The 255,808-nt window shown below is 39.4% G+C and overlaps 1 protein-coding gene, 1 long non-coding RNA gene, 1 other non-coding gene and 1 pseudogene across 26 annotated transcripts; 2 read left to right on the top strand and 2 right to left on the bottom strand.

The window, feature by feature from the left end:
* Window positions 1–43,581: 43,581 nt before the first annotated feature.
* Window positions 43,582–43,688, bottom strand: LOC140848121 (U6 spliceosomal RNA). The gene has a single exon (XR_012128667.1). It is a non-coding gene; the product is annotated as a U6 spliceosomal RNA (small nuclear RNA).
* Window positions 43,689–72,848: 29,160 nt separating this feature from the next.
* On the top strand, window positions 72,849–170,260 carry LOC140847855 (serine/threonine-protein kinase TAO1-like). The gene is made up of 18 exons (XM_073229310.1): window positions 72,849–73,522; window positions 75,852–76,026; window positions 119,182–119,253; window positions 121,872–121,973; window positions 123,228–123,273; window positions 123,835–123,931; window positions 125,424–125,537; window positions 127,969–128,060; window positions 132,878–132,971; window positions 134,511–134,592; window positions 136,997–137,164; window positions 139,024–139,227; window positions 142,717–142,941; window positions 150,949–151,077; window positions 153,562–153,765; window positions 155,698–155,937; window positions 160,234–160,416; window positions 165,684–170,260. Exons 1-18 carry the CDS (start codon window positions 73,149–73,151, stop codon window positions 166,008–166,010), a joined length of 2,928 nt encoding a protein of 975 aa, XP_073085411.1. The 5' UTR covers window positions 72,849–73,148; the 3' UTR covers window positions 166,011–170,260.
* Window positions 82,708–195,511, bottom strand: LOC140847856 (uncharacterized). 24 transcript variants are annotated; one of them, XR_012128088.1, is made up of 7 exons: window positions 195,295–195,511; window positions 173,517–173,646; window positions 172,010–172,103; window positions 157,661–157,720; window positions 157,030–157,152; window positions 129,773–129,889; window positions 128,054–129,240 (listed from the first exon to the last, which is right to left on the bottom strand). It is a non-coding gene; the product is annotated as an uncharacterized lncRNA (long non-coding RNA). The 24 variants fall into 24 exon arrangements; XR_012128084.1 differs by having other exon boundaries at window positions 172,010–173,646; XR_012128089.1 differs by lacking the exon at window positions 157,661–157,720.
* A 43,671-nt stretch (window positions 195,512–239,182) lies between these two features.
* On the top strand, window positions 239,183–239,275 carry LOC140848112 (U6 spliceosomal RNA; annotated as a pseudogene).
* Window positions 239,276–255,808: the final 16,533 nt, after the last annotated feature.

Below are 255,808 nucleotides of genomic sequence, written 5' to 3'. Positions count from 1 at the left end.
CAGTCCCAGGCGTCCTTAGAGGCCATGATCGCTGTTAGGGGGGGCCTTACATCTAGCTGTAATTAACCGAGTATGCCTGACATCCACCGACTTTGTCCTTAAAATACACGTTTAGGTGCGCAAAGCCTTCAGGATGCTTCTTGGGCTCTTGTTCCCAAGGATCAGGCTGACTTTTGATACCTGGATGCTTCAGGTGCCCTAGTCAGGTGGGATTACTGGATTGTCCTGGACTGTGTCTAGAAGGCCTAAATATTCATCTGCATTGTACAGAGGAGAGAAGATGCCTCCCAGTTACTTATAGTCTTTATTTAGACCACTTGGTGTGATTATTAACTTACTTTATTGAAGGCACATTAGTTTGTATGAGAGCTACTTCAGGCCCTCTTGGGCAGTTATATAAATTACATGCACTGTCTTACCTTTCCAAAATCCAAAAAATCCTGAATTCTGAAACAGCTTGTCCAAAGACTTTAAATAAGGGATCTAGATCTACAGCACCTACTTACTGCCTAAGGTCATTGTGAGGATTAGTGGTTAATACAGGACTCTCAGAACAATACCTGGTACGCTATTATTATTTCTGGTGTTAGAGCCAGTTCTGTCTTAGCCTGAATAGTCCAGGGTGGTGCTCCTCTCACACTTCTGCGAGTAGATGGAATCTAAGTGCAGCTAAGATGCGGTTTTGCGGTAGGTGAATGAATGCAAAGCAATATAGTAGGGTATTTCGTGAGATATTCGTTTCATGCTTTCTGCGTTCTCCCCTCTCCCCACCTCTTCCCCCCTGCTGCTCTGTTTGGAGAAGGCAGCTATAGCCCCTTTGTGTTTCCTACCTCAAGGGAATTTGCAGGTCTCTTGGAAGACCAACCTCTCATCTCGTCTTTTGTGAAAGCCCAATCTTAGGAAATACATTATCTACCCCAAGTGGAGGGAGAAGGGAGAGGGCCCAGGTTGGGTGCGGGTATTTTCACAGCAGCTGGAGGGAAGAATGATTGCACTAGAGGGGGAGTGAGGTGGCGGCTGGTGGTCTCAGGAGCCTCAGAGACTTGAGCCGCAGCCCCTGCAGCACCAGGACACAGGGAACACTCTTGGAGGGACGGAGCCATGTGAGGCATCTATTGGACCCTGGGAACCTGGTTCCACAGCCTCAGCAGATTCTGAAATCCAGGCTTGTCTCTGTAAATAACACAGCAAACTGCCCTCTCCTTGTAAGAATCCTATGGGAATATGATGGTATCAGCATCAGTGGGCTGGTCAAGGCAACAGGCTGAAGAATAAAAGACCCTAACTCCTGTGGGCACTAAAATCCCTCCTGGATTTTTCCATGACCCCAGGGAAAGAGGGCCTCCACTCAAAGCCTCAGTGATGCCTGAGGGTGGATTTCTCTCCTCCTACAGGCAGGGGGAGAGAGAAAGTAAAAATATCCAACATTTTATGCACATCTGAGTTAGAAGTCTGTCAACCTTAAAAGTAAGATAGTTATTTGGTTTACAAAATGAGTTTATTTGGGGATAGCAGAGGAATTGCAATTCAGGACAATCAAACTATGGCAAACCATAGACAAGTGCAATAAAACAAAGGGAAGATCAGCTTTTACTAGGTTTTAGGAGATAACTGGGAGGGTTGTTTTGAAAAAAAGTTCATTGGAGAAAACAAGTTAGAAGTTGCAGTAGTTTCTCCTTGGCTGCAGGCAGTGGTTAATGTGTGGCTCCTGGGGCAGGGAGGGATCTTCCTTCTTGCTCTTAAAAGCAGGAAATAAAATTTCTACGTGAAAAATGTCCTCCATCCTCAAGGTAAAAATTGTCTTCCTTCTTCCTGCTGGTTATGCCGGCAGCAGGGTGGCCTATGCATGCGAGTGTCCCCTGGTAGGGCTTCGCGACTCCATTTCAAATGCGGTTTCTTTACTATAGTTAACAAGACAAATATTCATACTTGGGACTCCAGATCCAAACAAGTAATTCCACTATACATCTATCTATACTATGGTTCCATATAGATGCCCATGTCTGGCACAGGAAAACATAGAAAGGTGACCTGTGTTTGCCTGGTGCTGGGAAGGGCTTGGCCAGCAAGCACAAGGGAATTTTGCAGGGGATGAAAATATTCTAAAACTGGATTCTTGTGATGACTGCAAAACTCTGCCAGCTTAATTAAAATGACGGAATCACAATGAATGAATTTTATGGTAAATTATACCTCACTAGAGCCACAGATATACCACCAGACATCAGAGCCTAATGTAAGTAACTGCGGTGTCTGGCCAAGGGTATGCCTGCCCCTTCTGTTAGGCCAGCGCAGTAGTGGCTGTGTCCTTAACGCTGTAGCTGCGCTGGGACTGGGCTAGTTTGAGCTTTAGATTCAGTTCATCATGGGCTCCAAATATTCTGAGGATGGGCTCCTCAAAAGGCTCGACAAAATTACCATGCGACCCAGCAATTCCACACCTAAGAATAGAACTGAAGCCCAGACAGAACCCAAACAAACATCTCTGTGCCTCTGATAATGTCGCTCTCCTCTAACTGATAGCTGGCAATGCAGTATCTGCCTGTTCCAGGACTGAGGTGTATAGTGGGTGCTTGCATCAGGGCAAGACTCTATATTAGACGATACAGAGGAAAATATAATAAAGGAGTGGTTGGGAATAAAGGAAATTTTAAGCTTTAACCTGCTACCAATTTGCAGCAGCCTTAGTCAAGTTTCATGAGTCCCAGGAACAACAGCCCTGCTTTATGAAAAGCTAGAACACAATGTGTGTGGTCTGCCCTTCCTTCCTCTCTTTTGTCCCATGTCTGCAAATCTTGATACAGTAAACTCATTGGGAAAGTGTCTGGTGTTTATCTTTTAGGTGATTGTCACTTCTCTGTGAATATTAAATATGAGTACTGAGACAGGGACCATGGGTTTAGGCAGAGTAGAGTGAGGGCCTCTGGAAAAGAAGCAAAGCAAGATAATTACAGTCAGAACAATGTAACAATGTGCAAAGAAGTCCCTGCTGAAACTAGTGTTAAGCATTACACCAAGTCAGTCATACTAATTCTCCAGGGGTAGATACCAAACTGAGAATATAGGCATTCTTCACTGAAATCAGTTAAACCTCAAAAGTCCAGGGGCAACTTGGAGTGTTTGAATAGTCCCTAGATAAAGAAAAGTATCTCAGCATAGCCCATGCCTTCTTGTGTCAATTAGATCATGACATTGTAAAATTTACATTAGCTTGCTGAAGGGCCCAGCTTATATTTTAACTTTACCTATATGCTGGTTTTCCTTCTCTAACCCTAATCAAGTAATCTGCAACTTGGGAAAATGATTAATTTGGTAAGCAAGCCCAGCTATAAACAGCTCAAGAAGTTAGGAAGTAAGATTCTTAATACACTCTTAAGCAAACAGACAACAACCCAGCCCAACTTGGGGGCAGGGCAGGCTGTCTTAATTGATATGCTCCCAGAGAGAACTACTATACTGAGAGAGAATCAGAGCAGCAAATTTCTTGTCACTCAACAAAAATGAGCATTCTAAGACCACTTAACAAGTCTGCAGCCCTAGCCATTAACCACATTCCTAAACATTCTCAACCACCTATAAATCCACTATAAGGCATCAGTACAGGCTCTCCTGGTATGAGCCAAGAGCTCTGTCCTCTCAGTTTATCTCTAAATAAAAGCCACTCCCCTTGCTCTCCTACCTTGAGTGTTTGCGAAGTTCATTCTTTGACTCTGAACAAAAACCCCAGTACCAGTACCATACTGTTAGGCAGGAGAATAAATATGAGAAGGGTAGAAAGAGATGAAGGCCAGGAAAGCCCTGAGTTAATCAGTTAAAGCTCAAAAAGCCAGGAGCAACTTGGCCTGGAATGTTTGAATATTCCCCAGATAAAGGAGGGTACCTCAGCATGCCCCATGCCTTTATTGTGTTAATCATGCAGGCCCAGCTTATTTTTTTAAGTTTACCTACATGCTTTTTTTTTTCTTGTTCGGCCCTAATCAAGTAGTTTGCAACCTAGGCAACTAATTTAGCATGCAGGCCCAGCCATAAACAACATAGTAAAAGGCAGGAAGGATTCCATCTGAAAGATAAGATTGTATTTTAACACCCAGGAAGTTAATAACTAAGATTCTTAATTTACTCTTTAGCAAACAGAGAGTACACAGTTATAGCAACAGCTTTCATAGGCTATGTACTACCATGAGGACAAATATCTTTCTGAGGGGCAACAGTAATTACAAATCTTCTATCTGCAATCCCTTATATTGTCTTGGACTTATTAGAGTGAATTTGAGGGGGGTTTTCAGTAGACAAAGCTACCAGTAACTCAGCCCACCTTGGGGGCTGGCCAGGCAGTCTTGTTTGATATGCTCCCAGACCAAGACACTGGCTAGCCCAGGGAGAAACCAGAGCAGTAAGTTGCTTGTGTTAAGTTAATTCTAAATATCCAGGGGCCACTTAACAAGTCTGCACCCCCAACCCTTAGTCACATTCTTGAAGAATCCTTAAAAGGGTGAACCCCCAACCTTTCGGGGTGCTCCTCTCTGTGCGGTCACCCACACTTTCTTACTGTATTAGCTTTTAAACTTTCTCCAAACTTTCAGGGCCCCTCTCCTTGCTGAGGTGGCCTGTACTTTTTCTCTCTTTAAGTAACTTTAAATAAAACTGTTACTCTGCTTCACTACTGTGTCTCTGCCCTTCAATTCTTTGTTGTGTTAGGGACAAGGACTGAGGAAAATACACAATGCTCCCCCAACAGTTATGGCTCTTGTACATATTTTGGCAAAAAAAAATTGCCTCTCTAAAACCCTTTGGATAAATTATACACTTTCTGGTATTTTTTATTAATCTCAGTTAGATACACTGAGACACTTTCTTATTAATTTAGTACCAAACACACTTCACTGGACTAGTCCTCTACTCTCTATCAGGACTGGACCATTGAACACCCACATTTAACAAGAATCTCAGTTAATCCCATTTCCCTATGCAGCTCTTTCTCTCTCCTTGGCACAAGCTATTAGTTTGTACTCTAAGTCAGAGAAAAGAAAACCCAGAGATGATCACAGTCTATTCTGTGCAAGATTACTTTTGAAAGTGTAGTTAACAGCCAATATTGTCCCCAGCTACATTTAAAAGATAAATGGAAGAATAAAAAACTTTACATATATCAGATAAAGGAAATATAATTTACTAAGCATCAAAGCAATACTTCAGTAGTAACTTTCAAATACAGGCTACAGTATGGCCTTAACCACCATATGTTATTCCTTCATTCACTTCAGCAGTATTTGTTGAGAGCTATCTGTGAGTCACAAAAAGACTTAAGTTCACAGCGTAAGGGGGCATACAGGCATACATAGAATTAATCGGTATTATTGGTCAGTCTTTGCATTAAAGCATTAAAAGTCCAGTAGGTAATATCAAGCCCTTAAACTGTAACAAACACAGAATGGCATTTGGGAAAGGTGAATTTTGTGGGCTGTGAGTAAGGAAGTTTGGAACATAAATTCTATCTTTGAAAGAATATAAATTCTATCTTTGAATTAAGTCTTTTAGAGCAGACAAATTATACAGGTGTGCTGGAGAAGTACTGGAGAACTCTTATTTCCATAGAGGAGATAAGAAAAAAATATGTGAGGGACACCTAGGAAAATACTGCCTACATAATTTTGCCAGTGTTTGTCCTAGAATGCAGATAAATGTACCAGTCACGTATCTTTTAGCTTCAGCATTTTCAAAGTTTAAAACTATTTTTTAAAATGCTCACTCAAAAATGGTATTTTCAGTAGCATAGTGATCATCTCTGAACACAGTATTCTTCTTTCCTAGGCTTGGGCCATGTAACAGTTTCCTGCAGTATGACATGGATGGAGGTAGAGGGTATTATGCTCAGTGAAATAAGCCAGGCAGAGAAAGACAATTACCAAATGATTTCACTCATTTGTGCAGTATTAACAACAAAGCAAAATCAAAGGAGCAAAACAGCAGCAAACTCACAGACTCCAAGAAGGGACTAGCAGTAACCAAAGGGGAGGGGGTGGGCAGGCCAGGCGAGGAGGGAGGGAGAATAGGATTAAGGGGCCTAGCACACATAATGTAGGGAGGTCATGGGGAAGGCAGTATAGCACAGAGAAGACAAGTAGTGACTCTATAGCATTTTACTATGCTGATGGACAGTGACTGCAATGGGTGTGTGGGGGGGGACTTGATAATATGGTGAACGTAGTAACCATAATGTTGCTTATGTGAAACCTTCATAAGATTGTACATCAATGATACCTTAATAAAAAAAACACCCAGTCAGTTCTGTGCAAATTAAACTGGAGCTCAGTTCCCATTGGACTGTCCCCTACTGCAATATAACTGATGAAAATCTGTGCTTACCACTTAAAAAAAAGTTTCCAGTAAGAAACTATCACCACACCCATCACCATAACAGTCCCATATTTTAACCTGCGAATTATTCCTCCTGCTGTCTAGACTGTGTAGTCTGGGTGGGCTCTACTGCTGCCCCAAGGGTGGACCACATGTCTCAGGCCCATGCCGAGCAATACAGCACATTCCTCTGACCATGGACCTTGGTTTGTGGGTGGGCTTGTGAGTGATTTCCAGTTCTGTGAGTAAAGTGGATTGTGCTCCCCACTAGGCTTGAAACGAACTAATGTGAGTAGAACTCCTGTGGTCATTGGCCACCAAGAGAGCCTAGTTCCAGAAGCCTTGATTTGAAGTTTGCAAGTGGGAGAGACAGGAGAAATGGAAAGGAGAAATATCAAGCCTTAATGATATTGTTTGAGCCCAGAATCCAACCATTCCATAAGGCAGGCAACTCGTGGACTTTCCAGTTGAATGAGAAAAAAAATTCTATCTTTGACTTAAGTCTTTTAGAGCAGATGCTCTAACACTTGTAAATGAATGCAGAAAAAATTATAACAGGCATGCATAGTCAGATGTCATTGCATCATTTCCAAGCCCTGTCACAAACTCACCAGGGGTTAGAATCTCAGAGCTACCAAACTGATACAGAATTTTCACAATTTCAAGTTGCTTTAAAAGAAACATCACAGAAAATATGATCATAGAATGTTCAGCCAAAATCTATTTTGCAGTCATTTTGAGAAGTCTAAGTTCTGTTTATCGGACAATCTAGAAAAACTAGGCAGAAAAAAATTAGATGCAATCTGCCTTGATTATTGGTCTTTGCTATTCAAACTCACTAATGCATTAGAAATCCAGTAAGAGACCAGACATATAGCCAGGTTCTGAAGCATTCAAATAAATTTCTAGAATTTATTACTTTTTCTGTCTTATAATTGTAGTCATGATATTCTTTCCTTTTCTCCAAAAAAGTGAAACAAATCTGATGAGTTTGTATGAGAAAAGACTCATACAACTGCCTGTATGTGAATCTGTGCTTGAAACTAACTCTGTAATTTGACACTTGTGAGCAAAATTACTGTAGTATTCCACCTTGTTCATTAGTCATTCTTTTCATATTAAGGTCATCGTATAAGCAATGCAAATAAATATTTTTCTACCTATAGATTCTTACTTAACTCACTGGCCCCAGTTTTATAGTCTATGAGTACACATTGGAGGGAGTTATAACCAAATCTCACCCAACTTTTAATTTTGAAAAATAAACATAAAAAATGAAAATAGCCATGTATCAAACTTTTAAAAATGAGAAATCTATGCCATCTTGTGGTTATGAAGTAAAAACAATTTTAGTCATAAACATGCTTCAATTTACCCTTTCTCTGTTATCAAATGATTTCCTAATTAACAATGTCCAAATGTCTTGCATGACTTTTTAAAATTAAGGTGTCATTGATATACACTCATGAAGGTTTCACATGAGAAACATGTGGTTACTACATTCACCCATATTATCAAGTCCTCCCCGTACCCCTTTGAAGTCACTGTCCATCAGTGTAGTAAGAGTCTTCCGTGATTTTATACATGCATTTATTTTGCAATCTTAAAATTTACCATCTAAAATTTGTATTTGTAAAAAATGATCTAAGCAGTTTTGGGATTCCTGTCTTCTAGATCTCTGTCTGAAGAAAAGGTGGCTACTCTACTTCACTATAGGTGGTCATTAATAAAAATGATGAAGACTATGGTCAGCATAATAATTACAAAATATGTATATGCAGATAGGTCAAGGGAATGGTAAAAAAAGTTATCAGTGTACTAAAAAGGGAAATTTAAGTATAATATATACATTATTTTATTTAAAGTCTGAAAATATCAATTACATCTTAAAATCAAAGGTAAACCTTTATTATCCACTTACATACTTATGAATTTATACCTGAGAGACATTTTTTAACCAGGTGATCAAAGTCAACATTGCCAAGAATGGACCAAGCACATGCCTTCAGATTTACTGTGGGGCCATGAACTTAGCGTCAGTTGTGTGACATTCCTGCCCAAGCTGGCATAACCTATATCTGCTTATGAGGAAATACCCAACAAACTTGGTCTGAGGAAAAGTCTACAAATTAACTGAAATACCTACAAAAAAGCTGACCTACACTCTTCAAAATGTACCTATCATGAACAGCAAAGACGAAGGCACTGCCCCAGATTGAAGGTGACTAAGAAACACAACACAGCATCTTAGCTTTTCTCTGCCTAAAAATGATATTATTGAGACAATTGGCAAAATCTGAAGAGGGTCGATGGATAGATCGTTCCTGATCGTGATGACATACTAGAGTTATGTAAGATACTTCCTTGTTCCTAGGAGTAAAGAGGCATCATGTCCACTACCTACAAATAGTTCAGGGGAAAATCTCTATTATATACATACATTTATATTTATCTAGAAGAGAGAACAAGAGAGAAAACAAAGCAAATAGAGTAAAATGTTAACATTTGGGGAATAGTACCCAGGAATTTTTGGCACTATTTGTGCAACTTTTCTGTGAGTCTGAAATTATTGATATAGAACATTTCTAAAAGAAAATAAACTTTAATAAATGGCATTAACAAATTATAACCCAGTGAATAAAATACATCATGAATCCATATTGATATAGGTAAAGGAATAAATCAGAAATTTGATGAGGAACAGAGGTATTTACATAGTCTCAAAGCATTGCCCTATAAAATAATAATCAACTGTATAGTGAAAAGGGAACATTCAGAGGAGAAACCTGGCAGATGCATCCTTCTCAGTGACCAATGTTAACATCACCAAGAAGGGGACACACCAAAATCAGTGGTCAAATGAGCGGATGCAATGAGAAGAGTATGGATCACTTCTGTGAGACTTTTGCCAAAAATGTATGATCTGAAGCTACTCAATAAAAACATCAGAAAAATCTGCACTGAGGTGCAGTCTACACTACTGGACATACTTCTCAGAAGATTCAAGGTAATGAAAATCAAGGACTGACTGAGGAACTGTCCCAGAATGCAGATGGCTAAACGGCATGACAACCAAGTGCAGTCTGTGGGTCTGAGTGGCATCTTTTTGTTCGAAGGGACACTACAGACAAGTGGCAACATGGTAGAAGAACATGAAGATTAAAGGATCAAATGTATTAGTGTAATTTTTGGCAGTTATATGGAATGTACTGACTTGTGGGAAATAAACACTAAAGGAATCAGGAAGAATGGCTTAATGTCAGCAAATATTCTTAAAATGGTGCCAGGCGATAAAACTCTTTGCACTAAAACTGGGAACTTTTCTCTAATTTTAAGACTGTTTCCAAAAAGCAAATCAAAAGTAAATAAATACAAAAGGTGAAAATCCTTAGGCAAATCATATTTCTTCAAGAGGAAAGATCTATGAATTGGTGTTGAAAATTAAAATTATATATGTTTTATGACACTAACAATTGTTATACATCAAAATATTAACAATATCCATAGCAGCAGTATATCTAAATGTCTGTCTAAATTTGGAGGCCCATGTATTGAGACAAAAACTGGAATATACAACAAAGCTATAAATTAACATCCACTGAAGTGTTAGTGATAAGCTGGCTGTCTGGATGCTGTTTAAACAGCTGGCATTTGGGCAGCTCCACAATGCTAGTTTTCATTCATGAAATCTCAAAAGGTAGTAAGATGCCAGGAAAAATACTTTAAAATACTGTACAAATATTCATGAGACACATATACAAAAATATTTTGCTCTAATAAAGATTTTCATATGTCCTATGATTAATGGGAAATAAAGTATGTAAGCACTATGCTGATGGACAATGATTGTAATGGGGTATGTGGTGGGGACTTGATAATGGGGGAAATTCATAACCACAATTTGCTCATGTGATTGTATATCAATGATACCTTAATAAAAAAAAGTGTAAGCAGATGAGTACGTTTTTTAAAGGTATCATTGATATACAGTTTTCTGAAGGTTTCACAGGAGCAACATTGGTGTTTCAACATTCACCCATATTATCAAGTACCCCCCAACACACCCCATTGAAGTCTCTATCAGCCTGGTAGGATGCTATAGAGTCACTACTTGTCTCCTCTGTGCTATACTGCCTTCCCCATGACCTTGCACATTTTGTGTGCTCATCAATATGACCTTAATCCCCTTCTTGCTGCCACCCCATACCCCCTCAACCCCCCTCCCCTTTGATAACCTCTAGTTCCTTCTTGGAGTCTGTGAGTCTGCTGCTGCTTTATTCCTTCAGTTTTGCTTTGTTGTTATACTGCATAAATGAGTGAAATCGTTTGCTACTTCGTCTTCCTCCTCCTGGCTTATTTCACTGAGCATAATACTCTCTACACACATCCAAGTTGTTGCAAATGGTAAGACTTGTCTTTTTCTTATGGCTGAATAATATTCCATTGCATATATGATACTTTATCCATTCATCTAATGATGGACACAGGGTGCTTCCATACCTTGGCTACTGTAAATAATACTATGATAAACATAGGGGTGCATATATCTTTTTGAATCAGGGATCTGTTTTCTTTGGGTAAATTCCTGGGAGTGGAATTATTGGGTCAAATGCTATTTCTATTTTGAGTTTTTTGAGGAACCTCCATATTGCTTTCCACAATAGTTGAGGTAATTTACATTCCCACCAGCAGTGTAGGAGGGTTCCCCTTTCTCTGCATCCTCGCCAACATTTATTTTTCCTTGTCTTTTGCACATTGGCCATCCTAACTGATGTGAGGTGATAACTCATGGTTTCAGTATGCATTTCCCTGATTAGCAGCAATGTGGAGCATCTTTTCATGTGCCTGTTGGCCATCTGGATTTCTTCTTTGGAGAAGTATCTGCTCAGATCCTCTGCCCATTTTTTAATGGGGTTTTTGCTTTTAGGGCATTGAGGTGAGTGAGCTCTAAATAGATTTTGGATGTTAACCCATTATTGGATAAGTCATATATGACTATATTCTCCCATACTGGTGGATGCTTTTTTTGTCCTGTTGGTGGTGTCCTGTGCTCTACAGAAGCTTTTCAGTTTGATATAGTCCCATTTGTTCCTTTTTGCTTGTTTCCCTTGCACAAGGAGCTTTGTTCAGGAAAAAAGTTGCTCATGTTTATATTCAAGAGATTTTCACCTATATTTTCTTCTATAAGTTTTATGGTTTCATGACTTACATTCAGGTCTTTGATCCATTTTGGATTTCCTTTTGTGTATGGAGTTAGACAATAATACAGTTTGGTTCTCTTACATGTAGCTGTCCAGTTTGTGAGCATATTTATGAATTTTATTTTGAAATCTTTATCAAGAAGATTGGTGGTTTGTTTCACTTAGCCCTCTTCAAGAAATCCTCATTTGTACAAAATTCTTCTGCCATTTCATAATTCTAGTGATTACCATGGAATAATAACCTTGTGTAAGCAGTACCCTCTAGTGCCCGGAAGCTTTACTCTCTGGAGCTGCCCAGGCCCTGGAGTGAAGGTGAGGGTCACAGGTGTGCATTGCTTTCCCTGCTGCAGAGTGGGACCCTGACTATGGAGTGCACTCTCAGAGGGCACCTGCTGGGAGGAAAAAGCTCTTTCCTGCTTCCTGGCTGCAGTGACTGCATCCACTTCCAGGTCCAGTGGGCTGAGCATGCAGAGATGAGCCTCTGCGTTATGACCCTGTAGCTGCTGTAGGCGGGGCTACCTTCTTTCTGTCCTGGTGCAATAGTGAGGGCAGCAGGTATGAGGACCAGTGTCTGCCAGGAAGAAGGAGTGACAGGCTGCATATCACAGTGTGGGGCCTTGGTGCTGCATTGCCAGCCAGGGGGATCGAGTGTCTGAAGCTCCTGAAGGTTCCCAGTCTGCTGGGCTGAGTGTGCTGGGATGGTTTTGTCCACCTGTCCTTTCTCCTGAGCAACAAGCTCTGTGTAGTCCCTGCCCCTTTAGCACCCCCTCACTGTTGGGAAGTCTTTCTTTTGTCCCAGAGCAGCCAGTTGTGGATTCCTGTTCTCCACAAGCAGCTGGAATCTCAGTGTCTTTGAGTATTCTGCCTGTCTTTGTTTCCAACCCCTCTAATCTCCAGAGCCCCATATAATGTGCATTCATGCTCCCACAGCACATCTCCAAGGGTGTGTGATTAGCAGTTCTGGGCTTCTACTTCCTCCCTGCCCCATTTCTCTTCCTCTCACCTGTGAGCTGGGGTTGAGGGAGAGCTTGGGTGCTGCTGGATCGTGGCTTTGCTACTTTACCCTTTTCTGTGAGGTCTTCTCTATTCCCCATATGTAGAGTCTTTTACTGTCTTCTTCCAGGTTGCTCTTTCAGGATTATTTGTTATTTACTATATTTTCGTGTTATATGTCGTTTTCAGAGGAGGTTTCTGCCTCACTTCTCACGATGTCATCCTTTCTACCTCCATCAGACAAATACATTTGTACATATTCTTGTCATGTTTTCAAAAGTAGATCTTGTGTTGCTGTTGACCCATTAGTACATCCTAGAGGAGCAGCTATACAGGATTCAGATTCATAGTCATCAGCAGGTGCAAAGGAAAGGGAAGAATTATACTCTTTATATAAAATACTTCAGAATCAACCAGCATGAGTTTTAAAAAAAGTTGGGACCTTTATGAGTGTTAAGAATGAAAAATATCTATATATATCAACAAAACAAAATACAAGATTACTAGGAAATGTAAATTGCCCATCGTTGCACACTTTATTTGTTATTGTGGCTAAGCATTAGAGCTTCTTATTTTCTCATTACAAGATAAAACTACACACACTTTACTGTGACAATCATATGCTATAAACCAGAACAACAGACCAACAGGCAGTTCCCATACAGTCAAGTATACCATGACAGGTATCAAACAGGGTGCTATTAGAACACACAGAGGGGACATCCCAGTTTTGTGTCAGTATTGTCAGCCATTTGGTGAAGGTGACATGTAAATCGATACCTGCAGAACAAGGGAAAGATGTGCCAGAGAGAGGGAAGAAGCATCTGCAAAGAGTTAGAGGTGAGGAAGAACAGTTGCGGAATTGTAAGTAGTTCAGTTTGGTGACACGCTACAGCAAAAGGGCAGGGTAGGGTAAGTAGCAAGAGATGAGGCTGAAAGATTTGTGAAGACCAAATTTGATTTGGGTGTTTTTATTCCTTCCTAAGTAACTTGGAACTTTTTCTGAGGATAAAAGGTAAAACCAATGACCAAGTCAATGGCTGGAGATTTAAATATTACCCTTCAAGTGACACTTATTTGAACTGTAATTGCCTAACTATTACTAGATGAGTCTTGGTTTTTTTGGCCTTAAATCACTACCAGAAATATGAGAAGCTGGCAACGTCCAATTGTTCTGAGAAGTGCAGGATGATAGTTCTATAGGAATAGCAGAAGTAAAGGAAAGGTATAGACAAAAATAAGAATATATCCATGGATGTGTTTAGATTTTTAAAAAGCTATAGAACATGGTGAATAAATGAGGAGTAAGTATATTCTTCATTATGAAAGGATATGCTTTTACATTTTTCATTAGATATGTATAAGAAAAAAGTATTTAATGTAATACTTATTACCCAAACAATGGAAAGGGTTGCTATTCACTACTGACAATTCATTTCAGAAGGCAAGAACATCTAAATTTAATTCATAAATTTTGGCAACATACCATCAGTTTGTTCTCTAGTTATATTGTTTTCCAATTCTTGCTGCATCTACAATAAATAAAATATGTATAATTTTTAAGTTAAACAAAATATTATCATATAAATAATACACAGCTGATGAAATATGGCCTTTCAATAATACTTCTGGAGATAGGACTTGGGGATTGCTTAAATTAAATAGAAAAACAATCACATAAATAAAATTAATTTGTTCAATTTAGGTAACAGTAATACTATTTTGATTAATCTGACAAAAAGTACAATACTGGTGTATTTATGCATAATTGCAGAAAGGTGATATTTGATCTTACTGGTAAGATGAGATTTAAACAATTCAAGTCATGTTACACTGAATGCATCATATAATATTGAATGCATTCCTTGGCAATTCTAAGAAAAAACACCCTTTATAAAACTTTAATCAGTGTTTTTACTCTAATAAATTTTTCCTCAAAATGGGCTTTCCATTCTTGTACTTTTAGGAGATTAAAATGTTAAGGTATAATCTGTGCTATTAATTTTTCAGCACATGACCTTAAATACATAAAATGAAAGTGGGACTGTCATAAAAATGTCATGCAAAACTTCTAGCAGAAAATTAGGTGAAAACATTTTTCTATTTGTACTATGACCACAACATCTCTTCATTCATAGGGACACAAAGATTTCAGAAAATCTGCTTTAAGAAAGGAAAAATAGAGCCTGCAGCCAGTTTTCACACTTCATTTCTGATTCATAACTTTCTACAATTAGAAACAAGGAAAATAGTACACAATTCTTTAAAGGTAACTTTGTTCATTTCTGGAAATTTGAGCCTACTTTGGAAATACTTGACTAGTTATAGTTATCTACTTAATTATAAAATGTGTGGGAATATTTAAAACTATTATAAGTGTCGATATTACAATAGCAGTGTTATTGTGTCTTACTACAATAAAAATGTCATTTAAATCTTATAAAATGTACCCTCTAACTGCCCATCAAATTAGGATCTAAATTAGCATACTGAACATAATAAACACTGTGATGAGAATGAAGACGTGGTATGTAACGCCTTTATAAATTTTAGGTGTGAAGACAAGGTTTTTGGCTAGCATGTTTCCCAATATTTTCAGACACCATTTTCCATAACAGTTTTGTGACAATAGCATTATAGACAGGCCTTATAAAAGGAATAAGGTGACAACATTAGTAAACAGGGCCTGTAAAATTAACAACTCAATCCCAGTTCAGGGAGAAGTACTTATTGATTGAACCAATTTTATATTACCATTTCTAAACACTATGTACAATTAAAGTCACATTTTTACACAACTTGAATTAGGGAACTACTGATGTAATGTTAATTGCTTTTTCCCCAAAATATTTACTTCCCTGACCTTTATGTTGATTTCTGGGTAAGGACTGTGTTCTGATGGTAGAAGCAGCTGAAAGTCTATTAATCAGGAGACTACATCTGCAATTTTATTTATACTTTCCCATTTATTATAAGTAGAGAAAAGGGAGCAAATTATACACAAGAAAGCAAGGTATCAGCAAGTTTTAATTCAAAAGTGTTTTTCATTAGGATTGGTCCTCAAACTATGTCTTTAGAAATCTAAGCTTTCACTGGGAGACTGCCACACTTCATCTCTCTAGCTGGACAGCTCTCCTTGTCTCTGCTTTATATAATAGTTTGATGTAATTTTTTCTTTTTTTAAAGAAAGGCTCTATTGTTTGAAAGAAAATATATTTAAGGTAGGAAAGTCAGTGACCTATTCAAAGTCCCTAATTTTACGTAAGAGGCAACAAAGGCTCAGCGAGGCGATACCTTGCCTAAGGTCTCAAAACCAATAAGCTGCAGGCCAGGAATAGGCTTTAGGTCTTCATACTGAGCCTCAAGTTCTATACCAGCCACTTACTCAAAATCAGGAAAATTACATAGATTTTTAACCATAACTCAGAGAAAATGAATATGTAAAACCTTGTCACATACCCCAGTAACGTTTAGGCCTGAGGCACAACATAGCTTTCTAGATAAATTATAAGTTTTAAAGTTATAAATAAAAATAAGGCAGTAGAAATTAATACCCTAACTCCTATTAGCAGCCAATATACTCAATTTATAAAGCACACACTTTTTTACACACAGGACAGGGATCTTGAAGATGTAAATCTTTAGTTGGATCAAGCAAGCTGAAATCAAGGAAATTCTTCCTTAAAACAACTATTCATTTCCTCCAAATTAAACTTGGTTTACCAAAATCAGCCAAGAAGTCAATCATCCATGTTGCAGATTGCTTATAGCAAAATTCTAGCAATAAATACAATATATGTTTATTCATTCAACAATAATTTATTGACAGGGTACCATTTTAATTGAGATTACAGGTTGGAAAGTAATGTTGCATTCTACTTTTGAGACTTGATAAATATCAAACACACACACACACACAAAGTTAATATTTTCAGTATCTACTGATGTTTTAAGTTAAAATTTGGTATTTTAATTTTAAATGTTATAAAAATATAAAAATGTTAGGAAATCAAGTAAGTTTGCCCATTTAAACTACTGCAATTCATCATCCAATGGTAAATAGGTTAATGTATGAAGGAAATTCTGACACTCTCCATGTACTTTGCTAACACTACTCACCCCGCACCAGTGTCCACCTGCAGACTGCCCACTCAACATTCGCAACCTGGCAGGTGCCCCTCCATACGGCTTCCACCCTGCCACAATAAATATTTATGTACCCAACACAGGAGCACCCAAATATCAACACCCAAAGGGAGAAATCAACAGTAATACAATAATTGTAGTGAGCTGTAACAACACTAGACCTACATCAATAGATTGATAATCCCAGGAGATCAATAAGGAAACGACTTGGAATGATACAGTAGATGCAGTTTAACAGATCTATATAAAACATTTCATCTAAAAACAGCAGAATGTATTCTTTTGAAATGCAAATGGAACATTCTGCAGGACATATCACTTGCTAGGCAATAAAAGAAGTCTCAATAAATTTAAGAAGACTGAAATCTTATCATGCATCTTTTGCATTTACAATGGCATTAAATTAAAAATCAAGTACAAGGAAAAACCCTGTAAATAACAAAACGTGTTTAGCTAAACATGTTACTGAACAACCAAAAGGTCAGCAAGGAAAGAGGAAATCAGAATAACCTTGAAACAAATGAAAATGGAAATCTAACATTCCAAAATCTTTGGGACACAGCAAAACAGTTCTAAGAAAAAAGTTAATAGCAATACAGGCCTACCTCAAGAAAGAATAAAAGCTTTAAGTAAACAATCTTACCTTATTCCTGAAGAACTAGAAAACAACAGAGCAAACAAAGCCCAAAATTGGTAGAAGGAAGGAAATCATAGCGATTACAGTGGAAATAAATGAAACACAGACTTCAAGAAAACAGTAGAAAGGCTCAATGAAACTAAGATCTGATTCTTCAAAAAGATAAACAAAACTGGCAAACCTTTAAGCCATACTTATCAAGAAGAAGAAGAGAGGAACCCAATAAATAAAATCAGAAATAAAAGAGAAGTTACAACTGACATCACAAAAACATAAAGGACTCTAAGAGATTACTACAAAAGACTGCAAGCCAATAAATGGGACAACCTAAAAGAAATGGATAAATCCTTAGAAACACAATCTTCCAAGACTGAATTAGGAGCAAATAGAATATTTGATTACACTGCTTATCAGTAATGAAATTGAATAGTAATAATAAAAAAAACCATCCAGCAAAATAAAAGTCCAAGACTAGAAGTCTTCACAGGTGAATCCTACCAAACATTTAAATAAGAGTGTAAATAAAGTGAAGGTTCCTATGGCCAGGATTCCCACCTGTTACTGGGCCACTCGCTCACTACACAGGTGTGGGCAATACGTCGTTACTGAGTTTATATAAAGAGCTCCACCCAGTGCTCTGGGTGACATAGTGGCATGGCTGCAAGGCTGCAGGAAAGCAGAGAGCAGAGGCTGGAGTGGAGGCAGGGCCAAGGACAGAGGCTGAGATGGCTGTGGGGGCCCAGAGGCCCAGAGAAAGAGGCCAGCTTGCTGCATGCAGACTCGCTCTGAGTGAACAGGATTCTAGCGACTGACCTGCCAGTGTGGGAATAAAGTTGGGTATAAACCCTTTTACCCCACCAAAGTTCCACTGTCATTTCTTTGTTCTCATTGAATCCATAGTGAATTTGTCCAGGGCTGAAACCCATTGGCAAGACAAAGAGTTAATACATATCATCAAAATTTCCAAAGAATTGAAGAGAAAGGACTGCTTCCAAATTCATTCTATCAGGCCAGAATAACCCTTATAGGAAAACTGGACAAAGACACTACCAAAATAAAAGAAAATTACAGACCAATATCCCTGATAAACATAGATGCAAAATTCCTCAACAAAATGTTAGTAAATAGAATTCAACAAAACATTAAAAGGATCATTCACCACAACTGAAATCAAGTAGAAAGTAAGCCAAAGCATCTCAAAGTATACCCCTGGCTATTAGGCAATAATAAGTTTCTAATTTAAGCAGTTTTGATGCATTTTTTTCAAGATGCAGCTTTTCACAAAATTTAAAAATGTGTCAGTTTAGTTAAATTTATTGAATGGAGTTAACATTAGGTATCTCTTGAAAATGAGAAATCCAAGGACTTAAAGATTTTTAATTCCTGTCTCCTTTCTTAGGAGCACAAATAATCATGACTTTTAAATAGTGAGCATTAATCAATTAAACTCAGAATTTCAACAAACTAAAAACAGGAATTACATCAGAAATTTGAAACCCGGGGGTAAAAAAGATAGAGACATTCTTTCCCAAGGTTAGTTATACTAGTTTGTTATCTTAAGTCCAGCAGCTTGAGGTGCGAATCACTACATTTTCTCTTGGATTATGATCTCTACTGAGACCTGGACCCATAAGATTTCCAACACAAGTTGGCTCCAGCACTGGCCTCGTAGTAGAGTACTGGGTGAAGATCTCTTCTGTTTCTCTCCACATTTGGTGTTGATCTCTGCTACCCTCTCATTAGGCTTGTGGAGACAACTGTAAACAAATGCTTATTATTTAATTTTTCCCTAAGTAATACCTAAATGACTTGCATTAAAAAAAGTTACTACAATAGTAAACTGAATTTCTTACAAAACAGTGCTTCAGCACTGAAAATGTGCTGAAGAACTACTGTATACAATTAATTACAGGTTTCAACTTGTTCTATAGAAGTACGTACTTTTCCAGTGTGATTCCTAACTAACAAGTAATTCAAAGTAGGGAAGGGAGAGAAATGGCTATCCATGATGTAAATGGCTTTCAAGTAAAACTTCCTGCATTCTGGAATGGCTGTATTTACAACATTTATGAGGAGGCCACTTAAACCTATTTAGTAAACCAGTTTAGAGAAAAAAGATAAAGCTTTTTTCAAAGACACTTTCAAGCATTTGCTTTCACCACCCTTTATGTCTCACTCATTATCTCAGAGAAATTAAGCATTAGGCACTGAGGCATAATTTAAACCAACAATCTCCGGGGGAGGAAAAAGCGGGTGGGTGACCAAAGAGGCCTTAAGGAGCTCTGGAGGCAGTTAGTGTGTAATTGTCACCAAGGGATCCATCCTTTGTTTTCCACGCACCTCCTCAGACAGACCACAGTGTTATTTTTAAGCACTTTGTGAATTATACTTCTTTTCATCTCTATATCAGTCTTTATTTCACATGCATGACTTTATGTAGAGCAGAAAAAGTATAAAGGATGATTTGTTCCAAGGAGCCCTCTAGTGATAACACCAAAGATTACAATCAGGAAAACAAAACTTCCAAGCACCGAATGTGCTAATGTGAGGAAAATGGAAGTTCCTATTGCCAGGATTCTCACTAGAACCTAAAGTGCTCTGATTTCATTGGCCTGCTGCTAGGCTACAGCTTCCACACTCATAGGCAATAAGCTATTACTGACTGAGTCATTATATAAAGAACCCTGCCCAGAGGCAGAGATGAAGATTATGGACCTGTACACTGTTGGATGCATGTGATTCTAGTGTCCAACTATTGCTGGGAGAATAAAGCCAGATAGAAACCCTTAAGCCCCAGGAATGTTCCATTGTCATTTCTCTGTCTCACTGAATCCATAGTGAACTTGCCTGGGGCTGAAACCCTTAGGCAAGACAGCTGAGTAGTAGTACTTGACCCTTGGAGTTTGAGATGTAATCTTCCAAAAAACAGTTAAACTCGTGGAATTCTTCAGGAAACAATTTTATAATAATATCACTGTCTAAGTTACAAAGTTTCAAAAACATTGAGCGCTTCAAGATCAGTAGACCAGGTTAACCATGAAATTAAAAGGAAAAAAATTAAGTCATTTAAAACCAAGGGAGAGAGATATAAACTGTGTTAGACATTTTAAAAGTAAGTTCATTCACAAACATTTTCTAGAATACACTATCCAGTTAGCTTTCACTTCCTACTAATCTTATAAACCTGGCTCAATAGAAATACTGGTTTAGAGGAAATCTAATGAGCTTAATTTATTTTCTCTGATTCTGTTTTGACTTACTTTAGTTGATTTGTCAATGACTCAATAATCTTTACTTCTTCTAGGTAGAATTGTCTATATTTCTCCAGTTCAGTTTTAATATAGTTGTCTTGCCAATGGGTTTCAGCCCTGGGCAAGTTCACTATGGATTCAGTGTGATCAAAGAAATTGATAGCAAAACGTTCTTTGGGGTGAAAGGGTTTATTACCCCGCTTGTTCTTCAGTGGTAGGTCGAGCACTAGCGTCTCTGCCTCCGCCCAGAGCACTGGGCCAAGCTCTCTAAATAGCACAATAATAGCTTATTGCCTAAAGGTGTGGAAGTGGCAGCCCAGCAACAGGCCAGTTACATCATCAGGTGGTTTAAGTTCAGTGAGGATCTTGGCCACAGGAACCCCAACTTCCCCACACTCCACCCCTCCAGGATTCTCACCTTATAATCTACATGCTTTCAATCTTCCACAATGGTCCCTGTGTGAGAAAGCTGATGCACTGTAACCAGATTCCACAATAGCAACAGAGGATAACAACAACTTAGAGATAATAAGAATTAAGATACAGCAAGATCTGCCACATAATGGTATGTTCCTAGTTCATGGCTGAGGGTATCCATCAAGCCTGCAATAGAGGGGACAGCAGCATGCATAGGGGGTATGACTTTATTCAGCTCTCCGTAATCCACAGTCATACGCCAGGAGCCATCTGGCTTTTTTACTGGCCACACTGGGGAATTGAAAGGACTATGGGTAGGCTTTATAATACCCACCTTTTCCAGCTCCTGGAGAGTTTCTCCAATCTCTTTATGCCCTCCAGGCAGTTTGTATTGTTTGGTATTAGTCACCTGCTGAGGCACAGGCAAAGCTATGGGTGGGTGACTAGCATGTCCCCTCAGAACTGCCTTCACCACATGTACTCTCAGTCTGAACTCACCTGCAGTGGTCTGCAACCAGGATATCAATCCCCAAAATATACTCAGGGATAGGAAATATACACACAGTATACTCTTGTGGGGATAGATGCCCTATTCCCAAAGGGATTTGGGTTGTTTCACTCTGATAACCTCCCCCGCCATATACATCTATGAGAGTGGGGGTCCCAGGGAACCAGTCAGGGTTACCATGAATCAGTGAACATTCAGCCCCTGTGTCCACCAGAGCCAGGATACGTTGTATGTTCACTGGGGACCAATGGATAGCTATTTCAACATGTGGCCTCCGGTCCCCCCAGTCCCTCAGGGCAGATACCTTGACCTTTCCCTCAGTCAAACCGTGTTCCCCAATCATCTTCCTGGGTGGGCTCGAGTGAGGTTGGCTTGCTCTCCAGCAGGTAGTCTTGCAAACACACAGGCTGAACTCGTGGCTCTGTCTCTGACCTCTGCCTCTTTGGTCTTAATGGCTGGAACTGCTGCTCTGGTTTCAGATGTTGCCATAGCTCTGATAAGATCCTATTTGACTTCCCATATAATTTCCTTCCATCTGCTCCTGCCCATACTAAATCAACCCACATCTGGGTCCTCGTAACCTTCATAAGGCCCTGTAAATTCTTCTTGTGAGTAACAGGTCTTATTTCTCTCCATGTTCTCATTGCTTCAGCCTCTCCTATGTCTGCTACTGTACGTGTCACCTCGCTTACAGGATGCTCTAAGTGAGGGGAAAGAATGGCCACTAGAGACCCAAAGAGGGATGTAGGAGTCGTTTGAAGCACAATATTTCTCATTCCAGTAGTGAAAATTTCTTCATCTGGGCCACAATTCCCTAGACTATAGATGGCATTTCTTATGCGTAGCTCTCATAACACCTGTTGGAGCTCAGCATATGTCTGCTATCTAACAGGAGAGGATGGTAGATCACCCTGATGGGGCCACACAGCATGAAGTGCAGGCATAAGCCAATCGAGGAGGGAGTGATTCCCTGGGGTCTGATGTGCATTTTGTAATTGCTGCCTCAAGGTGGGCTGCACTGTCAGGGAAGCCAGCTTTCCCATCCCTGATCCCAACAGAACAATTCCATCCACCCCTAAGTCCCACAGACACAGGAGCCAAGCTGATATTGACTCGCAGGGCTTCTGCCTAAACCGGGAGCCCAAATCCACCAGCTCAGCCTGAGTACAGGGGCAGAGCATAGAGTGCCCTACGACCTGGGGAGGGGCCTGCTCCTCTCCTTGGGGAACTTTCAGCTGCTGGGTCTTTATTTTCTTTACAACACTAGGTGTGCTTTCAATACAGGAGGAGCCAGTGACTCTGGCACCAACCCTTCACGCTTCCCCAGCTCCTCCGTTTCCGGGGCTGATGGCACCTTTCTCTCCCCTCCCCCGAGTGCCTCCTCTGCTACAACCTTTACCTTTTCTACTGTGCCTCACAGCAATGCCAGCTCAGTCTTCAGCAGCTCTCTTTCCTTCACCTCAGTGCTGCGCAGCTGGCGTTCGTGTGCCACCTCTGCCTGTGCTTCCCTCAGGAGTTCATGTTTTTCCCCTCTTCAGACACTTGGCAGCACTGCCATCTTGTTCCATAAGGAATCTTTTACCTCCTCAATGGCACCTTGTTGCCGGCGTTCTTGTGCTGCCTCTCTTCACATCAATGCCATTTCCTTCTTCAGGGAATCCACAGAAGTTTGCAGTTCTCATGCCACCATTTCTTGGGTCTTTTTCAGGAGCATGTCCTTCTCTTCTGTAGACTTTTTTAATACTGTGAGAAGCAGCCAACGCACAGTCCCCGCTGCCTCACAGGCACTCTGTCTCTCAAAAAACTTATTTACTATACCAAAGGCTACCCCTACTGCCTCCTGTATCACCTCCACTTGCCTCCAGTCCTGGGGTGGGGCCCAGTCCTCTGGGAGGCAAGCCACCTCAGACCACATATCCATTAGGGGGCAATCCACATTCTCCCCATTCACAGGTGCAGCCCGCTGAAGCACCCCTCCCATAAGGGCAGCCTGTCTTTTTCCTTGGCCAACAAGGAACTCTGCTGACTTCACCAATTGTCTTGCCAATGGAATTCAGCCCCGGGCTAGTTCGCTATGGATTCAATGTGACCAAAGAAATAGACAGCAAACGTTCCTTGGGGTGAAAGGGTTTATTACCTGGCTTGTTCTCCGTAGGTCAAGCACTAGCATCTCTGCCTCCACCCAGAGCACTGGGCCGAGCTCTCTATGTAGTGCCATAATAGCTTATTGCCTAAAGGTGTGGAAGTGGTAGTCTAGCAACAGGCCAGTTACATCATCAGGTGGTTTAAGTTTGGTGAGGCTTCCGGCCTAGGAACCCCAACTTCCCCACACCTGTCCATTGAACTTCTCTTATTAACAGATCCAATACTTCAGAGGTGGGGAGAGGTATCCTAGTTAGGAACTTTTTAATCATTACTCTCCCACCACACAGGGAAATCTAGGAAAGTCTCTCCCACAAATAAGGACATCTGAGTGTTGTTTTCCTCCACCTAAGATATTGTATACTATTTAATTAAAAAAAAAAACACTAAAACCAAAAGCAAAACAAACCAGTTCTGTCATTCCTACCCCATGCCAGCTGCCATGCTGGGTTCTGGGCATACAGGGACAAAAGATGCATGGCTACCGAAGGGCCCCTTAATTCTCATACCTTGCTAGACTAAATCAAACAAAGGTGCTTCATGAAACTGCAGAGGAAACGGGAAGGATTAGTAGGTGTGGATAAAATGAGAAGTCCTGTGGCCAGGATTCTCACCTGGCCTGTGGCTGACTAGCTCACTGCACACCTGTGGGCAATATATGGCTGTTAACTCTATATAAAGAGCTCTGCCCAGTGCTCTGGGTGTGACACGGTGGCCGGGCTACAAGGCTGCAGGAGAGCAGAGCAGAGGCTAGAGTGGTGGCAGTGCCAAGGACAGAGGCCAGAGCACAGCTATGTGGGACAGCTGTGCAGGCAGAGGGGCCCAGAGGCAGAGTCCCACTTGTTGCATGCATGCAAACTCGCTGTGAGTGAATCGGATTTTAGTGACTGACCTGACACCTGGAAATAAAGTTGAGTATAATCCTTTCACCCCAAGAACGTTTTGCTGTCAATTTGTTTGGTCACATTGAATCCATAGCAAACTCGCCCGGGGCTGAAACCCTTTGGCCAGACAGTAAGGAAGACCTATTAGCTTCTGAGATATTTGTTAGAAGTTAGAGAGACTTGTCATAAAGGGACGGAAAGCATTATTCCAGCAGGAAACACGGTATTCAAAACAGTTCAGGTAGGCAGTGAGCACCAGATACTCATTGTCATGATTTTCCCAACTTTTAACTGTCTGTGTCCAGCAGATGGCACCAAATGATTGGTTGTAGCTAGAAGGCACAGGCTCCTCTTTGGAAAACATGAAATGCATTTATATAAGGCCAGCATCTTAAACAAAGCACTCAATATCGTTTGTCTGAGACCTTTTTTTGGCTCCCCTTTAGTGTGACATGTGTATCAAAATAAGAAGTGGACAAGAAAATAGTTGCCTCTCCTGGAATGTGGTGATGGCATGAAGTAATGGAAAGGTAGGACAGTGCAGTAAAATAGCACCCAGACACAGAGCTGGCATGTGGGGATGGTGTGTGTGTGTGTGTGTGTGTGTGTGTGTGTGTGTGTGTGTGTGTGTGTGTGTGTGTGTGTGTGTGTGTGTGTGTGTGTGACTGTGTGTACTTGTGTTTCTGAGAAAGTGTATATAGTAAAGAATGGAAGTAATGAAAAATACTTCAAAAAATGATAATAAAGTATTGTAGAAAACCCTATAGAGAGAATTAAGAAGTTGGAGGTGAGAGAGTTCAAGTGAGCATGAGATTAGGGAACTTGGTTTAAGAGTATTAACATAGGGCTTCCAAATGAAAGGATCCTGCTCCTCTATTTCTTGAAGTCCTAATAGTAGGTGACTTGAATTTCAATAACTTTCATATCAGTGGAGGGTTAAGAGAAAAGATATCAAGTAATCTAGAACCAATTCAATAGAATCCTTCATTTCAAGGGACTCTAATTTAGCGCACACAAAGGCTAGGAGCGATCTGTACTGCACACAGTGCTGTTAGGGGAGGTGAAGTCAAGATTTAGGTCCTGAAAGAGGAAGCTCTGTACTGTGGAGAAGGAGAAGAGAAGCAAGCAGAGTTGAGTTGGCACTGTAGACCTACTGGGTTCGTAATCTCCCTGTTAAGCTTGTAAAATCTCCCATGGAAAGAGAAAGTCTGCATGTGGTCAGTGGAGAACGTGAAGAGGGGTTTTGTTTGTGCTGCAGTTGAGGGCTGTACTGCTCCGTTTAGAAGCTGCTTCCAGAGGAGGATCATTGACCTACTTTGGAAAATGGTTCCCTGTCTGTGTCCTATATCACTTATCTGGAGACATTTTAAAAGGAAGACAAAAGCTTTGAGAGCATTCCAAGGAGTGACAGGTGAGCTCTGAAGACAAGACAAAGCCTCTACCAGTTTGCCTGGGGAGAATGCTGTTCCCAGGAATTCCTGTAAGTTGTCAAACTCCTAAGTGAAATACTACAGGCAGAAGTGAATTTAAAGCATAGTAGTATACAAATATTAGGGGCTTTGCGGTTTACTGTAATTCCAATTAACTTACAACATTGGTTGCAAGGAAAGTGGATCTCTTTCATAAGGACTGTTGGTTTCTTCCAAAAAGGGTATGACAACCAGGTTATTACAAATTTGAACTTGATTATAAGATCCTTGGAAGAGAGTGGTGTTTAAGCCAGATCATTCCAATTAATCCTTGAAATAATATCTTTCAACAGTACTCTGATAAGCCAGTGACTCTCAGATCTGTGTGCCAAAGTTGCTCTCAACTGGGGTACTTATTAAATCCAGACATTCTGATTAAAGAGATGGGGTGGTGCCTAGGAATTCCCATTTTGAACAATCATTTAAGGTGATTCAGATGCAGAAGATCATTGCCCTAGCAAAGGTAGGATTGGGCGATCAGAGAGACCTTCAAACTCACTTCCCATTCATTCACTCACTCCCTCTATCCTGAACAGATTATTCAACAAATATTTCTGTGACTTATTTGTTGGACGTGGCAATGTGGGACATAGTAAATATAACGAGATTCAGTTCCTGCCTGAAAGCAGCTTTTTTTTTAAAATTCTTCGGCAATTTATTTTTTTTAACATGCCATCATCATTTCTTGAGGTTAATACTATAGTGCTGACATAGCTTTTTTATTACTAATTATTTATTCATTTATATTTTGGTATTATTATTGTTATTATTGTGCAATTACATGAGCAACATTATAGTTACTAGACACCCCCTATTATCAAGTCCCCACCACATACCCCATTACAGTCACTGTCCATCAGCATAGTAAGATGCTATAGAATCATTACTTGTCTTCTCCATGTTATACTGTCTTCCCCATACCGCCCCCCCGCTATATTATGTGTGCTACTCGTAATACCCCCTTTCCCCCTTATCCCTCCTTGCCCACCCATCTTCCCCAGTCCCCTTCCCTTTGGTAACTGTTAGTCCATTCTTGGGTTCTGTGAGTCTGCTGCTGTTTTGTTCCATCAGTTTTTTCTTTGTTATACTCCACAGATGAGTGAAATCATTTGATACTTGTCTTACTCTGCCTGGCATATTTCACCGAGCATAATACCCTCTAGCTCCATCCGTGTTGTCACAAATGGTAGGATTTGTTTTCTTCTTATGGCTAAATAATATTCCATTGTGTATATGTACCACATCTTCTTTATCCATTCATCTACTGATGGACACTTAGGTTGCTTCCATTTTTGGCTATTGCAAATAGTGCGGCGATAAACATAGGGGTGCATATGTCTTTTTCAAACTGGGCTGCTGCATTCTTAGGGTAAATTCCTTGGAGTGGAATTCCTGGGTCAAATGGTATTTCTATTTTGACTTTTCTGAGAAACCTCCATACTGCTTTCCACAAAGGTTGAACTAGTTTACATTCCCTCCAGCAGTGTAGGAGGGTTCCCCTTTCTCCACATCCATGCCAGCATTTGGGTTGTTTGGTTTTTGGATGTTGGCCATCCTAACTGCTGTGAGGTGATATCTCATGGTGGTTTTAAGTTGCATTTCTCTGATGATTAGCGATGTGGAGCATCTTTTCATGTGCATGTTGGTCATCTGAATTTCTTCTTCGGAGAAGTGTCTGTTCAGCTCCTCTGCCCATTTTTTAATTGGCTTATTTGCTTTTTGTTTGTTGAGGTGCATGAGCTCTTTATATATTTTGGATGTCAACCCTTTATCAGATATGTCATTTATGAATATATTCTTCCATACTGTAGATGTCCTTTTGTTCTACTGATGATGTCTTTGCTGTACAGAACAGAAGCTTTTTGGTTTGATGTAGTCCCACTTGTTCATTTTTGCTTTTGTTTCCCTTGCCCGGGGAGTTATGTTCCTGAAGAAATTGCTCATGTTTATGTCTAAGAAATTTTTGCCTATGCTTTATTCTAAGAGTTTTATGGTTTCATGACTTACATTCAGGTCTTTGATCCATTTCGAGTTTACTTTTGTGTACGGGGTTAGACAATAATGCAGTTTCATTCTCTTACATGTAGCTGTCCTGTTTTGCCAACACCAGCTGTTGAAGAGGCTGTCACTGTCCCATTGTATATCCATGGCTCCTTTTTTGTATATTCATTGACCATATATAGTTGGGTTTATATCCGGGCTCTCTAGTCTGTTCCACTGGTCTATGTGTCTGTTCTTGTGCCAGTACCAAATTGTCTTGATTACTGTAGCTTTGTAGTGGAGCTTGAAGATGGGCAGCATAATTCCCCCACTTTATTCTTCCTTCTCAGGATTGCTTTGGCTATTCGGGGTCTTCTGTCATTCCATACGAATTTTAGAACTATTTGCTCCAGTTCATTGAAGAATGCTGTTGGTATTTTGATAGGGATTGCATTGAATCTGTAGACTGCTTTAGGCAGGATGCCATTTTGACAATGTTAATTCTTCCTATCCATGAGCATAGGATGTGTTTCCATTTATTGGTATCTTTTTTAATTTCTCTCATGAGTGCTGGTAGTTTTCAGAGTATAAGTCTTTTACTTCCTTGGTTAGGTTTATTCCTAGGTATTTTATTCTTTTTGATGCAGTTATGAATGGAATTGCTTTCCTGATTTCTCTTTCTGCCAGTTCATCATTAGTGTATAGGAATGCGACAGATTTCTCTGTATTAATTTTGTATCCTGCAGCTCTACTGAATTCAGATATTAGATCTCATAGTTTTGGAGCAGATTCCTTAGGCTTTTTATGGACAATATCATGTCGTCTGCAAACAGGGACAGTTAGACTTTTTCCTTACCAATCTGGATGCCTTTTATTTCTTTGTGTTGTCTGATTGCAATGGCTAGGACCTCCAGCACTATGTTCAATAAAAGTGAGAGAGTGGGCATCCTGGTCTTGTTCACCATCGTAAAGGAAAAGTTTTCAGCTTCTCGCTGTTAAGTATAATGTTGCCTGTGGGATTGTTATATATGGCCTTTATTATGTTGAGGTACTTGCCCTCTATACCCATTTTGTTGAGAGTTTTTATCATGAATGGATGTTGAATTTTGTGAAATGCTTTTTCAGCATCTATGGAGATGATCATGTGGTTTTGCCCTTCTTTTTGTCAATGTGGTGGATGATGTTGATGGATTTTCGAATGTTGTACCGTCCTTCAATCCCTAGAATAAATCCTACTTGATTATGATGGATGATCTTTTTGATGTATTTTTTAATTCGGTTTGCTAATATTTTGTTGAGTATTTTTGCATCTATGTTCATCGGGGATATAGGTCTGTAACTTCCTTTTTTTGTGGGGTCTTTCCCTTGTGTTGATATTAGAGTGATGTTGGCCTCATAGAATGAATTTGGGAGTATTCCCTCCTCTTCTAATTTTTGGAAAACTTTAAGGAGGATGGGTATTAGGTCTTCACTAAATGTTTCATAAAATTCAGCAGTTTATCCATCTGATCCAGGCATTTGGTTCTTAGGTATTTTTTTGATTACCAATTCAATTTTGCTGCTGGTAATTGGTCTGCTCAGATTTTCTGTTTCTTCCTGGGTTAGCCTTGGAAGGTTGTATTTTTCTAGAAAGTTGTCCATTTCATCTAGGTTATCCAATTTGTTTGCATATAATTTTTCATACTATTCTTTAATAATTCTTTCTATATCTGTGGTGTCTGTAGTGATTTTTCCTTTCTCATTTCTGATTCTGTTTATGTGAGTAGACTCTTTTTTTCTTGATAAGTCTGGCTTGGAGTTCATCTATCTTGTTTATTTCCCAAAGAACCAGCTCCTCCTTTCATTGATTCTCTCTATTGTTTTATTCTTCTCAATTTTATTAATTTCTGTGTTAATCTGTATTGTGTCCCTCCTTCTACTGCTTTTGGACCTCATTTGTTCTTCCTTTTCTAGTTTCATTAATTGTGAGTTTAGTCTGTTCATTTGGGATTGCTCTTCCTTTCTTAGGTAGGCCCTTATTGCAATATATTTCCCTCTTAGCACAGCCTTTGCTACATCCCACAGATTTTGCGTTGTTGAATTATTGTTGTCACTTGTCTCCCTATATTGCTTGATCTCTGTTTTTTTTTTGTTGTTGTTCATTGATCCATTGATTATTTAAGAGCATGTTATTAAGCCTCCATGTGTTTGTGGACTTTTTCATTTTCTTTGGGTAATTTATTTCTAGTTTCACACCTTTGTGATCAGAGAAGCTGGTGGGTACAATTTCAATCTTTTTTAATTTACTGAGCTTCTTTTTGTGGTTTAGTATATGATCTATTCTTGAAAATGTTCCATGTGCACTTGAGAAGAATGTGTATCCTGTTGATTTTGGATGGAGTGTTCTGTAGATGTCCTTTAGATCCATCTGTTCTAATATATTGTTCAGTGCCTCTGTCTCTTTATTTATTTTCTATCTGGTTGATCTGTCCATTGGAGTGAGTGGTGTGTTGAAGTCTCCTAGAATGAATGCATTGTATTCTGTTTACCTGCTTAATTCTGTTAGTATTTGTTTCACATATGTAGGTGATCCTGTATTGGGTGCGTATATATATTTATAATGGTTATATCCTCTTGTTGGACTGAGCCCTTTATCATTATGTAATGTCCTTCTTTGTCTCCTGTTACTTTCTTTGTTTTGAAGTCTATTTTGTCTCATACAAGTACTACAACTCCTGCTTTTTTCTCCTTATTAGTTGCATGAATGTTTCCATCCCTTTACTTTCACTCTGTGTATGTCTTTGAGTTTGAAGTGAGTCTCTTGTTGGCAGCATATAGATGGATCTTGTGTTTTTGTCCATTCAGTGACTCCACATCTTTTGATTAGTTCATTCAGGGCATTTGCATTTAGGGTGATTATCGATAGGTATGTACTTATTGCCAGTGCAGGCTTTAGATTCATGGTTACCCAATGTTCAAGGGTAATTTCCTTACTTTCTAACAGTCTGATTTAACTCATTTCATATGCTGTTACAAACACAACCTAAAGATTCTTTTTTTTCCCTTCTTTTTCTTCCTCCTCCATTCTTTGTATGTTATGAATCATATTCTGTCCTCTTTCTCTATCTCTTAGGTGACATCTATTTAGCCTTAGGAATACTTCCATCTATAGGAGTCCCTCAAAATTGCACTGTAGAGGTGGTTTGTGGGAGGTAAATTCTCTCAGCTTTTCCTTATCTGAAAATTGTTTAATCCTTCCTTCAAATTTAAATGATACCCTTTCTGAGTAGAGTATTCTTGGTTCAAGGCCCTTCTGCTTCATTGCATTAAATATATCATGCCACTCCCTTCTGGCCTATAAGGTTTCTGTTGAGAAATCTGTTGATGATGGGCTTTCCTTTATATGTGATCTTTTTTCTCTTTCTAGCTGTCTTTATCCTTGATCTTTGCCATTTTAATTATTATATGTCTTGATGTTGTCTTCCTTTGGTCCCTTGTGTTGGGAGATCTGTGCACCTCCATGTCTTGAGAGACCATCGCCTTCCCCAGATTGGGGAATTTTTCAGCAATTACCTTCTCAATGACACTTTCTATCCCTTTTTCTCTCTTCTTATTCTTCTGGTACCCCTCTAATGTGAATATTGTTCTGTTTGGAATGGTCACACAGTTCTCTCAATGTTCTTTCATTCTTAGAGTTTCTTTGTATTCCTCTTCTCTAATTTCTACTTCACTTATCATCTCTTCTACTACATCTGATCTGCTTTTAAACCCCTCCATTGTATGTTTTATTTTAGATATGGAATTTCTTAATGATTGAATCTCCATCTTAAATTTGTTCCTGAGTTCTTGAATATTTTTCTGTACCTCCATGAGCATGTTTATGATTTTTATTTTGAACTCTCTTTCAGGAAGATTGGTGAGTTCAGTTTCATTTGGCCCTTTTTCTGGTGTTTGTGAGATTTTGGTTGGAACCATGTTCTTTTGATGTTTCATATTTCTGTGTGGTGCCCTCTAATGCCCAGTAGCTCTAGTCTCTGGAGCTGCTCAGCCCCTAGAGTGAGGTTGGGGATAGTACTGAGCGGCACTGGTGCCTAGGGGGAGGAAAGAGCTCTTTCCTGATTCCCAGCTACAGTGCCTGCCTCTAGTGTCAGAGCCAGTGGGCCGAGCACACAGGTGTAAGCCTCTGTGCTTTGCATCTCTTGCTGTTGTAGTCGGGGCCTCCCTCTGACTGGCCTGATGCCAGCACAGTGACTGCCGGTTTGTGAGCCGGTGCCATCAGGCAAATAGGAAGGCTTGGCAGGCTGTGTGTCACAGTGGGAGGCCTCGGAGCTGAGTAGGCAGCCAGGGGGATGGAGCACCTGAAGCTCTTCAAAGTTCCCAATCTGCTGGGAACCTATCCCTTCTCCCGTGCAGGAAGCTCTGTGCAAACCTGGCCCCTTCAGCAGCCCTCTCGCTGCTAGGAAGCCTGTCAGACTGCCTGCCTTTCCCTTGTCCCAGAGTGGCTGGGTGTAGATCCCATCCTCCACAAATGGCCAGAATCTGTCTCTCAAGGACTCTATCTGTCCCAGCTGCCCATCCTCCAGAGTACCACACAATGTAGGTTTCTGCTTGCAAAGCAGATCTCCAGGGCCAGGTGTTCAGCAGTCCCCGGCCTCCACTCCCTCCCTGCTCCATTTCTCTTCCTCCTGCCAGTGAGCTGGGGTGGGGGAAGGGCTCAGGTCCTGCCAGATCAAGGCTTTGGTATGTTACCCTGTTTCATGTGGTCTGCTCTGTTTGTGACGTCTGTATGCAGTCTGGTGCAACCTTCTTTCCTGTTGCTGTTTTAGGGTTGGTTGTATTAACCATATTTTTGCACTGTCTATGGTTTTGGGAGGAGTTCTCTGTTTCACCTCTCATGCTGCCATCTTGAATCTCTGTGAAAGGAGCTTTTATATTATGCCTGATACATATCATATATGTGAATGACAATGGCAGGTAAGTACTGACTTTATAGAAGTGATGGCAAAGAAACAGTGTTGCTGGAATCGAGAAGGAAGTCATGTCAATGTGAGCTAGTGTTGTCAGGATGGGAGGAGCTAGTGTTGTCAGGATGGGAGGAGCCGCTCCGTGTCGTGGATGGGTCATTGCCTGGAATGGTAAGTGAGCAGGATATTTGAGATGCAGGAACAACATTAGATTCACATCATACTCACCAAAGAAGAATATTATTAATATCCATAAGCCTATATACTAAAGATAGCAGAGAGGCAAACATAGCCAAGAATTAAAACTCTAATCTTGTTAACCACCTTCAGAGGAGAAATAAAGGATGAGAAGTGAGAAGTTCCTGAATCAGCAACATCTCCTTGTGTTTTCAATATTCTGATGCCAATTCGACCATTTCTTTCTTAGTAAGTTGACAAATGCTTGGCATGACATGTGTATTATACATATCCTGTTTCTCCTCATAGATTCTTATTTATTTCATCTGGTTGCTTTTAAACAGTTAAAATTATGATCATAAGACACATGAAGGGTGTAGATAATGAGCACCCTAAGAAGAGGATTGGGATTGTTTGAAACCAAGGGAAGAACATCAGTTTAATGAACAAGCACTTCTTTTTAATGGGACCTGTGTTCCTTCATACTGAAATTCAGACACATCATTCTTCTCAGCTATATTGTACCTATCTCATTACATGGAGGAAATTCTAATCCAGGTGCCTTGCTCTCCTTCTCCTGTTCTTCTTGCCAATTTCCTGCAAAGCATCAGAAACAACATATTCCAGCAGTTTTGTCCAAGAGTGTTCACTGAGCATGCACCGAAGTGGTATTATTGCACTGCCAGAATAGGTGGGGAAGGCAAAGACACTGGGCCAGATAATTGGCTGGATTTGATCTGCCTATGTGGCTTTGTATACCTTAATCTTTGTGTGTCTCAATTTCCTTTTTTGTAAAGCAGACATGAATACAGTAGTTTAATGATTACATGAATGCATACATGTGAAGGCACTTGAAGAGCCCTGGTAAAGGCTCTGTCAATAGGAGCTCTGGGGTTGGGGAAGAGTCACAAGAGCAAGTTTCATGGGATATATATTTAGACTGGAGATACATATGAAAATTAATTAATATGAGGCCACAAATTATCCCCCCAAAATTATTTACCTTTTCTTGTAACAGAAAACATTTAAGAGTATTTGTAAGAATGCATAATATAAAATCATATGGTTCAGATTAAAAATATGAAAATAACCAAGTATAGATATAAAAGAAGAATATAGTGCAAACATGCATATGTGGCACCTTTTGTATGTGCACTGGGTGGGCCATGCATTTGTCTGAATTTTCTAGTCACCACTGAAAAAAGGGAAACCTGATCAGTTATTCACAAGATAAAAACAGGCCAATTGTTCAGGAGAAACACAACTATGTATACTATTAAAACCAGAGAGGATACTCACAAAGGTCATCTTTAGGACAAGGCTGTGTAATGTAATAAACAGCATCTTAGCATTTTTCAGCAGAAGAACCAAAGGGTTTCACAGGGCTCCCCTGGAACACCGCCCAAATGAGCCTGGCAGGTTCATTTCAGGAGAAGCAGTTCTGAGTGGAGATGGGATTGTGTGGCCCAGGTGCTTGGCTCTCCGTCAATACTGCCTTGTTGAGAGGAGGATTTTAGAATGCCTGGGACACCCATAACATACTTCAGGCTGTTCGGTTTCTGAAAACACGCACAATTGTCCTCTCATTTCATCCTGAGAAACCTCTCTGAGACGGGATTATTTAACCCATTTTGCAGATAAACTGAATCTAGGAGTAATTGGACAGCTAGAACATTGTGGGGCTGGATTTGATCTGCCGAATCCCAGGCTCATTCCATCTTTGGCTGAGCCTTCATTACCAGACTCCAAGCTCAGAAACAAAACAGACCACTTCCTTTCACATTCTGGTGGCCATAGTCAGTCACCTGGGCAAATCTAACTACAAAAGAAACCAGGAAATGGAGTCTTCTTGTGTGCCCCATTTCACTCTCCATCTCCTGACCCAGAACAGCCAGCTTGAACCATTAAATGGATGAGAAATAAGTCTTCATTGGTCAAGCCACTAAAATTTGATGATAATGTATATATAAAAGAAATATATATGGAAGGTACTGATCAAATCAGGTTAGCAATCAAACAAGTTTAGAAAATATATTGCCCTAGTAGTCTTCACCTTCCAGGCTCTTCCTGAAGTCCCCAGAGAGGTGCTCCTTCCTCGCCCTCAGGTGAGCAGCCACACCATCCACAGGAGGGACTCGGGGAAATGAGCCTCTCCAGCCCCTTTCCGGGCAGCCATTGCCTGCAGGCCATTTCTGCTTTGTCTTGTATGGCAAAGCTGCCTAGCCCTACAGTTGCTGCTGCCTCCTGTCTGGGGACTTCATCATTATCCTTTGTGGATAAAATGACAGTTCCTGTGGCCAGGATTCTCACCTGGCAGGTGGTTGACTGGCTCACTGCACACCTGTGGGGAATACATGGCTGTTGACTCTATATAAAGAGCTGCGCCCAGTGCTCTGGGCATGCCACGGTGGCAGGGCTGCAAGGATGCAGGAGAGCAGAGCAGAGGCTGGATGGTGGCAGGGCCGAGGGCAGAGGCCCATAGGACGGCTGTGCGGGATGGCTGTGCAGAAACACCTGCAGGATGGCTGTGTGGACAGAGGGGCCCAGAGGACAGCTATGAGGACAGAAGGGCTCAGAGGCAGAGACCGGCTTGCTACATGCAGACTTGCTCTGAGTGAATGGGATTTTAGTGACTGACCTGCCACCTGGAAATAAAGTTGGGTATAATCCTTTCACCCCAAGAATGTTTTGCTGTTATTTTCTTTGGTCACATTGAATCCACAGTGAACTCGCACAGGGCTGAAACCCATTGGCAAGACACCTTCCTCTATCTTCCCCAAGTCTTCCTTCCCCCCTGGGGTCTGTAACTCCCAGGCATACCTGCTCTCTCCCACAGTCTGCCTCCCCTTTGACCTCAATATTGCCTTGGTGATATCTAGTTTGTCCTTAATAGACTAGTGACCCACCTAGTGGCAGTGTTTCCCTGAATTTGAAGAAATAGTAGTAATACAATTCTAACAGTAGTGACAGCTACTGTTAGATGCCTGCTAGATGCCCTGTGTATTGCACCATAACCACCCTGCTTGCAGGACTTTGCAAGGTGAGTGCCATCAACCCCACTTTAGCAACAGGACAACTGAAACTGAAAGCGGAACGCCTAAATATCTGAGCTGGAATTTCCACCCACATGTCCTACCTGCCACCACCCTGGCTTTTCCTGGCACTGCCCCAGGACCTGGGATCTGTGTATATGAAGGCCAGATCAGTCCTGGAATGGCCTTGCTGGATGAGAAGTATCCCACACAACCTAATTTGTAGGCTGTGACCAAAAATAGATACATAGATAAAATAAGTTGGCTAGAAAATACTTGAGGTTCATTTGGGGCAGATTCAGAAGAAATCCCAAGATCTAGAGATTCGTCTAATCCACGTAGTACTGTGATCACTTTCTTAAAGCCGAGAGCACAGAAATGACTCATGGATTCCGCCCTCCTACAGATATTGCTTATTAAGCATTTAAATACGCATACCCCACCTCCACACAGCTGCATATCCTGCGTTTTGACAGTTTCACAACAAATCAGGGAGCCACTGTGGATGCAGCAGCCCTCTTCTGTTACATATAAATAGGACTGCCAAGGCACAGCCACCCTCACAGGCTGAAAGGAATATCCCCCTTGGAACACCCCAGTGCACATCTGTGGCCAGGACAAAGAACGTTTCTCTCCACCCCACCTCATATCCAGAATAACACCTGAGCCAATTTCACTTTTCCACCTTTCAGGTTAGAGGTTTCCTCCCCCATGGAATCAAAAAGACAGATTTATGCAACACTGCGGGTTTGGATCAGAAAATGCCCTTGAGCAACACGTTTATTCCGTGCTTCTCCCACCCTTAGCTACTAACTGGAAGAGGAAAACATCATCCCTTGGCAGATAGGCAGAAGTATGTTGACAACCGCTACAGGTGTTCTCCGCACCTGGGGTGCACTTCATCAGAACATCATGCCTCAGCTCTCCAAACACAGGGGCGGTCCCTTCGTGAGGAAAAGGTGACAGCCTCTGACTGCCTGCACATCCCCCCCCCCCCATTGGCTGGGGAGAGATTGTTGACTGAGGGTTCAGAAACCCGTTTCTTCCCTTCAAGGGAACATCTTGCTGCTGTCTGCTGTGCACTGCTTATTGCCAGGCACCTCAGGGGCAGCCTTCTCTGAACCGAATCTCCTAGAACCTGAGACCTGGTGTGCTGAGAGCCCTTATTTCCGTCACATCTCATCTCTCTTCATCTGTAGGCAAACCAGTTGATTTCTGCTGCCTTTGTCTTCCCTAAAAGGGGTTTTTGGAGCATAATTCAAATAAAAAAGGTAGTTTTGATTCTTTATCTCATTTCTTCTAGCTATTTTGAGTTTTGTTCCCCTTGGTTTGCAGAAGCTTATAAAAACTCCTTTTCCAGCTTCGTAGGTGAGAGCAGGGGTTTCCAAAGAGCATAGTGGATCCCGGCTGTGTTCTGAGTAGGTGCAGAGTGAATGTGAGCAGAAATACTTCATGGTTCCTGTGTTTTAGGTAAAAAGGTGCTCTACAGGCTCATGCACCAATCTTCATTTCGAGCAGGTTCTGACTGATTCGTTTGAATTTTGAGCTCTGGTCAAGAATGGGGAGTCTAATTGGATCTCCATGCTAACCAAAATGTTCAGGACTTGTGCTTAGAACATTGGCTAACTTCTGACTTGCAGTGGTGTGGTCTCCCTGGCGAATAAAGGGGAAGAGTAGCTGGGCTTATTTTTGTATATCAATTAGGGAAGGCCTAATTGAACTGTCAGAGTATTAGATCATTAAAATAATTTTAATGATAGAAGACTCTGGGTAATCAACATACTTTTCATAAAATTATTTTCATTCTCATCTATTTATTTCTAGGAAAAAGGTTTCAATGTTTACAATAACTGCAACAACAATAATTATAAATTGGGTTTCATACTGATGAGGAACCCCATCTATATTAGCAAGAAGTCTGATAAAGAGTCATTTTCCCTATAAAACTTTACTTTTTATGTTTAATAATTATTTATAAAAATTACATTTATATTGTTTTGATAAGTTGTGTACTAATAATACCTATAATGATAATTCAGTCCAGAAACATTTCTTTGATACCTAGAGCTATATGGTCATAGGAAATTTTAAACACTAATTTCAAATTAATTAAACTGTAAGAGATTAATTTCAAATTATATACATATTTTTCCTGTGGGTAATTATTATAGATAATCAATAAAGGATTTCAGGCATAAAACATATCACACTAACATAAATTTATGTTGGAAAAGTGGAATGGAAATGCAACTTTAAGGAAAAAATTGAATACTTTTTTGCCTATTAGAGATGAGCTTATTGGTATATATTTAAAATCAATTATGATGGATATCAAATTACCATGGTATTAGATTGCACTGGAAACTCTTTTAAAGTCATATGAGTTTTATTTTTCAAAGTTCAATATTCCTAATTCATTCGAAGTTATATTTTTTACAACTATTTAAACTTGTGAAGAAATAGTTTAGATATTAACTTAAAGGAATGTGGATAAGACATGTAAGTTTTAAAAATTATTTTAAGAGGTAATCAAGCAAGAAGTTGAAGGTAGCTGCTTTCAACAGCACATAAGGAGAATGAAAATGTAAGGGCATAGAAATGGCAGCATCTGGCCTAAATAAGCTTTGGGTTGTGCCTCAGGTCTCCTGCTCACTTCATGCTTGTGCCTCTGCTGTCCCTCTAGGTGGCATCCAGGTCTGTCTGGCACTAGGTCCCTCAACTAATGTAACACGTTACTGCTAATCTCCTCCTCCTGTCCTTGGACCTCATTTCTCTCATCATACTTGACAATAACCATACTGACTTGGCCCTGGGACACTTCATGGGACCTGTCCGAGGTAGCGTGGGCCACTGCCCACACTCCCTGCCTCATTTTTGCCCCAAATCCCAGAAGCCCTCTGACAGTGGAAACCCCAAAGTTTGTTGTGAACTCCCACCCTACTCCATCCATCGCCATCTCAACAGTTAGCGTTATTTTGTATGTTTGCAATTGGCAAAGTGCTTCCCTCTTTGTTTCCTCATTTACTCTTCACTATGACCTCCTGTGTTAGATGAAGAAATTGGGGCTCACAGTATTTAAGTGATTTGCTTGTGGTTACCAAGCAAAAAATGGCAGAGTTAGTGTTCGGATCCAGGACATCTGTTTTCAGACTCTATGCTTTATCCAGAATGTCTCACTGCCCTTGGGAAGCCTAAGGTCAAAGCAAAGCAACTGGGATCTCCTAAGTCTGGGGTGGCCCACTTTTCAGTGTCCTTAGTGAGCCCAGCTGGAGATGGTGGTGGGTAGTAGCACAGTCTCCTTGCCTGATGGCCACTCTCTGGGGTGCCCATCAGGATTCTCTGTCAGACACCTGAGACAGGTCAAGAGGGAGTTCAGCTCATATGCATACTTAGCACAGCAAGATATTATGGTGCGGAGCCTAGACAGATGAGTATAAACATTCACACAAAAATTTGCCAAGACTTGCCGTGATTGTTGCTTTAGTCTATATAGTTGTACCAGAAATACGACTTCGTTGGTGTTAAAATACCAGCCATCTAGCTTTAGTTTTTATTTTAAAGACAGAGACCTCAAGAAACCAAGAGAAGTACTAAATCTGTTTCAATTTACCGCAAAGAACCCAAATTAATAGGTATTTCTGGCTCCAGAAGTCAAGTCTCACGATGCTTTATGTGTTATATTTGAAAATTTATGAGGGAAACTTTTTTTTTTAGTGCATTCAGGTTGCTAGACATACATATTAGGAAAATAATTACTCTGTTTTGGGGGCTTGATTTTTGGAATCCTCAGTGTGAGGTATTTCACTGAGGCTGAGCCCTCAAGAATATTGTAAAGTTAACTGGGATTTCAAAAGTGATTGATTCTCTAGGTCTTGAAGGAATAAATCTGTAGGTAAGATGCACAATAAATAATCTTAGGCCACTTAGCACACATAGGAAGTCATTTCCTAAAGAAAGGACTGCAGCTTTGTAATCAACCCAAGACCAGCCTCAGAGACCACTTGGAAGCTCAAATGTGCAGACGGCCAGGAGTTCAGCGACTTGGATCTCATCCCTTGTCTCCCTGGGTGGTTCCAGCTGTTTACTTCTGAGGACAAGGTAACTTGCTGGTTACTCAGGCTCCATTGAGAGCTGGTACCTGCTTGCTTTTGTCAGAGTAGATTTGGGGTTGGTGAACAAGTTAACACAAATTGATAGGGTTACAAATATGAAATTCTTGTGTGGAACTGAAAAGCAAATCTGGGGAAAACAGTGGGGCCTTTCCTAAGCAAAATCTGGGAACCCTGAAAAACTCACAAATGGTAGCCCCCATGCCAATTCTCTGCCAGCTTCTAGTCCTGAAATGTCCTCACCATGCCCCCTGAGCATGGGGCAGACTGTCTGAACATAGAACTTAACCTCCTTGAGCCTGAAATTTTCAAGATGGATATGCATAGCCTGTCATACTGGGAAGGATGTTAGAGGTCACTTACCCTTGTAAATAACCACCCAATGTGACATTAGCATTTGGGATAGGAAAATCTTTTTCTGTGAAACCCCTGCACAGAAGAAACAGCATCCTGGTCCCTACATATCAATAATGCATCTTCCACCATTATTGTGACAACTGAAAATCCTTCTTCCATATTTCCAAGGACTGAGGAGAGGGCCATGATACTTTCATCTGATATCGCTGTGCACTGGGAGGACATAGCAGTCCAGGGACGGGAAGTGGCATGCCTGAAGTCATAATGCAAATTAGTGTTGAAGTCAGAATTTTACTCTGACCTCTTTGGAATTTAATCCCCCTACTCCTACTATTCATTTGTAATGTAGGAATTAACATACTAGTTAATTTACTGTTCAAGTCCAGTATTTGTGAAATGCTTTACCGTTCAAGCCAGAAAACTAAATAACTACCCAAAGTTATTTTACTATCTATTCATAGTGCAAGGTACTATCCTATTCAACAGGAATATAAATTACAGAATAATAATTTAAATTGTAATCCACTCTGGAAGTACTTTTTAAAAAAAACATCAGAGATGGATAGAAGAACACAGCTGTGCCCAGGCTGGCAGCTCCCAGAGGGCAAGTCTGGAATAATTCTCTTTACACCCCTGTGCTGAGCACCAAGCCTGGCATGAAGCTGACAGTTGGCCATCATTTGTCCATGTGAACTGTATCACATGCATGTTTGGATTTGAGCTGCCCTCCTGGAAAGTTTGTCAAAGGTATATCTCAGAGTTTCATTTCTAATTGCTCCAGGGGCTCTGGTTCAGGCTCCCATGGACTGTGGTAAGGAAGCTGGACCCTCAAAGTAGCCCAGACCAACTCGGAACTAAAGGAGCCACCTTAAAGTGGGTGTGCAAGATGTGGCCAAAGGAGCCTTCCGTGCTGTTGGGTGGAGCACATAGAACAGGCCCCCTGGCCAGCTCCTCTTCCCCACCTCCCAGGACCCCTAGCATCCTGAGCAAGATGCTGCCTGCCAAGCATACTGAGCTGCCCAAGCAGGGTCCTGTACAAACATCATCCATATTACTGTTTCTAATCTGCAGATTCTGAGCTCTGGGACTGTAAATACATGGAAAGGAACAGGGCTGGGTAGACAAAAGCCAATGCATCCAAGCACCCCAGGCTGCTTCTTGCTACATGCCTTTCCAGTAAGACATTAAGCCTCTACTTGGCCTCAGCAAGTCCTACTTATGTGTCTGTGATAGAAGCTTCTTCTTCTGAAACATAAATACTGTTTGTTTTTCTTAAACAAGCAACTTTTGTTCTTTTCCCCTGAGTTCCGACACACCCCCAGGTTGGTCCTCCTAATAAGTGAACTGTGGGAGCCCAACTCTGGGGCCAGCTGTGCTTTGGAATCTATTAGAGACCTCCCCTGGAGAAAACTCTCTTTTAGTGTTCTAAGATCATTACCTCACACAGTGTTTTAGATAAACTAATGGTAAAAAAAGATTGTTTTAGATATTTGAGAAATTTTATGAAGTTGGGTATCACATGATTAATTTTGGTGATACCCAAATTGTTTAATGGCATCATGGTTATATGATAGAATATTCTCATTTTTCCAGATTCTTAATGGAGTCTTTAGTGACAAAATGACTTAAAAACTTGAATTTGCTTCAAAAAAGTGACCATCAGTGAAGTAAGTGTGGCAAAATGTTGATGGTTACTGAAGCTGGATAACTGGTACCTGGGGGTTTGTTATACTTTATTTTGGGGTATATTTGGAAATTTTTATCAGAAAAAATTAACAAGGACAAAAATTAAATATTTCACATAAAAATATGGGAGTTACTTATGTGACAAAGATACTCAACCTATGTAAGGCCTTTGCTTTCTGTCTAGTTTAGATAATGCATACTTTTCTAGAACTTCTCCAGTTTAAGCTCTTTGGACCTGCAGTTTCCATTTGCAATGTTTAGGATGGTTTACCTAAAATTTTATATCTATATATTTTATGACTTTTTTTATGTTTTGGAAATACTGCTAAATATCAGTGATATCCATAGTTTTAGAAGAGATAAAGCAGGATTTATGATAACACCTTTCTTCCCCAAGGGAATATGTTTCCACATTCCCCTTTCTCTTATTCATACTGGGGGACCGCTGCTTCCTGGTAGTATAAGACATGCATGCTCCTTTTTGCTTTTCTCCCCAGGAGAAAAAGGTTTTGTTTGTTGATATGTTTCTGTTTAAGTCCATTTTCTGAAATGTCTTCCCAAGGGGTACCAATTCCTGGGCACCTTAAGTCAGGGAACCATGAATTCTATATGAATTTTGACAGTAAGACCTTGATATTCTTTTTTAAAAAGAAATGCATGTATTTTATTGATATATATATGTATATGTGTATTTTAGATAAAGAAAATGTGATATTGGTGTATACACACACATACACACACACACACACACACACACACACACACACATACAGGCACACACAAGCAATGGACAAGTACTAAGCCATAAATAGAAGGAAATTCTGCCATTTGTGACAACATGGTTGGACCTCGAGAGCATTATGCTAAGTGAAATAAATTAGAGAGATGAAGACAAAAACTGTATGATCTCGCTTACATGTAGAATCTAAAAAACAAAAAACAGATTCACAGAAACAGAGAACAGATTGGTGGCTGTCAATGGCACTGGGTTAGAAGGGTGGCCAAAATGGGTGAAGGTGATCAAAAGGTACAAATTTCCGGCTATAAATCAGTAAGTCCTGGGATGTAATGCACATGTGATAACTATAGTCAATGATACTGCAGTGTATTTTTTTTCCAACATGTCTTTATCTCAGTGTTGTATTTGTAAATGAAAAGGGAAATAGCTGTAATTGGTATGAAAGAAAACAGGCAAATGATATGAACAGAAAATGTAGAGAAGATGTACACATGCTAAATAAACACACCAAAATGCTCAAAATCATGAATCATAGGGAAATGCAATTCAAACCAAAAATATGGAACACTTCACAAATTTGGATGTTATCCTTGCACAGGGGCCGTGCTAATCTTCTCTGTATCGTTCCAATTTTAGTATATGTGCTGCTGAAGCAAGCACTGTAGTGTATATTTTAAAGTTGCTGAGAAAGTAGATCTTAAAAGTTATCGCAAGAAAAAATAATTTTTAACAATGGGTGGTGATGGATGTTAACTAAATGTATCATGGTACTCATTTTGCAATATATACATAGATCAAATCACTATGTTGTACACTTAAGACTAATACAATATTATTTGTTAATTATATGTATGTGTGTGTCTGTGTGTGTGTGTGTATGTGTGTGTATACACCAATATCACATTTTCTTTATCTATGCATTCACTGACGGACCCTTGGGTAGTTTCCATGTCTTGGCCTTAGTAAATAATGCTACAATAAACATAGGGTGCAGATACTCCTCTGAGATAGTGATTTCATTTCTTTTGGATATATATCCAGATGTAGAATTGCTGGATCATATAATACTTCAATTTCTATTATTTTGTGGGACTTCTATATTGTTTTCCACAGTGGCTGTACCAGTTTACATTCCTGCCAACAGTGCACAAGGGTTGCACTGCCATTCTGTAGGACGCTGTGGTGTGACAGGGACTGAGATGCTGTGCTTCTGGTCCTTGTGCCATTATAGTTGAGCAATGTCTAGAACAATACCTTATTTATAAAGAGGCAGAATCTTGGTTTTGGTGGATTTGACTACTAGAAACAGAGACAGTGCCCTTTGTATTTTATTGTCCTATTTCCTATATGTGTGTATGTGTATGCCATCAATTCATTCCCCTAGGATTCCAGCCCAAACCAGTTTAGTGGATGGAGCCAGGGACTAGCAGTAGTCTACAAATATACTCCAATACCCATTTGTGTGTGTGTGAAATAGAACAATCCATTTAGATCCCTAGACTTTTGGTTCTGTTCTATCATCTGTGGGTGCTCTATAAACTGAAAATTGAGTACTCAGATTAGAAAAAAATAAACTTGAAATCCCAATAAGGTCATTCAAATTTCTGGGTGGTCTGGGCTGCATGTGTTCTCAATCCTGTTCTGAGGTATTCCACTGACTTAGTGATGTAGTGACACTGTATATTGCATCAACCCAACTGTTGTAAACCAAGGGGTCCTGAAAAACATGTGTTAAACATTCTACTACAGAAAAATGAAATGTCCCTAAGAGGAATGTTGACCCTGACTTCGATCACTAGTTGAGAAGATAGAATATGAAGTTTAAATGCTGACTGTAGCATTTATAAGCTGTATGACCATGAGAACTTGGGCAAGTTAATATAATTCTCTGAACTATTGCTTTAACTTATTATCAATAAAATGGGGCTAGTGACATTTACTTTGTAAGACTGTAGTGATTAAATTATAAAGTACCCAGTAGAGTATTAATATATACTATGGGTATGTGGTGGCTGCTCAATGAATAGCAGCTGGGAATAAATTAATGATTAGTGTCTGTGCAGTAGGAAGTCAGAGAGAAAGAGGACAAAGGGGAAGACTTCATATTATTATGGGATATGAAGAAATTCCTGAGAAATCTGAGAAATTGGAAGCACTTCTGAAGGAAACCATAGAATCTCTTTCTCACTGGATTATTTATAAGAAGGCTGTGCACGGTTGTTGAAAGAGTTCCCTGTAGAGTGGACTACCTCCTGAGGTATGCTTTGGGTTCTGGGAAATGACAGTTAGCTGAGGAATTGCTATTGAGATTCACCCACAAACACAGACAGTGACCCTTCTAACAAGCTCATCTTCAATGACCTGTCTTCCTGCCTGTTGCTAGACAAGCTCACTGGCAGTTTTGTTTTCAAGTTTGACAAAAGCAGAGCTAATATTGAAGCAGCATTTATAGGTCTTTTACAAATGACTGTGATTGCTATGGAAACTAAAGGCAAAATGACAAACTCCAAGGGGTGCCTGCTTAGTTAATTGCTTAGGAAGGTAGGTGAAAGGAACAGAAAGTTCAGGCTTCAGAATATGAATGATGTGTTCAAGAGGAGGAAATGAAAAAATAGGCAACAACACCTTCAGGGAGGCCCTACACAGCACTGTTGAAATCATGGGCTCTGTGGAAACATTTTGATTAGAGAGTTTCAGTTATGCTACCTCTCAGATTCATACTGGGGTTAAAAATAAAAGAAAGCTTATGTTACCTTAACTATTATACGATTAAACTGAGAATCTCTGGAAAGAAAGACAAAATGGTCAACATCTATGCTTCTTGGCTGGGTTTTAAATCCCTTTTTTAAAAACAACCTATACAAACATATATGGTCAATTAATATATGATAAAGGAGCCATGGACATACAATGGGGAAAGGACAGCCTCTTCAACAGCTGGTGTTGGCAAAACTGGACAGCTACATGTAAAAGAATGAAACTGGATCATTGTCTAACCCCATACAGAAAAGTAAATTCGAAATGGATCAAAGACCTGAATGTAAGCCATGAAACCATAAAACTCTTAGAAAAAAACATATTCAAAAGTCTCTTGGACATAAACATGAGTGACTTCTTCATGAACATATGTCCCCAGGCAAGGGAAACAAAAGCAAAAATGAACAAGTGGGACTATATCAAGCTGAAAAGCTTCTGTGCAGCAAAGGACACCATCAATAAAACAAAAAGGTATCCTACAGTATGGGAGAATATATTCATAAATGACAGATCCGATAAAGGTTTGACATCCAAAATATATAAAGAGCTCACACACCTCCACAAACAAAAAGTGAACAATCCAATTAAAAAATGGGCAGAGTAGCTGTACAGACATTTCTCCAAAGAAGAAATTCAGATGGCCAACAGACACATGAAAAGATGCTCCACATCGCTAGTCATCAGAGAAATGCAAATTAAAACCACAATGAGATATCACCTCACACCAGTAAGGATGGCTGCCATCCAAAAGACAAACAACAACAAATGTTGGCGAGGTTGTGGAGAAAGGGGAACCCTCCTACACTGCTGGTGGGAATGTAGATTAGTTCAACCATTGTGGAAAGCAGTATGGAGGTTCCTCAAAAAGCTCAAAATAGAAATACCATTTGACCCAGGAATCCCACTTCTAGGAATTTACCCTAAGAATGCAGCAGCCTAGTTTGAAAAAGACAGATGCACCCCTATGTTTATTGCATCACTGTTTACAATAGCCAAGATATGGAAGAAACCTAAGTGTCCATCAGTAGAAGAATGGATAAAGAAGATCTGGTACATATACACAATGGAATATTATTCAACCATAGGAAGAAAAGAAATCCCACCATTTGCAACAACATGGATGGAGCTAGAGGGTATTATGCTCAGTGAAATAAGCCAGATACCAAATGATTTCACTCATATGTGAAATATAAGAACAAAGGAAAAGCTGAAGGAACAAAACAGCAGCAGACTCACAGAACCCAAGAAAGGACTAACAGTTACCAAAGGGAAGGGGACTGGGGAGAGTGGGTGGGAAGGGCGGGAGAAGGGGGGGAGAAGAAAGGGGGCCTTGCGATTAACATGTATAATGTGTGTGTGGGGGGGCACGGGGAGAGCTGTGCAACACAGAGAAGACAAGTAGTGATTTTACAGCATCTTACTACGCTGATGGACAGTGACTAATGGGGTTTGTGGGGGGAACTTGGTGAAGGGGGGAGTCTAGTAAACATAATGTTCCTTATGTAATTGTAGATTAATGATACCAAAAAAAAACTACCTATAGTTTCATCAAGGATTAAGTAAGAATATAGAGTGTTTCCTAAGCTTCAGTGAATTCAGACACTTCAGGTTTTTTCTATTACATAAAAAAGATACATTCCTAGTATTTGATGCTAAGTGTAGTACTTTAAAATTTCATTTAAAACTTAAACATGTAGCATAGAAAAAAATTAAACCTCTTTTTAAAAAGTACACCTTAGTTAAAAGTGTTCTTTGTAAAGACTATAGGCTTTTCAGAAGTAATTTTCAAAGAACTCATATAGAAGCAGTTTGTAAAAACTGTAGGTTATTAAGACTTGATGAGGAAAGAACTATTGTATGTAATTTCAAGCCACACCTAGTTATCAGTGCCTCATCAGAAGCTCATGAGAGAGTGACCATTGTTCTTTATGAGTAAGGTAAGAGAAGATATGTTAAGATGAGGGGTGAGGTTTGGTGCTGTTAAGATGGTGTTATTTCTAGGACCAGCAATGCCCAAATTCTGTTTTGTTACTCACTCCCCCTCTGCAAAGAATTCTTAGCCTGAGAGTGAGACTCAAGCCTCAGAAACTAAATGTGAAACAAATACAGGACCTCTTTATATCTGAGGATAATTCTAGGAAAAAAGCTACTCACATAGAATCCACTTAAAGTGGGGACCAAAAAGTCAAAGCAGACAATGTAAAACAGATTTGATAAGTATGGCTTTTGAAAAATAAAATAAAAATTCATAAGAATGAATTTGTCTTATAATTAGCAAAATGATTTGATAATGACAATTATGCACTAAATTATTAGCTAAACCAAAGCTAAGTCATGTTGATTTGAAGGACGTAGCAGACTGTTATTTTGGTGTCCCTCAATGACCACGATTCTTTTGATTTGTACCCCTATGGGCCCCTAACACATGGATTCTTAGCTTTGCTATGTAGGCAGCTTTGGCCAATGCAACATTAGCAAGAGTGACAAAGTGAAGGACTGGTAAGTCTTTTTACACTGAGCCTTGTCTTCTTGGAATACTTTTGCTTAGAACCCATCCACCATGCTTTGATAAAACATTGACAACCATGTGGAGAAGCCCACATAGAGGAGAACTGAGGCCCTCTAGCCAACTCCAACTGAGCTCGTGGCAAGTAATCAGTAGCAATTTCCAGTCATGTATATGAGACCATTCCAGATCTTCTAGACATCCCAACTCCAAGCCAACATAGTAACTCCTAGTCAACACATAGAACTGTGTAAAGCCATTAAATTTTGAGATGATTTGTTATGCAGCAACAAATAACTAAAACAGAAATGATTACCTAAAAGAGGGGTTGTGTCATAACATGTGGCATTGACTCTGAGCCTGGTAGAAGGAATGGAGAAATTTGGAGTAATGACAGGGACTGTTAGTGGAGGCTGGAAGGGCAGTGAGGACATTCCTATTAGAAACTGAAGAAAAGAGAACCTGAGTTGGCTGATCAACTAGCAAAACCCTTTGCCTGTGGAAATGCAGGAAATAAAACGGAAATAATGAAACTGTGGATCTGACTAAGGAGATTTCTGGGCAAAAGTTGAAAGTGCCATCTAGCTTCTTTTAGCTGTCTATGGTAAAGTACAGAAGGAACAATTTGAGCTCAAGAAGAAGGTGTTCGTATTTCAAGAAGAATTTAGAAGAATTAAAGAGGAACTAGAACTTATGGATTTCATAGTAAAATTGTTTTCATCCCTAGTTTCTTTAAGAAAAAATTTCTCAAAGTAACAAATAACCTCAGTTTGAAGACAAAATCCAGTATGCTGATAATAAAATATGGCCTCAGGGTGAAGGTCTCTGTTAAGGCATCAGAAAGATTTAAGGAGTATCTCAAAGATCCTTTCAGCTAGACAAGAAGACTTCTGAGAATCTTAAGGATATTTTTCCATAGAACTCTGATTTGTAGCCTCAGAGACAATTGTCTTGAAGAGATTTAGAATGTGATTTTTGTCTAATAGAGTGGATCATAAATTGATACATAGAAAAATACAAAGTTTATAATGAAATTATACTATCCGGGATTAAAAAGGACAGACAGAGTTCATATGAAAAGATGCCTCAAGACCCCCAAACTCCTACAGGGAGGAGGCAAGCTCAGAAAGAAACTCAGTTACAAACCTGGGTTATTTCTCTCAGAAAAAGGAGGCTATCTATCCCCTAACAGAGTCTGGAGCACAGAGAATCACTCCCAGGGAGCAGGACTGGGCCATATTCAAGAAACTGGTTATATGTGCTTGGCTGGATTTCAAAATCACTATGGGCCAGTAACTGCCCTGTGCCTCCCATTTTCAATCATTTTTTTTTTGCATCCATCACCATAGTCCATTTTTATTTATTTATTTATTTATTTATTTATTTATTTATTTATTTATTTATTTATTGAGAGGGCATCTCTCATATTTATTGATCAAATGGTTGTTAACAACAATAAAATTCTGTATAGGGGACTCAATGCACAATCATTAATCAACCCCAAGCCTAGTTCTCAACAGTCTCCAATCTTCTGAAGCATAACAAACAAGTTCTTACATGGTGAACAAATTCTAACATAGTGAATAAGTTCTTACATGGTGAACAGTGCATGGGCAGTCATATCACAGAAACTTTCGGTTTTCATCACCATCATGAACTATAAACAATCAAGTCAGATATGATTATTTGTTTGATTTTTATACTTGATTTATATGTGAATCCCACATTTCTCCCTTATTATTATTATTACTATTATTATTTTTTAATAAAATGCTGAAGTGGTAGGTAGATGCAAGATAAAGGTAGAAAACATAATTTAGTGCTGTAAGAGGGCAAATGTAGATGATCAGGTGTGTGCCTATAGACTAAGTATTAATCCAAGCTAACAAGGCAACAAAACATCCACGGATGCAGAAGATTTCTCTCAAAACAGGGGGTTGGGGTTCTAAGCCTCACCTCTGTTGATCCCCAATTTCTCACCTGATGGCCCCCATGCAACTGTGCCTGTCTTGGGTTCTTCCTCCCTTGAGGAATCTTACCTGTCTCTGGCTAACCAGTCATCTTCTGGGGCCATACAGGGAAATGTAAAGTTGGTAAGTCAGAGAGAAGCAATATTGTTTGAAAAGGTTAGCTTTTTACTTCTTTGCAGATTTATGCCCTGTGACTTTTATGGCCAGCATTTGTCTTGAGGTATCTTTACCACTTGGAAGAATTATGATACTCGGTAATTTCGTTATCAGGCACAAATTCTACTTAAGGGTTGTAATTAGGAAGGACGAAGAAAAGCTATAGAAGTAGCAGACGGAAGAAAACATGGAAATATTGATTATTTCTTTGACATATCTTCTTGTAGAGTAACATAAGTATGGATAGGTTTTAAACTACTAATTAAATTGTGTACACACATTAACATTATAGGAATACAGCTACATAACCAAAGCAGACCTACAATTACCAGCCATCTCCAGTGAAACCAAAAAAACCAGTTAAGCACCCTAGGCATTTGTGAAAACTTATCAATGATATGATGGATATTGTCTAACTGAATTTGAATAGTTTGAGAAAAATCAGACAAATTAAAACAGCACATTCCTGGGAACTGTTCACATCCCATATGTTCTTTTAACAGTAGATAGTCTGTAGTCGCAAGATTTTGGAGCGCTGCAACTTGCACTTCTCCTAATTCTTGGTTGAGTTCCGACAGTATAGATCTAGTCAAATTTGTTGTTTTACTGTATGCACAGGCAGCTTAGATATCTCCTTCTTCATTCCAATGGCAAGTCCAGGAACCGGTGGGATGAAAGAAGCTACAACTGCAATAGCGCCAGGATATTTGTTGAAGTTTTTTGATGTTCATCTTCTGGAATGGCTCTTCCAGAGAATGTTGATGTTGGAAGTTCTTCTTCATATCGTATTTTAGTTCATTTTCTGGGTAGCCAAATTAGGCTTTGATCCTCTGTATAAACACAAACAAACCTCTTGCCCACACTTTGACATGCCCTTTATATCATTGTGAAGAACTTATTGGACATCACCACACAGGAACTGCTTTTTTATTTTAAGAGAAAGAAATATTATCAGAAAAATGTACTTCCATAGCTGATCATCTGACACCCTTTAAATGATCAAAATTAAGGATATTTAAAGCATGCTTTAATCATTGATTTACAGTTAGTTTTATCCTATCAGGGAGTAATCCCCCTTTTCTTTCCTTTTTTTTTGTTATCATTAATCTACAATTACATGAAGAATATTATGTTTACTAGGCTCTCCCCTATACCAGGTCCCCCCGACAAACCCCTTTACAGTCACTGTCCATCAGCATAGCAAAATGTTGTAGAATCACTACTAGTCTTCTCTGTGTTGTACAGCCCTCCCCTTTCTCCCACCCCCCCATCATGAATGCTAATCATAATACCCCCTCTCTTATTCCCCCCTTCCCCCTCCCTACCCACCCATCCTCCCCAGTCCCTTTCCCTTTGGTACCTGTTAGTCCATTCTTGGGTTCTGTGATTCTGCTGCTGTTTTGTTCCTTCAGTTTTTCCTTTGTTCCTATACTCCATAGATGAGTGAAATCATTTGGTATTTCTCTTCCTCTGCTTGGCTTATTTCACTGAGCATAATACCCTCTAGCTCCATCCATGTTGTTGCAAATGGTAGGATTTGTTTTCTTCTTATGGCTGAGTAATATTTCATTGTGTATATGTACCACATCTTCTTTATCCATTCAATTACTGATGGACACATAGGTTGCTTCCAATTCTTGGCTATTGTAAATAGTGTTGTGATAAACATAGGGGTGCATCTGTCTTTTTCAAACTTGAGTGCTGCATTCTTATGATAAATTCCTAGGAGTGGGTTTCCTGGGTCAAATGGTATTTCTATTTTGAGCTTTTTGAGGAACCTCCATACTGCTTTCCACAATGGTTGAACTAATTTACATTCCCACCAGCAGTGTAGGAGGGTTCCCCTTTCTCCACAACCTCGCCAACATTTGTTGTTGTTTGTCTTTTGGATGGCAGCCATCCTTACTGGTGTGAGGTGATACCTCATTGTAGTTTTAATTTGCATTTCTCTGATAATTAGCGATGTGGAGCATCTTTTCATGTGTCTGTTGGCCATCTGTATTTCTTTTTTGGAGTACTGTCTGTTCAGTTCCTCTGCCCATTTTTTAATTGGATTATCTGTTTTTTGTTTGTGGAGGTGTGTGAGCTCTTTATATATTTTGGACGTCAAGCCTTTATCGGATGTGTCATTTACAAATATATTCTCCCATACTGTAGGGTACCTTTTTGTTCTATTGATGGTGTCTTTTGCTGTACAGAAGCTTTTCAGCTTAATATAGTCTCACGTGTTCATTTTTGCTGTTGTTTTCCTTGCCTGGGGAGATATGTTCAAGAAGAGGTCACTCATGTTTATGTCTAAGAGATTTTTGCCTATGTTTTTTTCTAAGAGTTTTATGGTTTCATGACCTACATTCAGGTCTTTGATCCATTTTGAATTTACTTTTGTGTATGGGGTTAGACAATGGTCCAGTTTCATTCTCCTACATGTAGCTGTCCAGTTTTGCCAGCACCATCTGTTGAAGAGACTGTCATTTCCCCATTGTATGTCCATGGCTCCTCTATCATATATTAATTGACCATATATGTTTGGGTTAATGTCTGGAGTCTCTAATCTGTTCCACTGGTCTGTGGCTCTGTTCTTGTGCCAGTACCAAACTGTCTTGATTACTATGGCTTTGTAGTAGAGCTTGAGGTTGGGGAGTGAGACCCCCCTACTTTATTCTTCTTTCTCAGGATTGCTTTGGCTATTCAGGGTCTTTGGTGTTTCCATATGAATTTTTGAATTATTTGTTCCAGTTCATTGAAGAATGTTACTTGTAATTTGATAGGGATTGCATCAAATCTGTATATTGCTTTGGGCAGGATGGCCATTTTGATGATATTAATTCTTCCTAGCCTCGAGCATGGGATGAGTTTCCATTTATTAGTGTCCCCTTTAATTTCTTTCAAGAGTGACTTGTAGTTTTCAGGGTATAGGTCTTTCACTTCTTTGGCTAGGTTTATTCCTAGGTATTTTATTCTTTTTGATGCAACTGAGAATGGAATTGTTTTCCTGATTTCTCTTTCTATTGGTTCATTGTTGGTATATAGGAAAGCCACAGATTTCTGTGTGTTAATTTTGTATCCTGCAACTTTGCTGTATTCCAATATCAGTTCTAGTAGTTTTGGAGTGGAGTCTTTAGGGTTTTTTATGTACAATATCATGTCATCTGCAAATAGTGACAGTTTGACTTCTTCTTTACCAATCTGGATTCCTTGTATTTCTTTGTTTTGTCTGATTGCACTGGCTAGGACCTCCAGTACTATGTTAAATAACAGTGGGGAGAGTGGGCATCCCTGTCTAGTTCCCGATCTCAGAGGAAAAGCTTTCAGCTTCTCGCTGTTCAATATAATGTTGGCTGTGGGTTTATCATATATGGCCTTTATTATGTTGAGGTACTTGTCCTCTATACCCATTTTGCTGAGAGTTTTTATCATGAATAGATGTTGAATTTTGTCAAATGCCTTTTCAGCATCTATGGAGATGATCATGTGGTTTTTGTCCTTTTTTTTGTTGATGTGGTGGATGATGTTTATATATTTTCGAATATTGTACCATCCTTGCATCCCTGGGATGAACCCCACTTGGTCATGGTGTATGATCCTTTTGATATATTTTTGAATTCTGTTTGCTAATATTTTATTGAGTATTTTTGCATCTATGTTCATCAGGGATATTGGTCTGTAATTTTCTTTTTTGGTGGGGCCTTTGCCTGGTTTTGGTATTAGGGTGATGTTGGCTTCATAGAATAAGTTTGGGAGTATTCCCTCCTCTTCTATTTTTTGGAAAACTTTAAGGAGAATGGGTATTATGTCTTCTCTGTGTGTCTGATAAAATTCCAAGGTAAATCCGTCTTGCCCGGGGGTTTTGTTCTTGGGTAGTTTTTTGATTACTGTTTCAATTTCTTTGCTCGTAATTGGTTTGTTTAACTTTTGTGTTTCTTCCTTGGTCAATCTTGGAAGGTTGTATTTTTCTAGGAAGTTGTCCATTTCTTCTAGGTTTTCCAGCTTGTTGGCATATAGGTTTTCATAGTAGTCTTTAATAATTCTTTGTATTTCTGTTGAGCCTGTCGTGATTTTTCCGTTCTCATTTCTGATTCTGTTGATTTGTGTTGATTCTCTTTTTCTCTTAGTAAATTTGGCTAGAGGCTTATGTATTTTGTTTGTTTTCTCGAAGAACCAGCTGTTGGTTTCATTGATTTTTGCTATTATTTTATTCTTCTCAATTTTGTTTATTTCTTCTCTGATCTTTATTATGTCCCTCCTTCTGCTGACTTTAGGCCTCATTTGTTCTTCTTTTTCCAGTTTCCATAATTGTGATGTTAGACTATTCATTTGGGATTGTTCTTCCTTTTTCAAGTGTTCCTGGATCGCTATATACTTTTCTCTTAAGACTGCTTTTGCTGCGTCCCACAGAAGTTGGGGCTTTGTGTTGTTGTTGTCATTTGTTTCTATATATTCCTTTATCTCTATTTTAATTTGTTCATTGATTCATTGATTATTTAGGAGCATGTTGTTAAGCCTCCATGTGTTTGTGAGCCTTTTTGTTTTCTTTGTAGAATTTATTTCTATTTTTATACCTTTATGGTCTGAAAAGTTGGTTGGTAGAATTTCAAAATTTTTGGGAATTTACTGAGGCTCTTTTTGTGAGCTAGTATGTGGTCTATTCTGGAGAATGTTCCATGCGCACTTGAGAAGAATGTATATCCTCTTGCTTTTGGATGTAGAGTTCTATAGATGTCTATTAGGTCCATCTGTTCTAGTGTGTTGTTCAGTGCCTGTGTGTCCTTACTTGTTTTCTACCTGGTGGATCTATCCTTTGGGGGTGAGTGGTATGTTGAAGTCTCCTAAAATGAATGCATTGCAGTCTATTTCCCCCTTTAATTCTGTTAGTATTTGTTTCACATATGCTGGTGCTCCTGTGTTGGGTGCATATATATTTGGAATGGTTATATCCTCTTGTTGGACTGAGCCCTTTATCATTATGTTGTGTCTTTCTTTATCTCTTGATACTTTCTTTGTTTTAAGGTCTATTTTGTCTGATATTAGTAGTGTAACCCCTGCTTTCTTCTCGCTGTTGTTTGCCTGAAATATGTTTTTCCATCCCTTGACTTTTAGTCTGTGCATGTCTTTGGGCTTGAGGTGAGTTTCTTGTAAGCAGCATATAGATGGGTCTTGCTTTTTTATTCATTCTATTACTCTGTGTCTTTTGATTGGTGCATTAAGTCCATTTACATTTAGGGTGACTATTGAGAGATATGTACTTATTGCCACTGCTGGCTTTAAATTCGTGGTTACCAAAGGTTCAAGGTTAGCCTCTTTAGTATCTTACTGCCTAACTTAGCTCACTTATTGAGCTGTTATATACACTGTCTGGAGATTCTTTTCTTCTCTCTTCTTATTCCTCCTCCTCCATTGTTCATATGCTGGGTGTTTTGTTCTGTGCTCTTTTTAGGAGGGCTCCCATCTAGAGCAGTCCCTGTAAGATGCCCTGTAGAGGTGGTTTGTGGGAGGCAAATTCCCTCAGCTTTTGCTTATCTGGGAATTGTTTAATCCCTCCATCATATATTTAAATGATTATCGTGCTGGATACAGTATCCTTGGTTCAAGGCCCTTCTGTTTCATTGCATTAAATATATCATGCCATTCTCTTCTGGCCTGTAAGGTTTCTGTCGAGAAGTCTGATGATAGCCTGATGGGTTTTCCTTTATAGGTGACCTTTTTCTCTCTAGCTGTCTTTAAAACTCTTTCCTTGTCCTTGATCTTTGTCATTTTAATTATTATGTATCTTGGTGTTGTCCTCCTTGGGTCCTTTCTGTTGGGAGTTCTGTGTATTTCCGTGGTCTGTTCAATTATTTCCTCCCCCAGTTTGGGGAAGTTTTCAGCAATTATTTCTTCAAAGACACTTTCTATGCCTTTTTTTCTCTCTCTTCTTCTTCTGGTACCCCTATAATACAGATATTGTTCCTTTTGGATTGGTCACACAGTTCTCTTAATATTGTTTCATTCCTGGAGATCCTTTTATCTCTCTCTATGTCAGCTTCTATGCCTTCCTGTTCTCTGGTTTCTATTTCATCAATGGCCTCTTGCATCTTATCCATTCTGCTTATAAATCCTTCCAGAGTTTGTTTCACTTCTGTAATCTCCTTCCTGGCATCTGTGATCTCCCTCTGGACTTCATCCCATTGCTCTTGCATATTTTGTTGCATCTCCGTCAGCATGTTTATGATTTTTATTTTGAATTCTTTTTCAGGAAGACTGGTTAGGTCTGTCTCCTTCTCTGGTGTTGCCTGTAATTTTGCCTTTTCATGGTGATAGAAATAGTTTGCAGAACTGGGACGAGTAATGGCTGGAAGAACTTCCCTTCTTGTTGGTTTGTGGCCTTCCTCTCCTGGGAGAACAGTGACCTCTAGTGGCTTGTGCTGTACAGCTGCACGCAGACAGGGCTTCTGATTCCTGCCCGGCTGCTATGGAGTTTATCTCCGCTGTTGCTGTGGGGATGGCCTGGCTCAGGCTGCTGCTCCAAAATGGTGGAGCTGCATTGGTGGGGGAGCAGCCAGGAGGCTATTTATCTCCCTGTGAGGGGCCTCTGTGCTCCGGGCTGCCCAGGGGGTTAGAGTGCCCAGAGATCCCCAGATTCCCTGCCTCTGGACTAAGTGTCCTGCCCTTTCCCTTTAAGACTTCCAAAAAGCACTCACCAAAACAAAACAAGACAAATAAAAAAGAAAAATAAAAAAACCAAAAAATAGTTAAATAAATAATTTTTTTAAAAAACGCTGCTCACTTTTCTTTGTCCTCAGGCACTGGCCCCAGGGACCCGCTCACCCATCTTGCTGCCCTGTTTCCCTAGCATTCGGGTCCCTGTCCCTTTAAGACTTCGAAAAAGCACACGCCAAAAAAAAAAAAAAAAAAAAAAGCCTCTCACTTTTCTTTGTTCTCCGGCACCGGCCTCAGGAACCTGCTGACCGGTCTTGCTGCCCTGTTTCCCTAGTATCCAGGACCCCAGGCATGCACTGTGCCTGCGCTTTGGTCCGGATGGCTGGGGCTGGGTGTTCAGCAGTCCTGGGCTCCCTCTCCCTACCTGTTCTGACTACTCTCCTCCTGCTGGGAGCTGGAAATTTTTCCTAAGTGCTTCATTAATCCTTTGATAGTTGAACATGTGTATTTACTTATTTGGCCTGACATCTGCTTTTTTTTTTATACTGGTAATGTACATTTACTTGAACCACATTATGGTTACTAGACTCCACCTATTATCACGTCCCCACCACATACGCCATTATAGTCACTTTCCAGCAGCGTAGTAAGACGCTATAGAATCATTACTTGTCTTCTCTGTATATACTGCCTTCCCCATGTCCTCAACCCCCTACATTGTGTGCTAATCATAATGCTCCATTTTCCCCCTTATTCCTCCCTTTCCACCCATCCTCCCCAGTCCCTTTCCCCTTTGGTAACTGTTAGTCCTCTCTTGGGTTCTGTGAGTCTGCTGCCTTTTTGGTCCTTCAGTTTTTGCTTTGTTCTTATACTCCACAGATGAGTGAAATCATTTGATAATTGTCTTTCTCTGCCTGGCTTATTTCACTGAGCATAATACCCTCTAGCTCCATCCATGTTGTTGCAAATGGCAGGATTTGTTTTCTTCCTATGGCTGAATAATATTCCATTGTGTATATGTACCAGATCTTCTTTATCCATTCGTCTACTGATGGACACTTAGGTTGCTTCCATTTCTTGGCTATTATAAATAGTGCTGCAATAAACATAGGGGTGCATGTGTCTTTTTCAAACTGGGCTGCTGCATTCTTAGGGTAAATTCCTAAGAGTGGAATTCCTGGGTCAAATGGTATTTCTATTTTGAGTTTTTTGAGGGAACCTCCATACTGCTTTCCACAATGGTTGAACTAGTTTACATTCCCCTTTCTCCACATCCTCACCAACATTTGTTGTTGTTTGTCTTTTGGATAGTGGCCATCCTAACTGGTGTGAGGTGATATCTCGTTGTGGTTTTAATTTGCATTTCCCTGATGATTAGCAATGTAGAGCATCTTTTCATGTGTCTGGTGACCATCTGAATTTTTTCTTTGGAGAAGTGTTTGTTCAGATCCTGTGCTCATTTTTTAATTGGATTATTTGCTTTTTGTTTGTTGAGGTGCGTGAGCTCTTTATATATTTTGGATGTCAGCCCTTTATTGGATCTGTCATTTATGATTATATTCTCCCATACTGTAGGATGCCTTTTTGTTCTATTGATGGTATCCTTTGCTGTACAGAATCTTTTTAGTTTGATATAGTCCCACTTGTTCATTTTTGCTTTTGTTTCACTTTCCCAGGGAGATATGTTCATGAAGAAGTTGCCCATGTTTATGTCTAAGAGATTTTTACCTATATTTATTTCTAAGAGTTTTATGGTTTCATGACTTACATTCAGATCTTTGATCCATTTTGAGTTTACTTTTGTGTACGGGGTTAGACAATAATCCAGTTTCATTCTCTTACATGTAGCTGTCCAGTTTTGCCAACACCAGCTGTTGAAGAGGCTATCATTTCCCCATTGTATATCCATGGCTTGAACATGTTTATTTTTAAAGAATCTTTTATGTCATTATTCTTGTTTATTTTCTCTTCTTCAGTTTTTAACTGCTTGAATTATGTCATATCCTAATTTATTATCAGTTTGGCATATATTTCAAGCAGTTCTGCAATATTGCTTTCATCAATTTAATGAAATCCTGTATCTTTTACAGTATTTATAATTTCTTTTCATAGTAGACTTCTACTGTATTTGAATTTATTATCTGCCATAATGTTGGTGGGCTATATACCAATGCCTTGAAAGGATGGGTCTTTCATTAGATAATAATTTTATAAGTAGTCAGCTTACTAATAAATAGTTTTGCTTTATAATGACTTTGCTTCTCTTAAATAACTCAGGTAATGGTTGCACACATAATGAGAGGCCTTCTGTCCTACTCTGTTTATAGCTGAGCAGGCCCTAGTACCAGACAGAGAATGTTGGACTTTCTGGTAAAAGCTGGGTTGAAGCATGTGACTTAGGTTCATGTCTAAGAGGAGTTTTCTACTTTTCACCCTGAATCTAAATCTAGGCACAACCCACTCAGGTATAACTCAGGTATAACTCAGGGAGGGAGAGAGCTAGAGACAAGTCTGGGTCCTCTGCCCTGTTTTATTTAGCATGCCATTATTTGTGTGGAAGAGGTGGGAAAAAAGGAAATGAAAGCCCTGAGAATTCAGAATCTACAGAAGAGACTGAAGAGCGAGCTCTGCCCTCCTGTGTTGTCTAAAGGCACCATGAGCCTGCTCACTGGTTGACGTGACGTAGTGAATGTCCTACATGTTCATCAATGAAATTAGTAAATCTTCTTTTGTGATAGAATGTAGGAAGGAGAGGGTCAAGGAATATGAGTTGTGGGAAAAGAGGACTGAAAAATCCTGTTCCTCTATAATATCCATCTTACTGGGGAGAATCCACCCACTGGGTGATGGAAGTTGAGAAGTGATGACGTAGAGGGAGGAGTCAATGCTGTACCCTGAGGGAAGATCACTCTATGTTCCTCTTCATCCCTCCTGTGGAAAGGAGTACTGAGAACCTAGCACAGGAACCACACCACTGGGAAAAATCACTTTGGCAGCAGAGTAAGAGAAGGCGGTCAGAGGAATTAGCTCTTGTCTGATTCAGAAGGTTTCAGAACTTATTGCTGAAAAAAGTTGCAAGATTTTGAAGAGGCAGTTTTTCCCACAGTCTGGTCCTGGAAGCAGGAGGGAGTTGACTCCAAAGTGGAGTTGACACCAAGGTAAGAAGCACTTGTGTGAAGGTTGGAGATCTGTGCAAGGCGAAGCTGTGATGGAGAGGAGTAAAAGGTGGCAAAGAAGCCAGTGTAATTTGAATTGCATTATTTAAAGAAGTTACTCCTGAAGAATTAGGTCTACTCTTATGGTAAATTTTAATCTTACTTATTTCCACAAAGACCTCACTTTTGTAAATGATGAGTAGAATTTTTACAACTATATTATATTATAGCTATAATCTACCCTACAACGTCTGCATTTTTTAGTTTGAACAGGAATTGAATACATAAGAGAACCTTTAAATTGAAGGAACAGTTTTAGTGCTGAATAAACTGTCAGAAAGCTGAAATTGTACATTTATAAGTACAGGACGTATATATTCATTCATCCATCCAGCAAATATTGAGTGCCTGCCCAGTGCCTATCATTACATCTAGTGTTCATAGTGTTAATGCAGATTTGGAAAACATACATTTCAGAGTTATAATGTATATAATGGGGTCACTGGCACTAAGTCATAATATTTTTAAACAGAACAAAATCAGTAATGGAAAATTTGGAAAAGCAGATATTCTTCTACAAAGTACTTTACCTCAGGGGTAGAAGTTGCTGAAATACTGAATTGTTATGCTTTGCAATGAGAGCACAGACAGAAAGTTAATAAATGCCGAATGCAGTGGAAAGTCACTTAGGGGAAATCTCTAATTGTGATGCCTTTGGGGTTTTGTTCTAAATGAACCAGTTGGACTTTTTCTTGATGCCAAAAAATGGAATGCAGTCAGCACTATCTGGTTTTATTTACATTGCAGAAAATATTTGTTAACCCTTTTAATGCAGTGCTTTCATAGTCAATGTGAGAATACCCAAGCTGCTTCCACAGTTTCCAGTCATTTCTCAAAAGACATCACAATGTCCTACCAAGAAAATTCTGTGAGAGCCTTTGTTCAGAATAAGAGACCAATTCTCCAGCAAGCTTTTCAACAGGATTTTTAACTCTTCTGTGTGGCTGGCAGAAACATCAGACCAGCAAATTGGGAACACCCAGTGCTATGTATGTTTGGAGTCTTAATAAACTTTTCCATGTGTGCTGTTCTATCAGCTTTACACATCCCTGAGTGGATGCTGATGTACTGAGATCTCAAGCAAGTGCTCAGCGGTGAAAACTGGTTTAGTATGCGCAGTCTGTGAATTTACAATCTGCTGAGGGGGCCCAGCTGTGGGTCTTCCTTTCACAGGAGAGCTCTTCTTTTTAAAGAACCTTGTTCCCCTCTAGCCACCGTGGCTTCTCCCACTGCCCCAGGAGACTTCACTTCCTATGGGAAAGAGCCACTCGTTGACAACATCTCAGGGAAACTCAGAGTAGCTTTATGATAATCACCCATATATCATCTCTCTACTCCTCCTCAACTTTGGCTTATTTTTGCATTTCATCCCAGGGACAATGATGTGAAAGGAGGGTCAATGGAACCCATCTTGCTCTCAGTCTGTTGTGACATATAAAGGGAAGCTCGGCTTATTAGAGACCCACCTGACACCCGGCATACCAAATCTTAAGCTTGTTAGTCACATGGGCATTTAAATGAAGATGTTTCAGAAGATGTGGACCAAGACAAAGGTTTTTGTTTTCAAAGGCAAATTTTTCTCTCCCCAATTTATCAGTTGTGCCAGTTTGACTTTTGGTGGTTGCACACCCAAGAGGGCAGGGTCTCTGTCTGACTCATCGCTGTATCCTCAGGGCCTAAGATGATGTCTGACACGTAGTAGGTGAAGGTTATTTGTTGAAACACGAATGTCAAATGATGACTATACAGTGTCAAATGATCAACCCATGCTTAGTATTTCCATTAAGTATTGAAAAATTTACTCAAGAAAATGTTGGGAATTTGATGGACTTACAGTTACAACAGGATTTGTTAGAGCCTCATCTCAGTGACTTGAAAAATCAACTAGTCTGTTTCTGTTTTGCCAACTTTGAAAGGGCTGCTAGCAGTTCCCTCATCATGACAAGGGAGTGAGGAAGTGAACACAGTGTTTAACCAAAGCACTCTTAACACCTGCCAGGGAGCAACGCATTTCTATGGGCTGTTTAACCCATTCTTTTTCTAAAATGCTTATGCTTAAAATGACGTAGATTAAGATGACTATCAAGAGTTCAGGCCCCTTGTTTCTGTCCTCTCTTGACAGGACAGAAGTGTCACGGGCCCATTGTCAATGGAAAGGTCATTTAGGCTAAAGATTAATCCCCAAACTGCGTGAACTTGGAGCTGTTTTAGACAATGGCCACATGTCCTAAACCTGGCTCCTGAAAATACGCCATGTATTAATGTTCAGGGGAAGAAAAATGCATGTTTTTTCTCAGCAGTCCCATAACATTCCTTTTATAGAACAAGATTCCAACTGAGTTTTAACATATGAAATTATCTCATAAGAAGGAGACCCCATTTGGGAGCCAGGGGACCCCAGGCAGGGATTCCTAACCTTAGCCCCATTCCCAGCACCCCCAAATGCCTGTAGTTATGTGACCCTGGGCAAAGCATTTCACCTCTTGGGACTCCAGCTTCTTTATCTATGAAATAACATTGGCTTTCTGCCTCCCAAGGATACCAGAAGGAAAAATGAGTCAACGTTTACACAGCACATTGTGAGCCTCTGAGAAAACCACTGCATGAGTAAGAAATATGATATAATAGGGAGAATGTCTTTTATTTTTAAGTTGTTGGTCTCTGGCCAGCCTTTCTGGGTCTATTCCCTCTGTACTAAATAACAGTATTAAAAACAGGCAAATGTAAAAGAAAGTTCTAAGCCTAATTCAGGTTGGATGACTTGTATGACTCATAGCTGGTGGGGGTTCTTGCCTGTTCATTTGTTAACTTTGGGGTGAGGAAATATACAGGAGCCGTAACATGATGGCTATTGAAAGAAGTATTTGACTTTGGACTATATTTAGACAACAGATAGGCTCTCCTGTTGGAGAACAGCTATAGGCATAGGTGGAGAGGCCTAAATGTGGAACTCATCGGGATGTCAGCTCTTGGAGGGTAGGAATTGAGTCCTGTGTCTTTCCATCTCCACTGTCTTTCCAGTGCCTGACATATAGCTGCTACTTAGTTCGTGTGTATCCAATGAATGGACTAAGATCTGAATTGTGGCTTCATCACTTTCCAGCTTTGTGTCCTTTTCCTTAATTGTCAATTGGAAATAATAACACCATCTTGGCAGGTTGTTGTGAGGATTAGATAAACGATATGTGTCAAGTGCCCAGCATATGGGCTGACACCCTTGGGGCCCACAATCACAGTAACTGGCATTCATCCTGGCCTTGATGCAATCAAGGAGAGCAATGGTTTAATCTTTTGGGAACTTGGTTCCTCATCTATATAAGAGGGTGATAAAATTTGATCTACTTAGAAATTCAACATCTAGAACATAGTCCAGTATGATAAGGAGCCCTAATGTCCCTTAAAGATCCTTTATTCTAACATACAGCAGGAAAATACATAAATTAGATTAATGAAACAAAGTGAAAGACCATTTGACTACCACCAAGGTCAAGACATGGAAGGTTGCCAGGACCCTAGGAGCTGGTCATGTACCCTCAGATCATTTCTACTCTTCTTTCACTTAAGATATATCATGTGCATGTCATCTGGAGTGTTAAAAAATATATTTAATTGTAATAAACTATTTGAATATGTGAATGTTCAACAATATAAACCACTCCCTGATTGATGGCAATTTGGGTTATTCCCACAGAGAATATTAAGTTCTTATAAACACAGACCTGTTTTGTTCTGATATGTCTGTTGCTTCTTACATGATTACCACCATTTCAATCACTGTAGCTGTACAATATATATTAATATGTGGAAGGGCAAATTATGCTTGCCAGTCCTCTTTCAGAAACATATTAGCCATTCTACTTATTAATTTTTGTTCTCTTTCTTTTTAAAAAATTTTAAATAGTCTCAAACTTACAGAAAAGTTGAGGTTCAGTACCAACAAATTTTCTTCCCAAACTTTTAAGAGTAAGTTGTTCCATGAGGCCCCATCACCTGCAAATGTTAGTGTATCCCATGATCAAGGATGTAGAAATTGAAAAATAGCATTGATATATTACCATTATTGAAATTTCAGACTCCATTCAAATTTTACCATGTGTCCTATAATATCCTTTTAGCAAAAGGATCTAGTTCAGAATCATGTATTGCCTTTAGTCTTTTGCATGTCCTTTTCATTTCCTTCAATCTGGAACAGTTACTGGGTGAATTTGACACTTTCAAAGATTATAGGCCAATTATTTCATGGAATATTCCTCCATTTGTGTTTGTCTGATATTTTTCCAGGGTTTTATCTATGTTATACATCTTTGGCAAGAATATCATAGAAGTGATGCTGTGTTCTTTCTATTGCATTTTATGAGGTGGCACATGATTTCAATTTGTCCCATTATGCAGAATATTTATATTGATTAGAGTAATATCTGCCAGTCTTCTCCCACTATTTATTCTCTTTCTCTTTGTAATAAATATTTTGTTGGGAGCTATTCAGAACTATATAAATATTCCTAAAATGTTCTGTTTATTAATTCATTCATTGACTAGCATGGATTCATTGTTTATTTTAATCTATAGGTTATAATCCATTATTATCATTGTTAATTTAATTGATTACTTCCCAGGCTTGGCCTTGTGTGTATGTGTGCATGTGCATGTGTGTGTGTTGACATGTCTCTATTGTTCTTTGAACACTATGTTACTTTTTGGCCCAGCAATACTCCTGGCTCATCTGAGAATTTTCATGTCTGTGCTCCCAGCCATTCTCTGGAATCAGTCATTTCTCCAAACAGCTGTGGTTTCTTTTAGTGAAGAATGATATTTAGAAACCAAGATCTGGACCCAGCTCTCATTGCTACTGGAGTATTACTGCTCCTAGGCTTCCTGAGTGGACAGAGCTAGGGAGTGTGTGTGTGTGTGTGTGTGTGTGTGTGTGTGTGTGTGTGTGTTTCAGGGAGCCCCAAAAGTGTCAGTAAAGTTTTAAGCTTTAACGATTCAGTAGTTCCGATGCTGTAAATTAATTTAAAAAATAATCAGGAAATTTAGTTCTTTATACTTCCTTACACTGAGTTTTGTGAATTTGGGATAATATATTTTTATTTAAGTTCTTGGTCGTGACAGTTTTTGGATGAGAATTTCTGAGACCAGTGAATTGCTTGGGTGCCTCTGTCACCTGCTCTACTTCCATTAAATTTTTTTCTTGTGGGATCACATCAAAACTATTATGCATGCATTAAAACATAATTCTTCCAACAAATTAGGCAACCCAGACAAAGTGGACAAATTCCTACAAAGGCACAAATTACCAAAATTGACTCAAAAACAAATAGAGAATCTGAATGGATCTATAACAAGTAAAGAGATTGACTTAGTAATAAAACAATGTCCCACAAAGTAAAGCTCAGGCACATAGCTTCACTGATATATTCTACCACATGTTTAAAGGAGAATCAACACCAGTATCTTCCAAAAAGTACTCATTCTATGGGGCCAGTCTTACCTTAATAACCAGAACCAAAAAATATATTATATCACAAGAAATGAAAAATACAGACCAATATCTCTTATGAATATAGGCTCAAAAATCTACAATAAAACAATAGCAAACTGAATCTAGCAATGTATAAAAAGGATTGTACATCATGAACAAGTATAATTTATCCCAGGAACACAAGGTTGGTTTAATGCATGAGAATCAATACACAATATTAATAGAAGTAAAAGACAAAACCACATGATCTTATCAATAGACAAAGAAAAAGCATTTGATAAAATTCAACACCCTTTATGAAAAAACACTCAACAAATTAGAAATTACATACAGAGGGGACATCCTCCATGTGGTAAAGGGCACAACTAACATCATATGTAATAGTGCAAGATTGAAAACTTCCCCTATCACCAGGGAAAAGACCGGATTTGCTCTTGCTATTTCTATTCAACATTGTATTGGAAGTTCTAGCCAAGGCAATTAGACAAGAAAAAGAAATAAAATGCATTAAGAATAGAGAAGAAAAAGTTAAACTATATTTTCTGATGAGATGATATTTTATAAAGAAATCCTAAAAAGCTGACAAACCATTGGTGCAAATAAATGATATAGTCAAGACTGCAGGATGAAAAAGACAATACACAAAACCCAGTTGTATTTCTATATACTGTCAATGAACAATCCAAAAATGAAATGAGATTAGGAAAACATTTCCATTTATAAGTAATATCATAAAAAATAAAATGGGTGCAATAAATTTGATAAAACATGTATGACTAGTACTCTGAAAACTATACACGCTTGAAAGAAATTAAAGAAGACCTAAGTAAATGGAAAGACACCCCAGATTCATTGATTAAAAGATTTAATATGGCAGTAGTCCCTAAACAGGTCTACAGTTTCATCCCAGGAGTACAAGCTTGGTTTAACATATGATGGCTAGAATAAAAAGTATAGACAAGCATTAGTAAGGATGTGGAGAAATATGAACCATCATATATTGATGGTGGGATTGTAAAATGGTGTCATTGCTTTGGAAAACAGTTTGACAATTCCACGAAATGTTAAACATATATTTACCAGATGATCCAGCAATTCCAGGCCTAGGTATTTACATTTACCCAAGAGAACTGAAAACATGTTTATACCAAAACTTGTAAATGAATGTTCATAGGAGTGTTATTCATAATAGGTAAAAAGTGGAAACGATCCAAATGTTCAGTGACTAATGAATGGATAAACAAAATGTATCTATACAATAGAATACTGTTCAGCCATAAAGAGTGATGTAGTACTGATTTGTATTACAACACAGATGAACCTTGAAAGCCTTATGAAAAGTGAAAGTGGCCTAACACAAAAGGCCATGTATTCTTTGATTTCATTTATAAAAAGCATCCAGAATAGGAATATTTATGAAAATAGAAAGTAGATTTAGTAGTTGCCAGGGGTTGAGGGGAGGAGAAATTGGGAGTGACTCATTATGGGTCCAGGTTTTCAGTTCAGGGTGATGAAAATGGTTTGTGATTACACAGTGGTAATGGTCACACAACCTTGTGAATGAACTTATGTTCATACAAAACCACTAAATTGTGTACCTTAAAAGGATGAATTTTATGGAATGTCAATAAAAGATCAAAATAAATGAGAGTCTAAAAGAAAACCCTAATTTTTTGATGATCTGAAGGTCGGAATTATAAATGAAATTTTTTATGTCACTGAGGAGCAGCTGATGAAACACAAAATTTGAAAGTTGACTGAAATGGTGGGTGGCACAATATAGTATTATGTTGACTCTGAAGGCACATTTCCCCTTCCCCCTCCTTGGTCTGTGTCCTCTTGGGTGTGTTTCTGGTGACCAGTTGACTGAGGAAGAAATAACTTAAAACTGGTTTGCAGATTATTCTGTATTATGTGAGAATCAATTAGTGGCACTTAGGGTTGATGCTGAAGGACACTAGTGAAGGAGAATACTCCCGAGTGGTTAGAACTTTGAGCAGCACATTTACTTGTACAGAATTTCTAGACTGGCAGACAGCCAGTAGTACAATGGACATTAACTCCTGGGTACTTGATAGTGGTTTGACTGGATGGTGTAGTAGTCAGGATTCTCCAGAGAAACAGACCAGAAGGTTATATATATTAGAATATATGTTTATAGATATTTAGGACACACATACACACACACACACACACACACACACACACACACACACACACACACAGTGATAAATTGTCTCACATGATTATGGAGCTTAAGTCCATGATTTGATCTCTGTAAGGTGGAGACCCAGGAAAGTCAGTGGTGTAATTAAATCTGAGAACCAGGGGCGCTGCTGGTATTCATATCCAGATAAATCCCAGTTTGAGGGAAGAAGATGGGATAAGGTGTTCCAGCTAAAGCAATGAAACATAAAAAAAAAGTTGGGGGTGGGTGGTGGTGGCAAATTTATCTTCCTCCACCTTTTGTTCTATTCAGGTCCTCTATAGATTAGGTGGTGCCCACCCACCCTGGTAAGGGCAATCTACTGAGCCTGACGATTCAACTGCTAATTTCATCTGGAAACAGCTTCACAGACATACCCAGAAATAATGGTTATTCTGGCCCACTCAAGTTGACACATACAATTAACCAGCACAGATACCTAGGGACTTGAAAGAAATAGGATGAGAAAATTGGTGACAAGGACGTCTGGGGAAGATGGAACTTCTGGAATGGTCAGATTGTGAAGAGCTTTGTGTCCCATGTGAATGATGACCAAAGGCATTTACTGAAGAGAAGCGCGTAGTAATTAGGTGGACAAATCATGTACTCTGTGGATGTCAGCAGAAAGCATGGCCATGGTGGTAGAGATGGAGGCTATGCATTGATTCAACAACATGAATTCCCTTCCCAAGGCTGACCTGCTAACACCACTGCTGAGGGCCTACTGCATCAGGAACAAGGATCAACACTGATACCCTAATCTGGTCCCATTCACTGGGGGAAGCAGCCAGCCACCTGGCTGAAGGTTGATTACATTGGGCCTTTTTCATCTTAGTTGGGGCAGAGATTTGTCCTCCCTGGGATACGCACGTTCTGAATATGAATACTCCTGCCCTGTCCCACATAGTTTCTGCCAGTAACACAATCTGTGGTCTCACAGAACCCCTTAGCCACCATCATGGCATTTTCCAAAACATCGCTTCTGATCAATGTTTTCTGCAGCTTTTCATAACAAGGGGAATAAATACAGCAAAGGGTTCTTGGCATGGAGTTAATTGGTCTTAGCACACAGTCCATCACCTAGAAGAAACTGGGCAAACGTTGAGAGCTTACTAATGTAAAGTAATAGCTTACTGAAGACTCAGTTATTGTGTCAGTGCAGAGTCAGCACCCTGAAAGGATGGGGTTCCATCTTAAAAGATGCTGCAGATGCTTTGAAAAAGAGCACAATATATAATGCTCTCTCTCCTACAGTCAGAATATAATGGTCTTGGAATCAAGGGGTGGAAGGAACTCACTATTAAGCCCAATAATTCACTCAGAATTTTTGCTTCCTAGCCTGCCTACGTCAAGCTCTGCTTGTTTGGAGTTCTTAGTCCCTGGAGAGGAGCAGCTCACCAGGGGACACACTCATGCCCCCGTCAGTGAGGCCCTCTGCGAGAAGAGTTTTGATTCTGTCAAGTTTATGTAAGAAGAGAGAAATCAGCCATGCATATTGATTTTTATTTATTTGCTTGTCTAAATGAAAAGTGAGAGTCTTAAGATCTGTAGAAGTGGATAAATCTTTTCCAGGCCTCTGAGGTACTTGAAGATGCAATTAAAAAGAAAAACCTTCTTGCTACCTTGTCTTCATAAGTTACAGCATAGGACTAAAATAGAGCAGGGCTGCTGGTTAATACAAAATTAATGTAGTCCAAGTACACATTCATTTAGCCCTCACTGGTGATTATGCTAAGGTTATTACTATTCATATACTCACATCTAGAAAATGGCCTACTTGTGCCTTTAAAGCCTTGCCTACTTTGTTCATATTCTAGTGCTGTAGTTAAGCACATGTACTCTGGAGCCTGATGCTGGGTTTGAATCCTGACTCACTTGCTTTCTAGCTCTGTGATCTCAAGTATGCCAATTAATGTCTCTGTTCCTAAATTTTCTTACCTAGAAAATAAGGACGATAGCAATATGTACTTCAGAGTACTGTTTGGAGAATTAATTTTGGTAACACATGCAAAATCCTTACAACAGTGCTTGGCTCATAGTAAGCAATAAATGTTAGCAATTATAAAATTACACTTTGGTAATGATTGCTGCAAATCTGCTTGCCAGGAAAACAAATCATTTCATATCTTCTCTGTCTCCTTCTCTAGGAAATCTGCAGAACACCTGTTAAATGACTGTCGGGGACTGAATTGTGTCCCCCTCTCCCCCCATTCATATATTGAAGCCCTACCCCACAGTGAGACTGATTTTGGAGACAGGACCTTTAGGGAAGTAATTAAGTGTAAATAAGTCACAAGGGTGGGGCGCTAGTAGGACTGGTTTCCTCCTCATAAGAGGAGGAAAATACATCAGAGATCTCTCTCTACAAGCCCACAGAGGAAAGGCCACGTGTCTTGCCTGAGGGTTTCAGCCCTGGGCAAGTTCACTCCTGATTTGGTGAGACCAAAAAATGACAATGGAATGTTCTTGGGGTGAGAGGGTTTTTTAAAACTAGCTTTATTCCCACAGTGGCAGGTCATGTGCTAGAATCCAGTCTGCCTCAGGGCAAATCTGCATGCTGTAAGCCCATCTCTGCCTCTTGGCCTCTCTGAACCACAGTAGTCTCAGTCTCTGTCCTTGGCGCTACCACCACTCCAGCCTCTGCTCTACTGCAGCCTGGCAGCCCAGAGCACTGGGAGGAGCTCTTTATATAGAGTCAGTAATACCATACTGCCCACACGTGTGCAGTGTGCCAGCCAACCAGGTCAGGTGAGAATCCTGTCCACAGGCACCTTCCCTTTCTCTGCATCAAGTGAGGACTCATAGGGAAGTGGCTGTCCACAAGCCTGGAAGAGAGGCCACACCAGAAACCAACCTGACATCATCTAGAACTTGGGCTTCCAGCCTCTCGACCCCTATGAAAATAGCTGGCTGTTGTTTAAACTCCTCAGTGTGTTGTATTTTGTTGTGGCAGCCCTGGCAGACTAAAACTATGATATTCTGAAATTCCCTGATTTCCACATGCAGTGTGAGAGACAGAAGTGTTGTGCTGACGTAGTGTTTGATGTCGCCCTTGAATACCACTGTGGGGACGCTGGGGTTCCTAGGCCAGGGTCTTCGCTGAACTTCAACCGCCTGGTGATGTGACTAGCCTGTTGCTAGGCTACCTCTTCCACACCTTCAGGCAATGAGCTATTATGGCGCTATATAGAGAGATCGGCCCAGTGCTCTGGGCAGAGGCAGAGATGCTAGTGCTGGACCTGCGACTGGAATAACAGGCCAGGTAATAAACCCTTTCACCCCAAAGAAAGTTTTACTGTCATTTTCTTTGGTTACATTGAATCCATAGCAAACTTGCCGGGGCTGAAACCCATTGGCAAGGCAAGCGCTCACTCCCTGTGTGGAAGGCTGGTATCTACGGGGATGAGGGAGGGGGTGTCACAGTGGGGAGTCGGGAACACCATAAGGACTGAGTCCCTCTGACGATACCTATTTTCTACAACATTCGTTGAGGCTCTAGGCTGACTACTAGATGTGCAGGGAGTGGTTATTACTGGTGAGGAGCTCTTACTTTTCTTTTATTCTGCTTTCGGGCCCATGATGAGGATTTTGTGAGAATAAGCATTTGGGTCACTGAGTCACTGACCAGATTCTGGACTACTGTAATCCCATGCTGGCTCTAGCCCTCCATTTCCTCCAGAACTGGCAGTGAGGGCTGGAGTCCCGATCTTGGCGCTTCTAGAGATGCCCAAAGCTCTCGTATGCTTCTAGAGATGCCCAAAGCTCTTGTATGACGTCCTCTGATTCCCGGAGGCTGCCCTTCTCATGGCCTCCTCCTCTGGGTCCCTGTCCTGCACTGGTGGGATTTGTGCCCCAGAGCTGCCTTTCAAAACTTGTGCTCACAACAAGCATTCGTGAATTTACTTTTACTAACTGAAGACTATGGGTTGCAAGAAGACTTGGGGATCATGGGGAGGTACGACCCAGCATTAGAATTTTCTTTTCAGCTTCTCTATCTTTTCTCTTTACCTTTTTTCCCCCAGAATTCCCTAAGAACTCTCCCTTTCAGTACAAACAAGAATTCAGCTGGGATGCAAGGCTCAATTTTGCAGAAACCCTAATTAACAAGGTGCTTGCACAACAAAGAGCCTTCCATTATAAGGCAGTTTTGCTCATATATTTATTATAAATAGATGTTACATATAGTATGTACGATAGATGAGTGATGCTATGTACACTATATGCATGGTAGTATATGGTGGCATGATAAATGTATATAAGCCATCAGAAATAAACTTATGAATAACAAACATCCTCTTTTTTCTTCTTACTACATTAGGGACATTTAAGGCAATTTAGAAATAAAAGGAACATTTTGTTTAGAGATAAAGATAAAACTGTTGAGCTTGGTCTCAGATGTCCTCACTGACCTGTGAAAAGGTGTTTGGGATTTACTTCAGATTTTATTTCTCAGGTGTAGGGTGTTCAGAATCCGAATGTAGGAATTTGTAGATCCCCTAGCTTTAGGAAAATCAGGGCAAATGGCTTTTGAAATCTTTTATAAGGCCTTCCTAAGATCATCAAGAAATTAAATGAGAGGGGATGCAAAACTTTACTACCCCACACTTCGTAGTTAGCCTCTTGAAGGTACAGTTAGATGTGATTTCTATGTATTTTGACTGCAAATAAAAGACAGAGGAGTTGTAAAACGTATACAGAGTGAAACATGCAAGTCAACGCGTCTGGAACATGCTGTATGGCGGGAAGCTTTGGCGCAGCCCATCAGCCGGGCGCTGCAACAGGGCTGGGCCGCGGCCCCCAGCAACGCAGTGGTCGCGCTCCCACCCCCTCCCCCAAACGGCGCGCCGGCCGCCGCGCCTCCCGCCGCGCCCGCGCCCCACGCTCCGCGTCCCGTTCCGCACCGCCCCGGCCGCCTTCCCGCCCTCTTCCGCCGCCGCTCACGGCCCGCGCGGGGGGCAGGGCAGGGGGCGGCGGCCCGCCCGCCCTCGCCATCCCTTTAAAGCGTGGCGGGCGAGGGCCGGGCACGGTGAGCCTGGCGGGCTGCAAGAGCGCCGCGCCGCCGGGAGCCGCGCGAGCTGCCGGGCGCGCGGGGCTGCCTCTCCCGGCCCGGCGTGACTGGCTCCCCGGCCGCCGCCCGCGCCCGGCTCCCCGCCATGCGCCCAGGCTAGTGCCCCGGGCACCTAGCCGCCGGCATGCTACGCCCGCTGCTGCTCGCCGCGCTCTGCCTGGCCGGCCGGCTCGCGCCCGCCCGCGCCTGCCAGCTGCCCTCTGAGTGGCGCCCCCTGAGCGAGGGCTGCCGCGCCGAGCTGGCCGAGACCATCGTATACGCCAAGGTGCTGGCGCTGCACCGGGAGGTGCGCGGCCTCTACAACTATCTGCCGTGGCACTACGAGGCCAGCGAGGCGGGGCTCCTCTACTCCGCCGAGGTCGAGATGCTGTGCGACCAGGCGTGGGGCAGCATGCTCGAGGTGCCCGCGGGCTCCAGGCTCAACCTCACGGGCCTGGGCTACTTCTCGTGTCACTCCCACGCCGTGGTCCAGGATTACTCGTATTTCTTCTTCCTCAGGTGAGCCCGCACCTCCCCTCCACACGCCTCCCTGGCCCATTTGCGTCGCCTCCAGAGTCACCGTTTTCTGGGTTCAGGTCAGGAGCTCCGGCGGAACCCTGTTCCCGTTAAGAGTATTCCTGGGCGTCTTCCCTCAGCCTCATAATCTTCTGCTCCAGAGATCCTGGGTACCTCTGGCTAAAGTTTTGAAAAAACGAGGATGATTTCTGTGCTTGGTGCACAGAGGAGTGATTCAGGCAGAAGTGCAAGGTGGTTTCCGAAATCCATTTGACTTATCTTTTTGTTTGTTTTTTGAAATTGGATCCAGTGGGAGTAGTTTGGGATGATGAGGGGAAAAATCAACTTTGAAATCAGACTTGTTGGAACTGTGGCTCTGCTCATCCTAACCGATTTTGAACCAGTTGCCTTCTCAAGAACCTTGTTATCTTCACCTTCCTAATGTGAGAAACAAGGTTGGTTGAGACTGAGACACAGTAACTCATGCACAACACCTGGTGCAGGTTAGCAGCAGAAGGAATGGTCTGCCTCTCTTCCCCCCACCTGCTCAAAAGCCTCCATGTGAGTGGTGTGGAATGTAGCCCAGCTGTCTTCTTGTATCACTCCTATCAGCTGCCACCAGCCCTCCATGCCAGGCTGTTCAAAATAGCAAAGGTTTATGAGGGGCCTGCCAGGGGTAAGAGCCTGGGTTACAAAGTTTGGAGAGGCTAGAGGTGAATTAGGAAGGAGGCCTTCTCAGATCCAAGACTCCTGGAATCTCATCAAGTTCTATGAAAGTTGGCTTGCTGTCAAGATGGAATGCAGGTATGTAAGCATTCAGTTGATGGGTGCGACTGAGGTTTGCAACAGAACAGCAGGTGGAACCCTAAATGCATGGGCTGTCTCCAGTTGAATATGGAGAGAAACCTCACAACAGAATAGAACATGTAAATCAATATTGTTAGTGCAAGAATCCACAACTGTGACTGGTAAATGGTTCCAGCCTTCCCCGGCTGTGAAGTAGCATTAAGGACACCTGGAATGACTGTGACCTCGGGCTGCAGATTCACTTTTCACTCTTGAGATTTCATGTCTCTCTGAGAAAGAAAATAGTGAGTTCCACAGAGGGGTGTTCATAAGCTCATGGTAACACATGTTTTCCATACTGAAGCCAGAATCTCTAAGTTTAGGATACATGGTGTGCTTTGTGTTGGCTTGAGCGGTTTAGCTAGATGAAGCTGAATTTTTTTTAATTGCTGGGGGAAGTAGTTTCTAAATAAAGTCAGCAAGGAGTGAGACAGTACCCTTCTTGATAGAGAGAGACTTAACTGAGAGTTTCATGTTTTTGTTTAGAAAGAACACTGAGAACCCAGCTCTGAAACCATTCAACAATGAAACTTTATTTTCCAAAGGGAAAAGATGGAGTACTTGAGCAGACATTCTTTTTTTCTGATTTTTATCATGAGGTATAATTTTGTCCACCGGCTCAGTGGTGGTCAGCCAACTCCTTCATCTTTTACTCTGACATATTTACAAAAAGTTAGGGCAGAAATACTGAGTCAAACGGTAGTCTGACAGATTTCCATTTCACAGGGCTGGGTTGCTCTGTGTTGTATGAACTGCATACAAATCATTCCTCTCCTGTTACTCAGGGCCCCGCTGAGATGAGAACAGATTCTGGTCAGTGTCACCGGAGGAAGTGGCAGTGGAAAGTCACTGGTGAGCCCTACGTGCCTCTTTAGGCCTAGGGTGTAACTTCCATCTCTCCTTTTCCTCTTTATTACCTCGTCTTTCCCGCGAGCAATTTATGCTTGGCTCTATAAAATGATAATCAACATTTACACAGCATTCACTCTGTGACAGATACTTTATTTTTTTTTCTAATGCAGTCTTTATACCACCACCACCACCAAGTAAGTTATTATCATCCTCTTTTTACAGATTGGAATACAGAAACTTAGAGAATTTTAGAAATTCATTTCATGTCCGAAGATAAGTAGCAATGGTAGGATTTGAACCTGGGTCATTGCAACTGGCTTTCCTTTCACCAAGAAACAACACTGTCTATGAGAAGGAGGGCCCCTTGGGAGATACACAAATAGATGAACACACGTGCATGCACATACTCCCCCCTCTGCTCTCCCAGCCTCATCTTTTTGAAAACCTTAAGGATAGACTCCATAGTTTGAGGCAGAGAAACTTAGAAATCGAAACTCCTCTAATGAAAGCCACATGGGACAGCGTCGTGTAATTGGTGAGACGGTCACAGTCTTCTGTGACTCTTGATGGAAGCTGGTACACCTCACGTGTGTCCAGCCTACATATCTTCCTTTTTTTCCCTCTTCTACATTAGGATGGATGAAAATTATAACCTCTTGCCTCATGGAGTAAATTTCCAAGATGCCATCTTTCCAGACACTCAAGAGAACAGAAGGATGTTTTCCAGCCTTTTCCAGTTTTCCAACTGTTCTCAAGGGCAGCAACTGGTGACATTCCCCAGTGACTGGGAGATCCAGGAAGACAATAGGGTAAGAATTGGCTGTACCCTGTGCACAGCAAAATAGCAGCTACATCTTGTATGAATTTTATGACCAAAGGAGACAAAAATACTCTTCCAAAAGCCCAGACCAAAGGGTATTATCCTGCTGTCTCTCCTTCCCTTCAGGGAGTTAAAAATACCCTGCTCATAAACTTTGGATTCCTGAGGTTACACTCTTTGGCATGGGCTTCCTCACACAGTGAGGGAACAAGACGGGATGAAGGCTGGCACACTGTGCCTCAGTTTCCTCTTCTGTAGAGTGGAAACAACAGTGGCATCTATACTATAGGACTGATGCTATATAATTTATCTGTGTAAAAAATTAAATATTGTAAAGCCCTTGGCATAGTGCTTGACAAAGTAAGTGCTCAGTACATGTGAGCCATTATGAGAATTATCATAGTTGTCATTGACTGCACAGGGCTCTAAGGGATTTTCTAAGAGGAAGGAAATGTTAAGGTCATGAAATGATTGTCATGGCTAACACGTCTTTGATTCTCGAGTATAGTTGTCAAGATGTGGAGGTACAGAGTGGCCGAAGTGGCTGGGGAATGGAAGGGTTGGGATAATTTGGTATATGAAAATAGAAAAGGGATCTTCCAGTCTGGGTCGGATGCCCAATTGTGGGGAAATTTTAAGGATGGTCTCTTTCCCACAGCTGTGGCATTGACGATTGGCATGGACCTGTCATGGCTGTGATTGTGGGGCCAAGTCAGTCGAGATGGCCTGTCACTGCCAGTGCCCCATCTGGTGTGTTTAGAGGAGTGTGGCAGACTGCTGGAGAGAGTTCTGCTGTGGGTACGCCGCGGGACAAGGGCTTTTTTTGTGGGTTGGTGAGTCAGTTTGCATCTGTTGGGTGACTCCTCTGGGCTTCCCTGTGGAAGTATGAAATGGTGGTCATCGAGTTTCTCTCCTGTCTGACACCCACCCAATCTTCCAAACAAGCGGTACCCACTATTAGTTTCTGGTAAATATTCAGTGAGTATTTTCATCCAACAAATAATCCAGACGTGTTACTGACCACCATCTGTGACAGAGTGGCAGCACTCTATGTACACTTTGCTAAACTGGCTTTGTTCACAAGCAGGTCTTGAAGATGTTTTCGTATCAATATCAATGCATATGAAGTTGTCTTAAAAGGCTGCATGGTATTTGGTTGTATGGATGTGTCACAGTGTAATCTAGCCCCCTATTGATAGGTAGTTTATTTTGTTTCCACTATGTTGCTAGTACAGGGAGTGTGGGGATGTATGATATTGTACATACCTCATTTGGTGGGATTGTAGAGTTCAATTTGCAGCAAATATTTTCCAGAATGTCATATGGGTGGAATCACATGGCAGGTTGCATTTTTTAGTTTGCTTCTTTTACTTAGCCTAATGCATGTGATAGTCTTCTATGTTGTGTGTATCAATAGTTTCTGCCCTTTTTTTTAATTGCTGAGAAGTATTTCATTATAGGGATGTGCCATGGTTTTTATCATCCATTCACTTATTGAGAGGTATTTAGGTTGTTTCTAGTTTTAGGCTCCTGGAGCTTCTATACACATACATGTCAGGTTTTTGTGTGAATATAAAGGTTGTTCTCTTTTGGGTAAGTATTTAGGATGGGTTTAGTGAGTCATAAGGTAAGTGTGTGTTTAGCTTTGTAAGAACTGCAGACTTGTTTTTGAGAGTGGTTGTACCATTTTGCATTTATTTTAGAAATGTATGAGCACTCCAGTTTTCTGCATTTTTATTTGTACTTGGTATTGTCAGTTAGAAAAAGTAGACATTGTAATAGATTTGTGACATTTTCTAGTTGTGTGTGGGTTTTTTTGTTACATTTCTACATATATGTGAGATCATATGATGCTTTTCTTTGACTTATTTCACTTAGCGTAATACTTACAAGGTCTGTCCATGTTGTTGCAAATGGCAGTATATCCTTTTTAAAGGCTTGATCTATTGTGTATATATATATACTACAATTTCTTTACCCATTAATCCATCAGTGGACACTTAGGTTGTTTCTGTATCTTGGCTGTTGTAACTAATGCTGCAATATACAGAGGAGTGCATGTATTTTTTTCCAATTAATGTGTTAGTTTGCTTTGGATAAATACCCAGAAGTGGTATAGTTGGATCATACAGTATTTTTCTATTTTTAATTTTTTGAGGAACCTCCATACTGTTTTTCATAGTGGCTGTACCAATTTTCATTCCCACTAGTGCATGAGGGCTCCCTTTTCTCCACATTTTCTCCAACACTTACTATTTCTTGGCTTTTTGATAATAGCCATTCTAACAGGTGTGAAGTGACATCTCATTGTTGTTTTGATTTGCACTTCTCAGATGATTAGTAAAATTGAACATTTTTTATGTCATTTTTGTGTCATCTTTGGGGAAATGTTGATTCAGATCTTCTGCCCATTTTTTAATCACATTTTTGTTGAGTTATATGCATTCTTTATGTATTTTGGATATTAACTCTTTATCAGATATATCCTTTGCAAATATTGTCTCTGATTCACTAAGTTGCCATTTCATTTTGTTGGTTTCCTTTGCTGTGCACAAGCTTGCTAGTTTGATGTGCTTTTGGCTGTTTTTGTTGACCTTGTTTGAGGTGACAGATACAGAAAAAAAAAAAAATTCTGCTAAGACCAGTGATGAAGAGTTTCCTGCCTGAATTTTCTTCTAAGAATTTTATGGCTTCAGGTCTTAGACTTAGGTCTTTTAATCCATTTTGAGTTCATTTTTGTGTATGCTGTGAGGAAGTGGTCTGTTTACATTCTTTTGTGTGTTGCTGTCTGGTCTTCCCAATACCATTTATTGACTAGTCTTTTCCGCATTGTATATTCTGCCTCCTTTGCTGCAGATTAATTGGCCATATAACCATGGGTTTATTTCTGTGTTCTATTCTGTTCCATTTAAGTGTACCTCTGTTCTTGTGGTAGTACTGTACTGTTTTGATTACTATAGCTTTGTATTATAGTTTGAAATCTGGGTGCGTGATTAACTTCAGCTTTGTTCCTAAGATTGCTTTGGCTATTTGGAGTCTTTGTTTCCATATAAATTTTATTATTCTAGTTCCGTGAAAAATGCTATTAAGATTTTGATAGGTATTATATTAAATCAGTAGATGGGCATTTTTACAATATTCTTCCAATCCATGAGCACTGAATCTTTACATTTATTTGGGTCATCTTCAATTTTGTTCATTAATGTCTTTCAGAGTACAGAGTACAGAGAAATACTCTTTTGGAGTACAGGTCTTTTAACCTCCTTGGCTAAATTTGTTCCTAGATATTCTTTTATGCAAGTGTAAATGGGATTGTTTCCTCAATTTCTCTTTCTGATCGTTCATTACTAGTGGATATAGAGTGGGCCCTCATCAGACCTCAAAGGATGGGCCTTGGGGCAAGGAGGAAATGGCAGCACATTGGGTCAGGTGCACATGGGGCTTCTCTGGGCTGCAGGAGAGTTTTCATAGAACACTCTGCCAGTTCCATTTTGGGGTTCGGGGGGTGATCATGTCAGTAGGACAACTAGGTGGCTTCTTGATCTTCTCACTCACTGTCCTTCCTCCTAGAAAGCTGGGGGTATTCTGTTGGCTTGGGGGCACCTCCCAGTTTTGGTCTTCCTGACAATGAGCTCAGCCCTCGGCTCCACTGTGACTCACATCCAGAGCTCATCCTCTGAGCCATGGCCTGTGGCCTCCCAGCTCCCCAGGTTCCCACCAGGTCTTGGTGCCCTTTCAACTCTCCCCTTCCCTCCCCCCCTGCATTCTGAAGGCCATTATGAGACCAAGCTTAGTGGGATAGCTGGCCACATGAATGAATTTTTATATTCCATTTAAGTGCTATCACTAGAATATGCATCAGTGATAATTAGTCAGCTGTATCCCCTCTGTCCAGAGAGATAACAACTGGAAAAACACACTTTGAGAGAAAAACAGGAGCAGAGGAACGTGGGCAGTCCCTGCCAGCAGCATAGTCATTTTGGTGCAGTGGAAACCTTTGGCCTGCGCTGAACTGCCCTGTTCTTGTGTTTGGTTGATGATGCATTACATGGAACACGGCGACTGGCTTGGCTAGGTTCAGAAAGCATAAATGGAAATACCAGACAGGAAGTTTCAAAACCTGGCCTTGATGTCTACATGGGATGAGGTGTTTTTTTTTTCCACTGTACCCAGCAGGCCTGACCTATCCCCAAACTTTTATTATGGTGGCCTAGGTTATTTCAGATTTGGGGTGCTTTGTCCGTGACTCCTTATCTCCCACTATTAGAGGGGCAGTTGTCCACGCTCTTTGACCATCTTGGACCTTTCTGGAATGTTACCTAGCTCTTGGGTGCTTTTGTTTCTCACAGATGTCATCATAGATGAGAACAGGGAGGAAAGTGACTCACTGAAGGCCACAGAATTTGTTAGGTAGGAAAAGAAAATCAGGTCCTCTAATATCTGGTTTGGTGCTTTTTTACTACATCATGCTGCCTGGGGAAAAGGTGGGGTCACATGCAAGAGGCCTTGGGGATATGAGAGCTGGGTCAGGTTTGCCTGGAAGCCCAAAATCCAGTAGAAGTTGGTAATGTGCTGGGAGTCAGAGGGGAGCTCACACTTTCCCACTGACGGGGAGACAGCAGCGGCCCTCTGCCAATCATTCCTGCCCTGATGTCATGGAGGAGACTTCCATTTTGGAAGAGTGTGGTTGGCCCCCCCGCCTTTCACTGAATGGAGGGTGTTGGGGCAAGAGGGTGGCAAGAGCTGAGATTTGAGGTGTGGAAAGGACACTGGTCATGTAGGTCCTCGGGAAGCCCTTTCCCACCTTCCCATATATCTGCCTGCAGTGGGAAGGGCTCTGAGTGAGCCTGTGGAGGTCTGGGAGGAGTGAGGCGTATTCACTGTGCAGGTCCTGTTAATGCAAGAGAATGTCCTGGTTCCTCCTAGAAAGGATAGCAGCCGTGCCTTTTCTGCCCAGGTGTTGGCTCAGCTGACCCTTTCCAGGTCGCTTCAGGGAGTTAGTTTTACTCTGTGGTGCACATGTGGTCCACCGGCCACCAGGAACAGGGAGGGAGGCTGGCATCTCAGGACAGGGGCTGGCCTGGGGGTCTGATTCCATATAGTGACAGAAAAGCTTTTTTTTTCCCTTCAAACTATGGTAACTTTGTAAATTTATGTGTTCGAGTAATTAGCCTTGACACTACCCCTGTGAGTAGACAGATTCCCAATCTAAACTGTGGACACAGAAATTGAAGTAGAAGGGTTTAATGACATGCCTGACTTTGCAAAACGCTTTGTAATTGCTCAGCTATTATTCCGTTTTTGGAGAACTTTTCAAGAGTCTCTAATCTGGGTAGAGACATGCTGTTTAAAAATGAAAAACAGGTCACTTAAAAAACAAAAGAATTAATTATCTGCTTTGCCTGGTAGAAACCTCTGAAGCTTGGAAAATTAGAGTTGGGGCTTCCAGGAAATGAGGCTGTTTATTAAATGGCACCAAAGTCAAATAATTGTGTATTGAAGCAGAGCAGCTTTTAAAAGGCAGAAGCAGCTATGTTGGGGGGAGGTTGAGAAAGGCCTGGGTCCACTTCCTGCCCCATCCTGGTTAAGTCACGCAGCTCATTGGATGCTTATGGTGCTGGAGGAAACCAGGAGGGCAAGGTATTCCAGAAAGAACAGAAGCATGAGAGCTAGAGATCTGGAACATGGTACGGGGCTCAGTACTCTGGGAGATCACTTACATTTCTAGGTCTCAGTTTCCACATTGGAGTCCAGCTGGTATGATAAACCTTGCTTTCCCATCAAGTTTGGCAAGATGGGCCAAAGGCAGATGATGCAGGAGAGTGCTTCGAATGCCATCAAGCTCTATGAAAAAGTAAGACCTGGTGAAGCCTCTCCTTTTCAGAAAATGTCAGCATTTGAGGAAGCTCCATAAGTAGCTACCATAGACTTCCTGGCCTGTGTTCTGATTTGAGTTGAAGATTGCCCCCCTCTCTCCCCTTTTCTTAATTGATCCAGGTGGTACTGGAGAATGTGGTTCCTGTCTGCAGGTGAAAGGGCTGATTCGCAGACTCAGGATTCCATGGACTGGCCTGTCCAGGCAGGCACAGGTGGCCCTGGAGGGCCGCAGCCCATGTCTGTGGCACCTAACACTCGAATGTTTCCAGCTTTGTTGAGAAGATGGGACTGGGAGCTCCCAAGAGAATCAGGGGAGGGCTAAGCGCTGCACATGCAGTTCCTATTTCCAAATACACCAAGCAGAATTGATCCCTCATCCCAGGGGGTGTGTGTGAGGGTCCATAGGGACCAGGAAGCTTCCTCTAATGAAAGACCCTCTACATAGAAACTGGATAGTGGAGGAGAGATGCTTCCTGACAAACGTTACAATTTTAAAGCAACTCAAGCCCCAAGAAGCGATGCTGGGGGCTTTTTATATCACTTCCAGATGCTGCTTGTCCACAGACTGTGGCAAGTATATTGAAAGTATATTGAGACATCACCTTAGGATCATGTGGGGAAAAGCTCACAAAGAGGACATAGAAGCAAGATGTCTGGATGGGAGATACATTTTCTATGCTAGAGACTCTTAATGATGTGTAGTCAGTGAAAATGAACTCTTCATTTGTTTTCGTAGAACTCAATGATTTATCAGCCAGAGTGAATTATATTCTGAATCCTATTCGCTGCACGTTTGTGTCGGATTTATCTTTTCCACATGTCATTTTACAGTTCATGCATGGTAAGGAAGCCCTCTTTTTAGGGATGAGCCCCCTCTGGGTTCGGTTTTGCATGATGCCAAAACCCCCAAACTGTTTGCATCGAATGCTAATGAAGCACCATCACCTGAGAGAAGCATTAACAGTTTGCTGCCTTGTTCATATGCTTTGAGTCTCATGGCTCTGTTTTTACTCACATGAACTGTTATAGTCACAACCATTAGAGTTTAATAAAATATGACAACATGTTCGCCTTTCCATATGCCTCATGAGTCCTTCAGTGACGTAAACCTATAAATCACACACATACAAAATCAAAATCTTACAATCTTTTTGGTAGTACGAAGAAGAAATACATAATTGAGTTTTAGTTCATGAAGTTGCTAATCATAATTACAAGATTAGTGTGCTGTGAGTTTGTGTGATAACTACATGAACATATAAGTATAAGATGTTGGTGTTGGGAAGACCTCTTAGCAGTCCTTTTTAATTTTGTACATGAACTTGAGTCCCTAGATTAGAGTATTTACCAGCAGTGATTTTTCTGCAAGTCATTCACTCTCTTGGTCTTTTCTTTCTTCATCTGTAGAGTAAATTATATTATTAATGATGCCTTTGGCAGCAAGAAAGAAAGAAATATGGACTCAATTAATTGAAAACAATGAGGAAATGCACATGAGGTTAAAAAAAAGCAAAAGCTGTGCAGCTCCAGGCAGAGTCTGGTCAGGTTTTAGGGACCCCTGCGGGCAGCTCTCTGACCTGGCATTCCTCTGTGAGCCTTGTCCTCAGGCTGGCTTGCCTCCTCAGAGCAAGAAGGCTGTGGCAGTGCGAGGCATCAGCTCCAGACACAACAAGACCCATAAGGGGAGAACAAAAAAATTATTCTCACGAACAATTCCCCATGCTCACTACCAGGAGACTTTATCATTTCATTGACCACAAGTGTGTCACTGCTTGTACCTACAGGGCCTCCTTAATTAGCTTAGACCAGGGAGGACCACCCCCTTCTAGGACAGCCCCCACCCCAAAGTAGTGGCCCAATCAAGAAATTGGGGTTCATTAGAAAGGGGGAGAGAATTGAAGTAACCAATATAATAAACCCTATGAGATTATAGTGAGGAATCATTGCACAGCATATGGTTTATAAGTGAACACATACAGAACCCTTCACACAATGCTTAGGACATGGGAAGTGCTACCTATATGTTTTGCAATGTATATGTGTATTGGCTAAGTCTCAGAGTGCCATACCAATAAAAAGTAGTATTGTGAATGGTGGTGTTTTATTGAAGATGAAAGAGATCAATGCCAAGGTAAGTAAAGGAGGAACTCCTAGCTGATACTCAAAGAGGAGACTGAGTGAGCCATATATGTGGTCATAGTCTTTACACTGGAATGGGTGAGCGCAGCCTTCTAAATAAAAGAAAAATAGTATTGCCTAGCATGTTAATGAATTCCAGTCCCAATTTGCCTCTTCTTTCCCACAGTTATTTTCTTTCACTAGTTGACAGTGGTATTTAACTGCAAAAGTATTTTTAAAATAGCTGGAGGTCTTGTAACCAGATAAGTTTAGATTTGATTACTTTGATGGGGGAGAGAAAGAAGGGGGAAAGATCATGTGCTGTGTATCTATGTATGTAGATTTAAATATCTCTATGAAAAGTAGACACATACTTATAAGAAACCATATGAAAGCCAAGCAACCCTAGCCAAGAGAAAAGAAAAAAAAATTGGCTTTGTGAAGCTTTTAGCTATAACTAAAAATAATCTTCCCAGTCCATGTTTGAAACATTACTCAGGAAAAAATTTACTCTGTGTATCCTGAAGGATTTATAAAAGCTCATTTTCACATTGTGTGACTTGAAGAAGGTCCCTTTTGTAGATGACAGCATTGTATGCCATTTGAGACTTAGGTTTTTGTTCTAACCACTTGGTATGTTGTTTAAAATGTAACAGGTGACAATTGTAAAACTGTTTTCAAAGGAAGAAGGAAAGAAGCAGTTTTAAATGTAAAAACCCATTTCATGTTAGTGCATCAGGTTTTATTCTTATAGCCTTGAAGAGATTGTGGGGATTTCCTGTTATGTATTTTTCTTAAATACAAAGCAAATTGCTTAATGGGAGGGTGTTCATCTGACAGTAGAACCTGTCCTGTCAAATCTTCTCACAGCAAGGAAGCCAGAGAAGGCAGGGAGGAATTTTGGCATGGAAATAGTTTCTGTTTTAATTTTTTGTGGTCTTCTATGAAATTTTACTTCTGAACTTCAGAAAGCAACATTCCATTATTTATAATCAATCTTGTAAAAGCTGATGCTTGCCAATCTATGTGGTTTGGCTCTTAACATCTATAAGTAATCATTTCTTCTTTTATCAGAGATTTACATTTCCTTCCACTCATGCCCCTCAAAAAGGAGTCATAGGGGTGTTTTTCTTTTGTACCCTTCTGGAGTATTTTCTTTGATGTTGAGACTTCAGCAAGCTATTTGGAAGCCCCATAGGGAGTGGTTAGAGCAAAGCTGGATCACCAAGGAGTGGGTTGAAGTGGAAACTCTCCTGATGTCAGCAGAGTACTTGGGGTGGGACAACCTTTCTGCACCCACCTCCCTATGAGCTTAAACTCCATTAACTGCCTGATGCCAGTCCATCTAATGGACTTCACCAGTTGTAAGGGTTGCTCCGGCCTTAAGAGCAGACATGTACGGAGAGCAGGGTACATGTATACAGTGGTCCCAGAACATGGCAAAGACACAACAGAAAAACAAACCCCAAATTGGGTACGCAATATTTTGGCAAAGGCTCACAATGACCATTTCTATTAATAGATTTGGTGCATAGACTGCAGCTAGGATTTTAAGACTGACAGAAGCATTTTCTCTTTCTCCACTTTGCATGCTGTTTGACTTTGTTCTTATTATTTGGCTTTAAAGGAAATACTAGTCTTAAGGAGTTGACCCACCTGCCATTTCCTTTCCTGACATGTTCTTGGGGACCAGCAGATTTAGTGGGTAGGAGTTGCTTACTTGGCAGGTTCTGTGACACAGGTTTTCACCACAGCCCTGGGAAGTGTATGCTGTCATGACCCTCATGTCACAGATGTGGAAACTGAAACATGGTGGAGTTAAGCCACATGCCTCAGTCACTCAGCCAGTGGGGGCAGAATCCGGGCCGGGGCTTGCATCTGGGGGATTCCAAGCCCACCCTGGTTCGTGGCAGCACACAGGGCTGTTTGTGGATGGTGGTGCTCTCCGCCAGCACCTTACCTGACAACAGTATTGCTAAGTGGAGTGTGTGTTTCTAGCTTCCTCCCCTGCTTTACATACTTTGTTCCCCCTCTTGCCTACTTTTCTCCCACTGAGATATATTCTAAGAATACCATCCACACTGTAAAGGGTAGGGAAGTCTGAATACTACCAAAAACTCCCTTGTGCTTGTGCAGATGCTTCGTACTGTTGCCTGGTTGCTGCGTCTGGGGAGGTCTCTCACTGCATACCAGGTGAAACCTCAACCTGGATGGGAAAGGGTTCTTGACTCTGAATGAGAAAGAATTCTTGAGTAGGGCAGAAGAGTGTAGGTAAGGAAGGAATTCATTAGAACAAGAGTAGTAATGAATGGCAGATGCCCTGCAGGAGGCTGAAGCAGGAAAGTGCAGAGAGAAGGAGGGAAAGTTCTGTGAACTCCTGCTAGGCATAGGGTAGATAGATTCCCTTGCTAACTCTTAAAGCCAGGGTCATCTGGCATCCCTTGTCCGCTTGGATGTGCACGGTGTGGGGACCAGCCCTACTACCCCAGGATTCGGGAGTCATGGAGCATGGGCTGGAGCGAGATTATGTTCTGAGAACTTCTCAACGGAAGGACATTTTCAGGCAGGCTGCTAACAAGCAGATCATGCAGCTGCAGTTCCATCCAGGTCACCAAAATGATAGGTAATCAGAGATCTTAGCAACCCCTCCCAGATACAGTGAATACTTGGAAATAAAATGAAATAGCAAAGAGACAAAGATGCTTACCACTGGAAGAATGCAGACATAAAACACAAGTTGAGCAGTGAGAAAGCTTTATTTAAAAGTACACACTTAATGGGGAATGCGGGCAACCTTAGAGGTGGTGCACCGAGGGTTTAGGGTTCTGTCTTTTAAGGCTTTCAAGAATGGGGCAAAGGGCAGGGTTGGGGGTTAGGTGTAGGCCTGACTTGTGGTCTCATGATGTCTCTTTCTCCAGTGAAGGACACTATGTCCTCATCCACAGTCAGTCCTCTAGACAATTCTGTAAGATAAACTTAACACAAGGAATTTATTGATCCTGTTTTTCTGCAAGATAGTGGTTAATTTCGAGCACTGGGTATATATTAGTTAAGACTGCCTGCCCTGTCTTAAGATAGGGTGGGTTTGTGGGTAAAATTGTAACATTTCCAGAGTATCTCTCCTGGCTTTAGTGCATTTACATATCCTCAGGGGAGGAGAGAAGTTCATCTCCATGTCAGTGGGTTTACCTGGGCAACCTATGGTGTGTCTGAACCTGAGAGTTTTAAAGGGAGGGGCTGGCTTACTTACTGGCCTGCTTCTTACAGAGCAGAAGAGAGAGATGGTCCTGGAGTGCAGTTTGTAAGCAATAAATGGATTTTAAACGTTATTTCTCCCTTTGATTGATTTCAGGTGTTTTTTTTTGTATCATTAATCTACAGTTACATGAGGAACATTATGTTTACTAGACTCCCCCCATCACCAAATGCCCCCCGCACAAACCCCATTTTAGTCACTGTCCATCAGTGTAGTAAGATGTTGTAGAATCACTACTTGTGTTCTTTGTGTTGCACAGCCCTCCCTGTACCCTCCCCACATTATACATGCTAATCATAATGCCCCCTTTCTTTTCCACCTCCCCTTATCCTTTCCTTCCCACCCATCCTCCCCAGGACCTTTCCCTTTGGTAACTGTTAGTCCATTCTTGGGTTCTGTGAGTCTTCTGCTGTTTTGTTCCTTCAGTTTTTTCTTTGTTCTTATACTCCACAGATGAGTGAAATCATCTGATACTTGTCTTTCTTTGCCTGGCCTATTTCACTGAGCATAATACCCTCTAGCTCCATCCATGTTATTAAATGGTAGGATTTGTTTACTTCTTATGGCTGAATAATATTCCATTGTGTATATATACCACATCTTCTTTATCCATTCATCTACTGATGGACACTTAGGTTGCTTTCATTTGGCTATTGTGAATAGTGCTGCGGTGAACATAGGGGTGCAACCCTCCAGTAGGGGTTGGAAAATGCCCGTCACGCCTCAGGGAATTAGACACTCCTTTTTCAAACTGGGCTGTTGCATTCTTAGGGTAAATTCTTAGGAGTGGAATTCCTGGGTCAAATGGTATTTCCACTTTGAGTTTTTTGAGGAACCTCCGTACTGCTTTCCCCAATGCTTGAACAAATTTACATTCCCACCAGCAGTGTAGGAGGGATCCCCTTTCTCCACATCCTTGCCAGCATTTGTTGTTATTTCAGTTTTTAGAGGTATTTTGCCCTGGGATTTCTTCTTCTCAGACTTACATCTGGTGGCAGTCGGCAGGGTGTCTCTGAACCTGAAATCTGTCATAATGTGTGTGACTTTTGGGAGGGCCGCTCCTGTGGATAGTGGGGACGCCCAGCGGATACAGCAGCAGAGGGTGCTGCTTCACCTGTTATTATCCCATCAGTTGTAGGGCTTCCAAGTTGGGAACCCCTAGTGGGGAACTGGTCTAGGGTAAAGTACCTCTTAGAGGGGTGGGGCCCGAACTGGGGAAGGGTGGAAACACCGGAAGCTGCAGAATTAGCCCTCCAGGAGTTGGAAGACTGCTTGGAGACCTTGGGGGCCGTGTAGTGGCTGGCATTGTAGGTTCTCTTTTCATCAAGATAGTGGAAAATGTTATGCAGCAGAAAGAGAGGATTATTGATGAACTTAGGTGGGAGCGAGACACACTTCAGCATCACTTGGAGGAGCTGGGTGATAACCTATGGGATGCTGTGAACGAAGAGAGACAGTCACTGAAAAGGCAAGTCACACTCCTAGAAGATTCCTTAGCAGCGGCGAGGGGGGAGATGGCAGGAAAAGCCGCATTGCAAGAGGCCATGGGGGAGGGGAAGGAAAGAGTGTGCATTAAGCCCTGGAAATGGTGGTGGAGGAGCCCGAGGGAGAAGAGGGGGAAGTGGGGCCACTGGTGGATCTGCTACCCAGGCCACCGCCAGAAGTACCATTTTCTCCTGTTTTATTAAAGGCCTGCCCAGTCTCCTCCCCAGGTTGTGGAGCACTCCATGCTCCGCCTCTATACCCAGGATGAGCTGGTGGACATGAGCATCCGGTATAGGCAGAGGCCATCGGAATGTTTGCCTACATGGCTTTTACGTCTCTGGGATATGGGGGTGGAAAACATTGTTGTGTCCGGTCCTAAGATGAGTAGAATAGCTTCCCTGACAACTCATCCTTCCCTCGGGCAGTGGTTGCAAAGTGCCTGTCACGCCTCAGGGTATCAGACACTCCTGGAATGGCTGACAGCTGCCATCAGGGTCGTTTGGCCTAATTAGGGTGATTTACCATATTTTCCCAGTAGCTGGAAAACGTATGCAGAGTTCCAGCAGGTACTGCGGGAATTGAGTATGAAAAATACTATCTGTAATATGGACCCCCAGGGCCCTGATGAGGAGGTGTTCACTATGGGAATGAGAAACCTGGTGCTGCATACAGCTCCCACATCTCTCCATCTCTCTTTGGGTCCCTAGTGACTATTGCCCCCCACCTTAAGTGAGGCCACTCGTATTTTAGCAGGTCTCGGGGGAGTTGAAATAAGGGCATGGAGGGAAGTACAGGCCATGACTGAAAGGAGAAGTACAAAAGGCCCCGTGAAGGTCTTGAGGACGCAGATGTGGGTTGATTTGATAAAGGCCCGGGTAGTGAAAGAAAAACTTGATGGGCAGCCAATAGAATATTGTTAGAACTGTGGCACCAATTAAAGCCAGAGCAGCAGTTCCAGCTGCTGAGGTCCAGGAAACAGAAAACAGAGTCAAGGCCTCATGCCTGGCCTGTGTCCCTGCAAAACTTCATGGGAGACAGTACTCAGGATTTGCCTGAGCCCTCACCCCCATGGGAGGACCATTGGGCATCGCGGTTCGACTGAGGGGGTGGTCAAAGTCCCCACTTTAGGGGACATGGTGAGGACCAGAGGCCACATGTAGAATTAGCAATTCATTGGTCCCCTGTGAATGTACAGTGTCCTGGCGCTGGTGGACACTGGAGCTGAGTGTTCTCTGATTCATGGCAACCCTGAACATTTTCCCGGCACCCCTGCTGTAATAGGTGGCTATGGGGGTAAGGCAATTAGAGTGAAGAAAGCCCAAATCTCATTGGGAATAGGGTGTTTACCCCCAAAAGAGTATACTGTGTATATTTCTCCCATCCATGAAAATATTTTGGGGGTAGATATCTTGCAGGGCTGGTGGTTACAGACCACTGCAGGGGAGTTCAGACTGAGGGTACATGTGGTAAAGGCAGTTCTGAGGGGACATGCTAAGCACACACCTGTAGCTCTGCTTGTACCTCGGCGGGTGACAAATAGTAAACGGTATGAATTGCCTCGGGGTGGGGGGCACAATGAAATTGGAGAAAATGTACAGGAATTGGAGAGGGTGAGCATCATAAACCCCACTCAAAGTCCTTTTAATTCTCCAGTGTGGCCGGTGAGAAAGCCAGACGTCTCCTGGCATATGACTGTGGACTACAGGGGACTGAATTAAGTCACACCCCCTTTGCATGCTGCTGTCTGCTCTATAGCAGACATTCTGGACACCCTCAGCCATGAACTGGGAACGTATCATTATTTAGTAGACCTTGCTAATGCTTTCTTCTCTATTGACATAGCGCAGGAAAGCCAGGAACAGTTTGCCTTCACGTGGGAAGGCTGGCAGTGGACACTCACTGTCTTTCCACAGGGATATCTCCACAGTCCCACCATCTGTCATGGACTTGTAGCCCAGGACTTGGCCACATGGAAGAAACCGCAACAGTGCGGTTGTATCACTACATTGATGATATTATGCTCACATCTGATTCTCTTTCAGATTTAGAAGGGACAGTTCCTAGAATGCTGCAACATCTACAGGAAGAAGGATGGGCTGTGAACAGCACTAAGGTTCAGGGACCTGGTTTGTCTTTGAAATTCTTGGGCCTTGTCTGGTTGGGCAAAACTAAAGTTGTTCCTGAAGCAGTTATAGACAAGGTCCAGGCTTTCCCCACCCCTACCACTGTGGCAGTATTACAAGAGTTTTTGGATCTTTTGGGCTACTGGAGAGTGTTTATCCCGCACTTGGCACACATTCTGAAGCCCTTATACTGGTTGGTATGGAAGGGCATCAGGTGGGACTGGGATGAGACATGTGCAGCTGCTTGTACTGTTGCCAAGTGGGCAGTCAAGGCCAGACAAGCTTTGAGTGTAATGGACTCATCAAGGCCCTGTGAGCTAGATGTTCATGTAACCGAAGATGGTTATGGATGGGGTCATTGGCAGCAGCTTGAATGGACATGCCAACCCATTGGATTCTGGTCACAACTATGGAAAGGAGCAGAGGTCTGGTCCACCTTGATAGAGAAGGAACTGATTGCTGTGTACCATGTCTTGCTAGCTATGGAGCCCATTACTAGAACAGATCTGACCAAGGTAATAACCACCTATCCCATCGCAGGGTGGGTGTGAGACTGGACCCAAAGCCATGGAGTGGTGTGGCACAGAAACCTACACTGGCTAAATGGGGCGCATATTTACAGCAGCATAGTGCCCTCTCTACTAGCCCCTTAAGTGGAGAACTCCAACGCTTATTGGGGCCAGTCACCTATACCAGTGGAAAGCAGGAAGAACTTGCTTTTAAGCCATGGTCAGCCTAGACTCCTTATCAGGAGGGAAAAGCCCCTATACTTTGAAGATGCTTGGGGGTTGTGGGCAGCCCCCAAAGTGGAGGGCTGTGGCTTTCCATCCTAAGACTGAGACAATATGGATGGAGGACGGAGAGGGGAAGAGGAGTCAATGGGCTGAGTTGCAGGCAGTACGGTTTGTGATCACCCAGGAACCTTCCCCCATAGTTGTCTGTCCTGACAGCTGGGCCGTCTGTCAGGGCTTGACCCTGTGGCTACCGACATGGAATCATGCCAACTGGGTGGTCAGTCACCAGCCCCTTTGGGGACAAGAGTTGTGGCAAGACTAGGGGCCTCTGGTCAGACTAAGACTGTTACTATATATCATGTGACTGGCCATTTGCCTTTGGCATCCCCAGGGAATGATGAAGCAGACACACTGGCCCAGGTGCATTAGCTGGAAGGAAAGCCTGCCTCTGATATGGCCCAGTGGCTACACCAGCGTTTGTTGCACATGGGGCAAAAGACAATGTGGACTGTAGCCCATCGGTGGGGCTTGCCATTGACCTCTGAAGAAGTACGAGCCCAGAAGGAGTGCCTTGTGTGCTCTAAGAGGGACTTACACCTAGTCCCACAGCAACAAGGGACAATAGTAAGGGGGCCAATATCCCTTCTCAGGTGGCAAATAGACTATATTGGTCCTCTGCCTATATCAGAAGGATATCGGTATGCCATGACTTGTGTGGACACGACTACTGAACTATTGTTTGCTTTTCCTGCATGATATGCAGACCAGCAAACCACCAAGAGGAACCTGGAGCGTCTCTTTGCAGCCTATGGCCGGCTGCAGATGATTGAGAGCGATCAAGGGACATGCGTTTCTGGACATGCGTTACAAGAATGGGTGCAGCAATTAGGAATAAAATGGAAATTTCATGTACCATGTAATCCTACTGGGGCAGGCATGATAGAGAGGTACAACAGTTTGTTGAAATCTGGCCTGAAGTTGGACACCAATAGTCTATGGGGCTGGTCAGTTCACCTATGGACAGTGGTGCAGTTTTGAATGAGGAGCCACGTAAAGGAGCTTTGAGCTTTGTGAATATGCTCACTCACCTTGCTGCCTCTCCTATACAATTGTACGTCGAAACCAAAGAAGAGTTATTGAAGCCAGGATATGGCCAGCAGAGCAACATCCTGCTGCCAGCTCCTATTGCATTAAGCCCTGGAGACACTATTGAATGGACATGGCCCTGGACATTTTGACACACGCAACAGTGATGGCTGGCCCTTCGGGCACCTTGGGGGAAAGGCTTGGAAGCTGGCCTTGTATGTATTCCTAGAGTAACAGTGGAGTGGCCCCCAAAGATCACAGTAGTGTACCCAAAATGTCCAGGAGGTAAGAGCATCTTGCAGGGAAGTTTTGTTTTATCTTTACGGCCAGTGCATGTACCTCCCGTAGCCCTATATACTGACCCATCTGTAACTCGCACGGGGAGGGGGGTGAAAGTCTGGTATACTAGATGAGGATGAGATCCCATTCCTGCCACTGTCCTGTCAGAGGACCACTCTCACTCTTGCATGTATCCTACCTGATGGGCAAGATTTGCTTTTGCTGGTGTCATTAAAACATGTATCTTATCACACTTAAGATTATTTTCTCCTACAGTCTCTGCAGCCTGAATGCACCCCCTGGCTTCAGCTGCCACATGATGATTGCTCTGAACCCTCAGCTACTGCCTGGCTATGGAATTGACAATCTGCATAAGACTTTGAACCTAGCTGAATCCTCCCACTTGAGGATTATCATGATTTTATTGCTGTTGCTATTGTATGTCATTAGTCTGGTCAAAATGCTCCAGTTTTCTCACCCAGGGACCATTGCAGAAGAGGGGGAATGAGTAGATTGTAAGGTGAGATTTCTGGAGGGGTGGCCTGTGGGTAAAATTGTAATACATCCAGAATATCTCACCTGGCTTTAGTGCATTAGCATCTCCTCAGGGGTGGAGAGAAGTTCATCTCAGGGCTTATGTGAACCTGAGAGGTTAGGGGGAGGTCCCTGCTTGCTTCTGCAGGAGCAGGAGGGAGAGACGGCCCAGACTGCAGCAATAAACGGGGTTTTAAACTTTATTTCTCCCTTTGACTGATTTTGGTTTTAGAGGTATTTTGCCCCAGATTTTCCTCTCCCCGGACTTACAGGTGTCTAAATTTACTGCCATTCCTTGGGCTATCAGATTTCTACTAAGAATTTGAGCTAAAAATAATACCTAATTCTTCTCCAAAAGTTTGGAGAATTTTATCAGCAGGATATAAAATGTAGAGGTGGTGACAGAAGTGAAACTTTACAAAAATCATTCAAATTTAGTGCAGTGAAGTTACTGAATCTAATCACTTGGTAGCACATTTTTAAGAGAAACATGACCCTTTGAAAATGAAAGGCTGTCAATGATAACCTTTAGTCCATTGATCCATTTGCTTACCAGGAAGTAGTATTTCTGAAGATGGTCATGTTCTTGACATAGAGAAAAATTTGCTATTAAGTGCATTTTCTCCAAATTTGCGACTAGAAGACTTTACTATTAAATAATAGTAAGTAAGCCTTCTTTTTGAAAGCTTTTGCCTCCACTTTGGGTGTCCTTGCTGCAGGCTGTGAGGAGGATATTCTCAGGACCTTGAAACTAGGGAATCAAGCGTGGTCTCTGGCACCCTAGGTAGGCTGGGGAAGGACACATGAATGGCTTTTCCTTTGACTTGAAATTAATTAGGGCCCTACTTTCAAGGGAGGCGTAGGTAAATCCAGGGTAATCTTTGTCCATCAGGAAACATTTCACATTTTAGAGTTAATTTTTCTAGTGTGGCCTTTCTCCATAGCCAAGAGGAATTCAGATTTTGATGAGGAGACTCCCTACCTGATTGCTTTGACAGCCCCAAAATTCAGAGGTCCTCTTTGAGTGCTGTATCAACATTGCTATGCTGTGTCTAGGCGAATTTATTCGTTGTGGGGAGAGTGGGTGAAAGGTTGAAGAGCCATAGAGGAACTGGCAGGCTGTTTCCCGGACCAAGCAAGAAGTAACTCCTCTTGGGGCCACAGAGGAATTGTTACCATGATATCCCTAAAGAGTTCTGAGTTTTTGCCAGAATAGTATGAATTATATGGGCAAGAGGGAAGCAAGCTAAGGTTGCCACTGCATCGTTAGACAAATAGTTTACTCAAAGAAAGTCTTAAGCTGCAGTTGAGTGACTTTTTGGTTTAGAAATAGAGGCACTAACTTGATCATCTTCATATCTGAATGCTACATTCTTCAATAGATTCGTGACCCGTTCTGGCCACCCCCCCGCCAAAGGTGGCAGGGTAATTGGATTGATATATGAGAGCAGGAGAATTTGCTTGACCAACAGCAGCCTTTGCTGTTGGGAGAAAAATGATGACGACTGAATAGGAGTTGAACAACTGAGAGATTGCTAAACTTACTAAGTAATTATAATTAATTTAATAATCAGATATTCTATTAATTACAAATAATATATAATTATTACTAAGTCTCATTAAAATCACTAAGTTTATAGAATTTATTGTGGCTATCTCTGTAAAGAGTAGAGTAGTGCACATGAGGGCTGGGGGATGGACATCAATCATGCTGAAAATGGTGCTGTTAACTTTACCTGGCCACCTTTTGGGCACATCTGAACTGTAACATCTGGACTCAGAGATGATCTTAGTACATTTCCTAGTGAAATAGGTTTTTTCTTACTAGTGAAATGTGTTTGTAATTGATTCATCAATGGGAGAGGAAGTTCCTAACTCAGAAGACATGAGTTTCAGTCATATTCCAGATAACATAAGATCACCATCCAGAGATTGCAGACAAGCTATGAGAGATACTCCAGGAGACTCCACATGCCACCTGTTCCATAGGTAGTCCCATTCTTATGCTCAATTCTTATGTCCCAAGCACCATAGGTGACCCGGTGGGTTTTTTGCTCTTGTTCTGGCTCAATGAACCAAGACCTTGTCCTCCTCTGAGTGTTTCAGCACAATGTAAATCCTAAATTAGCTGCATCAGGAGTACAAATGAGATTATTTCTGCTCCAGCTGGCTGGCAGGATACCAGTCGGTTTAGCTCTGTCTCTTTCTGGACTCTGATCCCTTTCTGGACGTGACCACTTCCGTGCATCTCCCTCACTGCCCCCTGCCAAATGCAGATTCAAATCTGGCTCTTCCCTGCCGTCTCCCTGACCCTGCCTTCACCCACAGCTTGTACCTGTGGAGACAAGTTGATTTAAGCCCTGGGGTAGGGGATATCCTGACTCCTAAAGCAGAAGCCAGTTATTTGGGGTTGCAATGAATAAAGTAAAAAGCAGCACCCATCCTTTTCTCCAATCCTTACTCATACAGTGAATGTTCCTAGTGGTTGACGCTCCCTTGAACTGTGGCCCGGTTAGGGGAAGACAGGAGAGGTTAACTGGATCTCAGGGCATCCTCCAAACTGGCAGCATGTGGTACACCAAGCAAGCCGCTTCTGCTTCTCACCAGGTGCTGGGCCTCTCTAGGTTTTTTCCCTGTTTGTTATCAGAAGAGCTGATCTCTTACCAGTTCCCTCCCCCAGAAGTTGCTATCTTAGAACCAGGGAATCATTTTTAATTGGTTTGTTTATTTCTAAGTCCCGCTCATTAGAGGCAATGTTTCACTTATATTTGGCTCAACTCCTTTCTCTTGCTTGGTAGAGGGATGTTTAGTGACATTAAAATGAAACCTGTCCTGCAGTTAGCATCTACTGACAAATATAATTCATTTATTTAAAACTGTATATGCCAAACTTAAACATACTCAGTGTTTATTGAACATCCAGTCATCCAAACATACAGCTTAGGGTAAACGAAAATACATTTTGTCTCTGGAGCTGAAGTACAACCCCTGCTAACTAGTCTTTGAAGATTTTTGTAGGTTCAAGGTGATTCTCCCAGGACCGGCCATATAAAAGCAGAGACTCCGAAACTCTCACTGTCCTGGTTCGAACTCTCACTGTCCTGGTTCGGGGACGGTAGAATTTACTTGCATGGGGTTTATTTCCTCTTTTTCCCAGTCCTGATTTTTTTATGCTCTCTCACTGGCTTTCTTGGATTTGTCCTTTGTCATAGCTGCTTCAGTTCCATTTTGGAAAGACGCAACTTCAATATCAAGTTAAGCAGTACGATTGCCACAGCCTCTGAGCACAGCTTGCTGCCTTCAGTTTACCATAGCACTGTTTTGGTGACTCTCCAGTAAAAAGAGTCTCCCTTCCTCTTCTCTTGTCTTTGTCTGATTGGTGTTGGCAGCACCCACTGTGTGTGTGTCCCTTTAAATATTCCTGGGGTCTACAATTCACTTGTGCATTTGTGAGTCAGCACAATCCAAAGGAATGCCAGGAAAAGAAAAATCAGATACTCTCTAAAATAACACAAATTAGAAAACTCTAAAGAGCTTTTCAAAAAATAATTTCCAAAACTGTTTTCCTGCCATAGTTTTAAAATAAATGATTACTAGTTTTATGATTCAACCCACTTAAAGTTTTAACATGTCATGAAAGGAATTTTGTCTTTCTTTGCACAAAGTCATCTGTCTTATGTCTAAGAGGCCAATGCCTTTTTTCCTGCTTTAATCTTGCCTGCGTTTCCTATGATAGTCTAAAATCACAATCTAGCACATTTCCTTTGGACTGTCAGTTGTGACTTGAGTTATTATCAAATAATACCTGTAAAATAAATTTTTAAGTGTTTTAAAGCATCACACAGAGTTGAATTTCTGTGGAAAACCTCATTTAAAAAAATCATTTTGTTCTGGGTGGGAGGGGTATATAGATCACTTTTAGTTAGTCATTCAGTAATAATTTTAACATACTAATTTGATACCTAGTCTTCATTTAAAATACATTAAGTTACAACTCCAGAATGTCAAAATTCAGCCAACATTGATGACTTGGAATGAATGAAAGGAACAAGGAAGGCAGTTGGTTAAAGTAAAACTTAATTCTGGCCTAGTGAGTCAGGATCTGTGGGTTAAAGTGCTTGGCACTACTTATCTTCAACTGTGTCTCTTAGACCAATAACTAACCTCCTCTGGTCTAAGTTTCTTTATCAGTAAAGGACGGTGGAGGAGTGGCTTATTTGTGAGTCATTTCCTACTTTCACTGTGTATGACTAAAATTGAGGGCTATTTAATCTCATTGCAATCTTTGAAGATTGTTAAAATCATTGTATTCCTTCAAGTATCTGCAAAAGTCATCCTCAGCCTAGAGTACATATTAATATCCCTTAATATACACAACTGCAAATGCTGATTGTAGAGCTGCTCCTTTTCTCCCACCAGTTCCAGTTTGCTTGGTTCACGGACTCAGATAGCATCCTGCCCTATGCACTGGCCCCAGCCTGCTGCTCCCCATCCTGTTTCTTTTTTTTTTTTGGGTGGGGGGAGAGCAAGTGGAGGCTTTTATTTAGAGATAAAGCGAGAGGACAGAGCTCCCAGCTTATGCCAGGAGGGGACAAAAGAGCCCCCTCCCCATCCTGTCTTCTCTGTCCTTCTCGATGGCAGATCAGCGTCTTGGCTTTCCCAGAACTGGACTGGGTAGTGCCACATTCCCCAGCCTTTGATGGCATCACTTTGTCATGGTCCATGGTAATCCCCACCTAGACTGAGGTCCAAGGGTTGCCCTCTCTCTCACCCCTCTCGAAAGGAGTAAAGGAAACTTTGCTATCACTTGAGTAATACCAAAGAATAATTTGACAAGCACTGAATGCCAGCTGTGTACCAGGCCTTATGTTAGGAATTTGACATATGAATTAGGCATAGTCTCTGTCCTTGATGAGTTTATCCTCAGTGAATTTAAAGACACATAGGCTGAGAATAATTTCAATGAAATGTAGTCAATTCTATGATAATAAAGAGAAAGTTACAGAAACATGAAGTCAGATGGTCACTGAAAGGTTCTGAGAAGAGATCATGTGTGAAGAATGAGGAAAAACACAGCACAAGGTGAGACCAAGGGATAACAATCGTGTGGAATTATTGGCACTCTACAAGGAGTTTGGCTGGCTGAAAAACGTGAGAGAAAAGTAGCTGGAAATGAAAGTGCAGAGGCAGGCTGGCACCAGAAGGTATAGAATCTTATCTGAGTGCCTTGGTAAGGAGCAGAACTTCCTCTTAAGGAAAGAGGGGCCACTGAAAGATGTTCACTGGGAACAAAAGGTAATGGGATTTGCCTGCTAGAAAGATGACTATGACAAGCAGTTTGGAAGGTGGATTGCAGAGTTGGCAGGACCAGAGGTAGAGACTAGTTAACAAAATACCAGAGGGTGAGTACATGCATTAACCACATTTGTGAGTCTAGATCTGACCTCAGTCTTGATGGATAAATATGAAACTAGGAACAGGCAGTTCACCTGTTAGTTGTTTTAAATATTCAAAGAATGCATGCTTTTGATCATTAATGTAACATATTAATGATTTTGAATCTAAGTACAGTTTTCCTTAAGCTTTGCTTTGCTGATACACCTTGTTTAAAAAACACTTATTTTTTAGAGCTATTTTAGGTTCACAACAAAACTGAGTGAAAAAAGCAGAGTTCTCATATAACCCTTGTCCCCCCAACACACAGCCTCCCCATTATCAACTTCCTGCACTAGAGCAGGACATTTGTTAGTTAAATCAGTAAACCTACGCTGTCACATAATCATCCAAGGTCTACAGTTTACATTAGGGGTCACTCTTGGTGGTGTACTTTGTTTGACTTTGGAAAGATGTTTAATGACATTATGGTATCACACAGAGTAGCTTCACTGCTCTAAAAATCCTCTGTTCCACCTGTTCATTCCTCCCTTCCCTCTAACCCCTGTCAACCACTGCTCTTTTTGCTGTCTCTCCATAGTTTTGCCTTTTCCAGGATAACATATAGTTGGAATCGTATGGATTGGAGCCTTTTCAGATTGGTTTCTTTCACATAGTGATTTGCATTTCAGGTTCCACCATGTCTTCATAGTTTGATGGCTCATTTCTTTTTAGTGCTGAATAATATTCCATTGTCTGGCTGTACCACAGTTTATTTATCCACTCACCTACTGAAGGACATCTTAGTTGCTTCAAGTTTTGGCAGTTATGAGCAAACTTGCTACAACACATCCATGCATATTTTTTGTAGACACAAGTTTCCAGTTCCTTTGGATAAATACCAAAGGTCTGAATTGCTTGATCCTATGGTAGGAGTGTGTTTACTTTTGTAAGAAACCCCCAAAGTGTACTCCAGAGTAGCTCTACCAGTTTGCATTCCCTCCAGCGATGAATAAGAGTTTCCTGTTGCTCCACATCTTCAACAGTACTTTGTGGTGCTGGTGTTTTGGCTTTTGCCATTCTAAGAGGTATGTAGCAGTACTTCACTGTGGGCTCATTTGAATTTCCCTGATGACATGTGATGTCATCTTTTATATGCTCATTTCCCATCTAAACATCTACTTTGATGAGGTGTCTGTTAAGGTCTTTGGCCCATTTTTTAATTGGGTTGTTTGGTTTTTTTTATTGTTGAGTTTTAAAGGTGCTCTCTGTATTTTGGATGACAGTCCTTAATCAGATATGTCTTTAGCAAATATTTTCTCCCAGTCTGTGTCTTGTCTTTTTATTCTCTTGACACATCATTTTATTCAATTTCTGAACCTAACAATCTTTGAATAGAAGAAACCTTCAGTCAACTTTGTTCCCCTGATGACTCATAAATATAACCTTAAGCTGCCCAAGCAGACATGACTAATTTAATTCTTTTAAATGCCTGAACCTGTATAAAAATTTAGTATGTTTCAGTCTTTTAAATACTCCAAATGACTGACACAGATATCTTACAAGGATTGATAACACTTTCTAGACTTTCTAATCATTTAACTAAATATTCTTAAGCATTTAAACTTGTTAGCCCTGAAAATCTAATAATTAAAAATTATTAATGTAGTAGGTCAAGTTATCCTACACTTAAATACAATTTGCAAATTATGTTATACTTTTCAAATTAAAATCGTAAGTGTGTTATCAAATAAGCATTTGAATTCAAGTCATAAGACAGTTTTTAACATGTCTCTAATATTATCTTAAAGGCTTAAACATTTAAGAATGAGCACATTAATTATCCCAAGGTGACAACATCTTTTTTAAAATTACGGTGTCATTAATATACAGTCGTAAACTCAGGTTTCACATGAGGAAAATTGTGATTACTGCCTTCCCCCTATTAAAAAGTCCCACATACCCCATTACAGTCACTGTCCATCAGCATAGTAAGATGCTATAGAGTCACTATCTTCTCTGTGCTATACTTCCTTCCCCATGTCCCCACTATATTATGTGTGTTAATCATAATGCCCCTTAATCCCCTTATCCCTCCGTTTCCCCCCAACCTCCCCAGTCCCTTTCCCTTTGATAAACATTAGTCCATTCTTGAGTTCTGTGAGTCTGCTGCTGTTTTGTTCCTTCAGTTTTGCTTTGTTGTTATACTCCACAGATGAGTGAAATGATATGGTACTTGTCTTTCCCGCCTGGCTTATTTAACTGAGTATAATACCCTCTAGCTCCTTCCATGTTGTTGCAAATGGCAGGATTTGTTTTCTTTTATGGCTGAATAATATTCCATTGTGTCTATGTACCACATCTTCTTTATCCATTAATAATCTGATGGACATGTAGGTTGCTTCCATTTCTTGGCATTTGTAAATAGTGCTGCGATAAACATAGGGGTGCATTAAGTCTTTTTGAATCTGTGATCCTGTATTCTTAGGGTAAATTCCTAGGAGTGGAATTCCTGGGTCAAATGGTATTTCTATTTTGAGTTTTTTGAGGAACCTCCATACTGCTTTCCACAATGGTTGAACTAATTTATACATTCCCACCAGCACTGTAGGAGGAGGGTTCTCCTTTCTCCACTTCTCGCCAGCATTTGTTGTTGTTTGTCTTTTGGATGTTGGCCATCCTAACTGGTGTGAGGTAACATCTCACTGTGGTTTTAATTTTCATTTCCCTGATGATTAGTGATGTGGAGCATCTTTTCATGTGCCTGTTGGCCCACTGAATTTCTTCTTTGGAGAGGTGGCTGTTCAGATTCTCTGCCCATTTTTTAATCAGGTTACTTGCTTTTTGGTTGTTAAGGCTTGCAAGCTCTTTAAATATTTTGGATGTCAACCTCTTTTCGGATATATGTCATCTATGAATATATTCTCCCATACTGTAGGATGCCTTTTTGTTCTGCTGATGGTGTCCTTTGCTGTACAGAAGCTTTTTAGTTTGATATAGTCATACTTGTTCATTTTTGCTTTTGTTTCCTTTGCCCAAGGAGACATATTCACAAAAATGTCCTCATGTTTATATTCAAGAGAGTTTTGCCCACGTTTTCTTCTAAGAGTTTTATGGCTTCATGACTAACATTTAGGTCTTTGATCCATTTTGAGTTTACTTTTGTATATGCAGTTTGACAGTAATCCAGTTTCATTCTCTTACATGTAGCTGTCCTGTTTTGCCAACATGTAGCTGTCTAGTTTTGCCAATGCCACCTGTTGAAGAAGCTGTCATTTCCCCATTTTATGTTCATGGCTCCTTTATCATATATTAATTGGCCATATATGTCCCGGCCCGCGGGACGAACGTGGAGTGTGCCGGAGATGCCTGCAGAAATGAGACAAGCAAGGGACACAAAGAATGACCAGCAAGACAGGATGTCTGATCAAGCTGGCGAAGTTTATTGTTTACAGGCTCAATTTATACAAGTAGCAAGTAAGGGGTGGGTCAGGAGATAATTGGACCTTAGGTGGCGCTGGCGGGGAGGTGTTTTCACACATCCTCAAGGTCTCCCTATTTTCAGAGTGAGGAGTCTTGGCCCATCTTCAAGGACAAGATATGTTTTTGTTTTTGTGAGCAGATAACTTCCAAGGACTGCACCGGTTGCTCTCAAGCTTGTGCTTTCCCATGCTGCGTTCAGACGTGGGGGAAGGGACATAGCCCTGGCTCCCAACATCTCCCCCTTTTTTCTTTAATAAAATAACCAGCCTAACTCAGACTGGGTCAAGGTATGTGCCTGTCTTAGGTTGTATGGTTGAAGTAAATCCTTACCCGTCATGGGGGCATAGTCCTCTGTCGACCACTCCCTGTCTTAGGTTGGTATTTACCATTCAACCATATCTTACCCGTCACTGGCTACCATACTTGACTTTAGATCTTATGATTTACAAGTGGGGGGGCCGTCTGCAATTTCAAATGATGCAGGTCTCTTAAGGCTTGTTGGATGAGTTTCCACATGCTGCAAAGGACACAAGGCCCTAGTAACAGCAATAGAAGACATAAAATGCTTAGGGTTCAGAGAGGTGTGACAGCGTGCCAGACACTATTCAGGGGTTCTTTGAACATGTCGAAAGACAGACATAACTTGAATAAATATATATAGGTTTTAACAAACTGCTAGTTAAATTGCATATACACGTTAACAATAGGAATATAGATACATAACAAAGGCAGACTTACAATTACTAGTTATATCTAATGAAATTAAGAAAACTAGATAGCTCAAGCATTTGTAAAAGCTTATTGACAATATGAGGGATATCATCTAATTGATTTTGAGTAGTTTGAGAAATTGAAACAGCACATTCTTGGAAACTGATCACATCTTACATGCTCTTTTAACAGCAGACAGTCCACAGCAGCGCGATTCTGAAGCACTGCAGCTCGCAATTCTCTGTTTTTGGTTGAGTTCAGATAATACAGAAGCAGTCAAATTTGTTGTTTTGCTATCTGCACAGGCCAGCTTAGATATCTCTTTCTGCATTCCAATGACAAGTCTAGGAACTGGCAGGAGGAATGCAGCTGCAACTGCAACAGTGGCAGGATCTCAAAGTTTCAAGTTTTCATCACAGTCAGATGGCAGAACTCGGAGAAGTCTCTTGTGCTTATATCCAGGTGGTCTATTAGAGCAGGAAGAATGTGTCCCACCCACAAACACCTTGATAGTGTGGAGAAAGGGCTTGATATCTTTTGTCATTACGCAAAAATACCCAACTATTTGGAAGTCTATATCCAGAAGACCATTTACATTGATTGTAAAATTACAGTAAGAGGCTACATGAGTACAATTAATATATACACAGTAATTATAATAGTACTAATAGGTAAATTTAATTGGGCTTCAGGAGCAAGCACTTTAGGGGGAAGAGTGATATTTATGTAACATAAAAGATTCAATAATAAAGTTTAGTATTATTCCTTTTGACAGTGCTTTCCAGGTAAATATATATCAGGTAAATAAGCCAAATTAGTCAAATATTTTCTTGATGAAGAGAAGAAATTCTACTGATATGTTCCAGGGGCCCTCTGGAAAATATCAGAGTTAATTGGAGGTAAAAATACCTTTTTAAATTTTGGTTATGGGAAGCTGTCAAAAGTTTTTAAGGCACTTGCCTAAATAGAATTATAGTTATTAAATAACACTTATTATTTAACTGGAATGATAATAAGAAAGTTTAAAAGTGAATGCAGAAGGTTACATAGTTGTTAACAACACTTAGCTTAGTCTTTTTAATATTAAGATCTTATTTTCTTAAATAACTTGGCAAACTTTAAGAATTTTGGTTACCACAAAAATTCTCAGGCTGTTTGCAGATATATACATTGTTATAGATTAATACAGTATTATTATTAAAAGGTTTATTTGCTACACTTGTTTACTTACTTTTAGCAACCATGCTAAATTACTTATAAAACTTTCACCACACATCAAAGTCAAGCTTTTCTTTAAGTATTTTCTTGGAATATTTAACAGGTAACATCAACTTAAATGACTTTAAGTAAACTTTGGCAGCTAATAACTATAAAGACATGTCCATTTCAGTTAAGCTTAAATTGACATTAATGCATAATATTTTTTAATTAGATTTTCTGGAAGTTTTAGAATGCTCAATTTTCACAAGCACTTGTTTTTAAATCAATTTTATTAATACCCTCCGGAGGTAGAAACTATATATATTTTTTTACACACTTAGACACACAAACATACAGACCGAGACATAATGACTAGTTAGTGACACTCTTCATACAAATACATATACACAGACAAACTGACATAAAGATTTGAGTTTCTAATACTCAATGGTCTTCTTTCTTCTTAGTTTATTTGATGAAAAGTACTTCAGTTTTCAAGAATACACTCTAAAGGCAAGCAGTTTACATAACTGGGTTAAGGTTTAGACAGCCCCAGACTAACAGGGCTGATGAAGGCTCTGAACTGATAGGGACTATGTGTGTCTAGGGGGTTGGAAATGAAATGCAAGTACAATTCTAGCTCCAGTCATTTAAAGCCAGGCTGTATTGCAGAAAATAAATTTCTTCTATCTCAGGGAGTTTAGTTTAAAACTTCTCAATTCTCAAAGACAGTGATGAACTTAATAAATAGAATAGATGTTCACTAAAAGAATTCAGAAAACTAGCTCTACATTGTAGCAGTTCATGGAACTCTTGACTATCCTCTTCCCTTGTGGCAAAATATATTTAGCTGCATAACATTATATTGCATACTTCTTTCAGGGGCCAAGCCTCTCTAATCAGAGTTTGTACTGGGACCAGGTTTGTGTGCAGAAGATAAGATACTTCTTTTTAGAGTTTAGGGATCGAATTGCTCTCAGTTAGTTTTCCTAGTTTTTTCTGCCTGAGCTATTGTCATTCCTCAAGAGGCCCCTGCCTGTCTGATAAATGCAGGGACTGTGTGACTTTTCGCTACCAGAGCCCTGATCTGAGTCATAAGCTTGTTTGGCTTCCCTGGGGCTGCTGAGGAGGGGTGTGCCTTCAATAGTTGTCTTAGAACGGCATTCTTTAGCCCAATGTAAACCGCACCGGCATCGAGGGCAAACAGTTTTGGGGGGGGGGGGGGGTGCTAGGTAGGTGAGACTGGATCCCTGTTGGACACTGGCGGGCAAAGTGTCCTGATTGAACAGCTGTTTTTAAGTCTTTTAAGTGTTTAAGGTTAAGGCGGCGGTATTTCTGGGCTTTAGCTGGTTTTTCTATACGATCACTAGACTCTTTTCCAACATTTATGATTGATAGTGCCTTCGAGGGGAAACCAGGGGCAAGTCTCATGAATAAAGGAAAAAATTGTCTAAGATCTTTTCTTTTAACCCTTACTCCTTGTGTCCTGAGGGACTCCCTGAGTCCGCTAAGAAATACCTCGTGGGAGTTCAGTGAGTTGCCCATTCGGACGGCTGGGATTTCAACTCTATGTAACTTGGAATTACACTAATGCAGCCGCAACCACACCAATGTTCTGAACTACTGGTGGCACTCTCATCAGCTCAGGCGAGCCCTTGCTTACGTAGGACAGTCAGCAAGTATAATCCGCTTGCTCGGACCCTCTAGGGCAAGGACTCTGTAGTCAGAGTCCCTTGTGCAGGCCCTAGAAGTGAACGACCATTAGCCCAAAGTAAGCACAAGGTTTTCAGAGAGGAACAACCAGAGGACAAAACAAGGAATAAATCGCAGCAGCAAACTAGAGGGAGGGGATCAGTGAGAACTCACAAGAGGTATTTAAGATGCTTGCTTGGGTGATGCGTCTACTCACCTCTCCGGGATCTGTATTACGGACCGGTGATCCGCAGTGATCCTCAATGCAGAATCCACATCAGGTCAATACCCGTGTGATGACTCAGAAGAATGCCTGGCCAGGGCTTCCGAGCAGACGTTTCAGCAGGAGTCCCAGGGCCCCACGTTGGGCGCCAGTTGTCCCGGCCCACGGGACGAACGTGGAGTGTGCCAGAGACGCCTGCAGAAATGAGACAAGCAAGGGACACAAAGAATGACCAGCAAGACAGGATGTCTGATCAAGCTGGCGAAGTTTATTGTTTACAGGCTCAATTTATACAAGTAGCAAGTAAGGGGTGGGTCAGGAGATAATTGGACCTTAGGTGGCGCTGGCGGGGAGGTGTTTTCACACATCCTCAAGGTCTCCCTATTTTCAGAGTGAGGAGTCTTGGCCCATCTTCAAGGACAAGATATGTTTTTGTTTTTGTGAGCAGATAACTTCCAAGGACTGCACCGGTTGCTCTCAAGCTTGTGCTTTCCCATGCTGCGTTCAGACGTGGGGGAAGGGACATAGCCCCGGCTCCCAACACATATATGCTTGGGTTTATATAAGGGCTCTCTATTCTGTTCCATTGATCTATGGGTCTGTTCTTGTGCCAGTACCAAATTATTGTGATTACTGTGGCTTTGTAGTAGAGCTTGAAGTTGGGGAATGTAATCCCCCCTGCTTTATTCTTCCTTCTCAGGATTGCTTTGGCTATTTGGGGTCTTTTGTGGTCTGTATAACTTTTAGAACTGTTTGTTCCAGTTCACTGAGGAATGCTCTTGGTCTTTTGATAGAGATTGCATTGAATCTGTATATTGCTTTAAGCAGGATGGCCATTTTGACAATATTAGTTCTTCCTAGCCAAGAGCATGGGATGAATTTCCATTTATTAGTGTCTGCTTTAATTTCTGTTGTGAGTGTCCTTTAGTTTTCAGGGTGTAGGTCTTTCACTTCCTTGGTTAGGTTTATTCCTAGGTATTTTATTCTTTTTGATGCAATTGTGAATGGAATTGTTTTCCTGATTTCTCTTTCTGCTAGTTCATCATTAGTGGATAGGAATGCAACAGATTTCTGTGTATTAATTTTGTACCCTGCAACTTTGCTGGATTCAGATATATCTAGTAGTTTTGGAGTGGATTCTTTAGGGTTTTTAATGTACAATATCATGTCATCTGCAAACAGGGACAGTTTGACTTCTTCCTTGCCTGTCTGGAGGCCTTTTATTTCTTTGTGTTGTCTGATTGCTATGGCTAGGACCTCCAGTACTATGTTGAATAAAAGGGGGGAGTGGGTATCCTTGTCTTATTCCCAATCTTAGAAGAAAAGCTTTCAGCTTTTCACTGTTAAGTATGATGTTGGCTCTGGTTTTGTTGTATATGGCCTTTATTATGTTGAGGTACTTGCCCTCTATACCCATTTTGTTGAGAGTTTTTATCACCAGTGGATGTTGAATCTTGAGGTGTATTTAATTTCTACACCTGAGGTCCTGTTTTTCTTTTAACTGTTCTGTTACTGATTTTAAGTTTATTACCCTCTTATCAGAAAACATTTTGTTTGAATTGAAATTTTTTCACTTGTTAAGATTAGTTTTATGACCCAGTATGTGATCTCACAGTGTATGTCATAATGCACACTTGAGAAGACTGTACATTCTGTGGCCAGGCTACATACTGGAGTGCCATTAGGACCTGTTGGTTGGTAGTGTTGGTCTATGGTGGTGGTGTTCCATTTACAGACTTTTCTCTTTTCAGTTCTATCAATTTTTGCTTCGTGTAATTTGAAGCTCTTTTGTCAGGTGAGTATACATTTAGAATTTGATGAATGAAATCATAACATTATGTAATGTCCCTTTTTACTCCTTGTAATTTTCCTAGCTCTGAAGCTCTGAATATTTTGTGTGGTAGTAATATAGCTTTGAGCTTTATTTTGTGTAATATTTTACATTTCCCTTAATGGAGGTCAAATTCTCTTAGCTTTCCATCATCTAAGTCTCTCTCTCTCTCTCCCTCTCTATTATTTTTGCATTCATTCCACAAAACTTTTGCTTAGATAAAGGATTCTCTTCTGGGTTGGCAGTTCTTTTCTTTCCTTACTTTAAAGATACTATTGAACATTCTGTGGCCTCCATTGTACTTTGAGAATTCTCTGATCATTGAAATTTTAGTTTATCTTTGCTTTTCAGCATTATGACATGTTTAGGCTTATCAGGCCTAACTGTTACTGATTTTGAGTTTACGCCTTATAGGGCCTAAACTCTTTGCTCTGTTTGGGGCTTGCTGAGCATCTTGAGTCTCTAAATTTATGTTTTGTCAAAGCTGAGATCTTTTCTGCTCTTAGTAAGAATTGTTTTATCTAAAAAATAAGATTTTCTTTTCTTTTATAGAATACCTATAATGTGAAATTTAGACAATCTGATACTGTCCCACAAGTTTCTAAGGATGTATTCATTTTTCCAATGTTTTTTCCTGTCTTTTCTTCAGTGTAGATAATTTATGCTGCTCTGTTATCTTCAAGTTTACACACCCTTCTATCATCTCTGTTCAGTGGTTGAGCCCATGCAATGTCTTTTGTAATTTTTGGTAATTATATTTTTCAGTTCTGAATTTCTCGATGTGGATCTTTTTTTATAGTCTTTATTTTTCCCCTAAGAACTTTAGACGGTCCAATTTTTAAGAGTATTAAGCCTTATCACATTTAATATGGTTATAATAGCTGCTTTAAAGTCTTTATGTGATAATTACAACATGAGGCATCTCAAAATAGGCATCTGTCCCTTCTTTTCCTTGAGAATTTGTCACATTCTCCAATGGCGTGTGTATGTGTGTGTTGTTTGTTTTAGCATGTGCAGTAAATTTTGGGTTTTATTCTAGCCATTTTGAATATGATCATGTCATTTCTGAGTCACGTTTGTATAGGTGCATTCAGACCATTTACATTTAGGGTGATTATGGATAGGTATGTACTTATTGCTATTGCAGGCTTTAGATTCGTGGTGACCAAATGTTCAAGGGTAACATCATTACTATCTAAGAGTCTAATTTAACTCACTTTGTATGCTGTTACACACACAAGCTAAAGGTTCTTTTTTTCCCTCTCCTTTTCTTCCTCCTCCATTCTTTATATATTGGGTATCGCATTCTGTACTCTTTCTCTGTACATTTTTATTACCTCTGGTGACAGCTATTTAACCCTAGGAACACTTCCATCTATAGGAGTCCCTCTAGAATACATTGTAGAGATGGTTTGTGGGAGGTAAATTCTCTCAGCTTTTGCTTATCTGGAAATTGTTTAATCCCTCCTTCAAATTTAAATGATAACCTTGCCCAGGTAGAGTATTCTTGGTTCAAGGCCCTTCTGCTTCATTGCATTAAATATATCATGCCACTCCCTTCTGGCCTGTAAGGTTTCTTCTGGGAAGGCTGATGATAGCCTGATGGGTTTTCCTTTGTGTGTGATCTGTTTACTCTCTCTGACTGCTTTTAATAGTCTGTCCTTATCCTTGATCTTTGCCATTTTAACTACTATATGTTTTGTTGTGGTCTTCCTTGGGTCCCTTGTGTTCGGAGATCTGTGCACCTCCAAGGCCTGAGAGACTATCTCCTTCCCCAAATTGGGGAAGTTTTCAGCAATTACCCCCTCAAAGGCACTTTGCCTTTTTCTCTCTATTCTTCTTCTGGTACCCCTGTAATACGAATGTTGTTCTGTTTGGATTGGTCACACAGTTCTCTCAATATTCTTTCATTCCTAGAGACCCCTCTTTCCTGTTGCTCTTTCAGGATTAGTTGTGTTAATTATATTTTCATACTATATGTGGTTTTGGGAGGAGGCTTCTGTCTCACCTCTCACGCTGCCATCTTCAAACCAATCCTGTAAGTGGTGTGGCTTCTTTACACTGATGTTGTACTCACTGAGGGCAAGGGTCAACTCCTCCATGGTTAAGTGTACTCCCTTCATTTTGTGGTGCTGCAGAGCATTGTGGGCAATATCTGAGATGAATTTATGGGCAGATAGGGAGATGAGCTGAATTCCATGTGTTCAAGGCCTCAAACCCAGCATGGTTCAGGCAGTATCCAGTCATTACATCTGGGAATAGAGATGTGAAATCCTCCCACTGCAATCAGGAAGTCCACTGGAGGTGTGCTGAATACCATCAGCCTCACTGCTCCATTGGCAGTGTTGAGGAGCAGGTAAACCCCATTAGGTGCGGCCCCCTCTGAGGATCCGCACCACCTAGAGACAGCTTCCCTGCTCAGTTCAGCCTGCTCTCCAGCCTGTGCCACCCGGCGTCCCATGCCCGCTGGTGCGCCTCCAGCCTCAGACACCCGTACTGTCACTGCGCCTTGTTCTTTTTGGCAGCAGTGCGCTGAGGGCCCTGCTGTGGGGGCTGAGGCAGTGGAAGCTGGTGCCTCCTTGAGGTCTGAGCCTGAGCCGCCACAGGTTGTCATCTGGGTTGGAGAGGCAGCTCTCTATTTCTTCTTGAGTGAGTTTTGGTATTTTATGAGTACCACTACCAAGTAATTTGTCTATTTCAGCTATTTTGTCAATTTTACAACTTTAGAGCTGTTTATTGTATATCCTTATCCTTTTAATGTCTTTAGGAATAAAGTGATCTGCCCTCTTTTGGGTAATTTGCTCTTGTTTTCTTTGGTTAGCTTGGCAGAGTTCTTTCATTTTTATTGACTTTTTTTCCCTGCAAAGAACTAGCTTTTGATTTCACTTATTTTGTTGTCTAGTTTCATTGATTTCCATTCTGTTCTTTAGTATTTCCTTCTATATTTAGCATTGGTTTTATTTGCTTTTCTCTTTCTAGATTTTTAAGATGGGAGCTTAGATTATTCTTTGGAATTTTTTTCTACTATGATTTAATGCCTTAATTTCTATGTAAGAATCCTGTAAATTTCATGTTATATTTCTGTTTTCACACAATTCATATTATTTTCTCTTTGCCCTTGAAATGTCTTTATTGACCCGTGGGTTACCTTGAGGTGTATTTAATTTCCACACTTAAGGTCCTGTTTTTTTTAACTGTTTTGTTACTGATTTTAAGTTTATTACCCTCTTATCAGAAAACATTTTGTATGAATTGAAATTTTTTCACTTGTTAAGATTAGTTTTATGACCCAGTATATGATCTCACAGTGTATGTCATAATGCACACTTGAGAAGACTGTACATTCTGTGGCCAGGCCACATACTGGAATGTCATTAGGACCTGTTGGTTGGTAGAGTTGGTCTATGGTGGTGGTGTTCCATTTACAGACTTTTCTCTTTTCAGTTCTATCAATTTTTGCTTCGTGTAATTTGAAGCTCTTTTGTCAGGTGAGTATACATTTAGAATTTGATGAATGGAATCATAACATTATGTAATGTCCCTTTTTGCTCCTTGTAATTTTCCTAGCTCTGAAGCTCTGAATATTTTGTGTGGTAGTAATATATAGCCTTTAGCTTCCTTTTGTTTAATATTTTACATTTCCTTTAATGGAGGTCAGATTCTCTTAGCTTACCATCATCTAAGTCTCTCTCTCTCTCTCTCTCTGTCTCGCTCTCTCTCCCTCTCTATTATTTTTGCATTCATTCCACAAAACTTTTGCTTAGTTAAAGGATTCTCTTCTGGGTTGGCAGTTCTTTTCTTTCCTCACTTTAAAGATACTATTGAACATTCTGTGGCCTCCATTGTACTTTATGAGAATTCTCTGATCATTCAAATTTTAGTTTATCTTTGCTTTTTAGCATTATGACATGTTCAGGCTTATTAAGCCTACCTGTTTGTTACTGATTTTGAGTTTATGCCTTATTGGGCCGAAACTCTTTGAATTTGCTCTGTTTGGTGCTTGCTGAGCATCTTGAATCTCTAAATTTATGTTTTTGTCAAAGCTGAGATCTTTTCTGCTCTTAGTAAGAATTGTTTTATCTAAAAAATAAGATTCTCTTTTCTTTTATAGAACACGTATAATGTGAAATTTAGACAATTTGATACTGTCCCACAAGTTTCTAAGGATGTATTCATTTTTTCCAATGTTTTTTCCTGTCTTTTCTTCAGTGTAGACAATTTCTGCTGCTCTGTTATCTTCAAGTTTACACACCCTTCTATCATCTCTGTTCAGTGGTTGAGGCCATGCAATGTCTTTTGTAATTTTTGGTAATTATATTTTTCAGTTCTAAATTTCTTGACATGGATTTTTTCTGTAGTTTTTATTTTTCTGCTAGAAGTTTAGTGTTTCCAATTTTTAAGAGTATTAAGCATTACCACATTTAATATAGTTATAATAGCTGATTTAAAGTCTTTATGTGATAATTACAACATGAGGCATCTCAAAATAGGCTTCTGTCCCTTCTTTTCCTTGAGAATTTGTCACATCAGTGGCGTGTGTATGTGTGTGTTGTTTGTTTTAGCATGTGCAGTAAATTTTGGGTTTTATTCTAGCCATTTTGAATATGATCATGTCATTTCTGAGTCATGTTTGTAAAGGTGCATTCAGACCATTTACATTTAGGGTGATTATTAATAGGTATGTACTCATTGCTATTGCAGGCTTTAGATTCGTGGCGACCAAATGTTCAAGGGTAACATCATTACTATCTAAGAGTCTAATTTAATTCACTTAGTATGCTATTACACAGACAAGCTAAAGGTTCTTTTTTTCTCTCTCCTTTTCTTCCTCCTCCATTCTTTATATATTGGGTATTGCATTCTGTACTCTTTCTCTGTACATTTTCATTACCTCTGGTGACAGCTATTTAACCTTAGGAACACTTCCATCTATAGGAGTCCCTCCAGAATATACTGTAGAGATGGTTTGTGGGAGGTAAATTCTCTCAGCTTTTGCTTATCTGGAAATTGTTTAATCCCTCCTTCAAATTTAAATGATAACCTTGCACCAGTGAGAACACTAGAGTCTAGCTGAAGATGCAAATTAGAGTTTCATTTTATAGCCAAGACCCCTCCAAAGTTAATAATTGTATGGTTCGAGGCCCTTCTGCTTCATTGCATTAAATATATCATGCACTCCCTTCTGGCCTGTAAGGTTTCTGCTGGGAAGGCTGGTGATGGCCTAATGGTTTTTCCTTTGTGTGTGATCTGTTTACTCTCTCTGGCAGCTTTTAATAGTCTGTCCTTATCCTTGATCATTGCCATTTTAATTAGTACACCTTTTGGTGTGGTCTTCCTTGGGTCCCTTGTGTTCAGAGATCTGTGCACCTCCACGGCCTGAGAGACTATCTCCTTCCCCAGGTAGGGGAAGGTTTCAGCAATTACCTCCTCAAAGACACTTTGCCTTTTTCTCTCTATTCTTCTTCTGGTACCCCTCTAATATGAATGTTGTTCTGTTTGGATTGGTCACACAGTTCTCTCAATATTCTTTCATTCCTAGAGACCCCTCTTTCCTGTTGCTCTTTCAGGATTAGTTGTGTTAATTATATTTTCATACTATATGTGGTTTTGGGAGGAGGACAAAACCTCTGTCTCACTTCTCATGCCGCCATCTTCAAACCAATCCTGTCAGTAGTGTGGCTTATTTACACTGATGTCATAGTCACTGAGGGCAGGGATCAACTCCTCCATGGTTAAGTGTACTCCCTTCATTTTGTAGTGCTGCAGAGCATTGTGGGCAATATCTGAGATGAATTTATGGGCAGCTAGGGAGATGAGCTGAATTCCATGTGTGTTCAAGGCCTCAAAGCCAGCATGGTTCAAGCAGTATCCAGTCATTACATCTGGGAATAGAGATGTGGAATCCTCCCGCTGCAATCAGGAAGTCCACTGGAGGTGTGCTGGACACCATCAGCCTCACTGCTCCATTGGCAGTGTTGAGCAGCGGGTAAATCCCGTTAGACACGGCCCCCTCTGAGGATGCCGCACCGCCTAGTGACTGCTTACCCGCTCAGCTCAGCCAGCTCTCCAGCCTGTGCCACCCTGCATCCCATGCCCCCTGGTGTGCCTCTAGCCCCAGACACCCATAATGTCACTGTGCCTTGTTCTTTTTGGCAGCAGTGCACTGAGGGCCCTGCTGTAGGGGCTGAGGCAGTGGAAGCTGGTGCCTCCTTGAGGTCTGAGCCTGAGCCGCCACAGGTTGTCATCTGGGTGGGAGAGGCAGCTCTCTATTTCTTCTTGAGTGAGTTTTGGTATTTTATGAGTACCACTACCAAGTAATTTGTCTATTTCAGCTATTTTGTCAATTTTACAACTTTAGAGCTGTTTATTGTATATCCTTATCCTTTTAATGTCTTTAGGAATAAAGTGATCTGCCCTCCTTTGGGTAATTTGCTCTTGTTTTCTTTGGTTAGCTTGGCAGAGTTATTTCAGTTTTATTGACTTTTTTTTCCCTGCAAAGAACTAGCTTTTGATTTTACTGATTTTGTTGTCTAGTTTCATTGATTTCCATTCTGTTCTTTAGTATTTCCTTCTATATTTAGCTTTGGTTTTATTTGCTTTTCTCTTTCTAGATTTCTAAGATGGGAACTTAGATTTTTCTTTGAAGTTTGCTTTCTACTATGATTTAGTGCCTTAATTTCTGTGTAAGAATCCTGTAAATTTCATGTTATATTTCTCTTTTCACACAATTCATGTTATTTTCTCTTTGCCCTTGAAATGTCTTTATTGACCCATGGGTTACCTCGAGGTGTATTTAATTTCCATACTTGAGGTCCTGTTTTTTTAACTGTTTTGTTACTGATTTTAAGTTTATTACCCTCTTATCAGAAAACATTTTGTATGAATTGAAATTTTTTCACTTGTTAAGATTAGTTTTATGACCCAGTATGTGATCTCACAGTGTATGTCATAATGCACACTTGAGAAGACTGTACATCCTGTGGTCAGGCCACATACTGGAATGTCATTAGGACCTGTTGGTTGGTAGTGTTGGTCTATGGTGGTGGTGTTCCATTTACAGACTTTTCTCTTTTCAGTTGTGTCAATTTTTGCTTCGTGTAATTTGAAGCTCTTTTGTCAGGTGAGTATACATTTAGAATTTGATGAATGAAATCATAACATTATGTAATGTCCCTTTTTGCTCCTTGTAATTTTCCTAGCTCTGAAGCTCTGTATATTTTGTCTGGTATTAATATAGCCGTTAGCTTTCTTTTGTTTAATATTTACATTTCCTTTAATGGAGGTCAGATTCTCTTAGCTTTCCATCATCTAAGTCTCTGTCTCTTTCTCTCTATTATTTTTGTATTCATTCCACAAATCTTTTGCTTAGATAACGGATTCTCTTCTGGATTGGCATTTCTTTTCTTTCCTCACTTTAAAGATTGTATTGAACATTCTGTGGCCTCCATTTTATTTTATAAGAATTCTGTGATCATTCAAATTTTAGCTTATCTTTGCTTTTTAGCATTATGACATATTTAGGACTTATCAGACATAACTGTTATTGATTTTTAGTTTTGACCTTATCAGGCCTAAACTCTCTGAATTTGCTCCTTTTGGGGCTTGCTGAGCATGTTCAATCTCTAAATTTATGTTTTTGTCAAATCTGGTATCTTTTCTGCTTTTAGTAAGAATTCTTTTTCTAAAAAAATAAAATTTTCTTTTCCTTTATATAACACCTTAATGTGAAATTTATACAATTTGGTACTGTCCCACAAGTTTCTAAGGATGTATTCATTTTTTGTAATGTTTTTTTTCTCTCCTTTCAAAATTTTTACAAAATTTTATGTAAAGTCCTGCTCGTAATAAAGGTACTATAATTTGATAATTCAAAGTTCTTAAATAAGGTCTTAGGTACATAGAAGGCTTTTTGTTTTTTGTAGCTGTATAAGTTGAATAGATACACTTTATATAGAATTTAGTTCAATCTCCCCATTTTAGGAGTGATAAGTTATATGACTTTTCTGTTGTCACATATTGTTGGAAGAATTGTAATTGAAGCATTGTTCCAGGGAACTAACTTCCAGAGCAGTGTGATTGGTAAAAGTGAAGAATATGGTGCCGCCTTGAAAATGTTAGAAAAGGAATACAAACTAGTAATTTGAATTTTTAGTGCAATGTAGTATTAATTTAGGGAAGTGCGAAAGATATGTGTGTTTTATGTAGTTAGATATTTAATAACAAGCATTATAATTGGTTCAGTTGACTTCACTAAAAGGGAGACAGGCTTAAAAAATTCTCTGTCGTTTAAAAAATTTTTTTAATTAATAAAATTAAAAACATTCAAAAATTTAAAAAACATGCTTTGGGCATGGAAAAAACTGGCTAGAGCTTTATTTTCCCTTATGAGTTTAATGAAATCAATTTTTGGAGTTTTTAGTTTTAATTGGTAAATTTAAGGAGGACATGTTAACTAACATTTAGTGTACTGCTTACTGTTCCTGAGTACTAGTCTACACTTAACATTTATTAACTCATTTAACCCTCACAGCTACTCTGGGAGGTAGGTTATTTCTTTCATTTTATAGATTTGGAAAATGAGGTTACCCAAGTTCATAGTTTGGTAAATAATTGTTGTCAGGATTCCTATCTAGGCAGTGTCATTCTAGAACCAGGTTCTGAAGCCTCTCATTTATAGCAGCCATTTTTGAAATCTGGTAATCTGATATAAAGGAACTGATACCAGAATCACCAGGGAATTCTGTAGTGTATCTGCTTACATAATGAAGCAGATTTGATAAGGCCATATTTTAATACGAATCAGGTTATGGAGGAAACAGTTATGTATCTGTTAAATTCATTATTTTCTTCCATTGCATTTTTCTTAGGAATGTCTGTGTTAGAGTTGATTAAACACTACCATGTGGTATCTGAAAGGAAAAGAAATCTTACTGAATTAAATCTATTATCTATTTTCTTGCATTTGAAGGTCATTAATAGATGGGAATCTTCCTGTTGTTAGAAATATATGGGTACATTTTGAGTTGTTGGGCATGTTTTTAATGGTATTCCTACTATATTATCTCTTTTGCTGATGAGCTTATTGCATCAGAGTTAGATAAATCTTTAAGTACTGATACAGAAAGCCTTCCAGTACATAAAGATTTATCTAATTTTTAGAAGTGTATGTATAGTATGTACTTACATATTATGTATAGTGGGAATCTTTTTTTTAAAGCAGCACAGGTGATTGTGATGATGAGCTGGGTTTAAGACTCCTGCACTAGTAGGCAACACTTCTTCAGTGAAATTCCACGTCTAAGATAATTTTATATATGTAGTCAGAAATGATATACTAATTATTCTTAGCAACTTTGCTTTTCCTTTTTTTTCTTTTCTTATTTCTCTACAATTGTTTATGCCAACGTGGCTTCATTCATACTGATTTACCAAGGATTGGGATAGAAGTATAAAACTAGAATCAGACTGCTGATTGCCCAGCAGGATGTCATCAACCATCCAAGCACAGAGCCTGAAGGACCCTGAGATTGCAGAACTCTTCTACAAAGAAGATCCAGAGAAGCGCTTCACAGATCTCAAAAAAGTTTCCCAGGGAGGCTTTGGAGCAGTGTTTTTTGTAAGTGTTAAAGGCTTAATGTCAGTGACCAGCATTTATTTAATATCCAGTCCTGGCAGAGTAAAAATCAGTAGTACAGAAAGACATAGGCAATAGTCTATTTTAGAGTCACTTGCATTAGGTGTATATAAAAAGAGAACATTTTATTTATTGAGCTGCTTAGATTATTGAAAAAATGGGAAAGATATTTGGCTTTAATTTCCATGTTGGTTACACTACTTTAGCAGTTTTATGACTTACACTGTTATTGAATCAAATATTGCAAAACACTGACTTACGTAAACTCCCATACACACATTTCATTATTTCTTCCTATTAAGATTGCTTTTTTTTCTCAGCAACAAGTTTGTTTAGATGTTTAATATTTTGGTAGTGTTACAGATTTAGTTTTTTCATTTTAATGGGTACCTTAAATACAGTGAATTCTTCCACAGATGTCTAGAGATGATTAACCCTTCTTACTGAACTCATTTGAAATGTTTTGCAGCTATCCTCTTGTGCCTTCTTTATATATCTTTTTTTTTTTAACACATAATGAGAATTTGGCTCTTACGTTCTAAAGAGTTGACTTTCATGTTTCTGTTATGCTTTTATCTTTTTATCAAAATTCCACAGCAGTGGTAAATAGCAATGGTGATAGCATTTTAGCTGTCTTGTCTTAATTCTAGTTAATAGTTGTTTACAATAGACATGATTTATCATGTTGAGGAATTACCTTTCCCATGTGGGTTTTCTAAGAGTTTGGTCTTCCCTGCATTAAATACATTTAGAATTGGGCTCTTTCTGCATTTTCAGCATTTATATGTATAAGTATGTATTTTTCCCCTTTGATTTGTAAAAAAATATGGCAAATTATGAAATGTTTTCTGTATCAAAATTTTGCATTTCTGTGGTAATAAATTTTATCCGAATGAAATATTCTTTTAATGCCCTGTAATATTTGGTTTTAAATTTTTATTTAGAGTTCCCTTGTCTACATTTGTAAGTCAGATTGGTACCTAACTTTCTATTTTGTGCTGCTTGTGAGGGTTTAGTTGTTGGGTTAGACTGCCTCCGTACAATTAATGGGATAGCTTTCCTTTTCCTCCCCTTTTATCCTGGGAAGTTCCCCTGGTGAAACTGCTCCACTCACAACTATTTTAAAGATGATTAGTATTCTTTTCAATCTTCCACCACTGTTTTACTCAGATTTTCTTCTCTAGATCAATTCTAGTAGTTCTTTCCTAGAGAATTGTCCATTTCATTGAAATTTTGACATTTACAGGCCTAGCATAGACTTGTACTAGTCATTTTTTTTGTTTATAGTTCTGTTCAAATTTCTATATTTTTCCTCTCAACTAGCTCATTCAAAGATAAACATGCATTATTTTTATTTCTAAAGTACCAGTTCCTTGATAATTTGATACGCTTTTTGCTATCCATTTACTTATGTTTTTAATGTTCTTTAAAAGCAGTTTTGGTATCTTTTTGGACATGGTAGTTTATAAATGTTAATTTTTACAGTGGTCTTCTGTCTTTTTTAGGCACGAGATGTGCACACCAATGACACGGTGGCTATCAAGAGAATACCTTATAGTGGAAAGAAGGCTGTGGAGGTAGGTGAAATATATATGTTTGTATTGGCATGTTAAAGAAAGCCATACCGTTTTTAATTGGGGATAGGTGGCAGTTTTTTCAAAAAATGTTGAAAAATATACAAATACTAAGGTTTATCTCAGTGAATTTTCTTCCACAGACTCAATATGCCCATTTAACCTGTACCTAGAGCCATAAATAACATTTGTGACATCCCAGAGACCTCCCAACTGCGTCCCTTACTTTTAATTTTTTTAGATATGTGCTGCTGACACGAGTTTAATTTTCTAAATTGTTATTTAGCAGATTATTCTATAATAGAGGGATTATCATGTCTGAGAAAGTAAACTAGAATAAGGTACATTTGTGACAGTAAGTATACTGGATATAAATTTTTAATGGTTGAGAAATTATTTAACGGCTCTTGCAAATAATCATCGGCAGCAATATATCTAGTCTGAAAAATAAGGCAATGGGTAATAATCCGAAAAATAAAATTACTGATACTGTATTGCATGTACGTTAGTTCATCAGTATTCTGATTAGTTCTTCCTTAATTGCATAAGTTTATAAAGTTACTTTTAAGTCTGTTCTCTTTGTCTTCCTTTGTTTAAAAAATTTATTTATTTTTAATTGTGGTAAAGTACACAAAACAAATTTACCATCTTAACCGCTTTAAGTGTAAGTTCAGTGGTGTTAAGGACAGTCACATTGCTGTGCAACCGTCGCCACCATTCACCTCCAGAATTCTTTCATTTTGCAAAAGTGATATTCTACACCCATCAAACAATAACCTCATTCCCTCCTCCCTGCAGCCCTTGGAAATCACCTCTCCTCTTTCTGTTTCTATCAATTTGACTACTTTAGGTATCTCATGTAATTGAAATTAGGCACTATTTGTCCTTTTGTGACTGGCTTGTTTCACTTAATATAGTGTCCTGAAAGTTCATCTATGTTGTAGTGTGTCAGAATTACCTTTCTTTTTAAAAGCTGAATAATATTCCTGTGTGTGTGTGTGTGTGTGTGTATAAAAACACCACATTTTGTCCATCTGCCATCTGTAAATGGACACTTAGTTGCTTCTACCCCTTGGTTATTGTGAATAATGCTGCTATGCACATAGGTATACAAGTATTTCTTTGAGTCCCTGCTTTTAAACTTTAGGGTATATGCCCAGAGGTAGAATTGCTACATCAGTCTTTAATTTTTAAAGGTTTTGGCTTTCTACATTTCTGTAATCTCTGTTTGTGGTAAATATTGTTTTTTGTGATAATCATACTTATGGGTATGATAACACTGTTGTGATTGATCACTGTTTCATTACGTCGATAGCTAAAAAAGCTCTTAATAAAATTTCTAAAACCCCTAAGAAAATCTCCATTTTTTTATAAGTTTCATTTTATTTGCCATTCTACAGTATAACTTTAAAACCAGCTTTCATAGCAGACTTGTGTTGGAGTCTGTTTAATTAGTCATACCTAGGTGAACAAAAAGTTTCACCTAGGGCATCATCTTCTCTCATCTAATAGTATATCCTTCCTGGAAGTTTTTTTTACATTGAAGAATACAGGTTTTAGCTTGGTTTTGTTTTGAGAGTTTGCCTCCCAGAGGCAATTTTGAAATGTAAAGCCCATAAAACACTTTCTGAAGTTAGCATCTTACAGCTTACACATTTTACACTGTGAATATCTTGCTCTATTTTCTTGAGGGCTTATGAAATAACATAGGAGATATAGGATCTAAAATTCTAGTGCAAAACATTTTTTAAAGTGTTGTATTCCAGTTCCCCTACCTTTAGAAATATACAAGTCAGCGATAAAGCTTGGAAAAACTGAAACAAGAACAAAAAACAGATTCCAAGTTCCCATCCCACATCTCCTAAGCCTCTAGAGTCTCTGGGTATGGACCCAAGTACCTGTATTTTCAGAGTTCCCTGACTGCTTCTGACAAGTAACTATATTTAGGATATGGCCTAAGTTTCTGAAGTTGTCAGAGTAGCTTTTATTGCTGAAGGTTTATCTGTTATTTACTAGTAGGCGTCAATGGGAAGGCTCTTTGTGAAATCCTGTAGGAAAATGTTTCCATGCTGCTTGGTTTTTCTGTGAACTTCCCTCTGTTATAACCTAAGTGTTCACTAGCATTTTAGAATATGTGCATTTAGGAATTTAGGTAATTACTTTATTTGAGTTTAAACAACTGAAAAAACTTAACGTTTGGTAGACAAAAGAAGCCAAAAACACAACAGCTGAACTTTAAGGTATGTAAATTATACAACAATAAAGCTGCATAAAAGAAGGGGGAGGTTGAACTTTTGAAGAAAAACCACTAAATATAGCATATAGTTTTCAGCAGGCTTGGTGTGTGGTTGTAAAATTTGTATAAGACTCATTGATAATAAATTTTATGAAAAGAAAAATATGTACTACGTGGAATGAATTTTATGTTATTGAGTTGTAAACTATATGAATGTAATTTCTTTAAAATATTTTAGTTTGACACTTAAATATTACAAATGAAGCAAAGTTGTATGTACTTGTTAACTTTTTAATCTAATAATTACTTTTGTACTTATATAGTTTTCTAAGGAAAGGCAACTGTTTCTAATTCTTTCCTTTATTCTTTTTTTTTCTTCCCACAGAGATGGCAGGGTATTATTAAGGAAGTCAGGTGCCTAAGAACATTAAAACATCCCAACATTGTGGAATACAAAGGCTGCTATTTACGTGAGAACAGAGCATGGGTAGGTATCTGCTCTCCCCTTGCTGTAATTTTAGAAGTTTAGTTTATGATTAATTCAAAAATGTCTCAAAATAGTTGTAAAGCCATGCACAAACACCTTGAAATGTTAGTTCATACTGAGAAAAGAGCAGCTTTTCCTGAAACTCTTCGGCAGTAAGAGATAATAGACCTTTTGCCAGTTGACTACAGAGATTCAGCTGACCATTACATGCACGGGAAAATGTTCTGATGTATGTTAGCGGTATCATTCTTCAAATGCTTTATCAAACATTTGTTGAGAACAATCCTATCAAAGGATGAAAATCATATATTTTTGACATAAATGTATTGTAAGCTATTTAACCACAAGGATCTTGGTTGGAATATTGGTGGTGAATCCTGGTGAAATCCAAACTGATTGTGATTCTTTGGCTGAATAATAGTAAAGGTAGAAAATTGGGACATTTTATTGTAGAAAATGGAAATTAATTTTGCCCCATTGTTGAAACTAAGATAAGGTAGTAATCTTACAACAGTATAGGCATAGTAATTATGTCTTCTCAGAGAAAGGCTAAATTTTCTTTAAACAGGAATGACCTTTTATTTTTAATAAGCTACAGCTGATTATCATTTTAGTATACAGAACTTAGATTTATTTAGATTTGTAATGTTTGGTTTAATTTGATGGTAATGGTACTCCTAAATTTGAGGCTGTGGTTAAAGAAAAAACAGTGGCAGAGAGGGTAGGCTGCCTCTCTGTCTTTCAAGTTTCTCCATCTGTAAAACAGGATGATAATAGGGTCTACTTCCAAAGGTGGTTATGAGGATTAAATTAGTTAATATATATAAAATACCTGGTACATACGAGGTGCTCTGTGTTTGCTTTATAGGAAAGATTTAAACTGTAACCTAAACTCCGTGTATATAGTACCAGAGGACGATTTTCTGCTTCCTAACAATACCACTATTGCTACTATAGGTTAATATGAATGGAATATGTATATTCCTTTATAGCTTTAGTTAGTAATTATATGAAACACACATCTTCTACAAGCAGTTATATGTCGGCATTATAAAAGATTAATGTAGCATTGGCTTAACTTCATGTATGGATTTAACAAGTTCCAAAATATATACTTATATTTAAAGGTAATTGATAACTAGAGTTGGTTTCACTTCAAACTATCTTCTTAATCTCCTTGGTGAATTGATCTCATATCGAATCTTGTTATTTTACTAGTGTCTTTTAATGTTTTTATCATTTTTTCCCCTGTAGCTTGTAATGGAATATTGTTTAGGATCTGCTTCAGATTTGCTGAAAGGTAAGTTTCCTTTATTTATTAAGAAAAAGAAAAGTATTAGTATGATAAAATGAGAATTCATTCACTAAGATATTTTTTTAATAATGTTAAAACTTTCCAGGAAGAGTAAAAACCTTTGTGTTTTCTAGAATCTCAGCGTATGCACTGTCCTCATTAAATACTGCATTTTAGCATAACAGATGAGTTTTCTTTCATTGTGATTTAACAGGCATTTTTCTGCATTCTTTATCATTAAACTTGATTTGTTCCTTCTGTTCAGAATGAAGATATGTAGGAATATAAAAAAGGAAAGCTTCTCTTTCATTGTTTTTATAATCATGAAATAATTGTCAAATGTTAACTTAGAGGAAAATTGGCTGTGAACTCTTAATAACTAGGCACAACTGTGCACTTAAGTTCAATTGCTTTGTTTTATTATCTTGGAAAGCAAAAAATTCCTTCTTGCTAAATGTTAGTTTTTTAAAATTTGCCCATATATTAGATATGTGTATATATATTTTAAAATAGAAATGTAGAAATGTTCTATAGAATAATTATTTTCAAATAAAATCTTATTTTAAGTTTACAAAAAGCCATTACAAGAAATGGAAATAGCTGCAATTATACATGGTGCTCTTCAGGGATTAGCCTACTTACATTCCCGTGCCATGATCCATAGGTAAGTACTTTAAAAATTACCATATATTAATAAGCAAATTTATCAGACCTAGAATTTATTAATCCTGAAAGCTTTGTTGGTTTTAGCTAAATAAAAGTATTCTGGAGTTTTACAAACTCATATTTTTTTAGGTTATCCATGTCTTAAAATGAATATACTAATTTATTTGACCTCTTGGTTGAGAATAATTTTTATCTTTTTCTACACATGCTGCTGGGCTTTCCGAAGTATGTGCACTTTAAATTTAATTATAGAAAAGTTTAATTTGTGAAGTGGAAAAGACGATAGGGATTATGTATTCTTGTTTCATTTTACAGATGAAGAAACTGATGCCCCAATTTGTGACTCACTTCTCAAAGCTTATGAAGCAAGATAGATTAGACTAGAACTAACCTAGATCTTTTGTCCTCCTGGTGACTTATAATGCCGGATTTGTTCCATTGATTCCATGACAGAGACAAGTAAAAGCTACTTAACATTCTATGCTTTTGAGATAATCCTTGATAATGGATAGTAATTTAAAGATTAAACCATCATAAACTACATTTTTAGCACTGGTACTGGTTTTGCCTGTTTTTAGAAGGAAGCTAGCATTTTTAAAATTATGTGAACCAGACAATACATAGTAAACTTATATAGTAGAGTCATTGCAAATTAATGGGTGATCAGTTTTTTAGATGAGGATAGTAAGGTCCAAGAGAAAAATCCACATGCATAGTAAATAAGAGAATGAAAGAGTTGGAAGCAGAACCTAAGGTCTTCTCAACTTCAAAGAACCTTCCATTTTTTAAAAAAACAAATGGAAGAATATAGATTGACAATATTACATCCATTATAATTCTGTATAGTATGTATGAATTGACAAGTGCTTAGAAATTTCTTTTTGAATGTTATGGTGCCCATTGGGCATACAATCCCATTATAATTTTCTTAGTTCACATGTACGTTGGTGATTTAGAAAAGAACTTAAAAGTAAATTTGGGATCATTGATATTGCCTTACCCACGTGTTTCAGTTTTCATTTCATATTTAGGTAGGAGAACTATGCTAAAATTTGGAATGATATGAGTAATTAAAAAAAACAAATTTGGGGCATCAGGTTCTTTTTTTTCCATTTTATTGTTAAGGGTATACTCAGAAATCTTAGTCATATAAGAATGTTCAGCTACATTTTTTAAACCATTACTTGTACCAATAAACAGGCACTCAAATATCGAGTATGTGCCATTAATTACCTTATTTTTTTCTTCTGTTTCTACTGCTATTTTATCTTCTCTTTTAGAAACTTGTTACTATATACTTATAGGAATTCTGTACATCTCATTTCTTAGTTTGGATTTTAATTCTCATTATCCCAACTGAGAGATTATCCAAGGCCTTAATTATTCTGATTTCTCCTTCCCTATTTTATAAATTTTTATATGATCTTTATCATTTTCAGTATAATCTTACAAAGGAAAGAAAAATAATTTTCTGTGTTCCTTAAACGCAGAGACATCAAAGCAGGAAATATCCTTCTGACACCAGGAGGCCAGGCGAAACTTGCTGACTTTGGATTTGCTTCCATGGCCTCTTCTGCCAAGTCTTTTGTGGGAACGCCGCATTGGTAAGCATAGTCCCATCTGGTATTGATCCTCATAATTGGAATAGGCAGTGTGTGGTTGTACTTTTATCAGGTGCTTTATGGTTCTCTTGGAAGTACAGTGCTGCTTTAGATATTACTCTAAGCACTGTAGTTTCAGATACAGATTTGGAGTGCTGCCCTTGTATCTCCTGTTGTATCATTTGTCCCCCCCCCCCACGGTTCTTTCCTGTTATCATCTACATCATGTATTGGGGGTAGGAGTGAAAAAATTTAGATGGATAGAAATGCTAAGTGGAAATTTTCTTTAGATTTATACTTACTGTGTGTCAGTATCTTCTGAATAAGAGTACCTGAAGACTGGTAGCTGATTAGGAACTTTTTGTTTTCATTTTTTATTGTGGGGAATTTCAAGTATACAGGGAAATAGACAAAAATATAAAGAAGGCTCACACAGCGGTCAGCTCAGCCTAACAGCACTACCCCAGGGCCTGGCTGCCCTGTGTACTTGATTTTCTTGCCCTCCCTCCCACCTCCAGTTATTTGAAATGACTTCTAGACATCATCTAATTTTATTCATAAATAATTCCATATTAATGTCAGCAAGTCTGAAGGGAATAATTTTCCACATCTTCAACTTCCATAGATGTCCTCTCTCTGTATATGTTGAGAAGTGTCTTAGGTCTACTGCATCTTCTTTTCCACCTAGGTTTCAAATCTCCCAACTCCCAGTTTGTTAAAGAAAGGCTTCTCACCCATCCTGAATAGTAGAGTGATGCATTGTTCTGAGAATTAAAAGCCTCAAACCATCACCAGAGGGACAATTTGAGAACACATAACATCTAGAATATATAGCATCAGAAATATTGAAGAGTTAGGACACCGAGTTTTGGCAAAGGACCTTCTGCCTTCACAGTCATCTCTCCTCAGTTCCTTTTGCTCCTTGCTCTTTCTTTTCCCCAATTATCTTTCCTCCCATCTTCTTTTCTAGTGAATCACAAATGATTTCATTTATAACGGGGACAGTTGTCGTGAGGACACACTAACATGTTATTTACAATGAGAAATGAAGTTTGGCATTTCCTGACAGAAAATAATTCTGATTTGAATGGTTGATATGACCGTGCAGACTGGGTTTGCTAATTAGGTTATCATACAGCAGTGTTTTTAATGAATTGAATGAGTGAGGTCCTCAGCTCCAAGTTGTAAATATCTGTAAAGCACATATACAAAATAATGTATATACATATGTGTGCATTATATCCTTTGCAACTATTAAGTTTATAACATTTAGATACCAACTCAAAAATGTACAAGCGGATACATTTTTTTAATAAATTCATTGGAAGTAAGAAAATAAGTTTGAAGACTACTGTTCTGTATGACCAAAAATTTCTTATGTAGAACCCTAGTTTAGATAGAATCCTCTTCCCCTGTATAAAAAAAGGGTTCTTTGGACAAATAATGCTTCTTAATGGTCCCCCTCTTTACAAATCAGTGATCAATATTAGATACTAGAAAGGAGCTAGAAAGTTGTGCATTAAAAACAAAACTTTTTTAACTTTGTTGAACGTAGTGACTCCCCAAGCTTACTTCAACATCTTAACACATTAGAAGCCCTCTATTATTGGCAATTGAAAGTTACATGTGTATTAATTTGTATATGGTGTATTAGGAACACAGCACTATGTACATATTTACATATTTTTACACACAGGAACATACATACGCCTGGTGACAATCTTATTAAACAGTCAGAAACTGTTCTTCGTGTTTGTCTGTGCTTAGCAAGTACAAAGGAAGGATAAGGTGAAGCACCAGTGAGAACATTAGAGTCTAGCTGAAGATGTGAATTAGCGTTTCATTTTATAACCAAGACGCCTCCAAAGTTAATAATTGTATGATATATTTAGTTGTGAGTGGCTGTCCTAGCCACTTTCATCACAGAACACTACTCCTATTTGCAAAAAAGACTGACAAACTGCTTATTCATTGTTGCTTATTGTGGCAGATATTTTCTCAGCTAAATGTAGTGAGTTTGTTTACTTCAAGAAAACAAGTGCCAGTGATAAAATGCCCTCTTTTGAGCAAAATTTAGACTTTTGTAATAAGATGCTGAAACCAAAATGTTTGAGAACTGCTGGCATAAAGGATATGCACTATTACAATCTGCAACCTTGAATTGATGCAGAATGCAGCCCTGCTCTGGGGAGTTTTTCCTCCAGGATGCTGGTACGTGATCATGACAAATGGTGAGAATAAGTCTAACACTGTGTATGCAATGGTAAATATTTACTTCACAACCTGTAATGCATTTATTTCCCATTATAAGAATTCTTATGTCCAGATATATCATCTGGAATTCACACAGGTATTCTCCATGTGGATGGTCATTACGTTTTTAAAGAATAGTATACTTTTCTTTTTTAACTTTAAGTAACATTTTACGTTTTAGGGTGGCCCCAGAAATAATTTTAGGCAGGAATGAAGAACAATATGATAACAAAGTCGATGTATGGTCTCTTGGAATAACATGCATTGAACTAGGTAAGCATTGCTCTTTATTACTGTGTAGTAAGTTTTGATCAATGTTTTATCTCAATTTCTGTACCAAATTACAGATTTTAATTTTTATGTCAGTGTTTAAGGGGAGCAATATATCGACCAAGGTTGTCACTTTGGTTATTTGGCAATTTGTATGTATATATATATATATATATATATGTGTGTGTGTGTGTGTGTGTGTGTGTGTGTGTGTGTGTGTATATATATATATGTATGATGTATATATGTTAATTTAGGTATATTACATTTGCTGTATTAAATTAGGTCTAAAATAGTTTATACTGTGGTATTAATTTTGAGGTATCTGTGTCTAACATTTAATGAGTATTTGTTAAACACCTAGAATATGTCTGTGGTTATAAATTTACTATCTATGAAGGGTCTCTAAAGCATTCATGAATTACTTACCACTACTTAGGTTACTTAATACTTTGTGTTAGGTATGAGGATTAGATTATCAGGCTGCATACCTTATTGTACAGTTTGATTTTTTTTTTTGGTATCACTAATCTACAATTACATGAAGAACATTATGTTTACTAGGCTCCCCCCTTCACCAAGTCCCCCCCACATACCCCTTCACAGTCACTGTCCATCACCGTAGTAAGATGCTGTAAAATCACTACTTGTCTGCTCTGTGTTGCACAGCCCTCCCCTTGCCCACCCCACACTCTACATGATAATCGTAACACCCTCTTTCTTTTTCCCCGCCCTTATCCTTCCCTTCCCACCCATCCTCCCCAGTCCCTTTCCCTTTGGTAACTATTAGTTCATTCTTGGGGTCTGTGATTCTGCTGCTGTTTTGCTCCTTCAGTTTTCCTTTGTTTTTATACTCCACATATGAGTGAAATCATTTGGTACTTGTCTTTCTCTGCCTGGCTGATTTCACTGAGCATAATATCCTCTAGCTCCATCCATGTTGTTGCAAATGGTAGGATCTGTTTTTTCCTTATGGCTGAGTATAGGTACCACATCTTCTTTATCCATTCCTCTACTGATGGACATTTAGGTTGCTTCCATATCTTGGCTATTGTAGATAGTGCAGTGATAAACATAGGGGTGCACTGTCTTTTTCAAACTGGAGTGCTGCATTCTTAGGCCATAAATATACAATGGTGAAAGGACAGACTCTTCAACAACTGATGTTGGCAAAACTGGACGGCTACATGCAAGAGAAAGAAGCCAGATTACTGTCCATAACTCTCTACACACAAAAGTAAACTCAAAGTAGATCAAAGATCTAGATATAAGACATGAAACCATAAAACTCTTAGAAGAAAACATGGGCAAAAATCTCTCAAACATAAGTGTGAGCAGTTTTTTCCTGTACACAACTACTCAGGAAATGGAAACAAAATAATAAATGAACAAGTGGGAGTATATACCAAACCAAAATGCTTCTGTACAGCAAAGGATACCATCAACAGAACAAAAATGTAACCTACAGTATGGGAGAGTATACTTGTAAATGATTTGTCCTATTAAGGGTTAACATCCAAAATATATAAAGGACTCATACTACGAAACACGAAAAAAAAAGAAAACGAAAAAAAAACCCAACTAAAAAATGGGCAGAAGACCAGAACAGACATTTTTCCAAAGTAGAAATACAGATGGCCAACAGGCACATGAAAAGATGCTCCCCATCACTAATCATCAGGGAAATGCAACTTAAAACGACAATAGTATATTACCTCAGACCAGTTAGAATGGCCTCTGTCCAAGAGAAAAGAAAAAACAAGTGTTGGCAAGGATGTGGAGAAAGGGGAACCCTTCTACCCTCTTGGTGGGAATGTAAATTGGAGCCGCCACTGTGGAAAGAAGTGCGTAGGTTACTAAAAAAACTAAAAATAGAAATGCCATTTGATCCAGTAATTCCACTTCTAGGAATTTACCTGAAGAAAACAAAACCCCTGATTCCAAAAGATAGATGCACCCCTCTGTTTATTGTTGCATTACAGTAGCCAAGTTATGGAAACAGCCTAACTGTCCATCAGCAGATAAGTGGATAAAGAAGAGGTGGTACATATACACAATGGAATATTATTCAGCCATAAGAAGAAAAGATATCCTGCCATTTGCAACAACATGGATCAACCTAGAGGGTATTATGCTAAGTGAAATAAGCCAGGCAGAGACAAAATACCATATGATTTCACTTATTTGTGGAATCTAAACACAAAAGGAACACAATAGCAGTAGACTTATAGACACTGAGTAGTGACTGGTGGTTACTGTGGGGGAGGGATTGGGGTGAGTAGTTGAGGGTGAGGGCAATAAAAGGGCACAAAATTTTCAGTCATAAGCTGGTCACCGGGATAGTAGAATGGAAAATATAAGCACTGCTTCTATAACATTTTCCTATGTTGACAGTAACTGCAGTAGTGGGGGTGAGGATTTAATATGGGTGACTGTAGAACCACTGCGTTGTATACTTGAAACCAATATAAGATTGAATATCAATGATACTTCAATTAAAAAAGTATTTGAAATGGAAAATATCCTTTGAATCCACTGAAGGCTACGGCAGTCTAGATTTAGTAAATCTCTATGGTTTTAAGTTCAGTGTTCTTTGACTAAATAGAGATGTTCAGCTTTATAGTAAATGACAGATCAAAAATCATACTCTGGTTTGATATATTGATGGTACACCACTTAGAATTTTTGAATACTTTAATAAATCACAGTAGAAACACAAGTTATTTTATTCATTAAGAATTTCTTCAGTAATCCCTTCCCCTTCCTGGATCAAACTACTCATTCTTAAAGCTGTTGTGAGGACAGTATAAAGTAGGTGTCCATGTCACCTGCTGAGCCATGGTAGCCCGGCGTGGCGTGTCAGAGTCCTGTGAGGAAAGGAGGGATTTCCCACAGACAGAATGCCTTGTATGTGGAAGCAGAACCTGTGCAGGGAGGGCGGCAGTCAAGTTTGGAGATTCAGAGTCCTGGTGGGGTAACCAAAGCATTCAGACCTGGAAGTAGCCCAGCATGGGGTGTCAGAGGCCAAGGAGCACATCCACATTTGGGGGTAGGTCACCTGACACAGTGGCAGTGCCTGATTGAAAGGAAGGGAGCTTCCCTCCTGAGAGCTGATGAGGAGGGCCTCACTGCAGAAAGTGATCCAGTTTGGATGGGGTGTCAGAAACTGAGTGGATGAAGTGGACATTCACACTGCAGACAGGCTTGGAATGGGGTTTGAAAACTTGATGGGGAGAAGGGGAAAGGGTGGTGGCCAAGATGGGAGACTGGCTATGTACAGGGGCGATTCATCAAATATATTAAGGATAATGAGAGTGAGGTTTCTTACTGTCAGAGAAGGGTGCTACAAATAATGGAAAGAGAAGGCTCGAATAAATAGTACTACAGGCATTGGATTTGAGATATTGTAATGAACTCAGTTATTTTCAATAAACAACTAAAGATATTTAATGTGCAAGTATGAATACAAATATATGAGGGACGTGTGTGTTCCCTTCCTTTATCCACTGACAGGATCTGAGAGAAGTGACATGGGCAGTAGCAGTGAGCACACTGCCTGCCACAGCTCCTTGGCACGTGTCTACAGTAGGGAAAGCATAAGATGATCCTGGAACATCTTAGTGTGCCAGAGAGCAAGGAACTGAGCAGGGAATGATTGAGCCGTGCCAGAAAGGCAGAAGTCGGCTTAAAAAGATTCTCAACTGCTCAAAAATGAAACAATTTCAACATCAAAATAAATGATAGTAGCAGGTTATAAATTATTAAATGAAGAATATAAATCTATACAATAAGAGAATAAAATGATCTTTATGCAAAACAGAATATTTATATAGACTCAAGTACCTTTTCACAAATCCTTAATAATTACAAAGAAAAAAAGTGAAACTTCACCATGAAACCTTGTGGAATGGCCTTAAGTGATCAAAGTGAACACTGTCAATGACAAGATGATCTGAAACCATGGACCTGTTCTATAGGATCATCATGGAATACACTGAGAAAAGCGTGACACTTGCTTCTGTGATATTCCTGCCAGAGATGTGGAAGCTAAATTTAATAACAGTACAAAGCCAAACTGAGGGATATTCGAGTCAAAATTGTATACTTGTGAATTGTGAAGGTCATGACTTCAACTGTCACCTTAAGACTAGAAAAAGAGGGGCAAATTCAATCCACAGTAAACAGAACAAAGAGACCCAGAGAAGATCAAAACAGACATCAATTAAATAGAAAATGAAAACAATAGAGAAAATCAATGAGATCACAAATTAGTTCTTTGGGAAAATTAATTAAATTAATAAACCTCTGGCTAGATCAAACAGAAAGAAGACACAAACAACCAATACCAGGAATGACAGGGGACATGACTCCAGATTTTACACATATTGGAAGGATTATAGGGATATTTTATGAACAATTTTATGTAAGTTTAAAACTGAGAAAAAAATGGACAATTTCCTTTAAAGATGCAGATGATTGAACGTCATTTTTGCTACAAAGGACATTATTGGGACATTTGATTGAAACTACAATGGAGCTTGAGGATTAGATAATAGTCATGTATTCATATTAATGGTCTGATTTAATGACTGTATTAGATTCTCTTAGAATGTTCTTATTTATTGGAAAGATACACTAGGGATGTTGTGCATCAGGGCTGCAATTTCCTCTCTATTGACTCACTTAACTAAGTTCTCTGAACTCTACTTGCAACTTTTTTCCGAAGTTGGGGTATATGAAAAAAAAAAAAAAACTAACAGTGCTTCCATGCTCCTATATAACAGGCACATATTTAACAGGACGTTTTCTTTCTTTTATAGCGGAAAGGGAGCCTCCTTTATTTGCTATGAATACAAGGCGTGCCTTATATCACATTAGAAGAAATAACCCCCCTACACTACAGTCTAATGAATGGTGAGTATGGCTGAGAGATATATTGTTCAACATGGTAAAATTTAAATACTTTTCATAATGTTATAAAAATGATTTCATTTCAATGAGGTGAAGTGTATATAACCTGAAGAAATATTAAAATACCTTTATTTTATCCTTACATCATGTTTAGCCTTTATTATCTCTACTTTTCATAGCATATATGTAACTCAGTTCAGAAATAAAAGATAGATGATGCTACATGGGAGCAAAACATATGGCTTTTGTATAAAAAGTAATATATTTTTTTTACCTTAGCGACACATACAACCCTGATTATATAATAAATAGCACGATTTAAACATTCATGTTTTAAAACTGCAATATATAGATTGCCACAACCTGTACAGATATCTAACTGGGGAATGGTTTATAATTGATATGGTATAAAACATAGGTAAAAATGATTTGATAACTTACCAGAATTACCAGATAATTCATAATTTTTGGATGATTCTAATTGTTATTATTTATTATTCAGAATGTGCTTTGATGTTGCATCTCCTAGTGCTTCTTTGATAATACTGTTATTCATGTAAAGAAGTTTATTGAGAACAGATGGACAATGTTAGGAAAGAAGGATTTTTATCAGTGATAGAAAATTTTAATGGGAGAGTCTTCAGGTGTATCTAGCATTTGAAAAATTCTAGGGGACTACCTACCGTACTTAACAAATACTTTAAAATTCACAAGTAAGATGCATAAATTAGCAATAATTTTTTATCATTACATTATTAAGGCAAGTTCACAGGTCTTTGCTGCTTCTGTAGAGATGTTTTGAAGAAATCTTGGCACAGAGTTTATTATGGTACATCTGAATAATAAATACACTAAACACAGGCTGTCTTTACACTGGTTGATACTTTGGGGATTCAAAAAAGAATTCTTGTATAAAAGAATTAAATCTTATTTGAATATTGATGACAAACGTTGATGGAATATTTTTTACTTACTGCCTTACTGAACTCTCATCAGTAACACTATATAATAGTATGTTACAGAATTCTAATTTAAAAAAAAATTTTACTGTTTTCTGGAACTTTTGTCCATTTGCTCAAGGACACTAAATAGGTATAAAAAATGTTCTTTCCAAAACAAATAGCGTGATGTTCTGAAACATGCTATATGGAAGATGATCCAAGGGTCAAGCAAGAAAGAGACGTGGCTAGAGAAAAGAAAAAAAAAATACTAAGAAGAATATTATCTTAGATTTGAATGCAAAAAGGAAAATGATTGACTTTCCTAATTTACCGCAACGTAGAATGAGTTGTGATACTTAAGTATGTGAGAGCAGGATTTTAAAATAATGTGTGCACATCTATCTTTGGAAAATGGTAAAGATTCATTAGTTGCTTTGCATAGCTTTTTATAGACTTACATAATGAAATATATAGTGTATTCTCTGCTTTTTTTTTTTATGATTTCTATTCTCCCTCCCACCCATAGGGACATACCTTGATTTGTGGATGTGTTTTTAAAGGAAATAGCAATATGTTCACTTAATACTTTCCTTTACAATAGGTCCCGTTCTTTTCGTAACTTTGTAGAGTCTTGCCTCCAGAAAAACCCTAAAGATCGCCCTACATCAAAGAAGCTTTTAAAGGTCAGTTATACTCTGTTTTGTACACCCAAGGAATTATTTGAAAGAATGTGTTTTATTCTTCGATTCCGAATCAGTATTAAGTATGCTGTACTGGGTTTTGCTAAAATACTAATTTCATAATACCATTCTTTCTTAGAAATTTTCTTAGTTGCTAAGTTTTTTCATTTGTTTTTCACAATTAACTGCTTTTACCATGTCTGAATAGAATATATAGTTAAATATTCAATATAGTAGTACTAAATGACTTAATTTTTATATGTGCAAGAATATATTCATGAGTTACAACTACAAATTTTAACTCATGTGGAACAATGTCATTTCAGAGGTGGCATAGTTTAACTTTGGATTTAATTTTTGTATCTACCATACTTTATATATCCATCTGTCCTATATAAAGTAATATGAAAGGAAGAGAAATGATATGTAATACATTTACATAAATACTGTGGGAAAAAAGAGATTTCAAAAGAACTGTTAAAAATGGATATCACATTTTTGTTTCCTTTTGAGAAATATGTTTTTCTAACTTAGCAATGAAAATATTTTAAAAGTAATGTGAATTCTATTCACTTTTCAATAGGTTTGGTTATCTAATTTAAATAAATTATTAATATATGCTTTCTGTTCTCAAAAATGTTTTCATTTAGAGGTTGACATCTTATTAATAGCAATAATAGTATTGTTCAATTTAATATAGTTCTTAAAACATCTAGATAAGGCATTAGAGAGTAGCAGTTGACTATTTTTTTGTGACCCTAAGGAATTCTGTGGATTTTTCACTAGAAAATTAGACTTTCAGCATGCATGTTTTAGAATTTCAAAGAAGTTGTTTATTTTCACCAACACGTAGTTCAATATGCAAGGATATTGAAAGGATCATGTACATATTCAGTAGGGTTATTTGCAACTACAGTATGTAGAAGAGCAGTATAATGTTTCAGTAACACTTAGGGAATTCTAGGCCCTAAGCACACTTACAGTCTCAAATGAAAGCCCAAAAACTAGGTATTCACAATAGCAACAAAAGGTTTAGTATAGCTATGAATTATGTAAGTGAAAAATAATCAGGATCCATTTGTAGAAAACTATTAAATAACTTAGAATTACAAGATATATTATTTTTGGATAAAAAAGACCGAATATTATAAATAGTGGTACATACCAAGCTAAGGCTCAGGAAAAGGAAGAATGTGACTGGCTTCTTATATTTGCCTAATGAAGGCAAAAGAACCTCTTTTGGTAATAACCCAGCCCACCAGGAATGGATACTTGACCTTGGGTGATCCCAAACCTGCATATGTATTCATTTACCTGGTCCATTTTGTATATTGACATTATTGGAAGTGATAGGAAGAATCTGTCAAGTGCATCCTTCCCTTTGGCCTAATCACATTTCTGTTGCAGTCTCATAAGGAAAAAAAATAAAATGGAAAAAAGTGACTTACTGTATGAAGCTATTTATCTCAGAATGAAAAATTGAAAATAATTATCCAGAATTAGAATAATGGTTATGTAATTTTGGCATGAATATCTGATGAAATATTCTGTGGGCATTATGAGTTGAAATAACATAATACTTAGAGCAATAAAAAGAGAATAATATATAGTTACAACTCTTCAGAGAAGAAATCAATTTGAGCTAATAAAGGAGGTAAAAGTCTTAAAAGAATTCAAGATCATCTCATGAACTCCAGTGCACAAGTCATCTTTCTGCAATCTGTGTGCTAACTACAAAACAAAATCTATACACGGAAAATTTCTGAGAAGACATAAATGTCCAAAAAATACCAAATGTAACAATGATAATCTTATAGTAGAATTGTTCTTTCTACTTTTCTGTATTTGATATTAAGCCTTATTAAATATTAATGGTAAAAATCACTAATACATAACATCTTTTAATCAACTGCTAGTGTTTTATGAAGTTTCATTTAAGCAACATAAAGGAACCCATTATACCCAAGGTAGTATGTTACGTAATTCACCATCAGTAAATACATTCCTGTTGAAATCTAATGTAATTCAGAACTGATAGTGTCTCCTCTATGAAACCAGTTCTAAGAATTTGTAAGCGTCTACTTAGGGCTCTAATTGGACTTAATTCTTAATGTTTACTTAGACTCTGATTATTTCAACTCTGCATTTTCATTTGGCCAACAAAGTTGTCATGTTCAAAGTTTTCATAAAAAGTACAGGGGAAGTTATGTGGGCACAGAGTGTATACATGTAAATTAAATTTTATAAATATAAGAAGTAAAAAGCATAGAATTAGATAACCATAGATTACATGCATTATCTATAATTATTTAGGATAGTAACTCTAGGGTCCAAGAAGGGATTCATTTGTTCTGAATGAAAAAATATATAGGTCTCAACCTGACTTTTGCCTTCTACTCTTAACCAGCACCGGTTTGTGCTTCGGGAGCACCCTACAACAGTGTTAATAGATCTCCTTCAAAGGGCAAAGGATGAAAAAAAAAGAGTGCTGGACAATCTGTACAATCGAAAGACGAAGAAGGTCCTTTCCCAGGAGGCACAAAAAGGGCCAGCAGTAGAAGCACAGGACGAAAAGGTAATAACTTAGAAACGGCTCAAGTATTGGGGTCTCTTTATTGGCTTCTTTCCTTATGGAACTTTTCTTGCCAAGAATCTTTTATATCAGTGGTTTCCAGATTGTGTCTTCACAGTGATTCTCTAAAGTCCCAGGTGGAGAAAAAGGTTTTGCATTCTTTAAACCAAACTCTTGGTAGTGTACATTAGCATAGTAAAGCTCTGTGAAGTCTTTTTATTAGAGAAACCTGTTCAACTTTTATTTAATCTAGTCCCTTTCAAAATTCTGGTCTGCTGAACACTTTTTTGCCTGATTGTCTGATGGCATGGGACACGCTTTTGGAAGTATCTGAAATTACAGGCTTTAGAAGTTGACGGTGCTCACAGAGAAGTCATTAGAATTACCAACCATTCTCCTTATCTTGTGTATTGTATAAACCTTTCCCCCAGTGCCTTTTGTGTAATGTCTGATAAATGTATATTAAATTGGAAATTTCTTGCTTTTTTAAAAATAAATAAATAAATAGAATAAATAGAACAGGTGACTTAGCTAAATTTATCCTGGGGGAAAAAATTACCAAGGATTCTTATTCTGTTACTAAGAACACTTCATTCTTTTCAGTTGTGTATAGGGATTCATTCCTCTACATGGTTCTAAAATACTCTTTTTATAGGTAAGTAAAGTAAGGCTCAGAGTGGTTAACTAACTTACTGTAGAAGCATATGGGTTTGGATTCATATATTACTCTTCAGACCAAGTTGTTTCCATGTTGCCATGTTTCCAAATTTGCAGTAGAAATGTTACAGAACTTCCTCAAAGGAAAATATAAAGCTTATGATTTGTGGAGCTATCTTTTTTAGTCCAAGTATTTTCTGTTTTCTTTGTTCATGTCCCAATGCCAAAGCTTTGATTTTTTTATTGGTTTCTATTGAGAAAGATCCCTGCATTCTGAAAACAGGAGTAGTAGTTACTTTTCTTTTTAATAACACTACATAATTAATGAACTATAAAATAGAAGACTTTCTTACATACAGCTTTGGTATTTTTGATATTGTTTTTTAGTTCTAACAGTAGTCACTAGAAAACTGGGGCTATTTTAGGTATATGAAATACTTTAGTAAAGTGAAATTAATAAAATTCTAATGTCATTAAACATTAGAATAACAGCAACTTTTTATGGCTGTGGATGTAAGAAAAGATCCTCCATATACCATGGGTCTGTATTTATTATTCTGCATATCTTAAAGAGTTTTGGCATGGTAAGACTGTAATATTGGTGCCCAGATACCAAAGTCTGCCGGGTTTCTTGGGAAGAATAGTCTTCTAATTATGATCAAATATATATACAATTTTTAATTTTACATAAAAATAGATAGAAATTAATATTAAATTACTTAGTGGAAGAAGTTTAGGCCAAAGACTATATTCTGAGAAGAAAAGAAATATAAAAGGCTTCAATAAAAAATAACTAAAAGGGATGTTTATAGGATTAAAAAAAGAGGTTGGGGTTTGTTTTCACCATTGGAATCATTGAGAAAGCAGTATATATCCCATGTATACCTGTGTATGCCCCATGAGATGTGTAGTAGAAATGGATTTCAAAATAATGTCAAAAATTTTAGAGAAAAGACTACACTTTGGAAATAACTGAATTGATTAGCTTTTTCACATGGTTGGGCTTTTTGGTATTTACTTGTTGGTCATTTTTTTAATCTGTCAACTAACAACTGATAAACTTTCTGGTCTTGGCAAATACAAGGAAGTTCTCAAAATAGACCACTAACATTCTGAAGACTGTGTGCGCCAAGTGGTGTGCTAGGTGCTAATAATCAAGAATTCAGGAGATAAAGATATTTGAATCTAATACTCTTTTCCCTCAGGACCAAGATAACGATGTTGGACAGACAGGAGCAGTGGATAATATTGGAAGTCATCAGTCTATTCCCCATATGTCCAACAGGACCAGGAGTCAAAGCGGTAGGGTTAACATTCTTCCAGATGCCTCAGATAACAAGAATGAGCTACACGTGATGGAGGGAATCCACACAGTCATGTCTAATAATTTTGCCATCTGTCCAAAATCTGTGAGTATTTGGATTTCAGTGAAAAAAATTTCAACTTTGATAACTAATTTTCCTAGTCTGGTTAGTTTAAGAGTTTGGGGTTTTTTTTTTTTCCTTTGATGTATCATAAGTTTGGAACATAATTTTAGGCAACTTAATTTAAAATGGCAAAAGGCTTTTTAATTCCCAGTTTAATGTCTGCATTTAGGAAACATGTTTTGAGAATGCAAAAAGAATATTTTTTAAATCTTAGAATAAATAAATACCATATAATGTATTATTTGAAGTTACTTAGATGAAAACGAAGGTATTTAAAAATAGTAAGTATACAACATGATATTAATGATAATGGTTGCCTTTGGGACATGGAGAAAGGTTTACGGTGGGTGCTAATGAAAAGTGATTGTTGCGTTTTCCATAATGTTTACATTTAAAAAATAAAAGTGGGTGTAATTGTAGAAAATTACAACTTCTCAGTTTAGGAAATGTGGATGTTTGCTACACTTTCACATGTAAGATATTAAATTTTCTTGAAAACATTGGAAGGTCAGGTAACTCCTTTTCACAATTGATAGGAATGCTTCCTTTTTAACTTCACTGCTTTCAGTATTACCAAAAGTTACTAGGCCCAATAGCTAAAAGATGGAAACAACCCAAGTGTTCATCAACACATGAATGGATAAACAAACCAGTGTGTGTGTGTGTGTGTGTGTGTGTGTGTGTGTGTGTGTGTGTGTGTGTGTGTGTGTGTGTATCTACAATGGATTATTATTCAGCTGTGAAAAGGAACGGCATTCTAATATATGCTACAATGTGAGTGAACCTTGAAAAAATGCTAAGTGATATAAACCAGACACAAAAGGACAAATATTATTAGAATTCCACTTATACGAAATATCTAAAATAGGCAAATTCATAGATTAGAGGTTGCTAAGGGGCAAGTGGAAGATGAAATAAATATTTTTATTTATTTATTTTATTATTTTGGTATCATTAATGTGCAATTACATGAGCAACACTATAGTTACTAGACTCCCCCTATTACCAAGTCCCCACCACATACCCCAGTACAGTCACTGTCCATCAGCATAGTAAGATGCTACAAACATGTACATGTCTTTGAACATGATGTTTTAATTTCTGTGACAAACACATAGGATAAAATGGCTGAGTCATACATAGGGCATATGTGTGTTTGACTTTCATAAGAAGCATACAGGTATTTTATCTCAGATATGTCCTGCAAATATTTTTTCTCCATCTGTGATAAATTAAAATTTTTAGTTTTAAAATCCAATTCAAACAACCCACTAAAAATGAGTAAAGGCCATGAAAAAGCTAAAAACTTTTCCTCTAAAATCAGGAATAAGACAAGGATGCCTACTCACAACACTTTTATTCAACAGAGTATTGGAAGTCCTAGCTACATTATCAGGCAAGAAAAAGAAATAAAGACACCCACACTGGTAAGGAAGAAGTGAAATTGTCATTGTTTGGAGATGACCTGATACTACATAAAAAAAGCCCTAAAGACTCCACCAAAAAACTATTCAAATTAATATATAAACTATACCTCAATTTAAAAAAATGTGTTAAAGACTTGAATAGACACTTATCCAGAGAATATATACAAATGGCCAACAGCACATGAAAAAATACTCAATATAATTAGTCATTAGGGAAACGCAAATCAAAACTACAATGAGTACTACCTTATAGCCACTAGGATGGCCAGCTATTTTTTTGTTGTTGGTAAGGTATCATTGATATACAATCTTATGAAGGTTTCACATGAGCAACACTGGTTACTACATTTACCCATTCTATTGAGTTCCCACCTAACACCCCATTGAAGTCACTGTCCATCAGCGTAGTAAGATGCTACAGAATCACTGCTTGTCTTCTCTGTGCTATTACTGCCTTCCCCGTCTCCCCCCTCTACACTATGTGTACTAATCATAATGCCCCTTAATCCTCTTCTCCCTCCCTTTCCACCCACCCTTCCCACCCCTTTCCCTTTGGTAACTGCTAGTCCCTTCTTGGACTCTGTAAGTCTGCTGCTGTTTTGTTAGATGGCTAGCTATTAAGAGAGAAAAACAAAAGCAAAGATGGAAAATAACAACTAGGGAGCACGTGGAGAAATTGGAACTCCTGCTATATATTGCTGGTAAGAATGTAAAATGTCAGCTGCTGTGGTAAACAGTTGATGATTTCTCAAAAAGTTAAACATAGCATTTCCCCATGACTCAGCAATTCTACTCCTAGATATATACCCAAAACAATTGAAAGCAGGTACTTAAACAAATGCATATACACAAATGTTCATAAAAGCAGTATTCACAATAGCCAAAAGGTGGAAACAACACAGAGGTCCAGCGACAAATAAATGGATAAACAAATGACAGTATGGGCATAGAGTGGAATATTATTCAGCTATAAAAAGAAACGTAGTACTGTTACATCCTATACAATATGGATGAACCTTGGAAACATGCTAGGTGAAAGAAGCCAGATACAACAGTTCATGTATTATATGAAACATCCAAAATACATAAATCCGTAGACAGAAAATAGATTGGTGGTTACCAGAAGGGGAGATGGGGGAGCAACTGCTTAAAACATACAGGGTTTTCTTCTGAAGTATTATATATGTTTTGTAACTAGATACAGGCAGTCTTGCAGAACATCATGAATATAGTAAATACTATTGAATTATTTTAAATGATTAATCATACATTATGTAAATTTTGTCTCTAAGAATCCAGTTTGTGCATTTTTTTCTTTATAATGGGGCAGTGGTTGCAGAATATCATGAATATACTAAGTGCTACTGAATTGTTCATCTTAAATGATTAATCTTACATTATGTGAATTTTGCCTCTGTTCAAGAATCCAGTTTGTACATTTTTTTCATTACAATCAGTGTTTTTTGTGTCCTACCCAAGAAATATTTGCTGACCCCAAGGTCATGACAATATTCTGTGTTTTCTCCTGCTCTCTGATTCTGGATTTTAGGTTTATGTCAAGTGACTCTTTACAAATTAATTTCCTTGTATACCATGATTAAGCATTTATTTATTTTGAATACAGAGAACCAGTTGTTACAGCAGGATTTGTTAAAAACACTTTCCTTTCCTCTTTGAATTAACTTGACTTTTTGGTAGTAAATCAATTCACTGAATATATGTGGGTCTGTTTCCAGATTTCACTGTGTTCCTTTGCTCTATTCAGCGTGTCCTTATACCAATACCACACTGTTTTGATTACCGAATTTAAATCTACCAACTTTTCATATCCCCTCAAAATTTTGGCTATTCTAGGTCCTTTACATTCCCATTTAAATTTTAGAACCAGCTAGCTTGTTTGCTTTTTCAGATGAAATTTTATTAGTAGCTATTGAGTGGGATCTCCTACATGAATTATCTACTTAGTTGATAGTAGACTGGTCTAAGATGGTTTTGAAAGAAAAACGTTTTGCTTTATTTCATTCTTTCCTCTCCATTGTTGTAGGTTACAAGGGAAATGCCAGAACATGAGCTCAGAGAACACATGTCTGACTGTAAGAGGATGACGCAGCAACATCAGAAACAGCTGATGACTTTGGAAGATAAGCTAAAGGCTGAGATGGATAAGCATCGTCTCAGATTAGAGAAAGATGTTGAAACTCAGCGTAACAACTTTGCTGCCAAAATGAAGAAACTTACCAAGAAACATCAGGCTGCTGTGGAAAAAGAGGTAGCTGACCAGTATTACTAATGTATTTATTCTAACTTGTGGCTATTTCAAAATTAACCAAGATGGCATTTTGATGTTAGGGTATCTGTTCCCCAGAACCAAGCAAATCAATTGGGGAAAGGGAGAAATATTTATATAATAGGTAAAATATCAAGTGCTGAGTCGGGAACCAGTAGATATGGAATTATGTCTGGATACCTTGATAGTTTTATCATGTAACAGTGGTTAAAGTCAGGTAGATCAGATTAAAGATGACGACGTGAGAGGTGAGACAGAGGCCTCCTCCCAAAACCACATATAATATGAAACTATTGTTAATACAACTAACCCTAAAAGATCAACAGGAAAGAAGGCAGCACCAGACTGCTTACACCTGGAGAAAAGAACAGACCTCAAAAAACATAACATACCAAAGCCATGATCTGGGGGGACCCACACTCTTCTCCCACCCCAGCTCACTGGCAGAAGGAAGAGAAATTGAGTGGAGACGGGGTGGAGGCCTAGGACTGCTGAACACCCAGCCCTGGAGATCTGCTGTGGGAACAAGAACCTACATTGCATGGTGCTCTGGAGATTAGTGGGGTTGGAAAGCTAAGACAGGAGGAATACTTGGACAGACTGAGATTCCAGCTGTTGTGGAAAACAGGGATTCACATCCAGCTGATCTGAGACAAAAGAAAGGCAGGCAGTATGAGAGACTTCCTAACAGTGAGAGGGCTACTAAATGGGCAAGGACTGCACAGGGACTGCTGCTCAGGAAAAACGACAGGTAGACAAAATTGTCCAGGTGCACTCTGCCCAGCAGGTTGGGAACTTTTCAGGAACTTCAGGCACTCCATCCCCCTGGCTGGCTATACAGCTCTGAGGCCTTCCACCATGATATGCAGCCTGCTGCACCTTCCAGCAGGCTGGCACTGGCTTACAAACCAGCTGCCCCTGCCCTGGCATCAGTCCAGCCAGAGGGAGGTCCTGCCTACAGCAGCTACAAATGTAAAGCATAGAGGGTTACACCTGTGTGTTCAGCCGACTAGTCTGGCTGTAGAGAGATGCACAGTAGCCGGGAAGCAGGAAACAGCTCTTCCCAACCCCCAGTCACCAGCGCCGCTCCACTGAGACCCCTGACATCACTCCACGGGCTAAGTAACTCCAGAGTGTATGCCTTCAGGGTCCTAGAGGGTGCCACATATAAATATGGAATGTCAAAGAAACCTGGTTCAAACAAAAATCCCCAAAACACCAGAAAAGAGGTCAAGTGAAAATGAACTCATCAATATTCCTAAAAGAGATTAAAAAAAATCATAAACACATCCACGCAGGTACAGAAAAATACTCAAGAATGCAGGACCAAATCCAGAACAGAGATCCATTCATTACGGAATACAATGTGGGGATTTAAAAGCAGATTAGATATGGTGGAGGAGACGATAAATGAAAAAAATTGAAGAAGAGGAATGCAAAGAAGCTGAGGCACAGAAAAAAAGATCTCTAGGAATGAAAGAATATTGAGAGAACTGACCAATCCAACCGGAACAATATTCGTATTATAGGGGTATCATAAGAAGAAGAGAGAGGAAAAGGGAAAGTGTCTTTGAGGAGGTAATTGCTGAAAACTTCCCCAATCTGGGGAAGGAGATAGTCTCTCAGGCCATGGAGGTGCACAGATCTCCCAACACAAGGGACCCAAGGAAGACAACACCAAAACATATAATAGTTAAAATGGCAAAGATCAAGGATAAGGACAAAATATTAAAAGAAGCCAGAGAGAGAGAAAAGATCACATACAGAGGAAAACCCATCAGGCTATCATCAGACTTCTCAGCAGAAAACTTACAGGCCAGAAAGGAGTGGCAGGATATATTTAATGCAGTGAAGCAGAAGCAAGAATACTCTACCTGGCAAGATTATCATTTAACATTGAAGGAGGAATCAAACAATTTCCAGATAAGCAAAAGCTGAGAGTATTTACCTCCCACAAACTGTCTCTGCAGTGTATCTTGGATGGGCTGCTATAGATGGAAGTGTTCCTAAGGCTAAATAGCTGTCACCAGAGGTAATAAAACCACATTAAAGAAAGCAGAACAATTAATTACTAAGCAAATGCAAAATTAACTAAACTATCCCAAAGTAGCTTAAGGGATAGACAAAGAGTACAGAATATAATACTTAATATACAAACAATGGAGGAGGAAGAAAAAGGAGGAGAAAAAAAAAAGAATCTTTAGATTGTGTTTGTAATAGCACACTAAGTGAGTTTAGACTCTTAGATAGTAAGGAAGTTTCCCTTGAACCTTTGGTAACCACAAATCTAAAGCCTGCAATGGCAATAAGTACATACCTATTGATAATCACCCTAAATGTAAATGGACTGAATGCACCAATCAAAAGACACAGGGCAATAGAATGGATAAAAAAGCAAGACCCATCTATATGCCACTTAAAAGAGACTCACCTCAAACCCAAAGACATACACAGACTAAAAGTGAAGGGATGGAAAAAGATATTTCATGAAAACAATAGGGAGAAAAAAGCAGGAGTTACAGTACTTGTATCAGACAAAGTAGACTTCAAAACAAAGAAAGCCACAACAGCAATGGAGGACATTACATAATGATAAAGGGGTCAGTCCAACAAGAGGAGATAACCATTATAAATATCTATGCACCCAACACAGGAGCACCTACATATGTGAAACAAATACTAATGGAATTAAAAGAGGAAATAGAATGCAATGCATTCATTTTAGGAGACTTCAACACACCACTCACTCCAAAGTACAGATCAACCAGACAGAAAATAAGTAAGGAAACAGAGGCACTGAGCAACACATTAGAACAGATGGACCTAACAGATATCTACAGAGTGCTCCACCCAAAAGCCGCAGGATACACATTCTCCTCAGGTGCACATGGAACGTTTTCAAGAATAGATTATATACTAAACTACAAAAAAGAACATCAGTAAATACAAAAATATTGAAATTGAACCAACCATCTTCTCAGACCACAAAGGTATGAAACTAGAAATAAGTTACTTAAAGAAAACGAAAAGACCCACAAACCCATGGAGGCTTAACAACATGCTCCTAAATAATCAATGGATCAATGACCAAATAAAAATAGATCAAGCAATGCAAAATCTGTGGGATGCAGCTAGGGCTGTGCTAAGAGGGAAGTATATTGCAATACAGGCCTGCCTCAGGAAAGAAGAAAAATCCGATATGAACAGTCTAAACTCACAATTAACAAAACTAGAAAAAGCAAAACAAATGAGGCCCAAAGTCAGTAGAAGAGGGACTTAATAAAGATTGGAGCAGGCTGAAATAAAATCGAGAAGAATAAAACAATAGAATCAATGAAAGCAGGAGCCGGTTCTTTGAGAAAATAAGCAAAATAGAAAAACCCCTAGCCAGACTTATCAAGAAAAAGAGTGTCTAGAAATGAGAAAGGAAAAATCACTATGGGCACTACAGAAATACAAGGAATTAATACGGTGAAGAATTGTATGCTGAGTAACTTGATAACCCAGAAGGAATGAACAACTTTCAAGAAAAGTACAACCTTCCTTGGCAGACCCAGAAAGGAACAGAAAATCTGAACAGATCAATTAGCTGCAGCAAAACTGAATTGGTAATAAAAATCTACCTAAAAATAAAACTCTTGGACCAGATGGCTTCACTGCTGAATTTTATCAGACATTTAGTGAAGACCTAATACCCATCCTCCTTAAAGCTTTCCAAAAAGTAGACAAGGAGGGAATACTTCCACCCTCATTCTATGAGGCCAGCATCACTCTAATTTCAAAATTAGGCAAATACACCACAAAAAAAGAAAATTATAGACCAGTATCTCTGGTGAACATAGACGCAAAAACACTCAAAAAAAATCATAGTAAAAAATATATCAAACAGATCGTCTATCATGATCAAGTACAATTTATTCCAGGGATGAAAGGATGGTACAACATTTGAAAATCCATCAGCATCATCCACCACATTAAATAAAATAAGGACAAAAAGCACATGATCATCTCCATAGAAGCAGAAAAAGCACTTGACAAAATTCAACATCCATTCATGGTAAAAAATATCAACAAAATGAGTATAGAGGGCAAGTACCTCAACATAGTAAAGGCCACATATGACAAACCCAGAGCCAACATCATACTTAACAGTGAGAAGCCGAAAGCTTTTCCTCTAAGTCGGGAACAAGAGAAGGATGCCCACTCTTTCCACTTTTATTCAACATAGTACTAGTGGTCCTAGCCACAGCAATCAGACAACACAAAGAAATAAAAGGCATTCAGATTGGTAAAGAAGAAGTTAAACTGTCACTGTTTGCAGATGACATGATATTATACATAAAAAATCTTAAAGAATCCACCCCTAAACTACTAGTACTAAGAACTGAATTCGGCAAAGTGGCAGGATACAAAATTAATACACAGAAATCTCTTGCATTCCTATACACTAATGATGAACTAGCAGAAAGAGAAATCAGGAAAACAATTCCATTCCCAACTGCATGAAAAAGAATAAAATGCCTAGGGATAAACCTAACGAAGGAAGTGAAAGACCTATACACTGAATACTACAAGACATTTAAGAAAAAGAAGATACTAATAAATGGAAATAACATCCCTTGCTCATGGATAGGAAGAATTAATATTGTCAAAATGGCCATCCTGCCTGAAGCAATCTACCGATTCAGTGCAATCCCTATCAAAATGCCAACAGCATTTTTCAGTGAACAAGATCAAATAGTTCTAAAATTCATATGGAACCACAGAAGACCCCAAATAGCCAAAGCAATCATGAGAAGGAAGAATAAAGCAGGGGGCGGATTATGCTCCCCAACTTCAACCTCTACTGCAAAGGCAGTTTGGTACTGGCACAAGGAAAGACCCAAAGGCCAATAGAACAGGCTAGGGATCCCAGATATAAACCCAAGCAAATGTGGTTAATTAATATACTATAATGGAGCCATGGACATAGAATGGGGAAATGACAGCATCTTCAATAACTGGTGTTGGCAAAACTGGACAGCTACATGCAAGAGAATGAAACTGGATTATTGTCTAACCCCATACACAAAAGTAAATTCAAAATGGATCAAAGAACTGAATGTAAGTCATGAAACCATAAAACTCTTAGAAGACAACATATGTAAAATCTCTTGAATATAAACATGAGCAACTTTTTCCTGGATGCATCTCCTTGGGCAAGGGAAACAAAAGCAAAAATGAACAAGTGGGACTACATCAAGCTTCTGTACAGCAAAAGACACCATCAGTAGAACAAAAAGGCATCCTACAGTATGGGAGAATATATTTGTAAACAACATATCCAACAAGTGACTAACATCCAAAATATGTAAAGCATTCACATGCCTCAACACCCAAAAAGCAAATAACCCAATTAAAAAATGGTCACAGGATATGAACAGACGCTTCTCCAAAGAAGAAATTCAGATGGCCAAGAGGCACTTGAAAAGATGTTCCATATCACTAATTATCAGGGAAATGCAAATTGAAAGCACAGTGAGATATCACCTCATACCATTTAGAATGGTCAACATCAAAAAGACTAGGAACAACAAATGGTGGCTAGAATGCAGAGGAAGGGGATCGCTCCTACACTGCCAGTGGGAATGTAAACTAGTTCAACCATTGTGGATAGCAATATGGAGGTTCCTCAGAAACTAAAAATAGAAATTCCATTTGACCCGTGAAGTCCACTCCTAGGAATTTACCCAGAGGAAAAAAGTCAGATTCAAGAAGACGTATGCACCCCTATGTTTATCACAGCACTCTTTACTACAGCCAAGATATGGAAGCAACCTAAGTGTCCATCAGTAGATGGATGGATAAAGAAGAAGTGGTACATATGCACAATGGAATACTATTCAGCCATAAGAAAGAAACAAATCCTACCATTTGCAGCAACATGGATGTAGCTAGACGGTATTACACTCAGTGAAATAAGTTAGGGAGAGAAAGACAAGTACCAAATGATTTCTCTTATTTGTGGAGTATAACAATGAAGCAAAACTGAAGGAACAAAGCAGCACACTCACAAACTCCAAGAAGGAACTAGCAGTTACCAAAGGGGAGGAGAGCAGGAGAGCGGTTGAGGAGGGAGGGAGAGGGGCATTGAGGGCTATTACGATCAGTACACATGGTGTGGGGGGGGATCACGGGGAAGACAGTGTAGCACAGAAAAGACATGTAGTGATGTGGCATCTTACAACACCGATGGGCAGTGACTGCAATGGGGTATGGGGGGAACTCGATGATACATGTGGGTGAATGTAGTAACCACATTATTTTTCATGTGAAACAGTCATAAGAGTGTATATCAATGATACCTTAATGAAAAAAGAAGTCATTAAGTATTCTGTTCTAGGCCTTGGATACTTTGGTTATCTGAGAAGTTTGATAAATCAGTTAGTAGGTGATTTAGGTGTCAAAAAAACATTCATCATTCTCTATGTACTTTTTGGAAACCTTAAATTTATAGTAGCATTTTTATATCAGAAGAAGAGTACTGTAATATACAGAGAATGTTAAATTAAGAGGAATTAAGAGGGTTTCAGATTCAGATTTAGCCCATTTATTTACTACAAATAAGTATCATTCTACTGTATGATAAAGGTGCATTTTTTAGGAGTCTTTTGTGGAAACTGGTTTCTAATTTCCTTGGTGTCCCATTAGTTTCAATTTATTTTGATAATCACAGTTGTCAAGTAAAATGTAAACTTCTCAATAAATTTACACCATATCTTCAAATATGTCTGGCTAGTCTGCCCTGGGGCATTTATAGCTACCCTGTTCACCCTTCCCTGCAAAAAAAAGAAGAATCACTCTCTCACAGGAACAGAGAATTCTGGTGTAAATGAATATTTGATTTTGAAATAATTTGGTGAAAGAATGTAGAAATATTTAGAATCCTGTTTGGTGTTGTACTTTCTTGAATACTTTGTAAACAGGTAGATACTAACATTTTTAGGAAAGGAATTCATGAAACAGGATGTACAACATGATTTTAGATTTGTTTTATATATTTATATCAATATCTATACATGCCTAGAAAAAATTAGGAAGGGTATGCACCAAAATGTTTATATTGGTTATCTCTGGGTGGTAAAATCATGCAAGATTTTTCTTCTTTGTGTTTTTCTGTATTTCCTAAATGTTCTACAATGGATATGTATAGTTCACCCTCGAATAATATAGGTTTGAACTGCACAGGTCCATTTATACACATTCTTTTTTCAATAAAGGTCTTGGAAAAGGTTTTGGGAGACAGTTTAAAAGATCATTTTCTTTTTTCTAACTTTATTGTCAGAATACAGTATAGAATTTATACAACATACAGAATATGTGTGAATATCTGTTCACGTTGTTAGTAAGGCGCCAGTCAGCAGTACGCTTTTAGTAGTTAAGTTTTTGGGGAATGAAAAGTTATAGGAGGATTTTTTTACTCTGTTGGGAGTCAGCACCCCTAATCCCCACGTTGTTTAAGGGTCAACTATTGCATGTATCATCAGAAATAAAATAATAATATACAGGTATTTAATATTTAACATTTTCATATTATTTAAAATACAAATTAAAAGTCAGGGTTTAATTTGAAGATGAACGTATTACATTGTTTAATACACAAGTCAAGCTAGATAAAAGGTCATAACTTCATTGCATTTGTTTTGTTTTATTAGTGGGGGGTGTCGGGCAGCATACTCCACTTAAATGGGGAAAAAAGGTGAAAACACTGACCCTGTAAAAGATCAGCATTTTAAAGATGAGTTCCATTTTAGTGGTTCTCTGAAATTCAAATCATAAGGATGCTGAGTAATACTTGTTAATAATTTATTGGATATTCTTGTTTTGGTAATGATTATACTGATTTTATATTCTTAGGTGGGAGGAAATATCCTTGCTAATGTGTATTAAACTGCTGCTTTGAAGCTTATCTACTTAGCTAATTTGATCCATTTAAAAATTTTCCTATAGGCTAAAGTGATGTCCAACGAGGTGGAAAAATTTCAGCAACGTATTCAGGCTGAGCAGAAGAAAGAACTGAATAGCCTTTTGAAGACCCAGAAGAGAGAATACAAACTTCGAAAGGAACAGCTTAAGGAGGTATTTACTTTATAAAAATTTTCAGGCCACTTACCTGCTTACTGGTTATATCCAATATTGATCTACTCATAGAACCATTAAGATAAATTTTTCTTTTGTTTGTGGCCACTAACAATATATCAGTTTAAGTGAGGACATTGATTATAACCTATTACTTTTCAATGGCTGAGATCCTCAGTTGAGTGGGATCTAAAAAGTGATCTCTTGAAAATGTGAATTATTTTATAAAGCCATTATTTAGTAGCTTTCCTAAGCACTTCTTAAGTCATTGAGTCACTAGAAATAAAAATATTTTATCTGTGAAAAAGAGCCATACATCTCTTCCTTTAAAAGTAAATCATACCTTCTTACTTTGGGCTTAGATTACAATAATTTGTTCTTATTCTGATTTTAACACAGAAGAAGGATAAGAGGCATTTCTTCTCATCCCATTTTCTTTCATAGGAAAGCATGCTAATTATGTCTTTATGGCTACAGGATTTCATGTGTGTTTGCCCTTTATGTGCTGCTTTCTTGAACCTATTTTTATCGCACATCTAGTCTAACTGTGAGGAAAGCCATGTTGTCCTAAGGCAGTTTCTGAAAGGGGATTATTATTCAGGATAGTGATCAGGACAGGAAAATGGTATGTGTCAACTATAGCATATTTATTATATTGCAGAGAATATAAATCAGCCATCTTTTGTAGGTATAAGATGATTTTTCGGAGACTATTGACCTTATGATTCTTCACCTGTTATTCAAGAAAGAAACCAATTCTTTATTGCTTTTGTGGATAAGATATTCAAACACATAAATATAAAAAGCACATAAACTGGTAGTTCTCAACTGAAGGATGTCAATGAGAAGACAGAGAGAATACAGGCATATACACAAAGAATCATTTGACTATGTTTTTCAAAATCTTTTGCCAAGGAAATTCCCCACCCACCAAGACTTCCCCAGTTTACACCCTCTTTTACAGACTGATGGACTGAAATTTTTAGTCCATGTAATTAATTATTAGCACACAGATAAATTACTCTTGATAAAATAACCATAATCTCTTTGGTATATTGCTTTTTTGTGTGTAGGAATTTGACCTATAATTAGACATATAAGTCTTATTAAGGACGTTGGTGGCACAAAGCCTTGCTATATATGCCCTGCCGAGTGAGGTTCATTGATAAGATTTTTCCAACTTTAAAGAATATAACCTGCTATGTATTCCCATTACTGTAATCTAAAAGCTAAACTCAATACTAGAACATGGGATTTGAAAAGATTGTAAATAGGATTCCCAACTCTAAATAAATATCCAACAAAATGCAGTTCTATTGTTTCCTAGTGAAATCAGGTTTTAGTTTTATAAATGAATATGTTGTTTTAGATAATCCTTTAAGCATATAATTCATAGTCTAATAAGTTCATTTTCTTTTAGAAGGTAGTTTTGTGTCTGTGTATGTCTGTGTGTGTGTGTGTGTGTTCATTTAGAATGATTATTATCAGTATAGAGGAAGGGACATACTATAGTCTTTGTGGGTGGGAAATTTCCTTGGCAAAAGATTTTGAAAAACATAGCCAAGTGATTCTGTATATGCCTGTATTATCCCTGTCTTCTCATTGACATCCTCGAGTTGAGAACTACAAACTTATGTGTTTTTTATTTTTATGTGTTTGAATATCTTATCAATGAAAGTAATGAATAATTGGTTTCTTTCTTGAACAACAGATGAAGAACCATAGGTTAACAGTCTCTAAAAATCATCTTAGACCTAGGAAAGATGGCTGATTTATATTCTCTGCAAGGTTGATGCATTTTAGGTTGAAATATACTAGTATTAATTAGCATCCTCAGGTTTGCATCATTGAATGTATTGTCAATATTCTCATCTTGTCCAGTATAAATACATTTTTTTTGGTAGTTTGTGAGATGATAGTCTTGCCTTGTTCAGTGGTTATAGTGCTGAATATTAAATCTATTCTAAAAGGTCTCTATTTTCCTTTGGTTTTGTTGATTTTCCATTTAATTTCCGGTCTTTTATACTGAACCCATCCTTAACTTTGCCAAAAACTTAGTATTTCTATTGTTGAAACCAAGAAGTGAGACATAACTATATTTTAACCTTAATTTTAACTCATGTGTGATTTTTACATGAAAGCACTGTCTTCTTCCCCTTTTGGGGAGGACTTTAAAGAAAGATGTTTTACTTCATTCACCAATCATTGCATGCTTTCAAAGCTACGAGTCATCCTAAGTATAGCTGTGCAAAGCTTAAAAATATGCATGTTTTCTAGTGTATGTTTTCTCTTTTCTTGTCCTACTTCATGGATAACTCCAGAAACAGAAAAATAGTACCTACTTCCTTTAAGGTCATTGCCCTGCCTGCCCATAAGAGAGGGCACAAATTAAGTACTTTTACTGAAGATTACCAGCTACCAAATAGTATATTCATGTAGTTAATTTTTATGTATTTTGAACTCAGTTGTTTTTTATCTTGCCAGGAGCTGAATGAAAACAAGAGCACCCCAAGAAAAGAAAAAGAGGAATGGCTTTCAAAGCAGAAAGAGAACATACAGCATTTCCAAGAAGAGGAAAAGACCAATCTTCTTCAGCATCAGAGACGGTACCTAGAGCTGCAATGCCGTCGCTTGAAAAGAAAGTTGTTACTTGGGTGCCATAACTTGGAGCAGGACCTTGTCAGGGAGGTATGTGTAAATGGCGTGAAATCAGAATCTTCCTGAAAATATGTCAGTCACATCCCACCCTCAGGGCCTTAGAGCACCTCTGCTTGCCTTTGCCTAAGTCCTTCTTCCCTGGAAACCCAACCCACACAGTTCACCTTCTCCCTCACTTCATATCTCCTCAATTCTGATCTCCAAATCATCCTCCCTTCTTTAAATATTCTTGCACTCCTCTCTCTCTCTCTCACACACCACACACACACACACACACACACACACACACACACGTACGTGCACACACTTTTTATGGGGATCTCTCTCTCCCCAAGTAGAATGGAAATTAGATGAAGTCCCAGGTTCTGTTCAGGGCTTTTATATCCAGTGGCTAGGTATATCCAGGCCTTGTAGCTAGTGGCTGGCCCATAATAGGTATTCAATAAATATGTATTAAGTAAATATATATTCCATGAATCAAAGAACTGTTAGTTTTTAAATATGAGAAAATTAATTAGATAACTTATGGGTTCCGAAATGGGTGCCATGAAGGTATATACTACCATTTAACATAGTTTTATAATCATGAAATTATTCATTGGGAATATGTAGAAACTTACGCCAATGAAAACAACGGTTCTCATTATCAGGTATACCTATGAGCATGGATCAATTTATTTCCAAGAGTGGCTTAAAATAAACTTCAAGTATAACATAATTATTCAAATTCACTAATAATTAAAGAAATTCAAATGAAAACAATTGCATCAATTAGATAAGATTGGTCTAAAAAATTGGTAAGTCCTAGTTAGTGGCATGGGAAAGTGGTCAATGTTGGTAAGAAAATAAATTGACACTGCCATTTTGGAGCATAATTCATCAGCTTTAACAATTTAATTTGCATGTATCTTCTACCCATTGAATCTGCTTCTACAATTCTATCCTAAAGAAATAGTAACATAATTATGTGGTGTATCATGTGTAGATGTTTATTGAAAATTTGTCATAAAACAAAAACAGAAAAACTATGGCATCAGAAAGCACAAGCTTCCTATAAAAATTTTTTAAAATCTGTATTTGTCCATTATATTTTTAGGTAAAGGAAGCATATTAATGCCTATAATATATATTGTTATTCAATTTTAAAACTGTATGTTCTTGTGTAATAGTTGTGTCACGATAAGCATGGGGAAGGTTGGGAAACCTATGCACCAAATGTTGGCCCCTGGAGAAGGCAAAGCAGAGGCAAAGGGGGCACGTCTGACTTCCTTCTACATAAAAAGAGAGGGAGAGAGTGTGTGAGTGTATGTGTGTATGTGTTGTACATTTGATCTTCTAAACTGAAAAAAATTGTAGTAACATTTATTGATCATGAGGTAGGTATTCTGACAGCTTTCCACTTATGAACTCATTTCACCCTCACGTTAATTTTATGAAACAGCTATGTTATGGTCTCCATTTGAGAAGTAATGAAATGGAAGCACAGAGAGTTTAAGTAATTAACCTAAGGACTCACTGCTTGTCAGTAGCAGAGCCAGGATTTAGAAAGCAGGCAGCCTAGCCCTAGAGTCTTGTGTTCTTAACCACTGCACTATACTGGGTATGCTGCATGTAATAGAATTGAATGTATACTCTGAAGAAATTCAAAGGATGACTTAGAAGTCCTGTTCAATACAAAATTAGGAAACATAAATGACGGAAACAGAGTAGAAAGGACAGATTTGATATATCTTAAGCTTATTGCTAAAAGTAGTATAAATAGTAAATGAACAGATAAGGCAGTTGTACTACTAAGTGCCCATTTTCTACAGTTCTAGTAATAAAAGTCTAATATTCACTGTGCAGCCATTATTAAATCAGAGGATTACATCTATATATCCTGGTTATTCTGTTTCTTAGGATTTTTTTTCTCCTGGCATTGTACATCAGCAAATTACACCTTTGTCTTTTTTTATGGATTAGGAATTAAATAAAAGAAAGGCTCAAAAGGATTTAGAGCATGCAATGCTACTGCGACAGCATGAATCCACCCAAGAACTGGAGTTCCGCCACCTCAACACAGTGCAGAAGATGCGCTGTGAGTTGATGAGACTGCAGCATCAAGCCGAGCTCACTGACCAGCTGGAGCGTAATAAACGGAGAGAGCGAGAACTAAGGCGGAAGCATGTCATGCAGGTTCGACAGCAGCCTAAGAGTCTGAAGGTACCTTTAGCCTAAGCTTCTTGACAAAGGAGAACAGATAAAAGGCATCATGTAAACAGTGAAAGTCTAAGCCAGATGTCTGTCATAAAGAAATTGAATAAGCTTTTTTTTCTTTTCATTTTCAGCATGTTTGGTTAGTGTTGGTGTAGAGGGTCTATGGCTAGAGGCTTCTGCTTGTGTATTTCTTAGCAGAGTACCAAAAAATGGCCAGAACTTCTTAACTGTGGAAAGTATCATAAATAAGATTCAAGATTCTCATTTTAAGTGTATCTGAATGTCCAATGTTGATACTACAATCTACATATCAACATACTAACCTGCTGGCTTCTCTCTGTTGTTCCAAGTTTTATATTTTTGGAATCTTATTTCCTCTGAATGTGATTTGTATCCAAAAGAGGCAGTAAGTTCTTAATTAGTACAGAAACCAGTGAATGAAAAATGCCTTTTTACCCCGTCTCCCTTCATTGTCAATACTCATCTTTAGAGGAATAGTGGAATTATCACACTGTTACTCCCATTCTTTCTGTGTTTGGCAACATAGGTAAGACCACGGCATGTGTAGTTGGAGTGTATTGTTTTAATTAGTACATCAGAGTGAAGCAAGGTATTATATGCTCTCTTGTAGACAAATAAGGAAAGACAAGTGTTGGTGATATATAATATCAAAGGACTTTAAATTTTGTATTTGCTTTGATAGAGAAATTTATTTATATGATACAAAATTCAAAAGATGCCAAAGTGTATTTATTATAAAGTTAAAGGTTTCCCTCTCCTTGTTCTTTAGGCCACCTGGTCCAGCCCCCTCTACCAAAATCAGCCAGAGTTAACAATTCCAAGGAATTGTCTAGTTTTATAACTTGTAATGAATATGTGAAGTATAATCACATGAATCTTAATAAACAAAAACCCAAAATGACCCACTATATATGTTGTCACCCACAGTAGTACCTCAGTTAATCTGTACATGTATGTCTGCACATTGTAAACTTGTATTTACATCCAATAAGGCCCCGGTTCCACACTATCTTCTTTATCCCCTTTTTCAAACTCTTTGGCAATTTAACTATAAAACTATCAGGTTACAACACTTACCTGAATAACTCTCCTGAAGTGAAGTGAAATTCACTCACAGAAGTAATCTGTGTCCAAACCAGAAGCTAAACCACACCTAGTGGTATCTCTGATTCCTATTCAACTCCATTCATACAAGTTGTCCTGAACAAAACACAGAAGCAAAGCTAAGATTCACCCTTTCCTTGTGAATCTAAGTAAAATTTTATACTTTACTGTATGTTCAAAACAGCTAATGAACATCGTTTACAGAGTGGCTCGTACGTTGACTACCCTCATAACCGTCATTAGTTAATGCTTATCACAATCCGAATTCATAATGATTTTCCAGATTTATTTTGTCTTTGTAGTGGTTACATAGTAGGGTTTCCCACCAAAAGATATTTAAAGCATGTCTATAAAATGAATTACAGTTTTAAAGTGAGCAGCACCCAGAAGTAAACCAAACTGAAAGCTTGTTTAGTGTCTTTGGTCAGACCATAACTCTGACATGACTTCATTTCCCTGGGGCTTGGGAGAGGTTAGTTGTTTGCTGTTTAGCCCTTCCTTTTTGTTCCCTGTTGTGGCAGCCTTCTCAGTTTGAAAGCTTGTAGACACTAGTCTGATTTTCACAGATACTGTTAAAAAATCAAGGGGAAAAATAATGTCTCACAGTCATAGGCAGACTTCAGATAGAAAGCGTCCTTCTCATGATACATAAGCTCAAGATTTTCTGTAAAAGAAATTGTTCTGTTACTTTAGTGGGAAAGAAAATCACCATGTTCCTCCTAGTTGTATATATCTATCTAGTTGCACAATTTGAACAAAACAGACTTTTTTTAAAAATTAAGGTATCACTGATAAACAATCTTAAGAAGGTTTCACATGAGCAACATTGTGGTTTCAACATTCACTCATACTATCAAGTCCCCCCCAACCCGCTGCAGTTACTGTCCATCAGCGTAGTAAGACACTATAGTCATTACTGTCTTCTCCGTGCTTTGCTGCGTTCCCCGTGACCCCACTATATTGAGTGCTAATAATAGTGCCCCTTAGTCCCCTTCTCCCTCCCTCCCCACCCACGCTCCCCAACCCCTTCCTTCCCTTTGGTAACCCTAGTCCCTTCTGGGAGAAAACAGACTTTATTTTAACATCAGGTCATTTCATTTATGTAATAGTTGCAACTTTTTTAGGTAAATTTGTATTTACTAAGTAATAGTTCAACTTCAATAGTTGCAACTATTCCAACTTTCTCCAAGACTTTGAGGGGGATAGGAGGACTTCAGTTTGCACACTTAGGTAAGCTGACAGTATTTGTAGACATTGGGGCACCATTTCTGAGGAATAACTTGGGTAAACACCTATTGTTTATCTGCCATTAGGTGACGTTTTGTCAGTATTGAGTGATTAAGAAACAACTCCAACATGTTTATCCTGCTTTCACTTGAGTGAAACATTGAGGAATATAGTTTGTTCTTGGTATAAGTATTAATCTTGTTGAAAAAATTTTTCAGAGCATTCCTTTTTGTCATTAGCTAGTGATATGGAGTGACTATAGTTTTCTTGGCAATATATTTGAATATTTAAAAGTTTTTTAAAGAATGGAGGCTGTTACACAAAGTCAGAAAATTCTAAATTTCATTGTTCCATTTCTGGCCAACTTGGAGGAATTTTATTAACCAAGGGCAGTATTTAAGAGCAGTGCTAAGCATAACTAAACCAAGAGTTTGTCTGTCTAGCTAGACACTTCTTGACCCTTCACAGAATAAAGGCACATGACTATGACTTAGTACGTCAATTGGTGTAAAATGCAGAAAAGGGTATATATTTGATTTTGTAGCATTGGAGCAAAGAGTTTGAACTAGTTCCTTAACAAGAGTGTTTGGTCATACATGCATTTGCACACTCAATCAACCATTCAATATCTGGCAGTGTATATATTGAGGTAAATAATGTCAACTATAGGTTCTGCCTTTGTGTAGCAAATGAGTGTTGTTACTTGTAGGCTTGATGGGTATACCTTATAAAATATATCTCATCTTACTAAGTTTTGTTGAAACTTGAGTTCATAGAGTAATTAACCTGTGATTTAAAGCCAGTTATTCTGTTTCTGAACTCAAATTATTTTATCTCAAAAATGTTTATGTAGTTCATGTCTGTTACATTACCACAAGAAGGGTTGTTCCTTCCCTTGCCTCATAACTTTTCTTTGACCTTTGAAAGATTAGTTAGCTGACTTTCAGGTTTTTGCTCATGGTGCTAAAGAGTAAACCCTAAGGAGAAGCAGACCCAAAACTTAGCCATCTTAACTGAGCGGTATGACCACAACATTAATGATATGCTCTCCACTCAAGCTGTAAGTTTATTTTACGTAGGCAAAACAAATTTAGTGCCCCTTTCCTTCCACCACCTGAATAAAATCCCAAGAATTGAAATATTAAGTTGGAAATGAAAACTCTGCTGCACCTTGGGAAATAGTGATGGTGGTCCATATTCTTCTTGTTCTCAGCATTGCTTGGAAATATACATGATGTATATGTAATTCTCTTTGATACATTTGGACATGAGGTTCCACATAGGCTCTCTGCTGGTGCCTTGCAGAGGTTTAGTACACATACCAACTGTGTATCAAGATTGGAGAAGCAACTTTGTTAAGCAGTGTTCAAAAAGTAGTACTTTATCAGGAATCCAGATGGTCACATTTGAGTGCAGGTACAAAATATTTGCTATGTAAGTTTGCAGACTTTTTCTTAATGGGCCAGATAGTAAATATTTTAGGAGGAAAAACTGAGGTTATTACGTGGGTATTTACATAGCCATTTAAAATGTGACCATTTCAGAATGTAAAAAACCATCCCTAATTAGTGGACTATTGAAAAACAAAAACAAAACATCAGGTAGCTGTTCAGATTTGGCCCATAAGCTGTAGCATGCTTGTCCCTGTTCTGTAGTTATTTCCATTGGAGAGAAGAGATTCACAGTCTTATATCAATCAGATTTTATGTTTTTCTTTAAAAAATAATGATCATTTAGGCATCATCCAAATAGCTTATGATAGCTTTATTCTTATAATGCCGTCATTGGTTGCTGTGTTTTCCTCTTCCAGAGATGTTTACTCCAAGATGTAAAAGAGAACAGTTGTGCCCTATAGAAGAGTAGTCTGTCTTAACTTACACCTCCTCCTTTCCATAGGTCATGAAAAGATAGCTCACAGGAGGATATATCTGTTTTCTTTCTCTCTTTCAGCCGCATTTGGATGAAGCACAGGAGGCAGAGTGCCAGGCTTTGAAAATGCAGCTGCAGCAGGAACTGGAGCTGTTGACTGAACTTCAGAGCAAGATCAAAATGCAGGCTGAGGCACAACACGCTCAAGAGCTTCGGGGGCTTGAGCAGAGGGTCTCCCTCCGCAAGGCACTCTTAAAACAACAGGTATATGTAATAGAAAAAAGTAATTGTGCCAGTATTTGCTTTCATCAAAATCATTTCATAAATATATTTTCGTGATGACAGAGGTGACATTAGATTGTTTTCACAATACCATATTTCCTTAATTCTAGTTTTGGTAGTGTCTTCTTTTTCTTTAAAATTACTGATTCAGTAATGAACCTTAAAATTAACGAGTGTGATATATTAAAGGAATATACCTAAGTAGTAATTGCTAGAGGAATGATATGGAGTTATGTGAAGACAGTTGAATTGTAAAAGGATAGCTCTGGCTCCGTCTTCCTCACTTCTTTTGTGTACCTAGTTGTACCTAAAGAACTTGGAGAGAAACTTGGATAGTGAAGGAAAAAACGTTAGTAATTGCTTGAGAGAGACAAGGAAAAGGGATCAGGAATATACTTTATTCATTCATCCCTGGTCTGAAACTGTACAGATTGATGCATTACTATACTATAAAAGAGAAGGTAAAACCAGTTTTACACAGATGAAGAGTCAGGCTGAAAATATTATTTCTAGATGTAGCTTTATTTATTTTACTTATTCTTTGGCATATATATTAGAACAAGAATCCCTAAATTCACTTGTGTCCTTTAAGGTACTGAGGCTGTATGTGTGTGTGTGTGTGTGTGTTGGAGAAAGAACAATGGGTAGAAGCTTTTGAGAAAGAAAGAGAGGAAAGGCATTTTTCTGAGTAGTAGTAGAATATCACTTGTATCCAGGATTGAATGCTATGTTCCAGAATTCCTGAGCCATAAGTTCCCAGCAGCTGGCATGGTCTTAGGTCCATTGTAAGTTAACACGTGCCTAATGGTTTTGTCTATTAAAAATTGTCATTGCTTCTGGACCATTAATTGGCCCATAGATTTTCCTCTACTTTCTACAGTTCTTGTGATAAAAATAGAATACCTCATTTCTATTAAAAAAAAATATGTTCTTAAAAACTCCACCTAAATAAGGTGTTGCTATTTCTCTGGCACAGCTGTCTTTAGTACTGGCTCCTTTAAGAGTTACTTGCCTCTAAAAATTATCTCAATTGTTTCTCATTCAAGATGGGAAGACAGAAACACATATAAATTTTTAGAAAAATGTAGTTGTCCCATGTACAGAATTCATAAATCTGCCTGATTTCAACTTGCATATTTAAAATTTAATCTAAAGTTCCATCTCTTATGCTTCAAAATTATCACTAAAAGAGAAACCTATAGTATTTCAGTAACAGTGTTATGAGAGAAATATTGGTACTGTTTTATTTGTATTTTTAGCTCCACCTAGTGGCTCCGAGTTAAAGAGTGCTAATTAGTATCTTAGGTGTAGTCTTATTTCAATATATGAACTAAGGCCTTTATGTTCTACAAAACCAGGTAAAATGTTGGCATAGGGCTGATACCATTGCCAGAAGTGCAGTGGCACTCTCATACATTGTTAATGCATTTTGGAAGTATATATTGATCTTTGAAAATGTTAAGCAAAGAATTTAGAGAATTTAGAGAAAAGAAATCCTGAATACAGGAAAAGCAATATGCATAAATATGTTAATTATGGCATAGTTTATAATGGTTTAAAACACCTAACCATCTAAAATAATTAAGTGCTTATGACCAAGCCACTTAATAAAATCTTACTCAACCATTTAAATAATGGCTATAAAGATAGTATTAATGTGGAAAAATGCTTATGAGGTGTTGAATAAAATAAAAACAAATCACACTTAAAGTGAGTTGAGCTAATACTTATAATGGCTATATTAATATGGTAGATTGGTTGTGGTTTGTGTTTGATAATAGACATGCATAAGGTTATTTAGTATTAAAAATAATAAAAGAAACAGTGGAATAAATCTACAGTGCTTTGAGCTGCTACTTGATTTTTAGGGCCCGTGTTTATATTTCAAGTGAAGTGCATGACTATAAAGCAGTTTGGGGTCAGTCAGTTGGCAACTACCAAGGCAGTGATATACCCATGGTATGATCTGAAAACATCGTAACATCCGTATTTTCTGTACTTTGTGCCTACTGGTTGTACAGATAAGAAACAGTCATCTGAAAATAGAGGTGGAACCAGAGAGAACGTTAGTTGTTTCTAGATGAATAATAATTCTGTTTGAAGATTGCTTTCAGCCTCCAAATGAACCAAGAATTGTCCTCCAGGTCGAGACACCAACAGAGGATGCCTCAGTTGAGGCTCACATATGAGGTCTTACTGCAACTTTCCTTATGCTTCATTTACATTAAAATTTCAGCAAAATGACAACATAACTATGTGCATTTCATACATGCATAACAAGTGGCAGTATTTCCAAAGTATAAATGAGCTTTTCTTTTTCTTAACATTTCCTTTAATTTTTCCTGAATATTTCACTTAATATCAACAAGATGGTTGGTAGTTTTTATATAAGAATTGACAATTGGAATGTCTTTCAGGACCTTCTGAACTGAAAATACTCACACATTTGATTTCAGAGAAGATAGGTTAGGAGAGAAGTCTCAGAAGTCTTATATCCAGTGAAACCACCTTTCTTATTTACAGTAATAAGATATTTTCAAAGAAATGGGGGTTAATATAACCTATCACAAATCTTAGTTTTAATTTTTATTGAAAAATATTCTGAGTTTCTTAAATGACAAAACTAATTCAGCAAACAAAATTGAAGCTGTGCTTTCTGGGTAAAAGTGGATAAGCATTAATGTGTTTAATATTTTTATCATGAGTTTCCTTCAAATAATATACAGGGCATTCAAATTAGTTAAATACTCAGTACAAACCTATCCTTTATTAGGTCCTTTGAATTAAATGTTCTTAATAAATGGACTTTTGAAATTTTAAAATAGAAAAGATTTAAAAGAAAAATTTGAAGTTATTTGAATCCTTACAGATATATAAATTTCATTCTATATGAATTGGGTATTTTATATGTAGATATTAAAAGAGTGGAAAAGTTATTTTACAAATACATATTTTTTTTTAAACTTGGCAATTATAGAGAAACAAATAGAAATTAAAATGTCCTTAATCTCACCACTCAGGAATCACCAGTTAACAATTTGATATCTTTCCCTTGGAAGAAGCATTGTGTCTAATCTAGGTTCTTTCAACCTTCATTAGGAAGTGCCCTCTCTAAACCTTTGTAACACTTTAGTACTTAGAGTTTAATAATTTTCAAACTCATCCTACCAAAGTCCATTCTGGCCTATTTGTAATTCCCCACACACATTTTATCATTTTGCATGCCTTTGCCCATGTTCCTTCTGCTGAAAATATCTTTCCCTTCCCTTGTCTTGTAAACTTGTGCTTTTCCTTCCAAATCCAGTTTCTGTCACCTTCTCTGACAAGACTTCTTTGCCCTACTCCTCTTCCCCTATAGAGTGAAGTACTCCATCCCTTTATATTTCTGCTTTACCTTATAAATCTGTTATTACATCTTATCATATTATGTGACAGTTTTTTATTTGTATGTGTTTCCATGCTAAATTGTGTGTTTTTAAAAGGGCACTTTAAAAAATGATACATAAGAGGGGACTTGATAATATGGGTGAATGTTGTAACCACAATGTTGCTTCGTAAGATTGTATATCAATGATAACTTAGTAAAAAAAAAAGATACATAAAAATTAAGCACATTTGTTGAGCTAGATTTCTGTGTAGAGAATAATGACTTGGCTTAAGTCCTCAAGTATCTTGAAACCTAATTTAATACTTCTTTACAAATACTCTTTATTTCCTATTTTTTAAAAACTTTGTATCATGCAAATTTTCAAACATACACAAAAAGTATTAGTGAAATTCTTAAGAACTAGTACAATGAAGTCCCCAAATACTCATTACCCAACTTCAACAGTTATCAGTATCTTGCTTATATTTCATCTGTTCCCCAACTCCACATGCAGCTTTTTAGGGGAGCAGAATAGGGGACAGAGTATCTGAAATATTTTAAAGCAAATCCCAGCATAGAATCATTTCACTCCAAACACAGATAAGGAAATAAGGACTCTTTTACTTCAACATAGTCGTAATTCCATGGTGTTAACTAACAAAATTATAATAAATGTTTAAGATTACCTAATACTCAGTCCATACTTAGATTTCCCTTTGTATCTAAAAAAAGGTCGTCTTGGTTTATTTAGATTGGGGCCCAAACATGGTGTAGACATTGCATTTGATTGTCTTTTAAGCCGTTTAGTCTCCTGTGCCCTTTTTTTTATTATTGTGGACTGGGTCCTTTGCTTTGTAGGAATTGTCACATTTGAATTTGGCTGATTCCATCCTCATGGTGTCATTTAATGCATTCCTCTTTACATTTCCTGTAAACTGGTAATTAGACCTAGGGGCATGATTATATTTACTTAAAATTTTTTTCCCTTTTAAAAATTTTTGTGAGGAATTTTCATAAGGGTTACTGTTACACTTTCTTTTGTATCACATCAAAAGATATATAATGTCTAGTTGTCCCCCTTTGAAGTCATATTTGATGAGTGGGCTCAGATATTCTCATTCATTAACAATTTCTCCATCAACTTCTTCCCATTGTCATTGACTTTATTGTGTATTTTTTCACACTAAAACCTGTTTATAGTCAGCTATATTTGTAGACCTTTGAGTTGTCCAAAACTGATTATGATGGCTACCCAACCACTGATTTCTAAGTACATAGAGTCTCCTAACTTTCTAATGGAAACTTTATAGTTTTTGTTTGTTTTTCACTTAATGCTCTGATATTTCTGGAATATGGCATCAGATGAGGTTCCATTTTTATTTTCTTCCAGATGGTTAGCCACTTGTGCCTGTGTTGTTTTTCCCATTAAATTAATTAGTGCTTTTGTCCTGCATTAAAAACTTACAAACTTCATTCTATTTCTATTTTACTAATTACTGGTTCCTACACCAATACCATATTTATTATATTAGAGTGACCTTATGGTGTATCTAATAAGGCTACATTCTCCTTACCATTTTCTTTTTCAGTCTTTTTACCTAATGGATTTGGTAGCCATTGATGATAATTGCCTTGATTTATTATTTCAATAGAGATTATTACCTTTGCCTTTAAGAACTTGATTTTACACATTTTAGTAATATAAGTTATATATGATTCCTACAGTACATCTCTTTGATTTTTAAATGTACATCCTTTAGAATAGCCAGAGTGGACATTTTTATGATTCACTTTAAACCAGAATAATTATTGTTTCTGTAGTTTATAGATTTTTTAAAATAAATGAGCTTTCTTTTTGCTTCCCCCCACCAACCCACAACAGATTGAGGAAGAGATACTGACATTACAGAATGAGTGCAATGAAAGAATACGAAGCCTGCTGGAGCGTCGAGCAGAAGAGATGAAAGCTTTCAACTTTGAAAGCGAGGGACTAGGTTTTAGAAACGTCCTTTCTAACCTTGCCCCTGAGGCATTCAGCCACAGCTCCCCCGGAGCTCCTCACAGGGGGCATCCCATAGGTGGCCTACCACAAGCCTGGGGCCATCCAATGCAAGGTGGGTCCCCAGCCATGCAGGTCACCCTTCTGAGCCAATGCATGGGGTACCCTGAGGTAGCAGTATGGGAGTTTGCAATAGCCTTCGTGTTCTGAGGCGGACAGCTGCCGGAGGATGGATGGAACAGGGCATGAACAGAAGCACCAGTGTCACTTTACAAATATCCAATGGGTCACACATGTCTTACATGTAACTTAATAATTGAGAATGGCGAGGAGGAGCCAAGATGGTGGCGTGAGTAGGACAGCGGAAATCTCCTCCCCAAAACATACATATTTTTGAAAATACAACAAATACAACCATTCCTAAAACAGAGACCAGAAGATACAGTAAAACAGCCAGGCTGCATCTACATCTGCGAGAACCCAGTGCCTTGCGAAGGGGGTAAGATACAAGCCGTGGCCCGGCAGGACCCGAGTGCCCCCCACCCCAGCTCCTGGCGGGAGGAGAGGAGTCGGAGCGGGGAGGGAGAGGAGTCGGAGCAGGGAGGGAGAGGGAGCCCAGGACTGCTACATACCCAGCCCTAACCATCCGCACCAGAGCACAGACACACAGTGCGTGGTGTGCTGGATACTAGGGAAACTGAACAGTAAAACCTGCGAGTGGGTCCCCGCAGTTGGCGCACCTGGGACAAAAGAAAAGCGAGTGCTTTTTGAAGGTCTTAAAGGGACAGGGGCCTCACAGCTGGACGGAGGCGTCCCGGCACACTCAGCCCAGCAGCTGGGAATCCCGGGGAACTCCAGGCGCCCCGACTCCCCTGGGTGACAACACAGCTCGGAGGCCCCTCACAGTGATAAACAGCCTCCTGCCCATTCTCCCTCCAGCAAGGCCCTGCCAGAGCATAGCAGCAGCCTAAAAGTGGCCATGCCCACAGCAACCGCATGGAGCTTACTCCACAGTAGTGGGGCAAGAATCAGAGACCCCATCTGCACTCAGCTGCCCAGTAAAAGCCGCTAGGGGTCACCGTTCTCCCAGGAAAGGAAGGCCAGGATCAAGTGGAAAGGGAATTTGATCTCCCAGCTGACACACATGCCAACTGCCTATGACTACCTCTATCACCATGAAAAGGCATAAGAATTTGATACAGACCAGACTAACCCAGACATCCTCCCCTGAGAGGGAATCTGAGGAGATAGATTTAACCAATCTTCCTGAGAAAGAATTCAAAATAAAGGTCACAACCATGCTGATGGACTTGCAGAGAAATATGCAAGAGCTAAAGAGGGAGAATACAGAAATAAAACAATCTCTGGAAGGACTTAAAAGCGGAATGGACGAGATGCAAGAGGCCACTAATGGAATAGAAATCAATGAACAGGAACACAGAGAAGCTGACACAGAGAGAGATAAAAGGATCTCCAGGAATGAAAGAATATTTAGAGAACTGTGTGACCAATCAAAATGGAACAATATCCACATTATAGGGGTACCAGAAGAAGAGAGAGAAAAAGGGATAGAAAGTGTCTTTGAAGAAATAATTGCTGAAAACTTCCCCAAACTGGGGGAGGAAATAGCCTCTCAGACCATGGAAGCACACAGAACTACCAACACAAGGGACCCAAGGAGGACAACATCAAGACACATAATAATTAAAATGGCAAAGATCAAAGACAAGGACAGTTTTAAAGGCAGCCAGAGAGAGAAAAAAGGTCACCTACAAAGGAAAACCCATCATGTTATCATCAGACTTCTCAACAGAAACCTTACAGGCCAGGAGAGAATGAATGAAGGATCCTGTATCCAACACGATTATCATTTAAATATGAAGGAGGGATGAAACAATTCCCAGACAAGCAAAAGTTGAGGGAATTTGCCTCCCACAAATCACCTCTACAGGGTATTTTAGAGGGACTGCTCTAGATGGAAGCACTAAGGCTAAACAGATGTCACCAGAAAAAATAAAATCACAGCAAAGAAAGCAGACCAATAAAATACTAACTAAAGGCAAAAAATAAAATCAACTACCCACAAAAGCAGTCAAAGGAAACACAAAAGAGCACACACACACACACACACACAAACACCTAACATACAAAGAATGGAGGAGGAATAAGAAGGGAGAGAAATAAAGAATCATCAGACTGTGTTTACAATAGCTTAATAAGTGAGTGAAGTTAGACAGTAAGATAGTAAAGAAGCTAACTTTGAACCTTTGGTAACCAAAACCTAAAACCTGCAATGGCAATAAGTACATATCTTTCAATAATCACCCTAAATGTAAATGGACTGAATGTACCAATCAAAAACACAGAGTAATAGAATGGATAAAAAAGCAAGACCCATCTATATGCTGCTTACAAGAGACTCACCCCAAGTCAAGGGATGGAGAAAGATATTTCATGCAAACAAGGAGAAAAAAGCAGGTGTTGCAGTACTAGTATCAGATAAAATAGACTTCAACACAAAGAAAGTCACAAGAGATAAAGAAGGACATTATATAATGATAAAGGGCTCAGTCCAACAAGAGAATATAACCATTATAAACATCTATGCACCCAACACAGGAGCACCAACATATGTGAAACAAATACTAACAGAATTAAAGGAGGAAATAGAATGCAATGCATTCATTTTAGGAGACTTCAACACACCACTCACTCCAAAGGACAGATCCACCAGACAGAAAACAAGTAAGGACACAGAGGCACTGAACAACACACTAGAACAGATGGACCTAATAGACTACTATAGAACTCTACACCCAAAAACAACAGGATACACATTCTTCTCAAGTGCACATGGAACATTCTCCAAAATAGACCACATACTAGGCCACAAAAAGAGCCTCAGTAAATTCAAAAAGACTGAAATTCTACCAACCAACTTCTCAGACCACAAAGGCATAAAACTAGGAAAAAATTGCACAGAGAAAGCAAAAAGGCTCACAAACACATGGAGGCTTAACAACATGCTCCTAAATAATCAATGGATCTACAACCAAATCAAAGTAATTGAGAATGGCAATTCCACTGGAACAGTCCACCAAAAGAAACTCCCTATAGACATCATCACAAGCAGCCTCCTCACTTGGGTACTACCATGTGGAAGCTGAGTACATATAGTATATTTTATTCATTTTTATAAAGCGTTCTGTTTTGTGTTTACTAATTGGGGTGTCATAGTATTTAGCTGTCAGGTTTTGTGTTTTGTTTTGAACTTTTGGGGAAATTTTATGTAAAGGGGAATTGGTGTGTATGTGTGTTTATCAAATATGCACACACACACACATACAGTGCACGTGGTAAAAAGAAACTGGTTAGATGGGTATTTTCTGAAAACTGCAAAAACAATTCAGCAACGTGGCTTGAGTCATCACTTTTGGACAACTCTATCCTAAGAAATTTGTGAAAAGATCTAAAGCCTTTCTCTGTATACCCCAGGTTCTTATGAGCCACTCACAGCAGGCAGCCTATGCTAAAACAAGTTATTATGGAAACACACCTGTATCCCCTCACCAATGTATTTTGTTTATTAAATAAATGTATTTTGTCTGACTTTTATTAAATTGGCCTCATTTGGAGTAGGAAAAAAGGACTAATTGTGAATGAAGAAATGGATACATTGGACATCATCAGCATTAAAAACTGCTCATTAAAGTCATCAGTAAGAAAATGAAGAGGTAAGTCACAGTTCTTGAGAAAAAATACACAATACATAAATTTAAGAAAGGATTTATATCCATAATATATAATTCCTGTGACACTGTGAGAGAAAAGCAATCAACCTAATTTTAAAACAAGTGAAAGACTTGAACAGACACTTAACCCAAAAAGATATAAATGCCAAAAAGCACATGAAAAAGTACTCAACATCAAGGAAAGGCAAATTAACTATGAGATGCCATGTATACCCATCAGAATGGTTAAATATTAAAAGATGGACATTGACAAATGCTGATGGGTGTGTAATATGGTACGATGACTTTGGAAAAAGGATTGGCAGCTTATTCTAAAGTTAAACTGGTCAGGCCCCCCCCCCCCATATCCCACATTTGGGTTCTTGTGATGACTGGGAGATCTCTACTTAGATCAGGATGCCGAAACAAGTTATCCCAATTTACCCAACATAGGTTTTGGAAATTCTGAATTATTTAATGCCCACTGTGTAAGACATTGCCAGTACTCAAAACACTGAGGAATAATCCTTCCCAGGTGGAGAGCAATAGTTACGTTTACAACAAAAACTTCTATGAAGGCAGCACCTCAGATTCTTAAGACAGACTAAGGCAGGCATGCAATTCTTGAGAATAGTGCTCGCAAGGTTAAATATGTTTTCAGGGTATACAAACATGCTGATGTTTCTTCCTCAGTTCTATTGTTAATTTGATTCTCAAGTTACCACAGCAGACTAATTCATGCAAAGAACTATAGTCAGGTACAGATATGTTTCTAGGACATTTAAAAGCTTTGTTTTATTTAAAGATCTGGCAATTCCATGGAAGTGACATGCTCCCTGTGACATGCCTGATCTTAACTATATGTACAATGAAAGATATATTACCTAATGACACCAGTGAATGACTAGCCTTTAATGAAAACAAGGTATGTTTATGCACTGACAAGCCATCATTATAAAGGATCATATATTCTTATGTAGTAATAACACAGGGACCACAGAGGGGGAGCATGGGTCTCTGAATCTTGAGATGAAACCTTAAATTCACCTTGGGATGGTTCTTTACATTGATTTTGACCAATATACAGAAAAGGACTTAGCATCAGTTGAGCAGTTGCTCTGTACCAGGTACTGTATCAGGCATTTTAAAAATTGACCAGCCTGAGAGGTTCAGGAACTTGGCCAAAGTCACACAGGTGATTAAATGGTGAATCCAGAATCCAAACATATATTTGTTCCCTCCCTCCTACAGCAAGTCCTGGGCTTTGCATTCTGTAGCACCAACAGGGGTTGCTATGAGAGCTATTTTTTCAAGAAACATTTTCATATGAGAGAGTAAGAACCTTACAGAGACTCTACATCTTTATCCTAAAAAGGTTAATGAAATAGCAAGGGAAATACTTTGAGGAAGAAATACACTTTGAAATTGCTGATTAAAAAAATAACATGGATACAACAAAACTAACAAAAACCCAGATAAATGCAGAGGACAAACTGGTGGTTGCCAGGAGGGTGAAGATGAAGGGATCAAAAGGCACAAACTTCAGTTATAGAATAAGTAAATCACGGGGATGCAGGCACAGCATGGGGAATCAGTAATACTGTAATGACTTGGTATGGTGACAGATGGGTGTTATGTAACTACCCTGCCAGTGGTGAGCATTTTGTAATGTAATAAATTTGGGATTACTGTGTTGTACATCTGAAACTATTATAATATTGTGTCAACTATACTCAAAAAAAATAACATGGTTAAATTTACAGGAAAGCTATTATAATGCTTTTAAGGTAAATTAAACTCTACAGTGGGTTTTTAAAAAACTCAGATACAAAGTTTGGAGATGGGGAAGTACTTGGGAATCTATTAGAAAAGTGATTATAAAAGAGTTCTAGATAAACTGATTAATGACAAAACAATTAGGGTTATATTCCTGGACAGAATATACTGGAAGTCTTGTTATCTGCTGTTTGTATTATTTTCGCATGTAATCAGACATATCTTAAAGTCCTAGATATTCCTATCTTAGTGTTCACTCCTGTATTGTTACTCTTCACACCACAGTTCCATATTCACAATAGGCACATGACACTTGTTAAGCGAATAAGATATTAACCAAAAGAAGTTTCTTTTATATAAAATCAGCTGTTCACACATTAAAGGAGAGAAGCAAAGTTCCCACACATTTTACAAGTTGCGTAATTAATCTGTTGGAAATTAAAGGTGGATTATACTTTGTTGTTATTAAATCCACTATCTACATTTCATGAAGGGATGCATGTTTCAGAGGCCCAAAGACATGGATTTTATAAACATGCGTTTAACTAAATGCATATGTGAATAGCATTCTATACAAAGATCTCATATGTGAATAGCACTCTATACAAAGAGTTGTTTGGTTAGATATCAACCTATTATTACTTATTGGATAGAATAAATTCAATAAATTCGATACAGCAAAGAATAAAAGTCATACAGTACCTAGGTTTTTGTTGTACTGAAGTTTTGGCAACTGGGAGATCAAAAATAGAAAGCTGACAACTGGGAAATAGGGTAAGCGCTTTGTTATGTATATCTAGAAAGAGAGGTAAGAAAAGTTATTGCACAATACCGCAGAACATTTTCAAATGGAAAGCTTCTATTTTATTTCAGTTTACTCTTCAGACTACCTAAGACTAGAATGGTTCCTTTAACTTACTGACTTCCGAGTTTTATATAATGTCACTGACCTCCCAAACATAAATACCTATAAAATAATGAACCCTTCTGGGAAGGAAACAACTTTGCTTAGAGATTAGCAGTTACTTTCCCTCTGAATCCTCTTAATGTCACTAACAATGGGATGGGGACAAAAGGTGATGAGCAAGGGGGGGAAAGCCAGATGCCACAGTCAAGGCAAAGTGGGGGGAGGGCAGAAGCAGAAAGGAGGAGCAGCGGTCCACAGAGTAGTGAGCAGTAGTTCATCATGAAAAGCAGGTGACGTCTCGGGCGCTGTTTGCGGTCCCCTGGGCAACGTCACAGAGCAGCTTCCTGCCCAGTTCCCGCGGCAGTCAGGGTCTACCCAGATAGCCCCAATTCCCTGGGAGGCAGGGGGGCATTCTGGTGTGGACACTGGTCCGGGTCCAGGGTGAAAGCCGGGCTCCAAGGCTTGCTAGTGTGGAGTCCGGGGGAGTCACCAGCCTCCCAGCCTCCGGGCCAATCCAACAGTGGCACATCTGACGCGGCTGCTGTGAGCTCAGGTGGAATCACCCACGGTCAGGGCTAGCACAGTGCTTGGCATGTAATAAGCCCTCAGAATAACATCAGCTGCTATGCAGGCTCATAATCCTTCCCCCAAAACCCAGGGGATCGCAGAGATTTCAGAACTTCACTTTTCCTAGATTGTGAAAAGGCAAACAGGGCCCAGGGTCTCACCCTATCATCAAAGTCACCAGTGCTGCTGCATCAAAATACAAATATTCACAGAAGTATAAAGAGTCTTGTGTCATGAGAAGTTTTGCCACCAAATGAGACCTGACACCAACCTGTGAAAAACCTTTCAGCTCTCAGAGGTTTGTGGAGATCAGAATTGCAGAAAAGAGTATTTAGCCCCAGATTATGATTATAACTGCTGTCAGCCACCAATGGAAGCATTTTTGGGCAAGAAGGATCCCGGCCACCATTCGGTTGCAGTTCAAACACCAAATGCCAGACAAACCTAAAACTAATTTCTTACAGATACAGTGCCTTTTCCTTTTTAGGGAGCTTGAACATTGTATCACTTGTTTCCCCCAGCTCTGAATCATGCAGGGAAGGTAAGATCACCCTCATATTCCACCAGGGAAACTGGAACTCAGCAAACAGGGGGACTTGGGAGAATGGAGGCTCTGGGACTGGGACTGGGACCCAGGTTCTCCCAGTGTCTCAGCCCAGGGATCTGTACCTGGGCCAAGTCATCTTGTGTGCCACACGGTTCCCCATCACACCATTATATATTTTAATTATGAACCTTATTCAGTGAGTTGTGAATGCCAGCTGCCTCCAGATAGGCTGTGATCTCATATAAGAGTGTGTTATCTTCTTTGGGGTAAGGCAGTGAAGGGTCCGGATAGTGGGCTTCGATGTCTGCTAGGAGAGCCCTAAACGAAGGAGAAAAAACAAGAGTGATAAGCATTAGAGAGTAACTGAATTCAGACAACAGTTACTACAGGTATGAAAGAATCTTTCAGGGCCTCAGTTTCCTCATCTGTAAAATGAGGGCTTGATCCTTCTAATTTTCAATTTCTGTACCTGTGATTGGCTTTAAGTGGAAAATCTGATCCAGAATTACTTTATCTTTTGGCATTAAATCAAGTGCTTTCACCATTCAAATTTTTATGAATTGACTTACTGTTTTCAATACCTAGTTTGTCAGAAGCACTGACTTCCCTACACTGACTTTGTCCTGTGCCAAGAAGCACAGACTATTTAAGGAGAAGGCTTGAAATGAGAGCAATTGCTGGTGAGGCACAGGCTGCGTGCCCAGCCACTCCAGGTAATTAACACACCTCTAACTGCCCTCTGGATGGCTAGTGACTCTGTCCTATGGAAATGGGTAATAATTGCTCTCAATATGGATGTTAGAGGATGGAGAGGGAAAGAGCAGTCAATGGACTGAGTCATGGGAAGTATGGCTCATGATCAGCCATCATGACCATGCCCTCCCCTGTAGTTGTGTGCTCTGATAGCTGGGCTGTCTACCAGGCTTGACGCTGTGGCTACTGACATGGTGCCATGCCAACTGGATGGTTGGTCACTGGCCCCTTTGGGGGCAAGAGCTGTGGCAAGACATATGGGCCTTTATGCAGTTACTGTATATCATGTGTCTGGCCATTTGCCTTTGGCATCCCCAGTGAATGATGAAGCAGACACATTATTGGCCCATATGCGTTGGCTGGGAGGAAAGCCTGCCTCTGCTGTAGCCCAATGGTTATGACAGCGTTTGTTGCACACATTGCAAAATACTACGTAGGCTGTAGCCTGTCGGTGGGGCTTGCCAATGACCTTTGAAGAAGTCAGCAGAGCCCAGAAGGAGTGCCTTGTGTGCTCAAAAAAGGGGACTTGTATCAAGTCCTGCAGCAACACGGGAAATACTAAAGGGGATGTACCCCTTGTCTCAGGTGGCAGAGAGACTATATTAGGTCTCTGCCCGTATCAGGATATTCGTATGCCATGACTTGTGTGGACACAGCTACTGGCCTGTTGGTTGCTTTTCCTGCACGTCATGCAGATCAGCAAACCACCAGGAGGGGCCTAGAGCATCTCTTTGCAGCGTATGGCTGGCCACAGGTGACTGAGAGCAATCAAGGCACCCACTTGATTGGCCATTCGTTACAAGGATGGGTTCAGCAATTAGGAACAGAGTGGAAATTTCATATACCATATAACTTACAAGGGCAGGCATGATAGAGATGTACAATGTTTTGTTGGAATCTAGCCTGAAGCCACACACCAATGGTATACAGGGCTGGTCAGTTTGCTCACGGACAGTGCAACGGCGTTTGAAAGAGATGCCCCGGAAAGGAGCCTTAAGCCGTGTTGACAGGCTAACGCACATATTCCTGCCTCTCCTATACAACTGTATGTACCCAAGAGGAGTTACTGAAGCCAGAATATGGCCAGCAGACCAACCTCCTGCTGCCAGCCCCAACTGTGTTATGCCCTGAGACACTGTTGAGTGGACATGGTCCTGAACATTTCAACACATGGCCCAGCGAAGACTGCCCTGTCTGGCACCTTGGGGAAAAGGCATATAAGCTGGCCTCCTGTGTGTTCGTGGAGTAATAGCAGAGTTGGCTTCCAAAGATCATGGTAGTGTACCTGAAACATCTGGGAGGTAAGAGTATCTTACGGGGAAGTTTAGTTTTATCTTTAAGGCCAGTGCATGTACCTCCCATAGCCCTATCTACTGACCCATCTGTAACTTGCACAGGGAGCGGGGTGAAAGTCTGGTATACGAGACGAGGACGAGATGATCCCATTCCTGTCACAGGAAAACTCTCTTGCATGCATTCTGCCTGAGGGACAAGATTTGCCTTTGCTGCTGTCATTAAAGCAGGTATCTTACCGCCCTTAAAGTAATTTTCTTCTACAGTCCTTGTGGCCTGGTATGTGCCCCCCTGGCTGCAGCTTCCCTGTCACAATTTCTCTGTACCTCCTGCCCGTTCAGCTGCTGACTGCATGTGGAACAGGCCAGCTATAGACTTAATCTGCATGGGGGTTTGAACCTAGCTGAATACTCGGCTTGAGGATTATCATGATTTTATGTCAATAGTCTGGGTACAGTGATCCAGTTTTCTCACACAGGGGCCGTTGTGGATGATGGGGTACGAGTACTTTGTGAGTCAAAATTTCTGGAGCATTGAGCTGTTGGTAAAATGGCAGTATTTCCAGAATCTCTCACCTGGCCTTAGTGCATCTCCATATCAATAGGTGCTCCCAAGGGGAGGAGAGTAAAATTAGGCCATCTCCATATGAAAAGGCATTTATTTATTTATTTGTTTGTTTGTCTGTTCTGGTATCATTAATCTACAATTACATGAGCAACATTATGGTTACTAGACTCCCCCCATCATCAAGTCCCCACCACCTACCCCGTTAACAGTCACTGTGCATCAGCGTACTAACATGGTGTAGAATCACTACTTGTCTTCTCTGTGTTGTAAATTGCTCTCCATGATCCCCCTTACATTATGTCTGCTAATCGAAATGCCCCTTTTTCCCCATTGTCCCTCCCCTCCCTCCCATCCTCCCCAGGCCCCTTCCCTTTGGTAACTGTTAGTCCATTCTTGGGTTCTGTGAGTCTGCTCCTGTATTGTTGATTCAGTTTTTGCTTTGTTCTTATACTCCACATATGAGTGAAATCATTTGATACTTGTCTTTTTCTGCCTGTCTTATTTCACTGAGCATAATACCCTCCAGCTCCATCCATGTTGTTGCAAATGGTAAAATTTGTATTCTTCTCATGGCTGAATAATATTCCATTGTGTATATGTACCACATTTTCTTTATCCATTCATCTACTGATGGACACTCAGGTTGCTTCCATTTTTTGGCTATTGTAAATAGTGCTGCATTAAACATAAGGGTGCATATGTCTTTTTCAAACTGGGCTGCTGCATTCCTAGGGTAAATTCCTAGGAATGGAATTCCTGGGTCAAAGGTATTTCTATTTTGAGTTTTCTGAGGCACCACCATACCTCTTTCCACAATGTTTGAACTAATTTACATTCCCCCCAGCAGTGTAGGAGGGTTCCCCTTTCTCCGCATCCTCGCCAGCATGTGTTGTTGTTTGTCTTTGGATGTTGGCCATCCTAACTGGTATGAGGTGGTACCTCATTGTGATTTTAACTTGCATTTCTCTGATGATTTGCAATGTGGAGCATCTTTTCATGTGCCTGTTGGTCATCTGAATTTCTTCTTTGAAGAAGTGTCTCTTCAGATCCTCTGCCCATTTTTTAATTGGATTGTTAGCCTTTTGTTTGTTGAGGTGTGTGAACTCTTTATATATTTTGGATGTCAACCGCTTATGGAGTTTGTCATTTATGAATACATTCTCCTGTACTGTAGGATGCCTTTTTGTTCTACTGATGGTGTCCTTTGCTGTACAGAAGCTTTTCAGCTTGATATAATCACACTTGTCCATTTTTGCTTTTGTTTCCCTTGCCCAGGGAGATATGTTCATGAAGAAGTTGCTCATGTTTATGTCCAAGAGATTTTTGCCTATGTATTTTTCTAAGAGTTTTATGGTTTCATAACTTACGTTCAGGACTTTGATCCATTTTGAATTTACTTTTGTGTATGGGGTTAGACAATGATCCATCCAGTTTCATTCTCTTACATGTAGCTGTCCAGTTTTACGAACACCAGCTGTTGAAAAGGCTGTCATTTCCCCATTGTACATCCATGGCTCCTTTGTCATATATTATTTGGCCATGTATGTGTGGGTTTATATCTGGGCACTCTATTCTGTTCCACTGGTCTATGGGTCTGTTCTTGTGCCAGTACCAGATTGTTTTGACTACTGTGGCTTTTTAGTAGAGCCTGAAGTTGGGAAGCGAGATCCCCCTGCTTTATTCTTCCTTATTAGGATTGCTTTGGCTATTTGGGGTCTTTTGTCGTTCCATATGAATTTTAGACCTATCTTCTCTAGTTCAATGAAGAATGCTGTAGGTATTTTGATAGGGATTGCATTGAATCTGTAGATTGCTTTAGGCAGGATGGCCATTTTGACAATATAAATTCTTCCTACCCAAGAGCATGGGATGAATTTCCATTGATTAGTGTCCTCTTTAATTTCTCTTAGGAGTGTCTTGTAGTTTTCAGGGTAAAGGTCTTTCACTTCCTTGGTTAGGTTTATTTTATTCTTTTTGATACAATTGTGAATGGAATAGTTTTCCAGATTTCCCTTTCTGCTAGTTCATGATTAGTGTATAGGAATGCAACAGATTTCTGTGTATTAATTTTGTATCCTGCAACTTTGCTGAATTCATATATTAGTTCTAGTAGTTTTGGAGTGGATTCTTTAGGATTTTTTATGTACAATATCAGGTCATCTGCAAACAGGGACAGTTTGACTTCTTCCTTGCCAATCTGGATGCCTTTTATTTCTTTGTGATCTATGAATGCTATGGCTAGGACCTCCAGCACTATGTTGAATGAAAGAGGGGAGAGTGGGCAACCTTGTCTTGTTCCTGATCTTATAGGAAAATCTTTCAGCTTCTCACTGTTAAGTATAATGTTGGCTGTTGGTCATATATGGCCTTTATTATGTTTAGGTACACAATTGCCCTTTATACCCATTTTGTTGAGAGTTTTTATCATGAATGGATGTTGAATTTTGTCGAATGCTTTTTCAGCATCTATGGAGATGACTGTGTGGTTTTTGTCCTTCTCTTTGTTGGCATATTGGATGATGTTGATGGATTTTTTAATGTTGTACCATCCTTTCATCCCTGGGATGAATCCCACTTGATCATGATGAATGATGTTTTTGATGTATTTTTCAATTCGGTCTGCTAATATTTTGTTGAGTGTTTTTGCATCTATGTTCATCAGGGATATTGGTCTTTAATTTTCTTTTTTTGTGGGATCTTTGCCTGTTTTTGGTATTTGATGTTGGGCTCATAGAATGAGTTTGGGAGTATTCCCTCCTCTTCTACTTTTTGGAAAACTTTAAGGATGATGGGTATTAGGTCTTCACTTAATGTTTGATAAAATTCAGCAGTGAAACCATCTGGTTCAGTGGTTGTGTTCTTAGGTAGTTTTTTCATTACCAATTGAATTTCTTTGCTGGTAATTGGTCTATTGTTATTTTCTGTTTCTTCCTGGGTCAGCATTGGAAGGTTGTATTTTTCTAGAATATTGTCTGTTTATTCTAGGTTATCCAGTTTGTTACCATATAATTTTTCACAGTATTCTCTAATAATTCTTTGTATTCCTGTGATGTCCATCATGATTTTTCCTTTCTCATTTCTGACTCTGTTAATATGTGTAGGGTCTCTTTTTTCTTGATAAGTCTGGCTAAGGTTTTATTCATTTTGTTTATTTTCTCAAAGAACCAGCTCCTCCATTCATTGATTCTTTCTATTGTTTTATTCTTCTCAATTTTATTTATATCTGCTCTATCTTTATTATGTCCCCCCTTCTACTGACTTTGGGCCTCATTTTTTCTTCCTTTTTTGGTTTCATTAATTGTGTGTTTAGACTGTTCATTTGAGTTTATTCTTCTTTCCTGAGGTAGGCCTGTATTGCAATATATTTCTGTCTTAGCATGGCCTTTGCTGTGTCCCACAGATTTTGTGGTGTTGAATTATTGTGGCCATTTGTCTCATATATTGCTTGATCTCTGTTTTTATTTGGTCATTGATCTATTAATTATGTAGGAGCATGTTATTAAGCCACCATGTGTTTGTGAGCTTTTCGTTTTCTTTGTGTAATTTATTGCTCATTTCATACCTTTGTGATCTGAGAATCTGGTTGGTACAATTTCAGTCTTTTTAAATTTACTTAGGTTCTTTTGGCTTAGTATATGATCTATTTTGAAAGTGTACCATATGCACTTTAGAAGAATGTGTATCCTGCTGCTTTTGGATGGAGTGTTCTGTAGATGTCTGTTAGATCCATCTGTTCTGTTATTCATCGCCTCTGCCTCTTTTCTTGTTTTCTGTCTGGTTAATTAGTCCTTTGGAGTGAGTGGTGTGTTGAAGTTTCTTAAAATGAATGCATTCATTGCATTCTATTTCCCCCTTTAATTCTGTCAGTATTTGTTTCACATATGTAGGTGATCCTGTGTTGAGTCCATAGCTATTTATAATAGTTATATCCTCTTGTTGGGCCAACCCTTTAATAATTATATAAAGTCCTTCTTTGTCTCATTACATTCTTAGTTTTGAAGCCTATTTTGTCTGATACAAGTACTGCAACTCCTGGTTTTTTCTCACTATTAGATGCATGTAATATCTTTTTCCATCCCTTTAATTTCAGTCTGTGTATGTCTTTTGAGTTTGATGTGAGTCTCTTGTAGGCAGCATACAGTTGGGTCTTGTTTTTTTATCCATTCAGTGACTCTATGTCTTTTGATTGGTGCATTCAGACTATTTACATTCAGGGTTATTATCAATAGGTATGTACTTATTGCCATTGCAGGCTTTAGATTCATGCTCACCAAAGATTCAAGGGTAATTCCTTTACTATCTAACAGTCTAATTTAACTCACTTTGTATGCTATTACAAACACAACCTAAAAGTTCTTTTTTTTTTTTTTTCATTCTTTTTCTTCCCCCTCCATTCTTTGTATGTCATGAATCATACTCTGTAGTCTTTGTCTACCCCTTGGGTGATATCTATTTAGCCTTAGGAATACTTCCATCTATAGGAGTCCCTCCAAAATGCAGTGTACAGGTGGTTTGTGGGAGGTAAATTCTCTCAGCTTTCGCTTATCTTCAAATTGTTTAGTCTCTCCTTTAAATTTAAATGATAACCTTGCCGGGTAGAGTATTCTTGGTTCAAGGCCCTTCTACATCATTGCATTAAATATACCATGCCACTCCTTTCTGGCCTGTAAGGTTTCTGTTGAGAAGTCTGAAGATAGCCTGATGGGTTTTCCTTTGTATGTGATCTTTTTTCTCTGTCTATCTGCTTTTAAAAGTCTGTCTTTACCCTTGATCTTTGCCATTTTAATTATTATATGTCTTGATGTTGTCTTCCTTGGGTCCCTTGTATTGGGAGATTTGTGTACCTCCATGGCTTGAGAGACTACCTCCTTCCCCAGATTGGGTAGGTTTTCAGCAATTACCTCCTCAGTGACACTTTGTATCCCTTTTTCTCTCTCTTCTTCTTCTGGTACCCCTATAATGTGAATATTGTTCTGTTTGGATTGGTCTCACTCTTCTCTCAATATTCTTTCATTCTTAGAGATTCATTTTCCTCTCTGTGTGTCTTCTTTGTATTCCTCTTCTGTAATTTCTATCCCATTTTCCATCTCTTCTACTGCACCTAATCTGCTTTTAAATCCCCTCCATTGTATGTTTCATTTCAGATATGGAATTTCTTAATGATTGAATCTCTGACTTAAATTTGTTCCTGAGTTCTTGAATATTTCTCTGTACCTCCACAATAAGCATGTTTATGATTTTTATTTTGAACTCTCTTTCAGGAAGATTGGTGAGTTCAGTTTCATTTGGCACTTTTTCTGGGGTTTATGAGATTTTGGTCTGAACCATGTTCTTTTGATGTTTACTATTTCTGTGTGGTGCCCTCTAGTGCCCGGAAGCTCCAGTCTCTGCTCAGCCCTAGAGTGAGGCTGGGGATCATAGGGGAGCAGCGCTGGTGCATGCAGGGAGGAAAGAGCTGTTTCCTGATTCCTGTCTGGGGTACTTTTCACCAGTGTCAGAGCCAGTGGGCCAAGCCCACAGGTGTAAGCCTCTGTGCTTTGTGTCTCTAGCTGTTGTAGGTAGGGGTCTCCTCTGGCTGGCCTGATGCCAGCACAGTGACTGCTGGTTTGTAACTGGTGCCAGCAGGCCAGGAGGAAGGTGTAACAGGCTGCATATCACAGTGTGGGGCCTTGGAGCTGGGCAGCCAGCCAGGGGGATGGAGTGCCTGAGGCTCCTCAAAGTTCCCAACCAGCTGGGCATATGGTGCCCAGACAACCTTGTCCCCCTATCCCTTCTCCGTGCAGCAAGCTCCATGCAAAACCAGCCCCTCCAGCAGCCTTCTCGCTGCTAGAAAGTCTGTCAGATTGCCTGCCTTTCCTTATTCCCAGAGTGGCCAGGTGTGGATCCTGTCCTCCAGTGTGTCTCTCAAGCACTCTGCCTGTCCCAGATCCCCAACCTCCAGAGTACCACTCAGTGTAGGTTTCTGCTTGCAAAGCAGAACTCCAGGGCTAGGTGGTCAGCAGTCCCAGGCTTTCACCTCTTCCCCTGCTCTGTTTCTCTTCCTCACACCAGTGAGCGGGGGTGGGGGAAGGGCCTGGATCCCACTGGATCGAGGGTTTTGTACGTTACCCTGTTTTGTGAGGTCTGCTCTGTTCATGCGGTCTGTATGCAGTCTGGTGCAGCCTTCTTTTCTGTTGCTGTTTTAGGGCTAGTTGTATTAATTAACTATATTTTCATACTATTTGTGGTTTTTCGAAAATTTCTCCTTCTCAGCTCTTTGCCATCATCTTGAATCTCTCTGTCAAAGATATATATTTAAAACTAGAACACTTGGATGGTTCTAGGTAGAGGTCTTTCAGCACCATCCATAATGAATACAAAATAGTGATTTGTAACCACAACACTCTTTTGTCTATAATCAACATGTCAAAACTTTACAAATTTCTTTCCAGCAACAGAGATTATACATGACCCTTGAAATTACAACCGATTTTCTCAGCAAGAACCCTGCTTTCAAGACAAGGCAAAACACTTGTCTAGTCTGAACCATGAAAGCTTTTGGTCTAGAAGTCTAGAGAAACAAGATTCCATGATAAATATTAGTAAAAAGAAAATCACAGCTGACCTGTCTGTTCACCTCAAAAGACCTTCCCATTTTGCCTTTTAGTATCCCAAGTTCTTCCTTCAATTTTTTGTTTTCATGACTCAAAGTCATTAGACATTCTTTGGCTTCTTTGCTCTCTATCTCAAAAAAAATAGAAAACAAAAAAAGGCATTATTCCTTCTGTTTCTCTGTCCAGGCTGAAAGCTCCTCAAATCACCCCTTCATAGCTTGATTATTTAGCTTCATGGCCTCTGTGAGGCGTTCAGAGGGAGGGTGTGACACACCAGACTTGATCTGATGAATCAAATCCCCTTTAGAATCCTTCACCTCATACATCTGAATCTAAGATGCCAAGCTTGGCCTGCATCCTACGGTCAGCAGGAAAAAGGCTAGAATGAATGGCGTGGACCATGCTGCTCATGCTGTTTGAAAAGGTCCAGGCAGGAGGAGGAATCCTGAAAACAGGAAACTTCATAGCTGGCCCCTGCTAATTCCCACACTTATTTTTGCAGTTATGATGTTGGTGATTGGGCTCATATATGGGAAATCTTATGTACTTAAGATTTATTCATCTTTAGTAGATAACATAACCCAAAATATTGATCAAAGTGGCAATTCCAGAAACGAAAGCAGTATAATGGGACCAACTGTTAAAGGCATACTGCCATGAAGAAGTGAGGCAGAACAACCCAGGCCTCTCAAAACTAAATGCAGTTTGTTCCTCCTTTTGTAACAATTCAAACATGATTAACCAGGAGTTATGGTAAACTGGGCCATAGAAAAACCCCCATAAAAAAAACCATTTTCCCAAGAAATTTATATGAAACAGCAAAGTAATAAAGATTAATAGTCCCCACTGCCCAGGGCCCCCCTTATGTTGCTTATAATATTAGAAGACACCTCTGGTATCCCCCTCATAGAAAGAATTTATGAGCAAAACAGGAAAATTTATATTTATAAATATCCCACATATAAAAGTTTATAATGAATTTATGATAAAATAATTATATTAATGGTAAGGTAGCAAGAGCAGATTTAGTGTTATTATATAAAGGATAAAGAGGACTGCAAGGCCCTGGTGCCTGTAGATGCAGGAGGGAAGGTGTAAACATCTGAAATTGTGGAATGAATATTATGAAAGAATAAGGTGTTTTTATTGTATTTGTAAGAATGTTGAATGGGTGATAGGAGTACCATCCCTAGACTTTAGATGTAAGCCTAAACCCACATGTGTAGGATAAGATTTAATTAATACTACATTTAATAACCAGAAGACATATAGCTTGAATTTTATATAACCTGCTTAAACTTTATATAGCCTTAGACACATATCTTAAACTCTATATAATTTTACATGCTTATAAGTAAAAATCATAGCCCACACGCTTAGCCCACATGCTGTCTTATGCCATTTCCTGTCTAGCACCTAGCACGTAACCTACATCTCTGGCCAAAAAGGTTAAGGGAAAGTTAAACATTAGATGTTATAAGAAAGCTGTTCAAAAAAATGATAACATCTGTAATAAGCCAGAATTATACAAAAACTGAAAGGAAAAAACATTGTACCATCCATGATCAAAGAGAACGTGTAACATTATGTAAACCTTAAGAAGATATAAAAATAAAAACCCTGCCGCTTGATGTCAGGAGATGTTACAACCTTAACTGGGTGTTTCGTCTCCTCACTCATCTCCTCACTTGCCGACGCTGTCCTTTCCTTCGTAACCCACACCTCGACTGGAGCTGGACTCCGGCAAACGAATAAGTGGTTTTTACTTCCAGGCTAGACTAGCGAGTCTAATGTCATTTCTAGTCCTCAAAAGTCACCAGAAAATAAAAATTGATTTGGGTCTTCCACTGTGGCACAAATACTAGAGGACATATTCAAACACTGGTCCTGCCAAAAGACATGGTTTGAGACACCAGAATGCTTTCTCTTAACAAATAATATTGAGGAATAACTCTGTAATAACAGCATCCTTTTTTCCCTTTTCCTTTTCACTGGACTGTCATTATGCCATTTCCTTGAGATAGAGAAAGTACTTTTTATTGTTACCTGTATCCAAGTATAAATAATGGAAAGAATTTTAGCCTTATCAAATGCTAAATTCTGTTCTTTTTCTCCCCTCAGGGAAACAGAGAAGGCAGTTTGCCCACAAGCCTATAGCGAAGGGATTCCACTCATGAAGGCCCCAGGTGAATGGAGAAACATGGCCGGCTTTCAGCTGATGGTTTTCAGTTAGGAGTTCTTTCATCTGCTGTAGCAGCTCTTCTGGGGTGAACGTGTCCAGGTTTGGGTGAGCCAGATTTGGGGGTCCATTTTCTGTGGTTTCATTGGGGGCTGTCCCCCTTCTTAGTCGGGCAGCTAAGTGGTTGGGGTGGGACATGGCAGCAGTATCTATGGAAAAGTCACAAGCTGAAATTGTAGCTGTCCCCTTCTACATGGGGTCCCCATGAGTCCCACAGTTCCATTAGCAATTACTAGTAAGTGTTCCAAAAGTTGCCTACTTTCTCTCCAATTATATTTAGAACATTTTTCCTTTTAAACAGAAAGGTATATCTTAGCTTCAGTGTGACTGTGTGTGTCTGTGTATAAAGGGGTACCGTGAAGAGCTGGGAAATGGAGGAGCAGAGAAAGGCATGATATGATGCTTGGGAATTCTAACACAAGCAATTCAATAGGGTTCCTATATATTTATATAAATACATATCTGTAGATATGGGCAAAGGATCATTAAATTGATTCTTCCACACAAATCTTTAATCTGAAGCTCAAAGCTCCATATTTTGGGTGAATTGTAGAGCATGTGAATTCTATCTCAAGAAACCTGTTAAAAACCTTCACATTTTATTTCTTGTATTTTTGGAGAAGAGGAGAACGTATTTCTGAATGTTTACTATGTGCTGAATCACGACACCAGACATGTTTTCTACCCTCACTAAAATTCAACTAAGTAGTTATTTTACAGTTGATGGAACTGAGTTCACAGTAGTTTTTTTAAACTGCATGGTCTACTTCTTATTTTTTCTTATTAAGGGATTATTCTTTTTTCCTGAGGTAGGCCTGGACTGCAATATACTTCCCTGTTAGCACTGCCTTTGCTGCTTCCCACAGATTTTGTGGTATTGAATTATTGTTGTCATTTGTCTCCATTTATTGCTGATCTTTTTGTTTTTATTCAGTCATTGATCCATTGATTATGTAAGAGCATGTTATATTAAGCCTCCATGTGTTTGTGGGCTTTTTCATTTTGTGTAATTTATTTCTAGTTTCATACCTTTGTGATCTGAGAAGCTGGTTGGTAAAATTTCAATCTTTGTAAATTTACTGAGGCTCTTCTTGTGGCCTAGTATTTGACCTATTCTTGAAAATATCCCATGTGCACTTGAAAAGAATGTGTATCCTACTGCTTCTGGGTGGAGTGTTTCTGTAGGGGTCTGTTAGGTCCAACTGTTCTAATGTGTTGTTCCTTTGTCTCCTTATTTATTTTCTGTTTGTTTGATCTGTCCTTTGGAGAGAGTGGTGTGTTGAAGTCTCCTAAAATGAATGCATTGCATTCTATTTCCCCATTTAATTCTGTTAGTATTTGTTTCACATATGTAGGTGCTCCTGTGTTGGATGCATATATATATATATATATATATATATATATATATATATATATATATATTGATATCGTTAATGTACAATTACTTGAACAACATTATGGTTACTAGACTCCCCCTATTATCAAGTCTCCCCTACATACCCCATTACAGTCACTGTCCATCAGCATTGTAAGATGTGATAGCATCATTACTTGTCTTCTGTGTATATACTGCCTTCCCCATGTCCCCAAACCCCTACATTATGTGTGCTAATCATAATGCCCAGTTTTCCCCCTTATCCCTCCCTTCCCACCCATCCTCCCCAGACCCCTTTCCTTTGGTAACTGTTAGTCCATTCCTGGATTCTGTGAGTCTGCTGCTGTTTTGTTCCTTCAGTTTTTTTCTTTGTTCTTATACTCCACATATGAGTGAAATCATTTGATACTTGTCTTTCTCCACCTGGCTTATTTCACTGAGCGTAATACCCTCCAGCTCCATCCATGTTGCTGCAAATGGTAGGATTTGTTTCCTTCTTATGGCTGAATAGTATTCCATTGTGTATATGTACCACATATTCTTTATCCATTCATCCACTGATGGACACTTAGGTTGCCTCCATTTCTTGGCTATTGTAAATAGTGCTGCAATAAATACAGGAGTGCATATGTCTTTTTCAAACTGGGATCCTGCATTCTTAGGGTAAATTCCTAAGAGTGGAATTCCTGGGTCAAATGGTATTTCTATTCTGAGTCTTTTGAGGAACCACCATACTGCTTTCCACAATGGTTGAACTAGTTTACATTCCCACCAGCAGTGTAGGAGGATTCCCCTTTCTCCACATCTTTGCCAACATTTGTTGTTCTTTGTCTTTTGGATGTTGGCCATCCTAACTGGTGTGAGGTGATATCGTGGGATTAATTTGGATTTCCCTGATGACTACCAATGTGGAGCATCTTTTCTTCTGTCTGTTGGCTATCTGAATTTCTTCTTTGGAGAACTGTCTGTTCAGATCCTCTGCCCATTTTTTATTGGATTATTTGCTTTTTGTTTATTGAGGTGTGTGAGCTCTCTATACATTTTGGATGTCAACCCTTTATCAGATCTGTCATTTATGAATATATTCTCCCATACTGCAGGATGTCTTTTTGTTCTACTGATGGTATCCTTTGCTGTACAGAAGCTTTTTAGTTTGATACAGTCCCACTTGTTCATTTTTGCTTTTGTTTCTCATGCCCAGGGAGATATGTTCATGAAGAAGTTGCTCATATTTATGTCCAAGAGATTTTTGCCTATACTTTTTTTCTAAAAGTTTTATGGTTTTCTGACGTACATTCAGGCCTTTGATCCATTTTGAGTTTACTTTTCTGTACGGGGTTAGACAATAATCCAGTTTCATTCTCTTACATGTAGCTGTCCAGTTTTGCTGACATCAGCTGTTGGCAAGAGGCTGTCATTTCCCCATTGTATATCCATGGCTCCTTTATCATCTATTAATTGACCATATATGCTTGGGTTTATATCTGGACTCTCTAGTCTGTTCCACTGGTCTATGGGTCTGTTCTTGTGCCAGTACCAAATTGTCTTGATTACTGTGGCTTTGTAGTAGAGCTTGAAGTCAGGGAGCATAATTCCCCTACTTTATTCTTCCCTCTCAGGATTGCTCTGGATATTCGGGGTCTTTTGTGGTTCCTGCATAGATATTTATAGTGGTTATATCCTCTTGTTGGAGAAACCCCTTTATCATCATGTAATGTCCTTCTTTGTCTCTTGTTACTTTGTTTTGAATTCTATTTTGTCTGTTAAAAGTACTGCAACACCTGATTTTTTTCTCCCTATTTGCAGGAAATATCTTTTTCCATCCCTTCACTTTTACTCTGTGTATGTCTTTGGGTTTGAAGTAAGTCTCTTGTAGGCAGCATACAGATGGCTCTTGTTTTTTATCCATTCAGTGACTCTATGTCTTTTGATTGGTGCATTCAGACCATTTACATTTAGGGTAATTATCAATAGGTATGTATTTATTGCCATTGCAGGCTTTATATTCATGGTTACCAAAGGTTCAAGGGTAATTCCCTTACAATCTAACAGTCTAATTTAACTCATTTCATATGCTATTACAAACACAACCTAAAGGGTTTTTTTTTCCTTGTTCTTTCTCGTCCATTCTTTATATATTAGGTATCAGATTCTGTACTCTTTGTCTATCCCTTGATTGACTTTGATTGTAGTTGATTTGATTTTGCATCTGCTTAGTAATTAATTCTTCTACTTTATTTACTGTGGTTTTATTTCCCCTGATGACAGCTATTTAGCCTTAAGAACACTTCCATCTATAGCGGTCCCTCCAAAATACACTGTAGAAGTGGTTTGTGGGAGGTAAATTCTCTCAGCTTTACCTTATCTGAAAATTGTTTAATCCTTCCTTAAAATTTAAATGATAATCTTGCCGTGTAGAGTATTCTTGGTTCAAGGCCCTTCTGCATCATTGCATTAAATATATCATGCCACTCCCTTCTTGCTGTAAGGTTTCTTTTGACAAGTCTGATGATAGCCTGATAGGTTTTCCTTTGTAGGTGATCTTTTTGCTCTCTCTAGCTGCTTTTAAAAGTCTGCCCTTATCCTTGATCTGTTACATTTTAATTATTATATGTCTTGATGTTGTCTTTCTTGGGTGCCTTGTGTTGGGAGATCTGTGCACCCCCATGGCCTGGGACACTTTCTTCTTCCTCAGGTTTGGGAAGTTTTGCACAATTACCTCCTTAAAGACACTTTCTATCCCTTTTTCTCTCTCTTCTTCTGGTACCCCTATAATGCAAATATTGTTCTGTTTGGATTGGTCACACAGTTCTCTCAATATTCTTTCATTCCTAGAGATCCTTTTTTCTCTTTGTGCCTCAGCTTCTTTGTATTCTTGTTCTCTAATTTGTAGTCCATTTACTGTCTCTTCTACTACATCTAATCTGCTTTTAAATTCCACTATTGTATGTTTCATTTCAGATACAGAATTTCTTAATAATTGAATCTGTCTTAAATTCATGCCTGAGTTCTTGAATATTTTTCTGTACCACCATGAGGATGTTTATGATTTTTATTTTGAACTCTCTTTCAGGAAGATTGGTGAGTTCAGTTTTACTTCATCCTTTTTCTAGTGTTTGTGAGATTTTAGTTGGAACCAGTTTCCTTTGACATTTCATATTTGTATTTGGTGTCCTCTAGTGCCCAGAAGCTCTAATCTCTGGAGCTGCTCAACCTCTGGAGCGATGTCCGGGGTCACAGGGGAGCAGCACTGGTGCCTGGGGATAGGAAAGAGCTGTTTGCTGCTTCCCGGCTGCGGTGCCTGTCTCCACTGTCAGATCCAGTGGGCCGAGCACACAGGTGTAAGCCTCTGTGCTTTGCGTCTGTAGCTGCCACAGGTGGAGCCTCCCTGACTGGCCTGACGCCAGGGCAGGGACTGCCAGTTTGCAAGCTGGTGCCAGCAGGCCAGGAGGAAGGCGCAGCATGATCACAGTGGGGGGCCTTGGAGCCGAGTAGGCAGACAGAGGGATGGAGTACCTGAAGTTCCTGAAAGTTCCCAACCCGCTGGGCAGAGCATACCCAAACAACCTTGTCCACCTATCTGTTCTCCCGAGCAGCAAGCTCCGTGCAATCCCCACCCCTTTAGCAGCCCTGTCATTGGTAGGAAGCCTCTCAGACCGCCTGTCTTTCCTTTGTTCCAGAGCAGCCAGATGTGGATCCCTGTTCTCCACAAATGGCTGGAATTTCAGTTTCTCCAAGTATTCCACCTGTCTTAGCTTTCCAATACCACTAATCTCCAGATAACCATGCAAAGTAAGTTTGTGCTCCCACAGCAGATCTCCAGGCAGGGTTCTCAGCAATCCTACGCTTCCACCGCCTCCCCGTGCTGTTTCTCTTCCTCCCACTGATGAGCTGGAGTCGGGGAGGGGCTTGGGTCCCACCGGTTCAAGGCTTTGGTACGTTACCCTGTTTTGTGAGGTCTGCTCTGTTCTCAAGATGTATGCAGTCTGGCAAAGCCTTCTGTCCTGTTGCTCTTTTAGGATTAGTTGTATTAAGTATATTTTTATATTATATGGGGTTTGGGGAGGAGTTCTCTGTCTCTCCTCTCACCCCGCCATCTTTAATCCACAGGACCTAAAGCTGAGCTCACAGTTTTATAGCTCATCCAAGGTTATGTTATAAGAGGCACAACCACATATCAAGGACGATTTTCTAAAATCCAGCCCTGTAATATAGTAAAGTACTACTTAACAGTTAGGCTTTTGATAGGCAATAATTTTGCAAAGCACACTAAAAAGACTAAGAAATCTTACTTATTTATTTCATATTCTGAGACAATTTTAAGCATACCACGTTATTTTGTAGCAGGGTTTTAATGGGGACATAAATATGATAGATGAGTATATCCCAGCTCCACTTCTGTATGGCTACCACCTGGGCAAACACAGAAATCTCTTGTAATGACTACCTACATGCTACATGCTACAGGCAAACATTTTCTTTCTCATATTTCGTTAAGATGATGCTAATAAGTCTTTCCAGGAGGAACTGCAGAGTCACTGAGTCACTGGGAGATGAAGAAAGAGAAGCACCCTCTCTAGGATGCTGTGTCCTAACATCCATGAGAGCTTGCTCAGTGCACCTGGAGTAAAATGCAACCAAACACACGGACCTGCTTAGGCCTGAAGGGCCTTGTAGGTCATCAGAGACAGTGCTGTTGACAGGAGAGTGGACCCAGGCGCTACAGCCTGCATGACATCTCCCTGGAAAGCTAGCAAAATGAAAAAGCATTCTTGTGAAATTCCTTGAGGATGGTGGTGATTTTACAAAGTGAAAACACTAATAAAGCATTAGATTCAATTGCGAACCTTCTGAAGGCATCTATATTTCACATATCCTAATTCATTTACGAAAGAGGTCTAATGCTGAAGGGTGCCCTCTTAGCACTAGGTGACTACAACAGACTGCTTTAGTCTTCTCCAGGAAAATAATTTGGATTTTTATGCATACAATAATTTTTATAAAAATTATTTGAGTAAAGCCAGCTTCTGGCTTTCTATACAATTCATCTTTGCACAGTATGAGATGCCGGCACTAACATTTCATAAAAGTGGTTTTTTACTACATAACAGTGTTCCTACTTATTTTGCTGAGCAATACTAAAATTTAAGGTAATAGACAAAAAGATAAAATCCTCATACTGTGTATTATTTACTTGTCAACATTAAATTTCCTTAGGCATTATACTATACTTTGTAAAAGTAAATGGAAATGTACACAGATTTTTTTTTAAGTATATAAGCAGATATCCAGAGATGTGTTTGGTTTCATTTCATCATATGTACACATTTCTCACTAATGGTTTTTCTAAGAGAGAAGAAAGGGAAGAAAAAGAGGTGACAGGGAAGGGAAGGGCAGTGGGAAGGGAAGAAAAGACAGATTTTCTCCTGAAAATTATTCAGGTATTTTTCCTCCTCGACTTCCCTTTATACCCCCACCACACCTTTAGATGCAACCATAATAAAGCTTAAACTGGTTCTAGTTGTTGTATTGGTGTTCCTAATTTTGTCAGGTTGCCCAGATTTTATAAGGACATGAGGAAAAAAGGCTGTATTGTGATAAAGGAGACAGTAAAAACAACACTGAGTGCCACTAACAGACATGTGATCTTCAGAAGTCACTTGACCTTATAACGATTTATTCACTGGTCTAGCAAATGATGAGCATTACGGTGGCTTTTGGCTCAAAAACTCTGTGAAAAGTTTTCTTAAGCTTCTAACAAGACCACAGTCCCAGCACATGTACCCTAGCACAGTCACGGCCATAACACCCTCCCTCACTAACACACATGCCTATACTAGGTATAATAAACTCTTGGTTATCAGCATTGCTAGGAAAAATTATTTGGAGATTCAGATGCCATAGTAAATAAGAAGTCAGCATATAGGCCAAACATAAGCATGAAATACTACCAAAATTTTACTAAAAGCAATTTAATAGATTTTTGGTAACTCAAAGGGCATTTAAGATTTTAGAGTATTTTGGGGGCATCATTATGAGTTATCACAGAGTAGCGCGTACATGAAATGTTGTGGATAAAATGAAAGTTCCTGTCTCACCTGGCCCTGGATGGCTACCTCACTACAAAGGTATGGGCAATACATCGTTATTGACTCCATATAAAGAGCTCTGCCCAGTGCTCTGGCTGACATGGTGGCATGGCTGCAAGGCTGCAGGAGAGCAGAGCAGAGGCTGGAGTGGTGGCAGCGCTGAGGACAGAGACTGGGACGGCTGTGTGGGCAGAGAGGCCCAGAGGACGGCTGTGCAGGCAGAGGGGCCCAGAGGCACAGACCGGCTTGCTGCAAGCAGACTTGCTCTGAGTGAACAGGATTTTAGTGACTGACCTGCCACCGTGGAAATAAAGTTGGGTATAACCCTTTCACCCCAAGCATGTCCTACTGTCATTTCTTTGGTCACATTGAATCCATAGTGATCTTGCCTGAGGCTGAAACCCATTGGCAAGACAAATTCTCAAAGGTTTTTAGTATCACCTTGAGCTATTTTTGTTGGGCAAACACAGAGATGCAGTATAAATCCTTCTGCACATCTTCAAAGGTTATGGAATAACCAAGGTTCTATCTAGTAACAGAATTTCTAATAAAAAGGCAACATATCTGGATCTGGTATGTGTCATTTCTCAGCAAAGGTGATGTTTAACTACAAGGAGAGTGAGTTAACACAGGATTCATCAAGATTTTACCAATAAGGAAGAATGAATGCCTTTTGTCCACTGCTGTGTTCCCAGCATCTAGAATATCCTGACATATTCGGGGGTTCAACAAATACTTGCTGAATGAATGTTCTAGCCTCCTCCATAGTGTCTCTCTCATCTCTTTCCACTACAGCCCCACTACCTCTGTGCTTTCTTCGCTGATACAAGATCATCCCCTGCTTAAAATCCTTCCCATACAGCACAGAGTTCCAGCTCCCAAGCAAGACAAACATGGCCTTTCAAATTACAGTCTCCACTTACCCACCAGTACCGTCTCCTGTCACAATGCTGCTTGGTGCCAAGCCCATTAGGGGCTCACAGTTCCCTGCATTCTTTGGTTTCTCCCCTTCTATCTGTTCTCTGCTCTGCCTGAAATGTCTGGCCCTGCTTTTTCCCTGCAAATACCCACTGGACAGCTCAATGTCCAGCACAAATCTATGTCCTGTGTCACAGGAACCATTCTTACGTCTGAGCTCCCAAAAGCACTTTGTGTGTCCCCCCTCCTCCCCTCCACCTTACTCTGCAAAGTACTGTTATCATCACAGGCCAGTCCTTCTTCCTGTCAAACTTAATCAAGTTCCCTATTTTATTCTTCTTAGAGACTGGCACAAAGCAGACTCTCAGCAAGTGTCATAATGAAATTAAAATATAGTAATCTGGTATTTTAAAGTCTAACATTTGTAAAACAGTTTCTGTCGTGTGGGGGGTCAAACCCTGAATGCAAGTATTATCAGTTTTTCTAGAGTTCTACAGCACTCATTTCCAGGTTCTTGAACTCAACTTTGAAAGCTTATTTTGAAAACTAGTACTGTTTTTCATAACACTACAAAGATACCTGGATGTCATTTCATAACATATTATATTATTCGATCCTCATGCACACATCAAAGTGAAAAAAAGACTTTTAAAATAATTTTTCTTAATGAAATGCTTTATTTTTTTAAAAGAGCTTGATTTCTTCCTTTTCCTATTCCATAGATTTAAACAAACATACCAAACAGTCCAAGTTTTAAACAAAAGCTCTTTTTTTAAAAGAGCTTGATTTCTTCCTTTTCCTATTCCATAGATTTAAACAAACATACCAAACAGGACCCTCTATAAAAGGGGGAAAAAGTAGGGCGTGGAGAAGAGAATATCTATGCACCCCTACGTTAGGATGTCAACACTGTCCCACAATAATGAGGGACTGGCTGTCTATAATCATTGCCAACCTGTGGGAGGATGTCACCCTTCTACATTACCAAGTAGGAAGGCAATACAGTGACCAATACCTTTTAAGAATAAAATTTCTTTTTGAAGGGTTTAGTTGTATTTCATAGGATAATACACAACCTGAGGTCAGTTACAAAAAAAAAGAAAGATGTTCCTTTTACAATGTACACAATATATAAAGAACCACTAAAATGGACCCAGTAGAAAAGCAGATCAATCCCTCTGAAGACTCCAATCACTGTATTCTCTCACAGGCCACATTTAAACGTCACTTGTTCTCTCAATTCCAGGGCAGTCCCCAGCTTTGGCCTCTGCCCCAGGATCTGTTCAGCCCAGTACAAACTGGGAACATCCTGGGAGTTAGGCAGGACCCCCTAGCTCTCCTCTTCCTCCACAAAGAGCAAGGGATGCTGACAGTGCCTTGTGTTAATAGTGCCGCCTCACTTAACCAGATCTGAGGCTTTTGAGGTCCTAACACCACCTTACAGTTTTAGGCTTCGGTTTTCCATTTCATTCCTCATTGGTTCTGTGGCATACATTATCACTCAACAGTTTTCCTGGTGGATGAGGCCTGACCAGAACCTGCGTTTCATTTTCTGTTAGCGATGTTTACTGCCTCCAGCTTACACATTTCCAACAGCAAAAAAACAACTGGGGTTCTCAGCTTATGCGTACATACACACACACGCACTCACACACACATATGCTCTCTGAGACACCAGGATTTGTGAAGATTTGTTTCAGCTGTTCAGCACCTCCCACCACCAGAGGTCCCTTGTTCGTCAGTGTGCGGGGACACATCCTCCGCATGGAGTGGTTTTTGTCTTCCAAAAGTGTACCCTTAACCCCTTCCCTTATAATGAGGGACTGGCTGTCTATAATCATTGCCAACCTGCGGGAGGATGTCACCCTTAAACCACCTTCGCGACCTACACAGGACGTCACCTGCGGCCAGCCAAGCTGGTAAAAGGGGGGAAGAGCACTTTGGGACGGCCGCCATGCCGCCTTTTGCCACCCGATGAGACTCCTCAGTGCCTTGGAAGCCCTCCCAGAGGAGGGGACGCCCCACCCCTTGCCATCCCCAAAGGCTCTGGGTCCCGGAGGGGACTGCGGAAACGGCTTCCAGGGCAGAAAAGGAGCCACGCCCTCTCTGAGCCCCTGTCCGCCTCCTGCCCCGGCTCACCCGGCGCCCGCGCTCGGCCTCTCTCGGGGTCACTGCTTCTTCGGCATCGTGCCCACTGGGGCATGGCTCCAGACTCGGACGCAGACGATGACCAGGGACGGTTCTGGACAACCGGGTCTTAAGGAGACTCGGGTTGACATGCGGCGTGACGACCCGGGCCAGCACCACTCAGATGACCGTTGCGCGGCCTCCCCGGCTCCGCTGGGGAGTTTCCCGGGCCCCGCCCCCAGAGCAGAGGCACGCCCCGCCCCGCCCCGCCCCCTCCGCCCCGACGAGGGCCCCGCCCTCCACCGTGGCTCTCCTAGCCGTCCCCGCCCCTCCACAGGCCCCGCCCCTCTCCTGCGTGCCTCCTCAGTGTCCTAAGCCTGCAGCGCCCGCTCGGTCAAGGCCCGGACTCCTGGCAATGCGCGTGACGTTGACTTGTCAGTGTGACCGCCGTGTGGGATGGTGATAATCAAACTGTCAATAATGTGTGTGGAACCGGTCTTCCCCTGGGTGTCCCTATAGAAGGCCAGAGCCACAGGGGGTCGCTGCGTCCACAGAAAGAGGGCAGTCCCAGGCGTCCTTAGAGGCCATGATCGCTGTTAGGGGGGGCCTTACATCTAGCTGTAATTAACCGAGTATGCCTGACATCCACCGACTTTGTCCTTAAAATACACGTTTAGGTGCGCAAAGCCTTCAGGATGCTTCTTGGGCTCTTGTTCCCAAGGATCAGGCTGACTTTTGATACCTGGATGCTTCAGGTGCCCTAGTCAGGTGGGATTACTGGATTGTCCTGGACTGTGTCTAGAAGGCCTAAATATTCATCTGCATTGTACAGAGGAGAGAAGATGCCTCCCAGTTACTTATAGTCTTTATTTAGACCACTTGGTGTGATTATTAACTTACTTTATTGAAGGCACATTAGTTTGTATGAGAGCTACTTCAGGCCCTCTTGGGCAGTTATATAAATTACATGCACTGTCTTACCTTTCCAAAATCCAAAAAATCCTGAATTCTGAAACAGCTTGTCCAAAGACTTTAAATAAGGGATCTAGATCTACAGCACCTACTTACTGCCTAAGGTCATTGTGAGGATTAGTGGTTAATACAGGACTCTCAGAACAATACCTGGTACGCTATTATTATTTCTGGTGTTAGAGCCAGTTCTGTCTTAGCCTGAATAGTCCAGGGTGGTGCTCCTCTCACACTTCTGCGAGTAGATGGAATCTAAGTGCAGCTAAGATGCGGTTTTGCGGTAGGTGAATGAATGCAAAGCAATATAGTAGGGTATTTCGTGAGATATTCGTTTCATGCTTTCTGCGTTCTCCCCTCTCCCCACCTCTTCCCCCCTGCTGCTCTGTTTGGAGAAGGCAGCTATAGCCCCTTTGTGTTTCCTACCTCAAGGGAATTTGCAGGTCTCTTGGAAGACCAACCTCTCATCTCGTCTTTTGTGAAAGCCCAATCTTAGGAAATACATTATCTACCCCAAGTGCCTTGGAGGGAGAAGGGAGAGGGCCCAGGTTGGGTGCGGGTATTTTCACAGCAGCTGGAGGGAAGAATGATTGCACTAGAGGGGGAGTGAGGTGGCGGCTGGTGGTCTCAGGAGCCTCAGAGACTTGAGCCGCAGCCCCTGCAGCACCAGGACACAGGGAACACTCTTGGAGGGACGGAGCCATGTGAGGCATCTATTGGACCCTGGGAACCTGGTTCCACAGCCTCAGCAGATTCTGAAATCCAGGCTTGTCTCTGTAAATAACACAGCAAACTGCCCTCTCCTTGTAAGAATCCTATGGGAATATGATGGTATCAGCATCAATGGGCTGGTCAAGGCAACAGGCTGAAGAATAAAAGACCCTAACTCCTGTGGGCACTAAAATCCCTCCTGGATTTTTCCATGACCCCAGGGAAAGAGGGCCTCCACTCAAAGCCTCAGTGATGCCTGAGGGTGGATTTCTCTCCTCCTACAGGCAGGGGGAGAGAGAAAGTAAAAATATCCAACATTTTATGCACATCTGAGTTAGAAGTCTGTCAACCTTAAAAGTAAGATAGTTATTTGGTTTACAAAATGAGTTTATTTGGGGATAGCAGAGGAATTGCAATTCAGGACAATCAAACTATGGCAAACCATAGACAAGTGCAATAAAACAAAGGGAAGATCAGCTTTTACTAGGTTTTAGGAGATAACTGGGAGGGTTGTTTTGAAAAAAAGTTCATTGGAGAAAACAAGTTAGAAGTTGCAGTAGTTTCTCCTTGGCTGCAGGCAGTGGTTAATGTGTGGCTCCTGGGGCAGGGAGGGATCTTCCTTCTTGCTCTTAAAAGCAGGAAATAAAATTTCTACGTGAAAAATGTCCTCCATCCTCAAGGTAAAAATTGTCTTCCTTCTTCCTGCTGGTTATGCCGGCAGCAGGGTGGCCCATGCATGCGAGTGTCCCCTGGTAGGGCTTCGCGACTCCATTTCAAATGCGGTTTCTTTACTATAGTTAACAAGACAAATATTCATACTTGGGACTCCAGATCCAAACAAGTAATTCCACTATACATCTATCTATACTATGGTTCCATATAGATGCCCATGTCTGGCACAGGAAAACATAGAAAGGTGACCTGTGTTTGCCTGGTGCTGGGAAGGGCTTGGCCAGCAAGCACAAGGGAATTTTGCAGGGGATGAAAATATTCTAAAACTGGATTCTTGTGATGACTGCAAAACTCTGCCAGCTTAATTAAAATGACGGAATCACAATGAATGAATTTTATGGTAAATTATACCTCACTAGAGCCACAGATATACCACCAGACATCAGAGCCTAATGTAAGTAACTGCGGTGTCTGGCCAAGGGTATGCCTGCCCCTTCTGTTAGGCCAGCGCAGTAGTGGCTGTGTCCTTAACGCTGTAGCTGCGCTGGGACTGGGCTAGTTTGAGCTTTAGATTCAGTTCATCATGGGCTCCAAATATTCTGAGGATGGGCTCCTCAAAAGGCTCGACAAAATTACCATGCGACCCAGCAATTCCACACCTAAGAATAGAACTGAAGCCCAGACAGAACCCAAACAAACATCTCTGTGCCTCTGATAATGTCGCTCTCCTCTAACTGATAGCTGGCAATGCAGTATCTGCCTGTTCCAGGACTGAGGTGTATAGTGGGTGCTTGCATCAGGGCAAGACTCTATATTAGACGATACAGAGGAAAATATAATAAAGGAGTGGTTGGGAATAAAGGAAATTTTAAGCTTTAACCTGCTACCAATTTGCAGCAGCCTTAGTCAAGTTTCATGAGTCCCAGGAACAACAGCCCTGCTTTATGAAAAGCTAGAACACAATGTGTGTGGTCTGCCCTTCCTTCCTCTCTTTTGTCCCATGTCTGCAAATCTTGATACAGTAAACTCATTGGGAAAGTGTCTGGTGTTTATCTTTTAGGTGATTGTCACTTCTCTGTGAATATTAAATATGAGTACTGAGACAGGGACCATGGGTTTAGGCAGAGTAGAGTGAGGGCCTCTGGAAAAGAAGCAAAGCAAGATAATTACAGTCAGAACAATGTAACAATGTGCAAAGAAGTCCCTGCTGAAACTAGTGTTAAGCATTACACCAAGTCAGTCATACTAATTCTCCAGGGGTAGATACCAAACTGAGAATATAGGCATTCTTCACTGAAATCAGTTAAACCTCAAAAGTCCAGGGGCAACTTGGAGTGTTTGAATAGTCCCTAGATAAAGAAAAGTATCTCAGCATAGCCCATGCCTTCTTGTGTCAATTAGATCATGACATTGTAAAATTTACATTAGCTTGCTGAAGGGCCCAGCTTATATTTTAACTTTACCTATATGCTGGTTTTCCTTCTCTAACCCTAATCAAGTAATCTGCAACTTGGGAAAATGATTAATTTGGTAAGCAAGCCCAGCTATAAACAGCTCAAGAAGTTAGGAAGTAAGATTCTTAATACACTCTTAAGCAAACAGACAACAACCCAGCCCAACTTGGGGGCAGGGCAGGCTGTCTTAATTGATATGCTCCCAGAGAGAACTACTATACTGAGAGAGAATCAGAGCAGCAAATTTCTTGTCACTCAACAAAAATGAGCATTCTAAGACCACTTAACAAGTCTGCAGCCCTAGCCATTAACCACATTCCTAAACATTCTCAACCACCTATAAATCCACTATAAGGCATCAGTACAGGCTCTCCTGGTATGAGCCAAGAGCTCTGTCCTCTCAGTTTATCTCTAAATAAAAGCCACTCCCCTTGCTCTCCTACCTTGAGTGTTTGCGAAGTTCATTCTTTGACTCTGAACAAAAACCCCAGTACCAGTACCATACTGTTAGGCAGGAGAATAAATATGAGAAGGGTAGAAAGAGATGAAGGCCAGGAAAGCCCTGAGTTAATCAGTTAAAGCTCAAAAAGCCAGGAGCAACTTGGCCTGGAATGTTTGAATATTCCCCAGATAAAGGAGGGTACCTCAGCATGCCCCATGCCTTTATTGTGTTAATCATGCAGGCCCAGCTTATTTTTTTAAGTTTACCTACATGCTTTTTTTTTTCTTGTTCGGCCCTAATCAAGTAGTTTGCAACCTAGGCAACTAATTTAGCATGCAGGCCCAGCCATAAACAACATAGTAAAAGGCAGGAAGGATTCCATCTGAAAGATAAGATTGTATTTTAACACCCAGGAAGTTAATAACTAAGATTCTTAATTTACTCTTTAGCAAACAGAGAGTACACAGTTATAGCAACAGCTTTCATAGGCTATGTACTACCATGAGGACAAATATCTTTCTGAGGGGCAACAGTAATTACAAATCTTCTATCTGCAATCCCTTATATTGTCTTGGACTTATTAGAGTGAATTTGAGGGGGGTTTTCAGTAGACAAAGCTACCAGTAACTCAGCCCACCTTGGGGGCTGGCCAGGCAGTCTTGTTTGATATGCTCCCAGACCAAGACACTGGCTAGCCCAGGGAGAAACCAGAGCAGTAAGTTGCTTGTGTTAAGTTAATTCTAAATATCCAGGGGCCACTTAACAAGTCTGCACCCCCAACCCTTAGTCACATTCTTGAAGAATCCTTAAAAGGGTGAACCCCCAACCTTTCGGGGTGCTCCTCTCTGTGCGGTCACCCACACTTTCTTACTGTATTAGCTTTTAAACTTTCTCCAAACTTTCAGGGCCCCTCTCCTTGCTGAGGTGGCCTGTACTTTTTCTCTCTTTAAGTAACTTTAAATAAAACTGTTACTCTGCTTCACTACTGTGTCTCTGCCCTTCAATTCTTTGTTGTGTTAGGGACAAGGACTGAGGAAAATACACAATGCTCCCCCAACAGTTATGGCTCTTGTACATATTTTGGCAAAAAAAAATTGCCTCTCTAAAACCCTTTGGATAAATTATACACTTTCTGGTATTTTTTATTAATCTCAGTTAGATACACTGAGACACTTTCTTATTAATTTAGTACCAAACACACTTCACTGGACTAGTCCTCTACTCTCTATCAGGACTGGACCATTGAACACCCACATTTAACAAGAATCTCAGTTAATCCCATTTCCCTATGCAGCTCTTTCTCTCTCCTTGGCACAAGCTATTAGTTTGTACTCTAAGTCAGAGAAAAGAAAACCCAGAGATGATCACAGTCTATTCTGTGCAAGATTACTTTTGAAAGTGTAGTTAACAGCCAATATTGTCCCCAGCTACATTTAAAAGATAAATGGAAGAATAAAAAACTTTACATATATCAGATAAAGGAAATATAATTTACTAAGCATCAAAGCAATACTTCAGTAGTAACTTTCAAATACAGGCTACAGTATGGCCTTAACCACCATATGTTATTCCTTCATTCACTTCAGCAGTATTTGTTGAGAGCTATCTGTGAGTCACAAAAAGACTTAAGTTCACAGCGTAAGGGGGCATACAGGCATACATAGAATTAATCGGTATTATTGGTCAGTCTTTGCATTAAAGCATTAAAAGTCCAGTAGGTAATATCAAGCCCTTAAACTGTAACAAACACAGAATGGCATTTGGGAAAGGTGAATTTTGTGGGCTGTGAGTAAGGAAGTTTGGAACATAAATTCTATCTTTGAAAGAATATAAATTCTATCTTTGAATTAAGTCTTTTAGAGCAGACAAATTATACAGGTGTGCTGGAGAAGTACTGGAGAACTCTTATTTCCATAGAGGAGATAAGAAAAAAATATGTGAGGGACACCTAGGAAAATACTGCCTACATAATTTTGCCAGTGTTTGTCCTAGAATGCAGATAAATGTACCAGTCACGTATCTTTTAGCTTCAGCATTTTCAAAGTTTAAAACTATTTTTTAAAATGCTCACTCAAAAATGGTATTTTCAGTAGCATAGTGATCATCTCTGAACACAGTATTCTTCTTTCCTAGGCTTGGGCCATGTAACAGTTTCCTGCAGTATGACATGGATGGAGGTAGAGGGTATTATGCTCAGTGAAATAAGCCAGGCAGAGAAAGACAATTACCAAATGATTTCACTCATTTGTGCAGTATTAACAACAAAGCAAAATCAAAGGAGCAAAACAGCAGCAAACTCACAGACTCCAAGAAGGGACTAGCAGTAACCAAAGGGGAGGGGGTGGGCAGGCCAGGCGAGGAGGGAGGGAGAATAGGATTAAGGGGCCTAGCACACATAATGTAGGGAGGTCATGGGGAAGGCAGTATAGCACAGAGAAGACAAGTAGTGACTCTATAGCATTTTACTATGCTGATGGACAGTGACTGCAATGGGTGTGTTGGGGGGGACTTGATAATATGGTGAACGTAGTAACCATAATGTTGCTTATGTGAAACCTTCATAAGATTGTACATCAATGATACCTTAAGAAAAAAAACACCCAGTCAGTTCTGTGCAAATTAAACTGGAGCTCAGTTCCCATTGGACTGTCCCCTATTGCAATATAACTGATGAAAATCTGTGCTTACCACTTAAAAAAAAGTTTCCAGTAAGAACCTATCACCACACCCATCACCATAACAGTCCCATATTTTAACCTGCGAATTATTCCTCCTGCTGTCTAGACTGTGTAGTCTGGGTGGGCTCTACTGCTGCCCCAAGGGTGGACCACATGTCTCAGGCCCATGCCGAGCAATACAGCACATTCCTCTGACCATGGACCTTGGTTTGTGGGTGGGCTTGTGAGTGATTTCCAGTTCTGTGAGTAAAGTGGATTGTGCTCCCCACTAGGCTTGAAAAGGACTAATGTGAGTAGAACTCCTGTGGTCATTGGCCACCAAGAGAGCCTAGTTCCAGAAGCCTTGATTTGAAGTTTGCAAGTGGGAGAGACAGGAGAAATGGAAAGGAGAAATATCAAGCCTTAATGATATTGTTTGAGCCCAGAATCCAACCATTCCATAAGGCAGGCAACTCGTGGACTTTCCAGTTGAATGAGAAAAAAAATTCTATCTTTGACTTAAGTCTTTTAGAGCAGATGCTCTAACACTTGTAAATGAATGCAGAAAAAATTATAACAGGCATGCATAGTCAGATGTCAGTGCATCATTTCCAAGCCCTGTCACAAACTCACCAGGGGTTAGAATCTCAGAGCTACCAAACTGATACAGAATTTTCACAATTTCAAGTTGCTTTAAAAGAAACATCACAGAAAATATGATCATAGAATGTTCAGCCAAAATCTATTTTGCAGTCATTTTGAGAAGTCTAAGTTCTGTTTATCGGACAATCTAGAAAAACTAGGCAGAAAAAAATTAGATGCAATCTGCCTTGATTATTGGTCTTTGCTATTCAAACTCACTAATGCATTAGAAATCCAGTAAGAGACCAGACATATAGCCAGGTTCTGAAGCATTCAAATAAATTTCTAGAATTTATTACTTTTTCTGTCTTATAATTGTAGTCATGATATTCTTTCCTTTTCTCCAAAAAAGTGAAACAAATCTGATGAGTTTGTATGAGAAAAGACTCATACAACTGCCTGTATGTGAATCTGTGCTTGAAACTAACTCTGTAATTTGACACTTGTGAGCAAAATTACTGTAGTATTCCACCTTGTTCATTAGTCATTCTTTTCATATTAAGGTCATCGTATAAGCAATGCAAATAAATATTTTTCTACCTATAGATTCTTACTTAACTCACTGGCCCCAGTTTTATAGTCTATGAGTACACATTGGAGGGAGTTATAACCAAATCTCACCCAACTTTTAATTTTGAAAAATAAACATAAAAAATGAAAATAGCCATGTATCAAACTTTTAAAAATGAGAAATCTATGCCATCTTGTGGTTATGAAGTAAAAACAATTTTAGTCATAAACATGCTTCAATTTACCCTTTCTCTGTTATCAAATGATTCCCTAATTAACAATGTCCAAATGTCTTGCATGACTTTTTAAAATTAAGGTATCATTGATATACACTCATGAAGGTTTCACATGAGAAACATGTGGTTACTACATTCACCCATATTATCAAGTCCTCCCCGTACCCCTTTGAAGTCACTGTCCATCAGTGTAGTAAGAGTCTTCCGTGATTTTATACATGCATTTATTTTGCAATCTTAAAATTTACCATCTAAAATTTGTATTTGTAAAAAATGATCTAAGCAGTTTTGGGATTCCTGTCTTCTAGATCTCTGTCTGAAGAAAAGGTGGCTACTCTACTTCACTATAGGTGGTCATTAATAAAAATGATGAAGACTATGGTCAGCATAATAATTACAAAATATGTATATGCAGATAGGTCAAGGGAATGGTAAAAAAAGTTATCAGTGTGCTAAAAAGGGAAATTTAAGTATAATATATACATTATTTTATTTAAACTCTGAAAATACCAATTACATCTTAAAATCAAAGGTAAACCTTTATTATCCACTTATATACTTATGAATTTATACCTGAGAGACATTTTTTAACCAGGTGATCAAAGTCAACATTGCCAAGAATGGACCAAGCACACGCCTTCAGATTTACTGTGGGGCCATGAACTTTGCGTCAGTTGTGTGACATTCCTGCCCAAACTGGCATATCCTATATCTGCTTATGAGGAAATACCCAACAAACTTGGTCTGAGGAAAAGTCTACAAATTAACTGAAATACCTACAAAAAAGCTGACCTACACTCTTCAAAATGTACCTATCATGAACAGCAAAGACGAAGGCACTGCCCCAGATTGAAGGTGACTAAGAAACACAACACAGCATCTTAGCTTTTCTCTGCCTAAAAATGATATTATTGAGACAATTGGCAAAATCTGAAGAGGGTCGATGGATAGATCGTTCCTGATCGTGATGACATACTAGAGTTATGTAAGATACTTCCTTGTTCCTAGGAGTAAAGAGGCATCATGTCCACTACCTACAAATAGTTCAGGGGAAAATCTCTATTATATACATACATTTATATTTATCTAGAAGAGAGAACAAGAGAGAAAACAAAGCAAATAGAGTAAAATGTTAACATTTGGGGAATAGTACCCAGGAATTTTTGGCACTATTTGTGCAACTTTTCTGTGAGTCTGAAATTATTGATATAGAACATTTCTAAAAGAAAATAAACTTTAATAAATGGCATTAACAAATTATAACCCAGTGAATAAAATACATCATGAATCCATATTGATATAGGTAAAGGAATAAATCAGAAATTTGATGAGGAACAGAGGTATTTACATAGTCTCAAAGCATTGCCCTATAAAATAATAATCAACTGTATAGTGAAAAGGGAACATTCAGAGGAGAAACCTGGCAGATGCATCCTTCTCAGTGACCAATGTTAACATCACCAAGAAGGGGACACACCAAAATCAGTGGTCAAATGAGCGGATGCAATGAGAAGAGTATGGATCACTTCTGTGAGACTTTTGCCAAAAATGTATGATCTGAAGCTACTCAATAAAAACATCAGAAAAATCTGCACTGAGGTGCAGTCTACACTACTGGACATACTTCTCAGAAGATTCAAGGTAATGAAAATCAAGGACTGACTGAGGAACTGTCCCAGAATGCAGATGGCTAAACGGCATGACAACCAAGTGCAGTCTGTGGGTCTGAGTGGCATCTTTTTGTTCGAAGGGACACTACAGACAAGTGGCAACATGGTAGAAGAACATGAAGATTAAAGGATCAAATGTATTAGTGTAATTTTTGGCAGTTATATGGAATGTACTGACTTGTGGGAAATAAACACTAAAGGAATCAGGAAGAATGGCTTAATGTCAGCAAATATTCTTAAAATGGTGCCAGGCGATAAAACTCTTTGCACTAAAACTGGGAACTTTTCTCTAATTTTAAGACTGTTTCCAAAAAGCAAATCAAAAGTAAATAAATACAAAAGGTGAAAATCCTTAGGCAAATCATATTTCTTCAAGAGGAAAGATCTATGAATTGGTGTTGAAAATTAAAATTATATATGTTTTATGACACTAACAATTGTTATACATCAAAATATTAACAATATCCATAGCAGCAGTATATCTAAATGTCTGTCTAAATTTGGAGGCCCATGTATTGAGACAAAAACTGGAATATACAACAAAGCTATAAATTAACATCCACTGAAGTGTTAGTGATAAGCTGGCTGTCTGGATGCTGTTTAAACAGCTGGCATTTGGGCAGCTCCACAATGCTAGTTTTCATTCATGAAATCTCAAAAGGTAGTAAGATGCCAGGAAAAATACTTTAAAATACTGTACAAATATTCATGAGACACATATACAAAAATATTTTGCTCTAATAAAGATTTTCATATGTCCTATGATTAATGGGAAATAAAGTATGTAAGCACTATGCTGATGGACAATGATTGTAATGGGGTATGTGGTGGGGACTTGATAATGGGGGAAATTCATAACCACAATTTGCTCATGTGATTGTATATCAATGATACCTTAATAAAAAAAAGTGTAAGCAGATGAGTACGTTTTTTAAAGGTATCATTGATATACAGTTTTCTGAAGGTTTCACAGGAGCAACATTGGTGTTTCAACATTCACCCATATTATCAAGTACCCCCCAACACACCCCATTGAAGTCTCTATCAGCCTGGTAGGATGCTATAGAGTCACTACTTGTCTCCTCTGTGCTATACTGCCTTCCCCATGACCTTGCACATTTTGTGTGCTCATCAATATGACCTTAATCCCCTTCTTGCTGCCACCCCATACCCCCTCAACCCCCCTCCCCTTTGATAACCTCTAGTTCCTTCTTGGAGTCTGTGAGTCTGCTGCTGCTTTATTCCTTCAGTTTTGCTTTGTTGTTATACTGCATAAATGAGTGAAATCGTTTGCTACTTCGTCTTCCTCCTCCTGGCTTATTTCACTGAGCATAATACTCTCTACACACATCCAAGTTGTTGCAAATGGTAAGACTTGTCTTTTTCTTATGGCTGAATAATATTCCATTGCATATATGATACTTTATCCATTCATCTAATGATGGACACAGGGTGCTTCCATACCTTGGCTACTGTAAATAATACTATGATAAACATAGGGGTGCATATATCTTTTTGAATCAGGGATCTGTTTTCTTTGGGTAAATTCCTGGGAGTGGAATTATTGGGTCAAATGCTATTTCTATTTTGAGTTTTTTGAGGAACCTCCATATTGCTTTCCACAATAGTTGAGGTAATTTACATTCCCACCAGCAGTGTAGGAGGGTTCCCCTTTCTCTGCATCCTCGCCAACATTTATTTTTCCTTGTCTTTTGCACATTGGCCATCCTAACTGATGTGAGGTGATAACTCATGGTTTCAGTATGCATTTCCCTGATTAGCAGCAATGTGGAGCATCTTTTCATGTGCCTGTTGGCCATCTGGATTTCTTCTTTGGAGAAGTATCTGCTCAGATCCTCTGCCCATTTTTTAATGGGGTTTTTGCTTTTAGGGCATTGAGGTGAGTGAGCTCTAAATAGATTTTGGATGTTAACCCATTATTGGATAAGTCATATATGACTATATTCTCCCATACTGGTGGATGCTTTTTTTGTCCTGTTGGTGGTGTCCTGTGCTCTACAGAAGCTTTTCAGTTTGATATAGTCCCATTTGTTCCTTTTTGCTTGTTTCCCTTGCACAAGGAGCTTTGTTCAGGAAAAAAGTTGCTCATGTTTATATTCAAGAGATTTTCACCTATATTTTCTTCTATAAGTTTTATGGTTTCATGACTTACATTCAGGTCTTTGATCCATTTTGGATTTCCTTTTGTGTATGGAGTTAGACAATAATACAGTTTGGTTCTCTTACATGTAGCTGTCCAGTTTGTGAGCATATTTATGAATTTTATTTTGAAATCTTTATCAAGAAGATTGGTGGTTTGTTTCACTTAGCCCTCTTCAAGAAATCCTCATTTGTACAAAATTCTTCTGCCATTTCATAATTCTAGTGATTACCATGGAATAATAACCTTGTGTAAGCAGTACCCTCTAGTGCCCGGAAGCTTTACTCTCTGGAGCTGCCCAGGCCCTGGAGTGAAGGTGAGGGTCACAGGTGTGCATTGCTTTCCCTGCTGCAGAGTGGGACCCTGACTATGGAGTGCACTCTCAGAGGGCACCTGCTGGGAGGAAAAAGCTCTTTCCTGCTTCCTGGCTGCAGTGACTGCATCCACTTCCAGGTCCAGTGGGCTGAGCATGCAGAGATGAGCCTCTGCGTTATGACCCTGTAGCTGCTGTAGGCGGGGCTACCTTCTTTCTGTCCTGGTGCAATAGTGAGGGCAGCAGGTATGAGGACCAGTGTCTGCCAGGAAGAAGGAGTGACAGGCTGCATATCACAGTGTGGGGCCTTGGTGCTGCATTGCCAGCCAGGGGGATCGAGTGTCTGAAGCTCCTGAAGGTTCCCAGTCTGCTGGGCTGAGTGTGCTGGGATGGTTTTGTCCACCTGTCCTTTCTCCTGAGCAACAAGCTCTGTGTAGTCCCTGCCCCTTTAGCACCCCCTCACTGTTGGGAAGTCTTTCTTTTGTCCCAGAGCAGCCAGTTGTGGATTCCTGTTCTCCACAAGCAGCTGGAATCTCAGTGTCTTTGAGTATTCTGCCTGTCTTTGTTTCCAACCCCTCTAATCTCCAGAGCCCCATATAATGTGCATTCATGCTCCCACAGCACATCTCCAAGGGTGTGTGATTAGCAGTTCTGGGCTTCTACTTCCTCCCTGCCCCATTTCTCTTCCTCTCACCTGTGAGCTGGGGTTGAGGGAGAGCTTGGGTGCTGCTGGATCGTGGCTTTGCTACTTTACCCTTTTCTGTGAGGTCTTCTCTATTCCCCATATGTAGAGTCTTTTACTGTCTTCTTCCAGGTTGCTCTTTCAGGATTATTTGTTATTTACTATATTTTCGTGTTATATGTCGTTTTCAGAGGAGGTTTCTGCCTCACTTCTCACGATGTCATCCTTTCTACCTCCATCAGACAAATACATTTGTACATATTCTTGTCATGTTTTCAAAAGTAGATCTTGTGTTGCTGTTGACCCATTAGTACATCCTAGAGGAGCAGCTATACAGGATTCAGATTCATAGTCATCAGCAGGTGCAAAGGAAAGGGAAGAATTATACTCTTTATATAAAATACTTCAGAATCAACCAGCATGAGTTTTAAAAAAAGTTGGGACCTTTATGAGTGTTAAGAATGAAAAATATCTATATATATCAACAAAACAAAATACAAGATTACTAGGAAATGTAAATTGCCCATCGTTGCACACTTTATTTGTTATTGTGGCTAAGCATTAGAGCTTCTTATTTTCTCATTACAAGATAAAACTACACACACTTTACTGTGACAATCATATGCTATAAACCAGAACAACAGACCAACAGGCAGTTCCCATACAGTCAAGTATACCATGACAGGTATCAAACAGGGTGCTATTAGAACACACAGAGGGGACATCCCAGTTTTGTGTCAGTATTGTCAGCCATTTGGTGAAGGTGACATGTAAATCGATACCTGCAGAACAAGGGAAAGATGTGCCAGAGAGAGGGAAGAAGCATCTGCAAAGAGTTAGAGGTGAGGAAGAACAGTTGCGGAATTGTAAGTAGTTCAGTTTGGTGACACGCTACAGCAAAAGGGCAGGGTAGGGTAAGTAGCAAGAGATGAGGCTGAAAGATTTGTGAAGACCAAATTTGATTTGGGTGTTTTTATTCCTTCCTAAGTAACTTGGAACTTTTTCTGAGGATAAAAGGTAAAACCAATGACCAAGTCAATGGCTGGAGATTTAAATATTACCCTTCAAGTGACACTTATTTGAACTGTAATTGCCTAACTATTACTAGATGAGTCTTGGTTTTTTTGGCCTTAAATCACTACCAGAAATATGAGAAGCTGGCAACGTCCAATTGTTCTGAGAAGTGCAGGATGATAGTTCTATAGGAATAGCAGAAGTAAAGGAAAGGTATAGACAAAAATAAGAATATATCCATGGATGTGTTTAGATTTTTAAAAAGCTATAGAACATGGTGAATAAATGAGGAGTAAGTATATTCTTCATTATGAAAGGATATGCTTTTACATTTTTCATTAGATATGTATAAGAAAAAAGTATTTAATGTAATACTTATTACCCAAACAATGGAAAGGGTTGCTATTCACTACTGACAATTCATTTCAGAAGGCAAGAACATCTAAATTTAATTCATAAATTTTGGCAACATACCATCAGTTTGTTCTCTAGTTATATTGTTTTCCAATTCTTGCTGCATCTACAATAAATAAAATATGTATAATTTTTAAGTTAAACAAAATATTATCATATAAATAATACACAGCTGATGAAATATGGCCTTTCAATAATACTTCTGGAGATAGGACTTGGGGATTGCTTAAATTAAATAGAAAAACAATCACATAAATAAAATTAATTTGTTCAATTTAGGTAACAGTAATACTATTTTGATTAATCTGACAAAAAGTACAATACTGGTGTATTTATGCATAATTGCAGAAAGGTGATATTTGATCTTACTGGTAAGATGAGATTTAAACAATTCAAGTCATGTTACACTGAATGCATCATATAATATTGAATGCATTCCTTGGCAATTCTAAGAAAAAACACCCTTTATAAAACTTTAATCAGTGTTTTTACTCTAATAAATTTTTCCTCAAAATGGGCTTTCCATTCTTGTACTTTTAGGAGATTAAAATGTTAAGGTATAATCTGTGCTATTAATTTTTCAGCACAGGACCTTAAATACATAAAATGAAAGTGGGACTGTCATAAAAATGTCATGCAAAACTTCTAGCAGAAAATTAGGTGAAAACATTTTTCTATTTGTACTATGACCACAACATCTCTTCATTCATAGGGACACAAAGATTTCAGAAAATCTGCTTTAAGAAAGGAAAAATAGAGCCTGCAGCCAGTTTTCACACTTCATTTCTGATTCATAACTTTCTACAATTAGAAACAAGGAAAATAGTACACAATTCTTTAAAGGTAACTTTGTTCATTTCTGGAAATTAGAGCCTACTTTGGAAATACTTGACTAGTTATAGTTATCTACTTAATTATAAAATGTGTGGGAATATTTAAAACTATTATAAGTGTCGATATTACAATAGCAGTGTTATTGTGTCTTACTACAATAAAAATGTCATTTAAATCTTATAAAATGTACCCTCTAACTGCCCATCAAATTAGGATCTAAATTAGCATACTGAACATAATAAACACTGTGATGAGAATGAAGACGTGGTATGTAACGCCTTTATAAATTTTAGGTGTGAAGACAAGGTTTTTGGCTAGCATGTTTCCCAATATTTTCAGACACCATTTTCCATAACAGTTTTGTGACAATAGCATTATAGACAGGCCTTATAAAAGGAATAAGGTGACAACATTAGTAAACAGGGCCTGTAAAATTAACAACTCAATCCCAGTTCAGGGAGAAGTACTTATTGATTGAACCAATTTTATATTACCATTTCTAAACACTATGTACAATTAAAGTCACATTTTTACACAACTTGAATTAGGGAACTACTGATGTAATGTTAATTGCTTTTTCCCCAAAATATTTACTTCCCTGACCTTTATGTTGATTTCTGGGTAAGGACTGTGTTCTGATGGTAGAAGCAGCTGAAAGTCTATTAATCAGGAGACTACATCTGCAATTTTATTTATACTTTCCCATTTATTATAAGTAGAGAAAAGGGAGCAAATTATACACAAGAAAGCAAGGTATCAGCAAGTTTTAATTCAAAAGTGTTTTTCATTAGGATTGGTCCTCAAACTATGTCTTTAGAAATCTAAGCTTTCACTGGGAGACTGCCACACTTCATCTCTCTAGCTGGACAGCTCTCCTTGTCTCTGCTTTATATAATAGTTTGATGTAATTTTTTCTTTTTTTAAAGAAAGGCTCTATTGTTTGAAAGAAAATATATTTAAGGTAGGAAAGTCAGTGACCTATTCAAAGTCCCTAATTTTACGTAAGAGGCAACAAAGGCTCAGCGAGGCGATACCTTGCCCAAGGTCTCAAAACCAATAAGCTGCAGGCCAGGAATAGGCTTTAGGTCTTCATACTGAGCCTCAAGTTCTATACCAGCCACTTACTCAAAATCAGGAAAATTACATAGATTTTTAACCATAACTCAGAGAAAATGAATATGTAAAACCTTGTCACATACCCCAGTAACGTTTAGGCCTGAGGCACAAAATAGCTTTCTAGATAAATTATAAGTTTTAAAGTTATAAATAAAAATAAGGCAGTAGAAATTAATACCCTAACTCCTATTAGCAGCCAATATACTCAATTTATAAAGCAGACACTTTTTTACACACAGGACAGGGATCTTGAAAATGTAAATCTTTAGTTGGATCAAGCAAGCTGAAATCAAGGAAATTCTTCCTTAAAACAACTATTCATTTCCTCCGAATTAAACTTGGTTTACCAAAATCAGCCAAGAAGTCAATCATCCATGCTGCAGATTGCTTATAGCAAAATTCTAGCAATAAATACAATATATGTTTATTCATTCAACAATAATTTATTGACAGGGTACCATTTTAATTGAGATTACAGGTTGGAAAGTAATGTTGCATTCTACTTTTGAGACTTGATAAATATCAAACACACACACACACACAAAGTTAATATTTTCAGTATCTACTGATGTTTTAAGTTAAAATTTGGTATTTTAATTTTAAATGTTATAAAAATATAAAAATGTTAGGAAATCAAGTAAGTTTGCCCATTTAAACTACTGCAATTCATCATCCAATGGTAAATAGGTTAATGTATGAAGGAAATTCTGACACTCTCCATGTACTTTGCTAACACTACTCACCCCGCACCAGTGTCCACCTGCAGACTGCCCACTCAACATTCGCAACCTGGCAGGTGCCCCTCCATACGGCTTCCACCCTGCCACAATAAATATTTATGTACCCAACACAGGAGCACCCAAATATCAACACCCAAAGGGAGAAATCAACAGTAATACAATAATTGTAGTGAGCTGTAACAACACTAGACCTACATCAATAGATTGATAATCCCAGGAGATCAATAAGGAAACGACTTGGAATGATACAGTAGATGCAGTTTAACAGATCTATATAAAACATTTCATCTAAAAACAGCAGAATGTATTCTTTTGAAATGCAAATGGAACATTCTGCAGGACATATCACTTGCTAGGCAATAAAAGAAGTCTCAATAAATTTAAGAAGACTGAAATCTTATCATGCATCTTTTGCATTTACAATGGCATTAAATTAAAAATCAAGTACAAGGAAAAACCCTGTAAATAACAAAACGTGTTTAGCTAAACATGTTACTGAACAACCAAAAGGTCAGCAAGGAAAGAGGAAATCAGAATAACCTTGAAACAAATGAAAATGGAAATCTAACATTCCAAAATCTTTGGGACACAGCAAAACAGTTCTAAGAAAAAAGTTAATAGCAATACAGGCCTACCTCAAGAAAGAATAAAAGCTTTAAGTAAACAATCTTACCTTATTCCTGAAGAACTAGAAAACAACAGAGCAAACAAAGCCCAAAATTGGTAGAAGGAAGGAAATCATAGCGATTACAGTGGAAATAAATGAAACACAGACTTCAAGAAAACAGTAGAAAGGCTCAATGAAACTAAGATCTGATTCTTCAAAAAGATAAACAAAACTGGCAAACCTTTAAGCCATACTTATCAAGAAGAAGAAGAGAGGAACCCAATAAATAAAATCAGAAATAAAAGAGAAGTTACAACTGACATCACAAAAACATAAAGGACTCTAAGAGATTACTACAAAAGACTGCAAGCCAATAAATGGGACAACCTAAAAGAAATGGATAAATCCTTAGAAACACAATCTTCCAAGACTGAATTAGGAGCAAATAGAATATTTGATTACACTGCTAATCAGTAATGAAATTGAATAGTAATAATAAAAAAAACCATCCAGCAAAATAAAAGTCCAAGACTAGAAGTCTTCACAGGTGAATCCTACCAAACATTTAAATAAGAGTGTAAATAAAGTGAAGGTTCCTATGGCCAGGATTCCCACCTGTTACTGGGCCACTCGCTCACTACACAGGTGTGGGCAATACGTCGTTACTGAGTTTATATAAAGAGCTCCACCCAGTGCTCTGGGTGACATAGTGGCATGGCTGCAAGGCTGTAGGAAAGCAGAGAGCAGAGGCTGGAGTGGTGGCAGGGCCAAGGACAGAGGCTGAGATGGCTGTGGGGGCCCAGAGGCCCAGAGACAGAGACCAGCTTGCTGCATGCAGACTCGCTCTGAGTGAACAGGATTCTAGCGACTGACCTGCCAGTGTGGGAATAAAGTTGGGTATAAACCCTTTTACCCCACCAAAGTTCCACTGTCATTTCTTTGTTCTCATTGAATCCATAGTGAATTTGTCCAGGGCTGAAACCCATTGGCAAGACAAAGAGTTAATACATATCATCAAAATTTCCAAAGAATTGAAGAGAAAGGACTGCTTCCAAATTCATTCTATCAGGCCAGAATAACCCTTATAGCAAAACTGGACAAAGACACTACCAAAATAAAAGAAAATTACAGACCAATATCCCTGATAAACATAGATGCAAAATTCCTCAACAAAATGTTAGTAAATAGAATTCAACAAAACATTAAAAGGATCATTCACCACAACTGAAATCAAGTAGAAAGTAAGCCAAAGCATCTCAAAGTATACCCCTGGCTATTAGGCAATAATAAGTTTCTAATTTAAGCAGTTTTGATGCATTTTTTTCAAGATGCAGCTTTTCACAAAATTTAAAAATGTGTCAGTTTAGTTAAATTTATTGAATGGAGTTAACATTAGGTATCTCTTGAAAATGAGAAATCCAAGGACTTAAAGATTTTTAATTCCTGTCTCCTTTCTTAGGAGCACAAATAATCATGACTTTTAAATAGTGAGCATTAATCAATTAAACTCAGAATTTCAACAAACTAAAAACAGGAATTACATCAGAAATTTGAAACCCGGGGGTAAAAAAGATAGAGACATTCTTTCCCAAGGTTAGTTATACTAGTTTGTTATCTTAAGTCCAGCAGCTTGAGGTGCGAATCACTACATTTTCTCTTGGATTATGATCTCTACTGAGACCTGGACCCATAAGATTTCCAACACAAGTTGGCTCCAGCACTGGCCTCGTAGTAGAGTACTGGGTGAAGATCTCTTCTGTTTCTCTCCACATTTGGTGTTGATCTCTGCTACCCTCTCATTAGGCTTGTGGAGACAACTGTAAACAAATGCTTATTATTTAATTTTTCCCTAAGTAATACCTAAATGACTTGCATTAAAAAAAGTTACTACAATAGTAAACTGAATTTCTTACAAAACAGTGCTTCAGCACTGAAAATGTGCTGAAGAACTACTGTATACAATTAATTACAGGTTTCAACTTGTTCTATAGAAGTACGTACTTTTCCAGTGTGATTCCTAACTAACAAGTAATTCAAAGTAGGGAAGGGAGAGAAATGGCTATCCATGATGTAAATGGCTTTCAAGTAAAACTTCCTGCATTCTGGAATGGCTGTATTTACAACATTTATGAGGAGGCCACTTAAACCTATTTAGTAAACCAGTTTAGAGAAAAAAGATAAAGCATCAATCAAAGACACTTTCAAGCATTTGCTTTCACCACCCTTTATGTCTCACTCATTATCTCAGAGAAATTAAGCATTAGGCACTGAGGCATAATTTAAACCAACAATCTCCGGGGGAGGAAAAAGCGGGTGGGTGACCAAAGAGGCCTTAAGGAGCTCTGGAGGCAGTTAGTGTGTAATTGTCACCAAGGGATCCATCCTTTGTTTTCCACGCACCTCCTCAGACAGACCACAGTGTTATTTTTAACCACTTTGTGAATTATACTTCTCTTCATCTCTATATCAGTCTTTATTTATTTCACATGCATGACTTTATGTAGAGCAGAAAAAGTATAAAGGATGATTTGTTCCAAGGAGCCCTCTAGTGATAACACCAAAGATTACAATCAGGAAAACAAAACTTCCAAGCACCGAATGTGCTAATGTGAGGAAAATGGAAGTTCCTATTGCCAGGTTTCTCACTAGAACCTAAAGTGCTCTGATTTAATTGGCCTGCTGCTAGGCTACAGCTTCCACACTCATAGGCAATAAGCTATTACTGACTGAGTCATTATATAAAGAACCCTGCCCAGAGGCAGAGATGAAGATTATGGACCTGTACACTGTTGGATGCATGTGATTCTAGTGTCCAACTATTGCTGGGAGAATAAAGCCAGATAGAAACCCTTAAGCCCCAGGAATGTTCCATTGTCATTTCTCTGTCTCACTGAATCCATAGTGAACTTGCCTGGGGCTGAAACCCTTAGGCAAGACAGCTGAGTAGTAGTACTTGACCCTTGGAGTTTAAGACGTAATCTTCCAAAAAACAGTTAAACTCCGTGGAATTCTTTAGGAAACAATTTTATAATAATATCACTGTCTAAGTTACAAAGTTTCAAAAACATTGAGCGCTTCAAGATCAGTAGACCAGGTTAACCATGAAATTAAAAGGAAAAAAATTAAGTCATTTAAAACCAAGGGAGAGAGATATAAACTGTGTTAGACATTTTAAAAGTAAGTTCATTCACAAACATTTTCTAGAATACACTATCCAGTTAGCTTTCACTTCCTACTAATCTTATAAACCTGGCTCAATAGAAATACTGGTTTAGAGGAAATCTAATGAGCTTAATTTATTTTCTCTGATTCTGTTTTGACTTACTTTAGTTGATTTGTCAATGACTCAATAATCTTTACTTCTTCTAGGTAGAATTGTCTATATTTCTCCAGTTCAGTTTTAATATAGTTGTCTTGCCAATGGGTTTCAGCCCTGGGCAAGTTCACTATGGATTCAGTGTGATCAAAGAAATTGATAGCAAAACGTTCTTTGGGGTGAAAGGGTTTATTACCCCGCTTGTTCTTCAGTGGTAGGTCGAGCACTAGCGTCTCTGCCTCCGCCCAGAGCACTGGGCCAAGCTCTCTAAATAGCACAATAATAGCTTATTGCCTAAAGGTGTGGAAGTGGCAGCCCAGCAACAGGCCAGTTACATCATCAGGTGGTTTAAGTTCAGTGAGGATCTTGGCCACAGGAACCCCAACTTCCCCACACTCCACCCCTCCAGGATTCTCACCTTATAATCTACATGCTTTCAATCTTCCACAATGGTCCCTGTGTGAGAAAGCTGATGCACTGTAACCAGATTCCACAATAGCAACAGAGGATAACAACAACTTAGAGATAATAAGAATTAAGATACAGCAAGATCTGCCACATAATGGTATGTTCCTAGTTCATGGCTGAGGGTATCCATCAAGCCTGCAATAGAGGGGACAGCAGCATGCATAGGGGGTATGACTTTATTCAGCTCTCCGTAATCCACAGTCATACGCCAGGAGCCATCTGGCTTTTTTACTGGCCACACTGGGGAATTGAAAGGACTATGGGTAGGCTTTATAATACCCACCTTTTCCAGCTCCTGGAGAGTTTCTCCAATCTCTTTATGCCCTCCAGGCAGTTTGTATTGTTTGGTATTAGTCACCTGCTGAGGCACAGGCAAAGCTATGGGTGGGTGACTAGCATGTCCCCTCAGAACTGCCTTCACCACATGTACTCTCAGTCTGAACTCACCTGCAGTGGTCTGCAACCCCTGCAGGATATCAATCCCCAAAATATACTCAGGGGTAGGAAATATACACACAGTATACTCTTTTGGGGATAGATGCCCTATTCCCAAAGGGATTTGGGTTGTTTCACTCTGATAACCTCCCCCGCCATATACATCTATGAGAGTGGGGGTCCCAGGGAACCAGTCAGGGTTACCATGAATCAGTGAACATTCAGCCCCTGTGTCCACCAGAGCCAGGATACGTTGTATGTTCACTGGGGACCAATGGATAGCTATTTCAACATGTGGCCTCCGGTCCCCCCAGTCCCTCAGGGCAGATACCTTGACCTTTCCCTCAGTCAAACCGTGTTCCCCAATCATCTTCCTGGGTGGGCTCGAGTGAGGTTGGCTTGCTCTCCAGCAGGTAGTCTTGCAAACACACAGGCTGAACTCGTGGCTCTGTCTCTGACCTCTGCCTCTTTGGTCTTAATGGCTGGAACTGCTGCTCTGGTTTCAGATGTTGCCATAGCTCTGATAAGATCCTATTTGACTTCCCATATAATTTCCTTCCATCTGCTCCTGCCCATACTAAATCAACCCACATCTGGGTCCTCGTAACCTTCATAAGGCCCTGTAAATTCTTCTTGTGAGTAACAGGTCTTATTTCTCTCCATGTTCTCATTGCTTCAGCCTCTCCTATGTCTGCTACTGTACGTGTCACCTCGCTTACAGGATGCTCTAAGTGAGGGGAAAGAATGGCCACTAGAGACCCAAAGAGGGATGTAGGAGTCGTTTGAAGCACAATATTTCTCATTCCAGTAGTGAAAATTTCTTCATCTGGGCCACAATTCCCTAGACTATAGATGGCATTTCTTATGCCTAGCTCTCATAACACCTGTTGGAGCTCAGCATATGTCTGCTATCTAACAGGAGAGGATGGTAGATCACCCTGATGGGGCCACACAGCATGAAGTGCAGGCATAAGCCAATCGAGGAGGGAGTGATTCCCTGGGGTCTGATGTGCATTTTGTAATTGCTGCCTCAAGGTGGGCTGCACTGTCAGGGAAGTCAGCTTTCCCATCCCTGATCCCAACAGAACAATTCCATCCACCCCTAAGTCCCACAGACACAGGAGCCAAGCTGATATTGACTCGCAGGGCTTCTGCCTAAACCGGGAGCCCAAATCCACCAGCTCAGCCTGAGTACAGGGGCAGAGCATAGAGTGCCCTACGACCTGGGGAGGGGCCTGCTCCTCTCCTTGGGGAACTTTCAGCTGCTGGGTCTTTATTTTCTTTACAACCACTAGGTGTGCTTTCAATACAGGAGGAGCCAGTGACTCCGGCACCAACCCTTCACGCTTCCCCAGCTCCTCCGTTTCCGGGGCTGATGGCACCTTTCTCTCCCCTCCCCCGAGTGCCTCCTCTGCTACAACCTTTACCTTTTCTACTGTGCCTCACAGCAATGCCAGCTCAGTCTTCAGCAGCTCTCTTTCCTTCACCTCAGTGCTGCGCAGCTGGCGTTCGTGTGCCACCTCTGCCTGTGCTTCCCTCAGGAGTTCATGTTTTTCCCTTCTTCAGACACTTGGCAGCACTGCCATCTTGTTCCGTAAGGAATCTTTTACCTCCTCAATGGCACCTTGTTGCCGGCGTTCTTGTGCTGCCTCCGTTCACATCAATGCCATTTCCTTCTTCAGGGAATCCACAGAAGTTTGCAGTTTTTGTTCTCATGCCACCCTTTCTTGGGTCTTTTTCAGGAGCATGTCCTTCTCTTCTGTAGACTTTTTTAATACTGTGAGAAGCAGCCAACGCACAGTCCCTGCTGCCTCACAGGCACTCTGTCTCTCAAAAAACTTATTTACTATACCAAAGGCTACCCTTACTGCCTCCTGTATCACCTCCACTTGCCTCCAGTCCTGGGGTGGGGCCCAGTCCTCTAGGAGGCAAGCCACCTCAGACCACATATCCATTAGGGGGCAATCCACCGTCTCCCCATTCACAGGTGCAGCCCGCTGAAGCACCCCTCCCATAAGGGCAGCCTGTCTTTTTCCTTGGCCAACAAGGAACTCTGCTGACTTCACCAATTGTCTTGCCAATATAATTCAGCCCCGGGCAAGTTCGCTATGGATTCAATGTGACCAAAGAAATAGACAGCAAACGTTCCTTGGGGTGAAAGGGTTTATTACCTGGCTTGTTCTCTGTAGGCCGAGCACTAGAACCTCTGCCTCTACCCAGAGCACTGGGTCAGCTCTCTATATACTGTCATAATAGCTTATTGCCTAAAGGTGTGGAAGTGTAGTCTAGCAACAGGCCAGTTACATCATCAGGTGGTTAAGTTTGGTGAGGCTTCCGGCCTAGGAACCCCGACTTCCCCACACCTGTCCATTGAACTTCCATTTTCTCTATACTTCCCTTATTAACAGATCCAGTACTTCAGAGGTGGGGAGAGGTATCCTAGTTAGGAACTTTTTAATCATTACTCTCCCACCACACAGGGAAATCTAGGAAAGTCTCTCCCTCGAATAAGGACATCTGAGTGTAGTTTTCCTCCACCTAAGATATTGTATACTATTTAATTTAAAAAAAACCCCACTAAAACCAAAACCAAAACAAACCAGTTCTGTCATTCCTACCCCATGTCAGCTGCCATGCTGGGTTCTGGGCCTACAGGGACAAAAGAAGCGTGGCTACCAAAGGGCCCCTTAATTCTCATACCTTGCTAGACTAAATCAAACAAAGGTGCTTCATGAAACTGCAGAGGAATTGGGAAGGATTAGTAGGTGTGGATAAAATGAGAAGTCCTGTGGCCAGGATTCTCACCTGGCCTGTGGCTGACTAGCTCACTGCACACCTGTGGGCAATGCATGGCTGTTGATTCTATATAAAGAGCTCTGCCCAGTGCTCTGGGTGCGACACGGTGGCAGGGCTACAATGCTGCAGGAGAGCAGAGCAGAGGCTAGAGTGGTGGCAGTGCCAAGGACAGAGGCCAGAGCACAGCTATGTGGGACAGCTGTGCAGGCAGAGGGGCCCAGAGCAGAGACCCGCTTGTTGCATGCAAACCCGCTGTGAGTGAATGGGATTTTAGTGACTGACCTGACACCTGGAAATAAAGTTGGGTATAATCCTTTTACCCCAAGAACGTTTTGTGGTCAATTTCTTTGGTCACATTGAATCCATAGCAAACTCGCCCGGGGCTGAAACCCTTTGGCCAGATAGTAGGGAAGACCTATTAGCTTCTGAGATATTTGGTAGAAGTTGGAGAGAGTTGTCATAAAGGGACGGAAAGCATTATTCCAGCAGGAAACACGGTATTCAAAACAGTTCAGGTAGGTAGTGAGCACCAGATACTCATTGTCATGATTTTCCCAACTTTTAACTGTCTGTGTCCAGCAGATGGCACCAAATGACTGGTTGTAGCTAGAAGGCACAGGCTCCTCTTTGGAAAACATGAAATGCATTTATATAAGGCCAGCATCTTAAACAAAGCACTCAATATCGTCTGCCTGAGAACTTTTTTTGGCTCCACTTTAGTGTGACATGTGTATCAAAATAAGAAGTGGACAAGAAAATGGTTGCCTCTCCTGTGATGATGGCATGAAGTAATGGAAAGGTAGGACAGTGCAGTAAAATAGCACCCAGACACAGAGCTGGCATGTGGGGATGGTGTGTGTGTGTGTGTGTGTGTGTGTGTGTGTGTGTGTGTGTGTGTGACTGTGTGTACTTGTGTTTCTGAGAAAGCGTATATAGTAAAGAATGGAAGTAATGAAAAATACTTTAAAAAATGATAATAAAGTATTGTAGAAAACCCTATAGAGAGAATTAAGAAGTTGGAGATGAGAGAGTTCAAGTGAGCATGAGATTAGGGAACTTGGTTTAAGAGTATTAACATAGGGCTTCCAAATGAAGGGATCCTGCTCCTCTATTTCTTGAAGTCCTAATAGTAGGTGACTTGAATTTCAATAACTTTCATATCAGTGGAGGGTTAAGAGAAAATATATCAAGTAATCTAGAACCAGTTCAATAGAATCCTTCATTTCAAGGGACTCTAATTGAGCGCACACAAAGGCTAGGAGTGATCTGTACTGCACACAGTGCTGTTAGGGGAGGTGAAGTCAAGATTTAGGTCCTGAAAGAGGAAGCTCTGTACTGTGGAAAAGGAGAAGAGAAGTCCCCATTCCCCTTCCCTTTGGTAACTGTTAGTCCATTCTTGGGTTCTGTGAGTCTGCTGCTGTTATGTTCCATCAGTTTTTTCTTTGTTATACTCCACAGATGAGTGAAATCATTTGATACTTGTCTTTCTCTGCCTGGAATATTTCACCGAGCATAATACCTTCTAGCTCCATCCATGTTGTCACAAATGGTAGGATTTGTTTTCTTCTTATGGCTGAATAATATTCCATTGTGTATATGTACTACATCTTCTTTATCCATTCATCTACTGATGGACACTTAGGTTGCTACCATTTCTTGGCTATTGCAAATAGTGCAGCATAAATATAGGGGTGCATCTGTCTTCTTCAAACTGGGCTGCTGCATTGTTAGGGTAAATTCCTTGGAGTGAAATTCCTGGGTCAAATGGTATTTCTGTTTTGAGTTTTCTGAGAAACCTCCATACTACTTTCCACAAAGGTTGAACTAGTTTACATTACCCCCAGCAGTGTAGGAGAGTTCTCCTTTCTCCACATCCATGCCAACATTTGTTGTTGTTTGTTTTTTGGATGTTGGCCATCCTAACTGCTCTGAGGTGATATCTCATGGTGGTTTTAATTTGCATTTCTCTGATGATTTGCAATGTGGAGCATCTTTTCATGTGCGTGTTGGTCATCTGAATTTCTTCTTTGGAGAAGTGTCTGTTCAGATCCTCTGCCCATTTTTTAATTGGATTGTTTTCCCTTTTAAATGTTGAGGTGTGTGAACTCTTCATATATTTTGGATGTCAACCACTTCTGGGGTATGTCATTTATGAATATATTCTCCCATACAGTAGGATGCCTTTTTGTTCTATTTATGGTGTCCTTTGCTGTACAGAAGCTTTTCGGCTTGATATAATCACACTTGTTCATTTTTGCTTTTGTTTCTCTTGCCCGGGGAGATATGTTCATGAAGAAGTTGCTCATGTTTATGTCCAAGAGACTTTTGCCTATGTATTTTTCTAAGAGTGTTATGATTTCATGACTTACATTCAGGTTTTTGATCCATTTTGAGTTTACATTTGTGTATGGGGTTAGACAATAATCCAGTTTCATTCTCTTACATGTAGCTGTCCTGTTTTGCCAACACCAGCTGTTGAAGAGGCTGTCACTTTCCCATTGTATATCCATGGCTCCTTTATTGTATATTAATTGACCGTATATGGTAGGGTTTATAGGTGGGCTCTCTAGTCTGTTCCACAGGTCTATGTGTCTGTTCTTGTGCCAGTACCAAATTGTCTTGATTACTGTAGCTTTGTAGTGGAGCTTGAAGATGGGCAGCATAATTCCCCCACTTTATTCTTCCTTCTCAGGATTGCTTTGGCTATTCGGGGTCTTCTGTCATTCCATATGAATTTTAGAACTATTTGCTCCAGCTCATTGAAGAATGCTGTTGGTATTTTGATAGGGATTGCATTGAATCTGTAGATTGCTTTAGGCAGGATGCCATCTTGACAATGTTAATTCTTCCTATCCATGAGCACAGGATGTGTTTCCATTTATTGGTATCTTTTTAAATTTCTCTCATGAGTGCTGGTAGTTTTCAGAGTATAAGTCTTTTACTTCCTTGGTTAGGTTTATTCCTAGGTATTTTATTCTTTTTGGTGCAGTTATGAATGGAATTGCTTTCCTGATTTCTCTTTCTGCTAGTTCATCATTAGTGTATAGGAATGCTTCAGATTTCTCTGTATTAATTTTGTATCCTGCAGCTCTACTGAATTCAGATATTAGATCTTGTAGTTTCGGAGCGGATTCCTTAGGCTTTTTTGGACAATATCATGTTGTCTGCAAACAGGGACAGTTAGACTTTTTTCTTACCCATCTGGATGCCTTTTATTTCTTTGTGTTGTCTGATTGCAATGGCTAGGACCTCCAGCACTATGTTCAATAAATGTGAGAGAGTGGGCATCCTGGTCTTATTCCCGATCTTAAAGGAAAAGTTTTCAGCTTCTCGCTGTTAAGTATAATGTTGCCTGTGGGATTGTTATATATGGCCTTTATTATGTTGAGGTACTTGCCCTCTATGCCCATTTTGTTGAGAGTTTTTATCATGAATGGATGTTGAATTTTGTCAAATGCTTTTCAGCATCTATGGAGATGATCATGTGGTTTTTGTCCTTCTTTTTGTCGATGTGGTGGACGATGTTGATGGATTTTCGAATGTTGTACCATCCTTGCATCCCTAGAATAAAACCTACTTGATTATGATGGATGGTCTTTTTGATGTATTTTTGAATTTGGTTCGCTAATATTTTGTTGAGTATTTTTGCATGTATGTTCATCAGGAATATTGGTCTGTAATTTCCTTTTTTGTGGTGTCTTTCCCTTGTTTTGATATTAGAGTAATGTTGGCCTCATAGAATGAGTTTGGGAGTATTCCCTCCTCTTCTACTTTTTGGAAAACTTTAAGGAGGATGGGTATTAGGTCTTCACTAAATGTTTCATAAAATTCAGCAGTTTATCCATCTGATCCAGGCATTTGGTTCTTAGGTATTTTTTTGATTACCAATTCAATTTTGGTGCTGGTAATTGGTCTGCTCAGATTTTCTGTTTCTTCCTGGGTTAGCCTTGGAAGGTTGTATTTTTCTAGAAAGTTGTCCATTTCATCTAGGTTATCCAATTTGTTTGCATATAATTTTTCATACTATTCTTTAATAATTGTTTCTATATCTGTGGTGTCTGTAGTGATTTTTCCTTTCTCATTTCTGATTCTATTAATGTGAGTAGACTCTTTTTTTCTTCATAAGTCTGGCTTGGAGTTCATCTATCTTGTTTATTTCCCAAAGAACCAGCTCCTCCTTTCATTGATTCTCTCTATTGTTTCATTCTTCTCAATTTTATTTATTTCTGCTTTAATCTGTATTGTGTCCCTCCTTCTACTGCTTTTGGACCTCATTTGTTCTTCCTTTTCTAGTTTCATTAATTGTGAGTTTAGTCTGTTCATTTGGGATTGCTCTTCCTTTCTTAGGTAGGCCCTTATTGCAATATATTTCCCTCTTAGCACAGCCTTTGCTACATCCCACAGATTTTGCGTTGTTGAATTATTGTTGTCACTTGTCAACACTTGTCAAGCTTGATCTCTGCTTTTTTTTTTTTTTGGTTCATTGATCCATTGATTATTTAGGAGCATGTTATTAAGCCTCCACGTGTTTGTGGACTTTTTCATTTTCTTTGGGTAATTTATTTCTAGTTTCACACCTTTGTGATCAGAGAAGCTGGTGGGTGCAATTTCAATCTTTTTTAATTTACTGAGCTTCTTTTTGTGGTTTAGTATATGATCTATTCTTGAAAATGTTCCATGTGCACTTGAGAAGAATGTGTATCCTGTTGATTTTGGATGGAGTGTTCTGTAGATGTCCTTTAGATTCATCTGTTCTAATACATTGTTCAGAGCCTCTGTCTCTTTATTTACTTTCTGTCTGGTTGATCTGTCCATTGGAGTGAGTGGTGTGTTGAAGTCTCCTAGAATGAATGCATTGTACTCTGTTTACCTGCTTAATTCTGTTAGTATTTGTTTCACATATGTAGGTGATCCTGTATTGGGTGTGTATATATATTTAGAATGGTTATATCCTCTTGTTGGACTGAGCCCTTTATCATTATGTAATGTCCTTCTTTGTCTCCTGTTACTTTCTTTGTTTTGAAGTCTATTTTATCTCATACAAGTACTACAACTCCTGCTTTTTTCTCCCTATTAGTTGCATGAAATATCTTTTTCCATCCTTTACTTTCAGTCTGGATATGTCTTTGGGTTTGAAGTGAGTCTCTTGTTGGCAGCATATAGATGGATCTTGTGTTTTTGTCCATTCAGTGACTCCACATCTTTTGATTAGTTCATTCAGGGCATTTGCATTTAGGGTGATTATCGATAGGTATGTACTTATTGCCAGTGCAGGCTTTAGATTCATGGTTACCCAATATTCAAGGGTAATTTCCTTACTCTGTAACAGTCTGATTTAACTCATTTCATATGCTGTTACAAACACAACCTAAAGATTCTTTTTTTCCCTCCTTTTTCTTCCTCCTCCATTCTTTGTATGTTATGAATCATATTCTGTACTCTTTCTCTATCTCTTAGGTGACATCTATTTAGCCTTAGGAATACTTCCATCTATAGGAGTCCCTCAAAATTGCACTGTAGAGGTGGTTTGTGGGAGGTAAATTCTCTCAGCTTCTCCTTATCTGAAAATTGTTTAATCCTTCCTTCAAATTTAAATGATACCTTTTCTGAGTAGAGTATTCTTGGTTCAAGGCCCTTCTGCTTCATTGCATTAAATATATCATGCCACTCCATTCTGGCCTATAAGGTTTTTGTTGAGAAATCTGTTGATGATGGGCTTTCCTTTATATGTGATCTTTTTTCTCTTTCTAGCTGTCTTTATCCTTGATCTTTGCCATTTTAATTATTATATGTCTTGATGTTGTCTTCCTTTGGTCCCTTGTGTTGGGAGATCTGTGCACCTCCATGTCTTGAGAGACCATCTCCTTCCCCAGATTGGGGAATTTTTCAGCAATTACCTTCTCAGTGACACTTTCTATCCCTTTTTCTCTCCTCTTATTCTTCTGGTACCCCTCTAATGTGAAGATTGTTCTGTTTGGAATGGTCACACAGTTCTCTCAATGTTCTTTCATTCTTAGAGATTCTTCTTTCTCTCTGTGCCTCAGTTTCTTTGTATTCCTCTTCTCTAATTTCTACTTCACTTATCATCTCTTCTACTACATCTGATCTGCTTTTAAACCCCTCCATTGTATGTTTTATTTTAGATATGGAATTTCTTAATGATTGAATCTCCATCTTAAATTTGTTCCTGAGTTCTTGAATATTTTTCTGTACCTCCATGAGCATGTTTATGATTTTTATTTTGAACTCTCTTTCAGGAAGATTGGTGAGTTCAGTTTCATTTGGCCCTTTTTCTGGTGTTTGTGAGATTTTGGTTGGAAACATGTTCTTTTGATGTTTCATATTTCTGTGTGGTGCCCTCTAATGCCCAGTAGCTCCAGTCTCTGGAGCTGCTCAGCCCCTAGAGTGAGGTTGGGAATAGTAGTGAGTGACACTGGTGCCTAGGGGGAGGAAAGAGCTCTTTCCTGATTCCCAGCTACAGTGCCTGCCTCTAGTGTCAGAGCCAGTGGGCCGAGTACACAGGTGTAAGCCTCTGTGCTTTGTGTCTCTAGCTGTTATAGGCAGGGCCTCCCTCTGACTTGCCTGATGCCAGCACAGTGACTGCCGGTTTGTGAGCTGGTGTCATCAGGCAAATAGGAAGGCTTGGCAGGCTGTGTGTCACAGTGGGAGGCCTCGGAGCTGAGTAGGCAGGCAGGGGGATGGAGTACCTGAAGCTCTTCGAAGTTCCCAATCTGCTGGGAACCTATCCCTTCTCCTGTGCATCAAGCTCTGTGCAAACCCGGCCCCTTCAGCAGCCCTCTCGCTGCTAGGAAGCCTGTCAGACTGCCTGCCTTTCCCTTGTCCCAGAGTGGCTGGGTGTAGATCCCATCCTCCACAAATGGTCAGAATCTGTCTCTCAAGGACTCTGTCTGTCCCAGCTGCCCATCCTCCAGAGCACCACACAATGTAGGTTTCTGCTTGCAAAGTAGATCTCCAGGACCAGGTGTTCAGCAGTCCCAGGCCTCTATTCCCTCCCTGCTCCATTTCTCTTCCTCCTGCCAGTGAGCTGGGGTGGGGGAAGGGCTCAGGTCCTGCTGGATCAAGGCTTTGGTATGTTACCCTGTTTCATGTGGTCTGCTCTGTTTGTGACATCTGTATGCAGTCTGGTGCAACCTTCTTTCCTGTTGCTGTTTTAGGGTTGGTTGTATTAACCATATTTTTGCACTGTCTATGGTTTTGGGAGGAGTTCTCTGTTTCACGTCTCATGCTGCCATCTTGAATCTCTGTGAAAGGAGCTTTTATATTATACCTGATATATATCATATATGTGAATGACAATGGCAGGTAAGTACTGACTTTATAGAAGTGATTGCAAAGAAACAGTGTTGCTGGAATCGAGAAGGAAGTCATGTCAACGTGAGCTAGTGTTGTCAGGATGGAAGGAGCCACTCTGTGTCATGGATGGGTCATTGCCTGGAATGGTAAGTGAGCAGGATATTTGAGATGTAGGAACAACATTAGATTCACATCATATTCACCAAAGAAGAATATTATTAATATCCATAAGCCTATATACTAAAGATAGCAGAGAGGCAAACATAGCCAAGAATTAAAACTCTAATCTTGTTAACCACCTTCAGAGGAGAAATAAAGGATGAGAAGTGAAAAGTTCCTGAATCAGCAACATCTCCTTGTGTTTTCAATATTCTGATGCCAATTCAACCATTTCTTTCTTAGTAAGTTGACAAATCCTTGGCATGACGTGTGTATTATAGATATCCTGTTTTTCCTCATAGATTCTTATTTATTTCATCTGGTTGGTTTTAAACGGTTAAAATTATGATCATAAGACACATGAAGGGTGTAGATAATGAGCACCCTAAGAAGAGGATTGGGATTGTTTGAAACCAAGGAAGGAACGTCAGTTTAATGAACAAGCACTTCTTTTTAATGGGACCTGTGTTCCTTCATACTGAAATTCAGACATCTCATTCTTCTCAGCTATATTGTACCTATCTCATTACATGGAGGAAATTCTAATCCAGGTGCCTTGCTCTCCTTCTCCTGTTCTTCTTGCCAATTTCCTGCAAAGCATCAGAAACAACATATTCCAGCGGTTTTGTCCAAGAGTGTTCACTGAGCATGCAGAGAAGTGGTATTATTGCACTGCCAGAATGGGTGGGGAAGGCAAAGACACTGGGGCCAGATAATTGGGTTTTAATCCAGATTCGTCACTTACTGTCTATGTGGCTTTGTATACCTTAATCTTTGTGTGTCTCAATTTCCTTTTTTGTAAAGCAGACATGAATACAGTTGTTTAATGATTACATGAATGCATACACGTGAAAGCACTTGAAGAGCCCTGGTAAAGGCTCTGTCCATAGGAGCTCTGGGGCTGGGGAAGAGTCACAAGACAAATTTCATGGGATATATATTTAGACTGGAGATACATATGAAAATTAATTAATATGAGGCCACAAATTATCCCCCCAAAATTATTTACACCTTTTCTTGTAACAGAAAACATTTAAGAGTATTTGTAAGAATGCATAATATAAAATCATATGGTTCAGATTAAAAATATGAAAATAACCAAGTATAGATATCAAAGAAGAATATAGTGCAAACATGCATATGTGGCACCTTTTATATGTGCACTGGGTGGGCCATGCATTTGTTTGAATTTTCTAGTCACCACTGCAAAAAGGAAAACTGATTAGTTATTCACAAGATAAAAACAGGCCAATTGTTCAGGAGAAACACAACTATGTATACTATTAAAACCAGAGAAGATACCCACAAAGGTCATCTTTAGGACAATGCTGTGTAATGTAATAAACAACATCTTAGCATCTTTCAGCAGAAGAACCAAAGGGTTTCACAGGGCTCCCCTGGAACACCGCCCAAATGAGCCTGGCAGGTTCATTTCAGGAGAAGCGGTTCTGAACGGAGACGGGCTTGTGTGGCCCAGGTGCTTGGCTCTCCGTCAATACTGCCTTGTTGAGAGGAGGATTTTAGAATGCCTGGGACACCCATAACATACTTCAAGCTGTTTGGTTTCTGAAAACACACATGATTGTCCTCTCATTTCATCCTGAGAAACCTCTGTGAGAAGGCATTATTCAACCCACTTTGCAGATAAACTGAATCTAAGAGTGGTTGGACAGCTAGAACATTGTGGAGCAGGATTTGATCTGCCGAATCCCAGGCTCATCTCCATCTTTGGCTGAGCCTTCATTACCAGACTCCAAGCTCAGAAACGAAACAGACCACTTCCTTTCACATTCTGGTGGCCATAGTCAGTCACCTGGGCAAATCTAACTACAAAAGAAACCAGGAAATGGAGTCTTCTTGTGTGCCCCATTTCACTCCCCATCTCCTGACCCGGAACAGCCACCTTGAATCATTAAATGGATGAGAAATAAGTCTTCATTGGTCAAGCCACTAAAATTTGATGAGTAATGTATATATAAAAATATATATATGGAAGGTAGGATCAAATCAGGTTAACAATCAAACAAGTTTAGAAAATATACTGCCCTAGCAGTCTGCACCTTCCAGGCTCTTCCTGAAGTCCCCAGAGAGGCGCTCCTTCCTCGCCCTCAGGTGAGTAGCCACACCATCCACAGGAGGGACTTGGGGAAATGAGCCCCTCCAGTCCCTTTCCCAGAAGCCATTGCCTGCAGGCCGTTTCTGCTTTGTCTTGTATGGCAAAGCTGCCTAGCCCTACAGTTGCTGCTGCCTCCTCTCTGGGGACTTCATCGTTATCCTTTGTGGATAAAATCAGAGTTCCTGTGGCCAGAATTCTCACCTGGCCGTGATTGACTAGCTCACTGCACACCTGTGGGCAATACATGTCTGTTGGCTCTATATAAAGAGCTCCGCCCAGTGCTCTGGGTGTGACACGGTGGTAGGGCTACAAGGCTGCAGGAGAGCAGAGCAGAGGCTGGAGTGGTGGCAGTGCCGAGGACAGAGGCCCAGAGGATGGCTGTGCAGGACGGCTGTGCAGAGAGGCCCGGAGGATGGCTGTGTGGACAGAGGGGCCCAGAGGATGGCTGTGAGGACAGAAGGGCTCAGAGACAGAGACTGGCTTGCTGCATGCAGACTCACTCTAAGTGAACGGAATTTTAGTGACAGACCTGCCACCTGGAAATAAAGTTGGGTATAATCCTTTCACCCCCAAGAACGTTTTGCTGTCATTTTCTTTGGTCACATTGGATCCATAGTGAACTTGCCCAGGGCTGAAACCCATTGGCAAGACACCTTCCTCTATCCTCCCCACATCTCCCTTCCCCCTGGGTCTGTAACTCCCAGGCATACCTGCTCTCTCCCACAGTCTGCCTCCCCTTTGACCTCAACCTTGCCTTGGTGATATCTAGTTTGTCCTTAATAGACTAGTGTCCCACCTAGTGGCAGTGTTTCCCTGAATTTGAAGAAACAGTAGTAATGCAATTCTAACAGTAGTGACAGCTGCTGTTAGATGCCTGCTAGATGCCCTGTGTATTGCACCATAACCACCCTGCTTGCAGAACTTTGCAAGGTGAGTGCCATCACCCCCACTTTAGCAACAGGCAAACTGAGACTGAAAGTGGATGCCTAAATATCTGAGCTGGAATTTGCACCCACATGTCCTACCTGCACCCACCCTGGCTTTTCCTGGCACTGCCCCAGGACTTGGGATCTGTGTATATGAAGGCCAGATTAGTCCTGGAATGGCCTTGCTGGATGAGAAGTATCCCACACAATCTAATTTGTAGGCTGTGACCAAGATAGATACATAGATAAAATAAGTTGGTTAGAAAATACTTGAGGTTCATTTGTGGCAGATTCAGAAGAAATCCCAAGATCTAGAGGTTCGTCTAATCCACGTAGTACTATGATCACTTTCTTAAAACCAAGAGCACAGAAATGACCCATGGATTCCGCCCTCCTACAGATATTGCTTATTAAGCATTTAAATATGCATACCCCACCTCCACACAGCTGCATTTCCTGCATTTTGACAAGTCTCACAACAAATCAGGGAGCCACTGTGGATGCAGCAGCCCTCTTCTGTTACATATAAATAGGACTGCCAAGGCACAGCCACCCTCACAGGCTGAAAGGAATATCCACCTTGGAACACCCCAGTGCACATCTGTGGCCAGGACAAAGAACGTTTCTCTCCACCCCACCTCATACCCAGAATAACACCTGAGCCAATTTCACTTTTCCACCTTTCAGGCTAGAGGTTTCCTCCCCCATGGAATCAAAAAGACAGATTTATGCAACACTGCGGGTTTGGATCAGAAAATGCCCTTGAGCAACACGTTTATTCCGTGCTTCTCCCACCCTTAGCTACTAACTGGAAGAGGAAAACATCATCCCTTGGCAGATAGGCAGAAGTATGTTGACAACCGCTACAGGTGTTCTCCGCACCTGGGGTGCACTTCATCAGAACATCATGCCTCAGCTCTCCAAACACAGGGGCGGTCCCTTCGTGAGGAAAAGGTGACAGCCTCTGACTGCCTGCACATTCTCCCCCCCCATTGGCTGGGGAGAGATTGTTGACTGAGGGTTCAGAAACCCGTTTCTTCCCCTCAAGGGAACATCTTGCTGCTGTCTGCTGTGCATTGCTTATTGCCAGGCACCTCAGGGGCAGCCTTCTCTGAACCGAATCTCCTAGAACCCGAGACCTGGTGTGCTGAGAGCCCTTATTTCCGTCATATCCCATCCCTTTTCATCTGTAGGCAAACCAGTTGATTTCTGCTGCCTTTGTCTTCCCTAAACGGGGTTTTTGGAGCATAATTCAAATCAAAAAGCTAGTTTTGGTTCTTTATCTCATTTCTTTTAACTATTTTGAGTTTTGTTCCCTTTGGTTTGCAGAAGCTTATAAAAACTCCTTTTCCAGCTTTGTAGGTGAGAGCAGGGGTTTCCAAAGAGCATAGTGGATCCCGGCTGTGTTCTGAGTAGGTGCAGAGTGAATGTGAGCAGAAATACTTCATGGTTCCTGTGTTCTAGGTAAAAAGGTGCTCTACAGGCTCATGCACCAATCTTCATTTCGAGCAGGTTCTGACTGATTTCGTTTGAATTTTGAGCTCTGGTCAAGAATGGGGAGTCTAATTGGATCTCCATGCTAACCAAAATGTTCAGGACTTGTGCTTAGAACATTGGCTAACTTCTGACTTGCAGTGGTGTGGTCTCCCTGGCGAATAAAGGGGTAGAGTAGCTGGGCTTATTTTTGTATATCTTCATTGGCGATCTCTTAGATCAAAGGCTTGAGATGTCCCAAACCATGGACCATAGCACGCGGCCTGGCCATCTCATTCCCAGGCATTCAGCGGCTTAGCAGGTTATCTCCCCAGCTGTGATACCTGAACTTTGTGCACTCATCTTCATCATTGTTACAGAGCCAACTCTTCACGTTTTGCAATGAAAAGGTAGAAAGTTCAAAACAGATGACTAAAACCCATGTGGCTCTGGATGTAATGAATGGTGGTCAGATACAGAGACACAATCTCTCTCTCTCTCTCTCTCTCTCTCTCTCTCTCTCTTTCTCTCTCACAGACACTACTCATATATGTTGGGGTTTTTACTTTGCTCTGCATCTAATTATAACCCTCTCAGCATAGTCCATACTGTTAATGACCAGGGGGCCCAGGACATCTGGGGAAGCACGGAGTTGATCATCCACTCCTGGCTCTTTGACAATTGATCATAATACATAGGAGGTATCTTCAAATTTGTGGCTGCATTAAGTGCTGCCCAAAGTCAAGAGCATAAAAACCTTCCTTTTATACCATGGTCTCCACCTAAACATGGGTGACATCAATTGGAAACCCAGAGCAGAGGATAACGTTTCCTTAGAAGGCAGTGGAGTCCATGGAAACAAACTGCTCTTAGGTCTTGCTCCCCCTGCAGTGTTTTAGAGAGATGTCGTGGGTCTAAGCTATCGTGGGTCAGGCAGGCTGCAGAGGCAAGACACAGGCGATTCTGCTTGGTGCTCTCAGAACCAGAGGAGATTACTAACGTCCCCTTATGTATAACTATGTATTCTTTGGGGGAAAAGGTTGGGGGTTGGAATCAACTTTGTTGAGAACTTAGGCATTAGACAAAGGTAAACAGGTTTCTTTATCCTTTAATATATAGGGTTTATTGTGAATTTCTAAGGGGGAAAAATAGGGAGCTTTTCCCACACTTTTGTGACCGGGAAGTCTCTTTTCACTGGAATCTCTAACATTCAAAGGGCACTGACGTCTCACAAAACCTATTTTGGAGAATGCCATTTGGAATAGCCAGGGAAGCTCCAGCTGTCCGGGGTCAGGTCAGCAGCTCCACTGAGACTCAGCTCCCAGCCCAGTGAGGACATTCCAAGGCAGCGGGCGTCACGTTTGGGCACCCACATCCTTCAGGCCACATGAAGCTTTGCCAAAGGTATGTAAGCACATGGATTTCTTTTTTTTTTTAACTCTAGGTCCACTGCTTCCATGTACACACTTTCCTAGAGTTGCTCTGCCGAGAGTGAGTAGCAGTGAGCCATTCCAGGGGAATGGAGGCTATCTTCACAATACTCACTTCACGAAAGCAAGAGGGTCCTCTCTTGCGATGCTTATGAAGGTGCATTGCCCTTCATGAGGGGCAGACAGATCTCTAGGATGCCAGACAAAATGCTGTTTTTTTAAGATAAAGTCACTGAGTCTACTGACTAATAAATCTTTTGCAACTCCGATGATTTATAATTGTTTGCTTTCATGAAAATTCAGGGAAGGCCTAATTGAACTGTCAGGGTATTAGATCATTAAAATAATTTTAATGATAGAAGGCTCTGGGTAATCAACATAGTTTTCATAAAATTATTTTCATTCTCATCTATTTATTTCTAGGAAAAAGGTTTCAGTGTTTACAATAACTGCAACAACAATAATTATAAATTGGGTTTCATACTGATGAGGAACCCCATCTATATTAGTAAGAAGTCTGATAAAGAGTCATTTTCCCAATAAAACTTTACTTTTTACATTTAATAATTATTTATAAAAATTACATTTATATTGTTTTGATAAGTTGTGTACTAATAATACCTATAATGATAATTCAGTCCAGAAACATTTCTTTGATACCTAGAGCTTTATAGTCATAGGAAATTTTAAACATTAATTTCAAATTAATTAAACTGTAAGAGATTAATTTCAAGTTATATACACATTTTTGCTGTGGGTAATTATTATAGAAATCAATAAAGAATTTCAGGCATAAAACATATCACACTAACATAAAGTTATGTTGGGAAAGTGGAATGGAAATGCAACTTCAGGAAAAAATTAAATACTTTTTTGCCTGTTAGAGATGAACTTATTGGTATATATTTAAAATGAATTATGATGGATATCAAATTACTATGGTATTAGATTGCACTAGAAACTCTTTTAAAGTCATATGAGTTTTATTTTTCAAAGTTCAATATTCCTAATTCATCAGAATTTACATTTTTTACAACTATTCAAACTTGTGAAGAAATAGTTTAGATATTAACTTAAAGGAATGTGGATAAGACATGTAAGTTTTAAAAATTATTTTAAGAGGTAATCAAGCAAGAAGTTGAAGGTAGCTGCTTTCAACAGCACATAAGGAGAATGAAAATGTAAGGGCATAGAAATGGCAGCATCTGGCCTAAATAAGCTTTGGGCTGTGCCTCAGGTCTCCTGCTCACTTCATGCTTGTGCCTCTGCTGTCCCTCTAGCTGGCATCCAGTCTGTCTGGCACTAGGTCCCTCAACTAATGTAACACGTTACTGCTAATCTCCTCCTCCTGGCATTCGACCTCATTTCTCTCATACTTGACAATAACCATGCTGACTTGGCCCTGGGACACTTCATGGGACCTGTCCGAGGTGGCGTAGTCCCCTGCCCACACTCCCTGTCTCATTTTTGCCCCAAATCCCAGAAGCCCTCTGACAGTGGAAACCCCAAAGTTTGTTGTGGACTCCCACCCTACTCCGTCCATCGCCATCTCAACAGTTAGCGTTATTTTGTATGTTTGCAATTGGCAAAGTGCTTCCCTCTTTGTTTCCTCATTTACTCTTCACTATGACCTCCTGTGTTAGATGAAGAAATTGGGGCTCACAGTATTTAAGTGATTTGCTTGTGGTTACATGGCAAAAAATGGGAGAGTTAGTGTTCGGATCCAGGACATCTGTTTTCAGACTCTATGCTTTATCCACAATGTCTCACTGCCCTTGGGAAGCCTAAGGTCAAAGCAAAGCAACTGGGATCTCCTAAGTCTGGGGTGGTCCACTTTTCAGTGTCCTTAGTGAGCCCAGCTGGAGATGGTGGTGGGTGGTAGCACAGTCTTCTTGCCTGATGGCCACTCTCTGGGGTGCCCATCAGGATTCTCTGTCAGACACCTGGAACAGACTTAGAGACAGGTCAAGAGGGAGTTCAGCTCATATGCATACTTAGCACAGCAAGATATTATGGTGCAGAGCCTAGACAGATGAGTATAAACATTCACACAAAAATTTGCCAAGACTTGCCGTGATTATTGCTTTAGTCTATATAGTTGTACCAGAAATACGACTTTGTTGGTGTTAAAATACCAACCATCTAGCTTTAGTTTTTATTTAAAGACAGAGACTTCAAGAAACCAGGAGAAGTACTAAATCTGTTTCAATTTACCTCAAAGAACCCAAATTAATAGGTATTTCTGGCTCCAGAAGTCAAATCTCACTATGCTTAATGTGCTATATTTGAAAATTTATGAGGGTAACTTTTTTTTTAGTGCATTCAGGTTGCTAGACATACATATTAGGAAAATAATTACTCTGTTTTGGGGGCTTGATTTTTGGAATCCTCAGTGTGAGGTATTTCACTGAGGCTGAGCCCTCAAGAATATTATAAAGTTAATTGGGATTTCAAAAGTGATTGATTCTCTAGGTCTTGAAGGAATAAATCTGTAGGTAAGATGCACAATAAATAATCTTAGGCCACTTAGCATACATAGGAAGTCATTTCCTAAAGAAAGCACTGCAGCTTTGTAAACAACCCAAGACAGGCCTCAGAGACCACTGGGAAGCTCAAATGTGCAGACGGCCAGGAGTTCAGCGACTTGGATCTCATCCCTGGTCTCCCTGGGTGGTTCCAGCTGTTTACTTCTGAGGACAAGGTAACTTGCTGGTTACTCAGGCTTCATTGAGAGCTGGTACCTGCTTGCTTTTGTCAGAGTAGTTTTGGGGTTGGTGAACAAGTTAACACAAATTGATAGGGTTACAAATATGAAATTCTTGTGTGGAACTGAAAAGCAAATCTGGGGAAAACAGTGGGGCCTTTCCTAAGCAAAATCTGGGAACCCTGAAAAACTCGCAAATGGTAGCCCCCGTGCCAATTCTCTGCCAGCTTCTAGTCCTGAAATGTCCTCACCATGCCCCCTGAGCATGGGGCAGACTGTCTGAACATAGAACTTAACCTCCTTGAGCCTGAAATTTTCAAGATGGATATGCATAGCCTGTCATACTGGGAAGGATGTTAGAGGTCACTTACCCTTGTAAATAACCACCCAATGTGACATTAGCATTTGGGATAGGAAAATCTTTTTCTGTGAAACCCCTGCACAGAAGAAACAGCATCCTGGTCCCTACATATCAATAATGCATCTTCCACCATTATTGTGACAACTGAAAAATCCTTCTTCCATATTTCCAAGGACTGAGGAGAGGGCCATGATACTTTCATCTGATATCGCTGTGCACTGGGAGGACATAGCAGTCCAGGGACGGGAAGTGGCATGCCTGAAGTCATAATGCAAATCAGTGTTGAAGTCAGAATTTTACTCTGACCTCTTTGGAATTTAATCCCCCTACTCCTACTATTCATTTGTAATGTAGGAATTAACATGCTAGTTAATTTACTGTTCAAGTCCAGTATTTGTGAAATGCTTTACCGTTCAAGCCAGAAAACTAAATAACTACCCAAAGTTATTTTACTATCTATTCATAGTGTAAGGTACTATCCTATTCAACAGGAATACAAATTACAGAATAATAATTTAAATTGTAATCCACTCTGGAAGTACTTTTTTAAAAAAGATCAGAGATGGATAGACGAACACAGCTGTGCCCAGGCTGGCAGCTCCCAGAGGGCAAGTCCGGAATAATTCTCTTTACACCCCTGTGCTGAGCACCAAGCCTGGCATGAAGCTGACAGTTGGCCATCATTTGTCCATGTGAACTGTATCACATGCATGTTTGGATTTGAGCTGCCCTCCTGGAAAGTTTGTCAAAGGTATATCTTAGAGTTTCATTCAGGGGCTCTGGTTCAGGCTCCCATGGACTGTGATAAGGAAGCTGGACCCTCAAAGTAGCCCAGACTGAGTGGGAACTAAAGGAGCCACCTTAAAGCGGGTGTGCAAGATGTGGCCAAAGGAGCCTTCCATGCTGTTGGGTGGAGCACATAGAACAGGCCCCCTGGCCAGCTCCTCGTCCCCGCCTCCCAGGAGCCGTAGCGTCCTGAGCAAGATGCTGCCTGCCAAGCATACTGAGCTGTCTGAGCAGGGTCCTGTACAAACATCATCCATATTACTGTTTCTAATCTGCAGGTCTGAACTCTGTGTCTGTAAATACATGGAAAGGAACAGGGCTGGGTAGACAAAAGTCAATGCATCCAAGCACCCCAGGCTGCTTCTTGCTACATGCCTTTCCAGTAAGACATTAAGCCTCTACTTGGCCTCAGCAAGTCCTACTTATGTGTCTGTGATAGAAGCTTCCTCTTCTGAAACGTAAATACTGTTTGTTTTTCTTAAACAGGCAACTTTTGCTCTTTTCCCCTGAGTTCCGACACACCCCCAGGTTGGTCCTCCTAATAAGTGAACTGTGGGAGCCCAACTCTGGGGCCAGCTGTGCTTTGGAATCTATTAGAGACCTCCCCTGGAGAAAACTCTCTTTTAGTGTTCTAAAATCCTTACCTCACACAGTGTTTTAGATAAACTAATGGTAAAAAAAGATTGTTTTAGATATTTGAGAAATTTTATGAAGTTGGGTATCACATGATTAATTTTGGTGATACCCAAATTGTTTAATGGCATCGTAGTTATATGATAGAATATTCTCTTTTTTTCAGATTCTTAATGGAGTCTTTAGTGACAAAATGACTTTAAAACTTGAATTTGCTTCAAAAAAGTGACCATCAATGAAACAAGTGTGGCAAAATGTTGATGGTTACTGAAGCTGGGTAACTGGTACCTGGGGGTTTGCTATACTCTATTTTGGGGTATATTTGGAAATTTTTATCAGAAAAAATTAACAAGGACAAAAATTAAATATTTCATATAAAAATATGGGAATTAGTTATGTGACAAAGATACTCAACCTATGCAAGGCCTTTGCTTTCTGTCTAGTTTAGATAATGCATACTTTTCTAGATCTTCTCCAGTTTAAGCTCTTTGGACCTGCAGTTTCCATTTGCAATGTTTAGGATGGTTTACCTAAAATTTTAAATCTATATATTTTATGACCTTTTTTTTGTTTGGAGATACTGTTAAATATCAGTGATGTCCACAGTTTTAGAAGAGATAAAGCAGGATTTATGATAACACCTTTCTTCCCCAAGGCAATATGTTTCCACATTCCCCTTTCTCTTCTTCATACTGGGGGACTGCTGCTTCCTGGTAGTATAAGACATGCATGCTCCTTTTTGCTTTTCTCCCCAGGGGAAAAAGGTTTTGTTTGTTGATATGTTTCTATTTAAGTCCATTTGCTGAAATGTCTTCCCAAGGGGTACCAATTCCTGGGCACCTTAAGTCAGGGAACCATGAATTCTATATGAATTTTGACAGTAAGACCTTGATATTCCTTTTTAAAAAGAAATACATGTATCTTATTGATATACACACACACACATATAATTAACAAATAACATTGTATTAGTCTTAGGTGTACAACATAATGATTTGATATATGTATATATTGCAAAATGATTACCGTGATACATTTAGTTAACATCCATCACCACCAATAGTTAAAAATTATTTTTTCATGCAATAACTTTTAAGATCTACTTTCTCAGCAACTTTAAAATATACACTACAGTGCTTGCTTTGGCAGCACATATACTAAATATACTAAAATTGGAACGACAGAAGAAGATTAGCATGGCCCCCATGCAAATTTGTGAAGTGTTCCATATTTTTGGTTTGAATTGCATTTCCCTATGATTCATGATTTTGAGCATTTTGGTGTATTTATTTTTTTATTTAGCATGTGCACATCTTTTCTACATTTTATGATCATATCATTTGCCTGTTTTCTTTCATACCAATTACAGCAATTTCCCTTTTCATTTACAAATACAACACTGAGATAAACAAAGACATGTTGGAAAAAAGTACCCTACAGTATCATTGACTATAGTTATCATGCTGTGCATTACATCCCAGGACTTACTAATTTATAGCTGGAAATTTGTACCTTTTGATCACCTTCACCCATTTTGGCCACCCTTCTAACCCAATGCCACTGACAGCCACCAATCTGTTCTCTGTTTCTGGAAATCTGTTTTTTGTTTTTTAGATTCCACATGTAAGTGAGATTATACAGTATTTGTCTTTATCTCTCTAATTTATTTCACTTAGCATAATGCCCTCGAGGTCCAACCATGTTGTCACAAATGGCAGAATTTCCTTCTGTTTATGGCTTAGTACTTGTCCATTGCTTGTGTGTGCCTGTATTATTGTATATATATATATATATATATATATATATATATATATATATATGCATATAGATATATATCAATATCACATTTTCTTTATATATGCATTCACTGACTGACCCTTGGGTAGTTTCCATGTCTTGGCCATTGTAAATAATGCTATAATAAACATGGGATGCAGATACTCCTCTGAGATAGTGATTTCATTTCTTTTGGATATATATCCAGATGTAGAATTGCTGGATCATACAATACTTCAATTTCTATTATTTTGTGGGACTTCTATATTGTTTTCCACAGTGGCTGTACCAGTTTACATTCCTGCCAACAGTGCACAAGGGTTGCACTGCCATTCTGTAGGACGCTGTGGTGTGACAGGGACTGAGATGCTGTGCTTCTGGTCCTTGTGCCATTATAGTTGAGCAATGTCTAGAACAATACCTTATTTATAAAGAGGCAGAATCTTGGATTTGGTGGACTTGACTATTACAAAGAGAGACAGTGCCCTTTGTATTTTATTGTCCTATTTCCTATACGTGTGTATGTGTATGCCATCAATTCATTCCCCTAGGATTCCAGCCCAAACCAGTTACTTAGTGGATGGGGCCAGGGACTAGCAGTAGTCTACAAATTCACTCCAATACCCATTTGTTGTGTGTGTGAAATAGAACAATCCACTTAGATCCCTAGAGTTTTGGTTCTGTTCTATCATCTGTGGGTGCTCTATAAACTGAAAATTGAGTACTTAGATTAGAAAAAAATAAACTTGAAATCCCAATAAGGTCATTCAACTTTCTGGGTGGTCTGGGCTACATGTGTTCTCAATCCTGTTCTGAGATATTCCACTGACTTAGTGATGTAGTGACACTGTATATTGCATCAACCCAACTGTTGTAAACCAAGGGGTCCTGATAAAACATGTGTTAAACATTCTACTACAGAAAAATGAAATGTCCCTAAGAGGAATGTTGACCCTGACTTCCATCACTAGTTGAGAAGATAGAATATGAAGTTTAAATGCTGACTGTAGCATTTATAAGCTGTATGACCATGAGAACTTGGGCAAGTTAATATAACTCTCTGAACTATTGCTTCAACTTATTATCAATAAAATGGGGCTAGTAACATTTACTTTGTAAGACTGTAGTGATTAAATTATAAAGTACCCAGTAGAGTATTAATATATACTATGGGTATGTGGTGGCTGCTCAGTGAATAGCAGCTGGGAATAAATTAACGATTAGTGTCTGTGCAGTAGGAAGTCAGAGAGAAAGAGGACAAAGGGGAAGACTTCATATTATTATGGGATGTGAAGAAATTCCTTAGGAATCTGAGAAATTGGAAGCATTTCTGAAGGAAACCATAGAATCTCTTTCTCACTGGATTATTTATAAGAAGGCCGTGCACGTTTATTGAAAGAGCTCCCTGTAGAGTGGACTACCTCCTGAGGTATGCTTTGGGTTCTGGGAAATGACAGTTAGCTGAGGAATTGCTATTGAGATTCACCCACAAACACAGACAGTGATCCTTCTCACAAGCTCATCTTCAATGACCTGTCTTCCCGCCTGTTGCTAGACAAGCTCACTGGCAGTTTTGTTTTCAAGTTTGACAAAAGCAGAGCTAATATTGAAGCAGCATTTATAGGTCTTTTACAAATGACTGTGATTGCTATGGAAACTAAAGGCAAAATGACAAACTCCAAGGGGTGCCTGCTTTGTTAATTGCTTAGGAAGGTAGGTGAAAGGAACAGAAAGTTCAGGCTTCAGAATATGAGTGAAGTGTTCAAGAGGAGGAAATGAAAATATAGGCAACAACACCTTCAGGGAGGCCCTACACAGCACTGTTGAAATCATGGGCTCTGTGGAAACATTTTGATTAGAGAGTTTCAGTTATGCTACCTCTCAGATTCATACTGGGGTTAAAAATAAAAGAAAGCTTATGTTACCTTAACTATTATACGATTAAACTGAGAATCTCTGGAGAGAAAGACAAAATGGTCAACATCTATGCTTCTTGGCTGGGTTTTAAATCCCTTCTTAAAAAACTACCTATAGTTTCATCAAGGATTAAGTAAGAATATAGAGTGTTTCCTAAGCTTCAGTGAATTCAGACACTTCAGGTTTTTTCTATTATGTAAAAAAGACACATTGCAGGTATTTGATGCTAAGTGTAGTATTTTAAAATTTCATTTAAAACTTAAACATGTAGCATAGAACAAAATTAAGCCTCTTTTTAAAAAGTACTCCTTAGTTAAAAGTGTTCTCTGTAAAGACTATAGGCTTTTCAGAAATAATTTACAAAGAACTCATATGGAAGCAGTTTGTAAAAGCTGTAGGTTATTAAGGCTTGATGAGGAAAGAACTATTGTGTATAATTTCAAGCCACAGCTAGTTATCAGTGCCTCATCAGAAGCTGGTGAGAGAGTGACCATTCTTCTTTATGAGTAAAGAGAAGATATGTCAAGATGAGGGGTGAGGTTTGGTGCTATTAAGATGGTGTTATTTCCAGGGACCAGCAATGCCCAAATTCTGTTTTGTTACTCACTCCCCCTCTGCAAAGAATTCTTAGCCTGAGAGTGAGACTCAAGCCTCAGAAACTAAATGTGAAACAAATACAGGACCTCTTTATATCTGAGGATAATTCTAGGAAAAAAGCTACTCACATAGAATCCACTTAAAGTGGGGACCAAAAAGTCAAAGCAGACAATGTAAAACAGATTTGATAAGTATGGCTTTTGAAAAATAAAATAAAAATTCATATGAATTTGTCTTATAATTAGCAAAATGATTTGATAATGACAATTATGCACTAAATCATTTCCTAAACCAAAGATAAGTCATGTTGATTTGAAGGATGTAACAGACTGTTATTTTGGTGTCCCTCAAAGGCCACGATTCTTTTGATTTGTACCCCTATGGGCCCCTAAAACATGGATTTTTAGCTTTGCTATGTGAGCAACTTTGGCCAATGCAACATTAGCAAGAGTGACAAAGTAAAGGACTGGTAAGTCCTTGCACACTGAGCCTTGTCTCTTGGAATACTTTTGCTTAGAACCCATCCACCATGCTTTGATAAAACATTGACAACCATGTGGAGAAGCCCACATAGAGGAGAACTGAGGCCCTCTAGCCAACTCCAACTGAGCTCGTGGCAAGTAATCAGTAGCAATTTCCAGTCATGTATATGAGACCATTCCAGATCTTCTAGACATCCCAACTCCAAGCCAACATAGTAACTCCTAGTCAACACATAGAACTGTGTTAAGCCATTAAATTTTGAGATGGTTTGTTATGCAGCAACAAATAACTAAAACAGAAATGATTACCTAAAAGAGGGGTTGTGTCATAACATGTGGCATTGACTCTGAGCCTGGTAGAAGGAATGGAGAAATTTGGAGTAATGACAGGGACTGTTAGTGGAGGCTGGAAGGGCAGTGAGGACATTCCTATTGAAACTGAAGAAAAGAGAACCTGAGTTGGCTGATCAACTAGCAAAACCCTTTGCCTGTGGAAATGCGGGAAATAAAACGGAAATAATGAAACTGTGGATCTGACTAAGGAGATTTCTGGGCAAAAGTTGAAAGTGCCATCTAGCTTCTTTTAGCTGTCTATGGTAAAGTACAGAAGGAACAATTTGAGCTCAAGAAGAAGGTGTCCGTATTTCAAGAAGAATTTAGAAGAATTAAAGAGGAACTAGAACTTACGGATTTCATAGTAAAATTGTTTTCATCCCTAGTTTCTTTAAGAAAAAATTTCTCAAAGTAACAAATAACCTCAGTTTGAAGACAAAATCCAGTATGCTGATAATAAAATATGGCCTCAGGGTGAAGGTCTCTGTTAAGGCATCAGAAAGATTTAAGGAGTATCTCAAAGATCCTTTCAGCTAGACAAGAAGACTTCTGAGAATCTTAAGGATATTTTTCCATAGAACTCTGATTTGTAGCCTCAGAGACAATTGTCTTGAAGAGATTTAGAATGTGATTTTTGTCTAATAGAGTGGATCATAAATTGATACATAGAAAAATACAAAGTTTATAATGAAATTATACTATCCGGGATTAAAAAGGACAGACAGAGTTCATATGAAAAGATGCCTCAAGACCCCCAAACTCCTACAGGGAGGAGGCAAGCTCAGAAAGAAACTCAGTTACAAACCTGGGTTATTTCTCTCAGAAAAAGGAGGCTATCTATCCCCTAACAGAGTCTGGAGCACAGAGAATCACTCCCAGGGAGCAGGACTGGGCCATATTCAAGGAACTGGTTATATGTGCTTGGCTGGATTTCAAAATTGCTATGGGCCAGCGACTGCCCTGTGACTCCCATGTTCAATCTTTTTGAGTGGGAGTGCAGACTTCCTGACCCTGTCTCTTTATTGTAGGTTGAGGTTGTGAAGACCAGAAATTTTGTCTCTCTAGTTCATACTTCTTATATCAAGCAGTGCTCCATGCAATAGATATTGGTTGCAAATGGCCCTGTTTTGGATGAGATTCTCTACTAATGCCATAATGGGATAAGACCTTGAAAGCTTGCAGAGGGTAAACTGTATTTTGCATGTGTGAAGTGCATGACCCATTAGAGGCTCAAAGGTGCTCTCTGGTAGACTTTACTTTGATGGCCTTCAATGAACCTCAACTCCTGGTATTCCCTCTCTCATTGACTCTGGGCTTGGCTGTGTGACTAGCTCTGGAAAATGGGACTTTGGCAAGTGTGATGCAACAGTAGACTTGATAAGCACTTCCACACTGGGGCTTGTTCTCCTGGAATAGTCCTTCTTGAAACCTAGACACTCAGCCATGAGAAAGCCCAGGCAACTATGTAGAGAAGAACTGAGGCCCCAGCAAACACTTCAAGCTATGCTGCCAGCCAATGGCCAGCACCAAGGTCCAGCCATGCGAATGAGGCCATGTTGGGGTTTCTTGTCATTCCAGCATGCCAGTCAATGACAGTTGAAGATGGAGAACTACCAGATGAGACAATAGAATTGAGAGAAATGTTACATTGTTACTGTTTTAAATCATTAGTTGTGTGGATGGTTCCTTATGTAGCAATACAGAAACCAAACAGGAAGCTTATAGTTTTTAGATAAAATTGTATAATGGCAGGATAAAATATCTTGTATTTCATATTTGATGTTTGCCATATAATCACAAAAAGGGCAATTTTTGAAAAAATATTTAAAAGTTTAAATTTTTCCCAAGTGCTTCATTAATCCTTTGATAGTTGAACATGTGTATTTATTTATTTATTTGTTTGTTTGGCCTGCCATCTGCTTTTTTTTTTATATCATTAATGTACAATTACTTGAACCACATTATGGTTACTAGATTACCCCTATTATCAAGTCCCCACCACATACCCCGTTACAGTCACTGTTCATCAGTGTAGTAAGATGCCATAGAATCATTACTTGTCTTCTCTGTATATACTCCCTTCCCCATGTTCCAAACCCCCTACATTATGTGTGCTAATCATAATGCCCTGTTTTCCCCCTTATAACTCCCTTCCCACCCATCCTCCCCAGTCCCTTTCCCTTTGGTAACTGTTAGTCCATTCTTGGGTTCTGTGAGTCTGTTGCTGTTTTGGTCCTTCAGTTTTTGCTTTGTTCTTATACTCCACAGATGAGTGAAATCATTTGATACTTGTCTGTCTCCGCCTGGCTTATTTCACTGGGCATAATACCCTCTAGCTCCTTCCATGTTGTTGCAAATGGCAGGATTTGTTTTCTTCCTATGGCTGAATAATATTCCATTATATGTATGTACCACATCTTCTTTATCCATTTGTCTACCGATCGACACTTAGGTTACTTCCATTTCTTGGCTATTATAAATAGTGCTGTGATAAACATAGGAGTGCATATATCTTTTTCAAACTGGACTGCTGCATTCTTAGGGTAGATTCCTAAGAGTGGAATTCCTGGGTCAAATGGTATTTCTATTTTGATTTTTTTGAGGAACCTCCATACTGCTTTCCACAATGGTTGAACTAGTTTACATTCCCCTTTCTCCACATCCTCACCAACATTTATTGTTGTTTGTCTTTTGGATAGTGGCCATCCTCACTGGTGCGAGGTGATATCTTGTTGTGGTTTTAATTTGCATTTCCCTGATGATTAGCAATGTGCAGCATCTTTTCATGTGTCTGGTGACCATATGAATTTTTTCTTTGTAGAAGTGTTTGTTCAGATCCTGTGCCCATTTTTTAATAGGATTATTTGCTTTTTGTTTGTTGAGGTGCATAAGCTCTTTGTATATTTTGGATGTCATCCCTTTATTGGATCTGTCATTTATGAATATATTCTCCCATACTGTAGGATGCCTTTTTGTTCTGCTGATGGTATCCTTTGCTGTACAGAATCTTTTTAGTTTGATATAGTCCCACTTGTTCATTTTTGCTTTTGTTTCCCTTGCCTGGGGAGATATGTTCATGAAGAAGTTGCTCATGTTTATGTCCAAGAGATTTTTACCTATATTTATTTCTAAGAGTTTTATGGTTTCATGACTTACATTCAGGTTTTTGATCCATTTTGAGCTTACTTTTGTGTACGGGGTTAGACAGTAATCCAGTTTCATTCTCTTACATGTAGCTGTCCAGTTTTACCCACATCAGCTGTTGAAGAGGCTATAATGTCCCCATACTATATCCATGGCTTGAACATGTTTATTTTTCAAGGATATTTTATGTGATTATTCACGTTTATTTTCTCTTCTTCAGTTTTTAACTTTTTGAATTATCTCATATCCTCATTTATTATCAGTTTGGCATATATTTCAAGCAGTTCTGCAATATTGCTTTCATCAATTTAATGAAATCCTGTATCTTTTACATTATTTATACTTTCTTTTCACAGTAGACTTCTGCTGTATTTGAATTTATTATCTGCCATAATGTTGGTGGGCTATATACCAATGCCTTGAAAGGAAGGGTCTTTCATTAGATAATAATTTTATAAGTAGTCAGCTTACTAATAAATAGTTTTGCTTTATAATGACTTTGCTTCTCTTAAATAACTCAGGTAATGGTTGCACACATAATGAGAGGCCTTCTGTCCTACTCTGTTTATAGCTGAGCAGGCCCTAGTACCAGACAGGGAATGCTGGACTTTCTGGTAAAAGCTGGGTTGAAGCATGTGACTTAGGTTCATGTCTAAGAGGAGTTTTCTACTTTTCACCCCGAATCTAAATCTAGGCACAACCCACTCAGGTATAACTTTGGGGAGGGAGAGAGCTAGAGACAAGTCTGGGTCCTCTGCCCTGTTTTATTTAGCATGCCATTATTTGTGTGGAAGAGTGGGGAAAAAGGAGATGAAAGCCCTGAGAATTCAGAATCTACAGAAGAGACTGAAGAGCAAGCTCTGCCCTCTTGTGTTGTCTAAAGGCACCATAAGCCTGCTCACTGGTTGACGTGACGTAGTCAATGTCCTACATGTTCATCAATGAAATTAGTAAATCTTCTTTTGTGATAGAATGTAGGAAGGAGAGGGTCAAGGAGTAAGAGTTGTGGGAAAAGAGGACTGAAGAATCCTGTTCCTCTATAATATCCATCTTACTGGGGAGAATCCACCCACTGGGTGATGGAAGTTGAGAAGTGATGACGTAGAGGGAGGAGTCAGTGCTGTTCCCTGAGGGCAGATCACTCTGCTCCTCTTCATCCCTCCTGTGGAAAGGAGTAAGGAGAACTGAGCACAGGAACCACACCTCTGGGCAAAATCACTTTGGTAGCAGAGTAAGCTCTTGTCTGGTAGCTCTTGTCTGATTTGAAGGTTTCAGAACTTGCGGCTGAAAAAGGTTGCAAGATTTTGAAGAGGCACTTTTTCCCACAGTCTGGTCCTGGAAGCAGGAGGGAGTTGACTCCAAAGTGGAGTTGACACCAAGGTAAGAAGCACTTGTGTGAAGGTTGGAGATCTGTGCAAGGCGAAGCTGTGATGGAGAGGAGTAAAAGGTGGCAAAGAAGCCAGTGTAATTTGAATTGCTTTATTTAAAGAAGTTACTCCTGAAGAATTAGGTCTACTTTTATGGTAAATTTTAATCTTACTTATTTCCACAAAGACCTCACTTTTGTAAATGATGAGTAGAATTTTTACAACTATATTATATTATAGCTATAATCTACCCTACAAAGCCTGCATTTTTTAGTTTGAACAGTAATTAAATACATAAGAGAACCTTTAAATTGAAGGAACAGTTTTAGTGCTGAATAAACTGTCAGAAAGCTGAAATTGTACATTTATAAGTACAGAACATATATATTCATTCATCCATCCAGCAAATATTGAGTGCCTCCCCAGTGCCTATCATTACATCTAGTGTTCATAGTATTAATACAGATTTGGAAAACATACTTTTCAGAGTTATAATGTATAAAACGGGGTCACTGGCACTAAGTCATAATATTTTTAAACAGAACAAAGTCAGTAATGGAAAATTTGGAAAAACAGATATTCTTCTACAAAGTACTTTACCTCAGGGGTAGAAGTTGCTGAAATACTGAATTGTTATGCTTTGCAATGAGAGCACAGATAGAAAGTTAATAAATGCCGAATGCAGTGAAAGTCACTTAGGGGAAATCTCTAATTGTGATGCCTTTGGAGTTTTGTTCTAAATGAACCGGTTGGACTTTTTCTTAATGCCAAAAAATGGACTGCAGTCAGCACTATCTGGTTTTATTTACATTACAGAAAATATTTGTTAACCCTTTTAATGCAGTGCTATCATAGTCAATGTGAGAATACCCAAGCTGCTTCCACAGTTTCCAGTCATTTCTCAAAAGACATCACAATGTCCTACCAAGAAAATTCTGTGAGAGCCTTTGTTCAGAATGAGAGACCAATTCTCCAGCAAGCTTTTCAACAGGATTTTTAACTCTTCTGTGTGGCTGGCAGAAACATCAGACCATCAAATTGGGAACACCCAGTGGTATGAATGTTTGCAGTCTTTACAAACTTTTCCATGCATGCTGTTCTATCAACTTTACACATTCCCTGAGTGGATGCTGATGTACTGAGATCTCAAGCAAGTGCTCAGCGGTGAAAACTGGTTTAGTATGCACAGTCTGTGAATTTACAATCTGCTGAGGGGGCCCAGCTGTGGGTCTTCCTTTCACAGGAGAGCTCTTCTTTTTAAAGAACCTTGTTCCCCTCTAGCCACCGTGGCTTCTCCCACTGCCCCAGGAGACTTCACTTCCTATGGGAAAGAGCCACTCGTTGACAACATCTCAGGGAAACTCAGAGTAGCTTTATGATAATCACCCATATATCATCTCTCTACTCCTCCTCAACTTTGGCTTATTTTTGCATTTCATCCCAGGGACAATGATGAGAAAGGAGGGTCAATGGAACCCATCTTGCTCTCAGTCTGTTGTGACATATAAAGGGAAGCTCGGCTTATTAGAGACCCACCTGACACCCGGCATGCCAAATCTTAAGCTTGTTAGTCACATGGGCATTTAAATGAAGATGTTTCAGAAGATGTGGACCAAGACAAAGGTTTTTGTTTTCAAAGGCAAATTTTTCTCTCCCCAATTTATCAGTTGTGCCAGTTTGACTTTTGGTGGTTGCACACACAAGAGGGCAGGGTCTCTGTCTGACTCATCGCTGTATCCTCAGGGCCTAAGATGATGTCTGACACGTAGTAGGTGAAGGTTATTTGTTGAAACACGAATGTCAAATGATGACTATACAGTGTCAAATGATCAACCCATGCTTAGTATTTCCATTAAGTATTGAAAAAGTTACTCAAGAAAATGTTGGGAATTTGATGGACTTACAGTTACAACAGGATTTGTTAGAGCCTCATCTCAGTGACTTGAAAAATCAACTAGTCTGTTTCTGTTTTGCCAACTTTGAAAGGGCTGCTAGCAGTTCCCTCATCATGACAAGGGAGTGAGGAAGTGAACACAGTGTTTAACCAAAGCACTCTTAACACCTGCCAGGGAGCAACGCATTTCTATGGGCTGTTTAACCCATTCTTTTTCTAAAATGCTTATGCTTAAAATGACGTAGATTAAGATGACTATCAAGAGTTCAGGCCCCTTGTTTCTGTCCTCTCTTGACAGGACAGAAGTGTCACGGGCCCATTGTCAATGGAAAGGTCATTTAGGCTAAAGATTAATCCCCAAACTGCGTGAACTTGGAGCTGTTTTAGACAATGGCCACATGTCCTAATCCTGGCTCCTGAAAATACACCATGTATTAATGTTCAGGGGAAGAAAAATGCATGTTTTTTCTCAGCAGTCCCATAACATTCCTTTTATAGAACAAGATTCCAACTGAGTTTTAACATATGAAATTATCTCATAAGAAGGAGACCCCATTTGGGAGCCAGGGGACCCCAGGCAGGGATTCCTAACTTTAGCCCCATTCCCAGCACCCCCAAATGCCTGTAGTTATGTGACCCTGGGCAAAGCATTTCACCTCTTGGGACTCCAGCTTCTTTATCTATGAAATAACATTGGCTTTCTGCCTCCCAAGGATACCAGAAGGAAAAATGAGTCAACGTTTACACAGCACATTGTGAGCCTCTGAGAAAACCACTGCATGAGTAGGAAATATGATATAATAGGGAGAATGTCTTTTATTTTTAAGTTGTTGGTCTCTGGCCAGCCTTTCTGGGTCTATTCCCTCTGTACTAAGTAACAGTATTAAAAACAGGCAAATGTAAAAGAAAGTTCTAAGCCTAATTCAGGTAGGATGACTTGTATGACTCATAGCTGGTGGGGGTTCTTGCCTGTTCATTTGTTAACTTTGGGGTGAGGAAATATACAGGAGCCGTAACATGATGGCTATTGAAAGAAGTATTTGACTTTGGACTATATTTAGACAACAGATAGGCTCTCCTGTTGAAGAACAGCTATAGGCATAGGTGGAGAGGCCTAAATGTGGAGCTCATCGGGATGTCAGCTCTTGGAGGGTAGGAATTGAGTCCTGTGTCTTTCCATCTCCACTGTCTTTCCAGTGCCTGACATATAGCTGCTACTTAGTTCGTGTGTATCCAATGAATGGACTAAGATCTGAATTGTGGCTTCATCACTTTCCAGCTTTGTGTCCTTTTCCTTAATTGTCAATTGGAAGTAATAACACCATCTTGGCAGGTTGTTGTGAGGATTAGATAAACGATATGTGTCAAGTGCCCAGCATATGGGCTGACACCCTTGGGGCCCACAATCACAGTAACTGGCATTCATCCTGGCCTTGATGCAATCAAGGAGAGCAATGGTTTAATCTTTTGGGAACTTGGTTCCTCATCTGTATAAGAGGGTGATAAAATTTGATCTACTTAGAAACTCAACATCTAGAACATAGTCCAGTATGATAAGGAGCCCTGATGTCCCTTAAAGATCCTTTATTCTAACATACAGCAGGAAAATACATAAATTAGATTAGTGAAACAAAGTGAAAGAGCATTTGACTACCACCAAGGTCAAGACATGGAAGGTTGCCAGGACCCCAGGAGCTGGTCATGTACCCTCAGATCATTTCTACTCTTCTTTCACTTAAGATATATCATGTGCATGTCATCTGGAGTGTTAAAAAATATATTTAATTGTAATAAACTATTTGAATATGTGAATGTTCAACAATATAAACCACTCCCTGATTGTTGGCAATTTGGGTTATTCCCACAGAGAATATTAAGTTCTTATAAACACAGACCTGTTTTGTTCTGATATGTCTGTTGCTTCTTACATGATTACCACCATTTCAATCACTGTAGCTGTACAATATATATTAATATGTGGAAGGGCAAATTATGCTTGCCAGTCCTCTTTCAGAAACATATTAGCCATTCTACTTATTAATTTTTGTTCTCTCTCTTTTTAAAAAATTTTAAATAGTCTCACACTTACAGAAAAGTTGAGGTTCAGTACCAACAAATTTTCTTCCCAAACTATTTAAGAGTAAGTTGTTCCATGAGGCCCCATCACCTGCAAATGTTAGTGTATCCCATGATCAAGGATGTAGAAATTGAAAAATAGCATTGATATATTACCATTATTGAAATTTCAGACTCCATTCAAATTTTACCATATGTCCTATAATATCCTTTTAGCAAAAGGATCTAGTTCAGAATCATGTATTGTCTTTAGTCTTTTGCATGTCCTTTTCATTTCCTTCAATCTGGAACAGTTACTGGGTGAATTTGACACTTTCAAAGATTATAGGCCAATCATTTCATGGAATATTCCTCCATCATTTGTGTTTGTCTGATATTTTTCCAGGGTTTTATCTATGTTATACATCTTTGGCAAGAATATCATAGAAGTGATGCGGTGTTCTTTCTATTGCATTTTATGAGGTGGCACATGATTTCAATTTGTCCCATTACGCAGAATATTTATATTGATTAGAGTAATATCTGCCAGTCTTCTCCCACTATTTATTCTCTTTCTCTTTGTAATAAATATTTTGTTGGGAGCTATTCAGAACTATATAAATATTCCTAAAATGTTCTGTTTATTAATTCATTCATGGACTAGTATGGATTCATTGTTTATTTTAATCTATAGGTTATAATCCATTACTGTCATTGTTAATTTAATTGATTACTTCCCAGGCTTGGCTTTGTGTGTATGTGTGCATGTGCATGTGTGTGTGTTGACATGTCTCTATTGTTCTTTGAACAATATGTTACTTTTTGGCCCAGCAATACTCCTAGCTCATCTGAGAATTTTCATGTCTGTACTCCCAGCCATTCTCTGGAATCAGTCATTTCTCCAAACAGCTGTGGTTTCTTTTAGTGAAGAATGATATTTAGAAACCAAGATCTGGACCCAGCTCTCATTGCTACTGGAGTATTACTGCTCCTAGGCTTCCTGAGTGGACAGAGCTAGGGAGTGTTTTTGTGTGTATGTGTGTGTGTGTGTGTGTGTGTTTCAGGGAGCCCCAAAAGTGTCAGTAAAGTTTTAAGCTTTAACGATTCAGTAGTTCCGATGCTGTAAATTAATTTAAAAAATAATCAGGAAATTTAGTTCTTTATACTTCCTTACACTGAGTTTTGCGAATTTGGGATAATATATTTTTATTTAAGTTCTTGGTCGTGACAGTTTTAGGATGAGAATTTCTGTGACCAGTGAATTGCTTGGGTGCCTCTGTCACCTGCTCTACTTCCATTAAATTTTTTTCTTGTGGGATCACATCAAAACTATTATGCATGCATTAAAACATAATTCTTCCAACAAATTAGGCAACCCAGACAAAGTGGACAAATTCCTACAAAGGCACAAATTACCAAAATTGACTCAAAAACAAATAGAGAATCTGAATGGATCTATAACAAGTAAAGAGATTGACTTAGTAATAAAACAATGTCCCACAAAGTAAAGCTCAGGCACATAGCTTCACTGATATATTCTACCACATGTTTAAAGGAGAATCAACACCAATATCTTCCAAAAAGTACTTATTCTATGGGACCAGTCTTACCTTAATAACCAGAACCGAAAAATATATTATATCACAAGAAATGAAAAATACAGACCAATATCTCTTATGAATATAGGCTCAAAAATCTCCAATAAAACAATAGCAAACTGTATCTAGCAATGTACAAAAAGGATTGTACATCATGAACAAGTATAATTTATCCCAGGAACACAAGGTTGGTTTAATGCGTGAGAATCAATACACCATATTAATAGAAGTAAAAGACAAAACCACATGATCTTATCAATAGACAAAGAAAAAGCATTTGATAAAATTCAACACCCTTTATGAAAAAACACTCAACAAATTAGAAATTACATACAGAGGGGACATCCTCCATGTGGTAAAGGGCACAACTAACATCATATGTAATAGTGCAAGATTGAAAACTTCCCCTATCACCAGGAAAAAGACCAGGATTTGCTCTTGCTATTTCTATTCAACATTGTATTGGAAGTTCTAGCCAAGCTAATTAGACAAGAAAAAGAAATAAAATGCATTAAGAATAGAGAAGAGAAAGTTAAACTATATTTTCTGATGAGATGATATTTTATAAAGAAATGCTAAAAAACTGACAAACCATTGGTGCAAATAAATGATATAGTCAAGACTGCAGGATGAAAAAGACAATACACAAAACCCAGTTGTATTTCTACATACTGTCAATGAACAATCCAAAAATGAAATGAGATTAGGAAAACATTTCCATTTATAAGTAATATCATAAAAAATAAAATGTATGCAATAAATTTGATAAAACATGTATGACTAGTACTCTGAAAACTATACACGCTTGAAGGAAATTAAAGAAGACCTAAGTAAATGGAAAGACACCCCAGATTCATTGATTAAAAGATTTAATATGGCAGTAGTCCCTAAACAGGTCTACAGTTTCATCCCAGGAGTACGAGGTTGATTTAACACATGATGGCTAGAATAAAAAGTATAGACAAGCATTAGTAAGGATGTGGAGAAATATGAACCATCATATATTGATGGTGGGATTGTAAAATGGTGTCATTGCTTTGGAAAACAGTTTGACAATTCCACGAAATGTTAAACATATATTTACCAGATGATCCAGCAATTCCAGGCCTAGGTATTTACATTTACATGAAAACATGTTTATACCAAAACTTGTAAATGAATGTTCATAGGAGTGTTATTTATAATAGGGAAAAAGTGGAAACGATCCAAATGTTCAGTGACTAATGAATGGATAAACAAAATGTATCTATACAATAGAATATACTGTTCAGCCATAAAAAGTGATGTAGTACTGATTTGTATTACAACACAGATGAACCTTGAAAGCCTTATGAAAAGTGAAAGTGGCCTAACACAAAAGGCCATGTATTCTTTGATTTCATTTATAAAAAGCATCCAGAATAGGAATATTTATGAAAATAGAAAGTAGATTTAGTAGTTGCCAGGGGTTGAGGGGAGGAGAAATTGGGAGTGACTCATTATGGGTCCAGGTTTTCAGTTCGGGGTGATGAAAATGGTTTGTGATTACACAGTGGTAATGGTCACACAACCTTGTGAATGAACTTATGTTCATACAAAACCACTAAATTGTGTACCTTAAAAGGATGAATTTTATGGAAGGTCAATAAAAGATCAAAATAAATGAGAGTCTAAAAGAAAACCCTAATTTTTTGATGATCTGAAGGCCGGAATTATAAATGAAATTTTTTATGTCACTGAGGAGCAGCTGATGAAACACAAAATTTGAAAGTTGACTGAAATGGTGGGTGGCACAATATAGTATTATGTTGACTCTGAAGGCACATTTCCCCTTCCCCCTCTTTGGTCTGTGTCCTCTTGGGTGTGTTTCTGATGACCAGTTGACTGAGGAAGAAATAACTTAAAACTGGTTTGCAGATTATTCTGTATTATGTGAGAATCAATCAGTGGCACTTAGGGTTGATGCTGAAGGACACTAGTGAAGGAGAATACTCCCGAGTGGTTAGAACTTTGAGCAGCACATTTACTTGTACAGAATTTCTAGACTGGCAGACAGCCAGTAGTACAATGGACATTAACTCCTGGGTACTTGATAGTGGTTTGACTGGATGGTGTAGTAGTCAGGATTCTCCAGAGAAACAGACCAGAAGGTTATATATATTAGAATATATGTTTATAGATATTTAGGACACACACATACACACACACACACACACACACACACACACACACACACACAGTGATAAATTGTCTCACATGGTTATGGAGCTTAAGTCCATGATTTGATCTGTGTAAGGTGGAGACCCAGGAAAGTCAGTGGTGTAATTAAATCTGAGAACCAGGGGCGCTGCTGGTATTCATATCCAGATAAATCCCAGTTTGAGGGAAGAAGATGGGATAAGGTGTTCCAGCTAAAGCAATGAAACATAAAAAAAAGTTGGGGGTGGGTGGTGGTGGCAAATTTATCTTCCTCCACCTTTTGTTCTATTCAGGTCCTCTATAGATTAGGTGGTGCCCACCCACCCTGGTAAGGGCAATCTACTGAGCCTGATGATTCAACTGCTAATTTCATCTGGAAACAGCTTCACAGACATACCCAGAAATAATGGTTATTCTGGCCCACTCA

This window comes from Manis javanica, chromosome 2 (assembly GCF_040802235.1).
Source record: "Manis javanica isolate MJ-LG chromosome 2, MJ_LKY, whole genome shotgun sequence".
Taxonomy (NCBI): domain Eukaryota; kingdom Metazoa; phylum Chordata; class Mammalia; order Pholidota; family Manidae; genus Manis; species Manis javanica.
Note: the sequence above shows the minus strand (reverse complement) of the source record. Positions and strands in the feature narration are given on the sequence as shown.

Bases quoted from the DNA above. Each gene is read 5' to 3' on its own strand.
- LOC140847855 (XM_073229310.1), top strand. From the start codon at position 73,149: ATGCTACGCCCGCTGCTGCTCGCCGCGCTCTGCCTGGCCGGCCGGCTC. The intron at 73,523-75,851 runs GTGAGCCCGCAC...CTTCTACATTAG, and splicing joins TCGTATTTCTTCTTCCTCAG to GATGGATGAAAATTATAACC. The intron at 125,538-127,968 runs GTAAGCATAGTC...TTTACGTTTTAG, and splicing joins TTTGTGGGAACGCCGCATTG to GGTGGCCCCAGAAATAATTT.